General features: G+C 45.2%; 8 protein-coding genes and 1 long non-coding RNA gene across 15 annotated transcripts; 3 read left to right on the top strand and 6 right to left on the bottom strand.

Annotated features, from left to right (window-relative positions):
- Positions 1-16,787: 16,787 nt before the first annotated feature.
- HTR1D (5-hydroxytryptamine receptor 1D) lies at positions 16,788-17,924 on the top strand. Its single transcript, XM_009481003.1, has one exon. It carries the CDS (start codon positions 16,788-16,790, stop codon positions 17,922-17,924), a length of 1,137 nt encoding a protein of 378 aa, XP_009479278.1.
- Positions 17,925-66,057: 48,133 nt separating this feature from the next.
- Positions 66,058-75,795, top strand: LUZP1 (leucine zipper protein 1). Its single transcript, XM_009489897.2, has 3 exons — positions 66,058-69,216; positions 73,961-74,125; positions 75,745-75,795. Exons 1-3 carry the CDS (start codon positions 66,058-66,060, stop codon positions 75,781-75,783), a joined length of 3,363 nt encoding a protein of 1,120 aa, XP_009488172.2. The 3' UTR covers positions 75,784-75,795.
- Positions 75,796-89,770: 13,975 nt separating this feature from the next.
- Positions 89,771-136,952, bottom strand: KDM1A (lysine demethylase 1A). Its single transcript, XM_075721913.1, has 20 exons — positions 136,668-136,952; positions 133,667-133,832; positions 128,596-128,655; positions 124,772-124,905; positions 121,382-121,460; positions 120,287-120,379; positions 119,427-119,533; positions 118,249-118,330; positions 115,890-115,984; positions 106,591-106,733; positions 105,953-106,043; positions 105,083-105,217; positions 103,762-103,835; positions 102,963-103,074; positions 102,444-102,576; positions 101,488-101,675; positions 100,935-101,049; positions 96,292-96,419; positions 92,668-92,814; positions 89,771-91,516 (listed from the first exon to the last, which is right to left on the bottom strand). The coding sequence occupies exons 1-20, from the start codon at positions 136,950-136,952 to the stop codon at positions 91,331-91,333; spliced, it is 2,553 nt and encodes an 850-aa protein (XP_075578028.1). The 3' UTR covers positions 89,771-91,330.
- Positions 136,953-140,161: 3,209 nt separating this feature from the next.
- On the bottom strand, positions 140,162-167,197 carry ZMPSTE24 (zinc metallopeptidase STE24). Its single transcript, XM_075721912.1, has 10 exons — positions 167,081-167,197; positions 165,203-165,349; positions 158,644-158,730; positions 157,842-157,958; positions 152,652-152,804; positions 148,502-148,643; positions 145,931-146,091; positions 143,704-143,808; positions 140,907-141,050; positions 140,162-140,590 (listed from the first exon to the last, which is right to left on the bottom strand). Exons 1-10 carry the CDS (start codon positions 167,195-167,197, stop codon positions 140,366-140,368), a joined length of 1,398 nt encoding a protein of 465 aa, XP_075578027.1. The 3' UTR covers positions 140,162-140,365.
- An 11,524-nt stretch (positions 167,198-178,721) lies between these two features.
- On the bottom strand, positions 178,722-231,793 carry RLF (RLF zinc finger). 4 transcript variants are annotated; one of them, XM_075722083.1, is made up of 8 exons: positions 231,581-231,793; positions 225,607-225,761; positions 218,681-218,762; positions 207,136-207,268; positions 198,297-198,499; positions 190,928-191,064; positions 186,376-186,517; positions 178,722-183,878 (listed from the first exon to the last, which is right to left on the bottom strand). In XM_075722083.1, exons 1-8 carry the CDS (start codon positions 231,791-231,793, stop codon positions 179,136-179,138), a joined length of 5,808 nt encoding a protein of 1,935 aa, XP_075578198.1. In that variant the 3' UTR covers positions 178,722-179,135. The 4 variants fall into 4 exon arrangements, with proteins under 4 accessions (XP_075578198.1, XP_075578201.1, XP_075578200.1 ...); XM_075722086.1 differs by lacking the exon at positions 231,581-231,793 and adding an exon at positions 222,591-222,817 and having other exon boundaries at positions 225,607-225,624; XM_075722085.1 differs by lacking the exons at positions 225,607-225,761; positions 231,581-231,793 and adding exons at positions 222,591-222,817; positions 223,932-223,950.
- Positions 231,794-232,111: 318 nt separating this feature from the next.
- Positions 232,112-235,908, top strand: LOC142595001 (uncharacterized). Of its 4 annotated transcripts, none has more exons than XR_012831669.1 (4): positions 232,112-232,279; positions 232,379-232,463; positions 233,106-233,272; positions 234,538-235,908. It is a non-coding gene; the product is annotated as an uncharacterized LOC142595001 (long non-coding RNA). The 4 variants fall into 4 exon arrangements; XR_012831670.1 differs by having other exon boundaries at positions 232,379-232,731; XR_012831668.1 differs by lacking the exon at positions 232,379-232,463.
- A 4,411-nt stretch (positions 235,909-240,319) lies between these two features.
- LOC142595040 (SUN domain-containing protein 2-like) lies at positions 240,320-262,032 on the bottom strand. Its single transcript, XM_075722121.1, has 13 exons — positions 261,836-262,032; positions 261,140-261,198; positions 260,522-260,653; positions 260,354-260,456; positions 258,080-258,251; positions 257,407-257,491; positions 256,904-257,019; positions 255,849-256,016; positions 255,250-255,342; positions 254,428-254,556; positions 253,131-253,148; positions 242,250-242,321; positions 240,320-240,337 (listed from the first exon to the last, which is right to left on the bottom strand). Exons 1-13 carry the CDS (start codon positions 262,030-262,032, stop codon positions 240,320-240,322), a joined length of 1,362 nt encoding a protein of 453 aa, XP_075578236.1.
- Positions 262,033-264,909: 2,877 nt separating this feature from the next.
- Positions 264,910-273,813, bottom strand: LOC142595039 (SUN domain-containing protein 3-like). Its single transcript, XM_075722120.1, has 11 exons — positions 273,617-273,813; positions 272,921-272,979; positions 272,303-272,434; positions 272,135-272,237; positions 269,860-270,031; positions 269,186-269,270; positions 268,683-268,798; positions 267,628-267,795; positions 267,028-267,120; positions 266,209-266,333; positions 264,910-264,925 (listed from the first exon to the last, which is right to left on the bottom strand). Exons 1-11 carry the CDS (start codon positions 273,811-273,813, stop codon positions 264,910-264,912), a joined length of 1,266 nt encoding a protein of 421 aa, XP_075578235.1.
- Positions 273,814-276,701: 2,888 nt separating this feature from the next.
- Positions 276,702-285,601, bottom strand: LOC142595038 (SUN domain-containing protein 3-like). The gene is made up of 10 exons (XM_075722118.1): positions 285,405-285,601; positions 284,709-284,767; positions 283,922-284,024; positions 281,648-281,819; positions 280,975-281,059; positions 280,472-280,587; positions 279,417-279,584; positions 278,818-278,910; positions 278,000-278,124; positions 276,702-276,717 (listed from the first exon to the last, which is right to left on the bottom strand). Exons 1-10 carry the CDS (start codon positions 285,599-285,601, stop codon positions 276,702-276,704), a joined length of 1,134 nt encoding a protein of 377 aa, XP_075578233.1.
- Positions 285,602-287,512: the final 1,911 nt, after the last annotated feature.

Genomic DNA, 287,512 nt, shown 5'->3' with positions numbered 1-287,512 from the left:
GCTGCAAAGGGGCTGTGACTTTAGCATTGCTCTTTCAAGACCTTGGCTCTATTTGAATTGCTTTTATATAAATGTTTTGTCTAGCATGAACAAAGTTACTGCTTCTCCAAAAAAACAGCTTTTATTTACCAGCAGTGACTAAAGAACAGCTAAACCCCACCAGCTGCATCTCTCAGAAGAGCTGGAATGAACACGCTGGGTCTCAGCTCTGGACACCGGGAGCCTGCGCGGGGAGAGGGGCGCAGGCCCCAGGTCCGAGGGAAGCCCACAGGAGCGTCCCCCGCAGCCGGCTGGCCAAGGCCGCCCAGCGAGCCCTCAGCCCACATCCACGCTTGGGCACAGGTGGTGCCGCTGGTGCCCCCCAGGGCACCGCCGTTACCGTGCTGGGTTATTTATCTTCCATCACCCCGAGCAGCGCAGGGGCCCACCGCAGCGCAGCCCGCCCGAGCAACGCTTCGCGGCACCAGCGGCGAGGCGCGGGCTGGCGCAGTGGGGCCCCCTGCGAGAAGCACCCGGCAGCAGCGGCGCAGGCCCCCTCCCCATCGCCCCGCCGGGGCTCCCCTCGCAGCCGGCGTGGGCGCGTCCCGGGGGGCTGGGGCCGGTGCCGGCGCGGGGGCCCCTCGCTGCCCCGACCCCGCCCGGCGGGCAGAGCCCCGGCCCGGCCCCCGGGGCTGAGGGAGCCGCCGCCGCCGCCGCCGCCGCCGCGCCCGGGGAGCGGCCGGGCCCCGCGGCACGGAGCGGAGCGGAGCGGGACGCGCGGCGCTGGCGCTGGCGCAGGAGAGCCCCGCCGCCGCCGGTATTTAGGGCGGGCGCTGCCAGAGCCGGCGAGAGCGGGCGGGCGCGGGACGGCAGGGACGGCAGGTGAGTGCCGGCGGCGGGGGGGCGCCGGGGCGGCGGCGGGGCGATGCCGGGGGGGCGGCCGGGGCGATGCCGGGAGGACGCCGGGGGGACGCCGGGGCGATACCGGGGGCGATGCCGGGGGGACGCCGGGCGCTGCCTCCGCGCCGACGGGGCGGTCTCCTGCAGCCGGGCGGGGGGCGCCCGCGGGGCCCCGGCTGGAGTTGGCTCCCGCGGAGGGGGCCCGGCGGCCGCTCCCGCTGCCGGTGCCGGGGCCCCGCCGGAGGGGCAGGGGCGCTCGGCGGCTCCGGGGCCAAGCCGGCCGCCGCCCCGGGACTCGCCGCAGGAGGCCGCGGCCGGGGCGGGCGCGGGGGGCGGAGATGGAGGCCGGGGCCCGCGGCGGCAGCGTCCCGGCTCGGTGGGCGGCGGTGGATGGGGCGAGCAGGGCTCCCTCGTCGGCATCGCCCTCCCGAGCCCCGGCTGAGCGCAGGGAGCCGGGACTCGAGCGCTGCCGGGATGGGCGCTTGTCGTGCGAGCTGGTCTTCAAGGGAGGCTTTGCTCTCACCGGCAATGTAGAGCTTCAAAAGGATATTGCAGGTGTCTTCCCCCAGGTGTAGGGTGATACTGGATAGATGAAGGGACCACTTTGAAACTCCAAATTTATGTGGATTGCTCTGGGGAAAGCTTTGGGTGACCACAGCTCTGAGATTCGTCTTGTTACGGTTGCCCATCGTTATCCCACACTGTCCTGGTTTGTATACCACGAGTGACCCAGCTGTCTGGCTTCTTCCTCACTCCTGCTTCAGGTATGATGGTGACCAAATGTCACCTCCAGTTAGGTGCTAGCACAAAGCTAGGAGTCTACACTGTAATGTTGTACTCCTGGAGTCCTCACCCTTCCATGCTTATGTACTTGCCTGGATGTAAGCCAGGATTTCCAGGGCAAAGCCCACCGTTTTCTCACTTGTAGCCAATGGACTGCCACCATGTCACGTGTTGCAGCAAATGATGAATGTGAACCGCTTTGGGGATGAGCTTTGGTACTACCCCAAAGAGCAGGAGCCAGCCAAGGCTCTGCCAGCATTGCCCTGCGATCATGAGATCGTCCTGATTTTTCCAGGGTACTGTGGGCAGCAATGCATGAGACTTGTACAAGGACTTCAAGAAGAATAGCATTACTCCAAAAAGACAAAGACAGTCCCTTTCCCAGTTGTAAGCCTGACGTAAACCCCCAAGGAAGAAACTTCCTTTGCAAAACTAAGTGGACAGCTGACTTCAGAGCGGTGTGAATTTGCCAGCGATTGTAACTTCCTCATTGCAGGAACTGTTGTCAATGGAGTGTTAAACAGACTATTCCAGGAAGCAATGGCTTGAGGTTTCTCAAGACATATTTGCTCTTGTTTTTCATGTTGGCCCCAAAGTTAAGGTGGCATCATAACAAAGGATTTAGGCTGTACATCATGCATGCTTCTCAAATATTAAAATGAACAAATATCAAACAAATTGTCAATCTGTTGTTTTTCATGTTGCCTGTAACATTTTCTGGTTTTTCCATTTACCCCCAGATCCTGATGGTCTCAGAGTAGCATCCTCACCAGCCATCACTCATCCATTTTTCCTGAAATCAGAGATTGTTCTGTCTCCTTTGCAGCTGATGGTCACTCCCTATATCACACTGCTGATGGGCGGGGACGAGACAGAAATTGAGCACGTGTAATGCAGGCATGTGCGAGCAAATGGCAGAGAATAAGGAAATTAAAAAAATCAAACCTTCTCTGTGGTGTGGTTTAGAGGGTATGGTGGTGTAGGGTTGATGATTGGACTGATGATTTTAGAGGTCTTTCCAATCTTAATGATTCCTAGTTTTTACCTTCATTATAAATAACCCAGCCACCAAGCCAGGAAACATGAAATTGCTACTCTACCCTTAATTGGTTTAGTGGTGGACTTAGTGTTAGGTTAATGGTTGGACTGGATGATCTTAAAGGTCTTTTCCAACCTAAACGATTCTATTGATTCTATGCTTCTATAATGCTGGTTCGCAGCTTTCTTAGAAATCTGGGAAATGTATTTCTTAAATTGAGACATGTCAAAATGCAGGAAGATGTGAGGGACTTGGCTGCTTTCAGTGTCAGAGAGTAAGCATGATGGCAGTGCATTGTCCTCACCTGAATGCAGAACAAAAAACAATGGCAAAGATAACACTCTTCTGGCATATACACAGCAAGGCAATGCAGTCATTTTGGAGCCATTTGCCTAGCTAGAGCTGTCTTACATACAGCTCTGAGGGGAACCATCCTGATATAAAAAGTTAGCATTAAAAATTGACTGGTCTTTCCTCTGCCTTTTGAGTAAAGAATCCTTTCTGGCCCCTTGGCGATGCACTCAGAGATGCATGTAAAGAGACACCCCTTAGAGTGCAGACAAGTTGTGATCCACCCTCCATGATACCCAGAGTTGCAGTGTAGGACTCATCTGAGATGTTCCTTCTGTCTGTCCTGCCAGCTCCCAACCTGCCCATTACCAACCCTATAGGAGCACAGAGACATTGTGCAGAGGAGAATTTAGAAATTTTACCATCTCTGAGGTCATGGAAATTGGGGTGGCTAGGGGAGTTTATTCTAAACCAGGGGAAAAATAAGCAGCATCATTGCCATAAATACTGTAGTTAGAGCAATAACTGTTCAGCTTCTTATTTGCCTAGGTTTCTATACCTGGAGAGATCTTAACAGGTCACATATGGAAATGCCACTTCATAGTGCCTTACAAATGTTCAGAAATAAAAGGAACAAGCATTGTATGTCAGGGGACCTTATGTCTGTATCCTAGAAAGTGAATAAGAAGGCAGAGGAGTATAACAAAGTTCAGAGTGCAATGAGAGAGGAGGGTAGAGAAGTAATAGGGAGCAACACTCAGAAAGCCAGGGGCATGTGAAAAATGCTGCTGGGGTTGGTGCAGTCGTCTATCAAGAGAACAGTTTGGTACAGTGCTCCTACCTGGCACAATCACGGGGAGTTCCTTCCTCCTGTTCATGCTCTGAAATGGTGGAGGCTGGGGGCTCTGGTGCCCCAGTGACACCCAGTGACAGTTTTATAAGCAACTGTGTCATTCCTCGCTAGTCTGTGCTTGAAGGCAATAAAAACCATTGTAATTCCTCTGTACCACAATGCTGAGTCCTGAGCCAGTTCTAGAAAGCTGCCTGGCTGAAAAGGACCCGGGGGTGTTGGTCGACAGCCGGCTGAACATGAGCCAGCAGTGTGCCCAGGTGGCCAAGAAGGCCAACAGCATCCTGGCTTGTATCAGGAATAGTGTGGCCAGCAGGAGCAGGGAGGTGATTGTCCCCCTGTACTCGGCGCTGGTGAGGCCGCACCTGGAATGCTGTGTCCAGTTTTGGGCTCCTCAATACAAGAAAGACATTGAGGTGCTGGAGCGTGTCCAGAGAAGGGCAAGGAAGCTGGTGAAGGGTCTGGAGCACAGGACTGATGGGGAGCAGCTGAGGGAACTGGGGGTGTTTAGTCTGGAGAAGAGGAGGCTGAGGGGAGACCTTACTGCTCTCTACAACTCCCTGAAAGGAGGGTGTAGTGAGGTGGGTGTTGGTCTCTTCTCCCAAGTAGTTAGCGATAGGACAAGAGGAAATGGGCTCAAGCTGTGCCAGGGGAGGTTTACGTTGGATATTAGGAAAAATTTCTTCACGGAAAGGGTAGTCAAGCATTGGAACAGGCTGCCCAGAGAGGTGGTGGAGTCACCATCCCTGAAAGTGTTCAAAAAACGGGTAGATGTGGCACTTTGGGACGTGGTTTAGTCTAGTCTACTCTTGATTGGTTTAGTGTGGACTTGGTAGTGTAGGTTAATGGTTGGACTGGATGATCTTAAAGGTCTTTTCCAACCTAAACAATTCTATGATTCTAGATTTGAACTGTGATGTTCTGCAAAGCTTGCACTGTCTGGCGTTTTTGTTAATTTTGAATTGACTAAGTTTACACTGTATTGCAGTTGAAAAAAATTCTTATGTTTTGCACTGTTTACACAGGGTAGATTTGTCTAATCCATTTTGCTTCCCCAGTTATTGGAAATTAAACTCCAGAAAGATTGTTTGACTTGTCCCTAAAGACTTTCTGTGACGGAGGTGTCACAGTGTCCGCAAGCAATACTTTAAGAGTTTCACTACCCTGACCATCTGCAAGGTTTTTCTAATGGCTCAATCTTCCTTGCTGCAGTTAAATCCCTCCCCTTTCAGTGGTATTAGTCACAGCCATGGGGAACGGACTATTCCTTCCTGTTTGGCAGCAGGCTTTCATGCATATAAAGGCTGTTGAACATCTTCAGCTGTGTCCTTTCTAGCCCAGACATCCCGATTCATTCAGTTTATTCCTATACATTTGCTTTTCTGATGATTCTCACTGCTTTCCTCTGACGTCTTTCTATGTGGTCTGTGTCTTCTTAGGAACAGTGCCCAAAGCCGAACACAGGGCTCCCATTTGGCCTTGTCCAAGGTGAACAGAACAAGATCTATTTGAGGTCTTATTCCTAGTTACACACTGCCAAGATCTTTGCCATTTTTCCGGGGTACAATATCACTGACACTGCTGACAGTGCATGTTGGTCCTACACTATGCAGAACTTTTACCTAGCTGGTTACTCTCTATCACACAATAGGGCAGCTGCTCTTTTCTGCCTGAACTAAATACCTTGTACTTGTTCTTAAACTCAAGTTTCACCTTCTTAATCCTGTTCCCTACTATGCTGGAACCCCTCCAGTGTCACTGCACTGGATGAAGCATGCCATCCACTTCATCACCCAAACCATTACTGAAAGTACCAACTACTGGGCCTCCTTGCTCCCATCATGGTAGAATTGTGCTGTGTTTCATTCTGCATGTGTGTAGGTTAAATCTCTGTGGGCTCTCTGACACATCTAGCTGCCAGCTCAAGGTCATTCACGCAGAAGTTGTTCCCAGTTTCTTCCTAATTGCCTCCAGCACAGAGAGTAATGGGAAGCAGGGTGGATGAGTGCTTCTTCCAAGAAGTGTAAGACCATGTTTCTGCAAATGTGCATTTTGAATTTATTTACTGTGTGAGGAAGTGCTGCATGACAGGTCAGTGTGCTGCCTTCTGAAGCTACCTCATTCTCTGTGTTGGCAGTAAGGGGGTATGCTCTGATTAAATGTCTATAGTTAGGCAGATCAATTCTACCATCATAGCTTGTATTTTTAAGGCTTGACTGTTTATTTAAGTGCAAGTATTAGCACATCAACCAATGCTTTCCAAATCCCTCTACAGGCAAAGCTGTGGGATACTTTCTGGAAAAAAATGTAATTCTTCTTGACTTCTGGACTGGAGAAAAGGTCAGGCAAGGAAAAATGTCTGAAGTGTAAAAGTGAAACTTGGTGCATATGGATGGCCCTGAGAAATCCTAGTGGATGACTGCGCTCAGAGATGAAGTCTTATGGGAATGGCTGAGCACAGTGAAACCCAGTTAAATAAAGCATCAACAGGTGATCCGCAGAGCACAGTGCAGTGCTGAACTGAGCAAGAATAGTTTGGATGAGACCTGCAAGAACTTTTCCAGCATTTATCATTATAGATTCCAGCTGATTTTAAAAGTGTCAAGGTTTGAGCACTGAGGACTTCCTTGAATGCACTGGGCTTTTCCAGAGCACTTGGTATGAGCCTAATTCCCATTGCTCCATTGAATGAATGCTAACATTTTGTTGACCTAAAAATAAAGGAATTAGAACATCATTAAACACTTGGAGAAGTCCCCAAGTCTGAAAACAGTCTAGAGGTACTCTGTAGGAAGCTGTAACAGTGATTCCCCATCCTTTTCTGAATAGGCTCCAGTACTTTGGGGCAGGTACTTGGGAGACCCCTGACTGATCTCCCATCCCTGCTCTGGCTCTCCTGCTGTCCACCACTGCTTCCAGACTCCAGGCAAGGCTATAGGTTCAAGTTGGGCTTTTTAGGTCCTGGAGTCACTCCAGGCTTCCTTTGCGGGTACTGGAAATAAATGGGCACCACCTAAAACAGGCTTCTAGGACAGGAGGGAAAAGTAATCTCCATACAGGGAGCCTGAGATGATTACCCACTCTTTAGATGTCAGATGGGCCAGGTCAGGCCTTCTGCATCAGTTAGACCACCCAGGTCAGAGTCAATGTCACTGTGCTTGTCCCAGATCCCACCTTGCAGGAGATTGGACACAGTCTGCATTACAAACTCACACCTTGCTGTATTTCATTGGCCCTTATAATTCCACTTAGTTTATGACATAGAATAATAATGGGAGAGGAAGCGTGAGAAAGAAAAAGTTTATTGGAGATTTTGCATTGTGCATGTTTGTCATTAGAGACTTTACAGCTGAGGAATTGTAGGTAATGACAGAACTAAGTGCTCTAGCCCCTGCTCCCGCCAGAGAAATTATTGGTAGCATACTGTAGAGTATGTTTTTGCAGTGTAGTATTTGCCAGCATCACTGCCCACTAAACCCCAACCTTTCTCTTTGATAAGTAGTATTTAGTTACAAGGTGTAACAGCAGTTGAACTTGGTAGTTAGCAATGGGTTGGATAGCTAATACATGTTGGCTCTGTATAAAGGCAAGAGAGAAAAAATTCAATACTTTCTTGGAAGCGGAGCAAAAACTGAAGGTGGGGAGAGGGGAAGGTGTTAAACATTGTCAATATTTGCTTGCCAATTATCATATTTGCTTATTTAAAATGGGAACTGTTTTGTATACAATTCATCATATAGAATACTGTTCTCTATATTAAAGAAACAGAAGAGGCACACCTGATTTACTTTGAAATAGTCACAATAATCCTAACATTAGAGATTTAGTTGTGCTGCATGAACCATGCTGGAGTGAACGTATGCTTCATGTACATGTCTCTAGAAACATGAACTCTTTTGTACCAGCTCCCCTTACAGTCAAACAGAGAGAGATGCTAAAGGGCTCAGCTGCCTGTCAGGGCTGACCAGCTCTGACTGAATTTTAGATAGCTAAGTGGACTGTGATGAATCTCACCTTAACTTTGTTATTTTGTGATGCATCACTGAAGTAGGGGGCAAGGAGAGGAATGCTGAAAACAGTGCTCATATTACTGATTTTATAACCAGTGGAAAATAGTATATCCATAGCAAACAGAACTGATACATCAGTATAGACCTAATGTAACAAAGCAAAGAAAATACTTTTTTCTAACAAAAAGCTTAGAAAATATACAGGTCATTGTATTATGACTAACACAATACAGTGTTATCGATCAATGGTTAATCTATACTTAGGGTATTTGAGGTTTGTAATTTCCCCATATTGGCTGGACAACTCATTAAGTACAACAGCACACTGAATTGGGCAATACTGATGAAGACATCTCAGAGCAAAGAAAGGTCAGGAGGATGCAAGCTACCTATGACTGGACTATCAGAGCTCTGTTTCTTGAAATATGTTCCGGTATTAAAAAGTTGTTTGGTGTTGATGCGAAGTACACTTGAGATCTCAAAAGCATCTTGAATAATCAGAGTAACCAGTCTAGCCAGTAACACAGTGGCCTTGCTACTCCCTAAAAGCATGAGACATTCACATGAAAACTCATGCTCTTATTGATTCAGCTCCAAGTCTGAAGAACTTTTAATCATTTATTCTACTCACACAGGTACCTGCAAAAATCAGGAATCAGGATCCTGTGTAAATTGTTGGGGTGGAATCAGTAAGGGAAAACTACTCCCCAGATGCACGGAGGTGTGAGTAGGACTGGGTATGTGTCTGGATGTGCATGCCTACACCGGCTGGTATCTACAGGTGTGTGCACTACCTGCCTGGCATGTAGGCAGGAGGAATTCACCCTTCACTCTGCACTGTGAGAGGCTCCCAATGAGCAGTGGCCAAATGAGAGCTTGCACTGGGTGCAGGAGCCTGTGCTGCCAGCCCAGAGCACACAGCCCTGGTTAGAGGTTGTGGAAGAGGGAAAGGAGGCTGAGACTGTGAGCAGTACCTGTTTCCTCCCGCCAGCGAAAATGGTCCTGCGCTCTGCAAAGCTGCTCAGTCCTGCCTGGCTGGAGCATGAGACAGTGGAGGAGCTGGAGCCAGAGATGTGGGAAACGTCACTCTGCCATGCACATCAGTGGGTGAGAATAGATGAGCGGAGAAAGACCTTGCCATAAGTGCTGCACGGCTTTCCTGTGGCCTTGAGGGTTGCCGCTTCCTGCAGGTGCTCTTGGCTTCTCCCCAAAACTGTGACGTTCTTCCAGCTCACAGTCCTTGCTTGAGTGGAAAAAAAATGAGCAATTGTAGTTGTGCTCATCCCTCTCTCCCAGGGACATTTGTCTCAGGGCAACAGGGACACTTTTGTAGATGCCCCTTGTTTTGCTTTGAGTTTAGCTTGCATACCCAATGTTGAAATCATCTCCTCATCATATGAGGACACTTACTTCTATTCTAGATTACTCTGCTTTCTTCTTAAGGTGCCAACTGTAAGTTCAGATGGCACATTAGCTTGTGCATAATGGACAACAAGTAAGCGAGCTCCCATTACAGTTCTTAAACTAATTCCCCCAATAACTTTTGTTCCTTATTTGTGATGGCAATGTGGCAGTCTTTTCAGTACATAGTCCACCCTAATCCTACTCTATTGTGCAAGGTACATATATATTTTATTTCCTGTTAGGTTTATTTATCTTATTTATAGCCTTTGCAAAATGTTATGTATTTCAGGCAGCCTAACCCAAAGCTAGGAAACTGGTTAGGACTATGGTTAGTTTTGCAGCGTATCCAGTCCTTTATACTGATGCATGCAAACCTACTCACATTACATTTTACAGATTTTACCAATTTTTTACTTTTACACAGACTCGACCTTTCTGTGGATCTCATTTTTCAGTGCAATACACTATGGCATTGCCTTGTTTTTCTCCCAGAAGCTGCATCCCGATTTGATTATGATCTATGGACTGGCAGATTCCTATAGCTTCTTCTAAATGTACTTCATGATGTTTGAACAGGGTTCTCGTCTCAAAGTTGGACTCCGCAGATACACTTACGCTGCAGCCTTGAGTCAATTGTCCAAAATATGCAAGAACTTATTAAAAAATTTCTCCCTGAGTTCTCCTATGAAACGTATCTTTCCAAGGTGTGATTCCTGTTAGGAGTGCCATCTGGTGTTTGTCAGCTTTGTTACTGGCCAAGGTTTCAGCGTGATAGAATGTCCCTGTTTTATTTAGGCAAGATAGTGGATTCTACATTTAAATGAAAAATTAGAATCAGTTACAAAAAGATGGGAGAGCAAATGGATTTTCAGTAATTTGCTGAAATTTAGCTTTGTTTTCAGCCATCCCTTTGCAATTCCCCTGGTTGTTACCCAGCTACAAGGGGAGAGAGAGAATGAATCCTCTAATTCTTATAACTTCAATGTGAACTTAAAGGAAATGTTCAACTTATTAAAAGACATTTCGTCTTGTTCTCTTTTTTTTTCCCCGTCCTATTCAGTGAAAGAGCAAATTCTGTATTTTCCTTTCAACATGCTTATTTTCGTATACACTGTTTACCTCACTCCAGTGCAGATCTGCAGGGGTGCACCAGAAGCATCCTCTTTGCAGCTAAGCATCGTCAGAAGCTGCGGTCAGCCGCGCCACAGAACTGCTCTTTGCTAGACCCTCCCTGTTCTCCAGCCGCGGCAGCTGAGCCCCAGAAGGGCCCCAGCCGTGGCACGGCTCCGTTTGCACCCCGGACTGGGCAGCCCCGGCCGTCCCGGGCACCCCCGGACTGGGCACCCCCGTCCCGGGCACCCCCGGCCGAACTGGGCACCCCCGTCCCGGGCACCCCCGTCCCAGGCACCCCCGGCCGAACTGGGCACCCCCGTCCCGGGCACCCCCGGCCGGCCCGGGCGGGCGCGCTCCGCGCGGGGCCGCAGCGCCGCGTGCGCGGGGTCCACGCGGTGGCGCCCTCCCCCAGCGCGAGCGCTGCCGCGCAGCCTCCGCCCGCTCCCCCCGCCGCGCCCCCGCCCCCCCCCGCCGCGCCCCCCCCCCCACCCCCCCGCCGTGTAAGTTTAATTGCCGCTGGAGCGCAGAGCGGGTTTTCGAAAGAGGCCCCTGGTTTTAGGGACGGACCCCGAAGCGTGAGGCGGTCCCAGTGGTTACCAGCAGCAGCTAACGCGCGTTGTCTCCCACGGTGAGCATGTGCCTCACCTCACCTTCCAGCCCTGGGCTGAGCTGCTCTTTGGCTGCTGAGTTAAATAGCACTGCACTGTCTAAAATTATCTCTCCATTTAAATACTCCTCCCTGTCATGAAGTTATGTTTCCTTCTTTTTGATGAATGGAAAAGAATCTCTGCAATCTCCCCAGGATATCAAGACGTTATTACACATCTGGACTTTCCCAGGAAGCACTGAATGTGTGGACACAAGAACTGACCAAAAGGTCCCCCGCTATGCAACCTTCAGTACTGCTGGGGTGTGTAAATGAGGGACATGGTCAGCCCAGATCATGCCTAGGCTGAAGGAGAGAGGCAATTGCAGAGGGCAGTGCTGGTCTCTGGTGCTCCTGCGGTTAGGAGGTGCCGTTCTCTCCCCGCTGGCTACAGAAGAGGCTCTGGTGTCTGTGCTGCTTGCTGTGGCTGCATCATCACTGCCAAATATTTTCAGGGTCACTCTGCACCTCGGTTTCTCATCATCCTCACTGCGTGGGTCTAAGTCTGCCCCACCCTCCCTCGACTGCCAAACCTGCACGCCACTCTGGGGACGGATAAACCAAGGGCAGGTCTGGCCTCCTTTGTGCTGTGCTGTCCTGACTGCTCTCGTAGGAAGCCTTGTCTGCGAGCATCCAGCAGAACACTGCAGTGTGCCCCAAGCCTGTGCGTTGTACGTCACACGTGCTGTGCTACGAAAACCTCACTCTGGTAGGCTCTGACATCACCTTCAATTTATTTCAGGCACTTTGAACTGAAAAAATATCACAGCCCATGGCCAAGGGCACCAGGTGAAGCCCAACAAGAGGTGGGCCAAGGACATTGGGAGGGATGGGAGGATGCCTCACCTGGGAGGATTTCCATCTTGAGAAGTGTGGGTGGAAAACCTACCATGTCCTGCCTGGTGGGAGGGCTGGAGGGATGACATGGGCTGATGCCTTCAGCACTGTAAACACAACTGCAGGCACCACAGCTAATGGCCTGCAATTACCCAGACTGTAAGCTGCACATACTGAGGACAGTAATACTGTCTAGAGGTGGTAACATCATCAGGTTCTACTCACTGTTCCTCATGCTCCAGAGATCGTGTAAACCCTGCCTAGGCAACACAACCCACTGGGACATTGCTCTCAGCTGAACATGCTGGATGGCCTCTTCCTCCTCCTGGTATCCCAGTGTTTCAGGATGTGTATGCCTATGCGTTTGTGTTCTGTTTTCCTTAACATGCAACTATGTGTATGACCTTGTACTTGACTTCATTTAATGACTGCTTGAGATTTAATGTTATTTTTCTTCAGTGTGTGTAGTTTAAGCGAACAAATTTTTTTTCTTTTTTTTTTTTTCCAACAGGAAAATAATTTACTTCTATTCAGGATTTTTTCTTAAGTAAAAGGTAACTTAATTGAAAAATCATAGGGAAGACATTCATTTTATCTAGATGGTAACTAAATTTCATTACCTCCTAATATACTAACTCTAATTGGAGTACTATTACTAATTTTTTTTTATTATATCAATGGTAGTGATCACCAACTCACACAAATCAACAGAGTCCCTAAAACAGGCATCACAGGGAAGTACATTCAAACAAACTTTTAAAAGTAGATTCAGAGTCCCTGATTCCTAAACACGTATGTAAGCATGTAACTTTGTGTTCTCAGTAGTCCATTGAATTTAATGGTTATTTATAGTATATGAAGTCATATCATTAAGCAGATGCAAAGTTACTGCAATAGAGGTGCTATAGATTTTAAGAAACTATTATGACCATCCTGTCTGACTTTGTGCACATCCCCAAGCAGAGCACTGCCTGCCAGTTTCATTCACGGAGCTCAAGAGCTTCCAACCAGCTGAAGTGGATCACAGTTCTGTTTAGATACTACGCTGTGGGTTTTTTTTTAATTTTGCATATTTACAGTTCCATACATTTTACTGCATAGAGGCACCTTACTGCTTGTAAGGGAAGGATTATTTTGACTAATTATTCTGCATATGTCTATAGCCCCTGCTGACAATTTAGTACATGGGGAATATATTTTAATGTCAGCACAGTGAAGAGCCAGGACAAAGCTCTAAGTAGGGAACAAAAATTCTGTCAGGCCCACGTGCTCTCATAATGTTTTAATCTGAAACCAATGAATAATATTGACTAGCTGCCTTGCACCATTATTGATACATCTCTGATAGATGCCACCCTGCCAATCAGAATGGATAAGAGCTGCTCAACGTGCTAGATGTATTTCTTGGTGAAACTCACAATCAAAAGACTTTTTCTGTATGCACAAGTGCATGATTTTATTAAACATAAGAATATATGCTACTTAAGGTTTTGAGGGCCCCAGCAAAAATCCTACAAGATGTGTCTGTCATGGGGTTTAAAAACATGACCTGGAGTTACTTTTGAAAATGACTTTCAGTCATGATAGCTTTATTTGTGGGGCAGGAAACAGCCAATGCACTCTTTCTGAGTACATCATAAATACCTGACTTGGAGCATTTTTGTAAAAAATTGGTTCTTTTCCTTTGGTGATCGCATCACAGGAAAACATAATTTTTTATAAAAATTTATTCAGTTACTCAGTATCTGCTGAGGCATTGTTTGGTTTCAGTAAGACTTTCTCCCAGTGTCAGGCTGTCTTGTTTACTGGTATGATGAAGATTAATAATTCATTTGAACTCTAGACTAGTTCATTTGACTGAAAAGACCATGTTTCACATCAGATTTTTTTTTTCCACAGTGATTGACAGCTGTTGGAAGCAATAGGACTACTAATAAGCTTGTTCCTATACAGGTGGGTGGGTGATGTGCACTTCACTTTATTTCATATTGCTGGGATTGTTCTAACACTGAACAACGGCTGATACTTGCAATATATGGAAAGGCTCGATACCACTTTTCTTGGTAACTGAAATCAAGATTGGACTTGGCTTTAGTTTTTAAGTAATACAGTCATTGTCTTTAATATCGCTAATCAGTGTGTCTGGTGTTTTTGGTTTAGATTTTCTCCTGCGTGGGATGTGTGATCAGCCCAGTGTTCAGGTAAAGAGATTTCTTAGACTCTGAAAGTGACAGCTCTGAAGTGAACTATTACTGAGGCAGAGTTAAAGGGATACTAAAGGTATGGGGAAAAAAACCACAGAGAAGATAAAGGAAATTTCTCACAGAGAAACTAGATTAACTGTAGCATCCCTGTTCACTAAAGAGAATTTGGAAGATGTTTACAAGTGGAACCTTTATTTCTGGCCAAAGTGAACAACAACAAATCTTCACTACCAGACAGTGCTCAGCTAAAGGGTTCGATGCAACTCAAGATCCAAAGCGCAATGGTATGAGCAGGGGTGTTCAGCCTCTACTTAAAACTCCCTTTGCACCTACCAACTGCTAGACAGCTGCTGTGATACCAAAGAGATCTGGGCAACTGCTTATCCATAAGCCTGATGTCTGTACCTAGCCAGTTTGCAGAAATTGTAATAAACAATAGTAAATATGGTGTTTTGGGGAGCAGTCAAAGTGGCTTTGGTAAAGGTAAGTTATGCCTCACAAATCTGTTGAAGTAATTAAGAAAAGCTGATGAGGGCTAAAATGAATTGAATGAAGTCCAACTGATACAATTACTTGGACTCTCAGGAGACTTTAAGTGATCTGGAAAGTACATGAATAGTGGGGTGAGGACACCTGCTGATGAAACACAGCTCTTCAGGGTAATAAAGACAAGGACTGACTGTGCAGTGCTGCAAAGAACCTTAGTTAAAAAGTGGGAGAAGGAATACAATACAGATAGATGCAAAAAGTGAGCAAACAGGGAAAAATGCTGATGTTACCACTCATGGCTTTGGAATTATATTAATTGGGACTGTTCTGTGGAAATGTCAGATCAGTGCTATGTAATGATTAAAAAACCAAAGTAAATCTCAGGAATTATTAGGGAAGAAATTGAGTAGAGAACAGAAAATACCATTATGCTGCAGTATAAATCTGTGGTGTATCCACATCTTCAACACTGTTTGTGGTTCTGGTCCTTCTGTCTCAAAGAGAATGTATCAGAGTTGGGAAAGCATCAGAAAAAGTCAACAGGGTTGAGTATGGGCCATTGTCGGAGACAGGTGACTGGATTTGATGGACTTTGGTCACTATGGCCGTTCTTGTGTTCAAAAATTCTTCTAAGTTGAATCTTTGCTCAGTGTCACAAAATGGTCATTAGGAAGAGAGGTTAGCATTCCTGGGGTAAAAAAATCAAGCAAGTAATAGTCTAGTGTGAAATGTGAAGCTTTTCTAGGTTGCCTTATTGGAAAAATACACCTCAAAAGAAAAAGCATCTCTAAACATAAGTTTGACTCACAGAAGGTGGATGTTTATAAAAAACAAATCAAACATGCAAAACCAAAAGTGTTGTTTCTTATGTTAGGATTCAGGAGCGCAAGAGAGGCTGTTTGACACCAAAGTGTTAGTGTTTCATGTAGAATATACGATGCTTTTACTCCACAGATTCCTAACTGAGTGACTCTCAGTTCTGTGTCAGGTGGCATACCAGTTATGACTGATAGAAATGTTTCTCCTCAGTGGTTGGGAGGAGGCTGGCCTAGTGATTATCTTCTTGGAGAACTAGTTCGGCATTTCTCTTTTTAGCCCTCACAGCATGCTTCAAAGCCATTCATGACCCATATTCAGGATCTTTTTCAAGAAAGCTTGGGCTGGCATAATGTAAGTGACATTCTGGTACTTGTGGGTGGATCTGAGTCTCAAGTAAATCTGTCTTAGGACGTTTTCTCCAGGTTTGTAAAGGTTTCAGGTTAAACTAAATGAATCTAAAGAAAAGGTTGGAAAGCCTATAGATTGTATACTGTGACACCTGAACTTCCACAACTCGTGTATCACCATTCCAGACTAAAACATTCGCTTTCTTTTTCCAGATCCCCTTAACCAGTCTATTCTTCCTCTTTTGAGGGAATCACCACTCCACAAGTCATTACAATCATTCACCATGTGCATGACCAGGAACTTCTCAGTACTTGGAACATGCTGTGAGCTTCAGCACCAATGCATTGAATTCTGGTACCCAACACCTGACTTCAGCATTTGAAGACTCTATGTTGAAGAGAAAACCTGAATGGTCTGGAGGAATAAATGAAAACAGAGCTCGGCACTTTTCAAAAAGAGGTCTTGATTTACAAGGCTGGCAGAAATTATGTTCACAGAAGGAATCCAGACAGTATTGTTTTATATCTTGGGTACTCCACTAATAAAGTGTTCCTTCTAAATATCAAAAACATGGCATTCAGCTATTAGAGAGGAAGGGAAAATACTCTTGAGGATAGCTTTGTCCCAAGCACAGGGGCATCAATTACATGCCCAGATGTTTCTTTGGCCTCTCACTCTTCAGTATTGATTTATGCAGCTTTGCAGAAGATTAGTTCAGAAAGAAGGCGTGAATAAAAGGTAATAAAGAATGATTTAGTCATCTGCAAGATGAAAATGAGAAACACCTAAATTTCCACCACTTACAGTACCGCTTGTATTGTCATACACCAGAATCATGTCTGGATGATTATGTTAACATTTTGCTTTAACAATTATGTCATTGATGTGATGTGATGGAAAATCTAGCTTAGGAGAGTACCTCATCTACTGTGTAAGCTGAAGTTTTCAACAAGTTAATATTTCTTCAGTGTTGGACTCCAGTATGAAAAGTTCTGTTTCAGCAAAAAAGTAAACATCTTTCTTCATCATCCAGAAAGATTACACTGGAAAGTGAAAAGTGAAATCAGAGCAGAGGATGACTCAGTATAACCATTCAGCAGAGCTCTCTCTCCAGAGCTCAGCAAATAAGTCATTAAATTTCACTGAAACATCACTGGCTTTGGATGAAAGGACACTACTAGGCCTGAAGATTTCACTGTCGGTCCTTCTGTCTGTTATAACTTTGGCAACGATCCTTGCAAACATTTTTGTTGTTATTACAATTTTTCTGACTAGAAAGCTCCACACACCTGCAAATTACCTCATTGGCTCCTTGGCAGTGACTGATCTTTTAGTGTCTGTCCTAGTAATGCCCATCAGTATTGCTTACACTGTCACCCACACGTGGGCCTTTGGCCAAGTGCTGTGTGATATCTGGTTATCATCAGACATCACGTGTTGCACAGCCTCAATCCTACACCTCTGTGTTATTGCACTGGACAGATACTGGGCTATCACAGATGCTCTGGAATATGCCAAACGCCGCACTGCTGGCCGAGCAGCGCTCATGATTGCCGTGGTCTGGTTGATATCTATTAGTATTTCTGTGCCACCATTTTTCTGGAGGCAAGTGAAAGCTCATGAAGAAATTGCAAAGTGTACTGTGAACACAGATCAAATTTCCTACACAATTTATTCCACTTGTGGAGCTTTCTACATCCCGACTGTGCTCCTCCTGATATTGTACGGTAGAATTTATGTAGCAGCTCGATCCAGGATTCTGAAGCCACCCTCATTATATGGGAAACGTTTTACTACTGCACACCTGATTACCGGCTCTGCTGGGTCTTCCCTCTGCTCCATTAATGCTAGCCTTCATGAAGGGCATTCCCATTCAGGTGGATCCCCAATATTTATCAATCATGTTAAAATAAAACTTGCTGATAGTGTCCTGGAAAGGAAAAGAATTTCTGCTGCAAGAGAAAGGAAAGCCACCAAAACTTTAGGCATTATTCTGGGAGCTTTCATTTTCTGCTGGTTGCCTTTTTTTGTCATGTCCCTAGTCCTACCAATCTGCCAAGATGCTTGTTGGTTTCATCCCATCCTACTGGACTTTTTTACATGGTTAGGTTACTTAAACTCACTGATCAATCCAGTAATTTATACAGCTTTTAATGAGGAATTTAAACAGGCTTTCCAAAAACTAATACGTTTCAAAAAGTGTTCATCTTGAGCCTCTCCTGTTGTTACTGACCCTTGTGCAATCTTGCAGCCTACCTGGAAGCTTTCTGTGCTTTTATTCCTAAGGTACGGAGTGGTAATTGCCATCTCTGCTGCTACCCTGTGCTGTGCATGTAACTGGGAACTTCTTGCCAATTTGGTACTTTCTTTCTGGAACTCTATAGCCATAACAGAACTTGTCTCTGCAGTGATCGTTTGTGTATATAAGATCAACTCATGAAGTAAGCTTTGTAACAAGTGAAGGAGAGTGAACTGGAGAGCTGAGCTGAGCTGAGTATGATGAGATGACACGTATTATCCAATTCTGCCATGCCTTTGTAACGTGATGGGAGGAAAATGTGTGCATATTTGCAGGATGTCGGTATTTCTGCTGTATATTATTGACAATTTATGTAGGCTGAGGAAGTTTCTGGAGAACATGATCTGATTTCTACATTTTCTATGGCATGTATCCTATCCATTTGAAATTGATAAAACCTGTAACTTTTTCAGAAGCTGTGTGACACAGCCTGACTATAAGGAGCAGGGCATAGAAGGCATAGCGCGTATGTAAGTTCTGTGGATATTTCACAAATACTGCACTTGAAGCTACGCTTTTGGTGAACTGTAGAAAGAAGACAATTTATTTGAAATAATTTTTACACACTTTATCATTAATAGAATAGCCAGTGCAGAAATACTACAAAATAAATAGCATGAAAATTATTGAAAAATACCTCAATCTTATATTTCTGTTATTTAATTTTTTGCATGCACAAACTGAAACAGGAAAATATGGTTAGTGTCAGTGTGGAATGTCTGGGACCTCAAAAAAGAGCCAGAAGGTTCACTCCTTGGTGACAAGAAATGGGGAGTTAAAGAGGAGAGAATGAAGTGACATATCAAGGAAAACCTTCTGAGTAATTAAGGTTGTTGGGGTGGATGTGACATCACTGTCTCTGGAAGTCTTTAAGAACTGGTCAAACAAACATCTGTCAGAGATCACAATGTCAGGACCCTCCGCTGGGTCTGTGGAGAGTGGAGCAGGTCCTCTCTAACCTGCACTTCTCTGTCTCTGGGATTATTTCCCCCATTTGGCAGCTGGGAAGCTGGCACATGGATGTCTTGACTGAACTCTTGGACAGGACAGCACACCAAGTGGTGCAGCTCAAACTTCAACTTTTTAGAGTCTCTGGGCATTTTACAGCAGAAGCGTCATGTCCATACTGCATATGAGCAGCATGCATTGCTTTGAAGAAGTTATCCCATCATCCTTCTGACCACCCTTCCATCTCTCAGCCTGTCCAAATTCATCTCCACTATCCACTACTGTGGCCATCGCAACACACTCCACTACAGCCCAGGTCCAACACAGCTCTTCAGCCTCTCCTTTGCATTTGCTGCACAGTCTTGCAGCTTTTTCCTGTTGCTGGTGCCTCTGCTGAGGACTGGACCATAAAGTAATGCCCAAGGACCACCCACATGCTGCAGAATCAGGCAGAACAGTTGTGTAGGTCACAGAATTGTGGTCCTCTCTCACAGTACACACCAAGGGCAATTAAGGCTGCCCTGTTTGGGGGACAGCTCCTCTCTCCTCCCAAGAGTAAGCTGATCTAGCTCAGTCCAGCTCAAGAGATTTTGATGGTGGCACTACCTAGCCATGTCCACGCAAGTCTGCTTCCAGAGTGTGTCCAGACTGCCACTGGCAGTGGTGGTTCTCACACCTGTGCTCACTTCTGAACTGTGCTTGTGCATTGTCTGGGGACATGCAAGCTGACACGGGCCACAGCTGTTATTGGGGAAGGCGTGAACCATTAACTAGTGTAGACAACTGAGTTCTCACACCTGAGGCGAGGCCCTGGCACTATTTAATTTGCTGTTATAGACATAACCTGTCTGAAGAGGTAGTGTACAACTTGGAGCTCCAGGCTCCCTTCTGGGCTGCCATCCCTATGCCCAGGCCACTCCCAGCTTCTACTATTGTGGGACCGATGGTATGGCACCACCAGTCCAGTGTTGGTCTGGTGGTAGCTGAGGTATGGAGGTATCACAAAAGGTTGGTATAACCACCTCTGCTAGCATAATGGGATATACAGTCTTTTATTGGGCCTGCAGCAGGGGACCTATGTGACTACATGAATTCGAAGAGATACAACTCCAAGATCCTGCAGGGTCTTGTCAAAGAACCATTTGTGGAGACTGGGGGAAGATCTCCTAGCTTAACATAGGACGTTGCATATTCCAGAACATTGGCATCTTCTAAAGGAGACAGACAAACAGCCAATTCATCCCCAGAGGACAGAGTTTGTGTTATTTTAGAATAATCTTTTTCATCACGGGTCTGGGTGATACAGGTCTCCCTGGACAATAGTGTCCCACATCAGGGTTTCAGTCAGCTCTTGAGCTCGTGTTTAAAGAGCCGATGTTTAAAGACAGGCTTTATCCCCTCGTTCCAGGAATCCTTTCCTGTCCCCCAGAATTTAACCTGGGAGACAGTCACAGCCTGAAGGAAGAGTGTGTACTTCAGAAGTCATGGGATCTCTGCAGACTTTTTTTCACAGTACAGGCAAAGGTTTGGGTATCTCTGACTTTTCCGCTCCTTTTCCCCAGATGCTGTTCATCCTGCCTGCACCCTGTGCTTTCTGGACCCCTTTGTCTACTGTGCACATCTGGCACAGCTCTGTGACCTGAGGGGTCCCAGGGTACAGGGAGAGTGTCACACAGCTTTAACTGCACAAACATGCCTGTTTACAGCTTGGAAACAAAAAAAGACCCAACTAGGGCAAGTGGATAAAGGACAAAGCAAGTCAAGGTCACAGTCAGAACCCAGAATGAAGGTCTGGGTTCCTCAGGGACTTGAATAAGAGAATTGAAGATGGTTTCTCTGCCTCCCCTCCAGCAGCCTGGCCAGCATAGTGCTGGTGCCTCCTGCTTTGTACCAGCCTCTCCTGAGAGCCATAGGCTGGCCTTCCCTCCATATGGCTTCACGCTGCCTAAGGCAGAGCTTGCCTTCAGCCAGGTCCCTTATGAACTACTGATTCTCTTCCTACCTCATGTTTCAGGACGTCATGCTAGCAGTGAGCCCTTGGGTCACAGTGTTCCTGCAAAAACTTGGCAGCAAGGCTGTCACTTAGTTGTCCAAATGATGCTGAATTTTGGCCTGCATTTCACTTAGGGAGCTTCTCCACAGTGTCCCTCAGGTGGCCTCATGCCTGGTTCTAACATTGAAATCAGAGCCTTGGTGCTGCTGATGCTAACATCTCCTTAGAAATACTGAAAGAGGCAATGATAGCAAGTGTGTCAGTCCTTGCTCAGATCTGGGGACATGCAACACATAGAATCAGAGTAATTCAGGTTGGAAGGGAGCCCTGGAGCTCACTAGTCCAAAATCCTGCTCAGAGCAGGGCCAGCTGTGATATCAGACCAGGTTACTCAAGGTTTACTTCAGCCTGCCAAGGATGAGGATGCACAACCCCTCTGGGTATCCTGTTCCAGTGTTTGACTGTCCTCATGGTGAAAAAGGTTTTCCTTATATCCAGTTTGAACCTCTCTTTTTTCAACTTACATCTATTGTCTTGGTCTCCCACCAATCACTTCCTCATAGGTCCTGGGGGAGCTGCTGTCAGGTTCCCTCACAGCATTCTCTTCTCCAGACTGAGCAAGCCTGGTTTGTTCAGCTTCTCCCTCTGCATTGCTGGGGCAAGTTCTCCAGTGTCCTGACCATTCTGGTGCCCATCCATTAACCTCACCCTGGTTTAGGTATGTCTTTCTTGTACTAAGAGGCCCAAAATCGGACACAGTATTCTAGATGTGGTCTAACAGTGGCTGAGTAGAGCAGGATGATCATTTCCCTTGATTTATTAGCTATGCTTCTGCTACTATAGCCTTCTCTGCTGCCAAGGCACACTGCTGGCTCCTGTTCAGCTTGCTGTCTACCAAGACCGCCCAGGTCCTTTCCAGCAGAGCTGCTACCCAGCCAGTCGGTCCTCAGCCTGTATCATGCAAAGGGTTCTTTCTTCCCATGTGCAGGATTTTGCATTTGTCCTTGTTGAATTGCATACGGTTCCTGTTAGCCCCTTCCTCCAGTCTGTCTAAGTCACTCTGAATAGTGGCTCTGCCCCTCAGTGTATGCACTGAACCCTGCAGCTCAGTGTCATCTGCAGACTTGAGTACACTCTGTCACCTCCTCCAGGCCATTGATAAAGATGTTAAACAGGACAGGTCCTTGGATAGCCCCCTCCAGTACTCTGCTTGTTGTCAGGCTGTCCACTCACCCAGACCACATCATCCCAAATTGGATACAAGGATATTGTGGGAGTTAGCGTTGAAAGCCTTGCTAAGGTCAAGTCCTCTCTGCTCATGCACGAATCCCATAAATGTATCATACAAGGCAATCAGACTGGTCAGGCATGATTTACCCTTTGCAAATCCATGCTGACTGTTCACCTTCTTCACTGTGCTCAGTTCCAGCCTCCCAAAGCAGTACAACTGAAGGCCGCAACTTTGTCATTCTTTTTCAGACTGTGCTGCAGGATTGGTTAGAGAAAATCTCTGGGCAGGATGGCACAGAAGCGGGAGCCTGAAAGAGGTCAGTCTGAGTGACCTCTGCAGCACAGACCACAGGGAAAAGCGTCTCAGAGAACAAGACGAGGGGAGCACACTGTTTATGTCTGCTATGTGAGGAGTTCTAATAAATAATGTTTCCCTGCTGTATCTTTATAGCTGTTTCTAAGTGGTCAATGGATTGAGATTCCTTCACTATTGCAAACAGTCCTGAAGCAGATGGCTCCAATGGATTAAAGACCAGGGGGCAAATGGAGGCAGGGTGTGTGGAAACCCAAGTCTTAGGGAAGTCCTTAAAGAAAAAGGCCTCCTCTTCATCTCATTCCTTTGGATTGGCAGATACTATCTCTGCTTCCATGCCGATGTTCTGAGCCTGCTCTTTGTGAAGGACCTGGTGTCCTCTGTTTCTTCCCTCTATTTAGATGGGCATCTAGAACCTTTCTACCCACCGTCCTTCCCGTAACTCCTGGATCATGAGCTGCTTGTCCTTCCCCAGCCCCATGATAGTTCCTAGCTAGAAAATTTTGCCCTCTTTGTACATGTACAAATGAAGCTGGGAAGAGGGAAAGGAGAGCAAGACAGTCCACTAGTTAGAACACACCTGGAAAGCAGAAGACACAGGGTGAAGTCTGTTCTCTAAAAGTAGTAGATGGTTTATGCACAATAGCACGTGAAACTGTGAACTTTGTCCTTCGGTATCTGTGGAGTGACATTGTTTAAAAACAGGCTTCCCAGCAGAGTATTTTGGTCATTGACTTAGGGGGTTAGCATTTCCAGGAAAAAGCTGGGTTGGCATCAGTACCCAGAGCCAAGGAAAGTTCCCAGCTGAGAATCCTGGGACAGTAAGTACCTGTGCACAGGGATCTGGAGCCCAAATGTCTCCATAGAATTTCTTCTGATGGTTCACCTGCTGAATGTGAGTCGTAAAACCACAGAATCATAAAACCACAGACCAAAGGTCCTGGAAGGGCCTTTGAGAGGCTGGCTAGTCCATTCCCATTGCTCTATCTGGATCAACTTTGCTTTTGTCCTTTTACTGTCTTGCCTACTCTTGAAGACTTCCCGTGATGAACAGAATGGCAAAATACAGCATAGGAAGATGATCCACTACTATTCTTTGGGCTTTTATAGGACACTGTTTAATTCAAGAGCAAACAAACTAGGCCCTTTCTTTGATTAGATTAGAGGCTCATTAAAAAGGGCACATGGTCTAATATTCTTAATGCTGGTAAATATCTGATACAGCGCTTCAGGAACTCATATTGGAAAAAACAGTGATATGGAACTGGCACAAGAAAACACTAGCTAAGGATAATAAATGAAAGATAAATAACACCCCATAGCCTCTGAGTTGAAAGTAGGTGGCTATCATGTCACAGAGATCAATGTCCATATTTACCATGCCATTAATGCTCTGTGGATCACAGTCAAGAGTACACAAGTACACAAGGGCTGCATGATTCCTAAGTGCCTCTCCAGTGAAGCTCTTGCAGTATTGAGCACACAGGTAAGTTAAACCACATTTTTTTATTTGTATAGAAGTACATATTGTGGTTGTTCAATGATAATGTGGAATTTATTGAAAACAGAAGAAATAGCTAAATAAAAGTCAAAGCACGTGTGTTTACTGCAGTACCCTGCAATTAAATTTCACTGCAGGTTATTTCTATAACTGGGGAAGAGGACGAGTGTCAGCCATGAGGCGTCACCATGACTGAAGGCTGGCAAGACCACAAAAGTGGAAGCTGATCTGTCCTCCCAGGACAAGCCTGAATCTTGCAACGTGAAGGGAAGATGGTCATGGAATGTCTGTGGGTTGAAGCGATACTGCCATGCTTACCAATCCAAAGATTGTTCCTTGTGAGTGGGGCATGGAGGAACAAATGTTGTATGTGTAAGACTACCCCCTCTGCAGTAAACCTTGAGAGCCCTTGAAAGAATGTCAGGAGGGATGGCTGTAGTTATGCTTCCCATGCAATTTCCATTATGGCAATCTGGCTACAGGTGCTTAGTAGCTCTTGTCACTCAGAGGTGAGGAATTCCCAACAGCTTCAGCAAAATTCATTTAACTTTTCTGAACTCTGTTTCAACACAGCCAAGATGCTTCTGTTGAAAATGCCAATGACCAGACACATATTCCATACACTTGTTGTCAATAATAGATTTTGCATTTAGATTTCATCACCAGTGAAACAGGATGAGGAAATGTAGGTTAGTAAGTAGTGAAGAGCCCTCTCAGCCAGATTTCCTCTAAGCCGCCTTGTTCACGTACACACCACCTCCAGCTTCTGGTGGCAAGTCACATTTTCACAGCAGGTGCGTTGCCAGCATCTGCTACTGAGAGGGAGGCCCTTTTCCTTAGCCTACCAAGGTCCATCTGAGTAGCAGCCCTGCCCTACAGCACAGCAATAGTTCTCCCTAATTTGGTATTGTTTGCAAACTTGATGAGAGTGCAAGACAGCTCACTGTCCAGGCCACTAATAAAGACATTAAACACTACTGACCTATCAGTGTGCTCCCCTGAAGGATGTCCCTAGTAACTAGTTGCCAGTTGGACTTCATATTGTTGATATGACTCCTTCAGCCCAGCCCTCCAGCCAGTTTTTCATTCACTTCGTACTCCACTTACCCAGTCCAAATCTCCCCAACTTGCCTACAAGTAGACTGTGGAAGACCATGTCAAAGGCCTTGATAAAGTCAATGCTACAATCAATCAATACAACATCCAGTGCTCTCCTGTTGTCCACACAGGCTGTTGTCTCATTGTAGAAGGTAATCAGGTTGGTCAGGCACAGCTGGCCCTTGGTAAATCCCTGCTGGCTGCTCCCAGTCACTTTCTTGTCCTTTGTGTGCTTGGAAATAGCTTCCAGGAGGATGTGCTGTCCAGTCTTCCCAGGGACTGAGTTGAGGCTGACCAGCCGATAGTCGCCTGGATGCTCCTTCTTGCCATTCCTGACAACAGGTACAATGTTTGTCTTTTTTCAGTCATCAGGAACTTTTCCCAATCACCAGGACCTTTCAAAGATGATAGAAAGCAATCTTGAAATTACATTGGCAAGCACCCTTGGCACCCTCAAATGCATCCCTTTTGGTCCCATATGTAGGCCTAATTCAGCTGACATTCTGCTCTAGGAAGGGGTGAAACATCCCCTAAACTCAACTGACTTTAATGACAGTATTTCCACTGTCTAAGGTGACTGAAATGAGGCTTGTATGGAAGAATCTGTAGTGGAGATGTCTAATGTATTCAGACAAACCCTGCTCTCAGTGTGTGCAAATCCTGTTTATTATTCCCAGCAACTGCCACTCCCCATCCTGGTGTTCTCCAGATATGTCAGGTTCTGGCTCCTTATGCAGCTGGTGAAGACAGAATTGAAGATCCTCGGTCTGAGGAGGACATGACGTTCTCACTGTAATGCCATAGCATATGCTTTTTGACCAAGAGGAAGATGGCAGCAGTATGAACTGAATAAGACATCGACCTGCTTCTGATGTTGCTGCTTGCTTCTCAGTGCCTTCGTTACTGTACCTTGATATGGCTGCAGGCTCTTAGGGGAGGTAATGGTGGTATCTTGCTGATCCTAGGCACAAGAAACAGTGACACACACAAGCAAAAAAAACGCAACCCAACAAAACTTACGTTGGTTGTCACATAAAGTGCTGATAATGATGTAAGACTAGCAAGCTATGCAGCACTGCTGCCCACACAAGCATGCATCTGTTTCTTTTTTCCTGCTTACTGTGTTTAATAATATTCCTAAACTCTGTGTGGCACCTAGCACAGCCAAGGCTCCAGCTCTGTCAGGACCTTTTAGAAACTAATTCAGTGAATATCAGGATATTATAATGACTCTGATGTTATAAGCACTTGAAGCCTGAATACCTGGAATCAGGTACTAACAGAAGAATCTCCACTTCCATTTTAAAAAAAATCTTGTCTTACTTTGCAGAGAGAAGCAAGAAATTTTGATTTGATGGATACCACTGTTTTAGAAAAGAGTGGGCTGATTCAACTCACTAAACGGGCAGAAAAGTATTCACTCTGCGTTAATTTTCTGCCAGTTTAATGAACTGAACAAATGCCAGAACTGGTGCAACAGAAGCAGCAACACAAGTAGTTTTAGAAGGAGGGAAGCAGAACTGCATGTATCATCAGCAGCAAGCTGTTAGACACCTCATTTAAATTCACCATAGAAACAGAGCAAGTACAGAATAGCAAGAATATCTGAAGAGTCAGTTCAGGGACTTTTTGAACTGGAAGATGACTCAGATAGACATTTTTAACAGCTACTGAGAAATCTGTTCTCTGTGAGCTTGTCTAATCCCTTTTGAACCTCATGCCTCTGGTGTTCGTGGCATCCTGCGGCCATCCACTTCTCACGTTATCAAGTTGTGCATAAACTGCATGAGCTACTTTTGTTTGTTTAAACCTGCTACACCCATATGGGTCCTCTATTGTCAGACATGCTGACAGCTTCTGTTCCTTCCCCATATTATTCATGATTTTATGGGTGTTTGTCATCTCCCTTCCCCCCATCATCTCTGGTCACATCTGCCCATATTACTTACACCCTGCACCCTTGGAACTAAACAACCTTTCTATCAAGTACCATAAGAAGAGGAGGCTGCCACTCCACAGTGATAGTTTTCCAGGTAAAAAAAGAGATCCCTGTTTCCCTCCCAGCTTTAACCCACCCTGCTATTCATATCTGCTCACAAGCACAGCAGTCTTCTCCAGCCCACCCTAAGCAAGTGCACACCACCAGCAGTGTAACCTCTGGCATACCTCCTCCTCCACTCTCCTGTGCCTCTGCCTCCTCTTCCCGCTCCAGCCCCTGTGTAATTTTCCCACCCCTCCTGGCCGCCTTTACTCTTCAGGGTAAGCTGTGCTCCCCTAATTTGCTCTCGTATTCCCTGCAAATTGTATACCTTTTGTTCAGCACCTCCTCAGTCCAGCCAAGAGCTGGGTCTGCCTTCTCACCTTGTTACATCCCCCATTCCACTTGCCCTTTCTGTCCTTTTGTCTGGTGCTTCCATTGACCACACTAAGTCCCCATGAATAAAGAAACAAAAAAATTGCTCCTTCCCCTCAGAGCAGCCAGAGCTTCCTTATTTCTGCTCTTTTCCCCTAGGTCATGTATCACATTTCCTTTCCCAGGACAGAACTTTCTAATTCTCTAACCCCATAACACTAAGCTTGTTTCTCCAGGATATCTGCCTAGGCAGCTGCAGCCCTGTTGCCACATCCACTCTATCACCAGCTGCAGCCATGCCACTTCCGCACTACCCACAGCCGGCACAGCGTCTCCCACTTGGATCCAGAGATCTGACATTTGTCATTTCCTGGTTTTCCACTCACTGTCTCTTCCTCTCACTGGAGTCCCCACTTGGAAGTTGGTTCAGATGCCGCCTTGGTGAAGGGCTTCTTTCTCCCCCTTTATTTCCCCTCAGCTCAGTTTGTTCCCCCACACCCCCCTTGTCTGCCTCCCATCACTTGTGCTGGGTGGTAAGGACTTTACCCTCTGCCTTGTGCTTTCCTTCCAGCACCAGTTCATTGTCCAAATGCTGCTGGCCTCTTGTGGCACAGGAGGCTGAGGAGCGTCTTTCACAGTCCATAGTGAGTGTTCCACTCTTGAGTGCATTACTGCGTGATGAGGACTCGCCAAGGGATGGTCGCAATGGCTGTCTCTTGGCTTGGAATGATGGGTGTTGGGTTTCCAAAACCCGAAGCAGGCTGCCAGCACCACTGGTAGAAACCTGTCTTCCCCAGATATCCTTTCAATGGCTGCTAAGTAGCCCACCTGGGTGCCAGGAAAGATCCTACACAGACTGCTGCAGCCAGCGGACACTGCTAATGACAACGACCAGGTGGGATCCACACAGATGGTATGAAGGATACACCAAGGAAAGGGCCTGCCTTGGGGAGACACATTCCCTCTTCTGTCCCTTCTCATCTCATCCTCTCCTGAATGTTGTCCCATGGAGCCCCTGAGTCCATCTCAGTGCTCAAACTTCCATCTTCATAATGATAGGGGCTAAACTATGAACAAGGATGGTGAATGCACACCATGAGACCCGTGACTCCCTTCTGCCCTGGGACAAGGCTTCCTCCACAACATATCAGAGGACATAAGCTGTGAGGAGGTCACTGTCCTTTGTCCTCCTGGAGGCCATGGTACAGGAGGTCTCAAAATCCTTGGTCAGTGCTGGAACAGCGTTCACCCCTGGGCTCCAAGGAGGACTCCTCTTCAAGTGCGTGACTTAGCTGCCATTTCCAAAGTCTGACCTCTGCTAAGCAGGGGAACTTTCAATAGTGCAACCAGGGCCCAAGAGCTATCGCTCTGGGCCTTTAGGAAGTCCCTGAATGGTGAAGCCTTTTGGTAAGCATCCAGCACATATCAGCTGAGCCTGCCAATGGTAAGGGTGCCAACCAAGCCCTGCTGCTGATCCAGCTCACTACATACAGCCTTCTGCACCTGGTACACATGATGGTGGTGCTGAGGCTGGTGGCAGAGACAGGCCCTTTGCCTAGCCCCTCTCCTAGCCTGGATCCCCCAGGCGCCCCACCGCCAGCAAAGAGTAAACCCATGGCACACTGTCAGGCAGCAGCAGGCACGCAGCTTTCACAATGCCTTCCTTGCCCTTGTGGAGCCATTCAGACAGCTGAATGGTTTTCCTGGTCACAAGGGTGCACCACGAAATGTCAAAACCCAGCATCACTAAACACCTCAGGATCTCAGGTGATTCTTTGTACTAACAAGACACGTTGCATAACTATCATGTTCTCAGCATTGCATTCCTGCAGGACACCAATGTCAGTGCAGCTCCTGAGCCTATGAGGGGGAGGCTAGAGGGTGAGAGAAGCCACTTCCACCAAAATCTCTGTGAGGAAGTGGAGAACATGTTCTCCTCATACCTAGGGACAAAGGTGTGCTGCTATTTGCACACCTACAGCTCAATGCTAGGCCTAGACTACACATACACACTTCAGCAGGTGTCCGCCTTCTACAGTTGTTTGGATCCACACGGAACCTGCACAGGGGTTTTATCATGGTGAGCTGACAGGACTGCGCTGGGGGAGAAATGCTCAGCCACTGCACACTCAGGATCTCTCATAGGTGACTGCTCTCTGGGGCATGTTGGCCTAATCAGACTTGAACACCCATGTTTGGATGGAGAGAAACACATTGATTTTCTACCAACTGGAGTACATTTATATCTTAAGTTCAAATGTCTTGCAAGATGTTTAAAGCTCTGTAGTGCAAGGGTGGCTTGTCTCATGGGCCCCACCTGGTACCCACACTGACTGCTGTAACTTCAGGCCAGACAGATGCCATCTCTTGGCACTTAAAGCCATTGAAAATCGTGGGCTTTGCACAGTGCTCTTTCTATCCAGAAAGAAAATGCTGGATTTTTTCTGACCAGGGCTCACGAAGGCTGTGTTTGCAGTCACCATCAGGTCTACACTTTCAGACATGGCCATAAACATCTATCTACTGCAGACAGCCTGTATGGAGCATGCTGGTATATGCCTTTCTTTAACTACTACTTTCTTTAACTACTACTTTTTTTAGTACTTTAAGTACTACTACGACTTTCTTTAGCCTTTGACACAGTCTCCCACAACATCCTTCTCTCTAAATTGGGGGGAGATGGATTTGATAGGTGGACTGTTCAGTGGATAAGGAATTGGTTGGATGGTTGCATCCAGAGAGTAGTGGTCAACAGCTCAATGTCCAAATGGAGATCAGTGATGAGTGGTGTCCCTCAGGGGTCTGTACTGGGACCAGTGCTGTTTAGTATCTTCATTAGTGACATAGAGAGTAGGATTGAGAGCACCCTCAGCAAGTTTGCAGATGACACCAAGCTCAGTGGTGTGGCTGACACGCCAGAAGGACGAGATGTCATCCAAAGGGACCTGGACAAGCTGGAGAGGTGGGCCTGTGTGAACATCATGAGGTTCAACAAGGCCAGGTGCAAGGTCCTGCACCTGGGATGGGGCAGCCTCTGATACCAATACAGGCTGGGGGATGAAGGGATTGAGAGCAGCCCTGCGGAGAAGGACTTGGGGGTACTGGTGGATGAAAAGCTGGACATGAGCCGCCAATGTGTGCTGGCAGCTCAGAAAGCCAACCATATCCTGGGCTGCATCAAAAGAAGCATGGCCAGCAGGTCGAGGGAGGCGATTCTGCCCCTCTGCTCTGCTCTGCTCTGTTGAGACCTCACCTGGAGCCCTGCGTCCAGCTCTGGAGCACTCAGCAGAAGGAGGACATGGACCTGTTGGAGCGGGTCCAGAGGAGGCCACAAAAATGATCCAAGGGCTGGAGCACCTCTCCTATGAGGACAGGCTGAGGGAGTTGGGGTTGTTCAGCCTGGAGAAGAGAAGGCTGCGGGGAGACCCTATTGTGGCCTTTCAGTACTTAAAGGGGGCCTGTAGGAAAGGTGGGGACAATCTTTTTAGCAAGGCCTGCTGTGGCAGGACAAGGAATAATGGTTTTAAACTAAAGGGGGATAGATTTAGAGTGGATGTAAGGAAGACATTTTTTACCATGAGGGTGGTGAAGCACTGGAACAGGTTGCCCAGAGAGGCAGTGGAGGCCCCATCCCTGGAAACATTCCAGGTCAGGTTGGACGGGGCTCTGAGCACCCTGATCTGGTTGAAGATGTCCCTGCTCACTGCAGGGGGTTGGGCTAGATGACCTCTAAAGGTCCCTTCCAACCCAAAGCATTCTGTGATTCTATGATACATGCCAGAGCCTGGCAGCCATTTTGCATCCACCTGAAAGACCTGTCCAAAGAATGCATCCTCTCAGATCTCCTCAGAATGCTGAAGTACTCTTCAGATCCAGTTTTGCTACAGCCATAAAATGGGATGGAGAGATTTTCTTGAAGAATCCCCATTATAAAATCCTACCTTCATACACAAGCGTTGGTTGTCCCTGGAAGACTGATGCTGGACCTGGCCAGTGTCATCAACATCGGATACTTCCTGAACTACAGTCAGGAGAGACTGAGAACTTGACATGGAGTTGGATCTTCTCTATTTGCCTGCACCCATCCATATGCCGGAGAGCGTTTGGGCTTTTGATACACTTTCAGCTGTTTTCACTGTGGAAACCAGTGAGGACAGGGGCAAATAGATTACGCCTGAGGAAGGGTGTAAAAATATGCCAAACATGTAACACCACTTTCCCAACATCTCTCAAGTTCTTCTTTAGTCAGAGGAGGCATCGTTGTGATCCCCTGGCAACCCCTAACAGAATTTTCTTCCCCTCATTTGTTTCATGCTTTTTTGAAACACTTATGAACCTTTGGTGCCAATATGCTGCAGCAATGAGTTTCACCATAAACTCTCTACAAGAAAGTACCCAAGCACAGCCCCATTCCTCTGCGAACACAGCAAATCCAAGAAGCACATGGAAGGCAACCTAGGCTCTCATGTACACAACTCCCGGCAAGCTTGGTTTTCCATTTCACCTCCCAGTTGTACCCAGCTATGCCATTGCTAGAAGGATTTCAAGAGCTGGCACTATATTAGCAAACCTCCAGTTTGGAAATTGAAAGTAGCATCTGTAAAGCAGAGAACCAAAAAAGTGCTGAATGTGGTTGCACTGCAGAGCGCATGTAACATTTGCTGGTGCACAGGTGGAGCTTCAGGAAAGTAAATACCGTTAGAATGACTGTACACAAGACCTCCTCAGTTTGCCTGCAAGTAAGGTCTTGTTCATTCTGTATCTTTGTGTGAGCTTGGATTTTAGCTGTAAACCTAGAAAATTCACTTTAAAGTGTTGGTACTTCATTCAGAACAAGTATATTTCAGACTGTGCTATGGAAACAGGACCAAAGAGTAATTTTATCTCAGTATGACAGCACGGACAATATTCTATCAGAGCGTTACAAGCAAATCACCTAGCGTTCGACGCATATTCCTTTGGCATTGTCTGAAATAAAACAGCATTGGAAATACAATTTTAGCTAACGTACCTACTGGCAAAAGGGGATGATGCATTCAAAGACTGCCACATCCATCTGCATGGCTGGGACGCTGGAAGCAGTCACCAGCATCTGACTGGATCCTCTGTTGACTCAGCTGGGCAATTGCAGCCCTGTGCTGTACGAAAGCATTGAGCCATCATTCCTCGGTGTCTGTCACTGTACCACCCTCCAGCTCAGCATCACATGAGTCCTGGGGCTTTGCTTACAGCCGAGTAACACTTTGAGCAGCTTCTCCCAGTTAGTGCTGGAAGGTCTCTTGTCTCTGATCCCATCTAAACATCTCTGAGCTGCACATACCAGAGGTGGAAGCAACCACAGCTGGGTTCCCAGTTGATTCAACGCCAAGTCCCAAACTTTCAAGAGATGACACAGAAGGGGAGATGCAACAAAGGCCTCGGAGGACAAACCTCTCTGCACCATCTGGCATACGGCTCTCAGCCCTGTTCTTGGAGAGATGGGTCTCTTGTACATGCCTCCTGTATCGGGCAGGGAGGGAGCGCCTGCGAAGGCGCCGGCAGCGCCCACCCCGCACTGGCCGCTCCGGAGCCCTGAGGCGGTGGCAGAACCCGAGCAGGCGGCAGCCCCGGGAGGAACCGCGGCAAGGACTCGGTCTGGAGGGCTCTCGTGCACAAGCCTAGGGTGAAACTAGGCAGCAGAGGGCCTCGCCTGCGCTCCGTCCCGCAGCCCTCCCACGACACCCACCGCCGACGAGCAGCTCGCCCCGTCCCCGGCCTCCCCGCTTCCCTGCCGGGGCCCTCGGCGCTAACACCAGGCGACCGACCCCCGCCCGCCGAGCGCGGCCCGGCCCCTTCCCCCCCAAAATGGCCGACGCTCCCTCACCGCCCTCTCCCAGAGCCGGGGGAGGGCGCCGCGGAGCTGCACCGCGTCCGGGCCGGGCCGGCAGCCCCCGCCCCGCTGCCGTTGACGTCAAGCACCGCCCGGTACCGCGTCCCTCCCCTCATTGTCAGCGCCCGCACCCGCCGTCCGAGCCCGGAGCCCCCCGCGGGCTGCGGCTGCACAAGCCCGGGCTGTCCCGCCGGCCAGAGCGCGCCGCGGGCGGGAGGGAGGCCCGGCCGCTCCCGCTGCTCAGGTAGGCGGAGGTGGGCGACGAGGGTGCGGGCGGGGGGTGCCGCAGCCCCGCCAGACCGGCGGGGCGGGGAGGAATTTGAGGCATCCGCTTTGTCTCCGCGGACGGCACACCGCCTTCTCTGCCCGGGCGGGCGCCGCAGGGCCGGCTCGCCCGCGGTGTGGCGGCGGCGGCGACCCCGCCGCCGCCACACCGCGGGCGAGCCGGCCCTGCGGCGCCCGCCGGGGCCTCGGCTCCTGCTCGGAAATGGAGCCGCCGTCGGGCTCCTTCCGACGTGACCGGAACAGCCGCTTTCCTGACCGGAGAGCGGCCCCGCCAGCGCCGGGTCCCCGCCCGGGAAGGGCACGGTCCCTCAGGGGCTGCTGCGAGCTGCCTTCAGGGAAGGTCTTAAAACCGTCGGTGTTCATCCTTGGGTTTTGGTGTAGCTGAGATTTTGGAGGTTTTCATGCGCTCAAAGCACGGGATTTCTGTGAATAACCATTTTTTTTTAGTTGCTGCAGCCACATACTCCCTTTCCTGTTGCTTATTTGTTCTGAATTCCCCCTTCTTTCCCCAGCCCACCTGCATTTATCGTATAAAGTTCTCCCTTTTATATGTGAGCTTTTCCGATGCTCTGCCTTTGTTAATCACTTTAGCCTTCTTTGCTCCCCCATCGTGACGGAATTCACTGATGGAGTGTCACGAAAACATTCTTTTTCACTTAATAAAATTCCTTAAAAGTACCGCATTCGGCTTTGCCAGGTGTCCCACGTGCTGGTACGTGAAGCAAGTGGAAGAGCAGACCTTTGGTGGTTGTCCTTGGTGACCGTACTTTCATTGCAAATCTGCATTTTTTTTTTTTTCCTTCTAATGCTACATTTGAAGCTTCTAAACCAATTAAACACAAGTTAAAGTGACCATCCCAACTAATCAGCACGTTCGAGTTAGGCGTAGTGGGATTAGATTTTAATTGGTGCATAAACTCTGTTAAAATGGTCCACAAAAATCACAGGAAAGAGTGCTAGTCGTTGCAGCGTGCGTTGGGGTTGTTTCTTATCAAGTCTCTAGCTGAGAGCTGCCTGGGCGGGCGAGCGCCTCTCCGAGCAGTACCACACAGCGATGACAGTGAAAGGGGGAAGTATTTTTACAACCCTGGAGTAGTCTCAGGCATTCAGAGTTTAGGGAAAAAATGCAGTTACTTACCACATGCCTAAAGCCTCTTGGCAGAGATACGCATCTCCTGGCCTGCTGGATAGCGAGGAGGGATAGTGTTCCTCGGTGTTTCTGCTCTCTGTGCGAGTACAAAACCAACAGCTATGTGCTCTGGTCAGTTAATGCAGCCTATCGCCAGCCGGCGCTTTTCGACAGGGGCAGTGTGCTCCGTGGCCGTTTCGCATCCACAGCACTCACAGAAGCATAATTCCTCCATTGTGTTGGCTCCACGGCAGTGTACGGTAGAAAACGGTCAGCGCTGCTTGCCAGGCTTGATCCCCCCACCCTGGGGCTCCAAGAGGCCCTCGGGAGCAATGGTTGTGTTGGGGACTGGGGTGCAGGACCCCTCCCAGGCTTGGGGCCCCCTTGCTGGGATTGTGCCCTAGCAGCTGGGGCTGGTCAGGGCAGCCAGCCCTCTGTACCAGGCCAGGCACTGTGGGGAGGAGGAGGATGTGGAGAGCTGGTTGCTGTGTTTCTTTTGGACATGTGGCTGGTGGGAGAATGGAGCAATTCAAGATTAGGCAGGTCCCCATTAACTAACCCCTATGCTTCTATTCTGGCCTGAGCAGCTCTTCAGCCTCAGCTTCCCCATAATCCTGTAAATGGTAAAGTTTCTTCACTCCAGTACAGGGCAATCTGACCGATTTCTACTTTCTAGGAAGTCAAAATAAGTCATGGCACTGTGGGCTCTTTGCTAGCCCTCTGGCTTTCTCTGTGCTCTGAAAATTTGGCCTAACTGAGAGTAAGTTACTGAATTTATTTATCTAATGTGAATTAGGAAGTGTAGACAAAAATAGCTCTTGTTAAAAAAGAGCACTCTCAAATATTGCTGTTACCAGAAATGGTAATGTTTAAAAGCCCGGTATGCCTTATAATCTAGACTGAGTTATTTTGTTTGTTAAAATGGGTTGGTGATTACATTTTTGAGCACGACCTTACCATAGTATTGTACAGAGGCACTCTAGGCTGTGCTCGTCCTCTGCGAAACCTTTCCTTCCCACCGAGGGCTGTGGTCAGTCAGGACCAGACAATATGTGCCTCCTTCCTCATGGAAGCTTTTCAGAAAGTGTGGCTGGCGTGACTGAGCCAAATGACAAAATAGGACAATTTTGGTACAATTGTTACACTAAAGTGAAGCAAATAATCTTTTTAGGAGGCCATTTGATTGGAGGATTCACATGATGGTGATGATTAGTAGCACTAATATGTTTTGCACCAACTAGTGCAATGCAGGTCATAGGAACCCTTAAAACGTGTTGGAAGGGAGAGCACTAGTTGTGGTGGTTCTGGCTTTGTTAGTTATGTCTTCGCAAGTCTAAGGCCTGCTGTACAGTCTTTTTGCCTTGGGTAATGTTTGGATCTGCACATGTGAAGTAGAAAATACGAGTGTTTTCAAACATTTTGTGACAGCTGATGGGCAAGTGTTGCTTGCCAGCACTTCCTGTGTCCCTACTGCTGGTGGCCTGCATTATCCTTCCACACTGTGATTCTCTCTGCTTTAGGCAGGCTGCATTTTTGAAGGGCTTTGAGTCCTTTAATTTGATCCGTAGTCACCGAAAGTGGGATTCACCTCCGTGTCCAAGCTCAGCCATTTGCCAGGGTAACAGGGGAAGGCAGCCTTCCCCAGTCGTGGTGCCTGTGGCCACCCACTGCAGACACTGTGGACAATCACATCTTTCTGGGTTTGAGGGTTTAGAGCTGGTGACAGAATCAGTTTCATGGAAAACCCGCAAACCGTTTGCCTTTAATTGTCCAGATTTAGGAGCCTTCATAACCATCCTGACTCCGAGAAGGCACTGTGGGCATGCCATTCCTGCAGAGTCAGTGGGGTTTGGATTGATTCAGCAGCCTGAAAATCAGAGCAGTTTTTGAGATGATCAAATATGAAGTGTGGGACTGGCTATCAGTCACCAAAATGTGGCAGTTTAGGCCTTAGTCTTTTTGTGTCTCTGGTTTTGTCTTCTCGGCAGATAAGGGCTTGTAAGGCACAGTTCAGCCCTGCGTTCTTTAACCCTCACCAGGGTGGAGTAAGATATGCAGGTGCAACAAGCAGCCTTACCTAAGCACACTGGCAGTATGCACAGGAGCATAAACACTATGCAAAGGCAGTTTCTATTTCCTTCTCTGTGAAACAGAGCTGAGACTGTTTCAGTGCTTTCTTGCAGTGGTTGTGCAGCAAATTTAATGTTTGCATTCCTGAACGTTTGAGATTCTCATAGAAACGCAATCCAGAAAGGTGGATGTACTGTTACAGTAAAGGGTTGAAAGGAGAGAGGTGTTTAGAAAATACGAGTTTTAATGTTATATTTAGCAATCAGCCTGCTATGTAGCCTTTTGCCATGAGAGCTGGGTAAGCTCTGCTGAACCTGTTAAGATCCACACCAATAGCCACAGGAACGAAATGGATCATTTATTGGCTTAGGAACAAAGTTGCCAAAATACATAGCTATAAAGTGTAAGGAAACACCGGTGGATAAGTTTGTTTCTGTGTGACAATGGGCAAATGAGAGCTGCTGCTCACTGTTGCAACTCTGCCAGCAAAATGCACTGGTCTCACCTGTGTAAGTACTTTGTACACGGTTTTGGGAAGTGCTACGTCACTGCAAGTGGGCACTGTGGCTGGAGGAGGTTTGCCTTTCCCCTCATCCTGGATGCTTTCTCCTCTGGGTGCTCTTTCCAGCCCTACCCCAGCTGATGCAAACTCCATGCAGCCATGTGGAGGGAGCCGATCTGGGTGAAAATTAACCATCAGCCTCCCCCCTCCCCCCTTCACCCCTGCCTAATTCCCAGCCTGGCTGTAGGGTTGCTTTTGTCTGGCCAGGAGAGGGGAGTGCAGGGCTAGAAGGGGGCAGGCACAGTGCAGGGCCACCTAAAAATGACTGTAAAACTTCAGTTGGAGGATCTGGTCCAAAATCTCTGAGGTCACTTGTGCAGTGGTTGCATCCCCTGAACATATTAAATATTGCTGCCTGTGTTTGCATCTCTGCCACCACCTTGCTTTCGTGGTGACTTTGGATGTGATGCCTTTGCAAAGTTCCTGCTCGCACAAAGCGCTGCCCAGGTTTGGGCGGCAGGAGAACAGATGCCACATTTAGAGGACTTCAGTGGAGAAGTTCTTGTTTTTATTAAGTCCCAACAATTTTGGCCCTGTTTGTCTGAGCTTCACTGGATTGGGCAAACCTCAAATATCTTCTTCTCAAAGTAAGTTCTGAGCCATATCATCTAGGGTCTGACCAGCTGCATTGCACCTGAGCCAGCACAATGCACTGGTCTTGCCTGTGTAACTACTTTGTGTGACCTGGAAACTTCTGTATTGCTGCTCCTTGGCCCACCACAGTGTATCACCAGCCGTCCTGAGCCTCCTCAATCCCTGTGCTGCCCTGGCCCTTGGGGAACCAGTTGTCCACAACCTAGCCATGCCCAGTGCCAGCCCTTGTCCTGCCTTGGTGGCAGGCGTGAGTGGGCTGGCCTGCCTCTGTGGGCAGATCCCACTTCTCACAGGTGGGCTTCTTGGTGCTCCAGGATGAAGCGGGGGGGGCACTTGCACTGCCAAGTGCGGGTGCTTTCGCACCAGCCCCTTGCCGTCTGCCCGGGTTTGGGAAGAACATGTGGTGGTTTTGACGCTTCCAGTCACAAAGGGGAAAGTGTAGGCTTTAATGATTTTAATCAGTACTGCGTGGACTAGCCCCTGCATGTAAACATTTGTAGTTCTGAATTTACTTAGCTAATTGGTTTTTAAGTCATAGATTAAGTCATAGTTTGACCTGCCGTACAGGCTAGGCCATAGTATCAAACCTCACTTAGTATCAAATTAACTCATTAACTTAGCCATTTTTGAGGTTTGTGATTTCAAATTGCAAACTTGATGGTCGGGGGGGGGGGGGGGCGTTGGTGAATATAAATAAGATTTTTTTGCTATGAAAACCCATGTTCCTTGGTTGGATTTGTGATCATTTGGCTCAGAAGTAGCAGGACAGATTTCATTCGGACACCCTGCAAACAACGTTGTGGCCAAGATGAGACACACATCCTTGAGTGTGCACTGCATGCCTCTGAGAAAGCAGAGCAGCAGGCAGAGATGAGAACTGAGGCTTTCTTAGTCCTGGTAGGAATCGGCTTTGGTGGTTAATATTACAAAACCTCTGAAGCTTGGGGCTCATGTGTCAGGCTGCACGGTAGGAGAGAAAAGCATCTGCTTCTGTAGGCAGGTGATGTGAGAGGGCTGCCTGACCTGTGTCACGGCATAGCAGTCCTGCTGGGCAGCTGAGGAATGTGCTTTCTGGTGGCACACTGCCTTTGCTGCAGGACAGCACGTCTCCCACTCTGGGACCCAGTGGGCAACATGTAGCAGGTCATCCCATCAACTGCTTGCATCCACTCCAAGGGTGCAGGAGTGGGCAACAGCCAGCAAGCACGCTGCGTTGGAAGTGCAAGTACCATGGAGGAAAAAGGCAGAGTGGGGGGTGAAAGAAAGAGTGAGCACGTTGTTGTGTGACATGGTCAGACTCGTGTCTGTACTTCTCAAATATGTGTTGCGGTGTTCTAATTGACCTCTAAAGTGTTAGCTTCATCTTAAGCTGAAAATGTGCTTTTCTACGTGGCTGATTATGATGAACATAAGTTCAAGAAACTCTTTAATTAGCTCAAGCATGTTTCTCTTTATCGTGAATGTTTACTTTTCATGTTTTCCTCTGTTGTTGCATGCAATCCAGACGCTGAAGAAATGTAAAACAGCTCAAGGCTGTGCAGTGTGGGTTCCTGGCAGCGTAGCTATCTGCTTCCTGGTGTCGTCAGCTCTGCCACACCGTGCTGCATGCAGCACAGCATCGTACAGCTGGGAATGACAGATTTTGCTGCAGTGCTGCACCCTCGTTACATGTTGCAGTAGAATCTGTCAGACTTTGTTTCCGTGTTCATTCTCAAAATTGCTTTTATATAAATTGCTTTTATATGCATTATCTGGGTTTTAAGCTGTCTTGTAGCTTTCCTGTTGGGTTGGTTTGAAAATCTCAGGATACGTTTCCGAAGCTGAAAGGGAGCTGCAGAGGCTCCAAGCTTGTGCTGATCATCTGATTCCACTGCAGCACTTTCAGCTGCTTGTGCCTTTGAGGTGCCTGTGCCTCACGTGGGAGTGCAGTGGGTTACCTTAAAGGGAAAATCTGATGAAACTGCTTCAAGAACTTGTTGTTACTTGTGATATCTTAGTGGAATTTACCAGAATAGAAAGGAGATTCCTGACCTAGGATCTGGAACAGAGCTGAAAAAACATTAATTCTTCAGGTAGTGTGAATCATTTGGAAATATGTCTGGTTTTACTAGAGAACAGTAATTTCTGTGTGATAATAAATAACTGTTAGTACTGCATTGTGGTGAGAATTTGAACTTGGAGCAGTCCAGAAATCATAACGAAGTGTCTCACTCCATTGTTTGTATGCCATTCTGTATAGCTACTGTTTGGGATTGTTTTTAGTGTTGTTGAGTGTGATTAATGTCTTAGCATAAAGGTATCCTGTGTAACGTGGGTGTTGATGTTTCTGTGTGAGATTTGGCTGTAGTATATTATAAACTGCCTGCATATGCTCTTAAATTCTCTGGATGTTGCCTTCAGGTAGCTTTTTGCATTGGGCAGAGCGTAGCAACAAGAAGCACAGTTTGGAATCGGGCATTTCTTTTTGTCTGAAACAAATTGTCACAGAGGTACTGTGGAGAGTGTCATCAGTGTTTTGGGAAAGCTATGAAACTGTGTGTTTGAAGGTGAACGTGGGAGCAATGCTATAACCTGCTGTGGAGGCGGGGGGACTGTTTTCCTGTGGTGACTGGAAGATGGGGGGGTTCTTCGGGTGCTAGTCCCTGCAGAGTGTAGGTAGCAAATGAGCTCCTGATAGCTGTGTTAAATAGCTACAGATGCAAGGCTGGCTTTAGGCACAGGCAGAGTAAAACAGCAACTGCTGAGGGCAGAAAAACAGTTGTGCTCTGTTGACTGCCTTGACCTGCCATGTGGTACCTTGATTGCCATGAAAGACTCCTTGAGCCTGGGTCACCTTCCCTGCATCTCCCCTGAGCAGCAGTAGTGGCAAGCCCTGTCCTCTAGCTTTCTTTCCCTGTCTTAAAACAGAAACATGCTCCCAAGCCCTTACCCACAGATCATCTCCATTCACTTTTTCCTCTGCTGCCTACATTTTACGCTGATTTGCAGATCAGGGCTCTCTCCCCCCGAACACTTCTTTTCTTCCTTTCTTCTTTTGTTAGAGATCTCTGCCCTGTGTGCCTCCAGTGACTGCTGTGACTGGCGGAGCGTGTGGCTGGGAGTGCTCAGCACAGTCCTTGCCTCAGAGGCCAGCTGCGCTGCGTGTGAGCTGGTGGGACACACAGAGCACCTCTCCCCTGCAAAAGCAGGTCTGACGGCAACAAGCTGGACAGGGTCAGCAAAGCATCGGGGGCATGGCGGTGACTGCATGTGGGGCTGCATGGAGCAGGGAGAAGGTTGTTCTCTTCTGCTCCATGCTGGTGAGGTAGTGTCTGAAGTTGGATGGATCTTTCACTAGATCAGGTTGCTCAAAGCCCCGTCCAACGTGACCTTGAACACTTCCAATGATGGGGCATCCACAGCTGCTCTGGGCAACCTGTTGTAGTGTCTCACCACCCTCATCATAAAAAATGTCTTACTTATGTCCGATCTAAACATACCCTCTTTGCCCCTTGCCCTGTCAGGCTGTGGTAAAAAGTCTCTCTTCTGTCTTTCTTATAAACCAACCCCCTTTATATATTGAAAGGCCACAAGAAGGTCTCCCCGGAGCCTTCTCTTCTCCAGGCTGAACAACCCCAACTCTCTCAGCCTTTCTTCACAGGAGAGGTATTCCAGCCCTTGGATCATTTTTGTGGCCTCATGTGGACCCGCTCTAGTCTTTCTGGGGACCCCAGAGCTGGATGGTCTCACCAGAGCGGAGCAGACAGGCAGAATTACCTCCCTCGACCTGCTAGCCACGCTTCTTTTGATGCAGCCCAGGATATGGTTGGCTTTCTGGGCTGCAAGTGCACATTGTCAGCTCATGTCCAATTTTTCATCCACCAGTACCCCCAAGTCTTTTTCTGCAGGGCTGCTCTCAAGCCATTCATCCCCGAGTCTGGACTGATACTGGGGATGGCCCTGACCAAGGTGCAGGAAGTTGCAACATGGTAAATTCTGACTGGACATAAAGGCAAATAATTTTCACCATGAGATTGGTTATGGGATTGACATGGGAATAGGGCCCCAAGGGTTGTGGCATCTCCAGTTTTGGAGATTTTCACAACTTGATGCAGTCCTGAGCAACCTGCTCCAGCTTTTGATGCTAACCCTGCTTGGAATGGGAGCTGGACTAGGTTCTGTGACACTTGGGGTTAACTTCATCCCCTTACTGGCAACCAAGATGAGACAGAAAATGTGGATTTCCCATTCCTTCCCTCCTTTGTAGAAAGGAACAGCCTGGTGGGGGAAAAGGGGTGGGGTGGTCCTGTCTTGGTATAGCCAAGACAGTCCTTCCTTCCTGTGAAACATCCTCCCTTCCTTCAGTCCAGGGAGTACAAGGGGAAAAAGGACACATAAATAACAATGTGAAGGAGCAAGGTTAGTCTGCCATGCCCTGGAAAAGTGCTGGAGGGAGACCCTCTGCTGCTGTTTGTGGCTTATGCGCAATTTTTCACTCTGCACTTCTTAAACATGCTGTAAGAAAACATATGCCCTCTTGGCTCTGATCTTCATTTAGGATGGGATTCAAATAAATTAATGCTTGGCATTAAGCCTGCAGATTTCCTCATTAGCATCTTGTGTAACACTTGCAGGAATGTGTGTGCTTTGAGAGCAATAGAATTTGTCTGTCTTCTGTCCAAAGTACCTGTTGTCCATTGTCCATTAGTGGACTTAAAAGCAAGTGCGGGCTACCCAGTTGAACTACCTCTTTCTTGATAATATTGGGTATTTCAAGACTGTTGGTTTTCTAGCAGCATGAAACTGAGAATTTGGAACAAAGTTTTCCCATGATAGTCATGAGTTGATTGGCATCTTTAACAAAAGGCTGGTAGGAGCTGGATGAACTTTGAAGTTGGTGATGTATTCAGCCCTGCCTGTGGGAGAAGTACTGTTCAGCACCTTCCTGCTGGAAATCCTGTCCCACACTTCTAACCCCAAACAGCTGCTTAGCTGTGTACTGAAGGAGGCAGCTGGGTGCTCAGGATGATCTTCTGCCTGTGAAGGTATGGCTATTCTTCTGCTCTATCAGTGGCCACTGTAGTCAAAAGAGTCACTTTCACAAGCAAATGGGGAATAACTCCGGCCAGTTTCTGGGAGGGGGGAGCAGAGGCCAGGTATTCCTCTGCTGTCTCTTTCTGCAGTGGCTGCTGAATCCCCCAGCCAGTCACCAGACCTTGGACCTCTAACTTGTGGAGAGCATCAAGTCTTCCCTCACAGCTTGTAGCCCAGAGCAGGGTCTGTAGCGCAGTGCATGTGGCTGGTCTCTGCCTGCCACGCTCACCTTTTTGGGCCATTTGCCCAGCTTTTGGCCCAATGCTGTACATCCCGTGTGTGAAATCCTTTTAAGACGCTCAGACGGCAGGTGAAACTATTCTGTCCATAGATTCATCAAGGGTTTTGAGTTGGCTGTTTTCAATGGCATGACTGCACAGTGTTATAACACCATGCTGGCAGCTTGTCTTAGAGCCTCCCCATTGTCCACGGAGCATTAATTTTTGGTTTAATGTGTGTAAGTCCCCACAGCTACAAGTGTGCTTTCACAAAGGCGGCGTATTCCCTGAAAGATCCAGGCTGTGATCTGTTTGTAAAACTTCTATTTACTTTTTTGTTACCTCAGGGTATTTTCACAAAAGACTCCTGTTGGAGTGTTCCAATCCACGCATTGAATAAATCACATTTAAGAGAGTGACATAAGTTCCTGAATACCTCCTTTCATTTGACTTCGCACTTGCCAGTGAACAAAAAAGATATATTCTGAACTGCAGGGTGGGAGCTCGCAGGAAAAAAAATGCCTGTCCTTATAAAGGAGTCCAAGATCACAATTAATATTTGTGGTACAGCCAGGGGACAGAGTCCCTGAGAGTATGTGCTGGGAATCCATAAAGGATTTGGAGATTACTCGCAGTGTGTTAGTTAGCCAGCCAGCCTTCATTTACCTGCGCAAGTCATTGTGAAACGCTGTACCTGAGGTGCCCCTAGTTCAAATGACTTCAGGGAGAAATCACACAGGCTTTGGCTGCGCTGCGGCCTGTCTGTGAGTCAGAGTGTGCGGTGGGTGGGGTATCCGCCACTCCTGCGCCACTAACGGCAGGGCTTTCTGCTGGCGCATCGTGCCTCGTCTTGCCTGCCTGCTGTCCTGCCAGCTCCTGGCCCACGAGGGGCTCACTCAGCTCAGCCGGCTGCTCCTTGCAGAGCACCCTGAGCACCTCTGGAAGAGACCCCGAGCTGGCGGTGCAGCCTCAGTTTAGTAATAGCACTCAAGGTCTTGCTTTAGAGCAGAGTGTAGATTTTGTGGATTGCAAAAGCAGCAGATACGAGACAGTCTCCCCATGTGCCGAAAGGTTCGCTTGGAGCTCACAACGATGCTGCTGCTGCAGGGGAGTCCTGCAGGCAGGCTGCATGGTATAACCCAAGCCAGCCAGCCTTCATGCCAGAGGCACTTCAAATGGCTGACCGCTTCCTCCTGGGCTCTTTGTGCCAGCGGCATAAACCCCTGCTCTTCCCCAGCCAGCTGAGCTGAGGGATGCTGCTAGTCTCTTCCCCCTAACAAGTGCTTGTCCAAAAGCTGCGGAGTTGCACAGTATTTCTGGTGCTGCTGGGCTCTAGCACACATGTGAGCTGCTGCAGTCCTGCCACTGCCAGCATGCATGGACGCAGTGCACTGCAGGCTCCTGTAAAGACACAGCCCTGCCACTAGAAGTTTACAGTTCAAGTCTAAACCCCTGGTTTGCTCTCAAAGCAACAGCAGTGGCATCTGTAACCTGATTCATCTTCCCTGGCTTCCTTGGGGGCCCTTCCACAAGTCTGAATTGCTACTAATTGCAGCCTTCGTTCAGCCCCGTGCATTTTGGCTGCAAGTGCAGGGCAGGGCAGGCTGCTGAGTATGCCTGCAGAAGCACTGCTGCCCCTACATCCCAGTGTAGTGTCCTAAAATGGTGCCAGCAATTTCATCTTTTGCATCTGCACTAAGGAGGGTAAGTGTTGAATTTGCATCGGGGAAGCTGTGTCAGATGTCAGCTAGGCCACGGCAAGCTTCTTGCAGATGAGCCAAGGGAAACAGCAGCATACCTGAAGAAAGGGTTCACCACAGCAAGAGCAACTTTCTGGAGACTTGGGGTAACACTTTTACTGATTCTGGGGATTTTGATGATCCTTGTTTTTCTCTAGCAGCAGGGCTGTTCTGTTCAGTGGGTGGATAGCAATGCTAATGGTTTATAAAGTGGACCTACAAGAGAGTAGTTAAAACTTGGCTTACACTTGAATATTATCAGAGTAATTAGTCCTGCATGTCTGCTGAGGGTTATTGAGTTAAAGGGCTATTAGTAAAGATTAATGAAAAATTACAATTTAGACATTTATTTAAATCTGAATGATCATTTTTAATTCAGGTCACATTTTACTTCCTTGTGCTGCTGTGCCATCAGTCTGAGGGTCTGTGTGGTGCCTGCCAGGCCTGCTCAGAACAAGTTCCTGTGTGCACGGAGTGGAAGGTAGTGCGGGGCAAGGTGAGCAGAGAGGACAGGATGCCTTTCCCAAAATGTAGCTAGAAGTTGGCCATTTGTCTGGGCTTTTCCCAAAAGGTTTTCCCTACTAGTATTAAGGAGTGCTAGAGGACAATCCTGAGCCATGGACCACTGTCATCAATGCTGCTTTATGTTTGTATGGTTCTTGGCATGGCTTGGCCTGGACCTTCCCAGACAGGTCCCAGGGATGGCTCAGGAGTTAGCACAGGCAAGGACTGTCCTGTTTGGAGAAAAAGCAGGTTTAATAGGGCAGAGGTGGTCATTCCCCACTAGCTGGCCTTGGGGCAGAGGACAGACGTAAGCAAGGCTCATGTATTGGTATAGGTGTACCCTTAAGTGCTCTCCTGGGTCAGCAGGATGGCAGTGTAGTCTCCAAGGTGCCATTCGTCCACCCAGCCTCAGGCAGCAAAGTGGAATCAGGTGAACAATTATCTGATAGTGCTGCCCACTTGCTTCTTTTTTTATCTGTGGAGGGTGCCTGGACTCTTTTATATTGAATGCACAGCTTTAGAAGGCTAAATTTTGGGGGCATGGGTACTGTCCAAGGAGATGGACCATTCAAGCAGAGAGCTAAGCCAGGTTCTTTCCTCAAACTGTACAAAGGTAGGGCTGGGTAGGACCTTGAGGTCAGACAGTTGGATTTCCCAGTGTAGGAGAGCTGGGAGGGATGCCAAAGGGCTGCCCTGCTCACCTTCAGTTTTCAGCGGCTGCTTGGGTACCCGTGATGGTGTGGCACTGCAGCCACGCTGGTCACTCAGTGCTGAGGTTGTGCTCCCTGCTGCGGGTGGCTGAGCCCTGCATACAGGTGGGCTGTGAGAGGGACATGGGAGTGAGCCAGCGAGGAGCAGATGCAGTTGAATCTTCAGTGCAGCATGGAGCTGCCTGCTATCTCTGGCTGATTCCTGGATAACATGGTGATGCCTCGGTGATCCCTTTGTGTGGCCACGTACTCCAGAGTGGGGCCCTGTAGCCGAGCCCTGAAGACAGTATCGTGTCTCAGGCCCCAAAGTCCTCAGAAGACCAGAAAAATTATTGCACTTGCTGTGTGTACAGCTCTTCTGTGAATATGTCCACAGCATGACTTACCTTTTTCACAAAAGATGGCCTTGTAGGAATCTTACTCTTACCTCTGTATGTGCTTTCTGCTGTGAGTCCACCCATTCTCTGTTTAGGTGGTTCACTTGCCTGTGGTGCAGGACTTGGCCTGGGGTGAGTTTTGGTTTGGGTTCTGAACTGTTTTTCCTGTGTGTCAGGGTTATTCTCTGTTCTGGGCTCAACTTTGCTCTCAGCTTGGTGGCATCTCTACATTGTCTCAGTCTCCTTTCCACTCCATTACCCATGCTGCTAATGAGACTGCTCAACAGACCCAATAGAGTGCTTGTGCTAGGAAAACATATCAGAGGAAAGATCACTGTCATGTTTCGTATATTCTTCCCCCAACAACCATTGCTGGCAATGTTCAGAGACAGATTTTGGGCTACACAGACCTTTGTCTGACCTCCCATAGGAGTTCTTACCATCTCTTATTATTGAAAAGGCTTCTCATTTTCACACTGAATCAGGGGACAGTTTCAGAGAGTCCTGGGCTTTCTGGCTTATTGTGGATTCATCTAGGCATGTGTTTCCCTACACTGCTTATGGGAATCCATGTGTGAGACAGTGTCAAAAGCCTTAATAAAGTCAAGATACCTTACATCTACTGCTGCTTCAGCTATTCAGTATGACTCTTACCCAGTTTAACAAGGATTAAAGTAGTTACCAGCACAGCTATGAATTTGAACGTCCCAGTTCTTTCTCCATTTTCACAAACTTATGTTCTTCATACTTCTGATTCTGCCTTCAGCTTTGTTTTAGAGATGAGAACCTCCCTAACCTGAGTTTGGTCTCCTTTATCAGAGTTTAGGCTTATTAGCAGGATTATGTGTTGCTCTTGATGATGAGCAGAGTCTTGATGATTGAGACTGGCATAAAACTACCTACTTAAAAAAAAAAAAAAGATGCAAATTAGCTTGTTAAATAATCTGTTGACAGCTCTGTCTTGGGTTGTGACATGAGACCAGAACATTCCCTCTGTGAAATTACGTGTTGCCGCCTCCTTGCACGGCCTCCACCTCTGGGCAAGCGTGGAGTCAAAGCCCTTCTGAAACAGTACATGCTGAACAACATGGAAGCAGGCACGAAGCTACCCATGTCCAGCCTCAGACTGCACATTCATAGAATAATAGAATCGTAGAATGGTTTAGGTTGGAAGGGACCTTAAAGATGATCTAGTTCCAACCCCCCTTGCCATGGGCAGGGACACCTTCCACTAGACCAGGTTGCTCAAAGCCCCATCCAACCTGGCCTTCCACAACTTCTCTGGGCAACCTGTTCCAGTGTCTCACCACCCTCATCGTAAACAATTTCTTCCTTATATCTAATCTAAATCTACCCTCTTTCAGTTTAAAGCCATTACCCCTTGTCCTATCACTACATGCCCTTGTAAAAACTCCCTCCCCAGCTCCCTTGTAGGCCCCCTTCAGGTACTGGAAGGCTGCTATAAGGTCTCCCCGCAGCCTTCTCTCCTCCAGGCTGAACAACCCCAACTCTCTCAGCCTGTCCTCATAGGAGAGGTGCTCCAGCCCTCTGATTATCTTCGTGGCCCTCCTCTGGACCCGCTCGAGCAGGTCCATGTTTTTCTTGTGCTGAGTGCCCCAGAGCTGGATGCAGTACTCCAGGTGTGGTCTCACGAGAGCAGAGTAGAGGAGGAGAATCACCTTCCTCGACCTGCTGGCCATGCTTCTTTTGATGCAGCCCAGGATACGGTTGGCTTTCTGGCCTGCAAGCGCACATTGCTGGGTCATTTTGAGCTTCTCATCAACCAACACCCCCGAGTCCTTCTCCTCAGGGCTGCTCTCAATCCGTTCTCTGCCCAGCCTGTATCTGTGCTTGGGATTCCCCTGTCCCATGTGCAGGACCTTGCACTTGGCCTTGTTGAGCTTGTTGATGGGCCCACCTCTCAATCCTGTCAAGGTCCCTCTGGATGGCATCCCTTCCTTGCAGTGTGTTGACCGCACCACACAGCTTGGTGTCACTGGCAAACTTGCTTGAGGCTGCACTCAATCCCACTGTCCATGTCACCGACAAAGATGTTAAACAGCTCCAGTCCCAGTACTGATCCCTGAGGAATGCCACTCGTCACTGGTCTCCACTTGGCCATCGAGCAGTTGACTGCAACTCTCTGACTGCGACCATCCAGCCAATTCTTTATCCACCAAGTGGTCTGTCTGTCAAATCCATGTCTCTCCAATTTAGAGATGAGGATGTTGTGCAGGACAGTGTCAAATGCTTTGCACAAGTACAACTAGATTACATCAGCCTCTCTTCCCTTATCTACCAATGCTGTAACCCTGTCATAGAAGGCCACCAAATTTGTGAGGCATGATTTGCCCTTAGTGAAGCCATGTTGGCTGTCACCAATCACCTCCTTATTTTCCATGTGCATAGTTTCCAGGAGGATCTGCTCCATGATCTTGCCAGGCACAGAGGTGAGACTGACTGGCCTGTGGTTCCCTGGGTCTTCCTTTTTTCCCTTTTTAAAAATGGGGGTTCTGTTTCCCCTTTTCCAGTCAGTCGTAACTTCACCAGACTGCCATGACTTCTCAAATGTGATGGATAGTGGCTTAGCAACTTCATCTGTCAGTTCCCTCAGGACCCACGGATGCATCTCATCTTGTGCACCTTCAGGTTCCTTAGGTGGTCTCAAACCTGATCTTCTCCTACGGTGGGTCGTTCTTCATTCTCCTAGTCCCTGCCTTTGCCTTCTGTGACTTGGGCAGTGTGGCTTGAGCACTTGCCAGTGAAGACTGAGGCAAAAGAGTCATTGAGTACCTCAGCCTTCTCTCAGGTCTCCCATTTCCTTCTGGAGAGAGCCCACATTTTCCCTGGTCTTCCTTTTATCACCAGTGTACCTATAGAAGCTTTTCTTGTTGCCCTTGACGTCCCTGGCCAGATTTAATTCTGTCAGGGCTTTAGCTTTCCTAATCTCATCCTTGGCTGCTCAGACAATTTCTCTGTATTCCTCCCAGGCTACCTTGCTTGCTTGCACCCTCTGTAGGCTTCCTTTCTGTGTTTGAGTTTGTCCAGGAGTTCCTTGTTCATCCATGCAGGCCTCCTGGCGTTTTTGCCTGGCTTACTCTTTGTTGGGATGCATCGCTCCTGAGCTTGAAGGAGGCGATCCTTGAATATTAACTAGCTTTCTTGGGCCCCTCTTCCCTCCAGGGCTTTATCCCATGGTACTCGACCAAGCAGATCCTTGAAGAGGCCAAAGTTGTCTAGCTGTGCGCAGTCCTCTTGGGATAAAACACCAAGGATAGGAGCAGGTCACCTGTGTCACCTTGTGTGTCAGCTTCAGGATCCAGCAGACCTGGATACTGGATTTGCTTTGGCTTCACCTTGTAGCTCTGCCCGCTTCCAGGAGTGTGCTGAAGGCTGACGTGTGGATGAGATGAACCCATTCTTTACCCTTACTGTTAAGCTGTGCTGTTGTGCAATGTGGGATCCAAGGTTTTTACATCTGGTTGAATTCGTAAAGCAAAGCATAGCTGCTGCTTTGCCTGGCCTGCCAGAGAGGCAGATACCTGCCAGTGAAGAGCCACTATCCATGGTTTCCATCTCTACCATAATCCTTGTTTCACCCAGCTCCTGATGCAAATCTAGCAGGACAGATCTTTTCCTTCTTTTGCGATTATAAGCTGGGCTTGACTTTCCTGCCCAAGGCCATTATGTTTGTCCCAGATCAGACCACAAGTGTATCTAGCCCAGTGTTTTTACAGTGGCCAAGAACAGGGCCCTAGGGAAGAGAGTAAAAACAGGGAAAACCTGCGGTAAGTAGTTTCTGCGTGCTCTCCCAGCCTCCCACCCCTTGTGGCACAGGCACTTACAGGGCTGGATGTAGCTTCTGTGGATTTACTAACCCTCAAAAGACATCTATGGTGTTACTTGTTTGCCCCAAACCCATGGAAGCTTTTAGTGTCCATGGTGTCCTGTGGCAGAGTCCAACAGCTTATCTGCATGTCATGAGGAGCAGCATCTCTCCTTGTTTGTTGTGACTGCAGAGGCCATGAACATTTGATCATATCCCTCTTCTCCAAACTATTCGTAATTTTATAGATGTCATATTCCTCCTGAGACATTTCATTTTCCAGGTTAAATAGTTCTCATTTGTCAGTGATTTCCTCTGCAGAAATCATACTTTTGTCCATCTTTGTTGCATATCTTTTCTAGCTGGCAGCAGAGGCTGAGATGGGACCAGAATTGCAAACAGCTTTGGAGATGCTGGTACATCACAGGTTGATACAGTGGCAAATGTATGTTTTCTTTTTTTTGTGCTGTACTTATTTCCTAGTAACTCATAGTATTAGACTTGATTTTTGACCACTGGAGAACAATGAGCCCTGTTTTTCTGAATGGTTGCAGTAAGCTGAAAGCTTGTTATTTCACATATAAAGTTAGAATGTTTTTTTCCATGTCTGTAACTTAATGCTGATCTACACTGAATGTCATCTGTTGTTTCCCTGATGAGACCTGGAAGGTCCTTCCGTAGATCTTCAGAGTTAGCCTTTGCCTCTATGACCCTGAGCTCAGAGTGTCTTCAGCTGCATTTAGTAACATGGTGGAGGAATACGTTGATGTAGGGTGGCAGTGAGAGCAGGCCCTGCATTGCTGGTGTCACGTGGGGGCACTAGTTTCTCCAGGACGGTGCGAGTTCAAAGTTGAAGTACAGATCCAGGAAGCTTTCTGGAGGTAACCCCGATTCTGCTAAAGTGCTTATGTAGGTGGGAGGTAATACGAGCGCCGTCACCGTTTGCCTTAAGAAACGCTCCTGGCAGCTGTGGATCATTGGAAGTCTCACTGATGGAGAAATAGTGCCTTCCTCTGCATCTTCCTTCCTTGCTCCTGTGCTGCTCACTTTCACCCTTGTTCATACCTTGTATTCTTTTGTGCTGGGACAAATTGGATTTTTTCTGTCCACTATTTCTTACCTTAATGATGTTAGTTTTAGCCCAGATAGGTGCTGCATGAATGCTTGGGATAGGAGCGTGTGAGTGTGCGTAGCAGCGGGGAATATGCAGCTGGGAGTGAGAAGGCATCAGATCCAACTCAGCCAGCAGGCACTGTTCCAGCAGCTACAGTGTTAGGACAGTTTGGGACATCCCTGAGCAAGTGGCAACAGACCCAGTACTTGTTTAAATGACTGAAACAGAGCAAAGTGTAGGAATCCAAATTGCAGCACAAGCAAGGAAGCTTATGTTTTCATGAGAGCATGCATCTCAGGAAAGACAACTTGTAAACCTTGTGACAAATGGGTAGCAGAAGAAAGAGGACCTGGGGGAATCCTTGAATAAATACTATCAAAGGGTAGTCTGTCCTTAGGCAGACTAGCTCAAAAAGCCTGGAAAGTGCCAGCTTCCATCTAGAGTGTTACCATATGGTCTGAGGGCCAGAGAGCCATTTCTGTGGCAACAGATTTGTCAAATGCTGCTTTATTTTGGTGGGATGTCCAAAACAATGTTGAAAGTAGGCTATGGGACTAGCTGTGCAGCAGTGCATCAATAGACCTGCTGCTGCAGGTCTGCTGCAGAAGTTAGGCTGCTGCAGAAGCCCAGTAGCAGTGGTTTGGGGTTCAGTATGATGCCCTACAGCCTTTTCTGGGTGAATCAAACATGCCACTGTGGCTTTCGTAGTTGCTCCCTGGCAGCAGCAGGCAGCCTGGGACCCTGCACTTCAGGATGATTAGCAGAGCCGCTGCTTTCTTCTGAAACACACTTCAAACTATGAGCGCAACAGCCCTTCTGGTCCTAGAGAAAAAGAAATTGGAGCATGCATTAGAAAGCTGGGAGCATGCACTGTCACACTGAACACGGGGGATAGCTGGGACTGCGTGGGTGCAGATGAGAGGTGCATCCCATTGTTCTCTAATTGCACTGCTGAACAGCACACTGGGAGATGTTAGGTGGTTGTTTTCTGCTTAGTCTCCCCACATGGCTTTGCCCTGCAGCCACATTGCTGCCTTGGTCTCCAGACACTGGTGCAGGCGTGAAGTGTAGCTTCTTTTGGGCCTGTATGCTTCCTTTTTCCAAAACTCTGCTCTGTCCCAGCTTTTGAGATCTGCTGGGAGTTTGCTGAATTGCATTTCTGTGCCAAGGCTGGGCAGGCACCCACACACAGGCTGGTTGCCTGCCTGTCCTTTCATTTCTGTCTAAGGCAGAAAACAGATGGTTCAGTAGCTGCATTAGTTCAGGGCAGTCAGTAGCTATGGCAACTCCCCAAGCTGTTCTTGTGGCGGGTGTAAGGGAGCTAAAAAGCTTTCATTTTAGCACTTACAAAATTCATTGACTGAGTTCTTCCAGGAGGAAAGTTGCAAGAATAACCAGTTTTCTGTGCTACTGGGTCCATGAGCTCATTTTTTTGGGAGGGCTTTTGGAGCAATCCTCATTTTCTGCAGGGTTTGTAGGGATCTGTGTGGAAACATCTGAATGGCTGAGCCAGGCTTTTGGCCAGGAAAGCTCACACCAATGAAAGGAGCTGGCTCAGATGTCCTTCCACCACTGTTAGAAGAGTGGAGTATACCCTGTATCAGATGGGGTGCAGAGAAACCTATAATTTTCATGCCAACAGGGATATATCAGTGCCCATGCGGCTCTTGGGTATAATCCTAGAAAGAATGTGAAGGTTAAAGCCGCCTATGCCTAATGAGCAAAATGATTCAGAGATGGTTCTGAGTACTTGAAGCTGATCTTATTAGGTGTATCATACCAGGGATGCCTTTCCCAGCTCTGTAGATGGACAATAAATTGTGTGGGTTTATGCTTTTGGGTACTTAGCCCATTTGTAGCGTGGCACTTGTCAGATGTGCAGTGTTAGTCCTGTCTCACCTGGATAGGTGTTTGGGACAGGACAAGACAAGACCCCAAGAAGATGATAAGAGCTCTACTGGATGAGAGCAAAGGTTTACCTGCCCTGTATCCCATCTCCAGCAATGGCTAGAAATGGACTCCCAGGAAGGAGGATAGGGACAGGGGGAGCATGCAGCGAAGCAGGACAGAGGATTCTCCCAACCTCCAACTTTTGGCTCAGAGACTTGCTGAGCTAGGATTGGGCCCCTGTATGTAGGACCTTGAGGGATTTTTCTTCAATTTGTCTAATTGCTGCTTTATCAATACATGAGGACTTCCAGCTTCCACAGCATCCTGCAGCAAGCATCCCCAGTGTAACACCACGTCCAAGCAGAAGCAGAGTGCTGAACAGAGTGAGCCCAACCAGAGACGAGCATAAGGCAACAGGGTGGGAAGAGGGAGTGAAAACACCTGCAGGAACTGGAGCTGATATTACTGTCCCAGCCTTCAGCACGAGCATGACAGAAGATGGTGGAGGGAATAGAGCTGTGCTTGAAGGGTGAGATTTGTGGTGGCCAGAAGAGGATAGAAGAGCAAGTGTAGGAGGCAAGCCTGTTAAAGTGACAATGTGGAGGATAGGTCTGAGAAGAGCTTTTAACCCTATGCTACATATCTGGGGAAAATGGAAGTTTGAAAAGTGGAGAGAGGTAGACTGAAGTGATGGGGGAGTGAAGAAAAGGAACAGAGGAGAAGGCAGTGTAGGTCAGACCAAGGTGCCTGTCTCCTCAGCATCCTAGCTGCACCAGAGGCCAAAAGCAGATGTTGGGGAGGAGCATGAGAATAGCTAATATACAGTATGATTCCTCCCTGCTCACTTCCAGGGACTTCCTGAGTGATAGGACTTGGTGTTCTTTGCATTCAATAATCTTTGAAATTTTTTTCCATGAATTTTTCTAATAATTTTCTGGATCTGTATGAACTTTTGGCATCTATAATACCCTGCAAGTGGTGATTTCCATAGTTTCACTGCTTGCTCTGAACCTCCCTGCAGTTTTTCCAGCTGATGCCCATCAGTTTGTGTTTTATGGATGGCAGCAAGCATCAACTTCCTCTACTCCTCTCCTCATTTTTATGGCTCTGTATTAGTACCTCCTCCCCCCATTAGCTGTCTCTGTTTCAGGCTGGAGGGGCTGATCCTGAGTGGTCTCTGTACATGCAGCCTTTCCGAGATGGACAAGCCAGAAGCCTCCTCTAATACACTGTTTGGTTTTTGTACTGCTGTTAACATTGAACCAATGTCTTCACAGATACTGCAGTATCCCTGAGTAGTCCAAGGCCCCTTTCCTCAAAAGGGGCAATGCTGGAGAAGTACAGATAAAAACCAATGACAACTGGGTACAAAGTAGACAACAGTAACAGACAAAATGCTGGCCTCGTGGCAGGACAGTTGGGAAACTTCGGTTACTCTGAGGCTCTCCTAAAGTTTGGATCGTGTGGCTTTCAGCCAGCCTGTGGGTGGTTCAGCTCCAGGCAGCACCTTGATGCTATCACGTGTTATGGTGGTGAAGAGAAGTGATGGTGACAGCCATGGTCCCTGAAGCCCTTGCAATGCTCTGCCTCATGGAGGTGGGAGGGAGGGAGGGATAGAGGGGTGAAGGAGGTGGAAGACCTCCATGTCCAGTAAATATTACAAAGTCATCACTGAGCTGGGACTGCTTTTCCTATGCCATGTGCAGGATGCTGCCAAGTTTGTGACTTGCTGGAGAGATGCCCCCATAGTTTTTGTGAAATCAAATGTGACTAAAATCTGCTTCTGAGGACAGTACAAGTAGTAGCATGGGACACTGAGTCAGAGAAGAAAAACATCTTCCTCAGCTTCGATTCGGGTGCAGGATGGGGCATTTTTCTCGAAACAGCTTGAAGAAGGCAGGAAGGTAATTCTTGAGGTCTATGATGTGGTGAGGTCCCCACCTGTTGTACCAACTCTTCTGCTTGCCTGCAATACATAAAAGCGTGTTGCTGAATTCAAATATAAGGCAAATGTAGAGCTTGTCAAAATGGGTAACTTGTCTGCTGCATGTACAAGGCATGCTGAGGGGCTTTGAAGGTATCAATCCATTTCTGATCAAGAGCTGCAGAGTACAGGTAACATCCTCCTTGCCATGGGGTTCCAGCTGCACGGCTCTGGCACCTGTGCAAGTTAACACCATCGTGTATTGCTGGAAGGAAGATGCTGTACCTAGTCACCGAATGCTCAGACCTGGGCTCAGTGAGCCTTTACTTGTGAGTCTTTCCAGTGTGAGGCAAGCAGTAATTTCAAACGGGAGCCAGAGGAGAGCAGTAGCAGCTTTGTAGAGAAAAGCAAAATCTCTGCTGTCCACAGTAAAGCAGCAGTGACATGTCTGCTCAAAGCATCTGCTGTGAGCAGCTGAGGGTGGCTTTATGCTCTGTTTCTTTCACATTGGCCCTGCCAGCTCCATGTAGAGAAATTTCTTTTATACTGCTGGGAGCAGAGCAGCACTGAGGAGTTCGGTGGGTGATTGGAGTGTTGGCGTAAGGTTGGTGTGACTCATTGACGTGCCAGATCCTCTCCGGCATCTGCAGAGCCTGCTGCAGTCTCCCACAATTGCTGTAGATGCTGTTTGGTGTCTTTGTTTTAGTCTCCTTGAACATTGTGGTCGCTGTGGTTATTTTTGGCTGCTGTCTCATTATTTCACATGTCTCTAGTCTAGCATTGTATTAGTCAATATTCAAACCACTTCCAGATTGTTTAGGTTGTTCTGATTTCCTCTCTCACTAGATGCAGACGTTTCTGAGACGGTTCATCCCCCAAAACACAGACATCCCTAAAAGTCACTTGGCATTTTGCCTTTGTGTTCAGTGGGGCCAGGGTGCCCTTTTCCCCACCCTGTGTAAGCAGACACGTTGTCTGTCTCTCTTCAGCTGCCCCAGGCGGTTGTTAGGTGCCTGCAGGTCGCATGCGGGGTTGACACATAGTGGACTCTGGCTCTTATTTAGTTTGAATATCTTGTTTTATACCCTTTTTTTGGAGGGGGCGGGGGAGCATTTTTCTCCTGTTCCCATGACGATGTATCACTGTGTGGGGTCAAGAACCAGGTGCTGGAAGGAGCTCATAAAAGGCAAAATCAAATTAAGAAAAACTTTCCTTCCTTCCTTCTTTCTGACTGGAGGCTCTGGCCACAGTATCCTCATCTGCTGCAATTTGTGACACCCATGTCCTTTTTCTACATAAATGGAGAGAAATTTTGCTTTACAAATGAAGAATGACATGCTGGACTCCTCCCAGCCCATTCCACCCTGGGGCAGGGAAGAAAAATCTTGCTGATGCTCTCACCATGTTGAGCTGTGATACAAGCATGAATCGTCAGCAGCATTACCGCATTTGAGCGTGACATGTTCACACTCCCTTACATACGTATGCAACACCAGAAACCCTTTAATTAAAACTGTAGATGTATATGCACACGGGGCAGAATCCAACAAACACACCTAACCTATACTTCAGGTGGAAGGGTATGCATTAGAACCAGAGCGTAGTCTAATCAACTGCCCCCTGACCTGCTTGGCCATCTGGGACTGCTAAGAGGAACCTCCTTGCTACCCCAGGTTTTGCTGATGTACATCTCCAGAGCTGTCCTTATGCCTGAAGTGACTGTCAGCCTCCTAATGCAATTTGAATACACAGTCTGGAGACCTGCGTTGCCTAAGGCTCCCTTTCCCCAGGTGTGTGCAAACACTCCCAGCATTATGCTCAGTGTAAAAATACAGTTCCCACGGGTATTCTGGGTAATAATTTAGAAGAGAACATAACAGGATGGATCTAAGCTCACCCCAGCATTTGGGGACGTGGAAGGGGTAGTACCAGGTGTACACCCCATCCACAAGAGCTTGGACAATAGCCCCACTCTGCTCCTTCCCTGAAACTAGACCACCTGTCATCTGAGGAATGCAAAACTGTTAGCCTGTGTGGATTTGACAGTGTGGAGGACCCCAAGGGCTCCAACTACAATGGGGCAAATTGCTATTCTCTGATTATAGCTGTGTTTGAATCTATTGATTTTCTATTGCCTGTGATGAGTGCTGCTCTCCAGGGTCTACTGGAAACCCCTACAGCTTCAAGAGCAAAAGAAGAAATGAATGAAAAGTGACTGTAGGCCAAGGCATTAATAATTCTCATTCATCTTTAGGATTGGGTAAGGCTGAAACTTAACATATATGATGTGATGTTACCCTTTTGATGATGGGTACTGTAGAAGACAAGCAGTGCCAACACAGGGGGCTGAGGCTCCCCCAACCACAGTGAGCAATGTTGCATTATCAGTATAAAAGCTCAAGCAAAAAGATAAAAAACAAAGATTAAGTGCAAAATGTGCTCGTGAGAGATAGCAGAGTCGTCTAGCACTCGACAGACACGCATGGCAGCTGGCAGCGTTTTTATCTTGGCATAGCAGAGAGCACAGTAGGAGTGGGTGTCAACAGTTATTCCCACATGGGCGTGTTGGGGACATCCTGAAACCCAGAGCAGTGGGTGCTTGTGGGACTCTTACCAACAACCAAATCAGAGCAAGGAACATGACACAGGGTAGGATGCTTCTGTGCATCTGGAGAGGAACACTATCACAGTCCCAAGGAATTCTGGCAGAGCTTATCTGTGTAGGTCTCAAGTAGTAGTCATTTAATTGCTGTTCCTGAAATAAAAGACGGTTATCTCCCAGTTTATAAAGTGTTTCAGCTAGCACAAATGTTTCTAGCTAGAGGTTTTTTGCCTCCATGCACAGCTATGAACTGACTGTGTGTGTTTTGTGCAGACAAGATAATATAGTCCCAGTGGAAGGTTATATCCAGTGATGCTGCTAAAGAAATATTTTCATAAAACTGTAGATAATGATGAGCAAAACTGAGTGTGCAGAAAAAATTAAATTTAAGAACGTGAAGGGTAATTGACTGTAATGAAAGTACTTCAGTAAATGTCCCGAATACTGAATTCTCACAGATGTTTAACAGGATGCTGTGGTCAAAACCACACAGAGTCCGAAGACCTGGGAAACTACAGGCCTGTCAGCCTGACCTCGGTGCCGGGAAAGATTATGGAGCGGTTCATATTGAGTGAACTCAACAGGCAAATGCAGGTCAACCAGCATGGGTTCATGAAAGGCAGGTCCTGCTTGACCAACCTGATCTCCTTTTATGACCTGGTGACCCGCCTGGTAGATGATGGAAAGGCTGTGGATGTCATTTACGTGGACTTTAGCAAAGCTTTTGACACCGTCTCCCATAATATTCTCCTTGGGAAGCTGGCAGCTCATGGCTTGGATGGGCGTAGTCTTCGCTGGGTAAAAAACTGGTTGGGTGGCCGAGCCCAGAGAGTAGTTGTAAATGGAGCTAAGTCCAGTTGGCAGCCGGTCACGAGCGGTGTTCCCCAGGGCTCTGTTTTGGGGCCAGCCTTGCTTAATATCTTTATCAATGATCTGGATGAGGGGATTGAGTGTAGCCTCAGTAAGTTTGCAGATGACACCAAACTGGGTGGGAGTGTCGATCTGCTGGAGGGTAGGATGGCCCTGCAGAGGGACCTGGACAGGCTGGATCGATGGGCCGAGGCCAACTGTATGAGGTTTAACAAGGCCAAGTGCCAGGTCCTGCACTTCGGTCACAACAACCCCATGCAACGCTGCAGGCTTGGGGAAGAGTGGCTGGAAAGCTTCCTGGCTGAAAAGGACCTGGGGTTGTTGGTTGGCAGGCGGCTGAACATGAGCCAGCAGTGTGCCCAGGTGGCCAAGAAGGCCAACAGCATCCTGGCTTGTATCAGGAATAGTGTGGCCAGCAGGAGCAGGGAGGTGATTGTCCCCCTGTACTCAGCGCTGGTGAGGCCGCACCTGGAATACTGTGTCCAGTCTTGGGCCCCTCACTACAAGAAAGACATTGAGGTGCTGGAGCGTGTCCAGAGAAGGGCAATGAAGCTGGTGAAGGGTCTGGAGCACAGGGCTGGTGGGGAGCAGCTGAGGGAACTGGGGGTGTTTAGTCTGGAGAAGAGGAGGCTGAGGGGAGACCTTACTGCTCTCTACAACTCCCTGAAAGGAGGGTGTAGTGAGGTGGGTGTTGGTCTCTTCTCCCAAGTAGTTAGTGATAGGACAAGAGGAAATGGGCTCAAGCTGCACCAGGGGAGGTTTAGGTTGGAAATTAGGAAAAATTTCTTCACGGAAAGGGTAGTCAAGCATTGGAACAGGCTGCCCAGAGAGGTGGTGGAGTCACCATCCCTGGCAGTGTTCAAAAAATGGGTAGATGTGGCACTTTGGGACGTGGTTTAGTTTAGTCTGCTCTCGATTGGTTTAGTGTGGACTTGGTAGTGTAGGTTAATGGTTGGACTGGATGATCTTAAAGGTCTTTTCCAACCTAAACGATTCTATGATTCTATGACCCCTGAAAGACAATCTGTCATAAACTAGGGGAAGATGCAATTGGTATTGATAAATATAAATAAAGTTAGGAGATACATGCACTTGTTGAGGAAGACCAGAAAACCCAATGACAAATCCATGAGGAAAGGTAGAATCAGAATGAGTCATTTAAATAGCGAATCCTGGTAAATTCACTGCAGTGTTTGTTAGTAAGTTACTACTTTGAATGCGTTAAATTGTGTGCCACGTTTCTCTTGTGAAATTGGGGTTTGGCTTAATGTGCTATCATAAAGAACCTTTTAGTTCAAACAAAATCTTTTCTCCCTGTAGGTATTTACCAGCTATGCATTTTGCCTTGATACTTGCTTTGAATAACAGATAGTTTGAGATTCCCCAGGCTTCCTAAGTGTCTCATTGTATGGGCATTTTTTCAAGAACTCAAATCCAAACAGATGCTATTGTGGGTCTTGGCTTAATGCAGGATTGCCCTTGTTCAGGTGAAATCATTGATTTCTTAGAGTTTTTAAGGGTAAAAAAGCACTCATGACTACTTTTCTGAGCTTTGCCAAAACTTTCCTCAGCTTTTCCCAAACTTTCAGCTTCTGCTTTTGATGCATGGCCCCTGCAGAGAGAGGGTCATCATTCCCAGGGGAGATGACTGCCATCCAGGTATCTGTGCCTGAGCCCATGTCTAGGTTCCCTTCATCATCAGTGGGCAGAGCACAATCCCTCAAAGGGTGATTCCTCTCCTCCTGTGAAAGTCTTGTCCCCCTGGGAAGGTCAGATGAAGACACTTGAGTGTCTTTTTGAATCTAGAAGACCTAAGAGCAATTTGTAGGTGTTTCTCTTGCTCTGTGCCACTACTTAATCAAGGTGAGATGCGTCAGACTTGGGTGTGTAAATACACAGTCCAATACTGCATACAAAATAATGTCATTTCTACTATCATACTTCTACTCAGTATTTCCTGCTGATACAGCCAAGAGGGTCTGCCTCTGAGCTGCAGCAGTACATCAGCTGCTTCTGTAGATAAGATTTCTGCTGTGACCATTTAAGCCTTTTCAGTGTTTGCAGGATACATCCCTTCTGAGTCTTTGATCTCACTTTATCAGTGACTCAGATGGCTCTGTTTAACTGAACTGTCCTTATTATATATGAATAGATTGAGAGCAGCCCTGAGGAGAAGGACTTGGGGGTGTTGGTTGATGAGAAGCTCAAAATGACCCAGCAATGTGCGCTTGCAGGCCAGAAAGCCAACCGTATCCTGGGCTGCATCAAAAGAAGCATGGCCAGCAGGTCGAGGAAGGTGATTCTCCTCCTCTACTCTGCTCTCGTGAGACCACACCTGGAGTACTGCATCCAGCTCTGGGGCACTCAGCACAAGAAAAACATGGACCTGCTCGAGCGGGTCCAGAGGAGGGCCACGAAGATAATCAGAGGGCTGGAGCACCTCTCCTATGAGGACAGGCTGAGAGAGTTGGGGTTGTTCAGCCTGGAGGAGAGAAGGCTGCGGGGAGACCTTATAGCAGCCTTCCAGTACCTGAAGGGGGCCTACAAGGGAGCTGGGGAGGGAGTTTTTACAAGGGCATGTAGTGATAGGACAAGGGGTAATGGCTTTAAACTGAAAGAGGGTAGATTTAGATTAGATATAAGGAAGAAATTGTTTACGATGAGGGTGGTGAGACACTGGAACAGGTTGCCCAGAGAAGTTGTGGAAGGCCAGGTTGGATGGGGCTTTGAGCAACCTGGTCTAGTGGAAGGAGTCCCTGCCCATGGCAAGGGGGGTTGGAATTAGATCATCTTTAAGGGATCTTTAAGATCTAACTCAAACCTTTCTATGATACTTGCCACTGACACAGGTATTTTTCTATTTGTGAAAATTATCATCCTCTTTTCTTCTTGTTTTTTTATAAAAAATGTAAACTAGAGCTAGGATGAGAAGTGCTCACTTTCTGAAAAGAGAGAGAGAGAATCTGAACTCGATACATCTGTGTCAGGTGGTTTAGTATCTTTACAAGCTGAGCAAGTTATTGCCTTATCAGATTTATTTAACAAGTCCTGTTTAAACATCCCCCAACAATATTACTTAGCATTAATAATAGTCCCAGTGTTTGAATCCTGCACCATTCCCTCTGATACTATTATATCAGTGACAGGCTGGAGAAGAATGATCATGAACAGCCAGAGTAATTCAGGTTGGAAGTACCCCTGGAGGTCTCTGGTCCAAGCCCTTACTCAAAGCATGACCAGCTTAAAGCAGCCACTACATCTAAGAGAATATTTTATATTGGCTGATTCCCCTCAATCTTATAAATATGCACTTTATAATACTAATTTGTTCAGGTTCTGTTTCCAAGCACTGGGATTAGTTCTGGCTATGCCAAGAACTTAAAGGGCCTTCTGCTAGAAGACTTCTCGTGGATACTTTCTCTACACATACTTGTTTGTAGAAGGTGTTGCTTTGTGTCTCCTTCTTCTCCTTATTAAGCTAAGTAGATTGAGCCTCTTTCATCTCTTGCAGTAAATCATGTCAGCTGGGGAGGTATTGGGGAGTTCCAGGGCTGCCTCTGGTAGAGCTCTGAATATCTCCACAGATGGAGGTCCCACAGCCTCTCTGGGACCCTGTGCCAGTGTTTGACCACTCTCATGGGGGGCGTGGGGGGAAAAGTCCTAATATCTACTTGGAATTTTTCTTGCAGCTTGCATCTTTTGCTTCTTTTACTGGGTGCCTCAGAGGAGAGCCTGACTCTGTCTTCTCTATGCTCTCCCATTTGGTAGCTGCAAGCAGCAGCAGGTCTTTGCCTTCTCTTCTTCAGGCTGAGTAAACCCAGTTCCTTCAGTGTCTCCTTGTATGTCCACTGCTCCAGGCCATGGCCATCTTTGGTGGCCTATGCTCGACTCAGCTGAGCACATCTGTGACTTTTGTTGTACTGGGCAGTCCCAAACTAGGCACTGCACTCTAGATGTGGCCTCACAAGAGCCAAACAGAGAGGAAGTATCGCCTCCCTCGACCTGCTTGGCTGCACACTTGCTGACACAGCCCAGTCTGTGGTTGGCCTCCTTAGCCAGAAGGACACACTGCTGACCTCTGTTCAACTTTTCATCCTGCAGGACTCCCTGGATCCTTTTCTGTGAAGCTGCTTTCTAGCCATCATCCCTAGCCTGTCCTGGTGCCACAGGAGAAGGACTCAGGCTTCTTTTTGCTGAGGCTGCTGTCCACCCCTTTCTCCAGCCTGTCAAGGTCCCTCTGAATAGCAGCCCTGCCCTCCAGCATACAAGCCATTCTTCCCCCCACCTCCCAGTCTAATATCATCCACAAACTTGGTGAGAGCGTGCTCCATCCCATGTCATCTCTGTCGTTAATAAAGACATTAAACATCATCAGCCCCTGAGGGATACCACTAGTTATTCATTCATGCAGTTAATGGCAAAGTTCAATATTCTGCTTCATTTGAAGATTTGAGTGTTTCCTCCTAAATCAGGTTTTCCTCTGGGCCTCTGAGCAGCCTCTGACATCCACAGAGGAGACTAGTGACAGTCCCAACACCCCTCTCCTGCTCTTTATGACGCATGAGCTGTGACAGTGTAGCCAGAGGGTCTAAATCCTGACTCATGGCCCACACTGAGCTCTTCACCCAGCATTATCCTGTGCAGACACAAAGGTATGTTATTAGCCATGGTCCAGACTCTGTAGGAACTAGCTTTAGGAGCGTAGTTTGGTGGAGCAACAAGATGGGTGGTTCACCAGCAGTACTGGATTGCTTCCCAGGGATCTGTGCCCATAACCCCCTTCCTTCCTGGTGGAGACTGCATTGGACCATCCCAGGTCACCTCCCAGGGTCATTGTTTCTTCTGTCTGCAGAAGCCTGTTGCCTTCAGGGCAAGGTCACCTCTCTGCCCCCAGTTGCTCACTGAGCTTGAGCCTCCACTGGCCTCAATGGTGGGGCTTCCCCAGGGCATTGAGTATGTGTGTGTGTGGGGGGGGTCCTACTCCATCCAGGTGGCAGCTGATGCTGCAGGAATATTTGGGATTTAGAAGAAGAGGGAGGAAAGGGAAGAGTAGCCCCTCTGCCTCACCCCTCTGCCCATCTGCCTGTTAAGGTAGCTCTCCATTTCCACCCCTTCCCATGAAGCGGGCATTGGAACTGGTCCCACTGGCAGAGCTTCCTGAACCACCATGGTCTCTCTGTGGTGAGAAGCCTGTTGCATGGGAACCAGAGCCACCCACTGTCTGGTGCGATGCTCATGGGCGACACACAGCCCTCTCCCCTGAGCTCTGCAGAAACAAACTGCAGGAGCTGTGGCCTGAAAACTAGTGCTGCATACCAGCCCTGCTGCATCTGCCTTCCTCATGCTCCGCCAGCTGTGTCGTGGGGACAAGGCGGCTTTCACTTCCCAACTGGTGGCCAATGCCAGGTTAACCATTAACTCCCTGCTCCAAGGCCCGCTGGGGACAGGGCTTTGTTTTCAGGGCACTGTGAAGCTTCTTGCTTTGGCCTTTCCTGTGACGCTCTGGTGACATTTCTCGATAGGATCCTGCTGGGGTCTGAACAGCCTTTCCTGTCTGCAGACAGCTCTCCAGCAGGGCCATGGCCTGCGTGGCCTCTACAGTCTGCGGGCAGCGCAAGGGAGGGTGGCCCAGGAGCAGCGTGTAATCATGGTGGTGAGAGAGGGGACAGGCGTGTGGCCAAGGCCAGGCGCACCACTGTGCATGGCGCTGAGGTTCCTCTCTGGGTGCTCTTTGTGGTGCTCCTTTCAGCTGCCTGAAGTGCATGAGACCAAGCAATAGGTTGGTGACCCCCCCCCCCAGAGTGAGGGAGGTCCCTCAGGAGAGGGGTTGCAGAGTGCCCGGTGTGCGCGGTGGGTGCCTGTTGGCAGCCTGGGCCCCCCTGCCTGGCAGGAAATGAATCACCTTCAGTCAAAGGCTTCATGTCGGGGCGCTGCAGTCTCCCCCACATCCTGCTCTTTGCTTCTTGGCGTTGTGAAATCGGAAACTCCTGAGTGTTTCCTCTGCAGGGAGCTCCACAAAAATGCTGGAGGCCAAGTCCTGCTTCAAGGCAGACAGCCTGAGCAAGGGCGCAGGTCAAAGAGCTGCAGTCATCCCCCCCTCCTCCGCTCAAGTTTGCAGTAGCCCTTGCAGACGTTGGGGACGTGCCTCAGGCCCAGGACAGGGCAATGCTCGTGCTGAGCACCAAAGAGGGACTTCAGATCCTCCCAGCACCCATTCTGGCCCACTCAGGTCCCCCTCTCTGCTACTCACTGCCAAGCACAGAGGGGCTGTTTAAAAAAAACCCTGCCACCTCTGAGCTGAGCTGGAAAGAGGTGTACATTTAGTGCGTCAGAGTGTGCCCCTGTGTTATAATCACTGCTCATTGTCAGTGGCAGCAAGGAGGAGAGGCGTAAGCATTCACAACTGCTTATCTCCTGGGTGGGCGAGTGGGTGGCAGCCGAGGGCAATGGCAGCTTTTGAAACAGGAGGGAGAAACTTGAAACTCCACTGACACAGTGTCCTCTGGATGTGACTACAACCCAAGTGAAGATTTCTGCCGAGCAGCCTGGGCTGCAGAAGAAATACTGGCAGCAACACGCAGTGCTGACTGGCAGCAGCACTCACACCCTCTGTCTGCGAGCTGGGTGTGTGGGGGCTCACCCCCTCCTTAGTGGCCACCAAATGGCTGGGAGTTGCATTTTCTAGTTTCCAGGTCTTGTTTGTGGTTCCTGAATCTCCATCTACAGGAGACTGGTGCGGTGCTGAAAAGAGAGGTGTCTGCTGCATGGGCATGTCCATGTACAGGGACCCAAGTCCTGCATGTGCATGAAAGTCCGCAGCGTGAACATGGGCAGCTTGTACTGACTGCTGAGCACTGGGGTGAGGGTCTGCTGGTTGTGTACACACTGCCTGTGCAGACCTGCAGAGGAGGGCACTTCCTTCCCTCAGCTACTGGGAACAGGCTATTTCTGGAAACCCTGTATAATCAAAGTAAATGGACTGTGGCTCTTCTCCGCAGTTTCATTTCTCCTAATTTAGCACTCAGAAATGTGTTTAATTAAAAAGTTACTTATATAAACATTTATAGTCTGATGTATACAGTGAGAATATTTATATTCTGAGCTCTTATATTGATTTTAAGCATTTTTTCTTTCAGGGTGAGATTGCCTCTGTTCAAAGAAACAGTAACGTGCCAGGAATACACAAGGTGTTAAAGACCATAGCATTCACGGAGACTAAGCAAAGCTTTCACCTAAAAGAAATAAAAAATAAACATGGCAGAATTTACAGGTTACAAGGAAACCTCAAATCGGCACCTACGATTCAAATTGCAGAGTCTTAGTCGACGTCTTGATGAACTGGAGGAAGCAACCAAAAATCTGCAGAAAGCAGAGGATGAGCTGCTTGACCTCCAGGACAAAGTTATCCAGGCAGAAGGCAGCAACTCCAGCATGCTGGCTGACGTTGAAGCCCTGCGGAAAAGAGTGCTGAAGATTGCAGGCAAGGATGAAGAAATTACGAAGGCTGAAGAGCTTTGCCGGTTAATGAAAGAAAAACTTGAAGAGGAAGAGAGCCTCACCCGAGAGCTGAAGTCAGAAATCGAACACCTTCAGAGGAGAATGGCAGAGCTGGAGAAGCTGGAGGAGGCCTTCAGCAGGAGCAAGAACGACTGTACACAGCTGTGTCTTAGCCTCAATGAAGAAAAGAACTTGACCAAAAAGATATCTACAGAATTAGAAATACTTAGAGTGAAAGTGAAAGAACTGGAAGCATCTGAGGACAGGCTGGATAAAACTGAGCAGAGCTTAACGGGCGAGTTAGAAAAACTGAAATCCTTAGCACTGAGCTTTATCACTGAAAGAAAACATTTTAATGAAAGAGAAAAGCAGAATGAAAAAATAATCCAGGAGCTAACACAGAAACTAGAACAAAACAATAAACTGAATAGGGCAGATCAAACTAGAAATGCATCGAACTTGCTAGAAAGGTCATCAAATAATCTCCTGGACAGAAATGATTTGAGAATTGAAGATGACTTGACTTCTGCATTGCCCTCTAAGGAGACCAGGAGGAAGGGAAGTGTGGATTACCTGAAACATGTAGAAAATGAAGCCAGGAATAAGTCAGAAAACCAAAAGAATAAAAATCAGGAAGACAACAAAGTGAAAGATCTCACCCAAGAAATTGAGAAACTTAAAACTCAGATCAAACGTTTTGAATCTTTAGAAGAAGAACTTAAAAAAATGAAAGCCAAAAACAATGACCTGCAAGACAGTTACTTGAGTGAACAGAATAAAAACAAACTCTTAGCAGTTCAGCTAGAAGAAGTAAAAATGCAAATGAAGAAACAGAAGGATCTGGAGAATGGAGAGGTCGAAAATGAAGATACAACCTTTTCTAGCAGGGGAAAACATGACAGACTTAAATACAGAGGTGTCACAGCTGATTTGACCTCTACCAAGCACAAGCCAAGGGAGCTCTCACCACAGCAGCGCCGGGAAAGAGCAAGGAACAGGGATTTCTCTGTCAGTAACGACAGCTACAGCCACAGTGGTAAGCAGGTGCCCAGTCCAAGCTTAATGAACAGAAAAGCAGGAAAAGCATCTGGTGCATCTGCCCTTTCAGACACTGCTGTGACAGATATAAAAAGATTGGAAGAGAAATCTTTAGTTTCTACTTTTTCTTCTAGTCAGAAGGAAGGCTGCATCACGCAGAATGAGGGGAAGAGATCAAAAGAGCAGCCGTCTGTCCTCAGCCGATATCCTCCTGCTGCACAGGAGCAGAAAGCTTGGAAAGCACCTTCCAAAACTGTTGGTGACACAGGCCTGAGATCCAAGGCTGAAAAGCCATCTCAGGTGCTCCGTGGCAACTGCCAAACCAGTGCTGACGTGCGGGATGACAAGCCAAGCAAAGGAGAATCAGTGGCTTCTTTGGCCGAGAAGCTGAAAACAAGTCAAGCAGAAGTCAGTGACTGCTCAGGGGACATGCTGCTCGCCAGGGGTAATCAGACCTCTTCCAATGGCACAGCTTCGGCATACAGGTACCACCTCTCCTCCCAGGTGTCGGCGTTGGACTCCACTGGCTCTAGAGCAGAAATAGTGAATTCTTCTGCTGCATCACACAGGCAACCCTCAGAGGGGAGGGCTAAAGGAGGAATAATCTCCCAGGAAAAAGAATTCCCAGACACATCACTTGAAAGTGTGAAGCCTTCAACACTAACAAAGCATTCCCATCGCTCCAGGAGTCAGGAAGACATTCTGCAGATCCTCACAGATCTTGATAAAGAAGACAAGGAGCAGTCTTCAACTTCAGCAATGGATCATGTAAATGCTGGCTTAAAAATAGACTCCAAAACCATCCAGAGTAACCAGGAAAAACTTAATTCAGATGAAGAATTGGGAAGAAGCAAAAAAACCACCACTCAATCAGATTTTGAGACAAGAAAGAAAGTCAGTTCCAAGCAGTTCTCCAATTCCAGGGGATTTTTTAGAGCATCACTTTTTGAAAATGACAAAAACACTGTAAATGATGAAGACTCCACCAAGTGTATAAAACCATCAGATGCCAGCGCTGGAGGATTTAAATCCAGAAGGTCGTTCAGCCCGAGAGAAGCTCTGAGGTCAAAAGCTGTCATTAAACCTGCAATTGTTGAAAAGGATATGAAGGCAGTCATGGGAGGGACTGTTTCTGAGGCAGAGTCAGAAAAACAGAAGTCTGTTTTTAAAATGGTAACAAATAAAATGACAAGCAGCATCACAATCTTTCCTTCTGAGCCAACAGCTCCAAGGACCAGTGCAGATATAGCAGCAAAGGAAAGGCATGTTACCACCAGCAACATCAGAGTTGCTCCAAATGAACTTTCACCAATAACAAACAGTCTTTCCACACCCTTTGAGATATCGATTAATAAAAGTGCTCTGAAATTATCCGAGATGGACAGAATTGGAGAGGCAGCGCCAAGAAGTAAAGCAGAAACAGTGGTCTCCAGAAGCAGCATTATGATAAAGACTTCTGAACTCACGGAGAGGAACAGTGAGCCACCTTCAGAGACAATCAGCTGGAAGAGCCATGGCTCTTCAGATGCAGCTTCATCCGAAACAAAACATGTGACTGTGAGAAGTTCCTGGAGAACAAGACAAGGCTTACATTCCCTGGAGGACTCTCAAACCAAAGTGGAGAAAAGTGCAGCTTCCAGTACTACAAACATGTGTAGGTCCTCAGTGGAACTCTCAGAAACGGAAGGGAACAATGCAAGAACAAACTCCCTGGAGCAGACCTCAGCAAGGACCAGTTCCACAACTAATTCCTGGAGTGCCCCTGAACTGGGGTCCCGAAGGACCAAAAGTAACTTAAGTGCGTCTGAACTGCTAACACGCAGGAGCTATGCAAGTGATTCTACAGCAGCTTCTGCTTTGCACCGGACTATGCTACTTGTAAGTATCCTATGTTAAACACTCTTGTCTTTCATTTGATGAGGTTTTCCATCAGCCTGGTAGTTGCAGGGTGCCCGATTTGAAATTCTTACAGCTTATTTCCTGAAGGGCTGCCCTCTCCCGGCTCCTGCTATCTTCAGTGGAGCATCTCATATGTGAAGTACCCGATTTAGACTTCTTGAAATTAGATCCATCTGCTTGGGTCTTGTAATGCCATATGAATAACTATATAGTAGCATTTGGTCTTGCCAAGATCAGAGAAGACATAGTCACAGCTTATGTAGGACATACATGGTATACTCTTCAGAGTGGCTTTGCATGGCACTGTCAACTTGGAGTAGTAATGAAAAAATGATGGAAGTGTGGGTTGTGCCTCAGGCAGAGCTGTAGCTCTAATGGCAGCTGTAGAGATATAGCCGCTTTTGGTAAGAGCTGCAGGGTTTCCCCATGTGAAACCAGACTCTGGTCTGGAAATGCTTCCTGGGCATCTCCTGAACAGATGAGTGGTGGCTGGTTACACAGGGCTGCTCCCTCCTTGGTCTGTGTCAGTATGCCACCTGAAAAGAAGCAAGAGCCACGGGGATGGCTGTGCTCTTCTCCTGTTCCTTTGTCTGGTACCGGTGAGGGGAGTCCCTCAAAGCAGGGCTGACACACGCAGACAGCAGGCCACCGGAGATACAGGCTCCAGCATATTTCAAGCGAGGTCACTGGCACCAAGTGCACCTCCAGTCCATTAAACCACATGCTGGTTCCCGCTGCAGCTGCTGCCTCTGCTCTTTACTTAGAGCTGCCATTGCCAGTCTCTAGGAGGAGCCCAGAGTAATCTGACAGGGCTGGTGGCAGAGGGGACAGATTGATAACCAAATGACTCTGCCATTGACAAAAATGAAGTGGTGAAGATGTGAAAGGAGTTTTACATTTGCAAAACTTCTCTTCCACTTCTCTGGCAATGAGAAGCACAGAAGAATTTGCACTGTTGCTTTGCTTTGCAGAGAGTATATTGCTTGGTGTTAGGAAGCACAGGCTGGCCTTCCAGCTACTTTTTGACACTGAGAATACATCGCCTCCCTGACCCAGGGTGACTCGTGGGTCACAGGCAGCCTGTACTTCTCTCTCATGAATCCAGACAAAACTGACATTACTGAGGTTGTCCTTTTGCATAACAGCAGCTTATGTGCTTGGGAAATGGGCGATCCATCCCTGGGCCTCCCTTTATCCCAGGAGTTTGAATTCACAGCACCCACAACCTCAAGTCTCACAGCTGAAGAGGTCTCCACTTGCAGCTGGGCTCACATGTGGTCAGTCATGGAGCCCTAAAGAATGGGCACTCACATACTTCTTTCCCATGTTCCCCCTAGCAGCCCACCCAGGGCTGAGTGTAGCTCTGCAGTACGTTCTGTGGGTGGTCTCAAGTTCACTGTCAGATCAAATTTGCTAGCTATGTGGCATGCCTACAACAGCAGCTGAAGTGTACCTGACAGAGCAACCTGACCTCTGCATGGTCACCCTGATGAATTAGCTGGCTTCCAGCCTTGCCCATGTCTGCAGTGACGAGCAGTCAGGAAAGTGACTGAAGGGTTAGTTCACACAGGGCTGTTGAGCACTGGGTTAAGTATCTCTCTGCATCATACTTTGAAATAAAATCACCCTGACACCACATAGTCACAAATCTGAATTCTTAGTTATAAATTAAGTATATTTTTAGCTTGTAAATGAGGAGCATGAAGTTACCCTGAAAGACTGTAGATACACCAGATGTACCAAATTTTACGTATTTGGGCAGCTGAAATTATTGCATATGCCCTTGGAAAAAACCCAAAGTGTCTGCCTTTGAAGGGTATCTTCAGGCTTATAGTATGCCTCATATCACAAGCAGTCTGTTTCTGCTGTGATTTGTGTTTCAGTTAAAAGATGTAGCTATTTCTCTGGCAGAAGGCTTGGTGCTGATCTATGCTAACTTTGCACATTCAGTTTTCCTGTGAAGGCATCACTGTCACCTCTTCCCAGCTCCACCGTCCAAATTCTGAGATTGCCTTAAGAATCCTATTTGGGAAACATGGGGTCTGTGCTGGTTTTGCCAAAAATACATCTTCGTCTCCTCCATGAAGTACTCATGATGTCTTACCATTTGCTGCAGCACAGCAAGAGGCTAAAGCAAGCTGGAGGCTCAGCCCCTGCCTCAGCCTATTCCTCAGGACAGACCCAAACTAGCACCTGGAAATAATTCTTGCAAGGAGCTGCCAAGGCACAAGGTGTAATTTCAGCCTTCCATTTTTGTACCGCTGATGTAGGCAAATGTCCTTAATGAAGCTACAAGAGGTATCGGCAGCTCTTAGCAATACTTGTGTTACAGACGTAGCAGCTCTTTGGAGCACTACTTTGGGAGACCCAGAAAACAGTAGGTGCTGATGGAGGGATGCTGCAGCCTGAGGACCAGCTCCCTCTAGTGCTTGCAGCCAACCTTTCTCAGGCTCCTATGAAAGACCTGAGGAGGGGCAAGACAGAGCTCAAGCAGTCATTCTGTTGGGCTTCGTGTTTCGGATAATGAAGTCAGTATTTCTCTGGTGTAATATTTGACTGCTGAAAATTTGCAATGCCCAAATTAGTCCAAAGGCACTGGCAGGCAGCAAGCAGTTGAGCAGGCAGCAATGCGAGATGAATGCACTTAATTAATTTTTCTTGTGGCTGTGACATTAATACATCTGGATCTGGGCTGTGTGCTGCATAAATTAGGTAAAAACCTAAAGGTAGGCTTTTCTTCAAGTGAAGCTATGTGTACCTTCTTATGGTGCGTGAGTCTCATGGAAAAGTCTCCCTGACAGTATCCAAGGATGTGCTGCCTCTCGCCCCTTCTCTCCTCTGTTTTAGGGACTAATAGAAAGTGCATCTGTCACCATTTCACCCTTGCTGACTCCACATAAGCATCTACGTAAGCAGCCAGCCACACCACATCAGTGTTTTCTTCTTTCCTTGGACTTCAGTAACTTTGTCCAAGGGTTCCATTCTGTTTTGTGTGAATCTTGAGGGTCACAGTCTGTTCAGAGCAGCTTCCCAGGTGCTTGTCAGCAACCAGCTGATTGTTCTTCGGGGTGTCATGGAGCATGCTGAGCTCTGCACTGGCCCAGCTCTGGTTGCAGTACCAGGAGTTGCTGTTCTGCATCGCTGAGACATGGTGGGTGGCCAGCCTGATGGCCTTGGCACAGCTCTTTACCTACAAAACTCTTTGAGACCAGTGTATCTGGGTTGGTAGTTATGAATTCATGCTGCCTGACAGCAGAGATGGACTGACACTGTCAGATGCCCAAGGGGATGGAGCTCCACCTCACCCAGTGGCCTCATCTCTAAAGACAAAACTGTGTCAGAAGTACAGAGTTGCCTAGCCCTTGCTAAGCTGTGCAGGTCCATCAAGATGACTGCCATTCATTAAATTAAAATTATCACCTCACTTTAATGAACAGCGTGGCCCACCATGGTTATCTCTGGTTCATGGTTGGTTGGAGGTCCCTGTGGGACCTGTCCTGGTGTTGTGCCTATTCACTGAGGTGCTGCTGCTCATGTCTCACTTCTGTTGTGGGGCTTGGATCACAAGGGTGAGGTCAGGTCCAGTGTTTGCTGGGTGTCATCCACAGTGGGGCCAACTGAGGGCAGATGTTTGCCCATCCAGACCCACCAGATGTCACCTTCTTTCTGAGAGCCCCTCAAAGCCGGTTGTCCATCTCAGAGATAATTTTCTGCCAGGCATGGGGGCTGCTGCCTCTCCCTTCCCTGCTATCCCTTTTGCCACAGGGCAGGGACCAAATCTGTTCCACCAATGCCTGTAGCCCCTTCACAGGGCCGTGCAAACATGATGCCATCCCCAAAGCGAGCAGAGCTGATAAAGCCTTCAGTAGTGCAGCTGTTACGCTTTGCCCAGTAGCTGATTATGTTATTGCAATTGCAAGTTCACCATTGTAATGATTTGTTTCTGATGTTAACGTGATGGTGCCTTACAGTGTGCTAGAATTTGTGGATAAGGAGGTTTTCCAGCCAGTGACAGCAACAGCAAAAGCACTGCCATCTTCCCGGGGAGCTGGAGGGTGACAGGGATTCCTCACCCCCTGCGACTCACAGCAGGGTGCAGCCTCAGTAGAAGACATGGGTGCCCCAACTAGACCTAAGGCAGACAGTAGGCATCTGAATCCTAGGGTATGATCCCATCAATGTCTCTGCAGACATTAAAGAAAACAGTTGAGTTTAAAAGCACCATTTAGATGCCTATAGCAGGAAAACAGTGTAGGACACTGCCACATCATATCCTCATTGCCAAGCAAATGGGAGATTCAGGTTGCTGGCCACCCCCCACCCATGATAGTTAAAACTCAGAGTTAATACTTTTAAGAAACTGCATCAGTCACTAAACTGTGGGATTTTCTGCTGATAGTCCCTCATGGATACAAGCACTCTGGACCCAGCAAGCCACGCAGGCTGAGCACAGATTTCTGTACAGGTCACTCAGCTGAACAGAAGACTCTACACCCATAACTTGGGTTAAAATTACTGGATGGTTTAAAAAAACAAAAGTCTTTATGGAATAATAGCACATAAGTGAGGACATGCCAGAGCTGGCCTGGTGCCCTGAGTACCTCCTTGCCAAAGGGACTCAAGCCAGCACCTTGCACTACGAACCCAGGACCAGGAACCCAGTGCTATTCCAGACCCCTTCATAGTCCCCAAGTCCCAACCCTCTTTGTTTTCCTTCGCACAGGATGAAAGCAAAGATTTTGTGCCCAGTTCCAGAAGAAAACAATATGGCTCTTCTGAGTACCTCTCACAGGTCGACATACCAGGGAAAAGGCCAGCCACCAAGATGGAGCTGCAGGACCCCGAATCCAACCCCAGTGCACCACTGGGTCTCCAGGTGGAGGAGCAGGTATGTGAATTCAAGGACCATCCAGAAAAGAGGGTTACAAGGCAAGAAGCCAATATCTGAACTGACCTCCCAGTAGAGAATTTGTCCAAAATTAATGTAAACCATTTAGGAGAAATCCAGTCATAAATTAGCACTGCCTAGAGGTGGAGTGTCTACTGTATTGCCTAGGTAAATTATTCTACTCATTTCCTATACTGGTAAAAAAGTACTACCTTATTTTTCTGGTCTAAACTTGTTTCAGCTAGCTTTATAGCTAAAAACATTCTCCAGGGAATAAGAGGCACTGCATCTAGTTATCCTCTGGCACATATTGGACAATGAGGAATGGAAAAAAACCCATGTGGAGAGACAAAATCAGAGCCCCTGACTTACCTGCTTCAGGTGGCTGCTATACTACTAGGGTGCTTGTCTGCTGCTACATACCTGCTGCTGTGCCTCCTAAAACACATCTTTCTGGACATACAAAGAAGTGGAAAATGGCCCACACTATTGTGACTATGACTTATTGCCTGAAATATGAAAAAAAAAAGTGTATTCCCACCTCTTTACAGGGGGCTACCTTCAGAGGACATAGGAATCTGGGCAGACTTTAATCTCCTAGGTGCACAGCCGTGCTTACGTATGTACAAAAGACTTTCTTTTTCTCCTGGCATTCCCTGTGCAGCTGCCCAGAGCAAAGTGCATCCTCCTATTTATGGCTCACCCACAGCAGGAAATATCTTAAGACCTCAAATCTGTTGCCAGTGTATCTTACTGGACGTGCACAGGACTTGCTGAGTCTTGATATGAGAGCAGCAGGACTGCAGTGAGGCGGCTGAGACCCCTACATAGTCATACCTCTTGGTGAAGTTGTACAAAATTAAGAGCACAGAGGGACATGGTCCCAGCTGAGCTTTGCAGACTGGCTTTTAGAGACAGGTAAAGTTTGCAGTAGAGCGTAGTGAACTGACTCTGTCCCTATTGGTTGCTGAGGAAAGGGACACCACAGTGATGCTCTGTGTGGTCACTGAGAGGCGTTACCCACAGTGATGTTCATCTGGCCAGATGGAGATTCCTGTACCTGAGGCTGTGCTGTGCTTCCTTTGTCTGCACAGACTGGGTCAACAGCAAATAAAAATTTGGGTAAAGTCAGGTCCCTGTAACGTACACACCATCATTTGGATCTTCTGTGTTGCCCAGACCTCCACTGATTGTACCAGGAGCCTGAACACCTTGCACATAGAGATGTGCTCTGACATTAGATCAGCTCCATCTCCTCTGTGTTGTGTAGGTGGTGTGCATCTCACGTGCAAGATCCACATGCCAGGTGTGGAATTGGGTGCAGGGTACGCTACAGCATTTTTTAAAAAAAAAAAAAAAAAAAATCTGCCCTGCCTGTGTGGGGCAGGGCTGGGTCATTCTGCTTTGGGCTTACTCCGCTGTAGACACTGACAGAGCCTGTATCTTCCAAACTGATCCTGCTACGGCCCTCCCCTGCCCTTCCATCGGGCTAGGAGCCTGATGGGCTTTGGGATGGCTGCCTAAGGGCAATCACAATACTCTTCCCCAGAGTAAAAATGCTGCCAGAGGCAACTGCGAGTCCTGGCCAGTCTGTGATGCTGCAGGGTTGTCTCTTACAGGGTGCTTCTCGTGCCTGCCGGACAACATCTCGGAGATGAGTTGTATTCCCTTCCACTCAATGAACATGCTGCACAGTGGAGCAAGAGGCAGGATAGTACCAAGCTCATGGGTGTCACACCTGTTTGTAACCTCTCCAGAGGCTTCAGCTAGCCTGAAACCAGTTTTCTAATGCGATCTGCAAGGTACAGGAGCTTTACCAGTGAATTCTTTTTCTTCATTGCTGAAGAGGCAGCTGCAGAGACTTTGCTCAGGGGACTCCCACTTCTCATCTCTGTACCTGCAATCTTAATCTCCTCCATAGGATGATAGGTCTGTGTCCATATGGAAACCTTGACTGCGTAGCCACTCTGAATGATGGTACTCCCTTGGACAAGAGTTAATCCCTTGCATTTAGACAAGATCCTGGAAGTATCCCTGTGACTACGGTCCACCAGCCCATGACAGCTGTCCTACACAGCTCCACAACTGAAAGCTTTCAGTTCCTAGTGAGAGTTTGCATTCTCCTAGCACACCCTTGTTGGCTTGGATTGTGGTCACCTCAGTACCTGTGTTCCCAGCACCCTCTGTCTCTAGGCAGGAGGAAACCATTCCCCACTGGTTGCTTTACACGTTAAGAGGGAAGGAGAGCAGAAAACGTTTAGAAGCAGTTTCTTCCCTATTGCTGTCAGTCTCTGCAGCAAGCTTTGCATGACCTACTGAGATCTTGCACCAAGAAGTCATACGCTGAGCCAAACCAACAGCAGTTCACACAGCAGTGAAACTTCCTCCTGACTTGGACTGAAGCTTTATGTCCATCGTGGTCTGCAGGCAACAACTGCTCGTTCTCAGCAGTTGAGCTCTAAGGGAAAAAGAAACAAGTGCTTTTCCTCACAGACAAGCAGACTGTCCTTGTTACTTCCAAAACCAGGGTGGATACAGCAGGATTGCATCATAAGCTGAGCTCCAGTATGGCTATCTAGGCAGCCTTGGTCTGTGTCCTTCTTCAGGTCCACCCCATCCGCCATGTCTGGGACCAGGAATGGTCAGAGACTGCTTCAAATACAGAGGTACGTTACCCTGTCAGTGCCCACAGGCCACCGAGTGCAGATGGCATCACTTGGGGGAGACATCACCCCTGCAGCTCCAAGAGGTGCTCAGGTGTTGGAGCAGCATCTGCCTTGAGCAAGGTGATTGCATCTGGCCAACACAGCCAGAGCTCCGCCATTCCCTTCTTTACATCCCACCACCGAGCTGCAGGGCTGGCCCACGGTTTTCCTGCCCTGTACACAACCACCACTGACCTCCCCCAGTCCTTTCTTCTGCCTGTTGGAAACAGGTGCCCCTCTCTGCAGAGGGACAAGGACAATGCTGCAGAAGGGAGAAGGTCCCTTATCTGTTTTGGAGGTGCTGTGGGAACAGCTGCGACCCAGCAGCTCCCATGGCTGAGCTGCACACCACACTCATTCCCACATCTCACCTTCCAGACGAGCCGCTACTGCAGCGGTGCGTGTGTGGCTATCTGTATGTGCACATCTAATATGCCATATCTCCTCCCTGTCCCTTGGAATTATATGCCTCAATTCTGAGAGGCAAATGAATCAAAAAAGCAGAGCTGGTTAGAAAATATCTATGAAAACATTTATATAAAAGGAAAGTGTTTCAATGACATTTTTTTTTTTAATAAAGACTGTTTGGAGGAAGGGAAAAATTATTTTTTAAAAAAAGTGTTTCCTTTTGCAATATTTAGATGGTTTCCCAAATTTATATTTTTATCCCTTCATTTTATTCTTCTATATTTCATCACATGTATAAGTGTCAAGTTGCATAATGAGACAAAAAGATAATGCTTTTAAATTAGTACTAAGTGGCAGCTCTAATAATCTTAAAATTAAATTATATTAAAATAAATTATATCAACTGTTATTTCTTACCATTTCATGACATGGCAGTGCTAGTAGAGAATGGCATAAATATATCATCGCGTAAAACAGGAAAAAAAATTTAAATTCAAAATCCAAACTAAAAGTGAAAGAAACTGAAATTCTGAAGTTAAATTCAGATTTCTGAAATGCCTCTCCCTGCCCAATGTTTATCAGGAAGTATTGAAAATTAGTGCGTATTTTGCAATCTGAAACCACAATGATTTTTTTTTTCCTGAGAAATTGCAATATCCAACCTGAGCACCCTGCTTTGCTCAGAGGTTAACTGTATGGCAGGATCACCACCACAACCAGACAAAAAAAGACATTATTGAGATCATTGCTTGAATGGCATCAGCTTCCCTTGCCTCATTGTGCAATCTTGCAGGCTTTGCACGGCTGCTAAACAGAATTGCAGCCTGACACGAAGTGCCACATCTCAGCAGTGCTCTCATGGGGCTGGCTTACTTGCTAGGCTCTGCCAGCCTCAGGATGCTACATTCTGACTCTTTGCCCCTTATTTGCGTGTTAAAGAAAATATTTCCCTTCCAAATGAAGTATGCCGCCTCAGGTCCTCTTCCATCTGTTGCATGGGAGATGCTGCTGCAAAAACCCCTCTAAGCCAGTGCAGCTGCTCTGCAGCGAGTGATCTAAATGCCTCCTGCAGTACCTGCTTGCTGAACCTGGGAGTTCGCATCTTGGAGGCATGTACCTGCCTCATCAGACATCACAGTAATTATTTACCTCCATTTGCATGCCCAAACCTGCTGCTCAGCAGCTCTCCAGCCGTATAATATATACCCAGTTCTAGTCACTGTGGAAGACCCGCTGCTGATGACCTGCTCAGCTTTACAGTTCAGTCTCACGGAGAAGCAGCATATTTAGGAGGGCCTCCCTCCTCCCCATGTCGCTGCTGCCCAGGACTTGCTGCTTCATTTAACAAACAGTTGGACAGCACAAACGCACTGAAGAGGACGAGGATCACTGAGCCACAACTGTATGGCTTTCCTCCCAGCGATGCGTCCCGTCCTGCTGCAGGACAGTGGTCCACATCCCACAGGACACTTGGGTGCCTGTATGCACCCACCAGCCCTCTCCTCCTCACATTCTTGGCATGGATCCAGCTTAGCATGGTGCTTCCAAAGCTCCTTCTAAGGGAACTGGTTTCAGTCCCGGCCAGGAAGGCTCTGCATCCCTATAACACTACATACTGGGTTAACACAAGCTTCCCTGTACCTACCCACAAAACTCTGGCTTACCCATCAGCTTTTCAACCCCACAGCTCACCCCAATAACACAACCCTGTGCCTGAAGTGTAAGGGAAAAACCACCAGCAGCAATAGCTGTTGGTTTTCCCCTTCTGTCAGCTAGGACCAGGCTTTTCCTTAGCCATGGGCAACTGGAGGGCTTCACCCTGCTGCTCAGCCAGCTCACAGCACGCATCAGGAGCCCCAGCTCCTGGCCCAGCAATGCAGTTGTTCTGGCACTGTCTGCTTTCCTCAGGTGCTTCTCACAGGTGACGTCTCTCCTTTCTCCAGCTGCCTCAGTCATTTGTTCAATATTTTACAGCACATACCTTGAACTCTTGCTCTAGACTCAGTCTCACTGCTTCTAAATAATGAACACAGATGTCACTCTAACTGTACACTGGGTTGTTTTTACCACAACCGAGATTAAATCTGAGAAAGAAAACCCTCCTTAAAATTGAAAGGGGCCATGCCCTCTAATCATGAGTGCAATAGGAGCTGATTGTATTATTAAACTTATAGCAATGACTTCAGGAAACACAATGTGTTTTACTCAAATTGCACACTTTTTTTTTGAACAGCTGTAAAATAGAGTATATGTGTAAATATTGCCATCACTGAAGAAGTATTTGTAATTTTAGCATATAAATATAACCGGCTTTTCAATGGGCTTGATGATGCCATGAGGTTGCACATCAAGCACTCGGGTAATTCCAAAGTTGTAAATCTATTTGCTGTACAGAGGAAGTGTGTCAGTGCTCGCTTCTCCCAAGGAAACAGAGTTGCTGGTCCCTTTTGGAGACCCAGCAGCTTTCCCAAAAATGGCTGGCACCAGCCTGAGGGGCCAGCAGCTTGCTGCTTCACGGAGCAGCTTCCTATGTGTCCAGGAACACCACTGCAGCATGCAGAGCAACACCTCTCCAGCTGCTCGGGTAGCATGGAGGGGTGACAGTTTTGCAGTGCAGCCACCAGTGCCATGCATTGTCAGACTGCAGCTCACTGGACACAGACGAAGGGAGACCTGCAGTCCTGTGGATGGTACCTCCAGGAAAGGAAAAGGGCAGGAAGCACAGGGCAGGGTGGCGCACCTTGGTGCTTCAAGAGACACTTGACATAAGCAATTTCCCAGCTACAGATTGAAGCAATAGTCACGTTGGTGTCATCTCTAATATAGACCTCATCTCTGCCACCCTTGCACATCATTGGAGTGGTCAAAGCACTGCTCCAAGGCCAGCCTCCAGTGGACTGCTCTGTATGTGATGAAACATGAAGCCATTGTTTGCAGATGCCTCTAATGGTCAGTAACCTAAGGACCCAAAGGCTCATCTTCCTAGGCTGCCAGCATGCTGTGCAGGTTCCTGCCTTGGGGAAGCAGCACTCCAGGCTGCATGGAATGTATTTTTAAGAGAATAAATCTATTTTTTTGTATTTGCAGACATATATTTGGGCTGGGGCAGCTTAGTTAGAAGACAATGCAAGAAATCTTTTCATAATCACAGACTTATCCAAGTTAAGCAAATTTTCCAGGACTACAGTATTGCCTATTTCCCTAAAACAAATTTTGTGTCCAATAGAGCTATCAGCACTGTTTCACCCTCTCAGAACTCTCCCTGTCTCAGCATGCTCAACAGAGGGAAGCCAGCTCTTTCCTCCCTAGGCTGCCCATGCAGTGGATACAGATGGTGCTCACGTCCTTCCAGTTACACAGTGCTCTTAGTCTGCATGCCAAATGTAAACACACACTTTATCTGCATGTCTCTCCTGACTCAAAACACTGTCAGCTCTACAGTATATAACCAATAAAAACTCTTTTTACATGTTTGTGATGTGGTATTTATAGCTCTGACTGAATCCCTGCAGTTTGCATTACTCAGAGGTACTGATGCCCCTTGGTGAAGTGCCGAGGCAGCTCCAGTCTGCAGCACTGTGTGTTAGTGCTGACTTGGACCACCTTGTTCTTAGTTTTTTGCCTGTATCCAGGCAGATCTTGTACATCCATTCCTAGGCTGCATTTAAGGCATGGACAGTGCATACACACAGCAAATCAAGTTGAACACAGACACTCTCCACTTAGACTGGATGACCTGGACTTGGCACTGCTGAGAGCAGGTTGGAGGAAGGGTGTTCTTACAGAGGGAAACAAGGCACCGCTTCATTAGATTTTGTTCACTCAGCCAGTATAGATTGGACTGGAACCGAGATCCATTGGTCATCTCCTGGAAGAAGCTGGAGGATACAGAGGTCAGTACAAATGGCAAAGTCTCCTTCATGCTTCCTAAGATTTTGCAGTATGCAGGTACAATGAGCACCTATCGTACACAGGACCAGCCCCTGCGACTATAACCACATCATTTGGACAGAGGTACGTTGATTTGTAAGGGGCCCTGGGCACCACACTTCATGTTAGACAAAGCTCTTTTCCTTGTATCTGGTTTTTCTGTTTGACAGCAAAACTAAGTGCAATTTCCAGAAGCTCTATTAAATGGGTTATTGGTATTGACTGACATTTCAGGAGCCATCCATAGCTGTCACCTCGGCTGCTACTCCCTGGGTAGAGCTCATTAACTAGAGGTGAAGTCCTACAAACATTCCCTCTTAAATACTTGTCTAAAAAAACCCGACTTTTGGCTTGGCTGAGACCCCTTTGTATCCCAGTTCACGTAGGCAGCTATCGAACATCATTAAGGATGTGGTTCTTCACCCATTAACCAGTATTGTAGCTACAACACAAATGCTGCTGTGTCTGGCTTGCTAAGGACAGCAGAGATCTGTAAACATGCAAGTGAAGAGCTATTGTCCATAGTTTCCACATCTGCTCGAAGTCTCTCCCCTGCCAACACCTTAAGCAGGTACCACAGGGTGGTTCTTTTCCTTGTTTGTGATTCAAGGCCAGGCTCACCACTCCTGTGTGAGGACATTATAGTATGTGTACTGGACTACTGGCCCACCTACCATAGCATTGCTGCTTAGCCATGAAACTTCACTTTTTCTGAAGCCTTTTTTTACTCTCTTTTTTTTGATCAGTCACATCTACTTGCTTTGGTGGGTTTAAGCAGTCCTCATGTTGCTTACAAACAAGTGTACTCTCTTATTACTCCAGCTGCGAACCTTTTCTGCTTTAGTTGTACCTGTGAGAAGGTTGCTGCTGTAAATCATCTTTATTGGTGAGATTTTGAGCCAGATCGCATATGCTGCCCATGCCCAGATCAAGCACTGCTTCTTGTCCTCTGGGTTCCTGATCAGCCACTCACAGAGGTCTAAGTAGTGTCTTACATTTTAACTCTGGCATCACATCCAAAACAGTATTTACCCAAGCTACAGTGGTAGCTGACAGCTCCCCTTAACTGTGTGTCCTGACCTTGCAAACTGATCTGCTTACCACCATTACCACCACTCCAATCAGAGAAACAGTCCTTGTAGCCAGGTAGAGAACACCCACCGGCCTCTGGAGCCAGTCCCGCTGATCTTTGGATGCCTTTAGTGTGCAGCATCACTTTTCACTGGCACAGGGCATGCTGCCAGCCTGTTACCCAGCTACTCATGATCCTACCAACAGCCTGCCTTCCATCAGCTCCCTGGTGTGCTTATCCTTGTTAGTATCTTTATTAACGTACTTTTTAATCCAGGGCATCTGAAACCCAGACTTACTTCCTTGCTTTTGGCATTTGCACAGTTGGACATACACAATTGTTTTCAAGTTCTCTGCGTTCAACTTGGAACTGGAATTCTGTGTAGCTGTCATCAGGTTATGGAAACAAGGTTTAAGGATACATAGACCCTTCAGTCCCCAAAGACATCTCCTCTGTTACACACCGTCCAAGCACACGGATGGCACGAAGACAGGCACAGCAGCCACAGCTCTTTCCCTTCAAAAACACCACCAGATGAAGTGGTTGTATTTTGTATCACATGGTGGCCTAGACACCACAGGAAAGGGAAGGGTTCATTCTCCTCAGCTTGCTGAGGATTCAAGCCAACATCTGTCAGGCCTCAAATGACCAGGGTAAATTGAGGTGGGAGCAGTACGGAGGGCACCCTCCTGCTGAAGCAGTCATGGCACAAGCAAGAACGCAGCTGGGTCAGGAGGAAATAGATGAACAAGCAGGAGGCTGAGACTGAGGCTTTGTCATTGCAGAACTCAGTTGGGAGGAGAATCGCATAACTTGGTCCAAGGCCACCCTGGACCCACCTGTACCAGCTCAGTTCTAAGCCTCTCCTAGGACTGAAAGGCCAAGATGCATCCTGTAGCTCTTATTCATAGACCACAACCCCATTGCCTCCCTACACCACAAACAGGAAAGCAAACATTTCCCTCTAGCCCCCTAAGGGGATGGCCTCAGCCAAACTGCCTCCCTGGGGCAGCCAAACACCCTCCTTCACCCTTGGCGCTACTCCCTTACACGGGCGCTCAGGACTCCCCTTATCTTCTTTAAAAAGGCCATTGGGAGCACAAGCTGTTTCCTTCTGCACAGGAAGCCCCAGCACAGGCTGTCAGTGAACATACTTGACATTAACTCTTACTGACCCAGACTGGGGCCCAGCACTGCTCTCACTTCCCTGGTGCACTGTTGGTAATGCCTCTGCATACCTGGGGCTAATCACCCCAGTTATGGTGCCCTGGAGAATAAACCAACATCCTCCTAGCAATGACAGGCCTGGATTAGCCTAAATAAAGTTGAAGCCATTAACTTCAAGCTGCTGTCCAGGATACTCTTACAGTCCATCCAACAAAGCTAGGATTGTACAGGGTAAACAATGAAATAAAAACAACTAGGCTGAACATGACAACTGGAGGGAGGTGAAGGCTAGGACAAAATCATCCCTTACTGTTTTCTTCATGAAATATCTGCACTAGCTTAGTGTTCTCAGCTGGAGTTTTTCCAGGTGCCTTCAGGCCCAAGTTCTTACCAGCTGCAGCCCTTCCCATCCCAGGCCAGATTCCAGGACTGCCCTTCAGGAGCAGCTTGGCTATCCTATCTCCTCAAATGGACCATCTACCTCCAGAACTGTGATGAGTTGCCAGTAAGTGGGAATCTTGTTTTCTTCAAAAGCTGCAGCATCTCAGCTGCTTCTGAAAACAGATGCAGTGCCCAAACTGTTCACACTTCAACTACGAGGGAATGCTGGGTGGATCATACCCACCAGAACACCCTGAAGCCTAGGTAGACAATGTCCTAAATCCTTATTCACTCAAAAAGCACGTTCCCTCCTGAGCTGACCTGAACCAAACTGCACACTGGAGCATAGCAGGAGCACATTGCATAGAGTACTGAGGAGACGGTAAGATTTCTGGCCCCTCTGGGCTAAGGGGCACGTGTGAAACATGAGGTAGGGCGTAAGGCTTAATAAAGGCAAATGGGATACATGGAGTACTCCAGTCACACTCAATCCTAAATTACATCCTCAATCATTCACAGCTACAGAAAAAGTTGGCTTCTGTTGCTGAATATTCAGTGGTCTGATATATACATTGGTAGTTGCAGTTACATTTTTTTCACACTTACCTGAGACCATCAAGCTTAAATATCCTCAGTGAATCAGGAAAAAGCATTCCAATCGAGCAGTTTGTCAAACTTTACATGTTATTCAGAAGCGAGGATATCATTCTGTGCACAAGGAAAAGAGTATGTTGTCCAAACATCAGTTCTAACTCTGCCCAAGAGCTTGACATTGGAGACACTTCTGTCCTGTAACAGTGGATCACGGCTGAGACTTGAACCTCCATGTGTTAAGCCAGGAGCACACAAGGCTTAACAAAAAACCTGAAAAAAAGGCATGTGGGACTATGAAGAAGTACATATGTCATACAGCACCTAGGCAAGTGATTTCCATATTCAGGTTGTTGAGGTCCACACAGCTGTTCTAACCTTGGGTAACTTCAAACACAATTCCACACAGGTGCAGCTACCCAGGGGCGGATTGAAAGCAAAGCAAACAGCAATTTCACCATTTGCAAAATCTAGCACTAATTACCAGATGTTCAAGCAGAGGAGCAGCATTTGGTGCAGGTATGAAGAGACAATGCTGCAGAAGCTGTGTGGAAGGATGGACACACTGAGCACCACTATTGGGGATTACAGTGCACTGACATGAGGTGTTTACAGCCAGATAACTGCAATCTAAAACAAGTAGTTATCCAAATACAGTCTGGGCAGAGACGCACATACCTAGGACCTCTCCACAAACAAGCTAAATGCATTCAGGAGCTTCTGAAAGGCATGAACCTATAGATGGAAAAGATACTTTATCATCCGGGCTGGGGTGGCAGGCCAAGATCTCTCTGTGTTTCAAGCATGAAGTCTAAAAAACAGGTAATCTACCCTTGTTCAAGTGAAATAACCTTAAAGTTATTGGGGTGCAGTGATACGGTGTCTAGAAAAGAGAACAACAGAAGAACAGTTAGCAGAAGTCCCTTCACAGATAGTGTAATTAACACTACCATTGATGGGGACCGACAAACAATTTAATAAAACAGAGATCCAAACTTTTGGCCCCATGAGACAGCAGATCCCAAAGCACAGGATATAGCCGAAGCAGTTTTTGTGAGAGTGGAAAGCTGCGAGCTGGGTCTGGAACATGGAAGTGGTAAAGGGAAACCATCTCCAGAAGGTCCTTGAGCTGATGGTATGTAACTGCATTAACAATACCTCAGGTCTGCAAGTGTGGCACATTTGGCCACATACTAGTAAGAAAGATTTGGATCTAGGTCCCACATTACCAGTACTCAAAGCTCTAATTAACAGACACAAAGGTCCTGAAACTGTTTGGACACAGGGATGTAACGAGCTTCTCTATAGAGAAGTGTGGCTGGAGGGAGCCTAGACAACTAGTGCAGAGGAAATGTATAAGGTTAGGTGAGATAAACCCTGCCCTTAGTAGGTATTTCAAACATTATCGTAATTCTTTCTGCAGAATCTTCCATGAAATGTCTTTGCACATCTTTTATTTGGCAGTGGTCTGAAGTTTGACTTACCTGTGCAGCTGAGTCCACCTCTAATACTTTGATATAGTGTGAACAAGTGATTTCTTCAGCTCAATAGCACTTCTGGATGGTTGCGAACAAGTCACCCTGCTGCTATTTTTTTTGCTTATTTTATGAAGCACGTACTAAACCACACACGTGTTTTGCATGAGAAACTACAAAAATTATTCTGAGTATATCAGTGCAAGAACAGGCCCATTAGTAGTATCACTGAAGCAAGGCCGGTCTAGATGTCAGCCTTCCTCACCAATTGATTGGGCGAGACACAGAAAGGTTGAACATGCAGCTACAGTGAAAATATGTGTCTGCTTTGAAGCACAAGTCACACTTCATATGACTGAAAGGCTCCCAGTACCACATCACCATGGTCTTTGGTTGGCTGGAAATAGCGAAGAACCATGTATGATAATTTGGTCAGCTACTCTGCTCCATATCTACATGCATATGTAAGAACGTGATGAAGCTGCACATGTGCAGGACTGTGAAGCCTGGGCTGCGTTCCCAATGTGAATATTTGCATTGGATACTTTATTGCATTTCTCAGCCTCTGTGATTGATATTTTCCAGGGAATTTCTAAACACCATGTTGGCTTGATGCCTATCAGCACCTGGAAGTAATCGACAAACTCCACAAGCCCGGTAGGAGCTTCGTTAATACAAGCCAACAGACATTGTAGAGAAGCAACAGCTTTTAGCATACAAATCAGCAAACCTGGAAAAAGCTAATTTTAGCACAATTTGTTCTTTGTTAAGACACATTCCATGACTGATATGCACAGGTAATTAAAGGGATGCTTTCACTCTCCACTGACCTTCTAAAGGTGACTTCTTCGGGGTTTTTTGGGTCTTTATCCAGTTGATGCTGGTAACACCCAGAGCATAAGGTCTGGAAGCATGCCAACAGTTCTGTAATATCTGTGTACTTTGGGGAAGAATGTCAGTGTAAGCATTTCCTGTAAGCTTCAATATTCCTCCCAAATGAACAAAAAATTGCACCTTTAGAAATTAGATACATTGGAAATTGCAAAAAATCATTGCTAAAAGCAGAAAACTTGAAAACAAACCAGCCCATGGCATCTAATTCCTTTTTGGTAAACATTTTTGGGAAAAGTAACACATGGAATTATCACCACCTTTAAAAAGAATCAGAAGTATACAAATAAATTCAAGTTTAGTCACCTCACTTCATGGAGCCACTTTCATGGCTTAAAGACTACGAGACAAACTCTGAGCACCAACCAATTGAACTTTTTTAGAAATATAGCAAGAGACCTAGTCAGATGAAAAGATTCATAATAAAAAAAAGAAACTGAAGCACCCCAGTGAAGTTGTTCCTCTAGGTTTACGATCCAGTCAATTACTAAGACAACAAAACAGGGAGAACCTATGCAATTAATTTCCACTACAGGCAACACCAGAGCAAATATTCTCCATTCCATACAAAGACTGAACACAAAGACCCTGAGATAGCACCTGACAAAAACACAGGCATATGGAGAACTGAGAAATACAAATCTTCCTGCAGATTCACCCCATCCAAAATCACAGTCTGACTAGTGAATGCATGCATTCACTCAGCATTCAGAACCCCATGGCAGATTATTGTGGTCCTTCATCTTCAGTACCAAAAGGGAGGTCCAACTGGGGAAGAACATCTTTCTTTCCAAGATGGGCACCAGTTTTGTTGTCAGAAATACAACTCACCTACCCATGGAGTAGAGTGAGAAGTGGCAAGTCCCTGAGAAGAGGTGGAAAGGTACGCTACAGAGGGTGCAGCCAGACTCGATCACAAGGTTTTGTGGCTGTGCCCAGCAGCCTCAAATCTCTGATAAAGGGCATCCACGATCTGCTGAAACAGATCAAGCAATCCCTCAGGGAAGTTAGGGCAAGCAAACAGCAGCAAGGGGAAGAATGGCTACACCATGAGGAAGGATGCTGATATGAAAAGGGCCTGGTGACCCATTTAGTTACAATGCCCTCTACTCCTCAGTAGGCCACAGTAGTAGAAAGACTGCACAGACAGCACTTAAATAGGACCAGCCATTATGGGTCAGACCAAAGGTCCATCTAACAGAACCTGGCACAGGGAGCAGAGAACAGTGTGCTCCTAAACACACACACTGATAAGCTGAACTCAGAGACACCATTTGAGGCACAGAATGCGGCACCCCTGGGATGACAGAAGTAGTGGGATAAGAGCTGCTAACTGCTGGGAGACTACCTGCTTGAGGAATATCGCACACTGGTAGTGCTGGAGAGTGTGAGACCATCCTGCTCCCAGACGAACAATGGAAGTTTCACCATGTGGCCTGGCAGAGCTGAACTCCAGCACTAAGCTGACTCATCACTATATGCTCAGGCCACCTTTTCCAGGTCTGCAAGCTCCAGCTAGCCTTGGGGTGACAATGCTTTCCCCGTCAAGCTCCCCCTTCCACCCCCAGATACAACCAGAACAAAGGGAGCAGTCTTCAACCTTCACCCAACCACTGCTCCCCTCTGCTTAGGGTGCAACCAATGGCACCGAACACAAGCAACTGGACCATGCAGGGCAGGAGCTGCAGCACAGCAGCTCTGAGGTGTCCAGCAACTTGCTGCACAGCCTTATCTGTGTCTTTGCTGAGCCTCAAACACCCCGAAGACCTGTTCACTCTCTAATACCTACTACGGCTTGTTAGCAGGGACTGGCTGAGGAATAGGTCAAGTCCCCAGAGATAATGGAAAGAGCAGGGTGCAGCAGGCCACAGATCATGGTCTTCAACTTCTAGTGAAGACTCTGAAAGCAACCAACAGGCTACATCAAGTCACAGAGCCTCCTTGTCTCCTCCTGGCATTCCCATTCCTTTGCTCATGCCCATCACCACCATCAGCTAACACCCAGCAACACCTTCAGAAAGGGTGGGAACTGTCAGGTCTTCATCTCCACCTTCTTATTTCAGTGGTCACCATAGTTTTCAGATGTCTTTTCAAAAAGAGAAAACAGGACAGTCTGGTCATCAGGTGAAAGATTAGCTCCACTCAGTCAAACCAATGGCAACGTGCAAAAACGAAGTTTGTTTACATTTTAATGTCTTTGACAAATTACTGCATGTTGTTTGACAGCATTAGCCTGCTGAATAATCTGCTAGGTCTCAGTCAGAACAAACATAAAGCAGAACAAAGCAGTTGAAAATAACATTAATAGGGTGATGGAGAAGTGGCGTGATATTTGTCTGGAAAAGACACCATTTGGCTATGTTAAGTTGTTAAACTTTCCAGTGGGCCAGAAGTGCTTTTCTGAGTTTTTGACACCCTGCTAGAACAAGTGGGATGACAGTCCTCATCATGAGAGATAGCACCATCACTAATCCAAATAGCAAACCACCCCACAAATATGGAGACCCACAGAGCCTGGAAGCCTGGTTACAGAACACAGCACCCCAATTCTCGAATCATTTTCCCATCTTCAGTCAGACTAGCCAAGAGACTACATCAGCTGTTGGTGGATTTTAAAGGCCTGTCACACCTCTCATCCTGGAACAGGATTTCTCCAGGTAGTGGTGCTGATAGACTTTTACCTGAACATAAGGCAGGGAATCTTGAGTCTCAAATTACTCTCTATTTACTCGCAGTCATGCCCTGGACACCCCTCCTCCATGCCCTGCTGGACTTCCAATTCCTGCCCCACTTAATTGGCAGTTTTCTGACTAACCATCACAAAGTCTGTCTTGTCCCCTCGAAGGGAAAGCGAGGATCAGTAGTGTTGCTGAGGAGTACCCCTTTCAATAAAGTGCTCAAGTAGCAACAATGTTTGTAAAGTTAGAGATACGGGGAAGGTAGCACTAATTTAGACAGAGGTTTGGGAAAGAGGGTCCCCCATGGTGTCAAATCCAGCCACTTCAAATGGGCTCAGTCCTTGACACCTCAGGTCTGTGCCTCCTCACAGACTATTACCCCACCACATCAGAGTCCTCCCTTTTCTCACAGCTTGTCAGAAGGATCCTATGGAGATACCCCCTCACAGACTTCAACATCTAATGAGAAAGCAACCAGAAGATAATAGACATAGTCAGAAGGAAGAATGATATCCAGCTACTAAGGAGACACAAAACCAGCAGAAGCAACAATGCTATTAAACGGAGAGTCTGTGGCCAAAGACAATACAGCTGTAAACAAGTCAGGGCTGCAGTTGTGTTTGTGTGTGTATTTTCTTCAGGAAGAAGTGTGGGCAATGTAATTGTAGAGGGATGAGCATGGAACAAGAGGAAGTACCGCTCCTCTAGCAGAACAGAAGGTGGAAGGACAGAAGGAAATTGGCACAGACTGCACGTGTGCAGAGAGAGTGTGTGTACAGGTGGCAGAGAGAGTGAGAACAGAAAAACTGAAAAGCAGAAAAAACAGTGTGAACAGAGACCCTGGTTAGATGAGACAGAAATAAACTGTAGAAAGAGGAGGATGAGAGAAGTTGGGAGAAATAAGAAAAGTCTAATGCTAAATGGTGAAAGGAGAAGAGGGAAAAAGGACCTAAGTAAGACTGCTCTGTGCAATGAAAGGAAGGGCTCTATGCACTGAATTAATAAGGAAAATATTTGGAAAAGCAGCCAAGTCAAAGTGATTTTCAGAAGCCTAGCAATGGCAGCTCCAACATCATCTCATCAACCTAGCAGAAATGAAATCAACAGGTAAACAGAGTGCCTACCTGCAGCATGCAGGTCAAAAGATTAGGTCCTTCAGCTAACTTACTGTCTAGGCAACTCTGTTTCTATATAAACAAATATGAATAGTATTTCTAGGTTTTAACTTACAAATACCCAGTTCTGATGATTTCTTTTGTTTAAAGTATTTAATAAAACACTATGCTTAGCACATTCTTAGTAATACCAGCTTGCTTTCTAAAACAGGACGCATACAGTGTAGCAGCCAATGGACCATTTTGGAGGGGTGTGATTTGGTGTTACTGGTAGGGAAACAGTTGCACCAAATTCTCAAATGCCAGATGAGAGTAGAATTGGTCAAAAAATATTATTCTTCAAAACAAAACAATAAAAACCCAACAAAGAAGTTTACATAAATTCTACACTAAGCTACTATTTGTAGCAACCAGCTTCTAGAGGGCCTTGTGCAATTACCAAATTGTAAATACACGTATAGGTAGAAAAAAAAAACAACCTAAAAAACCTCCAGCTATAAGCTTGACTTTCAAAAAGTATCTGCAGAGTCAAAAGAGTCCCTGACTAGCTTGGTAGTAAAGGATTCTGTGTACACTGAAACTTCAAACAGCTATAAGAGATTTTGTAAAAGGATGCCAAGCTAAAGGGTAGGTAAGTTTTTGTAAGGCCATTCTAACAGACGTATTATACAGTAACTCATGGATGAGTCCTTTCAGCAGATACTGTTACAGATGACGTGAATATCTTCATCCCAAAGAGTCAACAGCAGCAGCTCTGTGGCCTTGTCACTCCTCTTCTGATACCTTCTTTTCTTACATGCCGGTAGCTTGTTGTGGGGGGACCCCAGGTGTAGGCTGGCGAGGCAAAGTATACATGGCCCCAAGAAATTGGTCTGCAATGCGACCGGCTTCTCTCAGTCCACTCAGTAAAGCACCATGAACAGTTGCAGGGTAGTTGCGAATTGTATGTTCTCCTGCAAAAAACAGGCGAGGAATAGGCTAGGGGGGAACAGAGAATAAGACTGTTAAGACTTGTTCACATTCTTTCAGATCCTGCAGCCAACAGACACTTTAAGAAGAATGTTAAAAGTCCTCTAATCACACCATAGTCTCCATTAACATGAAGGTGGTGCATACGAAATAATTTAGTTTAAAAAATATTTTAACCTGTCCTACAAATTACCAAGAAAAATCTTTATATGCACCTTTCATTTTGCAGGAGGGTTTCATGTTTGTGACAACTGTAATGTGAGGAAATATTTTGCAATTATTTGCCAGTATCTTTGCTTTGATACAAAGATAATAAAGCTCTACTTGAAAAACAATACTTTCAGAACCAGGTAAGCAGGGGAGATGAACGTCCCCAGCTGTATACCAAAACAGCATTCGCATGTTGTATCTACAACTCTACAGCCAAACCGTTAAACATGTTTAAGAAGAATGATGGTCTCTGATCCTGGTACATGAACTCTAGCACAGTAAGCAAACAAAAACTTCAGCAATTCACTTAAATTAGCAGTTTCTCTTTAAACTGAGACCTAAACCAACTATTGACAGTGTAATGAAAAGTAGGAGAAAAACAGACTTACATATATTATACTCTGCAGAGAATCATTTTATCCATAGCTGTGTTTATTAATGAATTGTATCACTAGAAAAAGAACCTAAATAAAGTCAAAGCCATACATCCTTCCCTGCTAGTGCTTTCAGAATGGCTGTTGCTTTCAAAACTTCATCCTCTCAAAGTGAACTGGAGATGACTTACGCCTTCATTGAGTTCGCTCCCTATCTGAGAGAGACCTTTTGATTTCCATGCCTCTCATTCTGGCCTTCACCCTCTTTCACATCACTATAACTCACTTAAATATGGTGATGGACAACATAAATATGGAGTATGAAACACAATAAATGTATAATATTATAATACTCTGTTCAGACTTTCTGAATAAAACCGCTCTTTTTCTAGTAAAAAAATGACACCAAACCTGGGAAGGCAGAATTCATGGATGGAAACTCAAATATTTTACAGGTTCTAATCATTCATCAGAATATGCAAGTTAGCTAAACTTGTGGTTAGATTTGTATGCAAATTACTTAGGAAAATCATCCTATTTTGAGGTTTTTCTAAAAAGAATTGAGACATCTCTCACCTGAGGAGCACCTGGAATGGCTGGCCCTGGAGTAATTGGCTGAGCCATCAAATCATAGTCGTTTCCAGAAGATCCAGCTGCTACATAGGAGTACGATCCCCGGGCCCATGGGTCAGCACGCCAGCGGGACACCACAGTTTCTTTAGGCTGAGACAAGACAGAGACCTCAGTTGTTGACAACGTGCAAGTTCTACAGTTAGTGCAAAATACAAAAGATGCAAATTGCAAGAATAAAAGACACAAAGTCCTTAACCTAACACTAATGGTGGAACTCCACATTTATATTCTACGATAACACGTACTAAGGTAAATAACTTGCCTTTGGTGGCAATACCTTAATTCTTTCCAATATTACCAGAACGTACTGCGCACGGCTTCTGCACTGGAACTCACACTTTGTGGTCAGCTGAACAGGCACACTGTGTACTGTTTGCTCTGTTTCTTCTCCTATTATCAACATAATGACAATACACGCTTCCTACTCCTTTACTTTCTTTCAGCCTCAGGTCATATGAGTATCTCTTCTGATTTGGCTATGATATAGGCCTATACAAGGTCTGTAACGCATCTAGGAAAATGACTGCATGAATGGCACCTGCACAAACACCTATATTTCTCCAATCCAACTGGTTTGCTAAGGTAACGGTCATGATGAAACATATTCCACTGAAAGATGCATCACCAGGACTCAAACCAGTATCACTTTAAGGCGTAACAGCAGTCAAGAGAAAATGGGACATCTTCATAACCCTGCAGACATAACATTGAAAAGTGATGGATGTGAATCTTAATATAGCCCGGACTCTATCTAAATGTGCTACTGAGTTTTAACAGGAATCATACCCTGTAAAAATGCAAACATCAAGAGAGGAACCTCATCTCCTCGGGCACAAAGATATTTCATGGAATTGTTTCTACTTGAACGGACCTTCCCACTAAGGCAGAGAAAGAGGCTCTATTTAGTGAGAGCATTATCTAGAAACCAGTCCAGCAGGCCCTGATGTGGTACAGTGCAAGGGAAGTCTCCTGGACCCCAACACCAACAGATCTAAGATGATCTCTCTGAGGCTGGCCTCAACTAGACTATATGTGATGCCTTCTGCCAAGTCTGTGGAAAGGCCATAGAGGACTGGGGCCATGTTCCAAGGTGTAAGACACCACTGGGGGCTGGAGACCACATTTCCCAATATGGTCTGATGACTTAATTGAGAAAATTCCTCACCACAATTTTCAGTACTTTTTCATCCAAAAGGCAATAAACTGAGTGATGAGCCAGCCCTCATATATTGAAGGCTTCTTGAGAAAAAGGTAACCTCGCATGTCCCTCCTTGTTGGATGGAAACCACTGTGATGGCACTGTATGTTATCACATGTATGTCTGACAAAGAAAACTTCGAGGCATTTCATAAATTTCTTAATTCTCTCTAGCAATCACATGAAGCATTGCAGTCTAACAGGGAATAAAGCCAGATAGAAATTCACTGAGGTAGTTTTGAAGGTATGGCTAACGCAGACACAACTGTAGAGCAGAATACGAAAGTACCCAGTACTGAGACTGCACAAGTCCAAACAGCAGCTGTGGTGTCCACGTGCCCACACACCCACATATGAATGTAAGTCAACTTTTATTTTCATCCTGAGAACCAAATGCTGTAATTAGGATTCCCTGTGAACAAGGAGAAGGATGATTAGAGGATAAAAAATGTACTACAACAGAAGTGGGACAAAACTGGAATTCTACTCTACAGAGCACATGATGCTTGCAGAGGTTAGCTGCACAGCAAGGTTGAAAAAGTTTCCATGTGTTGAAGAACAGCAGGGGGAAAAAGTGGTTATACCTATCTTCAGGAAATGAAAACAAAACCAGAGAGAGAAATAAGACAGCAACAAGTAGCAGCACAGGAATGAACGGATGGCTCACATTCCAATGAAGTGTTGCTTTTGTTTAACTTTTCTACTTCCCTGTTTTGGACAGATACAAGGAACTGCATTCTGTAATTCTGTGAACTGCACTTGCACAGCAAGCTCCACTTCATATATAGTTGTTCATCCAACACAACAGATGAGAGTACAGTTTATCCAGACTGATGAACGGCTGTCCAGAAGACAGCCTCCAGCAAATCTCTCCACTGTCAAGTGGTCATAGTAGATAAGCACCTGAACTGTGAATATTTTAAAATCACTTATAAGTCTCGCTTATCACAACCGAGAACTGCTTTCTCCTTTGAATGACTTACCAGATATGGAGTCACTCCATAACAGGCGATTATCAGTTAATGCACTGAAATATTTTAAAAGTTCAAGTTCTCTAATGTTTATCTACAGTAGAATCCATATTTCTCAAGATTCTGCAATTTGCTGGTGTGTGGTTTTTTCTCTTGAAAACCCTACTAGAGAGCAGCTGTAGTAAACCACCTTGGTCTTGGTTCACTCTAGAGTGTTCTACACGCTGCATGATTTCTACAGCACCTGTAGACAGAAGCGTCTCAAAGCTCCTCTCAGAGAGAGAAATTATCCTCCAAGAGTTCAGAGAAGGTGCTGTGGATTTATCAGAAAGGCAAGCCTGGGGTTTCCTTCTCTTGTGCTCTCCAGTCTGAGATGTAAAATTCAACTGATTGAGCATTTCCAAAATATGAGATCCACTCATTAACTAAAAATCCAGGCCTACAGTCAGCTGTGAGGATTTGTCCATCTTCTAGAAATCAGTAAAATACTGGGGATGATATAGCCGTGTTCAAAGAGAGCTCTACAACTATTCTACAATAAAGACAACCAAGTGACTCTATTCCTCACGCAAAATACCAAGCAAGTAAACAGTCCAATTTACACCTGGCTAAATGCTCAGAGAAGACTGGGATATTAAATTTACCATATATTTTTTCTATTACTTTACTATACAGAAATCCCAGTGGAGCAGAGCTATTTATTTACACCCAATGCCATTTTGTAAGAACGGCTTCCATACTGTGTGTTAGCAAAGCAGACCAAATATTCAACTCACACACACTGTAGGTTGAACAGCTGTAAGACTTTTCAAATTGATGCCCTAAGCTTTTTTTTTTTTTTTTTGAGTAATATTTAATTATTTTCTAAACTCCCCCTTCACTAACCATTCCTTTTACACTTACTGTGCCTAAATAACTGTTGGCTAGCTGCACAGGGAACTGATGCAGATGACAAATTGCCTTTACTCTCTTCCCCCCACTTCAGTTACTTTCCAGCCAAACCAGTTTCTTTGTGGAGTTCACTGGTCAAGAGCTGTACTGTACTTTAGAGAACGTGCACAACATGGCAGGGAGTATCTAAGCAGTACTGTCACTAGCCATGGACAGCTCTGCTGTAACCCCAGAAATGTAAAAGGTAGAAAGTTAACTGAAGTATTTGACACTCTGGAAAAGCCAGAGTCTTACTCTGTCTAAGACAATCTTCTCAAACTGCTCCCCCCACCCCAACCAAAACAACCCCAAAACCCCAAACCCACAAACAACCCCTCCTCCAAAAAAACCCTGAACAACCAAAAGGTGGTACATATACCAAACAGCTCAATACTGCAGCCAAGCTAGTGAGAATTGTGGTACATTCTGAAACACAGAGAAGTTACCCAAAGACACTGTCTGTACTAACCTGTGGCACAGCACTGCTACCAAATATGCCTTTGAGGATGGCAAGGCACCGTCCAACAATGACATCATCACTGATATTTTCCATGATCCCTGCTGCTTCTCCTGCTACCAAGGCCAACAAAATTGGTGCTGGGGCCGGGGGTAGGGGAAGGAAAGAGAAAAACCAATTGAATTATTGAAATTGAACATTTTAATCAGACAAGTTGGACTTGAATAGGCATAGACCTGCAGCTAAGTCATGAGGTTAAAAAGTAAACAAACAAAAGTTGTCCTAAATCTTCCACCATCACATTGAATTACCAAAAGGAAAATTAATTAATATTTGCTATGGTACTATTTCGAATTATCAAGAAAACTGATGTATAAATAAGTACACACATTAGGAAGTACAGCATGCAGAAGAGAGGAAAAGGGTTTTCTTTAGCGAAGACATCACTTGTTTGACATCGGAGTTTCCATTGGGATTTAACAGTCATCTGTGCTACATTTAAGGGAACTCAATGCCTTCCAAACAATCTAATTTAGATACTATTAACATCAGCATAGCAGTTAAGTTACCTATGTAAGTACTTCACTCATACAAAGTACCTAGGTTTCTTCATTACCAATGCATATTCACATTAAATAATCTCAAAGGAGTGGAAACTATGAGCAGCAGAACAGTAACCAGAAAAGCAGCAATTTTGAGAATTCAGAAGTCAAATGGACAGATATCAAATAACTCAGCTGCCCATGTGATGCTGTGGTGAAGAGTGCTAATGTTGATTATAGGATATACAAACAAATAGATGAGGTCATTTTATCTCTGACCAGCTATGGTAAGACTAAGCATACATTTTTTGTAGTCACAAATTCAAGGAAAATCTTAGGTAAGTATTGAAGAGCTACCAAAATAACCCAATGGCAGGAAACATGCATTTACAAGAATTGACTCAGACCCAAGCACGGTTACTTAATGAAAACTCTCTCAGTTGATCTTTCTCCTCCTGGAGATATTTATGAACTCCTAAATTTAGCAAAGGAAATACTACAGCTAGAAACAGATGTCAAGCATGTTGAAATAGGAAATAAAGTCCTTGTTAAAAACTTGGCTGTAGCTTTTGTACCAGTTTCCAAAATGATTAGTGAATTCCTTATATCCTGGTATATATGGAGATCTCCTGGTACACACTCCCATCAAGTTACTGCTCTTTAAAGAAAACTGAAGTTCAGTTGTGATATACAGGCTTGAAGACCCAATAATATAATCTGGTTAAAAACAAAAGTCTTTGAAAGAGTTAGACTAGCAAGGCTGTTATTACTACAAAGATAATTACACTACTTATGATACAATTAAGACACTTCAATATGCAGGACCTCTAGGACTAGAAGCAGTTTGTTAGAGAAAAAAGATACAGGATTGCTCCCCTATTAAACTCTATTTTATGAAAGATTCAGGCTAGTCTTTCAAACAATTGAAGGGAAGAACAAGGAACTGGTTTCTTATCACCCATAGGCATTAGGAATTTTTTTTTTGTGTGATTTCAGCAGCAAAGTTTTTCCTAGTTTGCCATCCTTGACACAATGAGATCCCTGAACTTTTCAGCAATTATTCAGTCAACATATTTTTTCTTCATGGAACAACTACATATTCAAAATGCAGCTTCCAGTGAATCTGTTCATGAAAACTTGTATTCAGACAACCCCAAAATATTTTTATGGAACTCCTGCCTTTCCAGGCATGAGACCCTGTTTTGTAGGCCAAATCTAGACCTGAAAATGTTGCTATTCAGTCACCTGGATTAATTCAGAACTGTAACAGAAAGCCACAAGGCTGTAGCAGAACAGTGACTATTTTGCTAAGCAAATACCAAAGTGCTGCTCAGAAAAGCTTCTTGCATGATGAGCATGTGTCACTGCTCCACAAAATACTCTCTCCTTGAGACAGTGATGTTAACTGAGCCTTCACACCAAACAGCAAGCAGAGAACATGGTTTAGCCAGAGAACACTGAGTAATCACAAAACTATGACAGAGAAAGGGCCTCATTCTTTTCATCACATGTCTCTAAGAGCCAGGCAAGAAAACAGGGACTGAAGTGTCACTGGACTTCCAGAAAACACTGAGTGTTTCTGCAAGGAGTTCCTCTGCCCTGTGCTGATGGAGTGTTTCCATCTTAAAGTGTGTCTACATGGCTACAACAATGATCCAACAGCATGGCAGAGCAAGAGGCACCAACAGCACAGGCCAGCTACTCCGGGACATGCATAGCATTCCTGAGGCTACGGATTTTCTCAGCAGTCATTATCTGAACTAGAACTTACAACCACTGGGAGGATTCCTGTCTGAGCTACAACAGGTCACCCAACAGCAGTACAAACACATGCAGTCTTCTCATCTGAGTTTCACTCCATTCACCCACCTATCTTTAAATACTTCTCAGTTGGTCTCTGCCAACACAAGACCTTTAAAGAACTTCCACAGAGCTAATACAGTATGTGCTGTAATTAGTAGATTTTTGTTTCTGGATTAATAATTGTTCTCCAATCTGTTCAGTTTAAATAGTCTCTGCCCAAAATGCTATGGCAACAGAAATCCAGAATATGAAATAAATAAATAACAGCCTCACAAATTCAGTCAGGTCTACTTTAATATTTCAGTGTAATCATGTTAACTGCCACCTAACTATCCAGGAGAGATCATAATTGATTTTTTTTTTTTTTATTTCAGCCATCTGACTTGTGCTTTAGCACAGGATTTTATTGCATTTTGATTTTATTTCTATGTGCTCTGCCTATTTTCATTAGAAGGAAGGTTTTGCATCTAGCAGCAAAACCTTTGTATGCAAGATGGTCTTTCCATCTAAACCAAAATCCAACACTATTGTTAAGTATGTAATAGAGCCATGTTAAAGCCACAAAAGCAGATACATGAACAGCCTTGTTATCCAAGGCTCATTACTTGTATTTCTCCAGTCAAGTCTTAGCAAACATTTGAACAATTAATACCCTAGAATGGCACCTTCCCTGCACAGCAATTTTCTCCAGTTGAAGGAAAAAGTTGGCCTGCACATGATAGAGTGGAAGAAAACCCACTGGTACTTTAAACAGTCATCTGCAAGAAAAATAACTCATTTAATAGTGCTCACTGTATATACACCTTTGCTTTTAGTATGATAAATGGCAATGAACAAAACAGTACGTTTACTGAAAATATCTTCTGACAACCTGTTGTAGCAGACACCAGCTGCAGATAAAAAAAACCCTACTAATGGCAAAGTCCAGCTGTAGAAATAGGCAGAGCAATATCTTTTGCCTACTTACGCATTTTCTAGAGAGGAGTCCTAACATTATATGTCAGTCTGAGACCCATGGTCTACAGTCATAGCCACTTTGCTGTTCAAAACAGCAAACAAGGTTGCCCATTCAACAAACTGGAGACACCACAGCTTGCCTTTCCTCCAGGGCACACTGCATCTTAACCATATGGATGGGCCTGCAGCTCATCATGCTGGAATGGTAATGCTCAGTACAAGGAACAGAGCTATCACAAAGCCTCTAGTCTGTTCCACTGAAATCTGAGTGTTTAATACTTTGTAATGGCTGTGCTGCACTCCCCTGATAAATTGAAGCAGGATAACCTACAAGCACTGAGTTCTGCAACTCAGCCACATAAGAGAATACACAAGTCAATAGCACCCCTTACATCTGGAAAAAAAAATTAATTTATCTTGGCTACTTCCTAGACATGTGAGTTTGAAATCCTGGGCAGCAAAATCACCTGTACCAGAAAGGACTTGAGGTTGCAGATGAAAGGGGCTCTTCTACAGTTATCAAATCATCCCAGATTAGACAGACAGCCCCATGGAAGAGGTCTGGCTTCGAACTGTCAGTTCAATTTGAAAAACATCCAGGAAGCTAAAGTTTTCAAAACTAAGACTAAACTGGATGCCAGTTCCATTTCATGAGAAGCTTAGTTGAAAGAAGGGAAGAGCTCAAACAATCTTCCAAGCTGTCAGAGATAAACTCAATTTCAAAGAGACTTATGAACTAAGAAATGCCTTTTAATTCAGAAATGCTGCAGAGACAAATCACCCTTTTCTTGGAGAACTCAATACATCCTCCTGACAAAGCAGATACTTAACTAAGACAATACTGCTCTTCAGCAAACACAACACATTATTTGCTGTATTTCTGAAATACTATATAAACATGCTACATTAAGTTTTGGGGTTTTCTTTCTTAATACAGCACAATAAAAATTAAAAAAAAGTTAAGTTTTTCATAATACCAGTGCCAACTAAATAGATGCTTAATAGAAGCAACCAAGATAACACTGAGTAAGTCACAGGACAACTTCACAAAGGTGCAAGGCGATAAAGTAGCCAATAAAAATGCAAGTGTTACAGTAGATAGGTAGCAATGCATTTAGCAGACAGCCTCGAATTCAGCATCTGTAAACCCATACTCATCCATGTTCTGCCCTAATTTACTACAGAATTGTTTGCAAGTCAGTGGTGCTCTCTGCTTCCATTTGTCTTCCTACAAATACTATCTTCTTATCATACCCATATGCAAACACTAGCAGCATCTTAAAAAGTCCTCTTTTCTAGATCTGAAACTACACAAATAAGAGACTGGCAAAAGTAGACATGCACCACAAATACCTTTGTACAGGTTCCAAAACAGGAAAAGTTCTCCTCTGCTTGCAGTAGTGCTACCAACATGACCGAACAAATTGACACTTGGGTCCCAGAAGACACGATCAAAACACAACACAACCTAGAAACAAAGAGTCAAGAGTCAGGCAGAGGGCCTGAGAAATAATAAAGTCAATTACACTCATTTATGTTTATCACTGGGAAGATCAAGAAAGGGAAATCTGGTGAATACATACTGCATGTATGTATTATATAAAGGTGTATACCTATACTGCCTTCTGTAGGTTAGCACGCTCTCATAGTTTACAAATTTGCTGGTTAACAAGCTACAGCAAGCATATTGAGTCAACCTAGTTCTGAAATTTAACTTTTTTAAAATTGTGTGGGAAATACAGAAGAGGTCCTCACAGCTCTTCAGAAAATTTTCACCATCAAAATCTAGCAAAACAGCAGTGGAAAAACATTTTTCCTCTCATCCACCATACATATTCCATACACACTTCAGATTCTACTTATCGCAACCCCTGGTCTGCTGCAGTTCCCTCAATGACCAAGTCACCTTGTTAAGGTTGCCAAAACCCATACGCTGCACTGCAGAAGTTTTCCACTCAGGAAGAGGCGGCACAAACTGTACTGCTGGAGGCTGCTGTTTCAACACTCCCAAAGGAAGAGTACACAGCACAGCATCACATTTGTAAATGAAAGTCTGGCTAGTAGATCGGGTATTTACAGCTATCACTTCACAGCCTGGAAGGAGGAGAGAAAAACAATCATTTAATAGGCCAGGAGGCAAGAGCATCGGATTAAAAATTGAAGAAACTACCATAAAAACATATCCACAGCAGAAAACATTTTCTTTATGGAGACAGCTTTACACTAACAATTCCTTAACTCGTATGCAAGTGAATGCTACTGGCCATATAGCTCAATTCCAGAAAGCGTAATTTACACAGCATCTGAAAATGGCCATACTGGGATAAGCCTAAAGGTTCATCGACGCCAGGAAATTATATTTAAATATATGCATAAATAAATGGCAAGTAGAGAGTGAGCCTCTCATTGAGTTACTCTCCCAGTTGACAGTTTCTCAAGCCCAATATTCTGAAGAACCACAAAATGATATTCCTTCATTTGTTTGAGTCCCTGTTACATTCCTTTATACTTCTAATACCAGATCCTGTGGCACCAAGTCTTAAGCAGTCCAAGACCTCTTACTCCAAATGCTTCAATCAATGAAGTAGAAAAATGGGAGAATGAATGTGAACTTGTGAATCAGTAAATACAACTGAAAAGGATGGCATCAAACCAGCCACAGAAATAAGCGAAAAACATAAAAGATTTATTAATCTCTTAACAGCTTCCTACAGAATGAGTCACAGTAAGAAATGTGGCTGTTTATCTAACCCAAAATGTATAATGGGAGGGTTTTTATGAGATCAGTCTTTACATCTGAAATCTTATTTCTGTGATCACACTCTCTCAGAGCAGTTTTCCGGAGGATGTGGTGTCATTTACCTGATGCTGTATAGCGAACCTGTCGAACTGCTGTGTTTAATTTAATATCCAACCCTTCTGCCAAGGCTACAGGCACACAGGAATATCCATTCCTCACAGTCAAGTGACTGCCTGTGAATTCAAAGTCATCATCCTAAAATGAAAATGTATAAAACATGCATTTATAATGAAGTCACATAATTCAACAGAAAATAATCAGCAACTCTACACAATGGCAAATTTTTTTTTCAAAAACTTTTTTTCAAAGAGTCAAATAAATTTGAAACCCTTTCTGTTTATTAGTCAAGTAGTAAGTATAGGAACTTTCTGGAGACAGTATTATTAGAGATTGTTTTGGCACTAACAAAAAGCTGTCTGGAATTTCATCAGAAAATAATCATGTAAGAGCTCAGTATCTGCATAAAAGCAGAGACCACTTAAGTGTTTAGAAACTGTTAACACAGAGAAGCCTCCATGAGAATGAAATAAATATAGCTTAACTTTTTAGTGTATAGCTGAATGAATACATTAATTAGCTACCTGGTCCCAGTGCTTTAGTGAAAGCGTAGATAGGGGTGTAGCATTAGCAAATTCCAGGTTTGCAAAATGCCAGTCAAGTATTTGCCTGTCTCTTGATGACAGATAAACATCACTAGGAAAAAAAAAAGTAATAAAAGACATTTAGTTTGCTGGAGTAGGATGTTGGAAATGCACTACTACTGAAAATTTATTCACAACCTTTTTTGTTTGAGTCCCTCCTTAGTGAAGAAATAAAAAAAAAATTAAAAAGAACACAAAGCAGATTCTGTTTCAAACATTCAGACCTCCTTCATAAAAGCTGAATATCAAAAAATGGCAAATTTTCAAAGTAGAGTTCATGTAAAATACTCTAAGTGAAGCTAGAAACTTAACTTTAGAAATAAAAAAGTTAGATAAATAATGGCTTAGTAGCACATATAAAGAAGATGACTAAAAACCTAGTGTAATCACACAGAGCACAAAGTAATAGTATTCTACCAAAATAAGCAAGATTGATATTCTATCATTATTGACAGGTTTTTCTAATCTCAAAGGCTTCCTGAGATCAGGTACTGGTTATGGAAGGATTTCTACTGTAATGCACCCTAGCTAAGAACAACCCTTTTTGTCCAAGTCACCTCTAAAAACGAAGAAGATGAGTTTTAAAACCGAAGGAGCTCAACCTTCATGTCTGTACCTTCCTAACCCCTTGAGTTACCATAATTAAAAGAAAGCTCACCACAGCATTTTTGAAACTCCGTCAAAACTAGTAAAAAAACCTGCTTTCCTGAGTATTTATTTTTATAGTTTGTATCTTTACCTTGGTGGATTGGCTTCAAGTTCTTGTAACTTCTCTTCCAGCTTTCCTTGTGTTTCTGCCAATTCATCATACTCCTAATAAGATTAAAAGGTAACATTAAACTCAGTTTACATGTAAAAGGACCTAAAGACATCATGTAGCATCAGACTAAACCTAATCTCAAGACAAATCAGTGGAAGATTCATAGTTTTAGTGGAATCTAAATCAAGTTCTTTAATTTTTTTAAACATTTACTCCAGCATATTTTGCCCTTCTGCTGTTTGAACATACAGAAGTCTATGCCACACTGCAGAAAAGATTAGTATGCTAGTATTTCAGGAATTTAAATACTCAGATCTAAAGAACATGAAGGTCCATTACAGTCGTGGTATTTTAAGGGTCCCTATGGTACTGAGAGCTTTTTCATATTGCACAAAATTAAAAAATTATAATTAATATCGAACATAGGGCTTTCCAAAGCAGAAGCAGTCATGCAAAAGACAATGACATGATCTAATTCAAGCTTCTTTCAGAGGTGTGTTTTTCTTATTTTCAAAAAATTAGCAGAACTAGGTATAAAGGCAACAATCATTTTCCTTCAAGGCAGAATAATTTGGAGTGTCCAATAATACTGACAAGAGCACAAAGCTGTTCATTGGTGACAAAATAGAAGATCTACTACTTATGTATACACAAACATATTGAGCTTCCAAATAAAGATAGGTACCTTCTGTTGAAGAATTAGCTGAAAAATGACCCTTGGTTCTATCTGACCTGGGTTAGCAAGCTGTCTTTTCTTTTGTCTTTAGAAAGAACAGGTTTTTCGACTTCCTTTCTAAGGCGTATTTCTACATTAAGATGCACACAGAAGGTGAGGCTAATTCTGCTTGTCAAGATAGAGCTCTGTAAATTATCATCTTTGGATAGAAAGAAGTCTTTTACTCAGGAAAACGCCTTTTTTGTCTTAGAGAAAGAGCATCTCTCTTCAAATACAGATTTTATTTCCAGACTATTGTGAGACCCAGCAGTACTAAAGACCAAGTCTGACCTAAAATTTAGCCTTCAAAACATTAAATACTGTCTGACATAAGCCAGCACACTGTTACCTAAAACTGAGCCTTCAACATGTTAATACTCTCCATCATGAGCCATGAAAGACAGGTACCTAAAGGTAATGCAGCCCTGTTATCAGTATTGCAACCCAGAGTTTACCATTAGTCACATTCTCTTGAGAGTGTTGGATCAGAGTGAGAGATATGGAAACATTTACATTGGCTCATTTTATATGGTTGCTGAAGTCCTCAGAAACCACTGATTTATATACATATATGTCATCCTTTACCTTGCAAAGTGCAGTTAGATCTCTATGTTTGCTTTTCACAAGGAACTCTGCTGTAATATCCCGAGGTGGCTTCACTTCTGATGCTTCCTTATACTGTTGATGAAGTTCTTTAATCTTCTCTTTTAAATTCACCATCTTTTTCAGGTGGAGTAGGAAAAGGGAGAAAGAAAAGGAAAAAAAAAGATGAGGGAAGGTAGTGTTCATGCAAGTTACTGTGTGAAATGGGTATGCATCTCAAATTATGCCATTACACCAGAGATTTCCTGGTTTTCATAGATGTTACTTACATGCAATTTGACCTCCAAGAAACCACAATAAACACCACCAACCCCAAAACAACATGGCTTAAAACCAACACCACTGATTTCTTACAAAATATGTTACAAATAACTCAGGATATGAGAGCTGTCCTCAGACATTTTTAATTTGAGAAACTTATATGGAGAAGTAAAGATGTCATCTACCACAACCCAAACCATTGTAAGTAGGCCTAAACCACTGTTTCTACACTACAAATCAGATTTGTGGTAAAGAAAGTAAACATTTTTAAAAATACCCCCCCAAAGCCTCAGTCATTATCAACATCTCTAAAGGAAGCTGACACAACACTGTTTATCATGTCTGTCCTCTCCCTTTCTTTTCCCATATTTATGTTTTGCAGTCTTCTGCCTAATCACTTATAGGATCCTTCTCAAAGATGGAGACTCCTTTGTCATAACAGTGCTTCTAGGCAGGTCTTAAATGAACAGATACATGTAAGAACAGCATTAATGGCAACTCTCTGATGTTTTTCCACGGAAGTTTTTGTACATTTTGCCAGTTTCTAAGGAACAAAATGCTATCTTCTTGTTCTAAATGTCATCATCTGACCTTGTTAAGAAGATCTTTCAATTCCTCCTGTGTTTTCACAATTTTTTTCCAGTGTTCAATCTGCTCATCCTTCACATGCTTCTCCTGCAATCTGGAAAAGGTGAGAAGTGAGAGTCAATTCAGCATAAAATCCTAGCATTATTGAGAAAACTCATTATCACTATCTAATTAGTGTAATGCAATAAAAGCACACGTCATGGGACATTTTAGTAAATCCTCGTATGACAATTAGAAAATTAATACAAGTTTCTGTAAATAAGGGATACTTGACTAGCTAAGATGTGAGTCTGAAGTTATCTACTATTATTAAAAGGCATATTACAAATACCATTAGCTTTCAAGTAGCATAAGTAGGCTGTATGTACACCAATTCAGACTAAGTCAATTATCTGCTGTCAGTTACTGTAGTAGTGATTTTCAGGAGGCTTTCAAGAAAAGATATTTGCTCCTTTAACCATCTTTGACATATTTTGCTTCAATAAACAAGGAACGCATACACAAATGAGAACTCGGCAGAGACCAAACAGCTGTATTCAGTGGGTAATGCTTACCCTAGGAGCATCACAATTGTTTCAGGTATCTGTTGCAAAGTCCTCCACAAAAGAGGAAAGTCTACCACAAAGAGAGAAGTCACTTACTGTATGACAACCTCCAGAGCCTGACCTAGGGAGACAGGCTTATTATTGAGAACATTAAAATCCAGCTGATGACTGAGATAGGAGGTGGCTTCCAGCAGACGATTAAATTCTTGCTCCACCATTTCATCTTTCTCTTTTGGAACCTAGGAGTCAAAAGAACAAACTTTCTTCTTAATAACCCATTCATAAATAAAAAAGAAAAAAATACAGGTCACCAAAGCTCAAAGCCTCAGAGACAAGACACTCAAGTAGTACAGAGAAAATTTTAAAAGAAACAACAATGACACAGATTACCTTCTCTAGTGCAGTCTAAATTCACAACACCTTGTAACAAACTCAAAATGCTACCATTCCCCAAATCAGAGGAATGAGAAAGGCAGGGTGCAGGTAAATTTCTAGAGCAGTGCTCAAAACAACAACAAAATGTACCACATGCCCTAAACTAGAATAACACTTCAAGAGTACAATAAAAAAAGTAGTTGAGAATAGCCCTTGTAAAAAGAAATTTAGTACCCTTACCTCTCTCAAATGGTCAGACACCAAGGTCTGTACAACACAAAGTCACTTTGCCAGGGTGTCTGGCTGGCCAAAGAGCTACAAGAAGAGCTGGCAAATCACAATGACAACCGACTGCTCTTGCATGAGGAAAGCAAACCAATTTATGGGCACACGAAGATTTCCTTACCGGAAAGTGTGTTCATCAAAGCTCCAGAAGCCTGCCAACGGGACAACAGACCAGTCTGATGGTAGGATGGCTCTACGCAATCACGAGGCTTTAGAAGGCTTGGCATAGCTCAGTGAAGTAGACAGAGAGTCACTTATCTTTTGGAGTGGTCAGCATGACCAGAATAGAATAGAGTAACTATTTCAGTTGGAAGAGACCTACAACTATCATCTAGTCCAACTGCCTGATGATTTCAGGGCTGGCCAAGTTAAAGCATCTTATTAAAGGCATTGTCCAAATGCCTCTTAAACACTGACAGGCTTGGGGCATCAACCACCTCTCTAGGAAGCCTGTTCCAGTGTTTGACCACACTCCCAGTAAAGAAACACTTCCTAATGTCTAGTCTAAACCTCCCCGGCACTGCTTTGAACCATTCCCATGCATCTGATCACTGGATACCAGGGAGAAGAGATAAGCACCTCCCTCTCCGCTTCTCCTCCTTAGGAATGGTGGTATTTGACTGTACTGAAGATACTCATTTAAATAGCATGTGCTTCTGCCAGTGTGGAAATATCAGTTAGATGATGATGGTTGCATGCGCTGAAAGAGCAAGCGTGACATGGTATTAATATCTGTTAAACCTAGTCTAGGTTAAACAAAGGGTAGAGAGAAAACACTGCTGAGTATAAAAGAAAGATCAGCATGAGGAGGAGAGGAAAGAAGCCTGCCTGGCTGAATAGGGAGCTTTTGCGGGGACTCAGGGAAAAAAGGAGAGTCTACCACCTTTGGAAGAAGGGGAGGGCAACTCAGGAGGAGTACAGGGATCTTGTTAGGTCCTGCAGGGAGGAAATTAGAAAGGCAAAAGCCCAGCTAGAACTCAATCTGGCCAATGGTGTAAAAGATAATAAAAAATGCTTTTACAAGTACATTAGCTATAAAAGGAGAGCCAAGGAGGATCTCCATCCTTTGCTGGATGTGGGGGGGAACATTGTCACCGAGGACAAGGAAAAGGCTGAGGTGCTTAACAGCCAGACCAGTCATCCCCAGGGTACTCAGCCCCCTGAGCTAGAAGATAGGGATGGGGACCAGAATGGAGCCCTCATAGTCCAGGAGGAAGCAGTTATCAACCTGCTATGCCACCTGGATGCTCCCAAGTCTATGGGGCCAGATGGGATCCACCCGAGAGTATTGACGGAGCTGGCAGAGGAGCTCACCAAGCCACTTTCCATCATCTATCAGCAGTCCTGGTTAACAGGGGAGGTCCCTGATGACTGGAGGCTTGCCAATGTGACGCCCACCTACAAGAAGGGCCGGAAGGAGGACCCGGGGAACTACAGGCCTGTCAGCATGACCTCGGTGCCAGGAAAGATTATGGAGAGGTTCATATGGAGTGAACTCAACAGGCAAGTGCAGGTCAACCAGGGGATCAGGCCCAGCCAGCATGGCTTCATGAAAGGCAGGTCCTGCTTGACCAACCTGATCTCCTTTTATGACCTGGTGACCCGCCTGGTAGATGATGGAAAGGCTGTGGATGTCATTTACGTGGACTTTAGCAAAGCTTTTGACACCGTCTCCCATAATATTCTCCTTGGGAAGCTGGCAGCTCATGGCTTGGATGGGCGTAGTCTTTGCTGGGTAAAAAACTGGTTGGGTGGCCGAGCCCAGAGAGTAGTTGTAAATGGAGCTAAGTCCAGTTGGCAGCCGGTCACGAGCGGTGTTCCCCAGGGCTCTGTTTTGGGGCCAGCCTTGCTTAATATCTTTATCGATGATCTGGATGAGGGGATTGAGTGCAGCCTCAGTAAGTTTGCAGATGACACCAAACTGGGTGGGAGTGTTGATATGCTGGAGGTTAGGATGGCCCTGCAGAGGGACCTGGACAGGCTGGATCGATGGGCCGAGGCCAACTGTATGAGGTTTAACAAGGCCAAGTGTCGGGTCCTGCACTTCGGTCACAATAACCCCATGCAGCACTACAGGCTTGGGGAAGAGTGGCTGGAAAGCTGCCTGGCGGAAAGGGACCTGGGGGTGTTGGCAGACATCCGGCTGAACATGAGCCAGCAGTGTGCCCAGGTGGCCAAGAAGGCCAACAGCATCCTGGCTTGTGTCAGGAATAGTGTGGCCAGCAGGAGCAGGGAGGTGATTGTCCCCCTGTACTCGGCGCTGGTGAGGCCGCACCTGGAATACTGTGTCCAGTCTTGGGCCCCTCACTACAAGAAAGACATTGAGGTGCTGGAGCATGTCCAGAGAAGGGCAACAAGGCTGGTGAAGGGTCTGGAGCACAGGCCTTATGAGGAGCGGCTGAGGGAACTGGGGTTGTTTAGTCTGGAGAAGAGGAGACTGAGGGGAGACCTTACCACTCACTGCAACTACCTGAAAGGAGGTTGTAGTGAGGTGGGTGTTGGTCTCTTCTCCCATGTAGTTAGCGATAGGACGAGAGGAAATGGGCTCAAGCTGCACCAGGGGAGGTTTAGATTGGATATTAGGAAAAATTTCTTTACGGAAAGGGTGGTCAAGAATTGGAACAAGCTGCCCAGAGAGGTGGTGGAGTCCCCATCCCTGGAAGTGTTCAAAAAACGGGTAGATGTGGCACTTTGAGACATGGTTTAGTCTAGTCTACTCTTGATTGGTTTAGTGTGGATTTGGTTGTGTAGGTTAATGGTTGGACTGGATGATCTTAAAGGTCGTTTCCAACCTAAACGATTCTATGATTCTATGTATACACTTCAGAAAGACTGGGAAAGCTCTTGCATGATTGCTAACCCGAACAAAAAGAGCTCGAGAGGTGCTGTTAACAGCGCTAAGCCTATCCCTATGACTATCAGATGGCTCTTTTCCAATTGTTATTCACCCCTACCTCAAAGTACACCCTGTGTTGATGGGGAAGTTATATCAGCATCTTATAGCTCTAATTAGGATTCCTCTTCCACTTTGCAGCGGGACACTCTAAGCATTCATTCTTGTGTCAATGGTTATCTTCTAGCTCTGCAGATGTTTCTCGTCTGGCATTTTCCCAGACTGAAACACTGAGGTTCACAATTAATAGTCATACTTCATCTCTGAGTACATATCATAAGCATAACAAGCCAACTTTTCCAACTGCCTATACTAAAGTCCTCATTCTTCCACTATTCTTGCAGTAAAATGTCTGAGAACTGCATACTGTTCTGCAGGTAGTGTCTCCCTGGAGACTTACTGCATCATGAAATTAATTTCCCTATTTCTGATGGATCTACCTTTTTGAGAGAATCTTAAGAATGAAGATACCTCCTCCACCCCTCACCTACTCTGCAACCAGTGCTAGGTTCTCCTTTTTTCTTGATTATTACTGAAATTCTCCTATCACTCAAGGTTATTATGTCTCAAAAATGACTTATCTCACTTTTGACACTACTATATTCGATACTATACCCACTATTTAGTTCTCAAGATAATCTGCTTTTAAAACATAAAAGTTTTGAGACACTGTCAGCTCAAAGACTGAATTATATTGCAACAGCACTATAGAAGACACAGACTGTATGATGACTAGAACACATATCTAAAGATTATTATTTTTTAACTATATATGAGGTTATTTCAAACTTTCCCTATACTTATCTCTCGTCTTGTCCAATCTACAATATCAAGATGCAGATGCAGGCTTACATTTCTGCTCATTCATGTAAGAATTGAAAATCTATCCCAAAGACTTGTATCACCTTCCATGATTGATAGTGCACCCCTTCAGAATTACATGCTGAAACTTCCTCTTTAGCCAGATCTGTACTTAAGATTCCTCTATGCCATCCTCTCTAGTAGTTGCTGCCAGTCACATTTGATAACAATTATTTAACTCCGTAGCTATGTAACAATGTAATTTGCACCTATTATATTCAAAAAGATTTGGGTTTTATACTAAGTAGAACATGGATTTCAGTTATGAGACTACTTTCCTATATGTACCAGAAAGCTTCAACAAGGCTACTGAGCATAGCAAAGGTGTAAGGAAACTTCAAATGGCAGTTCCCAAATGAAAGCTTTGTCACATTCCAGCGATACACCCACTGCTGACTTAACCTTTGCATTCTTGTACCACAACTGAACACTAGGATCTGCTTTAACAGTGTGGGTACGTGTTACTGTGCCCTTTGTAATTTTTTTAATCATGAAAAAGGAAGAGCTGGAAATGAAAAAGCATGATCTAAATGACTTGGTTTCTAGGTACTTGCTTACAGTCAGTCCATGGACAAGTGATTCTACCTCTGAAGAGAAGACCCTGGGGATGAAAAGGATACTGCTGCAGCTTCTGGCTTAAGTAAAAGCCCTGTCTCTGTGGGCCAGAACTTGGTGCACATCCTCAGTAGAAGTCGAAGTGGGAAACAGAGGACTTGCTACTAACAAGCACTGCCTTAAGACTGAACAGAGGCTCTCCAGAGCCACAGGGCAGACTCTAGTGAATGATTAGATTTCTAAGATCTTTTCTGGATGAAGAGGTATAGGATAGCTCTCCTGAAGGCTGAAAAATTAAAATTAGAGCCACAGTCTCAAGAAACTGATGGTAATCACTTTCATCATTTAAGGTTCATCTTCAAAGTTCCAGCTTAAGCATCTATTATTACACCACAGGTCATCTGTTATGAATGAAGAAGCATTGCCCATGCACACAGAGATGGCATTAGGAAAACCAGAAGTCAGCCAGAGTTGAAATCAAGATGCTGGACACAAGAGGGCAACAAGAACGTCTCTCTACATACACAGCAGTAGCAAAAAAGTAAGGATAAAGCAGACTGCAGACCTGTTGCTAAACCTAGTGGTAATGGATATGGAAAAGGCTAAAGCACTAGATTCCTCTTTGCCTCAGACTTTATGGGTAAGGTCTCCTCTCAGGCCTCCCCAATCTCTTCTCTTCTCAGTGTAACCTCAATTAGATTGAGATTGTTGGGGCAATAGGCTGACAAAAACCTCATGAAATTCAAAGGCAAAGCCTTGAAACTGTGATGGAATACCCCCATGCATCAGGACAGGCTGAGAACTAACAGTTGGGTATCAGCTCTGAAGAAAAGAATGTGAAGATCCTGGTGGACAACAAATTGAAGATGGCATTACAAAATGCACGCCTCCCAGCAATGTGAAGTTAGGATGAAGAAAGGGAAGAGAAATGACATTTTAATATTCACATAGTCTACCTTTTCACAGGTGACATCAATGCCTCATTCAAAAGCTTAGGCAGCTGTGCAGGCAATAAAACTTCCCAAAGATTATTCAGAACTCCTAAATCAGTGAATTTTTTGGAGGAAACCAACTCACCACAAAGAAAGTATCTGAAACTTGCAATCATTAAGAGCCCATCCTATATGCAGAGAATTTGATTCCATCTTCACTTCTTCAGAGAGAAGTCTTTCTTAATTAGGTAACACCATGGCAAAGACTAAAATAACAACCAACTTTAGAGGAGTGCTAATTGAAGGTATAAAACTGCTCAATCTTGGGTCATCATACAGTTGTGAGCAGCAAGAGAGATTTATGCCTTCAGTGCAAAGCTTAACGATGAGGATGTACACTCAGCGTATAACTCTTACGTACTTTGCCCTTCAGTAAAATGCAGATAGTGGAGAAAAAGACATAGACTGGCAGGAAACGTTAACTGTTGAAAAGATACTTGTGCAGATGTGGAAAGCTGTCAAGACAGTAGACAAGATATGGAGGACATCCAACTATTACTTGTCCCTAGACTTCTAGATGCATTCTCTGCTTTAGATGTCTGAATTATTATCTGATGTATATTGTTTTTCAAGGAGCTCTTCAATACTTCCTAGGATGGCTAGGGAATTAGCTAATGTAAAAGCTACAACTTGCACCATGAAGTCTGCCAAAATGCCAGAGGGAGAGGTGGAACATTAGTGTTCTATTATTTGAGACAAGAAAGGCTGTGCTCTTGGCTATTACTGGTGGACACAAATTGAGAAGGTTTTGAGGAGGAGTAGGGCAGTGAACGGACTGGGGCTCAGGGATAAGCTGAAAGAAAAAATGTAAGAGGACACTATCAAGTCAGTAGACTCTCTACTGGCACAGTGAGAAAAATTTTTGCTCCCGAAAAAGGAAGTTACTGGCCCAATACTCATTAGTAACCCAATGTGAATGCACCTTTGGAAGAAGCATATCCTGTAGACAGTGATTTCAGCTCAAACTAAACTTATTTTTCACTGTTTCTAAAATACCTTGAGAGCGTCCTTTCAACAATGGCAGCAGAAAGAAATGTAACATAAGTAGCCTGACAGCTATTGCAGGATAAGCTTTATACAGTGGGTTGAAAAATCAAAATACTAAGATGTGAAAACATTGCAGAAATAGATAACCAGCATTTAATTTTTAGCAGTGCTAATAATCAAAGGAAAAAGTGTGACAACATTAAAAAAAGGAAAAGAAAGGATTAATAAAGTAACTGCCTTGGTGGAAGTAGCATCATGGAGTATACTAAGGAAAAACAAGAGAAAGACAAAATGAGCAGTACATGTCAAAACACACAGCTTTCAAGGTACAACCGCACCACATCTTAGCAAGCAAATTCAAATTTTCTTTCTAGAGCTTCCATCCTCATTTAATTACTCTTTATCATAGGAAGTAACAACCTTCAACAGTTTAGATGGTCATGAGCTACAGGCAACACAGAGATATGATCACAGATAGATGCACAGATACTGAATGTCACATAATTAAAATTATTATTGGCATTTGTGGTATCTGGGTGGTAGAAGATTGGTCGTCATTCCTCACACCACAATTTCTCTTCCTTATTATGTCTCATAACTATCCAATTTGAAACCATTTTTAGCCAAATGTTCCAGAAGCTATACATGACAGACATGGTAGGAAACAAGTAGCACACAAAGGCAATCTTATTTATTCATTTATTTTTAAACCAAGGAGAGCACTCTGGTTCATTACATCATCGCCAAGACAACATTCAACACAAGGAAGTGATAAAATTTGGTGTAGAAAAATAAATCCAGTTACACATGTCAAGCTTTGTTTGCAACAGGTAAGCTGACATTTTTGATACATGCCTTTTTGAAATACGACTAGTGTTATAACCTTCCTGTCATTACACTAATAAATGCACAGACCTAAACAGCAGAAACTCCTTGCTGCAGCAACCAAACACAAGGAAGTGATGTTACCTGTCCCACAAGGTTAGCCAAAGGAGCAGTAAGAACCTTTTATGTGCTGAGGGATTCCTCCCTACCCCAGTGCTTGGCAGCATGCAGCCACACTGCCAGTTTCCATCCTGACTGGGTCTCCTAGGATAAATACCATTTGAATGTGGTACAGGAAACACTACAGAGTAATTGGAAGGAATATTCCTTTTCAGACAAACAATCTGCTCACACTGGCTTCTTCTCCAAGTGCCTACCTGATGAGCAAAGGTAAATTCTTGGACCACAGGACGCTGGAGCTGCATATGCCTGAGGGGTTTAGCTGCCTGTAAGTGATCTAGCACACTGTGAACAGAAAGGAGTGGGCTACAGAAAGGAAAGCTGCGTGGTCAAGCTGCAGGCATCACAGTACTTACTGAGACAATAAAAGCATGGTCTAAAGTTCAAAGTAGCTGAACTGTGTGTCTTACTGGGTGGTGTTAACAGAGGGAGCCTCTTCAAATTGCACAGGGATACATCTGCCCCGCTGTGAGATACTGAAGCATTACTTGGGCAGACACTGAAAACAGCTGGGAGAGGGGGAACACAGCAGTGCAGAGGCAAGCATGTTACATGCAGGACTGGCTTCACTACACAAGAGCAGACTGACTGCTAGAACCATCTACAATGCCTTGGTAGCTTTCCCTGAGTTTATTGTAACACCCTATTCACCCATGTGCAATAAGAAAAGCTGCAGGTGCCAGGTTACAACAGGTTTGTGCCAAAGATCACTTTTTCAGGCCTCTAGCAAGAAGCCCAGTATCCTCATCTGTCTTCTTTCAGAAGTTACTCTTAGTACCATGTTTTAAGATTCAGGAGGTAGAACACTTCCAGTCAATACATGTGTGAGAGTCAACATTAAACTAGGAAAGGTCTTTTCCAACCTAAACAATTCTATGATGTATCATTTCTATCTCTAACAGCACTCCTTGACACTACAGTGGAAAGAAATAAAACTAATTAAGTTTGTGAATCACAACTCTAGAATATTATTGTTGAACTGTTGCATGCATTCAACCAGCTGGCAGTGGTTAGTCAATTCTTTGAAAAGCAACAGATAAGTAGAACAGCTGGAATGAGCTTATCTCAGGGAGAAGGACTAGCAGCAGCAGCAACAACAAAAGCCAGAGTGCCAGCACAGCAGACAATTGTTTCAGAGAGGAGTGAGACAGACAACTGTCTAAGAAAAACCAGTAATCAATTTGGAAGAATAAATAGGAACTTAGCTTCCACAAAACCTTTGAAATTCAAAGTTAAAAACTCATGCAGAAAGATCAGGTTTTAAGAGAATAGGTGCAGAAATGCTAGAATATTACTACACTGCCTGAAAACGGACACACACTTTCATTACTCTTCTCCCTCTTCCTGGAAGCTATCTCCTAGCTAGACCAACAGCCTGGTAGCAAATACACTTGAGGTACTATTTCTTTTTAAAAGGTTCATGAAAACAGTATCAGACTTACAGCTTGTCCATTTGCTTCATACAGTGGGCATTTTTGTTTGATCTTAGCCAATTCCATATTCACTTGTTTACTGACCACAGCCATGGGATTTCCTCCTGGAAAACATTTTGTATAGTTAACAGAGTACTCCTGCAAAGTTTGTCTGCAATTAAATATAAATTCCACAGTTAAAGCTATTTCAGAGACTAAACACACCAACTCCATTGCAAAACGCATTCCAGTGAAGTAGTATAACACTGCCAAAGGTCTACTCTCCACAGCAATTCTTGCAACAAGGTCATGGGGGGAAAAAAAAAAAAACCACCCAAACCACCAAAAACCTGCTCACCAACACTTAAAGGACAGTTATGTAAAAAGGGCTGATTATAAAAGCAGAGTCCTAGGGCGGCAGCAACCTTAGTACAATTGAGAGTTGATAGCTATAAATGTCTTCAAAACATTTGCGAACAGAGTGTTTGAAAAGCCAAGGAAAGCTCCCACAGCTGCACAGTAACTTCAGGAGCTTTTGAAAGCGTGGTGACATGGAGATGGAACCCAAAGAATTCAGTCCCTAACGAATACAATCTATGAAGATGAACCATGTACACCAACTGTACCTGGAAGATGTGTAGCTAAACAGATTAGGAAACAATCTAGGAGATTCCACGTAGAAACATGACAAAGGCCGAAAGCACTGTGTTTAAACATACAGAATCACTGACCATCAAAGCCTCTCAAGTACAGCAGAGGAAATGAAAAGCACAGACACAAATGGGAAATGGTATAGAGGAGAGGCAACATGGATTTCCTCCACAAAATTACCTTTGGGAAAAGTTTCTCAGATCTAGCTTCTTAATGTTCTCTGATTCTGCAATCCAATCAAACCCAGAGCCTTAGTTCAAAATAGACGGGGAAGTTCAGCCACCCTAATACCTTCCTGTCTTTAGAGAGGTGACTAAACAAGCAGAAGAGTTTTGAAGTAGGTTCATAAGTTCATGTTTTAAGTTCAACAACCTCCTAAAAATTTTAGTTCTTCCATGGTCTACTAACAAAACCAGAAAAGATGCCGTAACTTCAGTCTTTCACCTTCCTGAACCACAAGCTCAACCCCTGCAGTAGTCTTCCCCTCCTCACATCTCTTCCAGATTCAGAAAAATGAAGGATGCGCTTCAAGCCATCTCCTTCACTACAGGATTCTTTCTTTCTTCATAGCATATGCGGTCTAATGCAAGGCAAAGGGTAGATTATTTTGGAAAGGAAACACCCATGATGAATTAAATATAAAAATAGTACAGTCTTTCACTAGGCAACCTTAAATCTGTTTTACCAGGACTGCAACTTCAATACTCTTTGTCTGGAAACAGTTTCTGTATGCAATTTAATAAAGACTAACCATAACATAGACACCAAGTTTTGGCAGTCAGTAAAAGTCAGTTAGGTTTTATCACAGGTTTTATAATATTTTATCATTTCACTGCATTACTGAAGGGTATTCCACACTAAACACCTGTCCATCTTCTTAGCAGAGTAACCAGTATCAATAACTGATGCCATCCCATAAACCAGCATTAAACAGGAAGAAATATGGCTTGTTTGCCATTATTTTTAAAGCTATTTTTGAAATCACTTGAAGAAAGGACTTTTGGGGTTTAAATCCTGACTTTAAGAAAGGTTTTCTCTTTAGAATGGCTCTGCTCTTCATTCCACCTCCTCCCTTCCCCCCCCCACATAAATGAAAAAACATAGTCCATCTCTTTGGCATCTCTCCTGTCTTTTAACTTTGCTATTTATTTGCTCTTATTTACTGTGCACTTAGCTACTCAACTAATCCCCTCACTACATTCCTACTTCTCCATCTTCAATTTCAGCTTATACTTTGGAAGATCCAAGGGAACAACTAAGAGAGTTACCAAGAAATTCAGACCACGGCCCTGAGCTCAAGAGGCCACTGGCAGCTGGGTAAAGCAGCTATAGAAAGACTTGCTAGCAAGTGCAGTGAACCCAGTACAGATACCACCTTAAAGGAATCGGGCAAAAGAACAGACACACAAAAGGGCAGTGTGCTACGGGAAGAGCAAAGAATTCTACTAAGCACAAGCAAGAATGGATCTACAACAGTTTGATGACATGACAGTTTGATGACTTCAGAGCTATGGCACCAACAAAAATCCCAGCTTTTAGTGTGGGCTGCCATTTGTCCTGAAGATTCACTGATGAAAAACGCTAACCGCCAAAGAGGCTGAACTAGAACATCTACCTTTTAATAGTTGAAAATACCCAATTACTTTGGCCATGAAAGGAAATAGCACAAGGTTTCAGATCTGTAACATCTTGTCCCACAATCTTCCCCCCCTGATGCTTTTTATTTTGAAAAACTCACCAAGTCCTGTTACCACCATTGCTCCTAGGTCAGCAACGTAGTTCCCTTTGCGAAAGGTAGCAACTCTTCCTCCTACTCGGTCCTTTTAAAAGCACAAGATATTAAACCTCTGGTAACATTCAGCAATACATGTCACTTCAATATAATCACTGAAACTTCTACAGAATGTGGTATAAGTATTCTCTTATCTAAAGGTTCAATAAATAGAATGTACACTTTTCCAAGAACCTCTGCAAACACACACTTGATCTCATTAACTTGCCCAAGTTAAGGAATAAAATTATTAAGTTGCATTTAAAAAAAAGGAAAAGAAAAAAGATGTCTAACCTGATTTGGACAGATTTAACTATATCTACAGTAAGATCTACTATGATTCTAAAACCAATCCTTCATTGTCCACGGACAGATTAAGTTGCATGCTAGATTTCCTCCTCCCACTTCCTACTACAAAATCTAATAGCTATATAGGAAATGATTCAGCTGTGCTTGAGAAAACTGAATTTTAGGGTTAGAAAAAACCATCAGCCAATTATTCCTATCTATTCCCCACAGAAGAGCGAGCTATCAGTCAAGAAGATAACCATGTATCAACAGCCCATTTTAGAAGCAGGAAAAAAGTTTCTGATTCTTGACACATACTACTGACTTAAGGATAACACTTATTTTCCTACTACTTTAAACTTAGTAACGAACTATTCTCAGTCCAGCTAGCAGGATGATAGCAGAGAGAAATATAAACAAGGAAAGAATTAATGTAGACTTAAAAGGTGCATGAAAAATAACCTGCCTGACATTGTCTGGAAATTCCAAACAATGATTCTATTTAATGGGCAAGTTCTTGAAACACAGACTTGCATTCTGCTGTCCAGGGAAAAATCAGTTCCTAATCATGAAAGCAAGAAGATTCCAGCCTGTTACTGGTGTAAGCATATGACACTAGCACCTGACTATACAGTCCACCCCTGAGAAAGCATTAGCCAACTTCCAGTGAGAACAGATACGCTTGTTTCCTAGTAAGACAGGTTTAGTACTCAGCAATACATCCCAGCTGCCTGTAACTACACACAAGCTTACCCATCTTGGGCATGCTGCTGGAATACTTAGCCTTATGCTAAGTACTGAATGTGGTTAGTGGGTTAAGTTTCCGTATAGAAGTAAAACAGCAGAGAAATTCATACCCTGGCTTCCAGAACTGTGACATCCATTCCAAAACTCTGCAACTGGCGAGCTGCTGCCAACCCTGAGACTCCAGAACCGATAATGATCACCTTTCCAGTCTTCTTGGCTAAAGAAAGGGAACAATAAGCTACATGCTTTACATGTGCATTACTACATTGTAAGCAGTCACGTTAAAGTTGCATTTAAGAGATACCAAGAACAAAAAGCAGCTTCTCATCGGTAGTTCTGACAGAACAAATCTTTAACAAAACAAATAGCCATGAAAAGAAAATTGAAGTAATTATGTACATCATATGGTAACAGTAAAACACTTTAGAATTTTTCTTAATGACACAGGTACAAGAAAAATACACCAGTAGTACATCTGTGACAAGGAAGAAAACAGGAAGAAAAATACTCCTGAAGGACAAGTGTTTGAAGAAACTGATTCTTATTAATTACTGTGGGACAAAGTACCAGTTTTATTTCTTTCTGCCCCAAAAGGATAAAACCTAGGAAGGACAGACAAGTTCAGCACTTGTAAAATTCAAGCATCATATAAGCACATAACAGACGTAAGTACAGTATTGTGTTCCTGTCTTTTGTTATTCAAACGAGGAACAAGGAGAACTCATTAAACAGTGACAGCCACCAAACTATCTACAGTTTTGCAAACATTTTCCCTCTCAAAGTGATTTACTTAAATACATGGCTTCTCCATGCCAAAATAAAAAACATGAACTTCTATAGCCAGATGGCTTTCCAGCCTCTTTATTTTCTCAGCACCACAATGCTAAAAAAAGCACTCAAAAAACTGTCCTAACAAATCACAGAACAATAAAACAAAACTCCAATTAGTAACAATTTTCAAGTTTCTTACTTGGAAGGGGCTTCACTCTTTTGTAGATACCAAAGTTGATCAGACCATGCCGCTCCAGATAGCTGTGTACTCTGTGAACAAGCACCGTATCACCTAAAAAGTTGTAATGTTTTAAAATTATTAAGTATGTTCAGCAGCACACATGTACTGAAAACATATTCACAAGCAAATATGTCACAGCAGCAACCCAGCAAAGTCACACTGAACACAACCTGTTCTGCACCCCCAGCTGCCCTACTGAAGAATCCATGTTCTTGAAGAAGGGTGAGGTTAAAGTTTTCTGGAAACCACAAGCTGTTTTCCATGCTATACTGCAGTTTTGAATACTGCCTGACAAGCTGTACAGGACAATAAATGCTTCTATTTATCTACTGCGGAAGAATACCTCTTCTGAAATTGACTGCAGAAATCTGGAGATCTTTACACAGAACTATAATGCGATTTGCCAGTATTAAGCCAACCCATTACTGGAGCACCGAGTTTTTATTTTTATTTTTATAAACATAATAATTCACTATTTTGCAATATTTGACATTGTATCTGTGTTCATGTCAACATTATTTTCTTCTTTAATTACTTTTTCTTTATGGCTCCCCTCCACCCTTTTCCAGTTTATTGGGACCTTTTTTGAGACAGTTGGAATGGCCTACATTTGCAAGCAGTAACTCCTTGCTCTTTTACTGCCTTCTTTCATCACGGCCAGTCTGTTCAAGTCTTACACAACTTTTTTATGCCTCCCAGAAACCTTATGATTAAGAAAATATCACAGCTGCAAACCATCATGAAGTTGTAGCAAACCTTAAAAGCTGCATGTGAATTCACTCGAAGGAAACTTCTGTAACAACCCATCATTTTATCAGCTTTTTTGAATTCTGCTAGTCATATTTCTTTACCAGACAAACGAACTCTAACAAACCTGAAACATGAGCCTACTGCAATATCCCATTCTGTACACTAACGCTCATGGAACTCCACTAACAAAAGGACCCATCTGAAGTCCTCTCTTGATTCTGAGCAGCCTTTTCCCAACCAAAACTGAAAAAGGATAGCAGTGATATGTACAGTATGGTTTTGGCAGTAAAAGACTTGACTTACTATTATAAGGTGCTTCTAATTGTTGGATAGTTGCCTCAAATGTCAACTGAATCTTTGGGTTATCCAACCAGAGCTGCAGCTGTATTTAAACAAACAATAAGACACATTATATTAAGCAACAGAAAAGAGGCATTTTCCATGTGCATGTTTGTTACCAAATACTGTTAGGAGATGAAACTCTAGAGTTACACCTTGGCAGTGCTATCCAAGCCGCACTGAACTTCACCTTCCAGTGTTCTTTAAGGTGCAATACAGGCATTTTAACTTCCTACACCATTTCAAGTAAGTGGAAATGTATCAAGTTAGCAATCTCCTAATCACACATACAAGAAAACACACACTGAATGAACAAAAGCTACAAAATGGTAGTGCCAGAATGCTTATATGTACAGCCTTCCTTTCACCTGCATGGCAAGTGTAATATTTCAATTGGGCATGCAACATCAGCCAGCATCTGACTTTTCAGCATCAAATGTCACATTATTTTTGTAAAAGCTACAGAAGTACTGTCATCTTATGAAATTTATTTATCTCAGACCTTTAATCATCTAAGCCATCTTCACTGATGTAAGACACTACCATGGACTACACTGGCCACATATACACAAGAAAGAGCATTTAGAGGACAGTTGCAGTTCAGAAACCAAGCAGGAAGAGCTGCCTGTGAAATATTAATCATGTCACTTCATGCTAGGAAAAAAGCACAGAATAATAGAATCACAACTGTTTTCCCAACAGAACTCCTACTTCATGGCATGGACAGCAATAGTTAATAAATAACATTTTACAGTTCAGTGCCTAGATCTAGGTCATACATAGCATCTCCACACCATTTTACATTCCAGAATTAGTCATTTATTTTGGTATTTCTCTACAATTGCACTACTGAACTTCACAGCTCCTCACAGATACCGAATTAAAGTGGAAATCATACAAGTATAATGAATAGGAAAGATTAAGAAAGAACTTCCATATAATTTGGGAGGCTATTTTGAGGCAAATTTCATCTTTAGCATAGTACTTTCTTCTTCTCGTTTTCCAAGTGATTTTTAACAACGTTCTTTCTGATAATTTCTGAGAGTGGGACTAACCATTTTGTAGTACTACGTACCATAATGCTAGGATTCCATTCTAGCTGGAAGAGTGCAAAGCCCATAAACTATATTTTTATATATAAAATTCTACATATGTATATATACAACTACCATTATTCACATTAGTTTACTTTTATTTATAATTAACTTCATCTGCTATATTATCACCCAGTTACTCGTAAGAGCCTTCATCTTTTGTAGTTTTTGTAGTCCTCATTTAGTACCTAAAGTAACTTAGTATGTGCAGCACATGACCATTTCTTTACAAATTCTGATTTTTAGACCCTCTATGAATACACAGAACAGTGCAGGCATTAAAAGATTTTAAAGGCTTCAAACCACAACTGCCCTGCGCTGCCACAGCAGATCATTTATCCTATATTCTGCTTTGTAAATTTTCATGATCTGCTTTAACCAACAGTAATTTAGCATGAGCTTTTACTGGTTTGCAGTTTTGGGTTTTTTTTCCCATTGGTTGGTTGGGTTTTTTTTGTTTTGGGGTGGGGGGGATTCATGTAGAAGATCACATGAAGTGGATCTCCTTTGTTCACTTTCTCATGAGTCCTTCAAAGAACTCAGATGGACTGTAAAGGTTGACTTCCCTTTATAAAAGCTACTGTGAGCCTTCCAAAACCCGATTTTACTTACCAAGTCATTCATTCAGTTTTTGATTCCATTTGTTACCAGGCAAATTGGAAACATCAGACTTACTAGTCTAACTCCTCTAACTTCTGGGAACTCTGGGTGTTCATGCCCTCTTCAATATTTTCAAATCCCTTGATACTGGGCCAGCTATAAGTAAGAGGATGCACACTGCAGTTCACAGCTCTCCCAGAGCTCTGCTGAGCATTGGGTTTATATTACCCTTTGCTTCATCTGCTCTTCTATAACCTCTGCTATTCTGACCAGAGGAGATCCTCTCACATTTCCCTCCTCGGAAAGGGATTCCTGCGTAGGAACTTCTCTAATTTCCTCCATAGCAAATAAGGACCAAAGACCAACAATGCAGCTTTTCTAGTGCAGCCCTGCAAATACCCCTTCCAAACATTCCTTTAAATTCCAGTCATTTATTAGTTTCAGTGGAAGACTTCTGCTTCTAATGTGTTTGTAAAAGGATTACTCACTATACTTTTTGAGCAAACTGTTTTTCAAACCTTTTGGCTTGCCTTGGTCTGTTTTTATGCATCTCATGACCTCCCAAAAGTTACAACTTCGGTTAATTAGAGGGAGCTTTCACAGGAAATGCAAGATTCATGCATGAAGATGTCCACCATGCATAAATTTCAAATACCTTAAGTTATTAAGCATTGGGTGCTACCATGGTGATCCCCCTTGATCATCTTAAGTCTGAAAAAAACTGAAAGGTGCATAAGGTGTTTTCTCTCTTAACTAGGGTAACAAAGCAATTTTCAAAATATTTCTTGCTTTTGTACTCTTAATCTTTCTAACATGACTTAAGTTTTCTAAAAAAATCGCTTTTCTAAGTACAGGAAAAAGCCCTGAACCCTGTTTGTGTGCTGAGGAACCTAAAACACTGTCACAATTTAAAAGCATCATCTGCAAAACACAATACCACTGTTCAAGTTTTATTAAGGTTTAAACTTCAGGCATGCTTGCCTGAACTCAAGTGAATGAGCTCCCCAATGAATTATTTGAATATTGCCCCTTCTTTCTATACTTCAAGTTGCATGGAAGGTTCTGAATTGGGCAGAAATGCTACAAACATTCAGAAGCAGATTTTCATTTCTTCAGCGTTACAACTTCTTTTTTGAAATCAAAGCTGGCAAAGTAACTATTCTGTTCTGAGAATAAGCCATGTGACTGGCTTGATGTCTCAGTATTACAGCAACTGAATGCTCAGCACACTAAAAAAATAAAAGCTGAAAGGCATTTCTTATTCTAAGCAACAAGGTATTTGATTGAATATTATTTAAGTATTCTACAGAGACTTCTTTAAGCTGAGATCAAGTAATAGAACATTTGCACCAGCTTTCTGTTTATTTTTTAAAAGCTGTATTAGCTGAATCATGTAGTTTTGATGGTTGTTATGACCGTGTTTCGGATATTGTAAGTATACTACAGAATCTTTATGCTGCCTCACAGCATTGCCTCAATCAAGAACTGGATAACACCTTCCTTAGCAACTTAGAGCATGACAGGATACCAGAAATGAAACCTCACCATCTCAAAACAAAACAAAAAAATCTACCGTTAGACATGGTAACTGCCAAAAAGTCTTTGCAAGGTACACAAATGTCTTACCCTTTGTTCATCAATACTTTTACAATAAACTTACGGTGCGGTTCCTGATGTACAGAAACACCTTCTGAGTCTGCTGTGGCCCACTGATTATATCAGGGAAGCAGGCAGCTTCTTGAGATGTCATACGGTCATGTGGAAGTCTACTCTGGAAAGCTGCACCCTCCACACCTACAATAAAAAGACAAGTTGTCTACAGGCACTGCAAAAGCAACTGCTACTTTTTACACTACCCTTCCTACCCAGTGCATCTAGCCTTGAGATGATAGGGTGGCCAATTTCATGTCATGCTTTCATTTAGTCTTTTTATTTATTTCTGCAAGACATGCAGGTTCCCAAGTCAACAGTTCTTTGAATTACAGGGATCATCTAGGGTTAATGAAAAAGCTATACTATGGGGGGTTGTGTGTGAAACCCCCAAACAAACAAACCCCTGAAAAATAAGGGGGGCGGGGCACATATCAATGTAATATTATATATATATTATACATATAAAATATAATATAAATTAAACATAAGTGCTTTAGATGCTGTCCTTAATTTGTGTGGCTTCCAGATTCTATCAGGATATGAAAAACATTCTGGAAACCATTCAAAGCCAAAAGATCTATAAGATACAAGCACAGTGCCTACAGTCCCCTCTCACCTGCTTTTCAAGGTTTCATTTGCACTGGACTCCTCAAGCTAGAGGAAACCATCTTAACCTCTCCTTTTGCATATTTTATATATTCACAACAGGTAGCGCAAGGAAATACAATCCTAATTACACTTTTCCTGTGTCCCCTCCCCAAGTGCTGCCTACAACCAACAACTACAGATTTCTGACTTTTCCTTTTAAATGCTCCACATGTAAAAGACCAATGTTGAACATATAGAGGAGGCATTTTCTCTATGGAAAGACTTAATTCATAAAGGCACCTGTACTTCAACACTGTAATTCAAACACTGGCAATGAAGTAATAATACAGTTATGTACCCTACATTCCTCAATCTCGTTTGAACGTTATACTCTACGTAGAGCAACGAACTAAGACACAGCTGCATAAAGTGCTACAGCACAAGTAGAGTGCAGAAAGCGAATCTTGCAGGCACAGCAAGCAAAATGAAATACTGAGATGCGAAATACAGCAAGAACAATATAAATCTCGTATGTCCTAGGAAGTGACTTAAGATCAGGACAGACAGAAGAGAGGACATTCTATCTGGAAATATTTAAGTCAATACATCCCAAGGGGAAAAAAATCCACAAGTAACGCAGTAAGATTAAGATCATTTGCTGAAACTGGAACTGTTCAAAAGATTATAATGAATATCAAAGGAAATATAAGCTTGCAGTGTGTTACACTAACCAAGACAACTGTCTGAAAGTTTTAAGTTCATGTGCAGAGGTACACATGTCACTGTATTGGGGATAGGAATTCTCTTCTTTCAGTTCTGGTGCAAGCACACACACTTTTAACTTCTAAGCATTTTTACATCCCAAAGGTGAAGAAAAAAATTTAAGCAAGGAAATGGTTGTGAAGCTAACAAAATGCATTCACAAGCAAAGATTAGAAGATCTAACTGTGTGAAGACTCAAGGTAAAGAAAACTGTTTATAATCATTTACAGGAATTTTTCAACAAGAGGAAATTAGTAACAGAGGCTACAGAGCACTGCAAGAAAGTAAAATAAAATTAACAATAGGAAAGTTGACATACCCACCACGCTTCTTGATACTAATATTCAGCTATGAAATAGAAATCTGTAGCTCTGCTAGAACTTCAGCTTCTCCAGTCATAAACAACCCCCAGCCCTTTTATTGTCCTTCAGTGTAACACTAGACCAGCTGTGCTAACACCTACATACGAATGCATATGCTAAACTATGAACTCCGTAAAACTCTGCATGTAAATGAAACCCAAGTTACCAATTCTCTGATACTTCATTAATGTTAACAAATCTTAATTAAGGTTCTAGATCATCATGTGTTAGCAAAAAGCTCGGCAGCACAATTTTCAGAGAATGGCCAGTTAAACAAAGATTTGAAATGCTGAACCTGACTCCCTCTTACAGCCTTATGCTAAAATAAGTGTGCCTTCTCCAGATATTTGCTAAAAAGAACTGATTGTCACACAGTGATCAAGTACCAGGAAACTCTCAGACATGTGGATTTAAGGCAACTCACCAGTTTCTTGAAAAGCTTTGCAATTTCTTTCTTCAAATTGAGAAGCCAGAGAAAACTGTACTCCTAACAGCCTTGGAAAGAACTCCAAGGTGGGGGGTTTTTTGTTGTGGTTTTTTTTTTTTTTTTTTTTAAGGCCATGTGTCTTTTATGGCAATACCCGAACTTTAAAATTAAAATGCCAGATGAGCACTAGTATTTAGAAAAAAAACCAACAAACCCAAACCAAAAAACCAAACAACCACAACAGGGTTTGACACCAGAATTTAGAAAAAGCCTAGCTATTATTAGCAAAGATACTGTTTTATTTGGCCCAACCACCCGAAGATCTTGTAAGAACTAAATGTCCTTGAATTTACTTTTGCAACTACACAGCTTAAAGTTAAATTAATTTCAGGCCGGTTAACACCCCATCCCTTACTGCTTGTGTTTCATGAAAGCAACACATTATAAAGGGAGTACCAGTTCAGAACTACACATGCTTTCCTTGGGGCAGGCAACTCTTTAATGACTGTAGGAATGGCTCTGCCTAGACTAGATTTGCATCTCCTCTTCACACACATTCGCACACACACTTGCCACTTCCTGACATTCAGCATCAGCAACTAATACGCTGAAGTTTTGATTATCTTCTTCCCCGCAGAAGAAATCTTGAGGGATGCTGCTCATTTAAAGACTCACTGAAACATCTGCAGAGGAAAAACACTCTGAAGGAACATTACTTGGCTGCTGAATCAGACAATTGCTAAAGCATACCCTCAGTCCATACATAAAATGCAAAATATGCAGAATTTCCAAACGGCCAATGCCTGCCTAAAAATGAAATAGGCAATGCATTCTTAAGCCCACAATCTATAATAGTCAGAAATTCTGTGCAAGTGGTAAGATCCAAAAGTAACTAGGCTCCCTTACTTAGAAGGGCAAGGATGCACTCTCAGATGAATATCTTGAGGTTATATTTGCTTCAAAAAGAGCAACTTGGAAGTAAGAATAGGTTCTGGAGCCTTCAACTCCTTTGCTTAAAACCCTAATGCTCAATCCTCAAATGAGAGTGAAAGTGGCAGAGTTAGAGGAAGATTTTCAGTAGCACTCCAAGTACTTAAAGAGTAAAGACACCATTTCTGTGAATTAAGCAATAAGTGCATACTGCTAGCATCAGTTCTTAGGTCAAATGGCGAATGCAATTCACAATCCAGTCCACTGAGAAGCAGACTATGAATCTCCCCAACAGATAAATCTCCTGGGCTAACCACTGGCACACAGCTCAAACACAAACCCTTTCAAAAGAAAAAACAAAAACAAAGGAGCAAAAAGGTATTCCACACTATATTTCTTCAGCACATTAGAAAAAAGGTCTACTGTGCTGAAGGCCAGGGCTTTCTGTGTCACTCTAGGTGGTAGAAACTGGCTAGGTACAAAGTATCTTTTTGCACGTTTGGACTCCTCTAAACATGGAGAGGAGTGGAGGGATGAGAGATCGGCCTGAGGCATTTCAACATAGGTCAGCGTCCTTATCTGCAGTTGGTACAAACCTCAACTGAAATTTGAAAATACCCCTCACTTTTTTAACAGGTGGGTAAACAACTCCTGTGTCTCTTGCTAAGTTCTGGACAACCACACCCATGCGCACTTGCAAGCATCAATCCCTAACTTGGCGGCTCTTGCTACTAAGTGGCAAGCATCAAACGCCACCCTCACCTGATGCTTGGCCGTCTCCATACCCTCCAGAATTGTCGTCTTGAAGTCCTCCTGCTTGCCCTGTGGAAGGAAAGAGGAGAACTCAGGGACCTTACTCCATAAGTTAAACCATACTGGACATAAAGGCCCGGCAGTTGGCGTTTTAGGTATTAAATTTCACCAACTAACTAAACCCATTTTCTGAGAATCCCATCTTCTGGAACCTAGGTTCAGGGCACCAAACTCTGTGGTCTTCTAAAGTGTTATCCGTGTTGCTGGAACGCTTTACATCAGACTTTACGGGAAATAAAGTACACAATATGTAGCATTCCTGGTGGCTAAATACTTATGATCAACTTCATTAATGGCTAGGATTTGAGTAACAAGATTACATTTCTTACTGCCAAGATCTGGTGGATGGATACCATCAGATTCCATGGATCTCAAACTGTAAGAATTTCATAATCTTGCCCTTGGTACTCCCGAGTCTCCCCATGTGCAAGGGGATAGTCTGAACCATTCTGAAAAGCCTTTTACTTTCAAGAGAGCCTATTCTTTTTTTTTTTTTTTTCTTTTGCCATAAACCCTTCCTTGAAGCTTGATGACAGAACTTTTCTTTGAAAGGCTCAGACCACTTATTTTGGCTTCAGCGCCCTTGATACACCAACAACGTTCCAACACACTAAGACCACCTTTGAAGCCAAGTACGTGTCAATACCATTGATCAGTAATGTGATCAATACCCCGCACTGAAAGACATCAGTCTTTCAACATATCCAGGGACGGAAATATGAGGAAAGGCAAAGCACTCATCTGAAGGATCTGAAGAAGTCTCAGAATTACCTTAGCCTGCATATAAGTCCTAAATAGCAGCCTTGACAGAACTACAACACAAACAGGAACAGAGCATTTCTAGAGCAGTGATGAGTACAGCTGCGACATCTACAAGAATACAGCCAATGCAGGTCACCTCACACACTAGCTCAAGTTTAGCTCCTAAGCGATACTCTTCCACAGTCACATGTCTGCCTAAAGTTTTGTCACCTCCGGAGAGCAGGAAGCCATGGAACACTACAGAGACAGCCGAGCACTGTTCGGCTAGCTGCTCCTGTACCAAGGCTCCTTCAAGCCAAGTGCTTCAACAGTCAGCAAATTGGGTGTTTAGTTCTAAAGTCCAAACAAATCCTCACTGAAAAAAACTGCTGAGATCAAGATCACAAATGGAACAGTCACTTCCTAGAGCACAACTGCTCAAGGTGTCATCTTCAAACAGGCAAGAGTAAGGTCTAACCTGAGGCTGAACACACAGTTGTTAAGATTACTCTTCAGAGTCTGGGACTGGGTGGACAATTTTGCCAGAATATAATTTGAAGCTCTTAGGGGATACACTTTGAGGCTCTTAGGGGATACACTAACTTAAAAGAATTTAATCTGAATGAAAATTTAACTCCTAAAGCAAGACACAAAGTGAACCAAATGTTTTCATACTTCTGATAACCTGGATTATCATCTGCAATGCTGTAACACTACACATCTACAGATAACATAAAATAGGAACTGAAACGAGAGACATTTTCACTCAGCTACAGTAGAGGAGCAATAATCAGTACTTTTATATAATCAGTCTACCAGCAGAAACTCACAAGAGAGACCATGACAAGTAATTGTATTTTGACAGGCCTCAGAAGTCCCAAAGTCAGGATTCTATGAACTAATGTATCTGCAATAGCAAGAGAAAATTCCTCACTTCACCTATACCGTAAGTAGTTTATTTTGCTGGGAACATTACAAGACCTGCTACCATTCTGGGAGAGATTAACACAACTCAAACGCTAATATTTACACTCCAGCATAGGCCATTAATTTGCAGGAAAAGCTACACTTGTGCCTTCTGTCAGTTAAGAAATTGAAAAGATGCTGGCATCAGCCTGTGGCATTCATTATCCCTGAATTAGCACTAACAATGAGTAGAGGGGACAAAATTGCTCTCGGTTTACTTACAAAAATAAATCAATATATTCCTCTTCTGTTAATAACATTTTCAATGTTAGGTTAAAAAAAAGCATCACTATTACTGCTTGCTCGGACACAATTCTAAACACTACCTAGTCTGAGTACAAAAGTGTAGAAACAAGGCCTGCTAGTGCAGATTGCCTCTTCTTCCCCGTAAGAAAGTCATGTTCCAGCTGCAAAGGAACAAAGCAGCAAGCAAACTGCTGATCCATGTTAACATCAAATTATTGCAGCTGAACACAACACGGGCAGGAGCAGAATCTGCCAAAAGGCTCAGGGCAACAGAATAATGGGCCATGAGCTGAACAGCAATCAGGAAAAAGGTCTACAAAGCAGTCCATACAATCATCTACTGTCTTAAAATAAAGAATAGCAGCACATGATTACCACCGAGTACTGAATTTAATTAGGAAAACAGACAAGTCAGATGAAAGACAGAGACAGAGCACCACTAAGTTTGACTATTCACTGGACATTAATCTGGATCATATTCAGTCTCACACTTCCTTGGAAAACAGCAGCTAGAAACACAAAATTACCACAAAGAAAGAATACCGACAAAACTAAAAAGACAGGAACTGATAAAGAAAACCTTCAGGAAGCTATAAAAATGAAAATCCAATTTGGTGAGGGCAAACCAAAAAGATCCTTAGAGCAGAAAAATGAAAGAAGCAAGCTCCTTAATTTCAAAAGGGATACTGGCAAACAAGAACACAAAGGTCATTCAGCACTGAAAGTGAGTTTGGAAGCTTTTTGCTATCAGACAATATTTCTCAAGTGATATCAAGCAGACATACATAAGGAAATTCTCTTACTCATGAAATACTGTTATGCCTTTTAAGACTTCTCTGCAATAACGTGCAGTAAATCTTGCAAATCCAGACTATAACAATCTGCATAGCCAAAACAACTGGAATTCCGCACAGCTGAACACATTAACGGGACCCACCCCAAATAAGACCAGCATTTTGCTGTCACCTAAAGTGTGATACTTAATAACCTTCTACTGTAAACTGTCTGTGAGGATAGACTAATGAAATGCCAGCTACTGTCACTATTACATTTTTAAGTTTGCGCAATTAGGCTTTTCAACACAAAAAGTCATAACCTATAACATGACACCTTTACACCTCTACTGCATTACCTATGTTCTGCAGGCTTTAAACATACCAAGGAAATTATTAAGGTCTGCAGTGAGAATAAGTTAACAGTAATACACAAGCTAACATTTTGTATTTTGTTAAATTTTCAACATGCAATCCTGCTCTAGTATTACAGTCCTATTTAATATTTCTTATTGAACACTTGTATTTTTGCTTCAAAGAAGTGACAGAGAGAGAAAACCTCAATTATAAACATTGCTTCTATATACAGCAGACTCCATGCCTCTTCCTGCTAACAGCTGTTTGAATTAGAAGTTTCAACGCACTTTAACAGCCAGCATAAGATGACCTGATGCTCTTGACACCTGCATTAATAAAAACAAAGATAGAGAGATCCACCAATATATATAGTTTCAGAAGCCTTTAAAAATATAGCAAGACTAGCTATGGAGTGACAACTGAAAATGTGTCGTCTTCCTACATCCCTGCTTCATGCATATCACAGGATTTCTAGGAATGGAGAAAGGATATGATGACCTGAAACCTACTTATTTCTAGGCAGCTAGACATAGCATGTTTTAAAACTGGTTGTATTTAGATGACTAAATATAGTGCTTGCAGAATAACTGCTTAACAGACTGTGGGGTGTATAGAATAGCATGATTCTATCACTGCCTATCTTCCACATTTCTTCCTTCATAGGATAAAACACTGTACTTCACTGATTATGCCTCAAACTGATTTCAATAATAATTCTTAGAGGCACAAAATGGCACCTGAGAAATATCAAAAGTGTATTAATATTAGGTCTCAAGGATTAAACCCAAAGTCTAAGCTAAATTAAGTAGCAAACTTAAGATACTTGCTCAATTACACCTATCAAAATTCCATTTTTGATGGATCAGCTACAACTAGGGACAGGGAAGATTTTTACCATTGCAAATATTTCAGTCAAGTGTATGAGCTACAGTATTCCTGTAGTATTCCAGGAGCCAACAGCCACAACTGAGGAGAGAATACAGGGGCAAATCCTAAGAGATAAAACACAATTGTGGCTTTTAATATGTTTTCTGAAACTGAAGGTAAGTATCCGCAAACTGACATCAGTCCTACTGTCTACATTCTCAAATGTGCCAGCCAAAAAGAAGCCATTTAAGAGTAGTACAACTGAAGACTAACAGTTATTCACATCAGTGATGAACCAGCAAAAGTTCAACTACTAGATTTCAGCTATTGCCTAAAACCAACTAGCGTACACATCATATAATGAAACCTCTCCAACAGCTAAACTTTGCAAAAGCATCATTCTGTAGTGATACACCAACACCAGGCCTAACTACGGTGGTAGCTGTAAACACAACAGAGGTAAAGAACGGTTAGGGTACTGCTAATACCATAAATTTCAAAAGCTGCTTCCTGAACAAGACTGACCAAAAAACTTTCCAATGTGAAGTGAAGCTTTACAACTCTGTCAAAGGTAATGAGGAAAGCACTGAAGTTTAAGCAAACAGTATCCAACCAGAAGTTAAGATTAGAGTCACAGTTTAAAGCCACAGAAATCACTGTAGATTAGATCCGTTCTCCTGCATAGCAATCCCACCAGTAAATCCAACCTCTTTTCTCTCAGAGGAATAAGTGAATGTTGGTACATGAGCAGGTGTGGCAGCTAAGTGCCAAAGAGGCTATTCTGGTCAATAAGCTTCCAGAGACAAGTCAATAAGGATCATGAGAATCTAGTATGAGAGGTTTGGCTTAGTTTGGAATTAGATCATGCATATTCCCATCTTCATCAGGCTGCTCTTCTGCACTTTTCCCCTCCTTCCACATATGGGGCCAGCAAAGAAAACACTGTAGAACAATCACTCAAAACCAGATCAAAACTGGACACGGGATTCATGATGCTGCACCTGACCCTGCTTAATTTCTGGCAATAGAACACGTAACTAGTGTCAGAGGAGAAGGTCCTCTTTACTCACCAGATGGCTCCTCTGGCTCACTTTCATTCTCTTCTTCTGCAGGAGCTGGTGGAGGTGGGGGTGGCAGTTTTTTCTCTTTCTCAGCTTTAGCATTTCTCTCTTCTTCAGAGTAATACTCATCTTCTGACAGGTTTGCAAGACTCTCATCCATCTCTCTATACTCCACCTGTAAAAACCGGAACAGAGGATAAACACACTGAAGAGGTCTGTAAGTCTCGCTACCAAAATGAACATTTCAAGCAACAAAATTGCTTACAGCTCAAAGAAAAGGCCTGAGTTACCTTGTCCAGAGTCTTATTACAGCTACCATGTTATAAAAACTTCAACAGCTTAACAAGTTCCATGTGTTCTTACCTCCACTAAAAAAAAAAAGTCTTCAGTACCCAACCGTCCAACAGTAGGAACCTTCTACTCATATTGAGCCCAGTTTATGTGTATTTGTTGTATCATCATTTAACCTCTCAAGTTTTCTTCCCTTCCTTCAACTCCCTGTCAAACTCAGCGATAACAAATTGCCTGTGTCCAATCCATATGTTCCAACTTGAATTTATCTGTCAAACATGGGTGACCAGAACTGTACACGAGGTCTCATCTTGCCCTAGTACAGAGGATCACATCTGCCTCCTCTCCAGGACAGTCACACTAGTGGCTCAACACAATACCAAAACAAAAGAAAACAAAAATCTTTATTGCTGTATAAGTTTTGTTTTGTTCTGTTCTATAGTAAAAATAAATAATCCCAGCTAAAAAGATTCACTCCAGCTTAAAGGAATGTGGAAACCCCAAGAAATAACCTAGAAGGGATGCATCTCATACTGTTTAATAAACCAAGCTTTTCCCAAAGTAAGAAAGCTTTCTTTATTGCTATTGAGTTTCCTCACCTATTGGAAAGGAAAAAAGCACTTCTCACAATATGCAGCCATGGGAAAAATAAAAAGAAAGCAGCTAATGTACCTCCAACATCCTACAGGTCAGCTTCTACCATGAGATGACAAAAGCAACTCTGCATTTCTCATCAAAAGAATGACAAATCTTTCACAGTCAAAGTTCAGTCACTAAGAAAGGGCATTAACGGGCACAATTCAAAGTAGCATTGGGAAGCCCATATATAGGAAAGCCTAAGTTCAGTAAAACACTAACACACTCTATGACCTGCTATCTTTCAAATATTTGCATTCCCTCCTGTCCAGCACATTCAGTTTTTCACACTGTTGAGCAAATGTTGCATCACCAGGATCTTTTGTGAACTCCCACTCTGAAGCAAGTTACAATGATCCCACAGCATCGTGTATCACAGGTATTTGAAATCAACACAAACTAGTTCTGCCCTAAGGCCCTCTGAAGTCTCCCATCCTCGTTGAGCTCACACAACTTTCAGAGAACAATCAAGTCCAATAAAAACCTAAGCTTTTCTCTAGGTTTATTTTTAACCTGGATACCCTCTCCAACTGAGTTCACACCATAAACATTCGCAGCAAGGCAACCTTGTGCTAGCCTGCGGTGATCATGGGGATATACCGTATTAAAAGAGATTAATGCCCTTAGCAAATGGGTATTGTCAGTGCAGAGAAACATCACCAAAATACAACCCACAGATATTCCTACTAATTCCTACTTGTTAACAGACCACTATAAAGCAATTAAAACCCATGTATGCTGCCTCTGAAGATCACATAATGACAGAATGGTTTGGGTTGCAGGGGACCTTTAAAGATCATCTGGTCCAACCCCCTTGCCATGGGCAGATGCATATTTCACTACATCAGATTGCTCAAAGCCCTGTCCAACCTGACCTTGAACACTTCCAATGATGGGGCACCCGCAACTGCTCTGTGCAACCTGTTCCAGTGCCTCACCACCCTCATCATCAAAAATTTCTTCCTTATGCCTAATATAAACCTACCCTCTTCCAGTCTAAAAGACGCACCAGACTGACCTACCCAACACTTCCTATACACAAAGGACCAGTCCTGCCATCACATCAGAGCTCTGAAGAGCAAGACATTCAATGCCACAGCTACAGTACAACAGAGTTCCTAAATGTAATTTCAGCTTCCATATCAAACACGCCCAGCTTTGGGCACAGCCAAGATCTTCAAAGTCTTCTGCAACAGGTTTCTAAGAAAAAGCTTCACCAAAAAAAGGTAATGTTCTCAGATGTTCAGAATAACATATAAGAATTACATTCCACAGGCCCCAATTACTGGAAGCTGTTTGTAGCCTTTAGATTTCATCACTAAATCTCATTGAGCATTGGCTCAACTCTCCAACACCAACTGAGGGAAGCTGAAGAACACTGGACTGAACATGGCCATCACCATTATAAACTTGCAAAACCAGCATCATTCCATGCACGTAAGCCTCAAAAGAAGCTGCATCCATATACCCCTAGTAACAACGCAAATGAGCTCATGAAAACGTAAGATCATAAGAACTCAGATGCAATACTTGGGTGTTCTGGGGGCTTTTTTACTGCCCCCAGGTAAACCTCCCGGTATCTGACCATGAAGCCCCACAAAGTTCTGAGGACTGTTGCAGTCTGCTCTCCTTTGTGAAAGTCCACGAGCTCTACCCAGACCTTAGGAAGGTGAGCTGTGACAGTACATTATCCGCATTAATCGCATTAATCCGCATTAGCTTCCTGCACTTCGGCATGTTTATGCTGGGGAAGGCCTTGCCTCCCCGGGGCAGCACTCGCACCCCACACACCAGCGCCGGCCGGTAAAGCCCGATCCGGCCGAGGATTCCGCTCAGCTCAGCGACCCCCGGGCAGGGAGCGGCCCCGGGGACACCCGGCCCGCCGCGCGCCCCACCGGCCCCTTCCTAGAGAGCCGTCCCGGCCGGCGAGAGCTACCCCAAGCAGGGGCCGGGCCCGGCAGCCCACCGGTCGGAGCACGTCCCGCCCCCGGCCTCGGCGCCCGCCAGCCCCCGCTCCGGCCGCAGCTCCAGGCCAGCGGGGTCCGGCGGGGCCGGGCCCGCAGCCCGAGGCCCCCGCACCTACTTTGGCCCTCTTGCGGCGGCTGGTCCTGCGACCCTCGGGGGTCTCGGCGATGCCAGTGGTTTCGGCGCCGGGCGCAGGGGCGGCACCAGCGGCCGGAGGCTCAGACAGACCGCCCGGGGGCGAGGCCCGCGGCGGCTCCTTCTTGCGTGGAGTGCGCTCCGCAGCTCCGCCGCTCTCGCCAGAGGAGCCCAGGGCCCCCGCGGCGGCGGACGGAGGCACCGGCGCCTCAGGCCCGCTCTCGCCGCCCGCCGCCGCCTCCGCGGCCTTCTTCCCCCCCGACAGCATCGCCCCGGCCGCGCCGCGCCGCCCCGCACAAAGGAGGCCGCGAGCGGGCTGCCAGCACCGCCTCCTGACGTCACCTCCGGGCCGCGGCGCGCGCGCACTGGGGCGCTCGTGCCGGCCGCATCCGCGCGTGCGCAGGCGCGCCCGGGCCTCGCGGCGGAGCCGCCGCTGCCGGGGCCGCGCCCCGCGGACGTGCACGTGACCGGGCAGCCGCGCGCCGCAGCGAGAGGGACCCCGGCGCGCGGGAGCAGGAGCTCGCCCGCCCAGAGCGGCTCGGGCGGCGGAGGAGCGGGAGCGGAAGGCGGGCTGCGGGGCGCCTCAGGCCCGCAGCCACTGGATCGCGGCAGCGCTGCCAGAGACGGGGGCCGCGCGAGCCGCGCCTGTCTCCCTGCCGACGGTGCCCGCGTGCGGTAGCCCTCGCTGGTTTCCTCGGGCTCACAAATTACTTTCACCTCAGGCTCGTTCCAGGGGAGCCCCCGGTTACTCCCCTGGCTTCGCAGAGCTCCTTATCAGGTCTGTCCCCCGCAAGCCTCCCCAGGGCCTCCGCTAGATCACTTCAGCAAGCTGGAACAACGCGTGTCAGTTCACTTTGATGCCATCAGACCAATTTACCTACGCGGGTGTCTCTTCCACAGTTTCCCTGCCTACACATCTAATCCAGATACACAGTGGCAGGACCTGCTGCTGACCAAGAAAAGTGAGAAGCCCTGTGGCCATAGCAGTCCTGCATCGACTCAGTATGTCCATAGCATAACTCATGGAGTCCCTTGAAATACGCAAGGACTGCTGAAAGGGAGACGTTTGTGCCTATTTCAATAAAGCATTCCAGTTTTAGTCCTCCTGTCTCATTCCAAGGTCTGGGCTGGACTTTTCCTTGCCTTGTCCTCTCTCAAGCTTTTACTTAACACTACCAGAAAAAGCTGGTGAGGCAGGGAACGAGAAGCTGGAGCTATCAGCCTTTGGGCAGGATGCTGCTGCTCAGTGCGCACCAGCCTCACAGATGCCTGCGTGGAGTGTACTGCCAGAGACATTCTGCTCTAGGTTCCCTTGCCTTGAATAGTTGAACGTTATTATCTAAAGGTAACAGAAAACAAAAGCCCACTCTTGTTAATTTTCTTGCCTCTCCCCTCAAAACTGGTCATTAACGATAAGGGCTGTATGGCTGATCCTGGTAGACACACCGTGTCATCAAGCTGGTTTGTACTGGCTGATCATGTGGCTGTGTAGCCACTGTAGAAGGATTTAGACACCTAGGAAGGCAGCAACTGCACAGAAAGATTTCAGTGTGATTTCAACCATTCTCAGGAGCACAGGAAGCAACTAGAGGCTGCAGAAGGTCTGCAACGTGCAGCTGATGCATTCCAAATGTCTGCACAGTAGTATGTATTCAGGTGAAAGGTCAACAGCGCGCACAGACAAACAATGCCGGTGCTGAGAAGCGACTAAAGCAGACTAGAAACAACTCTGAACCCTTGTTCAGAGGGGTTAGATGACAAAATCCAGCTGGGAGAACTGCAGAGATCAACTCCAAACAGTGACAGGGAAAAAAAGGAAGCAACAGGCAATTACCATAACAACATTATCTCCCACTGTAAGCCTAAGTATTTCAGGTATGTCATGCTTCCATAGGAACTGGCATTTCCTTCATTATCCACTTCACTGTTTACTTCACTTCACTTGTGTAGCCAAATTTCTGAAATAGCCACAACATTCATTTTATACTGTAAGTTTACCTAATGGGCGAGACAAATGGTTTAACATGTTTTCCATAGGTTTACACCAACCAACATCTCAAACTCAAAACTTGACACATTTATTTACTCTTCCGAATTGACAGATTCAAGTTAATCCTTTTGTTTTTAAGGGCCATTTATTAAATGTAGTTAACGTGACAAATATAGGCTCCCCATATTTGTAAAACTGGTCTCCTCAGTCCATATCTATAGTTCAGCTTCATATTCTCTAGGGTATAAACACAATCAGAATAAGGCATACAAAGGGCTTCCAGCAACATCTTGTATCTTGTTGCACGAGACATCATCATGCCCATTATCTTATAAGGTGTTGTTCCCTATGATCAGAAACGCAAATTTAAGCTAACAGTAAAGTCTCTGAGAATATTCTGACATCTGAAACAATGAGAATTTGCTTCAACAACTTCTCTCTTTGTACAGAGCTGAGCAGAACTTTTTATTTTACCGCAGATATAAAATCTGTTTTTTATATGAAGTATGTGCATTCAGTCTGATCCAAAACATTTGTATGGCACATACAAACTTACATTTAACTTCTATCTTTGTTTCAACAGAAGTAAATTTAATTCTACCTTTCATCAGAAAAATCTCAGATAATCAATGTAGAAGCCATTTCTGCAATTATTCACTTTGTCCTTCACTAACCTATACAAACAAACTGTGTCTTGGGCTATTTATATCATAACAGCGACAAGGAATATTTTCTAAGTATTCCAACACTGCTATTTCAGCTGGATTCATATTAATGGAAAACCCTCCATGGAGTGGAGAACAAAGCCCCCCTCAGAATGAAAGTTCGTCTCTGACACACTGTCTGAGCAACTGGACACTTCCATATACACAAAAAAATTAGGCTAAAGACAACAGAAATGGAGGAACTGAGGTGTGGAAAAGCTGTTAACCAGGCAAAAGGGAGAAGAACATAGAATTAGCAACTTTCTCTAACATGTGGGTCCTGTTCTGATTCTCTGTAACATCCTTCCACACCCCCAGCAGCACAGTGGAGAAGAGGATGAGCCTAATCCCACTATAATGCTACTAAATACCGATGGAACGAAACCATGGTACATTTCCTCAGCTGTAATTCCATCCTTCTTCCCACAATTCAGAGAAAGGAGGTTTTATTAAGTAGCGTTTTCAGTTACGACAGACAGGAATCCAGGAGAAAGGCCTGTACTTGCATTCAGCTTTTTAAAAACACAAAACACTCGCGAGTACAAGTATTATTATACAAGAAATGAAGGCACTCAGTCTTCACTGTGAAGAGGGTTGAGACTGGGAAGAACGCTGAGAATGGGAAAAGGATCAAAAGCAATGTTCAAGGCATACACAAACTGAAGAAACAGGTGCTTTGAAGTCTATACTTTTGTTTTCCTCCCTTTACAAGTCTATACTATGATATGGAGATAAAAGCCAGTGTGTGTGTGTGTGGGGGGGGGAAGGTCTTCACCCAGTACTTTTTCTAAATTAAGTTCCACAGTTTTGTTTTTGTTAAAAAAAAAGTAATTTATAATTTAATACCTGTTCAGGAGTCTCAGATCTGTGGTGCTGTTAACATTGCACTTAATTGGCATTTATCCATTTTTAAAAAGAAATTAAAAAGCAGCTCTGAACTTTGCTTCTGAGATGGAAGCACTGTCTCTGAACCAACAATGATTCCTGTCACTCTTGCTTTGCATCTTTCAAGGCCTGAAGTCTTTCTAAAAGGGGTGGATGGGAGTAATGCCACATTGAAAAGATCCAGTCAGAAACAGGGAATCCTAAATTATCTTTGTTTAGCTTGATCAAAGCAGAATATAGGTCTTTAGCCTTCCCAAGTTCCTTGGCAAATGCATCTGCTTGAAACTCAAATCGTCGGCTTAATACAGTCAAACAAAATGAGAGAACCTGTGGAGAGAAATATATTAAAAATTTATTTTAAAATTCAGCTATCTGCAAGTTCCTTACAGTATCAGTAAAAACTACTGTATCTTCCTTCCCACATCCCACACATCACTGTGACTGTAGAATGACCTCACTAAGGTTTATCCAGGCCACACCTGAAACTGGAAGTCTTACCCAACATGGAGCACTAAGCCTACTTATTAAAATGAGATACCAGGTAGAGCCCCTAGAAACGTCAAACTTCCCCCCCCCCAGTCAAAAGAAAATCATTATTTAAATAGAATGATACTTCCTCATTTATGTCTTGAAAACAATTTACCTCATTGTAAGGTGAAAAAATGAACTGGAAAATAATCATCAAGCCTATCAGGGTAGGCTGGGTGTCATAGAAACCAAATGCAGCAAAGAGTTCTTTTCGACCAATTAACACAGCAAACAAGAAGAAGCAGAGGAAGGAGTTCATCTAGAGAAAGGAAACAATATTCTTGATTAAGATGATTTTTTCCATCTAAGTCTAAAACATGACCTATTCATATTACAGATTTGCATAGAAACACCACTGAAAAAAAAACCCCGAATAGATTACTTTACACAAAGAACAACAACAGCTGGCCTTTACCTGCTTTCTGTACATGCATGCAGTAAAGAAACACTATCTTCTGTCAGTGAGCTAAAAAAAAAGTTGTAAGTAGTGAAGGAAGATGAAAAGGCAAGAAGACAAGATAAGTGAGGAGGGAGTACATGGTAGAATCCATCTCCTTGGAATTAAGCATAGGTTCCAAAAAGCTTAAAACCAAACAAAATGTGCCTGTGCTGCGTCATATATCTATTCCTGGAATCAACCTACGCTTCCATCTAAGCCACGCCATCACTGTGTACAAGCACTTGTGCTTGCCTGGCTTTTCAGAGGCAAGAGGGAGGACCATGCCTTACCAAGTTTTCTAGAGAAGGTGATAAGTACCTTTTCAATCCATTCAAGTGGCTGCTTGGTGTTTTTAGAGTAATGTGGAAGGTGCCAGAATATTGTTTGTTCTTGAAACACCCGGGACAGAAAAAAGAGGGATGGCTGTGACAGAAAGCAATCAATAGAAAAAGTAGAAGACATTGCAGAAGAATTTGTGAAAATTTCTGGAAGTGAAGATAAAGTCTACCTATTACAGCAAAATAATAATATCTAGAAAGTGGATCCAAAGACAAGTTACATGAGTTAGCAGAGTGGCAAAAGCATCATAATAGTTGCTAGTTAGGAGGTATCAACACTGATGTCAGAAGTTGGAAGGTACCTGCCTTAAAGCAGAAAGCGAGAAGGACGTAACTGAAGTGTTCAGTTGCACAGATAAGAAAAAGCCAGTGTGGAAACAGAAAGACAGATATTTTCTTACACAGGAGCTTGACAGTGACGTTTACAGCCTGAAAAGGTTGTGAATAGCCTTAGAAAAAGAACCAGAACAGCATTCCTGGAATAGTGCACACATCTCAAGAAAGACATGATGGAGTTACAGAAGGTGCATAGGAGGGCAGCTAAGAGAAACAAACAAACAAACAAAAAGGCTAGGAACCTGGAGAAAAGAAGGGTGAGTGGTACTGTTACCTCAAACATATATTTTTCTTGGATGAAATGGAAATAGTGAAGGAGTCATTAGTAGTTAAGAAAGGATCACAATTAGGAGTGGAAACTAACACATGAGAATTTTAGAGTAATCAAAGTAGTAAATGTGTAGGCCAAATAAGAGGGTACTAGCAATGCATGCCTCACAAGTACCTCCTCAAAAGAATACAAATCTGTAGAACTTCAAGGACTGACAATGGGAATATCCTGATACAAAGAAGGTTGTAAAGATAAGGGAAGGGCACAAATGTGAGGTCAGCAGTGATAAAAGGGAACATCTTGCCCAAGAAGATGCTGAGAAATTGGGTGATTGCCGAAGCATGGTAACTGGGGGAAAGATCATTCCGGCAGGGGGAGATTTCAACCACCGACTCAATTGAGGGATGAAAGGACTACCCTCCCGACTCCTTTTGAGCATGTGCAGTGAATTAAAATCACACTGTAGCTTTAAAATTAAGTGGAAAAGACCAATGGAAGAAGAGGATGTTCAGTCAGTTCAATGATTATGTATTAGATAGGCGTGGTGTGTTACCTGTCATGTATAAATGTCAAAATGAACTTCAAGAGGCGTGCTTGATTTGTGGAAATATTCCACCTTGCACCTGAGGCTGAATAAAGTAATGCCTGCTTCTTAATACAGAAAGTGTTAAGGAGTTTTATTCCCGAGTTCGGTGACAGTACCTGGAACAAGACAGATCTACACCAAAGCATTATAGTAGACTGTTGATAGTAATTTAACAGAAAGTACATAGCTGTGCCTTGCAAATAAAAGAATTTGAAGTAGGAGGTTTGGGGGAGGAATTCCCTTGTATTGTGCAATGCCCAGAGGCACATGCATGAGTAAACAGACCGTCGGGCTCCTTTTCTTCAAAGGTGAGGTTGGGCAATCTCTAGAGATTGCTTCAATATTCACCGCCATTTGGGTATGCACCAAGAATGGCACAATAAAGTTATTTAACAATAATCAACGCACAAGGTATGAGAATACAATATAAATACGTAAGAATGCCTTCCTGTGTTGGATTTCATAATCCTCAATCACATCCCTTCTCAGCCCTCCAAGGAACAAAACTGATAGAAACTCTCAGACACATAGCTTTCTCAGAGATAATGACAAACACCTAAAAAAATGCAGGCTGGGAGACAAGATACAGCCAATCCTATCCCTAGCACAGGGATGGAAACAGACCTTCAGAGAAGGCCCTGAGATGCAAACAGGGAAGAAGTGTTCCAGAGCAAGAAAAATGTGTCCCAACTTCAGAAGGCTGCTGAGATGAATTAAAATGGCAGCAGACATGCTTTCTACCAACCAGATGGAGCAAGGAGGGGACTGAAAGGCTAGTGCATGTTCACTGTAGATACAGCAAAGAAAAAAACCAAACCAACTTTCTGTCGCAGAGCATAAGTATATTGTGTGAATGTATACTTACAAATCTGGAAGCAGGCATTTCGAAACAGCAATAATTACAGAATGCTCGAGGAAAACCACCAGTTTATCATAACTTACCTGGCTGATGATAATATTTTTGACAGTGTGACCTAGTTTCCAGTGACCTAATTCATGACCAAGTACAGCCAAAACTTCTTCATTTTTACATCCTTGTTTCTTACTCTGAGGGAACAACAAAGCAGACATAGTATCAGTTATGACTGAACACAACTGAATAAATTTATTACTTACTAGTTTGGGTTTTTTCCTAGGTGTCCTGGTTTTGGCTGGGATACAGTTAATTTTCTTCCTAGTAGCAGGCATAGTGCTGTGTTTTGGATTTAGTAGGAGAAGAACGTTGATAACACGCTGGAGAAGAACGTTGATAACACGCGATGTTTTTAGTTGTTGCTAAGTACTGCTTATGCTAGTCAAGGACTTTTCAGCTTCCCATGCTCTGCCAGGGCCACAAGAAACTGGGAGGGGGCACAGCCAGAATAGTTGATCCAAACTGACCAAAGGGCTATTCCATACCATGTGACGTCATGCTCAGTATAGAAACTGGGGGGGGGGGGGGGGGTTGGCCGGGGAGCAGCGATCGCTGCTCGGGAGCTGTCTGGGTATCGGTCGGCGAGTGGTGAGCAATTGCATTGTGCATCACTTGCTTTGTATATTGTTATTATTATTATCGTTACTATTTTACTTTATTTCAATTATTAAACTGTTCTTATGTCAGCCCAGGAGTGTTTCTCACTCTTACTCCTCCAATTCTCTCCCCCATCCCATCAGGGTAGTGTGGGAGTGAGCGAGCGGCTGCGTGGTGCTGAGCTGTTGGCTGGGGCTAAACCATGACACTAGGTCACTGAAGTGTCCCTAGATCAGGCCGCTCCCTTCTACCAGCAGATACACACATCTAATTTCTCACTGAGCCTTTTTCAAGAAGATACTTACAAAAAAAAAAAAAAAAACAAAAAAAACCAAACCAAACACCCAAACCAAACTTTTACGTTCAACAAGATTTCTACTATGACATAGTGTTCTCTTATTTCTATGTATGCAGATATGCTTATGCAAACCTGGAAGAACGCTGGAAGATCTGCCTTCTAAACTCTCTCCTACCATCCCTTGATCTCATCCTGTTTCTTTACTCAAGAAAAGGCATTACAATGGAAGCAGACATTCAGAGACACACACTTTCAACAGAGAATTGAGAGCAAAGTCCTCTCCCTACTTCCTTCAACAGTCAACATGTAGCCTCCCTCCCAAGGCACTACTATTACTTTAAAAACAAATTACAACCTCTCCGTCCTCTGCAACAAATGCTATGACATGCCTTAAACCTATGGTTAGGAAAGACAGGCATCTGTACCTTCAAAGGTACATAGCAAGTCAGAAGCAAGCATGTGGGCTTGTGTACCGAGAACACAGCTGAAGAACCTGCTGAAATGGAATAAATTATTCTCATTATGACTAGAGAAGGCTCTCTGAATTTTTCAGTGTAGGTGAGCTCAAAATCCCCTCCTCTCATCACCCACTTCTGCAGCATGCCATACCAAACCACGGATATAGAGAATTCCAGCAACAACACAGTTACAAGAAACAGAAGTGGAACTGAACAACAATCTAGACATTGGCCTAACCCTAGGCTGCATGAGGGCTTCTCAGGCCTTCTCAGAATTACTCCTTCAGGCTCTTCAGAAAGTATTCCATCAGTTTTAACCATCCCTACACTCTCCTGAAGACACAAAAGCTGTTACAGCAGACTTTTGATGTGCAGCTGCACATCAATGGAAAGGACAATGAAAAGCCATCATCCTGTTTTTGACCAGGGTGGGGGAGGATGCACATGTGGAATCTGTATGTGTGTGCACACATGCACGCCTCTTGCACCAAAATTCTTGTGTAGTAAAAGGCACACAAATGACACACCGATAGTCAAAGTCAAAAGCATTTCCTTCAAAGGGAAGCTTCAGTGTGGCAGTCCCAAAAGAAGGAATATGAGCTAAAACCCTGAATGGGTCCCTTATTCAAACAATTACAAGGTAGGCCGATTTTTTACATGCAGAGAACCAATGTTTTGCTAAAGCCCCTGTGGATTTCTACAGTCTCTTTGGTACCATCTGCACCACTCACACTGCCCCAGAAATACCAATTAGCAGCTAAGGGATACTTTGGTGTTGAAATCATTAGGTTTTGGGTTTTAGCATCTCATTCAGGACCTTTAAAATACATTCAGAAAATACAAGGGAATATCTCACCCAGAAGTTAATGTAAATAACATGATGAAAAACAAAGATGAACTCACTTTGGTTTTAGACTTTGTCTCTTCATTCTCACCGTCTTCTCCTTCTGCTGGCTCTTTGTTCAATGCAGAATAATCTTCCAGAAGGGTGTCAAAGAGTACTATCCGCTTATTCTTGAAGAATCCATAGAAATAAGCATTGCTATGAGAAGAACGCTTAGAACCTGATGGGGAAAATTTACATTAAAGACTGAATAATCCCATGCACTGAAGACTATGCAATATCACACAGAACAGATTCTTCCAAAGGAATTCTCAAAGTCCCCATATGAATTGTAGACAAACTCAAGCAAATGAGTTTGCAGGCTGAAGCATATTTTAAAATTATCTAAATAATGATGATCTCATTTACTGACAACAATAGAGAAATAATTTTTTTCATCTGTAACATGTAATCACTAAAATCACTAAAAACATAAGAGCAGTCATGTGAAGATCTAATACCCAGAAGAAAAGCAGTTTCTATTGCAATTTCAGGTTCAGAGTGGAAAGAGCATTCTACATAGAACATGTGCTGCCCTCCTGGCAAAGGACCTGTGATGAATAAGTTTAGAATTCTTTCAATGTGCCAGCAAAGATGATTCAAAACACATAAGGATGAAGATCTCAGAAACAGATAAGGGGAAGATGAAGAGATTAACTACAGATATCAGGCAGTCCCACAAAATTATTTTGTTTGAAATAGGCAATTTTTTACAGCTACTTTTATCTACATCAGGGGAATCATGGACTGTTTCTACTACCAATATACTTGGGGCCAATAATCTTATCTCTTTCCATGAAACACGGACTGTTTCAGTTGATTAAAAAGCTGTCTAGATCAAAGTAGATGTTAAACTTTGCCTGTTTTTGCCTGTGGACAGGAACTGTTGCAACATCAGGACTGAAAGAGGCCTCTATGAGAGAAGAGGTGGATTGCTCTGGGTTTTACAGCAGAAGATAAGATACTTCAAGTTGAAGGCATTTGCCTTCAACTCTCACTATAAATGTATGAGCTGCATCAACTCCTTAGGGCACAAAATATCCATTGTTCCATTGTAAGCCAACCCATGGTATGGTCATGGTAACCTTCAGCACCAAACCAAGACAGATCAACAGATGAAGAAGCTGGTCAAAGTATGAAGCCTCAGCATCCAGTCCCTTCTCAGTGAAGAAATCTGAACAGCCACAGGGTAGCAATGTTCCCTTTCATCTGTGTATCACAAAAAACTTCATCCTCCTCCACTAAGTAGAGAAGGAAGCTTTTTAATCTGGGTGTTACAGAACGAACCCTGAAATTAAAGGACTTGGTGGCACATGTTACTAAGAAGTCAGTTCTGGAGCGGGAAGAGCCAAGACAGAATGCAGAAAAACACTGGCAAAAAGATGTTCACACATCCAGTCCCCCATGTCAGAAGGGAATGGTGCTGGCTCAACACTCTTAAGGATGCCAGGAAAGAAAATGGGGGTCTGGCAGCCTCCCTCCACTGCAGATCACTGCCACTACATGCAGACATGCTGAAGAAGCCAGTGCTGTAGCACACTATGTAAGTGCCAGAGTACCAACAGTTGGCTCATAGGACTTTCACCATGGTTAAAAGCTAGGATACAGCCAGCAATGCATATGGGAAAAACTTGCCTATTTGGCAAGCCTCTGTACTGACCCTCAAGCTTGCAAAGCTTCAACTTCGCTAGGAAAGAGAGGAGTTTCTTGCGCCCCAATATATCTATAGTAGTAGTTCCTGGCTGCACTGAGGCAGAGCACTGGCTGGATTTGACCAGCCCAAAGTTTTGAAAGCAACAGCTTCCAGGCTAGATAAAGCCTCCATCACCCTCTCTTACAGCAAAATTCTACCATTTCAGCTCTTTATGCCATCTCATATTGCTTTCACCAAGGCAATAAGAACACCTCTAATCTTCACAGGTGGGACACAAAACCAAAACAAAATTTGGGAAAGTCCCTGAAATCAAGTCCGGAAGGGAGCAAAATGAGTAACATTGGAAATGTCAAACAGTTCCATGAACACGGAAACAGAGAGGAAGTGGCATGGCAGCTAGCATGCTCCATGTTATATTCCATGACCTAAGAAAAGAGGACAAGAAATTCATTACTAGAAAGTGAAAAAAATTACAGTCTCAAGTAGAAGGTATGAATCCATCCAGCCATACCATAAGAAACCATCCATGTGAGCACTCTAAGAAGGAACAGGTGTTTTTAACTTTCATAACTTTTTCAACTGTTTCACCAAGGACTTTGAGACAATGCTAAACTGAGAGTAGAAAAGGTAAAAAAACCTTTTCCCTCTGGTTTGAAGTTCTAAAATTGGAATCTTGATTGCTGCTTCCAATTCTGACTGTGCTGTGTATTTCCATTCCACAGAGCCAAGACAATGCTTCCAACGAGATGCTGAGCTAAGGTTGTACATTCAGCTTTACCTTCTGACCCCAAGGCAAAAAAAGGAAAATGATACAGACATTAACAAGTATTACAATAGTTGAGCAATATAAGCACCTGCCCTACTACAGCATCCACAATCAAAGCTAAAAAATTGAGAAATTCAGAATTACAAAGTCTTTTTATTAAAAAAAACTCACCTTCAACAACATACACCTTAGTCAATGGGAAGTCAATGCTCTTTGCCATTGTTTCAATTTGTTGCTTGAGCTCTCCCTCAGGAAGTGGAATGAATTTATCAAACAAAGGTGCAATATAGTCTGCATAGATTGTAACAAGCACCTGCAAACACATACAGATTTTAAAAACAAGGCACACAAATGTATGTTTAGTACTGAAGGTGGAGCATGAATAAGTACAAAAAGAATGCACAATTTCAGAAAAAACACTTGATAAAGCAGAGTCTTGTATGAAGTGTGACCTATAGCAAGGCTCTCTATGGGTCATCCCATCTAGGAAGACAACTACTTAGTCTGTTCACAGTCAGCAATTCAACAGCAAGATGGGGGTGGGGGCAGGTTAATCTACAATCTACAGTCCTCAGCACAATTAATGTAAACAGTGCTTTTGCTCTGATGGTTCATCAAACCACAGAACGCAAAGCCTCTGTGACAGCTGGGAGCAGTGGTCTATCAGTGACAGGCTGTCACCTTCACCCACTTCACCGTTACTGGAAAGCTCTGAAGTGTCTCGTAACGAGCAGTGGAGCCGACTGAACCAGGAGATAGTCCCGCTTCTTCAAATTCCTGCTAACTTGCAAAGCCACAGTCTAAAACAGGCAAGAAATTTCATGTCCCCTATTTTCTTCCCCTTCTCCCAGTTGTACGCAGGGCTAAGGAACTGCCTGATGCCTCTGGTCCCCAACGATTAACAGCCATGTCCCAAAAATCACTACAATGCACCTGCATCTCTTCAAACTGGCAGCAGATGCAGCCCAGATGAGAAAGCCAGGACTGGAATCACACTGTGATGGGAAGGAAAGCTGAACTCCCTTCCCTTACATGCTGGACCTTCACGAAGTTATTTTTATTTATTTATTTTAAAGAAAAGGACTGGAGAAAAGTTTAAATTCTGGTTAGTGAAAAAAGAACAGGACATGAGAGGCAAATGGACATCAACATTAACTTTGAAGTTATCTTGACAGGTTTTTTTCCACTGAAAACAAGGACCCTGACTTTTGAAAGTATCTGCACTGTTGAAAAAGTCCAATGAAATCTAAAACTAGAGAAACTGACTGTTCCAAAGTCACAGCAAGTGAAGGCATCAATATGAAACACCACTAGAAAATAAAAGTTATTTTCACTACTGTAACTGTTAAGACAAGGTTTTAAACCTCTGCAGATATTTTGCAGCAAGTGTAGGAGGTATTTTATAGAGCAGACATGAGCTCTCTTTCATTCCAGACAAGTGTCTCAGACCATGTAGTATGTGTGGACTAATTTTAAGTTTTTATCTCTGATCTTTGTGTAATCCCTTGATATCAGTAGGCATAACAGACTAGTAGAAGGATACAACTCTAACTATGATTACAGAGTTATGGCATGTGATTACAACTGGAATTTTTCCCTAAACCAAACTCTGAAGGGTAAATCTAACACCTCTTAAAGTTATTTTGCATGTCAAAGACTGTTCAAACCCACACATTAAGGTCACAAACCACGATCAACACCCTGTAAAGCTGCAGTGACATTGCAAGACACCTGAAAAGCACCAATTGTCCGGGCATGCACTTAATCCTCAGGAAAAAAAAAAGACGGGGGTGGGGGTGGGGGGTGCGTGAAAGAGTGAGCCACTCAGTCTTGTTACATAATCTTTCAGCACAGAATTCTGTAGCTCTGACAGGACACATTTTATTTTCTAACTTTTGTTGTGCAAAAGATAGGCCAACCCCTGTTTTATCAGTTTCCAAAGTATCTGTAAAATCTCAGGGAAAAAAAAAAAATCTACATGGACAGCTCAATTGGAAGGGGCAGGCAAAGCAAAAGTAAAATACTAGTTTGTGATAGGAAGGTGACAGAGAAAGAAATGTGCTATCAGCTGAGTTTGTTTTGGTTTTCACCTTGAAATTTAGCGTTAGGTACTACTCACCTACATCTCTTCTTTCTACTAAACTTGCTTGATAAAGACTATAAAATGGACATTCAGAAAGTTTCTCATGTAAGATCACACAACATTTTTTACAATATGTATTTGAAAGAAAAGATGGCAGGAATAAAAGCAGTCAATGACTGGTATAAAGGAAGCTAAGGAAAAAAAAATTCACTTTTGGGGTACAAATTTAAGAAAATCCTTTATCTTCTTTCAATCATGAAACTACCAGTTCTTTTAGAATTTCAGCTTAATCCTTATATGAAAAAGCAAGTCTTTAAAGCCTTTAAGACTAAAGACGTAAAATATGCATTGGATATCACATGAGGAACTACTATCTCCCCAGTTTTGCAAACAATAAGGCTACACTAGAATAATTTGTAAGGTGTGGACTGTTTCACTCAGGTTGACAGAGCAGTAGTTCAAATGCTGAATTATGATTTAAGAGTATACTGCTGATCAAAGCTTGAATGAAAAAGAACAATTCTTTAAGAAGTACTCATCGGAGTCTGCACAAATTTTTCTGTAACAGTCATTTCAATACACGTGAACTGATGTTTTTGAGACCTAACACTGTCACTTTTCAGAATACATTCAGAGACAAAAACAGGGAAGATGTCAGAGCTTAAGGACACCTGGACTACAGAAAGCAGGAGCTAGCACAACAAAACAACAGGAAACACTGTATAATTAAGCCAACAAACAAAAAAAAAGCTTGAAAGAACTCAAAGCAGTAATTGTAAACTAGACTTACCACCTAAGTGGGGCACTTCTATACTACTGTCATCGAGTTCCTCAGAAACACATCGCTGGTAACTGCACTGTGTCAGAATTAGGGGCCATACAGAAATGCACTAATCCATATGGGTTTTACTTCAGTTATATGTTAGGCATCAATGAAGCAAAAATACAAGTAAGCAACAAATACAATTCAAATAATGAGATCTGTATCCCATAAAAATAGGATTATGAAAAGACCTTGCAGTCATGATTTAAACCGAGCCACAATTCTTTCCATGTTGCCATGTCTGAGAAAGTCAGTGCAGCTAGTGGATATATAAGTGTGAAATCAGACTTTCCTGTGTTAATTGCAATGGCTTCCCATGTAGCATTATGACCACATTTTTGTACAAATGTGGCCAGACAATGCCTGTGCTTTAGAAAGGAAGTTGACAAATTGAAAGTCCAAGGAGGCTATAAAAGTGATCTGAATCTAGAAGCAGTGGGGAGAAGGGGGGGGGGGGGGGGGGGGGGGAAGACAACACTTAAGTCGTGAAAGAGAAGCTTAAGAAAGAAAACAATCACGATTTCCTACGCAGGTATTCCTGAGTATTTTCTTGATGCTGCACTCCAGTTCGACCAGAAAGTCTGAACTTGACATGAGAATTAGGGATTGATTGTCCCAAATTTATTGTTAGGCTAACATGGCAGGTTTTATTACATTACTGTAATGTAATAATTATTTTACTTCTTAAGGTGCTCTTTTAATCTAAAAATGAATACATATATACAGCAGTACTTCTGTAATTTCTTCCTTGGGAGAGCAATGGTTAGTATATTGAGCAAAAAGACAGTAGAGCACTATGTTGAAATAAAACAAAACACAACCCAGACCTCAGAGCTTACAGTAACAATAGAAAACATCAAATGCTGATAATGTATACAAAAAGATCCTTTTAATATAAGCCCTAAAAACGTCAGTTACTAATTCAGTGTATAAAAGCAGAACCAGAAATGGAAAATCGCTACTCGTCTCAATACAAAGCAATGCAATTGAGAATTGGTGTTTGAAAACCTGTAAGAAAAGCCCAGTGGAAACATTACTGACCAAAGCACTTTCTGCCTTGTGCTAGCAGTTGTCCTTGTGCCCTTTCTCTGTTTAAAAGAAAGGAAAACCTATCACCACATAGTGCTGTATTTCCAGTATTTATTGTAAAGCTTTTTGAATGTTTATTTTTCAATTGATGAAGACACTCTAGTATTAAATAGATAACATATCACATTAATGTGAACAATTAATATGAGCTATTATTCCTGAACAAGTACGCTGAGAGCAAAGACACATTGTTAAAGTTTGTAGACACTAAAATTCCCAGGAGATTTAGATTTTTCTCCATTTCCTTTCCGTTATGTTTTTAAACCTCAGCACACTGAGCCATGCAAGTAAGCTAGCATTTGGAAGAAATCCAAACATATACTCACCAAGGAAACAACTAATGTGAAGAGCCAGGCATAGATGAAGAAGTAGTCTCCCCCTATTTTAATAATGTAAAGCAGAAGGGATGTCACTGGCAATAGAATACACTGAGTCACGATAAACTTCTTGATAGCATCCTTAAAAAAAAATCCCAGTGTCTGTAAAGAAAGGATATCGGTGATATTTTTGATGTAAATATTGATGTGCCACAGTGGTTAGTAAAGCTGATCCTTTCAGTGGATGCACAGAAACAAAACAAGACAAATCACAAAACAGCAATACCAACATGGTAAGGAAATCAGAGTCAGTTAAGAAAAGGCAGAAGAATCTTTTCACCTCCTCTCCTGGTAGCTGTGGCTCTCTACACCCACACAGACTCCAAGCCCATGCAGATGCACACTTCCTTAGTAAGATCTGACCCAAACCCTTATTTTGTGTTGCACATATATCCTTCATTAAAGGAGGAAAGAAAAATTTAAGCTTATCTGTCCCTTAATTCCTTTACCAATCTATATCCTAGACATGGGATTTTTAGAAAACAGAAAACTCAAAGAAACATAGCTACTGTAAAATATTTTGTCTTTGAACAGTTGCCTCCATTCATCTTAACTTTCAGTTACCACTAAGCTGATTGTCTTAACTGGAAATATACAGAAGTCCAATTAAAGATTTTTAGATATATATTGGTCATTTTACTCGAAGCTTCCACCAACATGCAGTTACTACTCATGTAGCCATCTCAGGTTTTAAAATTAGCATAACTTTAATAGAAGCAATAGAACTTTCAAAGACCTCTACCTGAATGAATCTGATCTAGTGACTCTGCAACATGATTAGACACCCAACTAGCTCTTTCAGGAATTGTTACTTTAGTACTTACAGCTATCTGCAAGGCACAGAAGTGAGGGGGTTATTATGTAAAGATCCTTCCCAACAAGGTTGTATTAAAAAGCCCATACTATGTTAAAGATATGGAACTCGTCTGGAAAGAACAAAAACACTGGTGAAACAGATTTAAATAAAAACTAAGGATTTGGGGCAAGAATTTGGATAGACGCCTCAGACTTCCATAACTATCAGAAACACAAATCAGACAAACCCACAATTTTAGACTATTCTTTATGTAGACATATTCACTCTGGTCACATAATGAGCACTCTGGTGATAGATTCTTGCTAAGCAACCATTAGTATGTATCAGCATTAACACAACTATACAGAAATGTGCCCACACAAACGGAGCACTCCAGAAGATACTGTTCCTTGCTTGCCTTTAATATTCCCATATAGTGTGGGCTACCTTTTCCAGCAAACCAGTTCTGTAATTAGAAAAGCAAGACTTGTGGCTCTCATTCACACTAAGCAGTGCTCCTTTGCTGAAAATGGTATGGAGAAGCATGAAAGAAACACTGTGGGTCATCCTGGACAAAGGAAAAACTGTTTCCATTTGATCAAGACTCTTAAACTGGTACAAGCCAGGAGAGAAAAAATACACAACAGTGTGTTCCTCCTTTATTACTTCCTCAGTTCAGCCAAAAAAAGGTGTGTTATATAGCTTTTTCATTTTTTAGCTGAGTAAACAGCTGAAGAAACAGTCTCAATATAACCCGGAAGTCGTCTTAACAGAAGTGTGCTGCCAGTACTGTTTCCACTGAGCTTTCTGAAACACCTTAACTACAATCCATTTAGCTCAAGTTTTCATTTTAGTTCTTTCTTTACTTCCAGCTCCACAATCTAGGAGGAGCAGAGCTATAAAATTGCATGATGTCTTTCATCTTTGTCCTGCCTCTTTCCTGCTTTCTAAGGCAGATGTGACTTCAACAGAAATCCTCATTTTCAGCAAGCCATTCCCATAGAAGAAAGAGTCTATCTGAAGATCCTTTGAGAATCATTGCTAGAAATTCCAAAGTCTGGGCTGGTACCAGGTATGAATTTGGCTCATTCACTAAAGGACCTAGCCCATCAGTCTGAAATGAAAAATGGAGATTTGACTGTGTCTGTAAGACATTTGGTACCTCAAATTGGATTGGAGCTGGACTCAGCCTTCAGTTCTTGGCATGAGGACCACTGAGGTGAAAAAAACCTTGTAAAAGACATCATGCAGGTAGCTCAGTCAAGCACTTAACAACACCCACAGTTATCAGTGCCAAGTCTTCCTTTTCCCACTTGATTAGGCACAGTGCTTGCATTGACAACAGTGAAGCACCCAGAGATCAGAGCTCCGAGGAGAAAATGTTTGGAGGATATACCCAGAATCTTCCTCACCCTCCCTAAAGCATACAAGAAACCACATGGATTCTGCAAGCTCTCAAGACAGTTTTAAAGAAGCCCGAGTTGCAAAGTTAAGTATTATGACCCTCTGCTGCTTCTGCACAGAGGTAGGGCCTGGTCAAGGCCTGACCAAGTCAAGCTCTCCACCCATCAGCTAGTCTGCCAGTTTGCTCTAATTCTAGTGCTTTACAAGTCCCAATACTGACAGGGTTTGGACTTTTGTGTCCTGGACATAAAGGGCTTGCAGGTCTGGCACTAATGTAGGAAAGACAATCAAGGTGCAGGCCTGATGTGACTACTCGGGATTGACGTGAGAGAGAACAGTGAAAGATGGCTTTTGATGTGTATTTAAGGATTCTGAATGTCAAAAGGATGTCTAGGCTAGACCAGGTCATAAGCACATTGCAAGAATTAGGACTTTGCCAGCCCTTACAATTTTTGAGCACTACAGAACAGAAGTGATAGCCAGAGAACAAACAAAATACATCCAACAGGTATCTCCCCAAAGAAAAGATTGCTTGACTCATGGTCTGGAAACATGGGAGCATTCCTTCCTCCCTTGACAGAAGCAGCATGTTTGTCTGCCAGTATGCTCACTGTAAAGTCTGCAGAAGGGAAGGGGATGTCCAGGACTATGGCTCAGAATCACCTAGGATACGAATGGCTGTGTGTGCCACCATTCTGACAACGAATATTTACTTGCTGGTGAGAGAAAAAAGTGATTGTTAGAAGTTACAGCTGGTTTTAGAAGCACAAGGGTTTTTTTTATAAGACTAGAGAGCTAAATGGAGTATAAAAAGAGTTCCGAGTTGGTCACAAGCTCAAGGCTTATGACTAACTAGAACAATCTTCAGATCTGGTTCCCAAAGACTGGAGCAGGAGCTGCCATTGGCACAGTATCCAAACATTGGGGGCAGGAACTGAACAAGCCTTGCAGTTTCCGGGAATACATACAGATGTCAAGGCAAAACCGTGCAGTGAGAATTTTAATAATTGGGCTTCCCTGGAAAGAAAATACTATGCCACTAAATAATCGACATGAACCGAAATAATACAGGATGTGTCAGGATCTACACACTTCTGTTTTAAAGATCATAGAATCGTTTAGGTTGGAAAAGACCTTTAAGATCATCCAGTGCAACCATTAACCTAACATTACCAAGTCCACCACTAAACCAATTAAGGATAGAGTAGCAACCCCACACCTCCTGGCTTGGTGGCTGGATCATTTATAATGCAAGTAAAAACTAGGAATCATTAAGACTGGAAAGGACCTCTAAGATCATCAGTCCAATCATCAACCCAACACCACCGTGCCCACTAAACCATGTCCCAAAGTGCCACATCTACCTGTTTTTTGAACGTTTCCAGGGATGGTGACTCCACCACCTCTCTGGGCAGCCTGTTCCAATGCTTGACTACCCTTTCCATGAAGAAATTTTTCCTAATATCCAATCTAAATCTCCCCTGGTGCAGCTTGAGCCCATTTCCTCTTGTCCTATTGTTATCTACTTGGGAGAAGAGACCAACACCCACCTCACTAAAACCTCCTTTCAGGTAGTTGTAGAGAGCAATAAGGTCTCCCCTCAGCCTCCTCTTCTCCAGACTAAACAACCCCAGTTCCCTCAGCTGCTCCCCATCAGCCCTGTGCTCCAGACCCTTCACCAGCTTCCTTGCCCTTCTCTGGACACGCTCCAGCACCTCAATGTCTTTCTTGTAGTGAGGGGCCCAAGACTGGACACAGTGTTCCAGGTGCGGCCTCCCCAGTGCTGAGTACAGGGGGACAATCACCTCCCTGCTCCTGCTGGCCACACTATTCCTGATACAAGCCAGGATGCTGTTGGCCACCTGGGCACACTGCTGGCTCATGTTCAGCCGCCTGTCGACCAGCACCCCCAGGTCCTTTTCAGCCAGGCAGCTTCCCAGCCACTCTTCCCCAAGCCTGTAGTGCTGCATGGGGTGATTGAGAGCGGGGGTGCAAACTGGATCATTGCACCTAGAGCTTTTTTCCTCACTTATTTTCTTGTTTTATAAAAACGAATAAGAAACATCAATTTATCAATTCACCAGGCATATAATGAATTTAGAAACAAACTGATTCCACTTCTTCAGGTCTAGTTCAGTCTTCCTGCCTCCACAGAAATTGGAAGATGAAACTGGCAAATACCAGAGCATCTCTGCCCTTATTAAAATGAGCCAAACAGCTTTATCCCACATCCAAATTTCATTCTACTGTAGGAAAAAAACTTCCTAGTAGACTTGGAACAGAAATTACTGTAGACAACACTAGCTGGGTCCAAAAGCAGAAAAAAAGTCTTATGCTGTAGCATGGAATGGCTAATGATGTCTCCCAGATTGAGGTTCCTCTCCCAAAGGAAAGTCTGATCCCACGAGAAACTGATAGTGAAACAGATTAAACTAAGTTGGTGAGAGAAATGAAGAAAGCCAGGGTTGATACCAAGTACTTAACAGAAGTACAAATGAAGAGCTTAATTCTCTAATTTAGTAAAGGCTGATACAAGAAATCAATAAGCAAAACAAAATGAGGGGGAAAGTAATTTTTTGGTTTTGTTTCATCTGTCCAGTGTCCATGAATCAGAACTGCCCCTGTCAAGCAGTGATTCAGACTTTTCAGGAAGAGCATATGAAGGGCAAAGAACAGTCCACCCAAAAATGAACGTTCTTTGTTCCACCGCTAGATACTCACTTTCTTTGCTCAAAGGCATGGGCTTATACAGAGACATTCTGGTGTGGAATGGGTACTTCTGCAACAGTCACAAACTGTCACTGCTCTTATTTTTATGCCGTGCGAGTAGAAATGTTCCTAGAACTAATGATCTTTGGCACAGATACAGGCATACCAGTCCATCTAACCAACCAAACCTACTGAAGATGTTAGGTCAGTATAAGTCCTATCTAGAATACCTGCTGATTGAAGCCATGTTTCTCTTCTATGACGAATGTGTTATATAAACTCCATGGGAGACCGGTCACTGCACCGAAGAGTGTTGCAAGCAGCAGAAATACCAATGAGTGAACAATCTAAAAAAAAAAAAAAAAAACACAACCAACAAAAACCCCCTGATATTTACTGACCTATACTAACATTAATATTCTGGGTATTAAAAATGGATTTTATGTCAGTGGTTTAACTGAAACTAATTAGAAGATGAAGCTAGAGAAATTCACAGAAATAACACATTTGTAATAATTAGATTACTGATCACTGGAATAGCTTACTATGTTAAAAAAAGAAAAAAATATACTGATGAAACAGATTTAAATAAAACCTAAAGATTTGGGATAAGAATTTGGATAGATGCCTCATCCACAGCACAAAGACAACATAAGCAGTAGCCTCAAATTTCTTACCTTTTTACTGTGCAGGAAGATCACATCTACGATTAGTAAAAAGACAACACCCAAACAAAAAGTCCCCAAAACCCAATCCACCACCTCGTTTGACTCAACTAGCTTTGAGACGTGTGTGTTTTTAACATACAAGGCTATTTTAATTAGTAAGCTAATTTAAGAGTCACATACTGTTATCAGTTCTCAGACTCACCCAATCATTGTGTTCACCAGAAAATATGTTATTTTTACTATATCATACCTGTAGCTAAATCCCACTTTAAGTAAATGCAAGCTTAAAAACAAAAATTATTATAACAGCATAGTTCAAACAGTATAAACCAAACTTTTTCACTAAAATTTAAAGACTGCTTACCTCATATTCTGGTCCAAACCCAGCACGATCAGAGATCTGGCCAGACAGATTCCAGAGAAAAGGAATTCCTCCACATAGGAGAATCATCTTGAAAACAAAAACACATACCACAGAGGCGATATGAAACAGACTGTCATCTTATTCTACTAAAATTCCAGCATGATAAGGACATTTTAAGGGTGAATGAGAAAAGTTTTATAACTAGGCTTTTTGTCCCCTTCTGATCTTAGCAGTACACCAAGAAAGCCTGAAGTATTTGGCAATGGTTCATTTTTACTTTACAGAAGTAGAGATCAGGTCAAGCTTTTTTTTTTTTTTTTCCTGGGAAATACTAGCATATTTCCAAGCCTACTTACTGTAGACTTTGCTGCTATATTGGCTCAGACATAAGGTATAGTTTTCAGAAGACATTAAAACTCATTTGCCCTATGGTTGTATAACATACTATCTCTAGGAGGGGCATGCAAGATTCAGCAACTTGACTGCATTGGGACAGTCTTGCCTGCATTCCCTACCGAAAGGCATTTAGAATAAGGCTGTAATTTCACTTTCAGTATTAGTGCTGCTTCAACCATTTTAAGAAAACTTCCTGCTCTCCTCCTTGTGCTTGCCTCGCAATGCCTCCTGCCATACAGGTCGCAAAGGAACAGGGAGCGGACTACTCGGGACACACCATCATCAGAGAAATGCTTGAGACAGAGCTATTGAAGCAAGTGCTAACTGTAGTTCAAGGCAGGGGCTGGTAGTGTTTGTTAAACAGTTTGACTTCCAAATGTTTCATGCTTACTTTCTTAGCAAGTGATGTATCACTATATATATATAATAATCAGTTTTCAATTAGGCAGCCTTCCAGTATGGACAGGACCAAGTTTTTATTTACTTACTTATTTTTAAAAGGCTTACTCTTATAAGCTAACTATTAGGGTGCATTTTGAGTCTCAGCAGGAGATGGCAAGGACCAAAGCAAGCTTGTTTCTGCTTTGCAGGCTACCTGTAAGTTTCAGAACTGGAAAACCCAGAAGTACTAATCCCTGAACAAAACCAGCTGTTAGCATGAAGTTGAGACTACTTCTTAGTTAAAAAGAAACGCACATAATTAATGTCTGAAATCAATCAAAGCATACTAGTAATTCTAACACAGCATCTCCCCTCCAATTAACTTCCTAGGTTAATGAATTGTACTTCTACCTACTAAAAGCAAAATGTTGCAAAACTGTCATCCAATTTCATCAGCTTTGGCCACAACAGCTTCTTTCAAGTTCAGGCAGTTCCCAAAGCCAATAAAGGATGCAGTTTACACTTTAAGCAAGTGGCAAACCCAGACAGTAGAGGCTACCTCACTTTAGCTCTGCTGGAATCTGATAATCCCAAAACAGATTCTGAGAAACAGAAAGACACAGAAAGGAGCAATAACTTATCATCACATACATGTAGAGAAGCTGCACATACCCTACACATCAGGGGTATAAGCTTGATTGTAGAGTAGAATCACAGAGTCATTTAGATTGGAGAAGACCTTTAAGATCAAGTACCACCGTTAACTACATCCACCACTAAACCATGTCCCTACACGCCACGTCTACGTGTCTTTTAAATACCTCCAGGGATGGGGACTCAACCACTTCCCTGGGCAGCCTGTTCCAGTGCTTGACAACCCTTTTGTTGAAGAAATTTTTCCTAATATCCAGTCTAAACCTCCCCTGGTGCAACTTGAGGCCATTTCCTCTTGTCCCATCACTTGTTACTTGGGAAGAGAGACCTACCTTGCTACAACCTCCTTTCAGGTAGTTGTTGCGAGCAATAAGGTCTCCCCTCAGCCTCCTTTTCTCCAGACCCTTCACCAGCTTCATTGTTCGTGTCTGGACACACTCCAGCACCTCAATGTCTTTCTTGTAGTGAGAGGCCCAAAACTGAACACAGCATTCCAAGTGTGGTCTCACCAGTGCAAAGAGTACAAAGGGATGATCACTTCCCTAGTCCTGCTGGCCACACTATTCCTGATACAAGCCAGGATGGTGTTGGCCTTCTTGGGCACACTGCCGGCTCATGTTCAGCCAGCTGTCGACCAACACCCCCACATCCTTTCTCACCAGACAGCTTTCCAGCCACTCTTCCTCAAGCCTGTAGGGGTTAGGCACTTAGCTTTGTTGAATCTCATACAGTTAGCCTCGGGAATGAGGACTGTATGAAGAAGCTGTCTGAAAGCTAACAAGCAATAATGGCCTTAGTTACAACCATACCATTGCTGCAGCCTCCAGACCAGAGGTATTTTCCCTATTAGGAAATACACTGCAGCCATGACAGTGTAAGGGTATGCAGGAAAAGGTTTGTACATTATGTCTTTTTTTCATTAAGTTGATCACAGTAAATGGAACAAGCAGGCAGGTTTTTTTGGAAACACAAGCTCTTCTTCAAGTCTGAAGCGAAGCCAGTAGACTTCAGTACAACTGAGAACAAGTTCCCAAAATCTAACAGATGCGTGTCAAGTCTAGATGTGTTAGCAGCAGCAGACAGAAGATTAGAGTGAGCTGGATACTCATTGCCTCTGCTAAGTCCATGGTACACAGCTGGAAGTTCTCAATGTTCCTACCATTCGGACTACTCCAAAGGTAGTGACTAATTTATCACTCAAAGTGCTCCAGCTGCTAACTAATTCAGCTCTGAACTTTATTCCAAGCTTGTATTATCTTTTCAGTGTATAGTTGACATTATTGACCAGAAGCAGCTTCATATGCCTCCAAGACTGTCTATTTTTTTTAGACCAGTTAGTGCAGTTGGGAAAGTGCTATTATCTAGAATTTTTTTCTGATCTTTAGAACATAGCAAAAAAGGTACCATAAGGATGTTTTCCAACTCTCAATTCTCCAAGAAAACCTCTTGTCCTGGGATGACAGTGGATTGGGGGCGGGGGTGGGGGGGAGCAGAATTTCCATTCAAGTGTAATTTTTCCTTTGCAGGAATAAAATAATCAGAGAAATCTGAGGGTGTGCTTTCCTAGGGAGAAGGGAAGATAAGAAGCGTGTTAACAAGGAACACGATTTTAAAGGACAGGAATTCTAAGCACAAGGGCAGTAGAGAGGACTAGCTGTGGAGGTCTTCTGAAGCTGACAGCTCGCTATGATATACTTCCCTTACATTGTTCCAAATGGGACCTGAGTGTACAACCACAAACACAAATTTTGCGACTTTAACATAAAATTCATTAAGGAAACTCTACAAAAGGCAGCCTTTCAAAAGTCCATGGCAATGCTGCAAAGAAGGAAGTGCCCAGCCAATGCCCAGTGCCAAGAGAAGTAATGTAAAATGATCTACAGAACTCGATGAAGAAAGCCTGCTGCAGGGGTGACTGGGTATCAGGGATACTATATGGCTGTAGATTATTTAGCTCTAGCTAAGCAAAACTTATATTAATGAAGCCATAATGAAGAAATGAGATGTAGAAGCCACTGGACTTGCAAGCATTACCTTGCTTCCACAAAGTTCTGCAACCTCTGTAGCAAATCTGCAAATGCAGGCAAAGCTTGGACATCTAATAGCTTCCAGGCCCATTAGCAACACTCTTGGAACAGCTCACTCCCGATCCCAAACTCAAGAAGTTCTGGGATACAGAATCCCCAAGACCACAAGCCATCAAGCCCAAGGAGGAACGCTAACTCCTTGTTTAGAAGATGAAAATGACTGATGATGCTAGTAGAATATGGGCATACTCAGCTGCCTGCTCCGAGACCTGCTTACTCAGGCCAGTGCTCAATTAATTAGCTGGGAGCTAACTCACATATGCCATGTTTATTTCCTTGGCTTTTGTTCATCAGTGTCACAACACCACAAAAAGCAGAGCACTGCAATCAATTTGATAACAGCAGCAGCAGTCTGAGAAACAATGGTTTTCCAGCTGTTTATCACCATCACAGGTGAAACAGCAGAACAACATATAAGCTAAGATGCTTGACGTAGTAACTGGTTTTGACTGCTGCTTAGGAAGCACCAGCATAGTCTGGGTTTTGTGCCTCAGTTGTGAAAGACGGCTGGATGCACTAATGTCTTTGACAGATCCATCAGCTGCCAAAATCACTGTAGACCTGTTATTATAGTAACAGGGATAGAACAGAAAGAAAAGGTCATGAGGGAAAAGCACAGCCTTTGCTTTCTTACACAGGCACAATCACAGAATCACAGAATTCTTTGGGTTGGAAGGGACCTTTAAAGATCATCTGGTCCAATCCCCCTCCCATGGGCAGAGGTTTCTTTCACTACATCAGGTTGCTCAAAGGCCCGTCCAACCTGACCTTGAACACTTCCAATGATGGGGTATCCAGAACTTCTCTGGGCAACCCTATCCCATGTCTCACCAACCTCATCATAAAAAAAATTTCTTCCTTATGTCCAATCTAAACCTACCCTCCTGCAGTTTGAAACCACTGCCCCTCGTCCTGTCACTACAGGCATTGGTAAAAGTCTCTCTCCATCTTTTTTATAAGACCCCTTTATATATTGGAAGGCCACAAGAAGGTCTCCCCAGAGCCTCTTCTCCTCCAGGCTGAACAACCTCAACTCTCTCAGTCTTTCTTCATAGGAAAGGAGTTGCAGTCCTCTGACCATTTTTGTGGTCCTCCTCTGTACCCACTCCAACAGGTCCATGTCTTTCTTGCACTGGAGACACCAGAGCTGGACACAGGGCTCCAGGTGGGGTCTCATGAAAGCAGAGTACAGTGGCAGAATCACCTCCCTCTACCTGCTGGCCACGCTTCTTGTGATGCAGCACAGGACATGGTTGGTGGCTTTCTGGGCTGCGAGCACACATTGCTGGCTTGTATCCAATTTTTTGTCCACCAGTACCCACCCCCAAGTCCTTCTCTGCAGTGCTGCTCTCAATCCATTCATCACCCAGTCTGTACTGATACTGGGGATGGCCCTGACCAAGGTGCAGGATCTTGCAGTTGGCCTTGTTGAACTTCATGAGGTTTGCATGGGCCCGGTCCTCAAGCCTGTCGAGGTCGCCCTGGATGGCATCCCTTCCCTCTTGCATCTTAACTGCACTGCTGAGCTTGGCGTCATCTGCAAACTTGCTGAGGGTGCACTCAGTCCCATTGTCTATGTTGTTGAGGAAGGTATTAAATAGTATTCATCCAAGTATGGATCTTTGAGGGACACCACTGATTTCCACTTGGACATTGAGCCATTAACTGTAACTCTTTGGATGCAGCCATCCAGCCAGTTCTTTACCCATCTAACAGTCCATCTGTCAAACCCGTATCTCTCCAAGCTAATGGTCAGGATGTTGGGGGGGCCATAACAATAGTAGGCCTGGGTGAAAATAAGCACAGACTGTTGATACAGCTCTTTGTTTAGCAGGGCACTAAATTCAGTGGCAATCACATACATTTTCCTTAAAAACAACAAGGGAAGCTGTTTCGGTTAAAGCTCTTGAAATCAAGATAAAGCTTCAGAACCTTTTCACTTGTTGCATTTGCTAGTTAGTACCATCTCACCCTGTCTACTAATCCACTGTTGGAGGATAGCTCCATTTTTCAAATTAAATACTGCTTCTAAAGTCAGTCAAAAACATAGAAGCTTTTCAAATTCCCACAAAAATTGTCTTGAGTTCTACTCGGCATACCAAAATGCCCAACAAGATGAATATGACAGCTATACTAACACATGTATAACAACATTTTTACAAGTTCATACAAGATGAAACAATGTACAGGTTAGGCTGCGCAAAAGAGATCAGGAAATGCAAAAGTTTAGAGGGGTCGCAGTTCTTAAGTACTGGTTTCGCATCGCAGTTATACAGTTACACGACTTACACTATTTTACAATACTATTTTCATTGTCTTTTATAATTGACCTTTTTGCTTCATTAAGTTCATCATGTAGTAGGTCATACCCTAATTATACTTTGCAATGCCAGGCATTTCAGGATTCCTTTTTGGTCCAGTTGTGCTACTGATGAGCAGTGCATTTCAGCAGTAAGTCAGAAAAGGTTTCTCTTAAGACTGTTTGTATGTTACACATGTAAATACTTTGTTCTAACTCAATAGCTCTGTTTTTTCATATATGCAAACATTACTTGCCCAGTGTAATTGTTCTTACACTTAAGAAGTATACATTGGTACTCTTCCTGTTCTCACAGGCTTTTCTTTCTACCTTCTACTTAAATTTTATCTAAAAATGAAAGTAGTTGCACCCCTCCAAACACAGAAAAAGGTCTGTATTTGTAACAATGTATGTTTTGTCACTTAAATATTTGGCAGTGGAAACCATAATATGTCAGCTGTGCCACTAAAACATAATAATATGATATACATTGTAATTGTGTAGTATGACTCAGCACTGCATAGAGAAATTCCTCGCTGTCTGAATAATTCCTTCTTTTTATATGGCAAATACAGCCACAAACAAGAAACACAGAATCCTAGGCCTTCCAAATTTCAGTGGTTAATGTAAGACGCCAGAATGCCAACAGTGCAGCTGCACAGAATCACTAGGAATCAAAGTATTTCACAGTTTAAGTACATGAAAAGTATCATATGAATGCTAGAGCAGCTCAGGTACTTACAGTGCCCTCAACCTCTGAATACAGGCCTGACCAGAAGCTGAAAGTACTTTTGTCCAGCTGATACAGACGAGATTTTTCAAATGTTTCTGAATCCATGATCTGTCCTAATTCCCGTGGTACATGTGTTGTTGTTCTATACACCCGTCTCTGAAAAATTGAAAAAGAAGCTTCAAGTCTATATCGAATATTTTTAAGGCGATAAATAAGATTTAGAAGTAAGACATAACATGATCCCAGGGGGCGCCACAGAAAGTTTAAAAAAAAAACCAAAAAACCCACTAAATACTACAATATTCCTAAATTCCTGTTTTCTATCAAGTTCCAAATATAAAACTGAAGCATAATTATGTTATAACCAGAAACTGAGTTGCCTACTTATTAATTTATTTCCAGTATAGTTACTATATAAAGATCACATAAACTCATTTTTCCACAGGATATGACTTACTGCACCACAGGAACGACTAAGCAGACTTTGAAACTAAACACCAGATTCTCCCATGCAAACCAAGCAACTTCATGAGAAAACATATCTAGGATGTGGCTGCTTAAATGAGGTGCTATTTCATTTTCGGAAGAGAACTCACCACTTTAAAGACTAAAAGTCCTTCTTCCATCCACTGCCTTATCTTGTTTCAGTATATTTATCTCTTCTCAAAGGAAAAGCTCCTACCCCTTGTCACTTCAAAATACGTTCTTCCTCTGACTGGGCTGGAGTCTCACAGACGGCTTAGCTGATCTAATGGCTCACAGGAGTATGCAGCATTGCTTCCTGCCTTCCTGGCAGTGTTATCCCCCAGCTGTGCTGGGCCTGGCTGGGATGGAGTTAATTTTTTCAGAGCAGTCTGCATGGCAGTATGCTTTACATTTGTGGTCAAAGCAGTGTTGATAACACACCAGCGCTCCGGCTACTGCTAAACAGTGTCAAGGCTTTCTCTCTCTCTTTCCCCAGCGAGCAGGCTGGGGGTGGAGAAGAGGCTGGAAGGCAACACAGCCAGGACAGCTGACCTGAGCTGACCAAAGGGATATTCCAGGCTGTACAATGTTCTACTCGGACATAAATCTGAAGTAGAGGAAGAAAAAAGGCGGGGGTGAGAGGGTTTGCTTTCCAAGGTGGCTATTACTTGGAGACTGGCCAGGCATCGGCCTGCTTGTGGGAGGTGGTGAGCGACTGCCTTTGCAGCACTTGTGGGGTCTTTTCCCCCTCTCTCCTTCACTTATTAAACTGTCTTTACTTCGACTCATGAGTTTTCTCATTTTTGCTCTTCCTGCTCTCTCATCTGTCCTGGGGGAGGAGGATCGAGCTGCTGGGTGGGTGCTGGGCTGCTGGTCCACCCCACCGCACCCACACTTTTCAGATCCTTCTATGAACTCCCCTAACTCACTGATGTGACGGTGAATGTCCCCACCACCCCGCTAAAACAAGCGGAGTACAGTGCCTTGGTTCATCTGAGGGAGTGCGGCCGGTCCACAGAGTATCAGCCGTGCTCCAGAGCAGGGGCAAGCGCGAGCAGACGCAGGCAGCGAGTAGGGCAGGACCCCGCTGGGCAGAGCTGCCAAGAGCTTTGCCGCCCGGCTCGGAGCCCCACACGGGCTGCACGGGCGGACGCGGCAAGCCCTCTCCCCTCTCAGGCCGCCCTCCCGGCCTGCCGCCGGCAAACCGCTTCCCCGACAGCTCGCGCAAGAGCAGGGCTGGCACCGCGCCCCAGCCCCGCTGCCTCGGCCGGGACAAGGCCGAGCCGTCCCCGGGCAGGCGACAGACCCAGCCCGGCCCCCGCGCCGCTCAGTCCCGGCCCCGCCGCCCCCCACGTGAGGCCGGGCCGGGCCCAGCACCGCCGCCGGCCCGACGGCGCCTGTCCCCGCCCGAGCCCCACCGACCTGCCGGTGCGCCAGGAAGGCCTCCCAGAGGTAGACGGCCCAGGAGAAGAGCAGCACGGAGCAGAAGATGCGCTTCTCGGCCGGCAGCTCTGCCCACAGGTCGCCGGGCAGCGCCATGGCCCCGCGCCCCTCCCGCGCTTCCTTCCGCCGCCCGCGCTGCGGCGCCGCCTGGCGCCTGGAGGAGCCGCGGGCGGGGCGGGGCCGGGCCGGCCCTGACGGGGGACGGGCGGGGGGCGGCCGCGCTGGCTGCGGGGGACGGGCGGGGGGGGCGGCAGCGGGGCCGTGGAGCGGCCGGGCCGCAGCGGGACGATGGCGGGGCGCCGTGTCAGCCGGCCCCTGCTGGCGTGGGGCTCCTCTGCCGCCCGGGCAGAGCGGGCGCACGGAGCCCCGCCGCGGAGAGGGCAGGAGAGGAGAGGAGAGGGCAGGGCAGGGCGGCCTCTCCGAGGGGCGCGGGGCGGGCTCCTCTCCCCGAGGAGCGGCTAGGGCGACCACCCCGGTTGACGTCCCCGTCGGAAGCCCGCAGGACTGGGCCAAGTCTGCTTCTGGGAAGGCGTCGTGTGAGGGGAGGCCTGGCAGGGAGAGGCCCCGCGGTGGCCCCAGCGGACCCGCTGCACCTGCGGGCACGTTGACCCGGTGGGGGAGAGCCGCTGGGAGCCGCCGGTGGTGTTGGGAGACGTTGGCGACAGGCAAGGAGGGCACCCACCGGGGCACCCACCGGCGTGTTCGTGCCAGATGCCTTACACTGCACAGAAGCCTCTCATGATGCTCAGGTGCAAAAATATAGGGACTGATGTTACGGAAATTCCCTATTACATCAATCAGTCTTTATAGTGTGAAAGTGTATTAACTGCGTTAATAGATATATTGATTGACTGCAATGTGATGAGGGAGTGGAATTTTACTGGAGACCTGTTCATGCTTAACATGAGTATTGTTCATCAATATTGTTCATGAGTATTGGAGTATTGTTCATGCTTAAGTAAAACAAACTAAAGGACAGCCTGGCCCTGGAAATAAGGACTTTGCTTCTTGGAGGCTTAGAGCTGTCCATGAAGGATACCCTTGGACAACCCCTGAAGCCCTCCCTGCATTGTCTGGCATAGTATCCCAGTACCATCTGGAGATAAGTAATGCTAGCAAAACTGACTCCAGGGACGTCTGGATCACTAGACAAGCAGCAAGAATGCTGCAGAAATACAGTTGCTTTGCAAAATTTTACTATGCTTAGTAATTGGTACTGTGGGTGTTAGTGATTAGTCAAATTGTGTTGTACCTGAACATTTGAAGGGTATAAGAACCCTGTGTAAAACCACATTCGGGGTGCCCCAATTTGGCTGGGTCACCTCATGAGCATGGATAATAAATACTTACCCTTGTAATTCTATACTTTGCATCCCGATCTCTCCTCAGCTGGCACAGGCCAGGTGCAAATTTTCATTAACACTGAGCTGTGGTGCAGAGCAAGCCACAGTTTCCCTGCTCTCCAGAGTGAGACTTGGCCCACTCAGAAACCCAACTGTAGCTGTGATCACAAAAAATTTAAATAATTCTTCTGGAGGCCTCCAGTTTGACTCAGCAAAAGGGGATCAAAATAGGTACCCAGAGACAGCAGTACAAGCAGGAACAAGTTTGTCTCCACTTGACTCCCACCATGAGGACACAGCTTGACCAAGGTGGAGGAGGACACTGGGAAGATTTTTTTGTGGGCTTCCACATGCACCAGGTCTCCTGAATCACAGAGAGAACATTGACAGTGTACACCAACAGGCCCAGCTCATGGTGCACCGACCTCATCATCTCCCTCCAGAAGAGGCAGAGGAGTGGCTTGATAGCAATGGAGTAGAATTGGTTGGGCAAGGGCAAACTTAATACAATTCCCAAGTGAAGCTAATCAGCTAGGTCAATACACTTCTGAACTTGCCAAGGCACTTTCCAGCAGCATGTAGTGTCCATAGGAACCTCACATAGCAGAGGTCAAAGCCAAATTCCTGCAGTTTCCTAATGGGGTAGCTGTTGTCCCTCCCTATCAAATGTCTTTGCTACAAGGCAAAGAACAGACTGGCACCATGTACTAAGCAGTGCAAGCTGTCCCAAGATGCTCCAACCTGAGACCACCTACATCTGGTCAGGAGAGATCACATTGCCTAGCACAGAGCTAGGTCACTGAGATAGCCTTCACAGTGATCTTGTAGTCTGTGCTCAGGAGCAATATTTGGTACCAGTTCTGCAGGATGCAGAGGTGTCCCTGCTTGGGCAGGAAGACTATGACAGCCCCCACCCCTGCGTAACAGAGGCAGCACATTGTTGGCTGCAAACTTGACCCAGAAAGTGGTGAGTTTTGGACCAAGGAAGCTCTAGCTCTGTGGTAAAACCTGGTGTCAGCCCGTTGATGTCTGGAGAGTTGTTAGTACACGTAGATGGGAGGGATCGTGAACTCATAAATAGTGAGAGTGAGTTCTATCTATGGGGATCTCTGTTGCCAGCAGGTTGAGGGACGTGATCCTTCCTTTCTACTCAGCACTGGTGGGACCACATATGGAATGGCCCTCTTGTGCTGGGCTCCCCAGTATAAGAGAGACATGGAGCTGCTGGAGTGAGTCCAGTGAAGGGCCATGAAGATGATGTAGGGACTGGAGCATCATTCATACGAGGAAACGCTGAGAGAGCTGAGACTGTTCAGCCTGGAGAAAAGAAGGATCGGGGGACCTTATCAATGTGTGTAAATATTTAATGTGAGAGAATGAAGACAAGGGAGACAGACTCTTCTCAGCAGTGCCCACTGGCAGGACAAGAGGCAATGGGCACAAATTAAAACCCATGAAATTCCATCTGAACACAAAAAACCACTTTTTTAGGTCAAACACTGGGACAGGTTGTCCAGAGAGGTTGTGGAGATATTCCATCTTTGGAGATATTCAAAAGCCATCTGGACATGGTCCTGGACAACCTGATCTTGCTGATCCTGCTTGAGCAGCAGGTAAGGGCAAGGGAGATGATCTCAAGAGGTCTCTTCCAACCTAAACGATTCTGTGACCATGGGGAGCCTATTCTCACAGGTCTGGCAAGTGAACTCCAGAGAGAAAGGGTGCCTTACTCCCTTCTGCATCAGCTCCAAATCCATCAACGTAACATTAACCAGACCATCAAGGAAAGCATAGTTGGAATTGCACTTCTTCTGGGCATGGCATCAGCCACAGGGATTAATTAGGATAATTAATCAGGTTTTCTCACAGTCCCAAAGATCGAGCAGCTGACCTGGTATAACCTTTGCAACCCAAAGGAAATAGGCTGGGGAAGAGGAGGGTCATTATACCCCTAGAGACAGCTGAGTTTAGTGATCTGCGGGAGCATGACACAGCACCCTCGCTTCTGAAGGAAGAGGTGCTCAAGGCTCCAGAGAAAACTCATCCTACTATCTGTACTGTTTAGCAACACTTCTCCTGTGGTGGTCCTGAGGGCTCCTGGGCAGTACTGACACTTGTGCCAGCAGTGCCACGCAGTGACTTCTGTGTATCACAGATGAGAAGTGTACAGTAGCTGTACATAGAATCGTCTAGGTTGGAAAAGACCTTTAAGATCATCCAGTCCAACCATTAACCTACACTACCAAGCCCACCTAAATCAATCAAGGGTAGACTAGACTAAACCATATCCCGAAGTGCCACATCTACCTGTTTTTTGAACACTGCCAGGGATGGTGACTCCACCACCTCTCTGGGCAGCCTGTTCCAATGCTTGACCACCCTTTCCGTAAAGAAATTTTTCCTAATTTCCAGCCTAAACCTCCCCTGGCGCAGCTTGAGCCCATTTCCTCTCGTCCTATCGCTAACTACATGGGAGAAGAGACCAACACCCACCTCACTACTACCTACATTTTCATCTTTGCCTAGCTTTGCTCCTCCTATAACTATAAATCTGGAATCCCTTATTCCACTCTGTTTTCTGGGTATTACTCTGACACAAGCACATCTTGTGCTGAAATTGATACAAAGCCTTATCCATTTCATTGCGGTCTCCAATTTCAGATCCTATAGAATCAAAGTATCTTTTTCACACTGCGTTGTTTACCCCGCACAGGTCTGAAATCCTCCCCTATCTCCAACTCCACCTCTCCCAAATACTTTTCAGCTGGCTCTATCTGATAACATTAAGAAATTTTCCACCAGTCTTTGCTATTTGATAGCTTCTGCTGGTTCCTGCTGCTGCTACTCAGCAATCCTTGTCTGCATCCATTTACATCTGCCATTCTTCCCAGTATTGCACAACATGAACTTACATGCTAGAGCCGAATTACCTTTCCCAAACAGTGTTGCTGCTTCTCTGTTCATTCTCCCTCCTGCCCTCCCTGCTCCCCAGTAAAACTAAGAATTTCAGCAGAAGACCGGGTTGGATAAGCAGAGAGTTTTAGTCACCTAAAATGCAAAAGAGTAAACTCCTGACAGTCACACAGCTCCTCTCTGTTGCTTTATCATACAGCTTGAAGGGTGTTCCTTTATTATTGGGTGAATGCAATTTTCGCTCCTGAGGCCAGTCATCTCTGTTCCATCCTTTCACAAGCTCACAGAGGTCTCTTTCCTCACTGCTGCTTCAGAAAAGATCTTCCAGAACTGCTCTAGTTATTTGCAACTTTTTTTCCTGATTTCCAGTATAGTGTTCCTGTTGATTTGCTCTGTGCAATGCTCTCTGTAAGCTCACACAGCTTCTCTGTTAGATGAGGGGAAGACAGGAGACGCACTCCTCCTCAGCATGTATTTGCTGACCAATCCAAGGGCCATTATTTTTTCTTCATCCACTAGACTTTTCATTCCCCAGGTACTGCAGTCTGTACACAAGATGTTTAAATTATTTGTCCTCAGTACAAGTTACCCAGACTGCATACAGTAATGCACACAAAGCCTCTCTAGAACTTGACCAAATCTTTTCACAGCCACACTAAGAGAAGGGAAGTGTAGAAATTAATACTGACTAAACTAGTATTTGACTGGTTTTCTCCCCTGGTATATATTGCAAGCAGTTCCTTGACTGTCTCCTAACAGCTGCTTTTTTTTTTTTTCTCCTTGCAGTGCAGTATCATTGACTCTAATTCTACTAGAGCAGTATCTGTTAAGTCCTCTTTAAAATAAAACAGGCTGGCACAACACATGTTCCATGAAGTCATTTGTTTGGCTGCTTGCTCTGGGACTCCTCACTGCAGACAGACAGATATTGCTGCAGGGGAATTCCCAGAATATGGGTTCTTTCCTTTTTAAAAACAGGGAAGAATTCAAGGTAATTGGCCCCCCTCCTGGTCAAGCCACCAGAGATCTGCCACAGAGACAAGCAGCTGCTACAGACCATCTCTCGAGATGAGCTGCGATAGCAATAACTTGGTACACAACAGTAATTTACTTATGTGAAGGACCATGATCGCTTACAGCGGAAGAAACTGGGGGTAGAGAGGACAGTTGCAGAGCACAGCCAGGCATGTTCACATTATGAAGGCTGTGATTCCAGGGTCTGAGCTGTTACTTTTTGGCAATGCCGTTCTCGCTAAGCAAAGGGACTTGCACTTCTGGGTAAGGAGATGAAGCCTGAGTTTACTCTTGTAAAGGAAGACAAGATGGATTATGGCACGGGAAGAAAATAGAAGTACAGAGACCAGAGCACAGGGAAGCCTGCTTAGAGGACTGGGATAGGGAGTTTAGGAAATTGGGGTAATGAGAGACACCACGATACTTCAAGTGAACAGCAAGCCTGAGCAAGGATGCAAGGGCATCCAAATGGGATACAAATCGCTCGCATTAACTGCAGTCCCAACAGCATTAACGACTTGTATCTTTGAGTTGCAGCCCTATTTCCTTGCACTGTAGTGGTAGAAAGGTACTTAACTGTATGTTACTGTTGCTGGGCTTGTTTTCTAACATTTCAAGGAGTTAAGTAAATTCACAGAAATGCTGGAGCTGGCACAAAGGAAACAGCAGAAGATCACAGCTGGGAACAGAGGAAAACCAAAGTCTCCTTTTGGTAGCAATGAGACATTTACTGCCTCACTCTCCTCTGTGAGCATGTGATGCTGACTTTTATCAGCACTGCCAACAAAAGCAGAGCACCAACTCTCTCCCCTCTCACTTTCTGTGCTCACACATTCACATGGTTTTGTAGTAAGGACCAAAGAACTCATCAGTGCTAAAATAGTTTAAGACTTTCTTGTCACAGTTTTTGCCTAACCCAGTTCATTCTGAAGGTAAGCAGGTCCCCTCCTTTCTGAACCAGAATAAACCAAAGTGTTTTGGGAAATATGAAGTTAGAGCGCCCTACAAGGGATGAAATATTTATTTTGAGTCAAAATGCTCTCTTCATATTTGGTATCTGTAATGTTAAGTGAAGACAGCATAGGTGCTGCTGAAATCCACACAGCTTGCCACAGCAGTACTGGGGACACACATACCATGCACAGCACAACAAATGATAGAGATGCAGTAAGAGGGGTGTTAAGGAATGCTCCTTTTTAGACAATTCTTGAGATAGCAATAGTATCAGTCATTCATCTTATTTCTACCAGTCTAAAGTGTAACAGAACTTGTCTGTGGATTTTTAATCACTGACTTTTAATAAAATAATGCCAGCTTAATTTTCTCATTTTTTACCAGTTACCATTTGTAACTATTTAGCACAAAGACTTGTCAAATAAATTAAAAACCAGCCTTATCTTTTCTGTAAGCTGGTATTTCCCCTCAGAAGAAATATGATCCCTGCCAGCTGCCACAGAAGACAAGGCAGTGCTTCTCTCTGTGAGCTCCATTTCTGGTGGTCATGTTTCTCCTTTCCTAGAGGAAGCTCTCGCAATTCATCAAAGCTGGCCAAGCCAGATCCCTCCCCGGCACTACACTGCATCCTGACTAATCCCCTACCTACTTCCTTCCCTATAATCATAACTCTTAAGACATTTTCAAGGAAGAGCAACAGCTCTATCCTATCCTACTCTCACTGCCTCCAAACTCATGTGGGCACAGGGAGAAAAAAAAAGGGGGAATACTTCTGTGGGCAGTCAGGAGAGCTGAAGGGCTCGAGGGCACCAGCTGTAAACTTTAGGGGAGATGGAGGAGAACAGGTTCAGCACCTGACAGGGCCAGACAAAGGCAAGGTGGTTTCATTTTAAGCCTCCCCTGCTCTCTACCATAACCATGCTCAGATTCTTCACAAGACACGCTAGGACTTAACTAGAAATTGAATTTCCCTCAAATAATTCACTGCAGTCAAGATGCAGAATTTATGAAATAGTGTCACAAGGCTTTATCAGCATCATAAAATTCAAAGATCTTGAACAAAGACAGCCAGAAAACAACACACAAGTAAAACACTGAACTAACCCGTTGGCTCTGCTGGGAGCACTGCCAGAAGTACGAAGTCAGCCTAGAAGGTCTCTCTTCATAATGGTATTTGCAGTTTTTTTACTACCCATGGGAACATGGCAGGGCAGCCCACAGCCTTGGGGAATTTAGGCATGCACAACCAATAAACATGTTGTTTTCCTACAAAATCCACACACCTGAAGACAATAATTTAAAAAATGGAAGCAACATACCATGATTATAAACTTGCACCTATGTTTTCTCAGGTATTGGCTGTTTACAGCAAGAATCCTCTTTTAGGAAGTCAATGCGATGCTGTTCCTTTACTGCGGAACAAAATGTTTCTCCTGTATGTTTGAAAGCAAGAAGCTGGAAATACTACATTTTCACTGTAAGACAAGTTCTGGTAGCACTTGGAAGGAAAAATGATGGCCTACTTGATGACATGAAAACAGAAATAGACAGTAAAAACTCATAACTTCAGACCTTTGCCCTTTTGTGGCCTCCCTCCCTGATACCCACCAGTGCTAGGCAATTCGAAAGATCAGATAAACAAGCCCAAGAAGAAATCAGTGTCAGGATGTGGATTAAAACTGTGTAGTTTTGATGGTGTAACAGCTTTTACCTCAGTGAGACAGTAGCACATTTTGTAGATGATAAAGTGGCATTCAGAACACACTCTCAGTATCTGAAATGGGCAAGACATTATTTCTGTAATTAGGAAGCAGCTGATAGACTGGTGCGACATTGGTATCTTTCAACAGAAATATGAATATAACCTGAGACCACAGGATTAAAAATCCCAGTAGTGCATGGGATGCCACATCACCACAGGAAAACGCCTCTACGATGCTCATGTACAACCACTGAGGAAAACCCACTCACCACTTTGTAAATTTAATTCTTTGACTGAAGAATATCACAGGACCCGTCTCCATACCTGACAGACAGTAACAACGTCTGTGTCTTATCCTGCATTACATTCAAGCCTATGGAAATAGCAGTAATTTAAGTTAGCAGCAGCCTACTCAACAGGATCTATAAAATACTTCAGATGGAGTTTGTAAAAGCTTGCCCTGTGTATAGCGGTGGTAATTTACATGCATGCAGTAACTCTTATTTTGTAAGAGCAGAATACCTTCGAGGAATTAAAATGTTTCACACAACTGATCTGTGGGATTACAGAACTACAACTGCCACACAGTTCATGCTTAATATGCAAATTTGTTTATACAACAAGTGGCAGGATTAGTTTTTTTTAATAGGAAAGCTGAACACTGAAGAACTTTAATACACAGCTTAAACACAGTAGGATTGTATAAAGGTAAATTTGTATGATTTTTGTAGAGTTCTTTGGTCACAAGTTTGCAGCAGAGCTTATACGAACAGTATACAAGAAATGCACACTCATTCATAGTTTTAAAATGATCCATAATTTGGGAGCTTGACAGAAGGAAGTAGGAAGCTATGCTCCAAACAGAGAGGCAAGGCTGCACCACTGCGTATTTTATTTTGTTTGTTAGTCACACTACAAGGACACACAGTACCCCCAAACAACCTGCATTTTGAATTGCTACTTTTTGACAGTGAATTGTAAGTGAACCTGTTCCTACGTTCATGTCAGAACAGGTAGACAGGCGCACTGCGAGTATATTGGAGAAGACAGACATTCGAAATAAGCCTTCATTCATATGGCAATTTATCCATCAGTCTTACACAAATTCTTGTAAAGTTTTTCTTTTATGCAGAAAAGCTTCACCCATGCCAGGCAGAAACTCTTTTGTTCCTTATTTCTGGACAACTTCTGTGGTCCCAGAATCTTTTCAATTATATATATGAAAAAAATTAATTCACAAACTCCATGAGGTTGTTCACTAGGAATCTGTGATCATAGCTTCCTATTGAGCAGAAAGTTATCAGTCCTGACTCCAAGAGGCAACAACAGAAAAAAGAAAGAAAACAACTTGAAGAAAATGTCAGTGCAATCAAACTTCAGTATTAGTCAAATGTAAAGAAAAGGAAACTGCGATCAGAGAGTTAAAGTGAAACCTTACTCAGCTTCAGGTTACACTATGTGCAAAATATCGTATGGGCAATAGCAGGGTGGGGCTCAGATCTGCAACTGGAGCTGTACCATTTGTGGCATTTCTAAAACCAGTAATGGCTCTATTCTCCAAGAACCTCAAGCATTCCTTAAAGGAAGGTCTAGTGAATGATGTATAAATGAAGTCTAAAAGAATAAATGCAAACTTCTCTGAAAAGTTTTCTTGTGTATATAAAGATTACACTGAATTGTTACCTCAGTTAAACAAATTTCCACCTGTCAGCTAAGCAACTGTCAACTAAGCCAATGAAAATGGAAAGCAAAAAGTCTGTGTTTAAATGCTTTCAGATTTGCAAAGACATTGTAACTATTCCAAAATTATTATTAAAAAAAACCCTGTAAGATTACATTATTTGCAACATACTACCTTAAATATCCCATTTACCAAAAACTGCTCTACATCATAAAGCAGCACCTTGGAAGCAAATCCCGTTTTTAAATTTTCTTATGGATTCTGCCTTGTATAAACATGTAGAAGTGTTACCTTTCAAATTTCTTATGAAAACCAAGTTGTCCCCAGGTCACTCAAATCAACTTTAGATCCTTGCACAGAGTAGATTTCCATCAGTGTGTGCTCACGGATGGAAGTGGCAGTCAGCATGATGCAATTGTCTCAGGAACATACTATCTTGTTACCTTCAAAGAAGACCCAGCTAGCCTAAGAAGTCATCACAAAATTGTCTCCTACCTTTTAAGTCTGCACATACTTGCCTTGGTAGAATCTATTTCTCTTTGCTATTCCCCATGTAGAAAGTTATTTACTGGTCTCTTAGGACTCAGCTAAGGTATGTATTTTAAATGCTTGAATTCTTTAATACTGTCATATTTGAAGCTCTGTTTATCTAGTGGAAATACAGCTGCTTGACCTGAAACTGAAGACTCAAAACCTCAGTGAATTTACTATTCACACTGACCAGTTTTCTTTCTCTAGGCATTGAAGGGGACAGATTGCTTTGTGGGATACTCAAAAAAACCCCAGTAATGTACCAGTATCTCTCCAGGCACATTACCTGAAGCAGTCATCACATGTTTATTAAGTCTGCAGTTAATCTCTCTTCCTGTTTTGAGATCCCAAAGATTCAAGTATGTTCGAACATTATGCAAACTTGACATTAAAAGGTAGACTTCTTTTTTTTGAGACACAAAAATCACTTTGGAACACACTTTAGCTACTTCAGGTGTCTGACCTTGTTGCAGCATTTAACCCTTTTGACCCTAACTTACTTCCATTTTTAAGAGCTAGTGAGAAGATTCATGCACCATATTCCTTTCATTACAAGAAGCTTATAGTTTAGAGAAAGGAAATGACAGGAAGAGATATGCAATAAACTACACTTCTGCTTGGTGTACAACTTTTAATCTTTTATTTTAAGGATGCCCACATAACTTTTTTAAGTGTAGTATGAAGATGCCATTTCTGCCTAGTTTTGATCATAACACAGTTTCTCCAGATAGTTTTTAGACAGCCTCCTTCATTCCTGCACCCAGCCAATACTCATGGTCTGTTTTAAGCAACATTTCCCAAAGTTTTCTCCATTTCCGTTCCACTGCTACTTTTCAGATCACAGTATAAAACCCAAAACACCCCAACAAAACCCAAGCCCTCAATCAATAAGAAGCTGTGATTGCTGCTTGCTCATTAGCATCCTCACAGAGATTTGGAGATACCACTCACAGGAGAAAGATTCTGGGCCTCATGATGTATCCAGAAGTATGGCAAGAAATGAGACACAGAAGAGCAAGAACAGATCTTAAAATTAAATTACTCTTCTGGTGAATTTTCCAGCTACGTTTTATTCATTATTGAAAAAGCTAACCAGGGAACCCAAAATGTGCACTGACACCTTCACATGACACAACTCTCTTGGAAGTTCAGCAACACTCTTCAAAAACACTTAGGTTGTACCATACGCTCTCAGAAGCATCTTCTTCCTTTAAAGGGCAAGTTAGCTAGGACTTCCTCATCTCTAAGTGGCAAGTACTTTCTGCTTGTACTAATTATAATTCTTTCAAGTCTGAAAAAAGCACAGAGAATATTATAAAATAGAATGTAATACTTTACTTTTCTGTATCTACACTGTTTCATCAGTCTGATAAATTATCTACAAATGCATAAAACTTAAGCAGCATTATCCAATGCACTCAGAATGGTCCCAAATTCAATTACAAGCAAACCACGTTAAAGATTTACTGTACAGTAATCAAATGGGTGAAAAACTGTAATTTATTGAAACTCATAACTCAAAAAATATAAGATGCTGTAGTGTACAATATGTTACACAAAGCACCCAAGGGTGCACATTCAAGTCAAGTAATAACTCCATCGCCCCCCAAACCCTGGTACCCTAGTACTTGTTCCATATACAATCATGCATATTTACTCTTCAAGAGGAAGCCCCCAGTATTCTGATGTGTTAAATAGCACCAAAATCAGCTTAGTCCATTGAAAAAAAATGGGGAGTTAAATTAACTTGGCCAATACTTTTGACAGATATTATACATTCATGGAATTAAACAGTCTAAACTAACCTAAACAGTGTGTTCTGTAACAATTACTGTTCTAATTTGAAGTTCTCCCCATACAGCAGTAGTGGAGGCAATCTGCTCTAAGCAAAACTACTTACGTACTTCCTACACAAAGCTCATCTGCCTTTTTTGTTGGAAATAAGTCTATGAGGGGTGTGGAAAACTTGGATCTTTCAAGAACAACTACTGGTCTTAAGTAATGAAGCTGTTTCAAGGCAAGGTCTCCGCAGTCCGTTAGTGCCTTGTCCAAGATCGCCCTCAAATTTTCTAAAGAAGGGGCAGATGACGATTCTGACAACAAGGGCTGGATTTCTGTTAGCTGCCCATGATTATTTTGGGTTATGATTACATTTTTGTCATTTACAAAGTTGTTTACTGGTGTATCCCCTTGACCATCTCCCTCTTTTTGCAAGGTTTTATCTACTGGCAGCTGCTCAGGAGACTCCCATTCTACTACCTCATCAAAATCATCATCATCATCATCTTTTCCCTCACTTTCCTGAATAAATTTTAAAAAAGAAGACTCAAATCCCATTGGTTTATATGTCTTTAAATCAAATGGTTTGGACACTGGAGGCTTCTGAAATTTGTCTTTTGTAGCACAAAGTACATTTCTTTTTGCATTTTGATTAACTGCACTATGCTGACATCTTTCTGGGTCTTTCTCTCTTGGCAACTCTAATTGTAAGCTGGAGAAATAAGAGCTATTCTCTCTTTCACTGTTTTCAGAAAAATCTTCAGTTTTACACATAACTGTCTCCCTGATGTTATGCTCTTCAAAGCAGGTGTTCTTTGAACTGTGGTTGTATTTTAAAGTGCCTGAATACATAAAGGCACTCGCATCAAAACTCACACTACTTGATGGACATCTTTTTTGGTCTTCATTGCTTACATCTTGAGGATCACAGTCAGTATTTGGAACAAGAGGTTTTTCAGTTTCCTGCACATACTCAGGATTAGCTGATTTATCCTCTTTAATTTTTACACCTTTTTTATCCAAGTCTAAAGCTGTTTCGGAGCAGGACTGTTTTTCAATCATTATGCCACATTTAACACAAACAACAAGTTTCTGAATCCGTTGCTCTATATACATATTGGTCATCTGATGTGTGCGCTTATAGTGCCTCACTATACTGCTTTCCAATTTGACAACAGACAAACATCCCTGAACCATGCAAGGGTACTGGGTCTGGTTAGACTTCTCTTCGCACATTTGTAAGGCTTCCTCTTTTGTTTTGAAATTCATCAAATGCTTTTCTCTGCTTCTGCTAATTCTTTTAGTTTTCTCTTTTAACTGCTTCCCATTCTGCTTGCTTATGTCCAAACCATCTTTCAAATAACTTTGTTCATTTTTATCTTTATCTTGATTATCTTCCTCCTCTTTCTGATTTCCAAAGAGACTGTCATAATATTCACTATGTCGGAAATATACATGTTGAGAGTAGTGACTGTAATTTGTGAAAATTCGATCACAGCCATTAAGGTCACAATGTATTTCAAAATCTTTGTTTAATTTTTCTTCATTGGCATGTTCTTCTATTAGGTGTTGTTTAAGCTTATTGAAGGTATAAAATACAGCAGGGCAGTGGGCTTGGTTACAAGCAAATCTTGCAGATTCAGCTTCAGAAAGCAGTTTTTGATCCTCTAAGTGTTCATTGTGGAAGTCACTACAATGCTTAGCAAGAGCTTTAGAACACAAAAAACGCTTACCACACTCTTTGTATTTGCATGCAAATATTTTTTTACATTTGACAAGTTCCCTTTTTGTTCTTGCTTTGTCTTTTTCTAAGCAGAGCTGTTCCTTATTATACTGGTGAACGGTTCTATAATGGCGTATCAAACCTTTCTGGTTGGTAAATGCCGAGTTGCAACTTTTATGTATACAATGAAATGGTTTGTGGTACTTATGCAATATATAACATAAGTTTCCTTTTGCAACTGTTCTTTTACTTCCTCTTCCCTGTCTTGCTTCCAGTTCTTCCCTATGACTGTCCAGAGAAGCTATGTTAGATGTTTTTCTTGTTACGTTATTGTCTGTCTCTTCGCTGGACTCCAAATCTGTCTCAGAACTACAGTCTTCCTTTTTAGGATGACACAGCTGTTCAGAGTGGTCTGAATGTTCAATGAATTCAACATTGGTTGCACAGACAGGTGTTGGAACAGTGCTATTTTTATGCATGTCATCTGTACATAAACCTACATGATCAAATTTTTCATTAGAACATACCTTGTGAGCTACCCTCTCACAGCCAATTTGATGTTTGTTTCTATAGTGAATTCTAAGGTGTGTTTTTCTTGTAAATGATCTTTGGCAAATATGACACTTAAATGGTGAGTACCGATGCTGGAACATATTTAACTGAAGAACCATTTCCTTTGAATAGTTATGCTTTTTAACATAATGCATTAAGAGGGCTTCTCTGGTCACAAACTCACACGTACATCCTTGACATTCACAGAAAAATGGTTTAGCTGCCAGTTGAGTAAGGTACTGGCTGGGTAAATTATCTTGTTGCTCCTGAAGCTGAAATTTTGAGGTAGTTTCATCTGCTGACTCAGGGCACTTGGCATCCCTAGATGAATAGGACTGTAAAGAGCCCAAAAAAGGCTTGTGTCTTGAAGAATTCTGAATGTTAGAATTTTTTAAGCTTAAATGTTTCAAGCCTAACATTAGTTCCAACATGTTATCTTCAATATTTGATTCTTTAGAACTGTCATAAAAAGATGTTTCTGGGGAAGAAGGACAAGTTTCTTCCTTCAGGCCATTGCTTCCTTTACCATCTATAGTACAATACAAGCTTTCTGGAGAGTCAGCATTTGTATCCAAATTATGACCTAACTCTGTACTAATGTCTGTAGGGGATTTAGTGTCCTGAGCATCACTCAACAGACTGAGAAAGTCTTTAGTTTTCATCTCCATATTTTTTTTACCTTTAAAGTTATATGGATGGGCCCTGCGAAGGTGTTTTTGCATACTTCTGGAATTTTTGTGTGTGGAACAGCAGCCTTCAAAACCACAGGAAAGTTTTTTTTCATCAAAGCAAACTGCCACATTGGAACACTGTTGTTTCACATCTGCTGGATGGAAGACTCCTTCCTGGGACATGAGAAAACCTGGAACTGACTGATTGTGAGCCATTGTTTCAACCAGTAGAGGAGACACTTGGCCTTGGTTTACTGCAGCATCTGCACTGTGGTCACCACAATGAAGACTGCAATTACTTTCACTGTCTAGATCTTCACTGTCAGAGAGAGCTTCCTCCTTAATCTGTGGAACTTCCTGAGGGCCGGAGGGATCCAAGTTACCATTCAGACTGGAATTTTCAGATTGTTCAAGCAGCTGAGACTCTGGAAGGTAACTGCATTTGTCTTTTGAAACAGACTCTTCAAGTTTTAGTGTTTGCTTCACTTCCCCATTTGACACTTCAATATTATGTACTGCAAGGTGATTCTGAAATTCAGTTTTTGAATAATAAAACTTTTTGCAACCAAAGAAGTTGCAGGTGTATGATGCATCTCTGAAGTGCTGTGCCTCGTGATGGTAAAGTTGCCCTAAGTCACTGAAAACAATATTACAGCCATTTAGCTCACATTTATAACGAAGATCATCATGTGTTTGTTTGTGATTGAGAAGCTCATTAACTGACCCAAATCTAGCATAACAATCCATTGACACACACATATATGGTTGAGGTCCACAGTGCACGCGTTCATGCTCCCGCAAATGGAAGGATGTCATGAAGTGTCGGCGACAGAAAGCACACTTCTCTCTCCTGTTTTTCATATCCAAGTAGTGTTTTGCATTCTCATCATTGTTTTGATGTTCAGCTTTCAGATGCACACTTAAGTATTTAAACTGTTTAAATACTCTAGAACAATCTGTTCCGGGACATGGATAGATGTCTCTGTCTTGCAGCTGGCAATTTTCCAGTTGGCTAAATGTGACGTATTCATGTGTGTCATTTTCCAAGTTTTCAGGCAGCTGTGGCTGATGTGACTTGTCCTGAAACACTAGGGGCGGGCTGCTGGAAGCTGTCGTCTTTTGTGGTGATCTCTCTTTTTTCAGTATTATTTTCTTTTTAGGTCTGTGTGTTCTACTAGGTGGCATTTTAACATGTTCCATTACATGTGGTACAAAAAATTCCTTTCTCTTGAACTTTTTTGTACACACTGGGCATGTATAAACACCATCTTCCATATGCATCTTAGAATGATGCAGTATTCTAGCCTCTATACACTCCCTTTTGCAGAGCACACAAAAAAATTTGTATTGAAGCCACCTCTGGTATCTTTCTGAAGAACCAATCGGTTTTTTTACTCTTGCCTTTTCTTTAGGGTGGTTCATTGTGTCTTTTCCATCATAATATTTATGTTCTTTTGTCTCATCATAGTCACTAAAGAAAGTTTCTAACATGTCAGTTTCATTGATTGACATATTACAACTTGCATCATCCTCAGAATCAGAAGCTACTTTCCCTAACAGTTTAAGGCAATGTCGCTTTAAAGTCTTCCAGTCCCAAAATTCAGGATCAAATGGCCAATATGCTTTTAAAGCTAACAGCAGCTCACAACGGAGTGAATTTGGAACCAGTGCATTTTCTTCATCAAATTTTTGATCTGGTTGCATATAGAGCTCTTCCAACACATTAAATCCACTCAAAGTTGGCTCAAGTAAAAATTCTGTGAGCTGACAAGCTCTTCTAACTTCAAGGTCTTCTGGTAAAAGGCATGCAATTGTTTTACATACTGATGTCTTCATTTCATCACTTCCGTTTGATCTGATCTGAAGGGCTCTCACACATAACAAAACAGACACAGCAAGTCCTGCTTCTTCTGCCTGTTTAAAAAAAAAACCAAACAACAAAAAAACACACAAACAGCCACAACACAAATGTTACTTTTCTTTGATAAGTACATTCTCTCTAGAACTGTTCTATGAAAAAAACATGCAATGAGAGCATCTAATAGACTACAGCCCGTTCAGAATTTATTCAAGCTCCTGAGTGTTAAGTGCCCAAGTCACTGAGCATACTCTAAGTTGTATGAGGAGCCTCTTCTACTTTTCAAGTGAGGGCAGCCACTTCACATTTACTGCACTCTGTGGAGGAGTCACCTGAACTAGTTTAGGCATTAGATGTTGCAAAACATCTTTCTAACTCCTCTCTCTTGAGTGACTCAGTCATAGCTAAGTCAGATGTCTAGAAGAGAATGGTGTAAATCTTCCATATACATTCCTCCCACAGTATCCACACAGGATATTAATTCAGAACATGCAGTACTGTTTAGTAAGGAAATTAATGTACATTCACACCCCGAAGTAAAATAACCTTCAACAGTATAAGCAGTACAGCAGCAGCAATGATTCCTGATGAAGATAACTGGCATTTCACTTCCAAACATTTTCTGAGGAGTCTATGCAACTTTGAGGTGCTGCTCAATAGTATCAGAAAGATACCTACAAATATTATACACATGCTGATTTTAAAAAATATCTTTCAAATTCTACATGGACAAAATTGAAAGTTACCTTGTTCCAAAAGCATACTTTTCAGCATAAAGAATCTGAATGCATAATAATGACTATTTAGTCATTATTAGTAAAGATAAGTAACAGTCAAGATATGAGTAGTGTAGAGAGATGACATGTGGCTAACACAACCACATCCACCCCAGCTCAGATGGTAAAGATCCAAAAGAACTAAGAACACGTTAAATGAATTAGCAAGCTCTTATACACACTGTGCACCACCTACTGGAAGTCACGCAATACTTCTTTAATTCAGTAACAGTGTTAATTTGCTAGACAGCAATAAAAAAAAGGTATTTCCCCAGGAGAAGAAATTTTAATATGGTTTAGCAGGAAACACAGAAAGAACTGGTATATAGTTAGCAATGTATTATGCTTATATATAAAGTGCACATTCACACATGTTTTAAAAGTAGAAATAGGCCAACTTTAGACAAACTAGAAGCAAACATTTCTCTGTGCAATCACTACCGGAACTCATCTTTGCCAAATTAGAGTTCTGGACTCTCCTCTATGATTTGTCAAAAGGACAATCATGTAACCTTTCTGATCTCTACTTTAACTCCAAAACAGGGCTCTAATACTTGTTCTTCTCTTACCAAATCACATTTGATAACTCATTTGGTTCACAGGATTAACTCTAGTCAGTGAAAGAGACACCCAGACAAACAAACTTGAAGCTGGAGAGAAATTTAATTGAAAAAAAAAAAAAAGGAACCTTGTCTGTTTCATCCATAATATATTTGATGCCTTAACTCTGAATTAACTCATGTCCATATAAGAATGCAAAAAGATGAGCAAATTTGGGAGGGTACTGTTAATTAAAACATTCATAAAACTGAAGTTCACGTGGCAAATTCTATTCTACATGTGCAAAACTATGCTGTTTTTCAGGAAGAAATATCTGAAATCTTTTGGAAATGGTGACATTCCTAAGGGAGAATCCCATATCTAATTTAAGGTCTATGATCCATGTAATACTGTTACTAACACAGCTAAAATCATGTTATTATCACCTAGCTTATTTTTCCTCCATTAAAGTGTCCCTGACTCATTTTCATTCATAATTGCCCTCCACAAATCTACTCTCATATGGTGACCAAACACAGGAAATTTCAGTCTAACCAATTCCAAGAGTCAGAGTAGCCAAAGGAAGACAGAAACATCCTATTGAACAACTACCCAGATTAACCATAGCTATATCCTTTCTGCTCTGCTTATGAAGAGCGTGCTACATTTGCCTCCTAGGTAGATGGATCAATTAAAGTCTTTCCATTACTACTCAGAGATCACAAGTTTATCAAAATTGCTGTTAAGCATCTCTTGAACCTTTCTGCAACTTTCTAAAGATAGGCATCAGAATAGAAGGTAGAAGTCCAGATGTGATTGTATCACACATTTTGAGGAAAAGGTATTTTCTCAAAATACAAAAATATGAGACATTTCAGCCAAGTCTCCATCTCTTAGAGATGCTGCAGAAAATTGTTGCTGTGCCTTGCCTATAAAAAGGCATCAGATCAAAACACAGCTACGCTTTGTTTGCAAAATACTGTCATACTGTATTTTCAGAGTAACAAACAAACCATTCCACACTGAGTGACCTTCAATCAATGTGTCAAGCTGACACAAAACTACAATGGCAAGCATTTTTCAGGTATTTTATTAAGTTATTAGGCACTTAATCAGAAAGTATGACTAATGAAATAAGCTGTATTTCATATCATTTCAGTAGGATTATTAAGAAAACAATAAATTCACGTAAACAGTTCTGGCTGTGTCCAAAGACTCTGGATTGCAGCTTACTTACTTCAGATTGTATGACTCTTATCAAGAAAAATAAATGCTGTAGTGTTTTGGCAATGATGCCAAACTGACGACATCTCTCCAAAAAGGAATCTAAAGAAGGATCTATTCTTCTCTGCAGTTTGCTCCAGAAAAGTGTCAGTTCCCTGCAAAGAGTTGAAGCAGAATGTAAGAACATTGCAGATATATATATCATCTGTCCAGAGTCTATGCACTTTAGTTCAAAGTTGATGCCACAACAATTCAAGTGTTATTAAAAAACAGCACATACTTCAATCAGGTCTCTATCTCAGAGAGACACTGAAGAGATCTGTTAGTGTGCCTTACTCTTAAACAAGCATCAGATCAAAACACAGTATATCTCCTGTTATTTAATGGGCAAAGACACTGGCAATGGGATTCATCTTGCTTAATGTAGGCATCTATAGCTGCATAGACTTCTTTTCCAGACAAGGAAGAAACCCCAACACTTGCAGAGCCTTAACTTTTCACATAGAAATTTAAAATAGGTCAGATGAATCATGATGTAAAGCAGCCACTTCTCTCCTGCTAGGCAAGTAGCTTAGAGGTTGACACCTGCATTCAAATGATGTAACTGCCACTCAGTGCTTTAAAAGATACCTCTAACAGAACACACTTTACAAAAAGTGTTACATAAAGCCCTCAGCTTACATATCCCTTGTCTACCGTCTTTGAGCAGTCATCTGCTTTACTGCTTGTACCATCTGAGCACAGGGCTGTTCTGTTAAGCAATTTATTATAACCAAGGCAACGCAGCCACTGAATGACGCAATCTGTCACTTTGTGTTGCTTTGCCATCACAATGAGCGCCACAGAAATGGAAAAGCAGCAGTGATAGGATCTGTATCTTTTAATCACTTGAAAAAAGTTTTTCTGCTATTCCTTTAGTAGAGCAAACCTCACCTTTGCTGACTTAACCACTCTGTACATCAAATTATACATAAAGGTTTCTAGATGCAAGGTCAGTGATAGCCTCTAGAACCAAAAATCAAGACTACAGACCTAGGCAAACTTTACACTGAATATTGGCAAGGTTTTTCCGTTGAATTATTGCAATCCTACTCCTGAACCCTAAGCCAAGTGAAAGGGAATGAGACCTTGTTATGGATCTGACCTCAGATACATTTGTTGCACAAAAATGGACAATATTTACTGGCAACAGTTTTTGGGGGGTTTTGTTTGTTTGCATTTTTTTGTTTGTTTGCATTTTTTTGTTTGTTTTATTTAAAGGCCTAGAAACACAATTAACAGCCTTGCATAGTCAGGAAGAGACAGCTGAGAAGCTACATAGGCCTACAAGAAACTAATATATAAGCAGTAGAATTCAAGGTGTTTTAATTTTAAATCCTAAAACAGAACTAGAGAGGAAAAGAAGGCAGACACCCAGAATATCAGCAACTTTTTCTACTGCCCTGTAGCCCCAAGAAGCTGACAAAATGTAAAATTTAATTGAGCATCAGGATGACTAACATGGAAGAACTGTATGAAAGGAAGCTTACACAAGGAAGGCACAGAATATATATATATGAAAAAAGTATTACAAAAAATTTTAACTTAGCATCACCACAACAGAAACAAAACAAATTTGAAAAATAGTTTATCAAGACATCAGTCATTTTGTATATCTATTCAGTACATTTACACAGTTGGGACTTGGAAGAATAGTGAGAGGCGGGCTTCACTCTGGATAATCCCTTATTCCTAAGAGTTCTAGCAGAGCAAAAAGTTTTCAGTGTTTGCCCTGTTCTCTTTCTCATCCCACCCCTTCTTTCTGCAAAGCTAAAGTACATTGTTGGAACGGGTCCTCAAGGATGATGATGTAGAAGTGTTCCTCAGATAATCTTCACACATATGGAAAGGCAAGAAAGGACAACTCAGCATCTGGGCAATTTTCCATTTCAAAATTGATGTGAGGCAGTGCAGAGAATAGAGAGAACTCCAGACAGACAGCTATCTAGGAATACTTAGAAGGAAAAAATCTTACTAGCATATCAGACCAGAGAGAAGGCTTTTGAAGTTGTGCTTAGCTACAGTTCATACTTAATGCCACAGTGTTAATGCTAAAGATTACATTATTTTATGGATTGATGAATTGCCTGACTCCTTGGAGACTAAGGCAATCAGCTAGCTCAGAACTACTGCCCAGAGCAGCACTACTTCTTAGATAAAGTTCCAAACACAGCAGATACCTCTACTATTACCGTTACACATTATTTTATGATTATCAGCAATAATCATTGCAAAATCTTCCAATTTTGGTGAGGAATAACATACACAAACCTAAGTTTGCTTTCATCTTCAGCTGTGAAATGAAGCTTCACAGCAACAGCACTAATTTACATAGATATGTGGTTTACTAATCTTTTCTTGGGGGTACAGACTTGAGGCTACAGGATGAGCTGAGCTAAGCTAATGAAATAGCTTAACCTCTCCAAATATGCAAGAATAATGAGAGGTGTGTGCTGGGTTGGAGAGTTAGCACTGTGCCATCAGGCAGATGCTAGAGCACTGAAAGACAGGAGGGAAGGGAGGTAGATTTTTCCTTTCTAGACTGAGAGTGATGTTACACCTGAACAGATTTAACAGCTTACAACTTCCAGAAGCACCAGTGTTGCACTTCTTTGCTGGTACTTGTCTGACCACACAGTAAACTAATCAAGCATTAATCTGTAAAAAGCTATACACAGTTTTGGCTAGGTTAAATGAACATGCTCGCTACACATCAGATGGGCCCCGAGCCAGAACAACAGACAAGGAAGACTTGTGCAGCTAGCACCACAATATGACAAGAATTCTCTTCTGCTTTTTGGCAGCGGCAAATTATTAGGACTGGCTCAAGTATGAGTATGGCACCAAAGCTCCATCTTCATCCACTATGTAAAACAATCATGCACTCTAATAAGTCTCAAAAGCATCCTCATTTTCAACTGCTGTTAACAGCGGTCAACAGGTCCTTTCCTTTGTCTAAACCAGAATACTTTCAATCTGGATCACTTATGCTGGTTTACTCTGACACTGCATAAAGCAAGACATGGAGCAAAATAATGGCCAACAGGTGGCTGGCAGCATGCAGGATTGCATTAGACAACACTGCTAGCTTATGGTGTCTGTTACAGGCCAGCCAGGGGCTAGCAGAAAATGTTTCATCAGTGTACCACTACTCTAAAAATCAAAAAGGATGTGATCCACAAAATTCTGCAGGAAACAATTTCATTTAAGGATCCTACAGGTAACTGGAACATTTCCAAGTACATATGCTAGGGCTTGTCTATTGAACCAAATCCACAACAGCACAAAGGGAAGCTGACCTGCAAATTGCACTGTACCAGTTCTTACTCCCTGCTCTCCTCTCAAAGATCTTTAGTAAATGTTTTAGTCACCACTCAGCTCTGGTCTATCAGATTACATAATGCACCAGAAGTACATATGAAAACTGATTAAATCTTAAATCATTTATTGATTTGAAATACCATTATGCAGGCTTATGATTAAATACACACAACAAAAAGGTTACACTTTATTATCAACAATCAAAATCCAAAAGGTGTTAATGACATTGCTAGAAAAATTGTAAGTAGAGTCCAAGTCATCAGTACATCAAACATCAGAGAGTAAAATAACATTTCAACTACAATCCTGTCTTTTTGAACCAGACAGGACCTTCTTTGAAGTAAATTAAGCAACTGCTGCCCCTTAAAACCTATTAGATTTTGAATTTATACACCTATACAATTCCAGTGTTAGACAGAAGACTTAATTTTCCTTTCTTGTCCCTGGGGGAAAGCAGCTGGAACTTGAGGAGTTTGTCCAGACAGCAGCAGAGGGGGCAACCGTGGCATACATGGACATAGCAGCACAATTTGAACCAGCACCTTTCATTTGAACAACCACTAACAGTGCAGACATAGTGACATGACTTCAGCACAAGTGACACAAACCTGTTAACGCCTCTCTGTAAGTAGGAACATAGCTGTGTTGCTAGACTGCTAACATTTGTCTCCTCAAGCCTTCACTGCTTGTCACCTAGGCTAGCCATTTTTAAAGCTGATGTGGAAGTACCTACTCACGTTACAGCTGCACTATGTTCTGGGTAGACTTGGCCTTAGGCAGGCCCCATCACGGGCCACCCTGGCATGGAGATGAGAAGTCTACAGCTCTAATTGATCTCTCCTGACTCATTACTCGGGAGCATATGTACATTAGACAGAGCTACAGGACCTGAAAGTATCATTTATCTAACTAGTTTCAGTTCTGACTTTGTATTGCAACCAAAAATCTACCCACAGTTATTGTCACAAAAAAGATACTATTCTGTAACAATAAATGCTACATCACTGAAGCCTGTTCTATTACTGTAGCAAAATGAGTCCTTATTTATTTTGTCACTAGTTATCTAGAAAGTACTTCAGTCTGATGTACTTCTCAAGTTAAAGATACATCCACTTTCTCTACATATTTTTGTACTATATAAGCTCAATTCTCTTGCATTGAAGCCATTAAGGAAGTTAGAAGCAGCAGTAATACTTATTACTTACCAAGAGCAATACACATTTGCTGTTTGAAGCTGATGAGTAAGGTATGTTGTACAAAGAATAAAAGCAGTGTTTTCTTGTCCCTCCGATTCCAGATTACAAATGATGTCCAGTACTTCTTTGCAATCCACCTTTGCAATCTTAAAAAAAAAAGAAAATTAAAAGAAAAGGCACTTTATTCTCAGCATGTTTATAAAAGAAATGCACGTTTATTGTATCAAAGGAAATGGTCTCACAAATACATGACCAAAACACTATGTCTCCTTTTAATACCCAGAGTTCATACCATACCTTTCAGCTACAGAATGGCACAAGAAGTTCACATATGTTAATTCTGTTCCCTTCTCAATATTAGTGTTCTTTGGGACCATCTTCCACTTTGGACAGCTTAGCAAAATATTTACATACAGGCAACAGTATCTAAAACTTCCCATTCCTTCTCTACACTTGCAGGCATCTGTTTTCCTTTTGAAAATTAACACCCAGGTCCAAAAAGGTCAAGAGATGTGAAAAAGCCAGTCTCCTGTCCTCTTTGTCCAGAAGTGCTGATTCTGAACAATCAGACTCCAAAGCATGATGTTAAAAATAGAAGTGATTAGAGGAGAGACAAATACCATGGAAGTTCTAGAAAGCCTACTTAAAGGTAGTACCTATCCGTGTATCAAAACGGGGCATTAGCTTGGTTATAAGCCAAGTATTTTACACCATAAATGGCAATTATGAAGTGCTTTTACTATTATAACACTATTTTTAATACATTTTGTTCACCAGATCTGTTCCACTTTACAGAATAGGCTGTATTCAAGCAACAGCTACTTTAATCAGCTGTTGCTAATATAAACAATTCAAACCTCTTGTTAATCATGAAAAATAATGATACAGAAAGAACAAAGGGAAGTTAAAATATAGAGTAGAATATAGGAAGTTATCCTCAATGCATTCTAAGACAGGTAATAGACACCCCTACCCAAGCGGATGCAATACTGGACCTGATGGTCACCAATGCAAGCGAGCTCATCAGTGACATCAAGATTGGAGGCAGCCTGTGCTGCAGTGATCACGCATTGGTGGAGTTCACACTCCTGAGGGATATGGGAAAGGCAAGGAGTATAGTCAGGACCCTAAATTATAGGAGAGCAAAATTCCAGCTCTTCAAGGAGTTAGTCAGAAAGACCCCCCGGGAGACAGTCCTCAGGCAGAGGTGGCAGATCTTTAAGGACACCTTCCATAGGGGCAAGAGCTCTCAATCCCCAAGTGTAAGAAATCAGGCAAGGAAGGGAATAGACCAGCATGGCTGAGTTGAGACCTGCTGGTCAAACTAAAGAGGGAACTGCACAGCCAGTGGAAGCAGGGACAGGGATCCTGGGAAGAGTACAGGGAAGCTGCCTGGTTGTGTGGGGATAGAGTCAGGAAGGCCCAAGGCACAGCTGGAGCTGAATTTGGCAAGGGATGTAAAGAATAACAAAAAGGGCTTCTACAGGTATGTCAACCAGAAAAAGAAGGTTAAAGAAAGCATACCCCCCCTGATAACAAGAATGCTGACCTAGTATCAAGACACAAGGAGAAGGCTGAGGTACTCAACTTTTTTGCCTCAGTCTTCACTGGCAACCTCTCTCCTCACCCCTTCTGAATCGATGGACCGCAAGATGGGGACCAGGGGGGTAAAGCCCCTCCCACTGTAAGGGAAGATCAGGTTCAAGACTACCTGAGGAACCTGAATGTACATAAGTCTATGGGACCTGATGAGATGCATCCCAGAGTCCTGAGGGAATTGGCTGATGTAGTTGCCAAGCCACTCTCCATAATGTTTGAAAAGTCCTGGCAGTCAGGTGAAGTCCCTGGTGACTGGAAGAAAGGAAACATTGTGCCCATTTTTAAGAAGGGAAGAAAGGAGGACCCTGGGAACTACCGACCTGTCAGCCTCACCTCTGTGCCTGGGAAGATCATGGAACAGATCCTCCTTCTAGGATGGATGCTTGCTATGCTCAAGCACATAGAACACAGAGGTGATTCAAGACAGCCAGCATGGATTCACCAAGGGCAAGTCCTAGCTGACCAACCTAGTGGCTTTCTATGAAGGAGTGACTGCATCGGTCAACAAGGGAAAAGCAACAGATGTCATCTATCTGGACTTCTGTAAAGCCTTTCACACTGTCTCCCACAACATCCTTTTCTCTAAACTGGAGAGATATGGATTTGATGGGTGGACTGTTTGGTGGGTAAGGAATTGGTTAGATGGTCACATCCAGAGAGTAGTGGTCAACGGCTTGATGTCTGAATGAAGACCGATGACAAGTGGTGTCCCTTCGGGGGTCCGTACTGGGACCAGTGCTGTTTAGTATCTTCATTAATAACATAGACAGTGGGACTGAGAGCACCCTCAGCAAGTTTGCAGATGACACCAAGCTCAGTGGTGTGGCTGACACGCCAGAAGGACGAGATGTCATCCAAAGGGACCTGGACAAGCTGGAGAGGTGGGCCTGTGTGAACATCATGACGTTCAACAAGGCCAAGTGCAAGGTCCTGCACCTGGGATGGGGCAGCCTTGGATATCAATCCAGGCTGGGGGACGAAGGGATTGAGAGCAGCCCTGCGGAGAAGGACTTGGGGGTACTGGTGGATGAAAAGCTGGACATGAGCCAGCAATGTGTGCCTGCAGCCCAGAAAGCCAGCCATATCCTGGGCTGCATCAAAAGCAGCGTGGCCAGCAGGTCGAGGGAGGTGATTCTGCCCCTCTACTCTGCTCTCGTGAGACCTCACCTGGAGCCCTCAGCACAAGAAGCACACGGAGCAGGTCCAGAGGAGGCCACAAAAATGATCCAAGGGCTGGAGCACCTCTCCTACGACAGGCCAGGAGAGTTGGGGTTGTTCAGCCTGGAGAAGAGAAGGCTCCAGGGAGTCCTTATTGTGGCCTTTCACTTAAAGGGGGGGCTGTAGAAAAGATGGGGACAATCTTTTTAGCAAGGCCTGTTGTGACAGGACAAGGACTAATGGTTTTAAACTAAAGGGGGATATATTTAGACTGGATATAAGGAAGAAAGTTTTTACAGTGAGGGTGGTGAAGCACTGGAACAGGTTGCCCAGAGAGGCAGTGGAGGCCCCATCCCTGGAAACATCCCAGGCCAGGTTGGACGGGGCTCTGAGCACCCTGATCTGGTTAAAGCTGTCCCTGCTCACTGCAGAGGTTGGGTTGGATGATCTCTAAAGGTCCCTTCCAACCCAAAGCATTCTGTGATTCTATACCAAACTAATTTTCACAGACATCTCATTCAGCAGGAAGAGCAGGAGCAGGTATATTACCCCAGTTTTCCATACAGGCTTGACACTGGAGTTCATTGAGCAATGTCACCATTTTCCAGGGTCCACTGACTTTCAATGTTCAACTTGAGATCCATGACTGACCTTTTGCAGCAGACATTTTTAGAGCAGTTCACAAGCTGCAAGTTCTTGCAGATGTGTCAGTTTTCCATTTGAAAAAAAGAGTAAAGCCGATTATTTTGGGGTAGGGGTCATTGTCACTGACTCACCTCTGGCAAGAGAGAACCCTCAAGAACCGATTTAAGTGACAATGCTTTGCTAACTAAGGGGACAGACATCATTGCTCCTGCATGTCAGATATAATAAGCACTTGCAATATCTGCAAATCAAGTGCCACCTCCATCAGGCTGGGGAAGATGGAAAAACAAGCCCATACCAACAGCCACATGAAAAAATTTTGAAGGTGTTCATCACTGCACAGGAGATAATATGGCTGTTCTAGCTTACAGATAAAAAAAAAAGGGGGATACTGCTGTATACCCTCTCCGTCCAACATCCTTTGCCAACGGTACCTTTCTCATGTTCTCATCTACCTCCGGTACTTACAGGCACACAGGCTTTCAGCTTGTGTGGGAAGTCTAGTTGAACACGTCTGATAGCTGGGCAGCTCCAGTCTTCTCTCAGTATTCTACCACCTCTCTCCACTCAGTTATTCCCATTCTTTACAGATTACAATTTCCATCAGCACATTTTATAAAGCAAATTAGGAACACAAAGCTACGTGACTCAAACTTTTGTCTTTGATAATTTCCACAATTATACAGTACCATCTCCTCCATACTGCAGCAAACATTCTTAAATAACACAATCTGCTGCCTGCAGTGGTTTGATACAAGCCTGATCTTCCAGGTCTTGGTTTTTAGAAAAATTAAAATTGTCAGTGCATATAAATATGGGGTATGTTTCCTCCACAAATCTGAAGACAGCGTGGCAGTATGATCGACTCAGCCAGGCAACACGTGACAGGGACCATGCTCAGTTTCTCAGTTCCATTAAAGGAACAATCACTAAACAACAGTACCACTGTTTTAAAACTTAACAACAAACTCAAAACCTACTTACTAGGGTTTCTTAGGCTACAGAATGATAAACCCCACATTTTAATAGCCATCAGTTACTCCTCACTCAGACTCACACTGTAACAAGACCTAGAACTTCTGCTGTGTGCTGGACCAGCGGGAACAGCACAAACATGAGCTCCAGCAACAGGCATGTCTGTGGTGCTTGGGGCAGCCTGCAGTCACACAGCACATTGCATTTACTCTCCTCAAACAGAAATTTGATTTTTTTGGCCAAACTTACTCATATTCAGGACATTAACCACTGAGTAAGCAGCAAGGCAATTTGTTTTCAAGTCCTGTTTATTTCAAACTTTGTCAATGATCCATCTTGTTTCAGACCTTAAGAGGGGGTTTTTTTGGTTGTTTGTTTGTTTGTTTTTAAATAATATTTAAGGAAAAAAGTCCAAATGCACAGCTTGAAATCATCCAACAATACCCAGTCAGTCACTTCAGTGACAAACCAGACACTCACTAAATGAAAGTGTCTTTACTAATCCTGCAATGCTGACCAGTGATTCTGTTATTCTGTTAGAAACCCAACAAGACCAACAGCTGAATGAAAGTTCAGAGGCTACAGAATGAACAGTACTAAGACATTTTAAATTAGAATTGTTGAAAAATGCTGTCATCCTCTGCATGTTCAGTTAACAAGAAGGATACCAGTTTACTCCTCAGAGTTATTCCATGGAACATAAAACCATGTAAGATTTATCTTGTCTTTGTCTTCCATGTCATTTTAGTTTGAAGAAAAAGTTTTAACATTGCAAAGATATTTCACTTACGTCATCATAAAAATTTCCTACCACTAACCTAAGCCTTCTACCAGTTTTTTAGTAGGACATCATGTTAACACTCCTTAAAAAAAAGGGGCACCCAACCTGCTTATCTAGAGAGACTTACCTTCCTTTCAGGAGCTAGAGATGTACCATGAAGCAAGTAAAAGCAATTTAGTTTCAGCTCAGAGACTGTAAACTCCCCTAACTGAACTGGGACAACATACTCTTGAGTCTGTAAATCAGGCAGCATATTACCTTATTTACATTAAATAATACTCCTACAGCTGCAAGAATTTGGGAGCTGCTGCCTCAAAATTTAATAAAAGGACGTATTTCATATCAAAAGGATTACATTAAGCACAGACAGTTTGCAGTGCAAGGAAGACTTAGATTAAGTTCTTGTAATCTTCCAGTCAAATTGGAAATTACAGAGGGAAGTAACACTTGGTTTAACTTGACAATGGAAACACCACAGTAACAAAAAATATTTTTGCAAGCAAACTCATGACAAGCAACTATTCTTCCCCAGTATTTTAACAAGCTTCATTGTCTTTCCCTCTTGCTCTTTTAAGCATACAACCCAATAACAATCCCTTATGCTGTCGGCAGTGTCTGGAGAGGACCTCCGAAATATGACTGTTCTTAAGCTTCCCAGCTGAATTTTTTTATGAATGGGATAATGGGCATTTGCTTAAATTCAGACTTCAAGTGCTTTACTCTCAGATTTTTGAATGCTCTTTCCCAAAGAAAGTCCAGACTGGAAAACCCCTACTTTGATAAGAGATGGCTATATGGAGCTCATATGCAACCTAACAAATAATCACACTGACATTTTACAGAGATGACCAGTTACAATTAAAACAATCAGTCTGGCTTTAATTTTAATTGGTTGTTTCATTTGAAAACCCTGGTTTATTGCTACATGTGGCTGGCACTTGCCTTGCAGAGAAAGCCATCTTAGATTATGGAACATTTGGGGCTTCGCACTTTTTGCGATAGTAAAGAGTGTTATTAACTACTTGTTAACTACTGTGTAGGAGAACCTCTTTAATTAGTGTTTTAATTGGTTCAATAGAATTGGCAAAATCAAGCCAAACATTGGAATCAGTAAGCCAGACACCAATTCTTAGTTCTGTTACTTTCTATGTTTCTCACAGAGTAGTACGAGATTCTTGTGAACAAATAAATACATAGTCATACTTTTACATGTGTGCCTTCAGATCAATTCAAGGTACCAGAAATGCAAGGGACAACTTTGTATAGAGAGTATATGTACACACAGAGTTATAACCATATATACATACATATACATGTACGTATATATGTATGTTATTGCCTATAGGTATAGAAGTAGTTCACCAGCCTTAACTTTTAGGAGCTCAGCAATTTAACTTCCAAGCCTGACCTAGCCATTCCAATCACTTCCAGTTCTTGCAAAGTGATGACCACACATTGTCTAATCTTCCAAGACAAATCCTTTCTCTCCAATCCTCTCCAAGCTATCTTCACTCATATTCACCCTTTTTGTAACATTTACTTTCTTAGCTAAGCCCTGTTCCTCCACCTATCCCATCCTACTCCGAACTTCAAATTTCACTTAACCCTTGTTTCTTTTATTACAGTTAATTCCCTCTTCCCCCCACTGGGGTTTTGGTCATTGCCACCTCTCATTCTCCAACAGCTGCCATTCTTTGACCTCTTCATCTTTCAACTTTTTTCCATCTCTTTTCCCCACTTGTCATTAGACCTGATAACTTTCTACCTGAGGAAGGTGACAGGTAACATGAACATATAACACACAATTCTCGCCTTCTGAAAACAAAGGTGGAAAAAAAAGTTGTTTAGAAGTATCAGATTTCAGCAATTCTGCAAAGAGTGCCAACTGCACAATACCTGTGACCAAACATGCAAAGAAAAAAGACTTTTCTGAGTGTCTAGGTAGAACAGATATAGCTACACTTCACAACTCTTAAATGAAACTAAAAACTGAACAGAATTTAATGTGATTTCTATGTCATTCATCATTAGTAGCCAATCCAATCAAAGAACATGTTGCAAGTTACCCTTTTCCCCCCCAACGCCTCCAGTACACAGATAGTTTTGTTTTGGAACTCTGCTGTAACAGTTTCACTCTTCAGCTTCAGTTCTTAGTACTGCAGAAATGAATTCTAAAATGCTTGATAAATACACATTAAAAAGGGACAATGGATTACTAACCTCCTTAATGGAGTCTTCATTAGGCAGCATCGAACACACACATGTGATGTAGGCTTGGCGAAAAGATGAAACATTTGCAATTTCTGGAGAATCTGCACACAATTTTGACAAGAAAGTAGCTTGTGGGATGCAGTTTGACTTCATCAAATGTTTTATTCGCATCTGCAGAAAGGAAGGCCCTTCTCGTGTAATCAATTTATTAGCTAGGAAAAGAAAAAAAGCCTTTGAGAATACACCAATTTACAGCTGACACTCAACTGAAATTGTCTCACTGCATTCACACTTTATTTTATTACAAACTTGTATAAGTATGGCCAGCTTTCTCAGAAAACTCTAGGTATGATAAAATTAACAGCAATAGATGGAATATTTTCTCCCAAACAAATTCAGACCAACTATGTAGGGAGCAAATGCTGAGCTACAGAAAAGACCACCCCCCCCCCCCCCCCCCCCCAACCAAAAGACAGCATCCATTAACACAATAAAGAAGTATGCCAACAGCAGTGGCTAAAGGACACTGGTAAGACCATGTAGTATATTGAACAAGATACCAGTAGTTTAGCTGATTCAAAGTCTTCTACTTCTAACTGTAGCTTCATATTCTAAAGAATCAAAAATATTTCAAAGCAAGCATTACATACTTTTCAACCAGAGATTTTTCCACCCAAGTTGTTAAATTCCTACATAATGCCAAAATATACAAAATCAAGTTGAGGGTGATAATGTTATCTTTGTGGTACTTTGGAAGAATTGTGTTTAAGACATGCTAGGCTTATGCTGTAGATCAACCAAATACAACTAATCATTATGAGATTTGATGAACCAATTCAATAGTAAAAATGTAACTTCAGATTATTTTTGTAAGTAGTTAGCAAAATTTACTCAATCTGATTAAAAACCTCACAGATTTAGTTTGATTCTCTTCCCAGGTATTTTTCTGATTCTCTTCCCAGGTATTTATCATAGAATCAGAGAATAGCTCAAGTTCAAAGAGACCCATAACTATCACAGAGTCCAAGTCCCTGCTCCTCGCAGGACTACCTAAAACTCAACCATATGACTAAGAGCATTGTCCAGGTGCTTCCTGAACTCTGACAGGCTCGGTGCCATGACCACTTCCCTGGAGAGCCTGTTCCAGGGACCAACCACCCTCTCACCTTTTCCTAATGTCCAATTCTGAACATGCCCTGTCACAGCTTCATTCCATTTCCTCCTGTCCTATCACTGGTCATCCCAAAGAGATCAGCACCTCCCCCTCCGCTGCCCCCTTGAGGAAGGTGTAGACCACATCCCTCAGCCTTCTCCCCAAGCCAAACCAAGTGACCTCAGCTGCTCCTCATTAAGTCTTGCCCTCAAGGCCTTTCACCATCTTGGTCGCCCTCCTCTGGACACACTCTAACAGTTTGATGTCCTTCTTATACTGAGGTACCCAAAACCGCACACAGTACTCTAGGTGGGGCCACACCAGGGCAGTGTAGATTGTAGACAACCACCTCTCTTGACCAGCTAGCTATGCTGTGCCTGATGCACCCCAGGACATGGTTGGCCCCTCTGGCTGCCAGGGCATGCTTGTTGACTCCTATTCAACTTGCCATCAACCTAAACCCCCAGAGCTCTTTCCGCAGCGCTGCTCTCCAGCCTCTCATCCCCCAATTTGTACATACAACCAGGATCACCCCATTCCAGGTGGAGAATCCAGCACTTGCCCTTGTTAAATTTCATATGGTTGGTGATTGCCCAGCTTTCTAGTCTATCCAGATCTCTCTAAGGCCTCTCTATCCTCGAGGGAGTCCACAGCTCCTCCTAATGTAGTATCATTAGCAAACTTACTTAATGTACATTCAACTCCTGCACCTAGATCGTTTATAAAAAACATTAAAGAGCACGGGCCCTAAAACTGAGCCTGGGGGAACCCCACTGGTGACTGGCTGCCAGCCTGGTGTAACTCATTTACTGTAACTCCTTCAGCCTGATGCATCAGCTAATTGCTCACCCAATGTATTATGGACTTGTCTAGCTGTATGCTGGACATTTTATCCAGAGGGATACTGTGAGAGACAGCATCAAAAGCTTTGCTAAAGTACATGCACTTTGCCTTAGCTGACGAAATAGTATGCTTCAAGACAGGTGTGGTGCTATTTCCAGTTTAACATAAACATCTACAGAAAGTCTTGATACTAGTCTCCAGATTTGTACATATTTCAAAAGACCCTTGAGAATTAAGAGGAGTCAATACACTCTTATACTGCATACATACATATCACGTATCAACCAAGGAACAGTCTGATGATTTGTAGAAGATATTATGAAAATGCCTGAGACATTCTGATAAAACACGTATTGGAACCAGTGTTCTGCAGCAGCTGTAGTCAAACAGCTATCTGTAAAGCCTGCAAAAGACCCCGGATTAGTCCAAAAAGAAAGTCTGCTTTAGAATAACAAATTATTGGAAGAGCCATTGCATAAAAATATTTTCACTATGTTAGTATCTTATTATTACTATGTGAGATGGGTAGCTAAGAAACCAATAGTATACAAATTTCTGAAAGAAGATTGTACGTAGTAGAAAATAAGAAATTTCTCATGCTTTCTGCACTTAAATTATTGTCCAACAGAAAAATAACATGTTCTAACAGACAGTACACTGGTCGGCAGAAGGCTTACAATGTGCACCTAAACAGAAAACTAATTTCAGGGGCCAAGTACGTACTACATGCTTGTCATGAGACTTACTAGTATTCTGCAGAAGTTTGCTTAGTGGCCCATTAGAGGTCATTTTAAGATTCAAGTCTATGGTACCGGTTTCCATTTTTCACAGGAAAAACCTCTGAGCAGTAAGCTCTTGACATAGCTAGCACTGACACTTCACATTAAAGTAACTTCAATGGAGAAGGTAAAACAAGCTGGCTGACCAAGAGACAGCTTGCAGTAAGGTCTCCAGTTGCTAGGAAACAAGCTCCCTCTCTTTCTTAAAAATTACATCTGCATATGACACTGTGCTTGAAAATTTATCAAGGAAAACTAACAGTACTTCAATATCCATCCTATTTGATGTAAGAGACTGCTACCACAACAAGGTGGCCAAGACATCACTGTTAATGAAGAACTCTAAGAAAGCTTGCTTACTCAACATCTGAACAAAGTCATCTATCCACGTGAAGCATACTATTCATGGGCATGTCAGTAATGGTTTTTAGTGTCCACAAGCATTCAAAACACTTTTGTAGTCCCTGTTTCTGCAGTTCTTAGCTCACAAAATAATTAAAAATTTTTTTCAGGTCCATGAGAAGAATAGAAGAAATACTAGGAAAAAATAAGATATTCCATTTACGTGCCCTAAGAATGATTTAGATTCCTCTTGCTTCTTATTACATAGCTAGACACACACTTAGCAGTTACTCAGATGAAGTTTTTACTGACACGTCAGAGCCAGCTAGGCAAGACATGGGAAGTGTTTTAAAGAGTACCTGCAGTCAGCCAGACAAATTCAATGTTTTCAGGTTAACAGTCACACTTTTAAGTACAGATGAAACTTGCTAATGAAATAAAGGAGGTGGACTCACTGCTGGTATGCACAAGAGGGTCTCAACTTACTGCAATCTTTGGGAGTGGCCATGTGCACACACACCCCACGCCCCCGCCAAGGTCTGTGCCCCTGGGCAGATTCCTCCACACCTAAGGGAGTGTGTACTGAACTCTGCAAAGGAGGCAAATGACAAACTGAGTACCTGTGCCATGTAGGTGTAACTGATGAAGGTAGGAATAAAAGTCAGAAATAACTCACTAGTCAGACATCTGTCTTAGCACCTGTTTTCCTCTGAAGCATCTATTCTTTTCCAGCAGCCTGCCTGCAACAACCTCCCTTTCCCTGAAGAAGGAACAAAAACTCATTTTGCTGCCTATTCCTCAGAACAGTTTTCCCCTCAGAGAACCTAATTTTGTACTCAATCCTAAATCTGTTATGTTTTCAAACATGTCAATTAACATATTTTCTTGTTCCTTCTCTTCCTAGACCTCCTGCTGTTGTCTGTTCTGACCCAGTGTTCTACCAAGCATCTCAGGACTAAACCAGCTTGCTATAAAAATCAATGCAACCTTGCAACCTTTCCCTCCTCCAAACCCTGTAGAGTAGTAAAGGGTCAGTGCAGTTTCAAACTCTACATGTATCTCTTATCCCAGGACAAAAAAGTAGGCTAAAAGATTCCCCTCTCACCCAAAACATTTGCAGTATAAAGTGAATTTAAGTTATACCACAATATTGTGAACACAGCCTTTATAAAGCATGGATGGCACTAAGGCATCAAAAGACTCTGCGGTCACTATAAGAAATGTTCAAGAGAAACAGCATCTTGGGTGAGCATTTCCTCTAAAAGTACCTCCGGAACAAGACAACAATGTGCTAAAGCGCAGTAAAGTATGTTAAGTATGCATGAACGACACTGAGATCCCTATATTTTACAATAGCAGTGTGGTGGAGACTTTTCCCAGCTTTCTTACAAATCAACTCATGTCAACAGAGACATACCGCGGTGCTGATATTCATCTGCTGCATGCAGCAACGAGCTCACCCTAACCTCTTTGTTCTTCCTGAATGATACTATTTGTCAAGCAAAAAAAAAACCCCAAAACCCACCTTGAAATAAGAGTATTAAAGCTAGCTTCCTTAGGCATAGAAGAATGCTGGAGGTCAAGACTGCTAAACAACATCTATTAATGTTCACTTTGGGGTGCTCATATCATTCAGTCATCTAAAAGGCATAAGCACCAATGACTTTTTGCAGCCCTTTCCTCAAGTAAATATTCATGCCCAAAACAACCACCTTGAGCCAGCTGACAGTACAAACCAGCAACGACCACCCTAGACACATGGCAGTTTATTAACAGCCACAGAAGCAGACAGAACCTAAGCTGCTATGATACTTTTGCTGCAACAAACTTGGTAAGCCATATTTACAGTTGATGTCAGTTCCTTTTCAGGGCCTTCCTTTTCTTTAAAAAAAAAAAGAAAAAATTAAGAACTCTAATCAAGAGAGGCAAGAACATGTCACATTTTCAGGATCTTCGATTCAGGTCAGCATCTGATGATCATTAACATGAACTACCAGTTCACAAAACAAAGCTCCAGCTGGGCACATTGAGCTACGCTCACATCTGGCTTACTTACCAGTGGCCCACAACAGCGAAAACCAGGAATGCTTTTCAGACACACACCACAAAGTCAAAAAGCATGAAATACAAGCTATTCAAAGAAACTAAGTTTTAGATGACTGAAATAGCATCCATTTACAACAACACTTCAGAACATACTCTCTGAAACTGTTGTTGTACTGAAGGATAAAATGGCAGTTTGACTAAAACAACTGAAAACTCATTGTGCTAAAGCTCTTTCTGCAGCCCTTACTCAACATGCGTAACAGCAGAACTGTCATCCCTCCTGTGACCTGCAGAAGGTGCATTTTGATTCCTGCTATTTCTATCAAATGGATCCTGGTAGGAGACAACATCACACCAATCAGAGTGACACAAGCAAAAGAAGGAAGACAAACCTGGTAACTAAGCAGTGACCTACGATCTCCTATTACAGCTACAAGCATTTACTTGATATGATTCTGAAAGTAAAGAAGGATTGAGTTAATCCAGTAGACATTTAGAGATAGTTGCAGCACAAGGCCAAAAGAGTAATTCCAGCTACCCAAACAGACCTTCTGCAATCCAAACAATGTTACAGCAGCATCTGACTTCCTGGCACAGAGAAAAGAAGGGATTGAACAAAGAAATGGAAGTAAAACACAACCAGCAAGATTTTACTCATCATAACACATGGCATGACATAGCTTCATGGATCAGTTGGTATTTCAGCAATACCTTCTGTAGTCACTGAATTACACTTGTCTGATGATGTCAAGAAGATAAACCAGTTACATTAGGAGCAAAATTTAGGAGTCAAAAGGTTTTCCACGCCATTATTTGTTGGCATAGAGAGCAGGATTTCTTTAAGTTTTCATTTTGCCTCGCACCAGAGTGTAGGGTATGCAAGTCTGGCACATTCTTCTTGCCTTCTGAGAAAAAAAAGTAAACTTTACATATGCCTACAATCTACTTCTCTCTTCCTGTAACATTTTAGAGTTTTATGACTCACAGCGACTCATGATATATGCATTATTTTGATTTCTTTGAAGTGTTATTGAATAGCTGGCAACAATTACAAGAGACTGAATCCTATGCCCTACGATGTCTTTCCCAGTCTTATGTTCTCTCCTACAATACCCTGCAAATCTGCAATACCTGTTCAACATGCTCTTAGTCTCCCAAGAGGTTAAGAACAAACCCAACCAAATAAAAACCCCTCCATCCTCTGTAATGTAAGGGCACAGAATTATTTAACTACTGAAGCATTACTTTATAGTATTTGTAGCTATTAAATATCACCATTCCTCCCTTGCTATTTTCCCATTTCCATTACCAATAATGCTACTACTTTGATCTACCACTTTGACAGTATTTGCTGCAAACCAGAATGGCAGGAACAGGAAGGCACTCTCACATGGTGCTCTCGCTGTCTTTCTACATGTTGACAGACACCACATGAACTCTACTACTACTTACTGTTTCCTGCATTGTCAGTTGAAAGCACTCAACCAGCACCTAAAACATCTTGCTTGGGTGCTAAGATGACACATTCAGATTGCTTGGAAAGCTTGTAGAAAGATCTTTTAGATATGTCTAAGCAGCTATGTTGCATGTCAAAGGGCCACAAGGATGACACTTTTTTCAGTTTATCTGCTGTTCAATACCCTGAAAGCAAGCAAAAAACCAAACCAAACCGAGGTTTCCAAGATTGCCACAAAAGCAAGACACTTGGTAAGAAGCGACATTTTTGGCTTCTTAGAACTGCCCTTTATTTAAATGTCTAACTCTTTACCTTACAATTTACTTGAGAAACCTGCCTTTGACAGACTGGTCTAACAAGGTCACATTCAAACTGCTTAAATATGCCTGTGGACTACTGCAGACTATATGAGAATGCACATACGCAGTTAGAAAATTTCCAGAAGAGCTCCAGTGAACGTCCTGTTGCCTCTGCTTGTATCACATGAAAGAAACGCCAGAGAGGACAACTCTTCCAGGTATGTATTCCGATCTAGCTAAACAGACAAATATGTACTAAATAAAGAACACTAAGAAATCAGTAGTTTCAGGGTTGCCAAATGACCTCAGAAATGGGAACCTACACTCAGCCCCATTCAACACGGTCAGAGATGTGTCAGACAGTCAGTTTGCCAGCAGAAACTTCAGCCCAAATTAAAAGCCAAAGGACCGAACAAACTAGGTTATCCTATTACTGCTGAAGTCAAGAGGTAGTCTGAACCATGTCAAGGTCCTCCTGCACAGGAATGAAGAAGTGTAGCAGCATTTAGTAATATAGCCATTGATAAAAGCAGTCATGTGTGTAAGAAGCAAATGAATCTATAATGGAGTCCACACAGATACATGGAAGGAAATCACTCCTACTCAAATTCACACTAGTCCTCCAGAACAGCTCTTGGCTTGCCACAGGTAAAGGGAGTTTGCAAAGCTAGCTAACCATTAGCCCTCACTGGTATACCACTCTCCGAGTAAGGGATTCTTCAATAGCTGAAGATTTTCAGTAATATGGACCAATTTTGAAATGCAAGTCATTTTGAATAGAAATACACTAAGAGCAATCACACAACTTGACGAACAACACTATAAATGAAAGACTCCAAGACAGGACATTAGTATGGAATGCAATTCTTTTCAAGACATGTTGGAGATGGGATTAAATGCTGTTTGGAGTTCAAATATTTCTGCCATACTATTGAATACCTGGAGTGAAGGCTAGCAAAGACTGCAGTCCACCCTTGGCTGCTTTTTTTAACACTTTCTAGCACAGGGAAACAACATATCCTCTCGGTAACCTTAACGTGTTTCTCATTTCTTTATTAAAAAGTACTAACTTAACACAACTCAAAGAGAGGCTACCCAAAGCCAGAAAGAAGGATTCTACTATGGAAGAAAGCTAGACTTAAAATCCCTTTTTGTGCTCCTTTGATTCTTAAGAAAATATTTTAAGCTCTTCTTCCCCTCTATATTATTTTTAACTTTAGATTACCACTGAGGTAAACTGCAGTCTCGTGTACTGTTAATGGAACAGTTAAAAGAAATACCTGTAAGTACTTAATACTACCACTAATAGATATGAAAAAAGTTCAGTGAGTAAGAGAGTTTAAGAGAAGACATTCAAAAATTACATAAGTGACGCTACCTCTCAACATTTCCTCACCTCAACATTTTCTGATTCAAGATCTTATTTCCGATTCAAGATCTTATTTCCATAGTCTAAACACAATGAGCTTCCCAGCCCAGAGCTTAATAAAAGTAAGCCTCCACACTCATGCTGCCCCTCCACATGCATCTTTCATGCTTCTGAAAGGTGTGGACATACACAATTCCTCCCTGTGAAGCATTCAGGAAAACATTTAAAAGCACAGAGTTATGAAGAACAAACCACCTCAGGGAGAAAAATTCCCATGTTTTTATGATGGAAAAAGAAATAATTCTTTTTAAAAATGGAGTTTCAAAATATTCAAACTGATGGATAGTATAGACCAAGCAGAGATGCATTAGCAAGGACACATTATTCAGAGTGCCATTGAGACTGTTTCATCATAAATACCATTTAGCAACATAAGAATACTACTGCACAACGCAATTTAAAATACAACTCTCTTCTAACTTCAAATCACTGGTTCCCCAATTGAAACTGCACCAAGTAATTTCTTAATAACCACATATAATCTCTAAATCACATTCTTACCTTCCTCAGTTTCTACTGGTTGCTGGGATAGAATTTTAAGAAGAACTGGATTTTTCCATACTCCTTCCCTTGTGATATCCACCAATATTTGGAGGTTGTTATTCCCAAATTCCAGTAAAGCATCATGTGAATCCTACAAAACGTAAAAGAAGTCATTAAAAGCCTTTGCTAGAAATTAAATCTATGTAATTTTACATTATCTGTCCTAATACTTGACTGTATTCTAATGATTTCACACCATTCTAAGTCATTACTGTTTTGACATGTTTGCATCAGGATTTTAACAGTACAATGTCCTTTCACTTCGCTAATCCTACAGCAAAACTTCCCAATTTCAAAGTACTCAAAGTTAACTGAAACTCCATAACTCAAAAAGCCTATTCTGCAGTTGTAACTCTTCTGCAATTTTTATGTTTCTCCATGTACATATAAATAAAATTACAGAAATTACTGTATAAAAGACAAAGGATGATTTTGTATCAAAGCATTCAGTGCCATTTAAGAAACTGGAATGAAGTTTTCAAAATGAGTAACAAAACACCTAGAGTGTAAAATTTTAATGTTAACACTAGTGAGATGAGCCACTCAATTCACTTCTCTGAGAATTACTAAAGCTGTCACTCACTAGTCTGAGGAAAGTGAAACGGGAAGGAAACATCCTTAAGCTACATAAGAGGAGTACTGGGCAGAGGCTCAGGAAGGACTCTCATCTACTGAAAGGGTGAGGTTGGGGTCATATGAAGATGCAGGTTTCCTGGTGGTTAGAGGTGCAAGAAGTCTCAGGGAACTTCAGAGAAAGCAGAGCACAACACACACAGCAGAGACTACAGTACAACACTCACAATCCAGACCAAACCAGATCATGAATAATTTCCTTTATTAAGATGAAAACCTCCTCCTTCTGGATACAGATACACCATTTCCTTAGAAACTAATCCATGTCCAGTCCATTTACTGTAAGATCCAGGGATTTCTGATCCTGACAGTTTTGGTGCTGTGAAGGCTGACCCAGAGACCCTCCACACTGAACAGGGCTCCAACTGAAGTTCATCCATCAAACCTGTACACATAGCACAATACTCAGAGTGATCAAGGCCCTACTACTTTTAATCCTGGAAAACTGAGGAGTGAAGGAGGGAAGAAAAAAAGAGATGTTACACATGGAAAGAAGTCTAGAGTCTAACACAGAAGAAAAAGGAACTGGAAACAGATTCCAGCATTTAATGTCCCTAGCAGGAAAACCAATCTAGGGTGACTTGCCCTGAAAGAAGTAAAACATCACCAAGCAGAATTTCTTAATGCTGACAAATTGAAGCCAACTAACTGTAGGCAATTTGTGGCTACATGTTCAGTAAAAATGCTTCTCACATCAGTCGTAACACATCTCAAGTTTAAGAATTAGTTCGATACGTGACAATGTCCCCTAGTTCTAGTGAGCTGTGTCTTTAAGTTGGCAGTACTTTTAACACTATGATTAACCTCAGGTTTGCTTTTGATAGCCTCTGTTGTATCCTCTCTGTATACCAGAATCAATTCCATGTTCTGAATTATCAGAATTAAATGGGGCTAATGCTACGACCACTAGCAATCCCAGAGTAACCAAAGAGCCTCGTATCATGGGCTATCAAAAGACAGCAGTAAACTGCATTCCACATTGCAACACACAAGACTTGTTTTTCAAGTTCCTGAGTTACCTTCTATAACCAAGTGAATCTGCTATGAAAATATCCAAGACTTTCCCATTAGCCATTCACAGTAAAAGGCATCTTTGCATTTAATGATTAGATGTCCTTTAATAAATTATTGATGTTAAATATCAGATGCTAATTTCAGACCAACTTTGATTTTTTGATGCCACCATCTATTTCCTTTCTAACACTGCAGCAAACTGCACTCCATAAATCTCTGCACAGGAGCATGGATTTAACTCTTGGGCAAAGCATCTAACCTCTAAGGAGTGAAGCTTTATTCCCAGCAAAAGATTCATGAGGGGAGAATTACATTCTTGCAGTAAACGTTTCATTTACATTGATCCATAGCTGTCATAAGTAATAGTCTCAGAAGTTTCTTAGAGGACTCCTCTCAAATAACTATGAAACTACACTATCAGACATGCTACTTAGTAAATCCCAAATTAAAGTGAAGTATAGCTAACACAGGGTTCTCCCCCCAACTCCCCAATTACATGTATCTGCTCCAAGTATACCATAGCATACTTGTGTACTATATAGAATAAACTCAAGTACTACTTCACCACTAAAGTCTGTGTCCAGTGGCAAGTTTATATGGATCCATTCATCCCCTAGATACTCTGTCAGTCTCTAGAACATGAAACCAAGCGTATGAGTCTATGCATCCAGATGGCTTTGGGGCATTCTTTCACTAAACTGAGAACACAGTCAAGTTTAGAAGAAAATCATTCCCAGCAAGTACGAAGTGAAGATTGCAGCAATCAAAAGGGGACCACAGAAAAATGCATATGCTCCTACAAAGCTCACTATAGCAACCACCTTCCTGCTTGCTCATCTAGCATGCAATGAATCGTGAAATTTTAGAGGATGAGCAAGAACACTGGGTGGTGTTCTGCAACGCAGCTGTTAAGTATCTGTAGGAGATCTTGTTGTCACAAGCAGCACAGGGAAGTAAAGGAAAAGTAAAGCATATTTTGGACATTTCCATGTAAGCTGGTAAGATAGCACAAAGTGTACTCCTGATTCCAGAAACTGGTATTACTGTACTCCACAGCTAGGCTAATCTTCTTCCTACACTAGGAAGTAACATGATATCCTGACTAACCTTTAAATAAACAGGATTCCCAGCTATAACCAGTCTTTAATGTAATAGGCGAGATGGGAAAGGAGGAAGGAAACAAAGCAAGTTATCAGTTGTCATTGTTAAAATCCTATCTAAGCATTCACCACCTTCAGCTGCTAATCAGACTTCATGTCTCACAAGGTTTGGTGCTTGACAGGGACTTGGATCTGGGATATTGCAGAGAAGCTGCCAAGGCTTGTCCTCAGGCTATCACCACTTGCTGCTCACACACCTGGACACCAACCACAATGCACACCCAGAATAAATACAAGACTCTGTAGGCCAAGCTGAAGGACACGAGCATCCATCTGGTTTTCTTCACCTTGCTAAGGAAAATCTAAGACTGAAAGCAAAAGGAAGGCCAAGGAAAGTGTGAGAACAGCTCAACAGGACAGGGCATCAAGTAACAGAGGACACTGAAGAGGCTAAGGTACTGAATAACTTTGCCTCAAGTTTTACTATTAAGGTCTGCACTCTGGCCTTCCTGGTCCCTATGACTAGTGGCATAGTTGGGGGTGGGGAAGGGGCATGAAGCAGCACAACAGAGAAGACAATCGTGTTAGCATCCATAGTACCAAACAGAAGCCGAGGGTCTTGATGGAAATCATGGATGTCATTGCAAGACCAACTCTAGCTCTGAAAGGTCGCAGCCACTGGGGGAAGGTTCCTGGTGACTGGAAGAAACCACCATGCCCATTTTCAAGACCAAGGGGAAGAGACCCTGGGTCCAGTCAGCATAACCTGTCCCCAGAAAGACTATGGGGCAAACTGTCCTGGAAACCACATCCAGGCACCTGAAGAACAAAATCATGACCGGGAACAGCCAGGATTTGCCAAGCTCAAGTCACATTTTATCAACCTGACTACCTTCTGTGACAACAGGCTACAGATGATGTTAGTCAGACTCAGCAAGGCTTCTGACAGTCTCCCATAGTATCTTTAAAATAAAATTGTTAAAATATGGAAAAGTGGACAATAAAGCAGATGGAAAAATCAGGTCAACTGCCAGGCTCAGAGGCTTGTGACCAACTGTACAAAAACTAACTGGCAACTCTCTCCTAGTAGCACTACACAGGGGTCAACGCTGAGGTGATACTTTTAACATCTTTATCAATTGTCTGAACAGTCCACAGCTCATACAGAACTTGGAGAGCAGGTAACACTGGAAGGCAGGGCTGCCGTTCAGAAAGACATACACGACACAACATCGCTGACACGGACTCACTGAAGTTCAACACAGGCAAATGCAAAGTACTGCACCTGGCACAACACCAGGTATCAGTACAGGCTGGTGACCAGCTGGCTAGGTTCCAGTTTGGCACAACAGGCCTCTAGGGTCTGTAATTTAAGCATAGGTCAGCAGTGAGCCCTTACTGCAAACAAGGCAAACTATGCTGAACAGTTTCAAACAGAGCATAACCAGGAGGTTGCTGAAGTGCTTATTCCCCTCTGTTTGCTACTTTTAAAACTCCACTGGAGTACAACACTCAGTTTGTAGCTGCCCTGTAGAACTCATTTGTCACAGTGAAGCAAGTCCAGCAAAGGCCACCGGAGGGTATATACAACCTTAGGAAGAGAGGGTGAAGAGAGAAATTTTAGAGCTGTCTCTATCTTCACTATACTCCCCACTAGGTAGTTGGAACTGGACTCTTCTTTCTGTCTAGTGAGCAAGTCAATAGGCAAGTCACATAAAGGGAAATTCTGTGAAGTGTGTGTGTGGGAAGTGTATCAATGTTTAAACACCCTCACTTTGAAAGGACTACCCAAAGTTTGTGCAATCTCTATTCTTAGAGACACGTAAAACTTGTTGGGGCAGAACCCTAAGCAAGATTCAAGATAGCCTCTGAGTGAAGAGGTGGATCAGATAACTTGAGCTACCTTCCAGCTCCACAGCTACCTCATGACTCTTCCACAATAGACACCTTCAGAGCACTGCATATTCAATGCATTTACTAGACATACTGAAAGCACACACAGTAGGAGTCAGTGCTTCTGCCTTACATTAATTCTTCTCTGACTACAAGAACAAAATGAAACTAACATCATAAGTGGAAAAAGCACGTATTAGGAGTTCTTTCCAAACAGAACTATATATATATAAACCAGACTTCCATCTTCTAAGGAGCACCAAAGATGAAAGCCTCATAGCTGAATGCAACAATTGAGCAGTTTTGATAACTTCAACCATCTTACCTTCCTTAGCAGTACCCAAGAACTTCTGCAATTATTGCCCCAATGTTGATTTTATTTTCAGATAACTGCTGTAAATATGTTCCAACTCCTACTATACTTGCTAACTGAAATAAATTATTAAAGACTAAGATACTTCTAAAAATGGTTATAAAGAAAGTAAAACTAGCATGTGAGCTATCGGTGAGACCACCTCAAATCAGTTGTTGGTATCAGTAGAAGAATTGGTGCTAATCTGCAGATGCAAAGATAGCCAAGTATGATGCTTACAATGACTGATTTCTGGCCTTGAGCCTGAAATGTTACTCACAAGGTCAAAGAAAAAAAGAATTGGAGTGTCACAGCTGCACCCTGAAGATGCAAGTGACTTTATATGTTCTTAACCAGAGCTCACACTTCTCTTAACTAACAGCATTGAGAGAGTAATACCTGAACTACAACACAAAAAGCTTTCAAGCTGTATTTAAGCATTTGAAAACATCACTTAAACAATCCTTACACTCACACAGCTGTTCCTCCTCAAGTCTTTCCTTCCTGTGCAAGCTGGATCAGGAAACCAAATTCACAAGAGCAAGCCTCAGGGGAGGAGTGGGGGGGGGTTGTTTTTAAAAAATTAAAGCATGACCAATTCTCCACTTTACACATAGCTAAATGGCATGCCAGTAGAATCAGGTAGGTGAATGACAGACTTAAAGCTTAAGCCAGTGCTGCTGCCAAAGGATGCTGAAGTTATAGCCACAGGACAGCTCTAAAAATGTCAGTGGAAAACAAACTGATCTAAATTTATAGCTATGAACTACGCAACCACAGTCCAGAGTTTCCGTAAATGGCAGCTATAATCACTTAGGAAGTCTATGTATATCATTTTATCCTCAGACTTGGGTGATTAAGAAAACAATTACAGGTGTACAGGTAGAAGGGATACTTTATCTCACCCACAAAATAAATACAAGACCATTTTGACAACCTCCACTTTTGACCTCTCTCAACTGTATGGCACCATGCATTAAGTCTTTTCAATACAACAGGCTGCCAGAGCATCCATTTTGCATTCCCCCCCCATATTCTAACATTACTGCTTTAACCTGTATCAATCAGTCTCAAGTGTAGATCAGGTCAAAGACTAAGTCCAAAAAGCATCCACATTTAACAGCCTGTGTTTTCAAATTTCACCTGGAAAACTGAACTCAATGAGCTTTACTGAGCTACAGCGCTCTGTGAAGGCATTCACAGCACATGTGTTATGCCTTGGAAAGAGGTGGAACTGACCAGCAAAGCCCATCCAATCAGTTTGTATCAAATAAAGGCAAGAAATGCCAGGTTTCTGGCAGTTATGACTTGTAAGAGGAGAAAGGACACAGCTTTTATACAGCACGTTTTCTTGAAGAAAAACAACAGTCGAATCAGAAGAGTTCTTGTTATCAGAAGACACTTGCTAATCAGCCTGAATTTCCTTTGAGGGTATTGCTTATATGTTCAGATTCTTCAAAAAGAGCTTCAAAGCAGCATTAATAATCAATAAAAATTTAACAGTTTTACTGCAAGTCTTGAGAATTTACACCATTTCCTGGCATCATTTGAATTATATATATATATAACTCAGACATTCCCAGCAATTACTGTTGAGAAATAGTTTAACAAACATGAGACAAAGAATCGCCCCTTAAATTACAAGTGCTTTACTGTACTTAAGTGTACTGCAGTACTGCAAGAGGCATAGCTTTAGGAAGCCACGGAGAGTTCTCAGCACATATTATATATAGCAGTGTCACCCAAATATCTGTTCCAGCAACTCCAAGATAATTATCAGTGAAGAAGACTGAACTACAAACAGGTTTTTCAGCTCTGCACAGTTCTGAAAGGCAAAGAACAGGAAACACCTGGTTGTATGAACTCACCCTTTCTTTTGAAAGGACAGAGTTATACCCATCCTGGCCCCAGCAAGCACTCACCAACCAAGTGCCAAAGACCATACAAGCAGATTATTTGTAATGGTACACTAGCTGAGATTTGTTGCCTCTTAGTGATATTTATCCAAAATCCCTCTGCTACCAAGTTGCATGTTCTGAGGAACTAGAAGCCACTGCCTGAGGAAGACAGAACAGACCACTTACCTGCTGCCACCGCTGGAACGACATAGCTGACCAAAAAAAAAATTATCATTCAACTTGGACAAAGGTGAGGTACTACTACTGAGAAGACTGCTATCCCTCAGATTATGACATCCTGCAATCCAGACATCCAATGTAAACCATGTTTTCCCAACAGCAACTCTTCCCTAATCTGAGGGCTTCAGGATGCAGTACAGAGGTAGCAGAGCCCAGTTCAGTTATGAGGATCATTCATATTTCAGCACCTTTGTATTAAGGACTGAAAGAAGAACCTTAGAAGGTGAGAAAGAAGGGGCTTCTTATACAAATCAGCTGATCTGATGAGTCAGCACTGTGTTTGAGATTCAGGGTATCAATACTGAAATACCAAATATGAAATTCACCAATGTATGTAACATAAGTAACTACCTACTGACAATACACTCCACTACTATTCTAGATGCTTCGCTGAACCTTTCATTATTGAACCTACTGAAGAATATAAGGCTAATATTAATGGAAGTATTTACAAAAATCTACTATGAATACTTCAACAGTCTTTGAAGAAATCTAATGAAAATTTAAGTATATAGATCTCCTTAAGTTAGGACAACACCATAAACAGGTCCTGAGGAAAGGGACACAAAACATTTCATTCTAGATGAAGCCAGGAAAGGATAATATAGTAAGAGCTTATGGACAAAGTTAAAGAGAAAATACAATCCTTGGAACAGTTTACTGAAGGTACCAGGATTTTTCAGTCCTGGCAATTTAAGCGATCAGCAACTATTACAGTGTCACAAAAGTTTTCGTTTTATGCTCATCCTCAATACACAACTTTTCTAAAGAAAGCATTCATGCTCTTTGTAAGGCTTGAAGAGAATCCTGTTCCACAATCTCCATTCAATTCCCATGACAATACGTCTCTACTCCCACTAAAGGCATCTTTGAATCCACTGTTCTATCTTCCTCAACTGGCCAGATTACATCCATCCCCACAGTACCTCTCCACTGAGTTCCTGCCTCAGATTGAGTTTACCTGTATCAAGGGCCCTGTTGTAATTCTGCCCTAATCCTTTCACTTATATTTTACAGCATTTCCCCACCTGCACCCACACCATTTTGCCTGCTGCCACCGTATGAAGTCCATGCTGAGACTCCTGCCATACAACCTCACATCTTGTTTTCCTTTTGCACAGGCTGCCTCTGGTCTTGCTTAGAGATAAGGAAAACTGGACTCATGAGGGACTGCAGAGCATAACTGCTATTATTTATGTTGAAAGAACAAACAGGTTCAGACACCAAATAAAGCTTTTGATAACACTTTGTATGTAAGCTGGACATCAGTGACACCCCATTTTCAGCTTTAGAACAGTCCCCACACCTTGCTGCCTTGAAATGCATGCCCTTACCTTTTTCACTCCTGGGATGAAAATTTATTTGAAGTTTTACTGACTCTCACTACCTGTGCAGATTATTACAGAGCAACACTTACTGCAGGCAGATCTGAAAGAAGTATCTCTGTCCCACATTTGCTGCAACCACCAGTTACATTTGGAGTTATATTCCTCATCAGCCACACTTGCCCCTTTTGTTAGGAAATGAATAAGCACATTCACATCTGTCAATCTGGGGCATGTGCTAATATATAATTCCATGGTGCTTTCGTACTGCAGTTGCCTGGAGATTGGCAAATTAACATGGTCACAGGCTTTAAACCTACGAGCCCTCACATGAGGGCCTACGAGTGATTCCTGTCTAAAGGTCTATATTGTCCTCTGTATGAAAGCATGCTCCTTCTCCGTTACTCTCTTCTTCTCTGATGAAGAGTGGGCTCCTCTGTATTCCAGGGTAGGGTACAAATGTTCTCATTCTCATATTTCTGCAAGAGTGCTACTTCAAAATCTCATTAGAAGCACCTGTTTGTAGAAGTCCACAAACCTCTTCAGCAAGGTTTCAGAGTACTACTATGTTTAATAAAAGATTTGGGCAAAGCTTTTTATCTGAACTATGGGGAGCATTAGATGAGTGCTAAACTTGAAAGCCACAGTTTCAAAAAAGTTAGTACAAAAGCCAAGTATGTTACTACACCTGGCAGCAGCACATCTTGAATTTTCCCTTAATTCTAAAAGTTGACATGAGAGCTGGGCTTGCATCACCCTTCTACCACTGGCATTTAAGTTTCTTTCCAACACATTCAGACTGAATAAAGTCATCTCATCAGACTAAAAACTTGCTCTCTATTGACAGAAGCATTAAAGCTTGATCACTTGCTTCAGAAACCTAGAAACACGCATGCTTGTTACATCATAGAAATGATTCTCCTTGGTAACAAGAATTCTGCTTGCAGATCCCTCCAGTTCAAAGCTAGTAATTCTTACAGCTGCTTTATACCTCTGCTATAATGAGAAAAAGCCTGTATATGCCCTCCCATAGTCTGCATATGAGAGAACATCTTGTTTCATGTCTAGGCCATCTGAGTTACAACTTATTATATGCCTTTTACTGTATGATAAGCTCATAAAGCTTAGGGGAGACCTTATCACCATGTTCCAGTACTTAAAGGGTGGCTACAAAGAAGATGGAAACTCCCTTTTTATGAGGAGTCACATGGAAAAGACAAGCTGTAATGGGTGTAAGTTACTCCTGGGGACACTCCGATTAGACACAAGAGGAAAATTTTTCACAATGAGTACAATCAGCCATTGGAATAATCTCCCCAGGGAAGTGGTGGATTCCCCAACATTGGACACTTTTAAGATTCAGCTGGACAGGGTGCTGGGCCATCTTGTCTAGACATGCTTTTGCCAAGAAAGTTTGGACCACATGATCTTTGAGGTCCCTTCCAACCTGGTATTCTGTGATTCACTCCTCTTTATCTAATGACAACTGGATTAGTGAATTTAGGAGCTACCTTGGAAACAGTAGGTTTCAACTTCTTCTATCAGCCCTAATACAAAAGATGAACCTGCAGCTGACCACCCTTATTTGTGGCATCCCCACAAATGAATGGGTTGGGAGCACAGACCTAGCCTCTGCAACACCATGGCTAATAGCCACAGACTATGTGTAATAGATGGCACAGCTAGGTATTGTCAAAATAAACTGATACACCTTCAAACTTGGTTCTGGAGTGCTGCAATGTCCACTATGATCTGCCATAGTCACTAAGGGCGTCACAGGACTTACGCACCAGCACTCAAAATAAAGGACAAATCTTTGACACCACTAAGACCATAGGATTTAAACTGCAGCTACCACACTTTCTGCTACCAAGTACATGCCACATCCAACTGTTCTTAGGGTTGCTGTGATAGTAAGTACTCCGTGGTATTTCAGGAAAAGAAGGTCTGTCCACACCTGAAGTCACTAGTCACAGACCACCTCTGTCCCTTCCACTGCTAGCAGGACTAGAGTTCTACTAGTCTGTTTCTCTCAGTTTACAGTGCCAGGTTTATTCATCTTCAGTCTACTGAAGAGTTTCTGCACCTGCAATTTCCCCAATTGCAGGTGAAACAAAAGTAGAAACTCCTTCAGAACCTCTACACCTGCATCTTCAGAGCTACTGCAGCAGCAGCCACCAAGCCTCAAGGACTGAGGAAATCCCCAGTCACAGGGGTATAAGGTCTTGCAATAAGGTCTGCACAAGGACAGCTGCAAGGTCTAAGTTCACTTCTTTCCAGCTACTTCCTGACAAAGTCTTCACTTCAATAACTTATAACTGATACTAGCTTCCAACTTCATCAGTCACAGTCAAAGCCAGAACAGGCAATAGCAGCAACAGATCAGTCCCTGGACCTGGAAGGGTCTATTAGTATGAGCACAGCAAGACTACCACTACTATCTTTCAGCTCCATGAGGAACGCAAGTCCTTGCAGACAGCTAGGTACCACCTGCAGACTAAAACCTTGAAAACATCTCTTCCTCCTACATAGTCTACAGTAGCCATCTTCATTTGAGTGTAGGAATAGTAGTATTAACGAGCTTGTTTCAGCACTATGTCAGAAGAAACACTTCTAGGAACCACCTGGACTAAAGACCTGTCCTACTATTTTCATCCCTCTCAAATCAGGTGTAGACACTAACTTGCCACTCAGATTGCCACAAAAGCTTTTTTAGTCATCTTCAAAATAATACTTCAGAGCTGTTACATCACTCATTCTAACTCAGTCTTTCGGTCACACAAACCATTAGACAGATCAAGATTTGCTATGGTTCTCTTGCTGCAGTTGCCATCGATTGTGTAGTTATAAATCTGCTGTTGGGCTTAAGGCTGCCAATACTGTTGTTGCAGTTAGTCTTTTGCTGCTCAGAAATTCTTGCTGTCTAGATAACAGCAATGCAGGACAGGTGGAATTCAGGGGAAAGGTAGAAGAAGAGAAGCACAACAGCAGCCTTTCTTTTAAAAAAAAAAAAGAGTAAACTGGAAGAAAGAAATTCAGAACACTTACCTGTATGGACTGATGGAATCCTAACCACACCTCATGCGGCAATTCACTTTCAGGAATTGAAAGCAGTAGCTCAAAACAACTCCTGGAAAAGTAAGAGGCAAGTAAGCAAGCTACCTGAACACGTTCTGCTGTTACGTTAAATAACATTTGTGGCACATATAACTTAGCATTCAGATAAGAAGTGACAGTAACATTGAAACATGTTTGACTGCACAAATCAGTTAAAGGCCAGAAACAGCCCCAGAATCAGGCATGAGTCATCACATGGAAAAAATGCTCTTTTTTACTATGCACAATCTTGCTAGGGTAAGATTGCAGCTACTCTTACAATCCAAGACAGTCTGTTCAACATGGATCAGGAACATTGCATTACAGAATTTCTGCTCTTTCCTCTCACAAAGGAATCCTAATATCCATCCTGAATAAAACTCATTTGACCCCAGTCAATTTGACTCTTTGCCTAGAGTGAAAACGAAAGCCAGCTTTTCCTGACTTAAAGTTTCAGTGCTGACATATCTAAGAAAATAAAACTAAAGAACAGCTTGACAGAAGACACATGCATCAGCACAGAAATGAACCCAGAGAACAGATCCCAAACAGTATCCTAAAAGCAACAGACTAACAAGCTGTGTCAAGAGATGCATCAGCACAGAAATGGACCCGCAGAACACATTTCTAGAAACACCTTATGAGTCTTTGATAGCTTGGGAGGGGAAGCATTCAAATACCTATGGTGCGAACTGCAACAAGCTCAAGAGCTTACCAAACAAAAACAACGCACCCATATTGATATGCATATCAAAGATACTCCGATTAAAGTCAGAGTTAAACAGATCAGATTGTAAAATTCCCAGTTAATTCAGGGAGTTGCTGTATTTGTGTAGCTCAGTTACCTACACAACACAGGTGGAGAACATCCCCTTACTTCCTCATTAAGCCAAGCTCCTGCTTAAAAATAGGACACTGGTCACCCAGTCTTGATTTTATACCCAGGAAAATTCGTTACATCCCATTTTCAACTGTGCCAATGATTAATGTTAGTATGAGTCAGCCCCACCACAGTGGCATGTGAACTTCTGCTGTGTATCAGGTTTTCCAAATGAAAATTCAGGAAAGTGGGAAGGGTTCAGAAAGTTTTAACATCTCTGAAATATCCAGCAAATTTGAGACCTATGTATTCCATACATAAAGTCAGGTTCCAGAAACACAAGGGGGGAAGCAAGACCTACTTGGTATTCCCTCATGTAGACCATCAGGTCAACGCTATCCCTTTACAGAAACAAAAAGGAAACAACTGTATGTATTCAGCACATCCATCTCATTTCAGGGAGAAGTCTTGGACAACAAGAATCACTGTTTTCTAGGAGACAAAGCAATGGCAGGACTACTGCCTATATTGTTCTCAAATAGGGGATACCTAACCTTGTGTGTGACACATGGATTATCTAAACCACAACTGCTGCACAGAACAATTTGACCTAATCAAACTAAATGTGGTAACTATGACACTCTGTCTAGAGATTCACAAGATTTACACACAGCAAAAACGTTCACATAAATCATGACAATATAAGGAAAGAAAACTGGTCTAAGACTCCACATATAATAAATGCACTGAATAACTGCTACATTGTTAGATAGTTCCAACTCATGCTATTTTTTCTTCAAAACCTCCACTCCCAAATATTAAATAGAAGAACGACAGGACAGCACATTCAGTCTTAAGCATAGATAGAACACATTCAGTCTTACCATAGACAGAAGAGCTGAGCTTGGGGAACAGGAAGAGATCACCATAAAGCAAACATGAGTTTCAAAACTGCTTAGTACCCAAAAAGCATGACTTCCCTTTCCCCCTTCCTCCTGACTTTTGATAAACACATTGACCAGTTACCTGCAAAATGCTATGCCTAATCAGTTTTTAGCCAGATCCAGAAGTCATATAGATAAACAAGATCAAATGGACAAATACTGAATTAACATCTGCCCATCCTTTTCACACTTCAGAAGTTTGCCTTCACTGCCCAATCTGTTCCTTTAAATAGAGATTTAGACCTGCAAAAGCTCTAAACACTTCTATTAGGCAGAAAATACAATAGCCTTCATCACTATAATTAAGCAATTATTCACATCATCATGCACTAGAATCTCAATCATTACTATGCCCATGAAAAAGTGGGCAACGGGATCACCAGATATTCCAACTGTCATAGGTCTCAATATTATAAAATAATCAGGACTTACTTTTCCCTTCTACTCAAGCTTGGCAATACAAGTTAATTCACCAGTGCAGATGTCTAGACCCAGGTGGTTGCTACCACACTATCAAAAACAACTTTACAAAGTCTCACAGCAGAGGAACTCTATTTTAACATAAGAAAAAAAAAAAAAAAAACCCCAAACCATACACCGCTAGGTGTGTGTCCAATTTTCATGCATGTCATACAGAGACTCTCTTCATCAAAAAAAAATTTGCAAACTTGATGGTCAATATGCTTTTGAAAGTCTTTTGACGTATACCTCATTTTCAGACATAAAGTCAACCAATCCTATCTACTTCCACTCTTAATTCCTGGAAATACTTTTTCTAGAATATTACTTTTTCATATATATTTTATACAACCAATACCATATAACCAATTTTAAACAAAATGGCAAAGCAGGGTTCTACAAAACATTTTTCTGTACTTAACCCTTAAGGTGTTACTTGTACAGCAAAAAATATCTGGAATTAGATTTTTCAAAGCATTGTGTATACAGAGTGAGATGACAGTCTATGAAGACAAGAGAGCTGAATTTATGCCTCAAGAGTTATTGCCTGTTGTAATAACACAGGACTGAGCTGAAGCAAGAACTGAAAGTTCTTTTTGTTGTGAGTCCTTAAGTCTTCCTCTGGATTCCAACACCAAGCACTCTTAGTTTGGAAATCACTCCATGAGAAATCTGGAGCTCTGGGTGTATAGCCACCACGTAAAACAACCTACAGCACAACTACAAAAATAATATCCAGGATATTCCAATTACAGTTTCCTTAGCAGAAATAGTAATTAGAGTTCTAAGTCAATTGCCTAAGTTTTTATTACAAGAATTTACTCGAACACACAGCTGCATGAAGACTAGCCAGCCTTCCCTACCAGCAAGGGAGAAGAATGGCTGTTTAGCTTAATTTTTCCCTATTATACAATACTTCAAAACCCACCTTTGTCCCTGAAAGCCTATTTCCTTCTTTACTGTAATGCAACTAAACAGAATTTAGGTATCATGGCTAAGACCACAAATCAAAATACCAGGATCACTTCATGAAGTCAAGCCTTTCTAACCCACTCTACCAGTAGCACCACAATACCTACCTACACTAAACTCATTTCCAAATTTTATTCACAATTTTTGCTAATGAACTGTAACAAATGCTTGAATGCTTCCATTACTAAAAAAATAATTTACCTCAAACACTCAACTTCAAAATATCTTTTAGGAGAAGGTCTCCTAGATTCTAATTTCTTTATTTTGGAAGGAATAACTCTAGGCAAAAATTAACATGTTATTTGCATACAATTACTCTGTAATCACCTTATATACCTCATTCACCATTATTTTAAGACAGAAATTTTAAAAAGTAAATTTTAAAAGCTTTCAGAATTGTGCTCATCTTTAAATTGTATTAGAAAACTTTTCTTAACCTAAGCTTCTTAGAGTTAAAAAGATGGCTAATTATACCTTGGATGATCAGCAGGAATAGTTCACCTGTTGCCAGGAATTATCCTGCATTTGTTAAGAGCTGAGTTAGCTCTTAATGATAGACAGCAGAATAGTAAATGCAAGTTAGTGGATCAAATTACAACAGTTTATTAGGTTGAGAAATGCTTTGTTAGCTAGAGAAATCAGCAAACCGTCACACATGCCTACTCACAGCAGTGTAATGGAAAGCAAGCACACTCTTCCTGGAAGCAACATGTGTTAGACTCAGTAGGTACAACCAGTACGTGAGATACAGCTCAAGAAGTTTGAGGTAGACTGGTCTCATCAGTTGAATCCAGATTTGCTACTTAGACCAGATGACATTCAGACCTCCCTTCTCTTTTTACAGTTGAAAAAGCATATAAACACCTTCTCGAAGATGTAGAAATGGTAAACTCCCTTTCAGACCAGTGCCATCACAGCAAACAGGAAAAAGTAGAAAGCAGTCAAATATTAGCTACTGGCAAACACAATGTGAACTAGGAACAATTCTTTCTATATTTTTAACTTTAATCTATTAGTCTTAGGACCATATAAACCATTTTCAGATGGAAGTAAAATTTTAATACTTATGGTAACATGAATGGCACCTTCCCCCTCACACAGTATCCTCAGAAAAAAAGCACTCACAGAAGCTCATGTGAATGAAGAGCTTCAAAATCTTCCTAAGATTCACGAGGATAGCCAACGAACCAAATCTCGGTGAAAGACACCTTTGATATGGCTAATTCTTTATTAATTCTTGTATAAAGGCAATTCCTTTGGTACAGTGATATTGTGGGGTAAGGGGAAGCCGTTGTGCTTTGTGGCTGTGGAAACAAGCAGTCTGAGTTCTATTAGACAAAAGCAGGTATGTCCCTTCACAGCCACAGCCGAGAAGAACATTCCCATTCCCCCACAATCATTTGCCGTATCTGTAAACTACAAGACATATCTGTACATATCTGTAACTCCAAGCTTTCCTTTTATTTCCTAAGGTTAGACAGTGGACCAACAAGGTCTCACACTGCATCAGCATCATGTTTCTTATGGGAGGGCACAGCCCCTAAGTCATGTCAGATTTACTGTGAACACACAGTTGACCTGGTCAGATGGCAGGGAAAGCCACAGTATACTGAGGTTTGCTGTTACTGGTTCACCCTGCTGAGAAGGATGTCAGGAGGAAGTTCTTTCCCCCTTCTCCAGGAGGAACATTGGAAGGGAAGGAGGATTTCAATAGTAACTAGAGCACTTTTGCTTTAAAACAGGAAGCTTGCTCATTTCATTTCTCATTAGGGTTCAAGTCTGAAAATACACAGCATGTAGGACAGCTGCGGGTAACCGAATTGTCTCCCCAAAAATCACAGTTACATGGGAACAGCACACTTTCACATCCCTAACCAGGTAATAGTCTTCCTCCCTCACAGAACTTATTTTTTATCTTTAATTCCCTGCTCTAACTTCTCTCTCCCTCCCTTGGAAACTCTTACACAAAAGAAAAACATGGGAGAGTTCAGTTAGGTATGCCATTTACCTCACCCTATCTGCGACCTCACTCGTTGTCTTTCTCATTCTTTAGATTCCTCTCAAATGTAATCATAACAAGAACAAGGGTGACTCCAGCAAGTCAGCCTCTCTACTGTCCTCCACAAAGTTTTCTGAATATACAAGCAACAGCAAACTCCTCACACTGAAAGATGGAAAAAACCGTATTAGCAGAAGCAGAATATTCTGATTTTTCTCAACAAGGGAAAAGCAATTTTGATAAGCAATTTTGGCACAGAATTGGGATTCCCACCCCAAAGTACAAAACAGTGGCAAAATATATAGAAAGTACTCCAGGTATGGATGACCTGCATACAAAGACAAACTAAGTCACATGAGTAGGAAACAGCAGAATACACAAGCTAATTAATGATAATACCATGAAGATGAGACTACTCTATCCATAAAGGGACAGTCTGCAAAAACAATTAATACATACATTTTTGGCAAAATATCTTATGTACCAGGTAAATGATTTAGCAGTTTAAGTCTTCAGTTTTCATATTAAGAAGTTGACAGACTTTTCCCAATTTCACACTTTTTCCCTTCTTGACAGAAGGTTAAAAAAAAAAAAGAAAAAAATCACTCCTAGTTCACATATTTCTCATAACTTAAAAAAAAAATTCAAGGCATCATATGGAGATATCTGGTTCTGAGCTGTTGATTTATATTGCAAATTAGTACATTACAAAAAATAGCATCTGACCAAGGAGTTCACTGGAAAATCCTTCTCAAAAAGAACACTTGACTTCAGACCACAAAGCAAGCAAGCTACTGATAACAAAGAAAAAATAGCCCATTGAAAAACTGTCACAGAATTACTTCTATTCTGTGATGATCTTTATATTCGAGCTTCTAGATCTTTACCCTCCCCCCTCGAATGAAACCTTACCAGCAAGAAATGGCCAGGGCATCAAGTTATCCTTCTAGGGCTAAGGGTAGTAACTGATTACACTCCAATGTATGTGAAAGCCCTCAGGCTACACTCTTCAATTACAAATACCTGCTTTGCACTTAAAATAGACTTAGAGGAACTACAAATTATTCCAACTGACCTGATGGACTGTAAAGTAGTTCTCTCTTTTGTTTGAAGAATTGCTGTGCTTTAAGTCATGTCTACAGACACTTGTCAAAGAGCTCAGGTTGAACTGCTCTGTTTTGCTACCCTATAGCAACAGCCCACATGCACAATTTATATTGCCATAAGTACAAAACACCTTATCCTTTTGAGAAAGGGTCGTGTTCAGAAGTACCTTGCATTACAGGTGAGAGAACACACTAAAGCAGCAGTTGCAGAGCAGGTGATACAGGTTTATTAATCCATGCATGAATGTCTATTAAAGCTTCTGTTTAATGAGGACCACACCAAGCTTTTTCTACAGAAAATAATTTTCAGAACACTTAAGAAAGAACAGAATCTTCCTAATACCTGTATGACTATCCAAATGCAGAAGAACAAAGCCTGACCACTTGTTCACATTAATTAACAAAATGATCAAGTACATTTTTGTGGTATGATTAAAAAAGTACTAAAGACATTTACTAGATAATAAATTGTAAGTACAGTTGTCAAATTGAGCATTACACTATTTCAACAACTTGCCCTTTCATTTATAAAGTACACGGGTTTTTTTTAAATATTAATGTACCAACTTAAAACTTACAGCACTAGCCTGCCAAGTACCAAAAGAACATCTTCACATTCTGTAGTCAAGTAAGGTCGTGCATTAGCAAAGCTTTGGATGGAGATTCGATATACTTCCAAAAAAGGTAAAATATGTTCCGATGCACCCCGACTGCCAGCATACTGAAGTAGCGTCTGAAAGAAAATGAGTTATCATTAGAAGTTCTCATAACACACTTTTGTCTAAAAAAACCAAACCAAATATCAATATGCAATATCAAGCATATACAGTGGAAGAATTCTGGAAGTGAGTTTTTACTCTGAAGGAGATTTAAAAATGGTAGTTTTTCTCCTCAACAGAAGTTCTCCCTTTTATTCAAAAATATTTTCACTTATTTTATTATTTTGATAAAGTTATCAGAATTTCTACTGGGGACCAAGCTAGATGCAATCGGCAGACATGTGAAGCGTTAAGTTAAAAATTCAGGGAGAAGTTCTGCACTTAGCTTCTTTTGTACAACTGCCATGGAGACAGAACCACATATGTAACACTGGAATCTTTATTACTAGTGAGAATGCAGAAAAATAGTCAAGAAGTTCAAGATTCAGAACATTATTCCAGCTGTAGTATTTTAAAGATACATGCATTACCCATACAGCAAACATGAAGCCACTAGAAGGGGATACAAAAGCCAGACCAGACCATTATGTAGTCATTTTTCAAATGCAAAATTACCCTAGATTTTACTACTTGACCATAGCAATCCTACATTATCCAGGCATAGTAATCAAGAAGCAATGTAAAATCTAGCCAGTTTTAAGAGAAATCAAAATAAGTTTAAAAAATCAGCACAGGGATGACAGTAGTATCTCCCAACCTTTTTAAAATTTTGCTACACCACCATGTTATTTTCTTACAGGTTATAAAGTAATATTGAGAGGAAGCAGGGCACTGAGCTAAGAACAGCTTTACTGACAGCTTGTTTCACAAGTAACATCCCTTCTCTATATGCACACCCTCCTCCAACTCCAGACCAGTTATGCTTGTGTTCTTATCAGTTACAATCCCCCTCTCATGTTGCACCCTGCATAGGCCAAACAAGGTACCAATCTTGATTAAGGCCAGCTGCAAAAAAAACCCCAAAACCAATGAAAAAAAACCCTGTGCTTTGTGGAACCCTTAGAGCCAAGACTGTATGGAAAAAAGTTCAGAGTGCCCCACTCTATAATGCAAAACAAGCCAAATTGTCCCAAGAGGATGATCAGGTCATACCAGGCTTCAAATTACTTCAAGCTGGGACTCTGACACAACTGATTTAACACTTTAAACAAACACATGATGTCCTGGTTTCGGCTGGGATACAGTTAATTTTCTTCCTAGTAGCAGGCATAGTGCTGTGTTTTGGATTTAGTAGGAGAAGAACGTTGATAACACGCTGATGTTTTTAGTTGTTGCTAAGTACTGCTTATGCCCGTCAAGGACTTTTCAGCTTCCCATGCTCTGCCAGGGCCACAAGAAACTGGGAGGGGGCACAGCCAGAATAGTTGATCCAAACTGACCAAAGGGCTATTCCATACCATGTGATGTCATGCTCAGTATAGAAACTGGCGGGGGGGGGGGTGGGGGGGTGGCCGGGGAGCAGCGATTGCTGCTCAGGAACTGTCTGGGTATCGGTCGGCAGGTGGCGAGCAATTGCATTGTGCATCACTTGCTTTGCATATTGTTATTGTTATTATTATATTGTTATTATTATCATTACTATTTTACTTTATTTCAATTATTAAACTGTTCTTATCTCAATCCAGGAGTGTTTCTCACTCTTACTCCTCTGATTCTCTCCCCCATCCCATCGGGGTAGGGGCAGTGAGCGAGCAGCTGCGTGGTGCTTAGTGGCTGGCTGGGGCTAAACCACGACACATGATCATATCAGATTATGTCAGTGATGTAACAATACAATAATATTAGTCCTAAGGTAAAAAAAAAATGCAGACATCCATAGGCTGACACAACCATGTGTGATACTTAAGAAAAAAGAATCTATAAAAAAACACCATCTAAGAATCAATAAAACCAAGACCATTTTGTAGATTATTCTCCTAGAACTCAGTATCAGTAATATAACTCCTACATGAATGAAAATTACAAACTCTCCAAAAAAACAGTAATGATGTAAGGAGGGTGGGGGAAGGGAAGATTGGAAGTTTACAGAAATCATCCTTAAACACAGCACAAAGATCACTAGCAGAAGCAATGAATGACTAGTAACTAACCAGTCTAAGTGCTTCTCTAACAGACTAATGAAGGATTTGATAACTCAAATTATATATGACATTAGAAGTATTAAATTACATTCAAAGGCTGTCAAGCTGTAATCCCTAGAGACACTCAGTTGATGACTATCATAAAGTCATCTGTTTAGTAAACCCAGCAGTAACACCATCATAGTGACTACAGAAATAGAAGATCAAACATACAAATCTCTGCACTTTTCTAAAAATACATCCATTAAACCCAATCTATTTCAAAAGCCAAATTTAGTACTGAATTGTTTTGACAGACATTTAGATTATAAACTATCTGGCCTGTGTAAATCATAAAACATAGTAGAATATTTCCTAAGATTAAATAAACTTACTAGAAAACACTGCACCCTTGCTTAAGTGCAATCCTAGCATTGAGATCAAAGTCTTACAGCTAATAATATCAATTAATTGAGTAGCCATTTATCAGAAACTTCTCCTCAAACACATGAGCAATGATGGTTTCAGTGTCTAAGAAAGATTCAAGGCAAGGGACTTATTAATAGCTTGAACTTCAAAGATAGGTAGTTTTGAACATTATTATGCTATTAGTATTAGCATACTGACAAATAAGCAAAATGCAGTAACTGTACTACAGAGGCTCTAAAAAGCTCTTCTGCTATTTCACAAGCAGTAAGTAGAAGCTTTAGTACTCCATTACAGACTTTTCCTGGCAGTCTATCTACAAAATAAAATTAGACACTTAACTTGTCAGAAATATAAAATCTACATGCTTAACGAACAGTCAAGTAACAATTTTATAAGCAGTTACTACCTTACAGTTTAATTACCTGAAGAGAGTATTCAAACATTTTAAGTCTGGTTAACACACATCCACTTACACTTTATCCTATCCTCCTTCCTTTGGCTACAGTAACACCTCTAACTGGCAAGCGGGGTGAGAAGAGCAGAGGCCACACACATCCACCTACCACATAATCTACAGACCAGCCTAGGCCCTCAACACTACATAGATTCTCATGTCCTGCAATGCTGGAATACCTGCTTAGCTGCATTTCTTCTTAAGCATCAATTTTTTGCTCAGAACCAATTCAAACATGTCCAAGTTGCCTGACCTGTTATAACAGCTATAAGTCTCTGTTTAAGAAAACAACTTCCACCTCCTCTGAAACACACCTGATTGCAATTGACAGTTCTCAACTGCATCACCTTTAATAATTTCAGAAAGCCAACAGGTGCTGGGTGTTGGCAGGTGGGATGCTTTGATGTCCTACAACCTCTGATAACTATTCTTCATATTTATGATAGCACAACCTCAAACACAGACACACACTGTTCATTCTAGCTGGTTGTTTGAGTGCATATTGAGCTCCCCAGCAGACATGTCTTTCCTAAGGTAAATATGCAAAGCACTCATGCTTGTACAATATAAAGTCACAGAGTCAACCCACTATTTAGACTTCATGAGTGTGTTTGTTGTGTTATCTTGGACAGCAATCTTACTCCCCTGCTCAAAAATAGGGATCTTCAAGGAAATCGTGCCATCCAGCACCACACCCAGGAAGAGCTACTGGAAAGCTGCACATGGCAGCACAAGTTATATGTAGTAAAACATAGCATCCAGACAGCTCAAGGCATAGGAAAGCTACTGATTTGGTTCAGTTTGTTGTGTCCCAGCAACCTTAGTAACTTCCACAGCAAAACAGAGCACTTTTCAGGACCACACCACAGATGTACACACAGGATGGCAAATCCATCGCTGCCCTAAAACATTTCAGCTACCCTCATCACAGCTACTTCCTAAGACCATATTTAAGTTCAGTTAAATTCAGCTTCTCTCTACGCATGTTCTGCTGTAGCTTAATAAGCTTATGACAAGATACCAACGGTTCTCCAAGTTGTTAATACAAAATTAAGTTGAGGTCCTTAAATTTCACTTAGGGGCAGGCCTTAAGTTATTTTCAAGTTTTAGCACTCAAACTCTGTGCAACATTCACAAACATCCCCAGTCAGAAGGGGAAACCAAGATGTAAAATTACATCCTAACTAACCACAGCGGTTTGACTGCACAATGACATCACAAATTCATACTCCATTGAAGTTGCTGCATGGCAGACTAGTGATTTCATGTTTTCCAATATATCTCTCAGTGTATGATCATGACAATCAGAAATGTCCTGAACTGATGGCAACCAAAGAACAACCTTTTTCATTTTTACCTGTACTACATATCACAGTGTTCTAAAATTAGACTACCATTCAGTAACAGCACAAAGACCTAAAGAGGTCTACATTTTTGTGGGACAGGGTTTGTTTGGGGTTCTGTCAGTTTGTTTTTTAGGTAACAGAACTGTCTTTCATCAAACTCCATTGATCAAGTATCTCTAAAGCTTTATCTGTACCAAACTAATCCAGGCGACTGGACCCCTACCTATATTGATAATCTTGACAACCTCTACTGTTAGCTGAGTATTTGTTTCAGTGTTCTGATGCAATGAATGCTACTGGAAATAATTTCAGCAAAACCTGAAACACGGAGAAAGTCACACCCAATTATACCAGGCTCCATGTAAATGCAAGGTCATAGATCTTAATGGTATGCTTAACTTGGGACATACAAAGCAGTATGCAGCAGCAGCATCCTGCAGCCTGAGAAGCAAGAGTTTTGAAACCTAACGTATAAACTCCTTCTGCTGTTTCGATAACTGATGAGCTAAGCATCCTCCCAGAACAGTACGGCAAAGTACACAACCTGTGGATGTAAAATGGAAGACTGTGAAGGATAATATCACTTATCTATAATGCACCAGTAGGATTTTCTTCCTCGTTTGGCATCCGATTTTGCCATTCACTATTCAAATACAGTGGCTGTTATCAGCTGAGATGTGGTTAAACTAGCTTGCAAAACAGATTTTTTAATTTTTATTTTAGAAATCAATGTCTCTTTGGATTCAACAGGGACTGCTCTCCAACCCAGCAACCTAACAACAATTATTCAACCTTAGAGCTCACAGTAAATGATGCTGTGTGGGAAGCAAAACCGATTAACCATTGAAACAGTTTATTTAGGAATAAGTTATTGCCATCACTGCGCCTTTAATCAAGTTCAGCTCTTCTTCTGGAAGTTAGTGACTCGATTCCGAAACTGCTGATCCTTAGCCCGAGTTGCATTAAGCAAGTATTCAGATAAGATCACTGGACCACAGAAGCTCATTCAGTGACTTAAGTGAACTGCAGGCCTTCACAAACCAGCAAGCATTGCTTATTCCACGGCAGATCTCCATCAAGGCAGAACACATGGCTTTGATCCCGCGGCAGGTAAGGAACAGAAAAGCAGAGGTCTAGGAACAGAGCCAAGACCGCACTGAGCAGATGCGGTGTGGCCCGCCTGCCCCAGAGAACCTCCCAAGGGCTACCAGCCGTCCAGGCCCGCAGCGCTGCCAGAGCCCGAAGGCGAGCGGCTCCCTCGGCGCAGCGGGCCCGGCCCCGGGCTGGCAGCAAGGCGCCCGTGGGGGCAGCCCCCGGGCAGGGCGCGCACGTCCCCACTCGACAGCGGCGCACGCCGCAGCGAGCCCTGCGCCGCACCACGGCAGCTCCGGAGGAGCGAGCGGAGCGCCCGGAGCGGGAGCCCCCCGCCGCCAGCAGCGCTAGGCTCGCACCGCGGCGGGGGAGGCCCGCCGGGCCCGCCCTGGCCCCGGCCCCGGCCCCCGGCCTGCAGCCCGCGCCGCGGCCCACCCCCGCCCGGCCGCTACCTGGCAGAAGCCCCGGCAGTAGGCCCGGGACGAAGCCTCCGACACCTCCTGCTCGCGCAGCTCCGTCTGCAGCTGCCAGAGGCGGGCTCGGAGCGCCGCCACCAGCCGCTGCATCTCGGGCCGCGGAGCCGCCTCGGCCTCAGCGTCCGCCATCTGCGCCCGGCCCCACTGCGCGTAGGCAAGGATCACGTGACTCGCGGCCGCTGACCTCATCGTCCCGGGACGGCGACACGTGACGCACACGTGACGAGGCGCGCCCGTCGCTGTCCACGCGACCCGCCATCTGAGGCACCTCCCGCCGAGCGGCGTCACATGACGCGCCGCGAGCCAGCCGCGAGCGCGCGTGCTCCGGGTCTCCTGCGGGGGGCGGGGCCGTCCAGCTGCCGCCGCGCGCTCCGCCCGCCTCAGCGCGCACGCGCCAAGGAGCGGCCCCGCCCCGGCCTCGCGCTGCGCCCCGCTGCGGCGGCTCGGGGCGGGGAGGGGTGGGCGGCCCCGGCTGTCGCTTGGGCCCGGCTCTCCGCGGGGCGTCTCCCCGGGCGCTCCTCCTTCCCTCGCTACGGCGCGGAGACGCAGCACCGCCCCGGTGGGTATTGGCACCGGCGTTCCTCCGGCGCTGTGGGAGAAGGTCACCGAGAGGGGCTGGAAGTTCCAGCTGCCGGTCCCAGAACTAGCACCAATAGGCACCCGTGTGTTACAAAGGTAATTGTAGAGCAAGGTTACTTGAAAGATAATGATGGACACCGGGGAGAGTCGACTTTTTTACGTAGATTGCATGTATTTTAATCTCTTGTTTAAAAGCACGTTGTTGAAAGCAGAACATTGGTGAACTGAGGAAAGCCCTGGGGGGTTCGATGCCCAGCCAAACACGGGAACCGGGAGAACGGCAACAGCTTTTACCAAGAACGTGCAACTTCCAGTATGTCCTGTGCAGTAAGATGGCATGCCCATTGGTCAGGGAGCTCCGCAGTGCGTTGTCACGGAGCCCTCTGGTTGACAAGTTTACCTGCCTGGGTAAAAAAACTGGAGGGCAAGCCCAGCGGTAGAGGTTGTGAAACCTTGCAGGAAGTGATCAGTGCCACTAAGGCTTGCTTTTACCACATCTGACTGCGAAGGAAATCCCTGAAGTCCACCCAGAAATAGAGGCTGAAATGGTACACAGTTGCCTGGAGGCCAGAAATCTGCTGACAGGTGTTTTGGCTTCCACCATTTGTCTTGCTAAGGAATGAGGGGAGGTGAAGTCCTAGTTCTTTCTGCAGGGGAAAAAAAAAAAGCACCACAGCCAAAAACAAACAAGCAAAACATTTTCCTTTGGTTTTAGTCCGGATAGCTCAAAGGCATGGTATTTCTTGTTTTGATTTGAGAATTCAGATCAGGGAGGCCCCTGGTTTGTTTATGAGTGTTCCCTCCAGTGAGATGGGAATATCTCTTTTTTCCTTTTCATACCCTACCTAATTGGGCATGAACAGTGGGAAGGAAACATGTCTCTGTCCACCTGGTAAGAATTACCTGCTTTTTTCTGCCTCAGTCTCTGCAAGGCAAATGAGAAACTGAGAGGAGTCGAGAAGTCAGGAAGACCTGGTGTGAATTGATATAAAACCATTTGGGAAGCTTTCCCTAGTTGCAAGCAAGTTATATGATTTCAGCTTACAGCTTTGTGGTACGAAGCAAGTGGAATGCCTAATATTTGGAGAGGTGGGTAAAAACCAAGAGATGGGTTAGGAATAGCAAAACCACCCTCCTGCAGGTTTAAAGCCAAAGGGGGCCTTAAGAGGTGTCCTGGGAAGGAGAGATGTAAAACAAGAGCCTGGAGCTCCTGGGCCATAGATCTGCCCATAAGCTTTTGCACATCCCCCATTATTCTCCTACAAGTTAAATGGTTCTGTAGTTTTCCTGTTGGCAGAGGGTGTCTCCTAGATACCAGTCTGGATTGCATGGTAGGGTGAACAACAGTCTTTTAAGTATGAGAAATCTGCTGCTGGGGGGGACTATTGTTCCCCCTTCAGAATGGACCCTTCCCCCTTTTCCAAACCTGGGCAAGTCCCCTCCTTGCACTAGACAGCATATGGGGACATGGATATGAGGAAAAACTTTTTAACCATGAGGATGGCCAAGCGGTGGAGTAGGGTGCCAAAAAAACTTGTGCAGTCTCTGCTCTTAGAGGTGTCCAAGACAAGACTGGGTAGCAGCCTCATCTGACCTCATAGCTGACCCTGGTTTGAGTAGGAAGTTGGACTAGAAACCTCCTGGGGTCCCTTCCAACTGGAATTGTTCTGTCATTCTACTGACATTTTTTTAGTTTGGTACAGAGTCCTGGGCCTGGAGCACAGGAAGGTGAGCGCATGGCCAGAGAGGTTGTCCTCCTCCCATCTGAGCTTGCTCATGTCCTGCTGTCCTTCCTTTCAGCTGGAAGGGGCAAGGCACATCTACCAGGCCTGCATTGTCAAGGCCAACACCTCTTCTGGCAGTGGGGGGAGGCCAGAATGGACTCCTCATGGCAGATCCACAAAGTCAACAAAGAGCAACCAGGTCATCAAATCAGTTGGTAGAGATGGCTGGATTGTGATGGCCCCTGGGGAACTTTAGTCCTTGGTTTCTCTCTCACACCATGCTCAGGAGAGAACCACAGCAGCCTGCAAGGCATGCTTGACCTAGCACATCTGATTCTCTATGTTAACTGTAGGCCACCATAGCCTGCTGCCAGGCCCACCGCATGTGGGCAGCTGCCCTGTCCATCACACCTGGGCTCTGGGGAGGAGTGGCCAACTGTTGATCCTGTAGGACATCCATTACACAGAGCAGCTGCAGCGAAGAGCCAGTGTGAGAGCCAGTACATATGACTTTGAGCCTTACCTGTCTCCCAGCAGCTATTAGGAAAGGAGGGAGGAGGATAGAATCTTGTAGAAAGACCTCTTTTCCATCTCTCCTCTGGTGTTTCTAACCTTCTCCCCTCTCCCCAGGTCTTGATTCTGCTGTCCTGTTGAAGTGAGGCTGGGGCACAGGGAGGCCTCTGCATTTCATCCTCCAGCAGCAGCACAGAGCACTGAAGACATGCAGAGGGAAAAAGTGGGGATCTGAGTACACCTGGAGGCGAATACAAGACATTGCACGGGGGGCGGTGGAGGATGACAGTGCAGTGTTTATATATATATATCTGTATATACAACAGAGACAAGTGGATTTCATATGTGTTTGTACACCTTCATATGTATATGTTAGTTCTACATGTTTAAATGCATATCTGTATGGATAGATAATGTATATGTTTGTACTTGTTTATGTGTATGAGAGCCATTGCAGTAGTTGGAAGATAAACCTTTCCCTTTACCCTGGAGAAACATTAAAGGCCCTTAGGGGCAGGACGTTGTCCTTAGCCCATGTTCTTTCCCACAATGGGTACCTGGGATTTAACAACTCCTTGCCACTGGTTGCCAGCTGGGCGAACCTTTTTGTTTACGTGCACTTTTTATAATATAGTTACATATATATATATACACACACATAAAAAGGTATAAAAGGTTACATTGGGTGGGTGTTTTTTTTTTTTTAATGAGAGGTAAGGAAATTAATTGTAAATTTTAAACATTCACTGAAAGAAAATTACATAAAAATACAATGTGGCTTCATTGGCCACCTCTTCTACAAGTCAGCCACAGAAACTTTAACAGGTCTGGGATGAGTGTTCACTGAAGAGGGAGAGGGGCAAAAAGCCAGTCCTCTAAGTCAAATCAAGGGACCCACTCAACCCTTGCTCATCCAAAGGAGAGACCCATCTGCGAGTCTAACCAAGAGGCCCAACCAACTTCCCTCCCTACTCCTGCTCTGCTAAAAGCAGTCTAGTCGTATGTGTTTTACTGGCATGAGGTGGTGGCAAGAAAAACTCATATGGATTTACAGACTTTTTAGAATTATGCTCTGTATTGGGTTTGGCTGAGATGGAGTTAATCTTCCCCATAGCAGCCCTCATAATGCTGTGCTTTGTATTGGTAGCTAGAAAGGTGTTGATAACACATCAGTGTTTTGGCTACTGCTGAGCAGTGCTTGCACAGTATCAAGGCTGTCTCTCCAGCATTTCCCCTCCTCATGAGTAGGCTGGGGGTGGGCAAGATCTTGGGAGGGGACATAGCCAGGACAGATGATGCAAACTGCCCAAAGGGATATTCCATACCATATGATGTAAGCTCAGCAATAAAAGCTGAGAGAAAGGTGGGGGCATTTGTTATTTACATTTGTCTTCTGGAGCAACTGCTACATGTGCCAAAGCCCCACTTCCTGGCAAGTGGCTGGACATTGCCTGCTGATGGGAAGTAGAGAATAAAATCTTTGGGTTTTTTTTGCTTCCGCGTGCAGCCTTTGTTTTTGCTTTTATATTAAACTGCCTTTATCTTGACCTACAAGTGGTTTTTCCATCTCATTTTCTTCCCACCTGTCCTGCTGAGGAGGGGAGTCATAGAGTGGGTGGCTTGGTGGCACCTGGTGTCCAGCCAAGGTCAACCCAACACAAGTTCACTTTAACTTCAGACTGTTATGCCAGAACTGGAATTTCAGTTCTCTGCTTCTGTCATCAGTCATGGATATTTAGCTTCAAAAAGATTTTAGAGAAGAAACGTGTGGTCAAGTGGGGAGAAAACCAGAGAAAAACAGATATGCACACATTCACTTATGCACAGAGTACAACTGTTAAGAAAGTCTTTCAAAATCATGAATGTGCATTGCCAAAGGAGTACAGCTGAGGAGTCAGGAATCTGTATGCAATGCAGGGAGCTACCATCAGGGTTGGACATTCTGGTAGGTATCCAGTAACAACAACGGCCCTCTGCTGGAAAGTTGCCTAACTTGTATTTCACAGGCACGAAAAGCTGAAGTATAAAATACTGTGTCATGGTTTAGCCCCAGCCAGCAACTCAGCACCACACAGCTGCTCGCTCACTCCCCCTGCCTGGGTGGGATGGGGGAGAGAATCGGAGGAGTAAGAGTGAGAAACACTCCTGGGTTGAGATAAGAACAGTTTAATAATTGAAATAAAGTAAAATAGTAATGATAATAATAACAATATAATAATGATGATAATAATAATAACAATATACAAAGTAAGTGATGCACAATGCAATTGCTCGCCACCTGCCAACCGATACCCAGACAGCTCCCGAGCAGCGATCGCTGCTCCCCAGCCAACCTCCCCCTCCCAGTTTCTATACTGAGCATGACGTCACATGGTATGGAATAGCCCTTTGGTCAGTTTGCATCAACTATTCTGGCTGTGCCCCCTCCCAGTTTCTTGTGGCCCTGGCAGAGCATGGGAAGCTGAAAAGTCCTTGACGGGCATAAGCAGTACTTAGCAACAACTGAAAACATCAGTGTGTTATCAACGTTCTTCTCCTACTAAATCCAAACCACAGCACTATGCCTGCTACTAGGAAGAAAATTAACTCTATCCCAGCCAAAACCAGGACATACTGTTTGTTTGAATGTTTCCATTTTAGATCGCTTTCTGCCTCTTTTGCCATTTCTTTCTTTCATCCGTTCCTTTCTTCTGTGTATGTGCAGGAACAGAAGCCCAGAAGTTTCTTTGCTGCTCCTGTCAACAATGGTGGTACATTCCCTGGAGAGCCACAGAAATGCAACAGCATGTAGTATGAGTGTCAGCTATTTTTTTCCCCCTGACGGGTGACAGGTTCTCATTCTCTCTCTGCCCTTCTGTTTGAGTCCTTTTGTTAGCAATGTTTTGCCCTCAAGGCACAACTGAAAGGCCCTTCTACTTTGACAAAGAGCTGAATGATCAGTGGTCTAAAAAGAAATTGCACTTTTTCTCTCCCATAAAAGCCTACAAATAACATTTCTAGTACAAACAATGCCCAAAGAAAGCATGCTAATGTGTTTCATGAGACCATAGGTGTGAAGGTTGTACTCAATACTTGTGGCTCTCCTCTGTACCCACTCCAACAGGTCCATGTCTTTCTTGCACTGGAGACACCAGAGCTGGACACAGGGCTCCAGGTGGGGTCTCATGAGAGCAGAGTAGAGGGGCAGAATCATGTCCCTCCACCTGCTGGCCACCCTTCTTGTGATGCAGCACAGGATATGGTTGGTGGCTTTCTGGGCTGCGAGCACACATTGCTGGCTTGTATCCAATTTGTCATCAACCAGTACCCCCAAGTCCTTCTCTGCAGGGCTGCTCTCAAGCCATTCATCACCCAGTCTGTACTGATATAGGGGATTGTCCCAACCAAGGTGCAGGATCTTGCAGTTGGCCTTGTTGAACTTCATGAGGTTTGCATGGGCCCAGTCCTCAAGCCTGTTGAGGTCGCCCTGAATGGCATCCCTTCCCTCTTGGGTCTCAATTGCACCACTGAGCTTGGTGTCATATGCAAAATTCTTGGGGGTGCACTCAATCCCACTATCTGTGTCACTGATGAAGATATTAAATAATATTGGTCCCAGTACAGATCCTTGAGAGACACCACTCGTTACTACTTGGACATTGAGCCATTGACTGTAACTCTTTGGATGTGGCCATTCACAGTTCCTTATCCATCTAAAAGGTCATCCATCAAACCCATATCTCTCCAATTTAGTGGCAAGAATGTTGTGTGGGACCATATCAAAGGCCTTACAGAAGTCCTGATACAAAAACTCGCAGATACTATTCTTCAAAGTCCAAACCTCTCCTCAAGAGGAAACGGAGTCTTCAGAAAGTTCACGAAATAAAACTCAATAGCAACAAAGTTACTATTAAGCAGGCATTCTTTATTACAGCGCTGGGCAGCACTGGGGATCGTTCCACCATGAGTGCTCCAACGATTTGGCAAACTTCCAGAGATTTTATACTATCAAGTTATCCATATTCATATGATTTCTGGGAATTCATCTACATAAACATGAGATTTCTTGGAACTCATTAACATATGCAAATGTCTAATCCGCAGGCGTAGTCATCCTCTTTGGTGGTCTTCAGGGGTCCTCTGGTGGTCTCCAATAGTCTTCTTCACTTGTCCGCTAGTTGAACTTTTGGGCTTCCTTTGTCCATTTATGGTCATTCGAATTAGCTCATCAGTCCTTTGGCCTTGGAAAGCTACGAGACCAGCTCCTTGAGTGCTTATCTCAGCACGGGGGTCCTGAGTCTATGTTATCAGTGTTTTATGCAGGAAGCCTAACAAGCTTGCTCAGGGTCTGTTTTAATCGTGCCAGACAAGGAGTCACATTCTTCGAAATATCTGTCTCAGCAGATAACTAAAACTATCTGAGTCAGGTATTGTCAGAGGTTTAGCCCTTTCAGTCCAGGTAGATAACATCTATAGTTCTTGTCCACTGATGCAGTCACTCCATCATAGAAGGCCACTAGATTGGTGAAGCCATGTTGGCTGTCTCCAGTCACCTCCCTGTCTTCCATATGTTTCGACATGTCTTCCAGGAGGATCTGTTCCATGATCTTAGTGGACGTAGAGGGGAGGCTGCCCGGTCAGTAGTTCCCAGGGTCCTCCTTTCTACTGTTTTTAAAAATGGGTATGATGTTTCCATTTTTCCAGTCACTGGGGACTTCACGTCACTGCCACAGCTTTTCAAATATGGTGGAGAGTGGCCTGGCAACTACATCAGCCGGTTCCCTCAGGGACTCTGGGATGCATCTCATCAGGTCCCATGGACTTATGTTCACATTCCTCAGGTGGTCTTGAACCTGATCTTCACTTACAGTGTTGTTCCGTCAGTCCCTGCCTTAAGGTTCAGGGGCTTGAAAGATGTGGGAAGAGAGATTACCATTGAAAACTGAGGCCAAAACTTTGAGTACCTCAGCCTTCTCCATGCCAGTTATCACTAGTTCCCCCGTCTTATTTATCTGGGCTGGGGGTGTGTTAAATTTTCTTTAATCTTCCTTTTCTGACCAATGTACCTGTAGAAGCTCTTATTATTATTTTTCACATCCCTCACCAAATACAGCTCCAACTGTGCCTTAGCTTTCCTGATCCCCTCCCTACACATCTGGGCAGCGTCCCTATACACATATGCACATGTCCCTGGCTCCACTGCCTACGCATTTCCTTCTTACACTTCCGTTTGACCACGATGCCCTTATTCAGCCATGCTGATCTGCCTTCCTTTCCTGATTTCTTATACATGGGAATCAAGAGCTCTTGCGCATTAAGAAAAATGTCCTCAAAGAGCTGCCAGCTGTGTTCAGCTCCTTTATCCCTGAGGGCAGTTTCCTAGGAGTCCCATCCCCACTTAAACAACTGAAATTTTGCGGTCCTAAAATTCAGGGTCCCAACTCTACTCTTCACCTGGCCCATATGTCTCAAGATTGTGAATTCCACTAGGGCATGATCACTGCAGCCCAGGCTGACACAGATCTTGACATTTCTAATTAGTTCATCCATGTTGGTAAACAACAGGTCTACTAATGCTTCTCCTCTGGCTGGGCTGCTTATCACCTGGATTAAATTATCCTCAATGCACTCCAAGAACCTCCTGGACTGCTTACAGCTTCCCGTGCTGCTTTTCCAGCAGATGTCATGGTGATTGAAGTCCCCCAGTGGAATCCAAGCCTGCAAGTGTGATGCTTCCTGTAGTTGAAGTAAGAATGCTTTGTCAGCAGGCTCCCGTTGATGGGGTGGCCTGGAGTAAACACCAGCCATGGGGTTTCCTTTGTTGGCATGGAATGTACCTGTCCAGCTCTCAGACATCCTTCACAAACAGGGTATGCCAGCTGGAGTCAGTCTTCTGGTGTTTTCCAGCCCTGGAGAGCTGCTAGCACATAGTGGTGACCTGAAAGTACAGAAGGACATGAGTCCTTATGAGTATGGGATGAGTTTGTTGTCCATATTGTGCTCACAAGCTGTGTGTCTGCTTCTGCTGTGGGAGAATTAGGTGGTGTGTTATCAACACCTTTCTAGCTACAAATACAAAGCACAGGACTATGAGGGCTGCTATGGGGAAAGTTAGCTCCATCCCAGCCAGACCCAATACAATCCCCACCCCTTATTCCATACCTTTTGCTTCATGCTCAGGTCCCACATAATTTAGTACATTTGTGTATCTTCTAAACATCCCATTGTATCTAATTCTCATTACTGAAAACCTGTCTTACCAACACTTACAACTTATATTACATACTGAAACCATCTTTATACCCAACATACAGATTTATACATTCTCATTAACTATCTCCTGTCCCTTAACAGATAGATAATATTCTCCCATTCCATGGGCTTCTTCCACTCCTCCAAATGTTTGTAAGAACAGGCTATGACTTGGGCCCCCTCTATCAAGATGGGTGCTCAGACAGGAGACGAGGCTATGACTTGGGCCCCATCTGTCAAGATGGGTGCTCAGGACAGGAGACGCAGCATGTTTGATTGTTGGGTGCCAACATCGGCTTGGTTTGGGCCACCATGGCACTCACCCGATTCCTTGCAAAGCTCACTCTTCATTGGTTCAGGTCATTCCTGCTATATTGCTTCCTACAACATACATCTCACATCACAGATTATTTTCCCCCCAAAGTTAAATCTCCTTGAGGCACACACCAGGTCTCCCCATCCTTCCACATTACCCACCGAGTACACCCAGGTCTTTGAGCAAAGAGAATCTTGAGAATGGGTTTGCCTTTTCCCAAGGGAGAAGAGCAATCTGCACCACCTTCCCCAGCCACTTCCCTGTGTGCACTATGGGGACTTTATCTCCTCCCACAATATGTAGGTGTTTTGTCTGGGTGCTTAGCAGATCCTCTGGTGTTAACCAGCCAATAGGCTTCTGCTGAATTTATATCCCAGTGCTTCCATGCCTCATTTTTCTCAACATAGTTTTTAATAGTCCATTATATCTCTCAATCTTTCCAGAGGTTTGTGGGTGATAGGGGATGTGATACACCCAGTCAATGCCATGTTTCTTTGCCCAGGAGTTTGTGAGGTTATTTTGGAAACGAGTCCCACTGTCTGATTCAATTCTTTCTGGGGTACCATGTCGCCACAAAATTTGCCTTTCAAGGCCTAAGTTGGTGTTTTGGGCAGTGGCATGGTTTACAGGGTATGTTTCTAGCCAACTGGTAGTTGCTTCCACCATGGTGAGTATATAGTGCTTGCATTGGTGTGTTCATGGCAGTGGTCCAATACAGTCAATTTGCCAGGCCTCGCCATATCAACAACCCATCCACTACCCTTTATTCCAGGGAGAGTTTACTTGTGTGGCTTGCTTGATTGTGGCACATGTTTCACATCCATCAGTGACCCGTGTGATGGCCTCCATGGTCAGGTCCATCCCTTGATCAGGAGCCCATCCATGCCCTGATATTTCATGGGCCCATCAAGCTACAAATAGCTCACCCTTATGCTCCCAGTCCAGATGCACCTGAGCTACTTCAATTTTGACAGCCTTGTCTAGCTGTTCATTGTTTCAATGTTCTTCAGTGGTGCGGCTTTTGGGCATGTGAGCATCTACATGGTATACCTTTAGAGCAATGGTTCCTACCTGGGCAGGGATGTCTTGCCACAATGCAGCAGCCCAGATATATTTGCCTCTGTCCTGCCAATTGGTTTTCTTCCACTGCTGTAGCCATCCCATAGGGCATTAGCCACCACCTATGAGTCAGTATAGAGGTAGAGTACCAGCCACTTTTCTTGTTCATCAATCTCTAGGGCTAGTTGCATGGCTTTCAATTCTGCAGACTGACTTAACTCACCTTCTCCTTCAGTGGCTTCAGCGGCTTGTTGTGTGGGACTCCACACAGCAGCTCTCCACTTCTGATGGTTTTCTACAACACAACAGGATCCATCAGTAAACAGAGCATAGGTCATGCAGGGAGGAAATTAGAAAAGCAAAAGCCCAGCAAGAAGTCAATCTGGCCAATGTTGTAAAAGATAATAAAAAATGCTTTTATAAGTACATCAGCAATAAAAGGAGAGCCAAGGAGGATCTCCATCCTTTGCTGGATGTGGGGGGGAACATTGTCACCGAGGATAAGGAAAAGGCTGAGGTACTTAACGCCGCCTTTGCCTCTGTGCTTAACAGCCAGACCAGTCATCCCCAGGGTACTCAGGCCCCTGAGCTAGAAGATAGGGACAGGGACCAGAATGGAGCCCTCATAGTCCAGGAGGAAGCAGTTATCGACCTGCTATGCCACCTGGACGCTCACAAGTCTATGGGGCCAGATGGGATCCACCCGAGAGTATTGACGGAGCTGGCAGAGGAGCTCACCAAGCCACTTTCCATCATCTATCAGCAGTCCTGGTTAACAGGGGAGGTCCCTGATGACTGGAGGCTTGCCAATGTGACGCCCACCTACAAGAAGGGCCGGAAGGAGGACCCGGGGAACTACAGGCCTGTCAGCATGACCTCGGTGCCAGGAAAGATTATGGAGAGGTTCATATGGAGTGAACTCAACAGGCAAGTGCAGGTCAACCAGGGGATCAGGCCCAGCCAGCATGGCTTCATGAAAGGCAGGTCCTGCTTGACCAACCTGATCTCCTTTTATGACCTGGTGACCCGCCTGGTAGATGATGGAAAGGCTGTGGATGTCATTTACGTGGACTTTAGCAAAGCTTTTGACACCGTCTCCCATAATATTCTCCTTGGGAAGCTGGCAGCTCATGGCTTGGATGGGCGTAGTCTTTGCTGGGTAAAAAACTGGTTGGGTGGCCGAGCCCAGAGAGTAGTTGTAAATGGAGCTAAGTCCAGTTGGCAGCCGGTCACGAGCGGTGTTCCCCAGGGCTCTGTTTTGGGGCCAGCCTTGCTTAATATCTTTATCGATGATCTGGATGAGGGGATTGAGTGCAGCCTCAGTAAGTTTGCAGATGACACCAAACTGGGTGGGAGTGTCGATCTGCTGGAGGTTAGGATGGCCCTGCAGAGGGACCTGGACAGGCTGGATCGATGGGCCGAGGCCAACTGTATGAGGTTTAACAAGGCCAAGTGTCGGGTCCTGCACTTCGGTCACAATAACCCCATGCAGCACTACAGGCTTGGGGAAGAGTGGCTGGAAAGCTGCCTGGCGGAAAGGGACCTGGGGGTGTTGGCAGACATCCGGCTGAACATGAGCCAGCAGTGTGCCCAGGTGGCCAAGAAGGCCAACAGCATCCTGGCTTGTATCAGGAATAGTGTGGCCAGCAGGAGCAGGGAGGTGATTGTCCCCCTGTACTCAGCGCTGGTGAGGCCGCACCTGGAATACTGTGTCCAGTCTTGGGCCCCTCACTACAAGAAAGACATTGAGGTGCTGGAGCATGTCCAGAGAAGGGCAACAAGGCTGGTGAAGGGTCTGGAGCACAGGGCTGATGGGGAGCAGCTGAGGGAACTGGGGTTGTTTAGTCTGGAGAAGAGGAGGCTGAGGGGAGACCTTATTGCTCTCTACAACTACCTGAAAGGAGGTTGTAGTGAGGTGGGTGTTGGTCTCTTCTCCCATGTAGTTAGTGATAGGACGAGAGGAAATGGGCTCAAGCTGCACTAGGGGAGGTTTAGGTTGGATATTAGGAAAAATTTCTTTATGTAAAGGGTGGTCAGGCATTGGAACAGGCTGCCCAGAGAGGCGGTGGAGTCACCATCCCTGGCAGTGCTCAAAAAACGGGTAGATGTGGCACTTTGGGACATGTTTTAGTCTAGTCTACCCTTGATTGATTTAGTGTGGACTTGGTAGTGTAGGTTAATGTTTGGACTGGATGATTTTAAAGGTCTTTTCCAACCTAAACGATTCTATGATTCTTTGATTCTATAATGCCTTTCATCTTTTGATATCTCACTGTATGGTGGTGCCTCCTTGGCACAAGCCACCTCCTCAGGCAATGTTCCAAAATCTCTGCCTTCTGGCCAGTCCATGATCTATTCCAGGATTCCTGGGCAGCTGGGTTTCCCCAGTCGAGCCTGTTGCATGATCAATGCTACCCACTTACTCCATGTAGCACTTGTTGCATGATGTGTAGAGGGGATGTTTCCTTTGAGCATGCAGTGTTGCATGGGCAATTGCAATGCCAAGAGGAGATATGCTTCTGTAACAACAACTTCTGAAGTGGCTCAAATCCCCTCATATGCTACTAGTATCTCTCTGTCAGTCAGCGTGCAGTGGGCTTCTGATCCTCAATACCCCCAAATCCCTAGTGGTCAACCTCTGATTTCTCCTGATGTTTTCTGCCAGAGGCTTCATGTCAGACCATGCTCCCTGGCTGCAGTGTAGAGTACATTTTGCACAGCTGGTCCTGTCTGGACAGGCCCAAGAGCTGCCACATGAGCTATCTCCTGTTTGATCTGCTCAAAGGCTTGGTGTTGCCCAAGGCCCCACTCAAAATAGTTCTTCTTTTGGATTACTCAATGGAGAGGGCTCACAGGCTGACTATAACCTGGAATATGCATTCTCCAGAATCCCACAAGGCCTAAGAAAGCTTGTGTTTCTTTCTTGTTAGCTGGTGGAGACATAGTTGTTACCTTGTTGATCACATTCATAGGGACATGACGATGTCCATCCAGCTATTTTATTCTCAAGAGCTGAATCTCCTGTGCAGGTCCCTTGATCTTGCTTCTTTTTATGGTGAAAACAGCTTTCAGAAGAATCCAAATTACTCTTTTTCCCTTCTCAAACACTTTGTGTGCTTTGTTATCCCATACGATGATGTCATCAATGTATTGTAGATGTTCAGGGACATCGCCCTGTTCCAGTGCAGTTTGGATTAGTCCATGATAAACGGTGGGGCTGTGCTTCCACCCCTGGGGCAGTTGATTCCAGGTGTATTGGACACCCCTCCACATGAAAGCAAACTGTGGTCTGCATTCTGCTGCCAAAGGAATTGAAATAAATGCATTGGCAATGTCAGGTGTAGCACACTACTTGGCTGCCTTTGACTCCAGTTTATATTGGAGCTCTAGCAAGTTTCTTACAGCAGCACTCAGTGGTGGTGTCACTTTGTTCAGGCCACAATAGTCTACTGTTAACCTCCACCCTCCATCAGAGTTTTGCACTGGCTATATGGGACTATTAAAGGGTGAGTGAGTCTTGCTGACCACTGCTTGGCTGTCCAGTTGATGAATCAGCTCATGGATGGGAGCCAGGGAGTCTTGGTTCGTACAATATTGCTGCCGGAGCACCATTCTGATAGCAATCAACACGTCCTGTTCTTCAACTCGCAGCAATCCCACAACAAAGCGATATTTCGAGAGGCCAGGCAGGGTAAATAGCTGTTTGATCTTCTCTGTGTTCACAGTGGCTACATCAAAAACCCATCAGTACCCCTTTGGGTCCTTGATGTACCCTCTCCTGAGGTAGCCTATGCCAAGGATACAAGGGGCTTCTGGGCTGGTCACAATGGGGTGCTTCTGCCACTATATCTCCTGTTAAGCTCACCTCAGCCTCCAATACAGACAATTGTCACTTCAGAGATCCAGATGGGTTCTGTGCCCCTATACCCTGATGGCACCAGCGTACACTGGGCACCAGCGTCTACCAAAACCTTATACTTCTGTGAGTCTGCTGTGCCAGGCCATCAAATCCATGCAGTCCAGTATACCTGGTCATCCCTTTCCTCCTCCTGGCTGAAGGCAGGGACCCTCTATTTCTGTTCCTGGTTGGAGTATTCAATGTCTGACCCTTTCAGTGCCAGACCAGAAGTCCCCTCATCAGGATCAAGGGAGGTGATCTCAGTCCTTCTATACATGGGGGATCACTGAATGTCTTCTTGTGTCTCTACAGCAACTAAGCCAACAGCCTTCTTGGGTGGCCCCTTCTTAAGAGCTGTCTTCCCTGTCAGTTCATGTACACAGGCTTCCAGCTTCAAGGTGGGTTCACCATCTCACTTCCTCATGTCCTCCCCCTAGTCATGCAAGAAGAACCAGAGCGTGCCACCCTCTGACTAGGGTAGGAGGGGACTGACTCCTTGGGGTGATCCTGACAACCTCCCAACCTCTTGCCCACACCCAGCCCACTGGCCTTTGGAGGGTGGGTTTGGAGAGGCAGCCTTGATGCTGTGCGAGCACTGCTCAGCAGTAACCGAAACATCAGTGTGTTATTAACACCTTTCTAGCTACAAATACAAAGCATAGCACTATGAGGGCTGCTATGGGGAAAGTTAACTCCATCCCAGCCAGACCCAATACTCTTAGAGCAGGGCCCTCTCCTTAAGAAACAAGAATAGGAACAGTAAATGTAAAAGGAACGAGGAAAAGAATGATCCCAAGCCCCCCAAATGGTTGTTTGCAGTTAGTCAGCAAACAGATCTGTGCACTGGAAGCACAGTCAGCAGAAAAATGAACTCAACATGTGAGTCTCATAAAAAGCTGTGACACACTTCCCACCCAACAAGAAAATGCCATTGTGCCCACCACTTTTGACAGGTGATAATGACCTGTCAGAGTTAATATGGACTTTTTGTGCAGGGGAAACATCTCCTTCACACAAGTACAAGAATGTGGTGCCACCCTACACCACTTCTCCAAGAATCTTACTTCACAGGAAGTTCTGCTCCATTGGCCCTCTCACTTCCTTCTTCCTTGAGGGTACGCTGTACATGAACTTGAGATAGGGAAAGGAAGTCATATCAATGAGTCACTTCAGAGGATTCCCTGAAAGGAAGAAAAGATAAACTGCCCATTAGGTAGTTGAAGACAGCAGTACAATACTCCCCCAAGGCCCTCTCTTCTGAAGATGAAATAAACCCAATCTCCCAGCATCACCCTGAACATCACATGTTCCTGTGCCCTAATGAAATAATAAGAGACATAAGAGAAGAGAGAGCTCATCAGAGCTTGGGGACACCATGCAGATCTGCTCTAGTCTGCTGTGAAACTGTCTGAGGCAGCAATCTGGTTTCCCTCCCAGCCATGTTTCTGAAAGACCCTTGGAGCTTTCCCTCACAATGCATCTGGTGCAACACAATACCTACAGTGCAGCATTATTCCCTGTGGTATTACTCTTTGCCTGACTTTTCTAGTCTGTAGTCTTCAAATGGGGGGCTGGCTGAGGGACATTGATGGCCTAACAGAGTCACTTTTATGGTTAATGATTTCACACAACAGGAACACATTCTCCTGTAAAAGTCAATTCTTCACCATCTGAGGAGGGAGACAAGGATGCTTAGCATAGAATTACCAAAGGAATTTATTATCTTATTTTAGCTATGTGCATAGTGGTGCCCCAGCCTAATGCATGGGGGACCCCAAGACACAGGAAAGCGGGCCTTACATATCTCACAATACAGTTGTGTAGACCAATCAAATCACTCATGCTAAGGGGTGGGCTGATCAGTTACTGTTGCTTGCGTAATCAGTATGTACTTGTCCCATGCAGGCCTAGTACGTGCTTGTCCCATGCAGGTGATGTGGGTGTATGGTCAGTGGTGTGTTCATCTTCATTGGTCTAAACCTGTTGTGGTTTAGCCCCAACCAGCAGCTCAGCACCACGCAGCCTCTCGCTCACTCCCCTTGCCCCAATGGGATGGGGGAGAGAATTGGAGGAGTAAGAGTGAGAAACACTCCTGGATTGAGATAAGAACAGTTTAATAATTGAAATAAAGTAAAATAGTAATGATAATAGTAACAATATAATAACAACAACAACAACAACAACAACAACAACAACAACAACAACAATAATAATAATAATAATAATAATAATAATAATAATAATAATAATATACAAAGCAAGTGATGCACAATGCAATTGCTCACCACTCGCCGACCGATACCCAGACAGCTCCCGAGCAGCGATCGCTGCTCCCCGGCCACCCCCCCCCCCCGCCAGTTTCTATACTGAGCATGACATCACATGGTATGGAATAGCCCTTTGGTCAGTTTGCATCAACTATTCTGGCTGTGCCCCCTCCCAGTTTCTTGTGGCCCTGGCAGAGCATGGGAAGCTGAAAAGTCCTTGACAGGCATAAGCAGTACTTAGCAACAACTAAAAACATCAGCGTGTTATCAACGTTCTTCTCCTACTAAATCCAAACCACAGCACTATGCCTGCTACTAGGAAGAAAATTAACTGTATCCCAGCCAAAACCAGGACAAAACCGATGTCCCATGCAGGTGGGGGGGTTGTGCTGGATTCTGGTCACTTACGGTTCTGGCCGTAGTTATCTGCCTGGTTTCACTGAAGGGTAAATCTTCTGTTGTTTTGTTGTCAGTATGGGGTGTTCTCAGCCAGTAAGAGCTGGCTTAGGTTGGGTCTTTGGGTCACATCCACCCCATGGTAAAAGCTGATAGTCTCAGTTAGTGCTCATTCTGCTAAGCATACCAAAAAGCCCAACAAGATGAATATAACAGCTATACTAACACATGTATAACAACATTTTTACAAGTTCATACAAGATGAAACAATGTACAGGTTAGGCTGCGCAAAAGAGATCAGGAAATACAAAAGTTTAGAGGGGTCACAATTCTTAAGTACTGGTTTCGCATCGCAGTTATACAGTTACACACTATTTTACAATACTATTTTCATTGTCTTTTATAATTGACCTTTTTGTTTCATTAAGTTCATCGTGTAGTAGGTCATACTCTAATTATACTTTGCAATGCCAGGCATTTCAGGATTCCTTTTTGGTCCAGTTGTGCTACTGATGAGCAGTGCATTTCAGCAGTAAGTCAGAAAAGGTTTCTCTTAAGACTGTTTGTATATCACACATGTCAATCCTGGGTGAAATCTAGCTGCCCCTGTTGCACAGAGCAGGGAAAGATTGCAGCATAGGATTGAGAGGTCCTTTTAGGAGGCCATTTTTTGTTGTTTCATCCCTGCTGCTTCCTTCTCCATGTCTGTCCAGATCCCTGTCCCACAGTAAGGTATGGGTCAGCTATGTAAGATTGTTTGGATACTAATAAATCATGAACAGATTGTACCAAAAAGTATCTATTTTTACACACAGCATCCTGCAAATCTTTTACTAAAATTCTTAGAAAAAATAGTGGGGGGCCCAGCAAAGACCTGAGGGAGGCTTCTCCATGTGAGCTGTATCTTTCCCCAGGTAAATGCAAAAAGGTGTTAGGGCCATGCTCTGACAAGTCATCAGTCCATTTGCCCAAGTAACAAATAGTTTTTCTTCCTGCCTTTCTCTTTGTTCTCAGGCTGTCAGAATGGAGACAGCCTGAAGGCCATTCTACCATCTTGATCAAGATGTATATATGAAAAACCATGCCCTTTGAAAGTTCAGAGGCCTGTATTTTATCTGTTTGGGTCTTAGGCACAGTCATTAGGGCTCAGACCTGTCTACAAAGATATTTCTGGTAAGCAGGCAGATTAAAACCTTTGCTTTGCCTTGCAGCATTTGTGCACATTTGGGTCTAATTGTCCTCTTCCCATTTCTCCTTCTGTTCCCACACCCCTTCCTCCTCATCCCCATCCTATCATATTCATTCCTCTTCTTCTTGTCACCAGAGTTCCTCCCAACGCTACTGCCAACATATTCACTTCCTCTCTCTGTCTTCTTTCCTTTTCTTTCTTTTCTGTCTTCGACTTGCCATCATATATAAGCTGCCAGACACAGTATCATTTGTGGATTTACCCCTGCCACCCTGGCGCATACTTTACAAAGTATTTATGAACGTCTGGGGCTGCCTGTTAAGCGAATACACCCACTGCCAATTTGTCATTAAAATCATCCTCAGTCATTTGTCCATATTGCAATAATGCTCGCCACAAGCAATTCCAAAACTCGCTTCGGTGTTCATCTGATCTTTGCCTCACTTTCTGAACTCTTTCCCAGTTACCACCATTTTTTCCTGCAGTCTTTATTGCCAGGACCAGTTTATGTTGCAAGCTGTTTCACAGGCAGCTTGGTCATTTGCATTATTATAATTCAAGTTCAGATATGGTCCTGGCCAATGCTGTCTGCTTCCATCATGATTTGCTAATTATCTGTCTTTTTCCAATATCTGATCTCTGTCTCCCAACTGAAATATTTGCTGCAACAACACTTGAACATCCCCCCAACAGGGGTGATGTCCCTCTCATATTGTAGAGAATAGTTGGGCAGCCTTTTCTAGATCCTCTCAAACCCATGGCATCTGTTGTGCCCATTGAGTCAAATCTCTGGGAACCCATGGACGATAAATATAGTTATGTAATATTGGTTGCTGTCCTGCTGCCACAGACATTCCAGCAGCTGGATTAGCCATCACCATCTGAATCATAGGAGCTTGCAAAGCAGGAGCATGATTTTCAAGAGGAAGCGGCAGGTGCAGCGTAGGGTCTGAGGAGTAGCAGGCACAGGGTGAAGCAGAGCAGGGGACAAGTTTAGACTGGAGACTCCCAGCATTTGTTGCGCTAGCATCTGTCTGTCTTAGCTTAGCCAAATCTGTTTCCCTCTGGTTGTATAAAAGCCCAATTATCCCAGACAAACCAGTAGTCCATTTGCTGAGGCTTCTGACCCTCCAAGCCTTGATTCAGGAAGCTCAGCTTACTCATATCAAACAAATCTTCAAGGGGGCATGCCCTCTTGAGTCCCAGCTGGCCACTCGTCCTGACAGAGAGCTATAGCTCAAGCTCTGCCAAGTCCTGAAGTATGGTAAATTTTCTTCCAGTTTCCCAGAATTTCCGCCAGCAGTGAACCCTGTTTTACCTTACCTATTGAGCCCCCTATGACTTTTGCTGCTCCCAGTTTTAGTGCCTTCCCGGTGAATGCAGATCTCACAAGGACGATTGGGTGAACTCACCCAGTCCTATCTGTGTTGTATGCAGAAGCCATACTCACCAGGTCAGGAACTCAAAGAGTCCCCTCTGGGTCACCAAATTGTTACAAAGTGGATTTACTTGTATTTTTCTTCTCTTCTAGTTCATTTGTGGATACTAGAAAGAAGGCAGCAGACGTTCATGCTAGCTAAAACCACTTTTTATTGCTGGCCAAAAAGGTGCCTCTCAGCTGGGAGCCTGAGAAGGACCCCATGTGACAATTCTTGATTCCTTATATGCAATATTAAAGGTACTTTTTTTTTTTTTTTTTTTCCCAATCTACAAAACCTGTTGGCTTTGGCCATGATATTGCTTGTTACCATTCACTTTTGGATATTTGTACATGTGAACCTCCTTGTGCAAGTGTGCTGAACACATATTTATCAGTTGAGTTTGCACTATTTGGTTGCACAGGCAGTCAAAGCGGATCTCCCTCCAGTTAAGTGAATGCTGCAAAATGCATATCCTTGCAGACTGAGTTCCCTCTAGTGATAATCTGCTGGTCAGCTTTTCCACCAGGGCTAGTTCAAAGCCTACACAGCAGGATGCAACTGCTGCCCGACAAGTTTTCTTTACATCCCACAGGAGCTCGATGGTGATAACACCATTTCTAGCTTGGTTTGGGAGACAGGAAGGACCAAAGCTTTTCTATCACAGCTTGGCTTGGTCTGAGAAGAAAGGGTGAAAAACCTAGTGGTGGTCACAGGCGCAGCTGTCCTGGGCTGTGAGCTGTGCAAATGCTGGCAGAAAGCTCTGGGAACACTTTGCACATACGCCAAAGCATTCCTGCTGCTACCCCAAGGGTTGCCAGCAAGAGCTCTGACAGCCTGAGGCTGGCATTTCATGTCAGCAGGCCAGGGGAAGGTCACCAATCTCTGATGACAATGAAAAAATCAACAGCACCATCTCTGTTGACAATCTTTCATAAATGAGGATTTGGAGAAATGGAAGCTGTTTCTCTCTCCTGGTGGAAGCATGCACCAGGGCTATATTGTCAAAGAAGCAAGTGGGTGCTTGCACTATCCATTTTTAAGTAATTTTAAGTTCTGTGCTAATATAACATGCCTGGGTAAGCCTGGCTGATATTAGGGACCACCCCAGAATTCACTCTAGGTTGTCAGCACATCAACATTCAGGGGTGGAGCAACACCCATGTCCATTGCCTTTGGGCATTCACAGAATCTAAGCTTGCTGGTGAAGCTGGAGAGACAGACAAGGCTGCCTGGAGGAGTGAGAAAGGAGAGCACTTTCCCCAAGCTCCTCTCGGGAACAGAGGGGAAAGCTCTGGATGACAAAGGGTGTCAGGACGCGCTCCAGGAAGAGAAGCCCAGCGCAAGAAGATCCGCGCCACCTAATTGCAAAGAAGTAATTCCAGCTCAATGACACGGGTACCCAAAACCAAAACAGCTTCCGTGGGAGTTTTAACCGCTGCAGAGCTGCAGGCCGACCACCTGACCGTCAGTGTCACAGGGCCCCAATTCCCAGCAGTTACAAAGGCCCTTTTGAAGGACTCTCATGCGTGCCACCTTCTCTGAAGAGGACCTGCTGCCTCCCTGTTGCCAGCGTTAGCAGCAGAGCCCTATGGCTCTCCAGCCCACGCTTTCCCTCCTTGTACGCAGGGGTGACTGGCCGTCAGCTGCTACTTTAACGGCTCTCTTTGCCATGCTCCTTTTCTGTCTCACTTCCTACTGTACCCGTCAGGGTGGGCTTCTTGTCATTCTAGCGTGAGCCCAGCTTCTCAGTAGGAGGACTGCACTGCTGTCCTCATGCTTACCTACTGGAGAATGTGGAGAAGAAATGATAACTAGCCAATAGTAACTCTACCCATAGCCCACAGCTCTGAAGGCATAGACCAGCCTGTACTTATACTTATATCCTGTTATCTACCTACTCTATGGTCTGTCCAGAGAGGCAAATGATGATTACCTTTAATAGAGAACGGAACTGGGGGGAAGCAGGGGGAAAGAAAAGGTGCACAAAAAGAAAAGTGTAGGCATGCAATCAAAACCAAAAGGAGCCGAGTTATCCCAAGGACCGGCTCAGCCCACCTCGCTTTGGCTGGCAGCAAGCTGTGCAGCTGGGAGGAAAAAAAGCTGATGTCCGAGTTCAGGTGCGAAAGAGCAGAAAAAGCCTGAGAGGGCTCCTTTTCACTGTCCTCCTGCCCGTGTGCGTGCCGGGACCTCCTCATTTCCCTGAAGTCCTGCCAGCCTAACGGGGACGTGGCATGTGTCCAGTCCATGTGCCACGAGGAGAAAGAGGATTGACCGTGAAGGGGGTAGCAAATAACTGCATCTGCGGTAGCAAAGGGGCAGCAGCCGTGCCTCAGCTTCGGAGCTGCCCAAAGCCGCCCCGAGCCCCAGGAGCCCCCGGCGCCTGGGTGTTTGCTTGGCCCTGAAGCCCTGCGGGGCCTGCCAGCACTGCGGAGCCCCAGGGACGGAAGCGAAGGACAGCGGTCAGCCCCTGTGCGGAGAGCGATGGCGGCTTTGCCCTTCCTTCAGGCCACAGGAGGGTGCCCTGGGCCATGCCAGGACAGGGCGTCTCTCCTCCTCACCGCCCCGGGGAAGGTGAGGCCTGAGGAAGGCCCTGGGTGCTGGGCTCAGCGCGGGCCGTGTGACCGGGGGCAGAGCCCCGTCTTCCTGCCGGGTGCCGGCCTGGCCGACGCAAGCGGCTCCCGTCACGCAGCTCCTCCTGCCCCGGGCTGCGGCTGGCAGCACAGACAGACCCGCATTTTGGGAAAGACTTGCTGTTCCAGAACCAATCCAGGGCAGCTCCCCTTCCTTCCTCTTCCCTCCCCTTCCCCGCCTTTCCCCCCGCTCCCTCCCTGAGCAGGCCCAGACCCCATGTGTGGACTGAGGGACGGCAGAGCTGTGCACAGCCCTTGTGCTGCTGCGAGAGCAGCTCCAGGTGCAACGGCCCTTCTTGCAGGCTGTCTCTGCGCAGGCCCAGTGCCCCAGCTGGCCGAGGAGCGAGCTGCGGTGCTCACAGTTGATCCTTAGCCGCCTCCCGCGTAAGACAACTGTACCTTGCTTTAATCTTTCGTGTCTAGGACTGTGTAGGCAGCAAGTGTGTGGATGTCAGGCTTTCTGCCACGTACTCCGGAAGCCTCCGGTAAGCTCGGGGGTCGAGAGAGGGACAGGGAGCTCTCTTAGCAGTTAGCATCACAGGCAAAGCAGGGTCGAACTCGACTTGGTGAAAATTAATGGAGTTTATTGCCAGGCGAAACTGACGCCCATCCCCCGTCTTTGAGAGGATCACCGTGCACCCTGAATCGATAGAGGCAGGTGTAGGCCGGGTGGCCCCAGTTGCTCAGCACTTGCAGCCTTACGTAATTCGCAAAACCAGAGAGCTCCTTCTGAAATGAGAAGAAGAAATGAGTTGCCTTTTCCTCTCTAGCATTTGACTACTGACAGAGTAGTGCCGCAGCGAGGGACTCGTTCAACAGCTTACTTCTGGCTGCCCTGCGAGGCCTTTTTGACCTCTCGTGGTCAGGAGGTTCTTCTCCTGCTCTACCTCATTTGGCCATGAGAATAGTCAAGGAAGAAGCAGCTACCAGAAGCAGCTTCGGCAAATAGGTTGGCAAGGTCTTCTTGCCTGCTTTGAGGCGTGTGCTTCCGCAGTCAGAAGACCCAGTGGTGCTAGTGCCTTCTCTAGAAAGCCACCGGAACAGAATGGCCTCCCTGTCACCACGCGCTACCAGCAACAACAGAATCCCCAGCAAGCCCAGTATTTCTCGTCTTTAACTAGCAGGCCAGTAGCAGCGCATACGACGGGATGCGGCCACTTGGATGCGCTTGGCGTCCAGGCAGCCAAGCCGCTTTCAGCTTCAACCGCGGCGCTTGTAAGCGCTGAAGCTTAAACCCAAAACGCAAGAGAAGAACAACATCAGTGCGGGCGTACGCCGTCAGGAAGTTAAAGCAGAAGAAAGGCCGGCGTGGCACGTGCTCAAGGAGAGGGCTGCCTGTAGCCCTTTGGCAGGGAAGCTTCTGCCCAGCCAACCGCATTTCTCCTCCTCTCCTCCAATTCTCCTCCCTCTTTGCTCCCGTACCTTCAGCTGGAAGGTCTGCCTGGGATTCAGCACCGCCTGGAAAGTGAACTGTCCCAGGAACGTTCCCTGCTCCTCATGTTCTTCCTTCAGGCCCTAGAGAAAGAGAGGGGTGGAGAAAACAAGAGCGCCTGGTACACCGTGGGAAGACTTACCTTCAGTCAGTGAAGTACTGCTTTATTTCAGCTACGTAGTCCAAGGACGAGGAGCACAAGGAGAAGACAAGAAGCTGCAGCGGGGGAGCACGCCACGCTTGCCTACTCTACGAGTCTCAGCTGAGAGTCAGAGAAGGAGCAGACGTTCCCAGTGAGTGCGGGGTAACCTGAGGATCACGAATGCCCACTGGGATTGGAAGCCAAGAAGGTCTAGGACCGTGCACCGTGGCCAGCTCCTTTTCCCTGTGGCTCCTGGGGTTGCACCTTGCCCCAGGAGCTTCCTTTTGAGCGGTACATTGGATAAGAGAGGAATACAACTCCAAGGAGCTTGTTTCTTCTGCGAGGCAGGGGAAAGCGCAGGCCGCTGGACTCTCTGACCTGTATTCCCTCCCGGCTTAGAAAAATGCTATGCAACCCCCTGCCCCCGACTCTAGAGAAATCACTTACGTAGACAGCAAAGTCCTTTGGGGCCCTGGAGATACTGTCTCCATGGAACGCTGTCCCTGAAACGTGGTCCATGGTGACTGCCCTGGGAATGATTGGCTCAGACAGCTTGACGAAGACGTGTCCCTGACTTCCTGGGAAGGGCCAGCAGTTTCCCGGATGATTTTCAGGCTGAAAGGAGAAGAAGAAACCATGTTCACGTGGAGAAGGGTGCCCTGGCTCTCATTCCTGCCGCGCGCATCAGAAGATTAAGAACCGATGTGGCCAAGCAGTTCTGCTCGGAACCACAGCCAATGCCTTCGGTCGGACCCTGTGGGTACGGAACAGAGAAGCAGTCACGAGAATTCACGCGTCACGAGACCCCTTCAGCGCAGAAGCACTGGATTGCTTCTTGCAGGGACTGCAGGGAGCTGGCTGCGCTACTTGTAGAAGCTCTCCGGCCTCTCCCGGTCCGGAGCAACTCGCCAAGAACAAGCAAGGGACGGTGCGGCTGAAAGGCACCCGCCCAGGGCAGGTGGCAACTAAGGGCCCCACCTGGACGAGCCTTTCCCGTAAGGGAACGCAATCGCTCCCTCTCATCCAGTCCCACCTCCTTCCACGGGCAGCAGCCAACTCTTGCACTTGTGCAGGCAGCTCCGGAGCAGTGCCTGCATGGCTTGCAAGCACAACGTGGGGCCGGCCCTCCAGCAGTGCAGGCTCTCAGAGCCCGCTTGTGCTCCCTAAGAGCCCTGGCGAGCTCACACCCCAGACCTCTGCAGGCACCTTTCCCATTCTCCTTCTGTGCCGCGCCTGACAGTTTTCACGGTGCCTGGGAAGACAAAGACTGCAGGGCCAAGGTAGCCTGTTAAAAGCTCGCGCAGATGACCTGGGGCACTCCGGGAGAGGAAATAGCAGGGAGACACAGGAGGCGAGTAGGTCCATGCAAGAAGGCAGGAAAAGAAAGCTTTGAGGAGCAAAGACAAGGGTAAAGGCAGCTCTCAGCAGCGTGTTTGGTTCCCGCTGCCTCCCCACTCCCCGCCGCCCCCGCCCTTTGCTCTTCCGTTTCTCGGTGCTCCTACCTCAAGAATAAGCTCAGGAGACCTCATGTGATCCAGCACCGGCAGGGAATAGAAAAAGACTTTTCCTTTGGTAGTCCTGAAGGACGGCGAAGTCCTTGAATGAACGACAGCAGCCCCTGGAAATTAAAAGACGAGCACGATCAGCGAGCAATGTCATAAGGAATATTGATTGCCCTGTTGACTTGCAAAAAGGCTTCTAAGTAGTCATCCGTCTCCTACAGTGGGATGCCCCTCTTTCCTACTGGCACGATGCCTCCGAGCAGGGACTCATGAAACTGTCGTAAGGGGCCGTGGAGAAAGACAGGAACGTGAGCTAGGCTTTCTGCTCCTCAGATGTGGTCTGGCCCGTTCCCAACTCTGTCAGTGGGTACATTTTTAGGGCACGAGGTGGCCCTTGACTTGTCGCCCCTCCTCTCCTACCACTGGGCGCGTTCAAATGCCTGTCTTGTCAAGCTGGACCGGAAGCGCTTTGGAACTGGTTGCTTTGTACAATGTCACGGCACCTGATGATTTGAGGGCATAGTCAGGCATGGGGACTTGGTTTTCTTCCAGCTTCTTCAAGACTTGATTGATTATCTCTTGAACAGCCTGGGAAGGAAGACAAAGGAGAGCACCTGTTAGAAGGAAAAGGAACGGGGCCAGCAGCTCCCCTGCAAGGCCAGCCAAGGTGAGCTGGGGCAAGGTTAAACTCACACGGAAGGAACGCCGGCACTGCCCGGCAACCTGCCAGGTTTGCTCTACTCTGATTGACCGGTGTCAGAATGGAGGGGCTGCTCACTCCGATGCTCTGAAAGCTGAAGTTGCGGGAAGGGGCTTTTCCTGTGGAGGTGCCCCATGCCAGGCAGCACGGACGGACAAGCCTTCTGGGCCTGAGGTGGGACTGGGGGAACTATGGACTGCTGGGACCATTCTTTCTTTCTTTCCGGTCCTCCCTTGAGGAGGGCCCGAGATCTGGACGGAGAGGAAGGTACGACTAAGACAACTGTCATTCCTGTCACGGCGCTCTCTTCCCCCATAAGGACGTGTGGAGCAGCAGGAAAAGGGAGCGTGGCAATGCACAGCACTTGTTGCAGCAGCGCCAGCCTTTTGGCTGGCTATGACGGGGAACTGTAGTAGGATACATGGCGGAGGGAGGAACGAAACCTCTGAGTAGAGCCTTCTGCAGTGTGCCCTTACCCATCCGGTAAAGCCTGGGAGCTTAGCCTGCTTCAAGGCTTCGTGGAGAGCTCGCTCGGCGACATCCTTTACGCTCCACCGCAGGTGATAAAGCTCTTCCTGGAGCTTACGTAGCTGCTCTTGCAGGCTCAGGGTATTGCTAAGCGCTTCTCCGAACTCGTCCCCTGCTGGCCTACAAGAAGTGAGCAACGGAGAGACTGTAAGTGTTGTGGCTGGCCTCTCGGACGCCGTGGGGACATGAGCGACGCAAGAAGCCTGGCTCTGGATGACTGGCCGGCTAACCACGCCTTAAGCGGTTGGGAGAGTTAGTTCCGACATTCTCAGAGCTTCAGGCTGAGAAGCTGCTTCCCTGGCTGCCTGGGTACATTTTGGGGAACTGCTGAACGTCTCAAACGCCCAAAGCCATCTTTTTCCCTATTACAAGGCGGCAACGCGTCATCAAAGCCATGCAAGAGCAGAGCTGAAGGGGTGCAGGTGGCAGTTCCTATAGAAAACACCAACAGAAAGAGGAGGTGCGCAGTTTTTTCCTTTCAGAAGAGGTCTCGAGGCAGGCTGCTGCGAGTTAAGAGGTAGCCAACAGGGGCATAGCATGCCGATCCCACGTCTGTTTGCCCAGTCTAGTCTCCCAATTCCTGCTACGCATGCGGCTCAGGCGTAAACAGGGGAGGCCCGCAAGACGCACAAAGAGCAAGGGAAAGCGGTTGCCGTTGCCAAATGCCGCTTCTCAACAGCAGCTCTCTCCCCAGTGTTGCTCTTTGTTCCCCTCCCTGAACCCGGGTCCTACCGAAGCACCCTGCCCCGCTTCCTTCCTTCTCCTTCCCTGCCTTAGGGATAGCCTAGTGAGACACGATCTAAGGGAGGCTGGGGAGAGCTCTCCTGGATCAGCCCTAGAGCCCTCCGCCCCGGTTGTCTTTGCTGTGCTTGGCTGCCAGTATCTCAGCTCTCTGTGTTTTCCTCCACCTCTCTCCTGCTGCTCCCTCTTCTCCTTTCTTAGCATAACACGTCCCTTGCCTCGGCTAGCCTCTTCCGCTTGCTCGAGAAACACGCTTCTGTCCTCCCTCTCCGCTTGACGGTGGCAGCTGCAAGGCTGCCCTCAGTCCTTGAACCGTGCCCCCCTGCAAAGCTCTTCATGGGCAACTGCTGCTACGCTGACCTCAGCCTGAGAGAAGACGCTCTTTTTTCCCTTGGCCTCTCCTCTCCTTTGAGGGGGCAATGCTGCTTGCAGGGGCTTTCTATTGCAGCCTAGCAATGGAAAGCCGCAGAGGTGTCTCCTAGCAGCTACTCCCAAGCATCGAGGGAGAGAAACGGGTGCAGGGTGGAGAAGGCTACCGTAGTTCCCCTTCTCAGGTGTTAGAAAGGTGGAGCTGCAAACAGCCCAGCTCAAGCAAAAGGGTGGCCCCAGTCCTCTGACGGAAGCGGGGAGCTGTAGCTGACCCTTTGGCAGAAGGGAAGAAAGGGCAATGGGAGAATCTCAGGCAGCTGTGCCAGGTGAAGTTTGTGTGAGACAGGGCATAAACAATGTCCTGTTGGGGCCGAGGGGCAGCGCTCCTCTAAAGAGCCCTCTAGTCAAGGGGAAATGTTTTTTTACCTCCGAGTCTTCCAGTCCCCTCCAGGGAGGTGCAAGCGCTCCTGGAACGACAATGAAGGCAACAGTCATTCCAAATAGAAACAGGCCTTCTGCAGAAAGAAAGGCAGCGCACAACGACAGTCTCTGTACAGCCACGGGAAACAGAGAGTTACAGACGGCATGGCTATTCGTGCTCGGGTGCTCCCGTAGCGTACACTCTGAAAACACCACCGTGGACCGGCGGGCAAGACAGAAGACCATTGACATTGGGCATTGTCTTCTTCCAGACAGCTTCCCCTCTTTGACTGGGGCACGGCTTCCAGCTAAACACCATCTTTCCTACAAAGCCTTCTACCATTTGTCAGGCATTCATTCATTCCATAGGTCGAGAGGTGCATGCAACCTCTCTTACCTACTCCTTCGGTTTCCCAGTCTTCCTAGGCAGCTGGACTACTGTCGGGCAGGTTCCTGCTACACTTCCAAGGGTGGCTTGATTACAGGTCCTTTCTTGATACCACCCTGGGAAGTGCCATTGCTACGGAGCTGCTTGCTGAACTACGCGCCCACAAGCGAATTTCTGAAGTGCTTGGCACGTTGAAGGCTGGGGCAGCAGGACTCTACTAGCCGTGATCAAAACCAAGGGACTCAAGTCTTGGCATGCAAGCCAGTGCTTTGCTGAAACCTACGCAGGCCCAAATCTGCCTCACCATTGTTCCTTATCAGCTGCGTGCAATGCCACGAGCTGCAGAGACACTGGGGTTCGGTCCACTTGGCCTTCACCTGAATGACCTGCCAGGGTGGCTACTGTACCTAGCCCGAGCCACAGGCTTTTTTAATCAGTGGCACTTTATGCCCTGGACTTACGCTGCCAGTACCAGTCTTGATCTGAAGAAACCTAGGGGTCACCTGCTGTTGGAGCGGCTGAATAGAGGAGGAGACGTAGGCCCAGCATACTGCTGCGGTCCTCCAGAGGCTTTTTTCGCCAAGCTGTCCCACGCGGTAAACACCTGCCAGTCATACACAAAAGCTCTCGTTACGCTTAGAACTTGGTCTAAGGCGGGGTTATGCCTCGCGCTGCCCGCTCCCCTTTCCGTGTCCCTCCCAGGTGCCATAGCTGTCTCTCCTCTTGTCGTCTTTGCAAGAGGTCGTGATGGCGTAGGGGCTGTGCAACAGACGGCCCTTCCCTCCCCTGGAGTATGCTCCTTGTCCTGCAGAAGCTTCTCAACGTCCTGGGGCAGGCGAGGTTAGCCACTGCCTCTCCCTCAGCTTAAGAGAAGAACTGGCTTAGCCCTCCCGGGGAAGGCAAGTCACCCCTTCGTCGCCCGCACACCCGTTCCTCTGAAGCAGGCGCGACTGACACAGCTCTGTCGGGGACTTTTCAGCTCTTTAGCTGGGCTCCTCTGGTCACAGCAGGGGAAACGGCCCAGGGCAGAATGGAGGCCTGGGCACCTCCTAAAGCGCCATCCTCAGGCCTGAGCTCTACAGAGACTCACCGAAAGAGAGCAGACTGACAAGCAGCGCCACGGTCACCATCTTCAGAGCCTTCGTCTTCCTACGGAGCAGTAAGGAGGAAAAGGATGGTGAAGCTGGCGCTACCCGTGCGGTTCAGCAGCAGACTCGAGAGCATCAGTAGGGACTGCAGGTCTTGAACCTGGCATTCCTGGCGGGAGGATTGGCTTGGTCCCGCACAAGCTCGAGTCAGGTTCAGCCTGTACCCCTACAGTTCAACAGCCTGCAAGGCAGGGGGGTCGTGTGTCTCCCCTCTAGCAGCATTTCTTTAGCAGCTGGCTTATCACTGGCCCTTTTCTTCGCATAAATGCAGACAAATGCAGACCGGGTAAAAAGGAGAGGGAGAAAAGGAGAGGCAGGGAGGGAGGGAGGGTTGAACGTCAAGGCATGCTGGTAATCCATGGGGAACCAAGGAAACGCCAGAGAAAGACCCTGGTGGCTAGGCCCTGCTCCCCTGAAGCCTGATCGGCCAAGAGACAGCACACACCACTCTGCAAGACGGAAACTCCTCCCGCCTGTTCTAGGAGGCTCTCGAAAGGCTTACAGCGTACCCATCAGGAATAAACAGTCCCCTTTTGTTCTACTAGAAAACTTCTTGCACCCCTCAGAGGATCTTGTGCTCCTTTTCCTAAGGCAGACCGCTGGTGAGAAGCTGACCAGGTTTCCGAAGGAAACCTCACCTGTCAGGAGAGCACAAGTCAAATCCACTGCCAACAGAAGAAGCGTGGGTATCCTCCTGGTTCTGGTCGAAAGGCAAGCCAACCTTGCAGAGCGCAATACAGGACTGTGCTAAGCTCCTGCAATTTCTAGGGCAGGACGTATCTGGGCAACCGCTTGGGACTGCCTCCGTGTGATCCAAAATGGACTCGTCCCTCATTGCGCACAGACAAAAGGCTTTCTCGGCCTAGTCCTGGCAGAGACTGAAGAGACTGCCGCTGCCTTCCACCACCCTCCAGGCGGAGCTCTCCGGCTGCCCTCGTGTTCTTCCCCTGTCCACCCACCACCCACCCCAGCAGATGAGGTGGAAAATACACTTGGGGAAAGGAGAAGGATTTTTCAAACATACCCGCTCAGAACGTGTTCCTTCCGCGGCTGTCTCTCTGTACCCGCTGAGGTGCAGGCACCAGGCATCCTCCTTGCTCGGGAGCAAGCCAAAAACTCTGCGATCTCCGTTCCCTCAAGACCGAGAGTGACAAAGGCGCAGGGACAACCCCGATCGTGTGCCCTGCTGTGTCTACATCAGCGCTGACGATGCTTTGTGATGTCACAACAGAAAAGCAGGGCCACATTTCGAGGCAAAGTCCAGCCTGACAGGGAGCAGGTTTTGCACTCCTCTCCGCAAGGGCAGACATGCTACAAAACCAGAATGTCTCCTACCAAGGGGTCAGCTCTTTGCATTCCCACTGAGGAGTGATACATTTGGGAGCTACCAAAACCCTTTCCTAGGGCGCTGCTGCTTTTGATGCTCTGCTCAAGGAAGGCCGCCTGCGGTGACTGAGGCCAGGCACCAAGTACCTTGAGTGTTTGTCACGTGGGGGCTCAGGTCCATGCTGGTGGCTCTTTTCTTGCAGCCCGAGAAAGCCAAGGGGGCCACAGGGGCACAAGGGGCGGGTGCCTTGCACGTTCATTTCCAGTGGTTGCCACTAGTGCTCTGCACTGCAGGGGACAGTAGACGAGTTTAGAGGAGAGGAAGGGAGCATACTCGACTCTGAGCATGGTTGCTGCTACACGTGCTCTTCAGAGGCTGGAGTCCTCCCCTCTTCCCTAGTAACAGGTAGCTGCCGTTTTGTTTTTCTCCCCAAACAAACGACTAACAGAGTTGGCAAAAGCATGCTACCTTTATCCCCAAAAGGAAGCCTGTCCAATCGCAGATGAAAGGCCAGAGCTACACTGTACAAAGAAATGGCTCTGCCAGCGTGGGTGCTCTGTTGGGTGAGAGCCAGGCTTACGAGACGACAGGCGCACGTCCCCCCGCACGCCACGGCGCCATGGGGGACTGCTGCTGCACTACACGTCCAGGGGGCATGTCCTGGTTTTGGCTGGGATACAGTTAATTTTCTTCCTAGTAGCAGGCATAGTGCTGTGTTTTGGATTTAGTAGGAGAAGAACGTTGATAACACGCTGATGTTTTTAGTTGTTGCTAAGTACTGCTTATGCCCGTCAAGGACTTTTCAGCTTCCCATGCTCTGCCAGGGCCACAAGAAACTGGGAGGGGGCACAGCCAGAATAGTTGATCCAAACTGACCAAAGGGCTATTCCATACCATGTGACGTCATGCTCAGTATAGAAACTGGGGGGGGGGGGGGGGGGGGGGGGGGGGTTGGCCGGGGAGCAGCGATCGCTGCTCGGGAGCTGTCTGGGTATCGGTCGGCGAGTGGTGAGCAATTGCATTGTGCATCACTTGCTTTGTATATTGTTATTATTATTATCATCATTATTATATTGTTATTATTATCATTACTATTTTACTTTATTTCAATTATTAAACTGTTCTTATCTCAACCCAGGAGTGTTTCTCACTCTTACCCCGCCAATCCTCTCCCCCATCCCATCGGGGTAGGGGGAGTGAGTGAGCGGCTGCGTGGTGCTTAGTGGCTGGCTGGGGCTAAACCACAACAGGGCAGCTCCTCTCTGGTCCTCTCTCCTCCTCTCCCCTCCTGTCATGTCCCCTCCCCTTCCCACCCCGCGCTGCGCATTCCCTTCTTCCCTTCCCCTTCCCCTTCCCCTTCCCCTTCCCCAGCAAGCCCAGAGCCCAATGCACCCTTTCTGCCCCCGGAAAGCCAGACAAGCTTTCGCATCTCACGCACCCTTGTATAATCTTAAGGCTATTGAGATGCATAAGGCCATCTGAAAAAAAGAGCTGCATCTCATTATTGTCCCATAAACCCACGTGAAAAGATGACTCGTGCTCGCTGACACGCAACACCTTCATGCAGGATCTAGTACTAACACACGGTTACTGATCATCTTACTTGCTACGTTTAAAGCAGTTTTCGCCATCCAGCTGCTCGGGTTTCACAAAGTCCTCCGAGCTGCGGTGACAGACGAGGCTGCCTGGAGGAGTGAGAAAGGAGAGCACTTTCCCCAAGCTCCTCTCGGGAACAGAGGGGAAAGCTCTGGATGACAAAGGGTGTCAGGACGCGCTCCAGGAAGAGAAGCCCAGCGCAAGAAGATCCGCGCCACCTAATTGCAAAGAAGTAATTCCAGCTCAATGACACGGGTACCCAAAACCAAAACAGCTTCCGTGGGAGTTTTAACCGCTGCAGAGCTGCAGGCCGACCACCTGACCGTCAGTGTCACAGGGCCCCAATTCCCAGCAGTTACAAAGGCCCTTTTGAAGGACTCTCATGCGTGCCACCTTCTCTGAAGAGGACCTGCTGCCTCCCTGTTGCCAGCGTTAGCAGCAGAGCCCTATGGCTCTCCAGCCCACGCTTTCCCTCCTTGTACGCAGGGGTGACTGGCCGTCAGCTGCTACTTTAACGGCTCTCTTTGCCATGCTCCTTTTCTGTCTCACTTCCTACTGTACCCGTCAGGGTGGGCTTCTTGTCATTCTAGCGTGAGCCCAGCTTCTCAGTAGGAGGACTGCACTGCTGTCCTCATGCTTACCTACTGGAGAATGTGGAGAAGAAATGATAACTAGCCAATAGTAACTCTACCCATAGCCCACAGCTCTGAAGGCATAGACCAGCCTGTACTTATATCCTGTTATCTACCTACTCTATGGTCTGTCCAGAGAGGCAAATGATGATTACCTTTAATAGAGAACGGAACTGGGGGGAAGCAGGGGGAAAGAAAAGGTGCACAAAAAGAAAAGTGTAGGCATGCAATCAAAACCAAAAGGAGCCGAGTTATCCCAAGGACCGGCTCAGCCCACCTCGCTTTGGCTGGCAGCAAGCTGTGCAGCTGGGAGGAAAAAAAGCTGATGTCCGAGTTCAGGTGCGAAAGAGCAGAAAAAGCCTGAGAGGGCTCCTTTTCACTGTCCTCCTGCCCGTGTGCGTGCCGGGACCTCCTCATTTCCCTGAAGTCCTGCCAGCCTAACGGGGACGTGGCATGTGTCCAGTCCATGTGCCACGAGGAGAAAGAGGATTGACCGTGAAGGGGGTAGCAAATAACTGCATCTGCGGTAGCAAAGGGGCAGCAGCCGTGCCTCAGCTTCGGAGCTGCCCAAAGCCGCCCCGAGCCCCAGGAGCCCCCGGCGCCTGGGTGTTTGCTTGGCCCTGAAGCCCTGCGGGGCCTGCCAGCACTGCGGAGCCCCAGGGACGGAAGCGAAGGACAGCGGTCAGCCCCTGTGCGGAGAGCGATGGCGGCTTTGCCCTTCCTTCAGGCCACAGGAGGGTGCCCTGGGCCATGCCAGGACAGGGCGTCTCTCCTCCTCACCGCCCCGGGGAAGGTGAGGCCTGAGGAAGGCCCTGGGTGCTGGGCTCAGCGCGGGCCGTGTGACCGGGGGCAGAGCCCCGTCTTCCTGCCGGGTGCCGGCCTGGCCGACGCAAGCGGCTCCCGTCACGCAGCTCCTCCTGCCCCGGGCTGCGGCTGGCAGCACAGACAGACCCGCATTTTGGGAAAGACTTGCTGTTCCAGAACCAATCCAGGGCAGCTCCCCTTCCTTCCTCTTCCCTCCCCTTCCCCGCCTTTCCCCCCGCTCCCTCCCTGAGCAGGCCCAGACCCCATGTGTGGACTGAGGGACGGCAGAGCTGTGCACAGCCCTTGTGCTGCTGCGAGAGCAGCTCCAGGTGCAACGGCCCTTCTTGCAGGCTGTCTCTGCGCAGGCCCAGTGCCCCAGCTGGCCGAGGAGCGAGCTGCGGTGCTCACAGTTGATCCTTAGCCGCCTCCCGCGTAAGACAACTGTACCTTGCTTTAATCTTTCGTGTCTAGGACTGTGTAGGCAGCAAGTGTGTGGATGTCAGGCTTTCTGCCACGTACTCCGGAAGCCTCCGGTAAGCTCGGGGGTCGAGAGAGGGACAGGGAGCTCTCTTAGCAGTTAGCATCACAGGCAAAGCAGGGTCGAACTCGACTTGGTGAAAATTAATGGAGTTTATTGCCAGGCGAAACTGACGCCCGTCCCCCGTCTTTGAGAGGATCACCGTGCACCCTGAATCGATAGAGGCAGGTGTAGGCCGGGTGGCCCCAGTTGCTCAGCACTTGCAGCCTTACGTAATTCGCAAAACCAGAGAGCTCCTTCTGAAATGAGAAGAAGAAATGAGTTGCCTTTTCCTCTCTAGCATTTGACTACTGACAGAGTAGTGCCGCAGCGAGGGACTCGTTCAACAGCTTACTTCTGGCTGCCCTGCGAGGCCTTTTTGACCTCTCGTGGTCAGGAGGTTCTTCTCCTGCTCTACCTCATTTGGCCATGAGAATAGTCAAGGAAGAAGCAGCTACCAGAAGCAGCTTCGGCAAATAGGTTGGCAAGGTCTTCTTGCCTGCTTTGAGGCGTGTGCTTCCGCAGTCAGAAGACCCAGTGGTGCTAGTGCCTTCTCTAGAAAGCCACCGGAACAGAATGGCCTCCCTGTCACCACGCGCTACCAGCAACAACAGAATCCCCAGCAAGCCCAGTATTTCTCGTCTTTAACTAGCAGGCCAGTAGCAGCGCATACGACGGGATGCGGCCACTTGGATGCGCTTGGCGTCCAGGCAGCCAAGCCGCTTTCAGCTTCAACCGCGGCGCTTGTAAGCGCTGAAGCTTAAACCCAAAACGCAAGAGAAGAACAACATCAGTGGCGGGCGTACGCCGTCAGGAAGTTAAAGCAGAAGAAAGGCCGGCGTGGCACGTGCTCAAGGAGAGGGCTGCCTGTAGCCCTTTGGCAGGGAAGCTTCTGCCCAGCCAACCGCATTTCTCCTCCTCTCCTCCAATTCTCCTCCCTCTTTGCTCCCGTACCTTCAGCTGGAAGGTCTGCCTGGGATTCAGCACCGCCTGGAAAGTGAACTGTCCCAGGAACGTTCCCTGCTCCTCATGTTCTTCCTTCAGGCCCTAGAGAAAGAGAGGGGTGGAGAAAACAAGAGCGCCTGGTACACCGTGGGAAGACTTACCTTCAGTCAGTGAAGTACTGCTTTATTTCAGCTACGTAGTCCAAGGACGAGGAGCACAAGGAGAAGACAAGAAGCTGCAGCGGGGGGAGCACGCCACGCTTGCCTACTCTACGAGTCTCAGCTGAGAGTCAGAGAAGGAGCAGACGTTCCCAGTGAGTGCGGGGTAACCTGAGGATCACGAATGCCCACTGGGATTGGAAGCCAAGAAGGTCTAGGACCGTGCACCGTGGCCAGCTCCTTTTCCCTGTGGCTCCTGGGGTTGCACCTTGCCCCAGGAGCTTCCTTTTGAGCGGGTACATTGGATAAGAGAGGAATACAACTCCAAGGAGCTTGTTTCTTCTGCGAGGCAGGGGAAAGCGCAGGCCGCTGGACTCTCTGACCTGTATTCCCTCCGGCTTAGAAAAATGCTATGCAACCCCCTGCCCCCGACTCTAGAGAAATCACTTACGTAGACAGCAAAGTCCTTTGGGGCCCTGGAGATACTGTCTCCATGGAACGCTGTCCCTGAAACGTGGTCCATGGTGACTGCCCTGGGAATGATTGGCTCAGACAGCTTGACGAAGACGTGTCCCTGACTTCCTGGGAAGGGCCAGCAGTTTCCCGGATGATTTTCAGGCTGAAAGGAGAAGAAGAAACCATGTTCACGTGGAGAAGGGTGCCCTGGCTCTCATTCCTGCCGCGCGCATCAGAACATTAAGAACCGATGTGGCCAAGCAGTTCTGCTCGGAACCACAGCCAATGCCTTCGGTCGGACCCTGTGGGTACGGAACAGAGAAGCAGTCACGAGAATTCACGCGTCACGAGACCCCTTCAGCGCAGAAGCACTGGATTGCTTCTTGCAGGGACTGCAGGGAGCTGGCTGCGCTACTTGTAGAAGCTCTCCGGCCTCTCCCGGTCCGGAGCAACTCGCCAAGAACAAGCAAGGGACGGTGCGGCTGAAAGGCACCCGCCCAGGGCAGGTGGCAACTAAGGGCCCCACCTGGACGAGCCTTTCCCGTAAGGGAACGCAATCGCTCCCTCTCATCCAGTCCCACCTCCTTCCACGGGCAGCAGCCAACTCTTGCACTTGTGCAGGCAGCTCCGGAGCAGTGCCTGCATGGCTTGCAAGCACAACGTGGGGCCGGCCCTCCAGCAGTGCAGGCTCTCAGAGCCCGCTTGTGCTCCCTAAGAGCCCTGGCGAGCTCACACCCCAGACCTCTGCAGGCACCTTTCCCATTCTCCTTCTGTGCCGCGCCTGACAGTTTTCACGGTGCCTGGGAAGACAAAGACTGCAGGGCCAAGGTAGCCTGTTAAAAGCTCGCGCAGATGACCTGGGGCACTCCGGGAGAGGAAATAGCAGGGAGACACAGGAGGCGAGTAGGTCCATGCAAGAAGGCAGGAAAAGAAAGCTTTGAGGAGCAAAGACAAGGGTAAAGGCAGCTCTCAGCAGCGTGTTTGGTTCCCGCTGCCTCCCCACTCCCCGCCGCCCCCGCCCTTTGCTCTTCCGTTTCTCGGTGCTCCTACCTCAAGAATAAGCTCAGGAGACCTCATGTGATCCAGCACCGGCAGGGAATAGAAAAAGACTTTTCCTTTGGTAGTCCTGAAGGACGGCGAAGTCCTTGAATGAACGACAGCAGCCCCTGGAAATTAAAAGACGAGCACGATCAGCGAGCAATGTCATAAGGAATATTGATTGCCCTGTTGACTTGCAAAAAGGCTTCTAAGTAGTCATCCGTCTCCTACAGTGGGATGCCCCTCTTTCCTACTGGCACGATGCCTCCGAGCAGGGACTCATGAAACTGTCGTAAGGGGCCGTGGAGAAAGACAGGAACGTGAGCTAGGCTTTCTGCTCCTCAGATGTGGTCTGGCCCGTTCCCAACTCTGTCAGTGGGTACATTTTTAGGGCACGAGGTGGCCCTTGACTTGTCGCCCCTCCTCTCCTACCACTGGGCGCGTTCAAATGCCTGTCTTGTCAAGCTGGACCGGAAGCGCTTTGGAACTGGTTGCTTTGTACAATGTCACGGCACCTGATGATTTGAGGGCATAGTCAGGCATGGGGACTTGGTTTTCTTCCAGCTTCTTCAAGACTTGATTGATTATCTCTTGAACAGCCTGGGAAGGAAGACAAAGGAGAGCACCTGTTAGAAGGAAAAGGAACGGGGCCAGCAGCTCCCCTGCAAGGCCAGCCAAGGTGAGCTGGGGCAAGGTTAAACTCACACGGAAGGAACGCCGGCACTGCCCGGCAACCTGCCAGGTTTGCTCTACTCTGATTGACCGGTGTCAGAATGGAGGGGCTGCTCACTCCGATGCTCTGAAAGCTGAAGTTGCGGGAAGGGGCTTTTCCTGTGGAGGTGCCCCATGCCAGGCAGCACGGACGGACAAGCCTTCTGGGCCTGAGGTGGGACTGGGGGAACTATGGACTGCTGGGACCATTCTTTCTTTCTTTCCGGTCCTCCCTTGAGGAGGGCCCGAGATCTGGACGGAGAGGAAGGTACGACTAAGACAACTGTCATTCCTGTCACGGCGCTCTCTTCCCCCATAAGGACGTGTGGAGCAGCAGGAAAAGGGAGGCGTGGCAATGCACAGCACTTGTTGCAGCAGCGCCAGCCTTTTGGCTGGCTATGACGGGGAACTGTAGTAGGATACATGGCGGAGGGAGGAACGAAACCTCTGAGTAGAGCCTTCTGCAGTGTGCCCTTACCCATCCGGTAAAGCCTGGGAGCTTAGCCTGCTTCAAGGCTTCGTGGAGAGCTCGCTCGGCGACATCCTTTACGCTCCACCGCAGGTGATAAAGCTCTTCCTGGAGCTTACGTAGCTGCTCTTGCAGGCTCAGGGTATTGCTAAGCGCTTCTCCGAACTCGTCCCCTGCTGGCCTACAAGAAGTGAGCAACGGAGAGACTGTAAGTGTTGTGGCTGGCCTCTCGGACGCCGTGGGGACATGAGCGACGCAAGAAGCCTGGCTCTGGATGACTGGCCGGCTAACCACGCCTTAAGCGGTTGGGAGAGTTAGTTCCGACGTTCTCAGAGCTTCAGGCTGAGAAGCTGCTTCCCTGGCTGCCTGGGTACATTTTGGGGAACTGCTGAACGTCTCAAACGCCCAAAGCCATCTTTTTCCCTATTACAAGGCGGCAACGCGTCATCAAAGCCATGCAAGAGCAGAGCTGAAGGGGTGCAGGTGGCAGTTCCTATAGAAAACACCAACAGAAAGAGGAGGTGCGCAGTTTTTTCCTTTCAGAAGAGGTCTCGAGGCAGGCTGCTGCGAGTTAAGAGGTAGCCAACAGGGGCATAGCATGCCGATCCCACGTCTGTTTGCCCAGTCTAGTCTCCCAATTCCTGCTACGCATGCGGCTCAGGCGTAAACAGGGGAGGCCCGCAAGACGCACAAAGAGCAAGGGAAAGCGGTTGCCGTTGCCAAATGCCGCTTCTCAACAGCAGCTCTCTCCCCAGTGTTGCTCTTTGTTCCCCTCCCTGAACCCGGGTCCTACCGAAGCACCCTGCCCCGCTTCCTTCCTTCTCCTTCCCTGCCTTAGGGATAGCCTAGTGAGACACGATCTAAGGGAGGCTGGGGAGAGCTCTCCTGGATCAGCCCTAGAGCCCTCCGCCCCGGTTGTCTTTGCTGTGCTTGGCTGCCAGTATCTCAGCTCTCTGTGTTTTCCTCCACCTCTCTCCTGCTGCTCCCTCTTCTCCTTTCTTAGCATAACACGTCCCTTGCCTCGGCTAGCCTCTTCCGCTTGCTCGAGAAACACGCTTCTGTCCTCCCTCTCCGCTTGACGGTGGCAGCTGCAAGGCTGCCCTCAGTCCTTGAACCGTGCCCCCCTGCAAAGCTCTTCATGGGCAACTGCTGCTACGCTGACCTCAGCCTGAGAGAAGACGCTCTTTTTTCCCTTGGCCTCTCCTCTCCTTTGAGGGGGCAATGCTGCTTGCAGGGGCTTTCTATTGCAGCCTAGCAATGGAAAGCCGCAGAGGTGTCTCCTAGCAGCTACTCCCAAGCATCGAGGGAGAGAAACGGGTGCAGGGTGGAGAAGGCTACCGTAGTTCCCCTTCTCAGGTGTTAGAAAGGTGGAGCTGCAAACAGCCCAGCTCAAGCAAAAGGGTGGCCCCAGTCCTCTGACGGAAGCGGGGAGCTGTAGCTGACCCTTTGGCAGAAGGGAAGAAAGGGCAATGGGGAGAATCTCAGGCAGCTGTGCCAGGTGAAGTTTGTGTGAGACAGGGCATAAACAATGTCCTGTTGGGGCCGAGGGGCAGCGCTCCTCTAAAGAGCCCTCTAGTCAAGGGGAAATGTTTTTTTACCTCCGAGTCTTCCAGTCCCCTCCAGGGAGGTGCAAGCGCTCCTGGAACGACAATGAAGGCAACAGTCATTCCAAATAGAAACAGGCCTTCTGCAGAAAGAAAGGCAGCGCACAACGACAGTCTCTGTACAGCCACGGGAAACAGAGAGTTACAGACGGCATGGCTATTCGTGCTCGGGTGCTCCCGTAGCGTACACTCTGAAAACACCACCGTGGACCGGCGGGCAAGACAGAAGACCATTGACATTGGGCATTGTCTTCTTCCAGACAGCTTCCCCTCTTTGACTGGGGCACAGCTTCCAGCTAAACACCATCTTTCCTACAAAGCCTTCTACCATTTGTCAGGCATTCATTCATTCCATAGGTCGAGAGGTGCATGCAACCTCTCTTACCTACTCCTTCGGTTTCCCAGTCTTCCTAGGCAGCTGGACTACTGTCGGGCAGGTTCCTGCTACACTTCCAAGGGTGGCTTGATTACAGGTCCTTTCTTGATACCACCCTGGGAAGTGCCATTGCTACGGAGCTGCTTGCTGAACTACGCGCCCACAAGCGAATTTCTGAAGTGCTTGGCACGTTGAAGGCTGGGGCAGCAGGACTCTACTAGCCGTGATCAAAACCAAGGGACTCAAGTCTTGGCATGCAAGCCAGTGCTTTGCTGAAACCTACGCAGGCCCAAATCTGCCTCACCATTGTTCCTTATCAGCTGCGTGCAATGCCACGAGCTGCAGAGACACTGGGGTTCGGTCCACTTGGCCTTCACCTGAATGACCTGCCAGGGTGGCTACTGTACCTAGCCCGAGCCACAGGCTTTTTTAATCAGTGGCACTTTATGCCCTGGACTTACGCTGCCAGTACCAGTCTTGATCTGAAGAAACCTAGGGGTCACCTGCTGTTGGAGCGGCTGAATAGAGGAGGAGACGTAGGCCCAGCATACTGCTGCGGTCCTCCAGAGGCTTTTTTCGCCAAGCTGTCCCACGCGGTAAACACCTGCCAGTCATACACAAAAGCTCTCGTTACGCTTAGAACTTGGTCTAAGGCGGGGTTATGCCTCGCGCTGCCCGCTCCCCTTTCCGTGTCCCCTCCCAGGTGCCATAGCTGTCTCTCCTCTTGTCGTCTTTGCAAGAGGTCGTGATGGCGTAGGGGCTGTGCAACAGACGGCCCTTCCCTCCCCTGGAGTATGCTCCTTGTCCTGCAGAAGCTTCTCAACGTCCTGGGGCAGGCGAGGTTAGCCACTGCCTCTCCCTCAGCTTAAGAGAAGAACTGGCTTAGCCCTCCCGGGGAAGGCAAGTCACCCCTTCGTCGCCCGCACACCCGTTCCTCTGAAGCAGGCGCGACTGACACAGCTCTGTCGGGGACTTTCAGCTCTTTAGCTGGGCTCCTCTGGTCACAGCAGGGGAAACGGCCCAGGGCAGAATGGAGGCCTGGGCACCTCCTAAAGCGCCATCCTCAGGCCTGAGCTCTACAGAGACTCACCGAAAGAGAGCAGACTGACAAGCAGCGCCACGGTCACCATCTTCAGAGCCTTCGTCTTCCTACGGAGCAGTAAGGAGGAAAAGGATGGTGAAGCTGGCGCTACCCGTGCGGTTCAGCAGCAGACTCGAGAGCATCAGTAGGGACTGCAGGTCTTGAACCTGGCATTCCTGGCGGGAGGATTGGCTTGGTCCCGCACAAGCTCGAGTCAGGTTCAGCCTGTACCCCTACAGTTCAACAGCCTGCAAGGCAGGGGGGTCGTGTGTCTCCCCTCTAGCAGCATTTCTTTAGCAGCTGGCTTATCACTGGCCCTTTTCTTCGCATAAATGCAGACAAATGCAGACCGGGTAAAAAGGAGAGGGAGAAAAGGAGAGGCAGGGAGGGAGGGAGGGTTGAACGTCAAGGCATGCTGGTAATCCATGGGGAACCAAGGAAACGCCAGAGAAAGACCCTGGTGGCTAGGCCCTGCTCCCCTGAAGCCTGATCGGCCAAGAGACAGCACACACCACTCTGCAAGACGGAAACTCCTCCCGCCTGTTCTAGGAGGCTCTCGAAAGGCTTACAGCGTACCCATCAGGAATAAACAGTCCCCTTTTGTTCTACTAGAAAACTTCTTGCACCCCTCAGAGGATCTTGTGCTCCTTTTCCTAAGGCAGACCGCTGGTGAGAAGCTGACCAGGTTTCCGAAGGAAACCTCACCTGTCAGGAGAGCGCAAGTCAAATCCACTGCCAACAGAAGAAGCGTGGGTATCCTCCTGGTTCTGGTCGAAAGGCAAGCCAACCTTGCAGAGCGCAATACAGGACTGTGCTAAGCTCCTGCAATTTCTAGGGCAGGACGTATCTGGGCAACCGCTTGGGACTGCCTCCGTGTGATCCAAAATGGACTCGTCCCTCATTGCGCACAGACAAAAGGCTTTCTCGGCCTAGTCCTGGCAGAGACTGAAGAGACTGCCGCTGCCTTCCACCACCCTCCAGGCGGAGCTCTCCGGCTGCCCTCGTGTTCTTCCCCTGTCCACCCACCACCCACCCCAGCAGATGAGGTGGAAAATACACTTGGGGAAAGGAGAAGGATTTTTCAAACATACCCGCTCAGAACGTGTTCCTTCCGCGGCTGTCTCTCTGTACCCGCTGAGGTGCAGGCACCAGGCATCCTCCTTGCTCGGGAACAAGCCAAAAACTCTGCGATCTCCGTTCCCTCAAGACCGAGAGTGACAAAGGCGCAGGGACAACCCCGATCGTGTGCCCTGCTGTGTCTACATCAGCGCTGACGATGCTTTGTGATGTCACAACAGAAAAGCAGGGCCACATTTCGAGGCAAAGTCCAGCCTGACAGGGAGCAGGTTTTGCACTCCTCTCCGCAAGGGCAGACATGCTACAAAACCAGAATGTCTCCTACCAAGGGGTCAGCTCTTTGCATTCCCACTGAGGAGTGATACATTTGGGAGCTACCAAAACCCTTTCCTAGGGCGCTGCTGCTTTTGATGCTCTGCTCAAGGAAGGCCGCCTGCGGTGACTGAGGCCAGGCACCAAGTACCTTGAGTGTTTGTCACGTGGGGGCTCAGGTCCATGCTGGTGGCTCTTTTCTTGCAGCCCGAGAAAGCCAAGGGGGCCACAGGGGCACAAGGGGCGGGTGCCTTGCACGTTCATTTCCAGTGGTTGCCACTAGTGCTCTGCACTGCAGGGGACAGTAGACGAGTTTAGAGGAGAGGAAGGGAGCATACTCGACTCTGAGCATGGTTGCTGCTACACGTGCTCTTCAGAGGCTGGAGTCCTCCCCTCTTCCCTAGTAACAGGTAGCTGCCGTTTTGTTTTTCTCCCCAAACAAACGACTAACAGAGTTGGCAAAAGCATGCTACCTTTATCCCCAAAAGGAAGCCTGTCCAATCGCAGATGAAAGGCCAGAGCTACACTGTACAAAGAAATGGCTCTGCCAGCGTGGGTGCTCTGTTGGGTGAGAGCCAGGCTTACGAGACGACAGGCGCACGTCCCCCCGCACGCCACGGCGCCATGGGGGACTGCTGCTGCACTACACGTCCAGGGGGCATGTCCTGGTTTTGGCTGGGATACAGTTAATTTTCTTCCTAGTAGCAGGCATAGTGCTGTGTTTTGGATTTAGTAGGAGAAGAACGTTGATAACACGCTGATGTTTTTAGTTGTTGCTAAGTACTGCTTATGCCCGTCAAGGACTTTTCAGCTTCCCATGCTCTGCCAGGGCCACAAGAAACTGGGAGGGGGCACAGCCAGAATAGTTGATCCAAACTGACCAAAGGGCTATTCCATACCATGTGACGTCATGCTCAGTATAGAAACTGGGGGGGGGGGGGGGGGGGGGGGGGTTGGCCGGGGGAGCAGCGATCGCTGCTCGGGAGCTGTCTGGGTATCGGTCGGCGAGTGGTGAGCAATTGCATTGTGCATCACTTGCTTTGTATATTGTTATTATTATTATCATCATTATTATATTGTTATTATTATCATTACTATTTTACTTTATTTCAATTATTAAACTGTTCTTATCTCAACCCAGGAGTGTTTCTCACTCTTACTCCGCCAATCCTCTCCCCCATCCCATCGGGGTAGGGGGAGTGAGTGAGCGGCTGCGTGGTGCTTAGTGGCTGGCTGGGGCTAAACCACAACAGGGCAGCTCCTCTCTGGTCCTCTCTCCTCCTCTCCCCTCCTGTCATGTCCCCTCCCCTTCCCACCCCGCGCTGCGCATTCCCTTCTTCCCTTCCCCTTCCCCTTCCCCTTCCCCTTCCCCTTTCCCCTTCCCCAGCAAGCCCAGAGCCCAATGCACCCTTTCTGCCCCCGGAAAGCCAGACAAGCTTTCGCATCTCACGCACCCTTGTATAATCTTAAGGCTATTGAGATGCATAAGGCCATCTGAAAAAAAGAGCTGCATCTCATTATTGTCCCATAAACCCACGTGAAAAGATGACTCGTGCTCGCTGACACGCAACACCTTCATGCAGGATCTAGTACTAACACACGGTTACTGATCATCTTACTTGCTACGTTTAAAGCAGTTTTCGCCATCCAGCTGCTCGGGTTTCACAAAGTCCTCCGAGCTGCGGTGACAGACGAGGCTGCCTGGAGGAGTGAGAAAGGAGAGCACTTTCCCCAAGCTCCTCTCGGGAACAGAGGGGAAAGCTCTGGATGACAAAGGGTGTCAGGACGCGCTCCAGGAAGAGAAGCCCAGCGCAAGAAGATCCGCGCCACCTAATTGCAAAGAAGTAATTCCAGCTCAATGACACGGGTACCCAAAACCAAAACAGCTTCCGTGGGAGTTTTAACCGCTGCAGAGCTGCAGGCCGACCACCTGACCGTCAGTGTCACAGGGCCCCAATTCCCAGCAGTTACAAAGGCCCTTTTGAAGGACTCTCATGCGTGCCACCTTCTCTGAAGAGGACCTGCTGCCTCCCTGTTGCCAGCGTTAGCAGCAGAGCCCTATGGCTCTCCAGCCCACGCTTTCCCTCCTTGTACGCAGGGGTGACTGGCCGTCAGCTGCTACTTTAACGGCTCTCTTTGCCATGCTCCTTTTCTGTCTCACTTCCTACTGTACCCGTCAGGGTGGGCTTCTTGTCATTCTAGCGTGAGCCCAGCTTCTCAGTAGGAGGACTGCACTGCTGTCCTCATGCTTACCTACTGGAGAATGTGGAGAAGAAATGATAACTAGCCAATAGTAACTCTACCCATAGCCCACAGCTCTGAAGGCATAGACCAGCCTGTACTTATATCCTGTTATCTACCTACTCTATGGTCTGTCCAGAGAGGCAAATGATGATTACCTTTAATAGAGAACGGAACTGGGGGGAAGCAGGGGGAAAGAAAAGGTGCACAAAAAGAAAAGTGTAGGCATGCAATCAAAACCAAAAGGAGCCGAGTTATCCCAAGGACCGGCTCAGCCCACCTCGCTTTGGCTGGCAGCAAGCTGTGCAGCTGGGAGGAAAAAAAGCTGATGTCCGAGTTCAGGTGCGAAAGAGCAGAAAAAGCCTGAGAGGGCTCCTTTTCACTGTCCTCCTGCCCGTGTGCGTGCCGGGACCTCCTCATTTCCCTGAAGTCCTGCCAGCCTAACGGGGGACGTGGCATGTGTCCAGTCCATGTGCCACGAGGAGAAAGAGGATTGACCGTGAAGGGGGGTAGCAAATAACTGCATCTGCGGTAGCAAAGGGGCAGCAGCCGTGCCTCAGCTTCGGAGCTGCCCAAAGCCGCCCCGAGCCCCAGGAGCCCCCGGCGCCTGGGTGTTTGCTTGGCCCTGAAGCCCTGCGGGGCCTGCCAGCACTGCGGAGCCCCAGGGACGGAAGCGAAGGACAGCGGTCAGCCCCTGTGCGGAGAGCGATGGCGGCTTTGCCCTTCCTTCAGGCCACAGGAGGGTGCCCTGGGCCATGCCAGGACAGGGCGTCTCTCCTCCTCACCGCCCCGGGGAAGGTGAGGCCTGAGGAAGGCCCTGGGTGCTGGGCTCAGCGCGGGCCGTGTGACCGGGGGCAGAGCCCCGTCTTCCTGCCGGGTGCCGGCCTGGCCGACGCAAGCGGCTCCCGTCACGCAGCTCCTCCTGCCCCGGGCTGCGGCTGGCAGCACAGACAGACCCGCATTTTGGGAAAGACTTGCTGTTCCAGAACCAATCCAGGGCAGCTCCCCTTCCTTCCTCTTCCCTCCCCTTCCCCGCCTTTCCCCCCGCTCCCTCCCTGAGCAGGCCCAGACCCCATGTGTGGACTGAGGGACGGCAGAGCTGTGCACAGCCCTTGTGCTGCTGCGAGAGCAGCTCCAGGTGCAACGGCCCTTCTTGCAGGCTGTCTCTGCGCAGGCCCAGTGCCCCAGCTGGCCGAGGAGCGAGCTGCGGTGCTCACAGTTGATCCTTAGCCGCCTCCCGCGTAAGACAACTGTACCTTGCTTTAATCTTTCTCTAGGACTGTGTAGGCAGCAAGTGTGTGGATGTCAGGCTTTCTGCCACGTACTCCGGAAGCCTCCGGTAAGCTCGGGGGTCGAGAGAGGGACAGGGAGCTCTCTTAGCAGTTAGCATCACAGGCAAAGCAGGGTCGAACTCGACTTGGTGAAAATTAATGGAGTTTATTGCCAGGCGAAACTGACGCCCGTCCCCCGTCTTTGAGAGGATCACCGTGCACCCTGAATCGATAGAGGCAGGTGTAGGCCGGGTGGCCCCAGTTGCTCAGCACTTGCAGCCTTACGTAATTCGCAAAACCAGAGAGCTCCTTCTGAAATGAGAAGAAGAAATGAGTTGCCTTTTCCTCTCTAGCATTTGACTACTGACAGAGTAGTGCCGCAGCGAGGGACTCGTTCAACAGCTTACTTCTGGCTGCCCTGCGAGGCCTTTTTGACCTCTCGTGGTCAGGAGGTTCTTCTCCTGCTCTACCTCATTTGGCCATGAGAATAGTCAAGGAAGAAGCAGCTACCAGAAGCAGCTTCGGCAAATAGGTTGGCAAGGTCTTCTTGCCTGCTTTGAGGCGTGTGCTTCCGCAGTCAGAAGACCCAGTGGTGCTAGTGCCTTCTCTAGAAAGCCACCGGAACAGAATGGCCTCCCTGTCACCACGCGCTACCAGCAACAACAGAATCCCCAGCAAGCCCAGTATTTCTCGTCTTTAACTAGCAGGCCAGTAGCAGCGCATACGACGGGATGCGGCCACTTGGATGCGCTTGGCGTCCAGGCAGCCAAGCCGCTTTCAGCTTCAACCGCGGCGCTTGTAAGCGCTGAAGCTTAAACCCAAAACGCAAGAGAAGAACAACATCAGTGCGGGTGTACGCCGTCAGGAAGTTAAAGCAGAAGAAAGGCCGGCGTGGCACGTGCTCAAGGAGAGGGCTGCCTGTAGCCCTTTGGCAGGGAAGCTTCTGCCCAGCCAACCGCATTTCTCCTCCTCTCCTCCAATTCTCCTCCCTCTTTGCTCCCGTACCTTCAGCTGGAAGGTCTGCCTGGGATTCAGCACCGCCTGGAAAGTGAACTGTCCCAGGAACGTTCCCTGCTCCTCATGTTCTTCCTTCAGGCCCTAGAGAAAGAGAGGGGTGGAGAAAACAAGAGCGCCTGGTACACCGTGGGAAGACTTACCTTCAGTCAGTGAAGTACTGCTTTATTTCAGCTACGTAGTCCAAGGACGAGGAGCACAAGGAGAAGACAAGAAGCTGCAGCGGGGGAGCACGCCACGCTTGCCTACTCTACGAGTCTCAGCTGAGAGTCAGAGAAGGAGCAGACGTTCCCAGTGAGTGCGGGGTAACCTGAGGATCACGAATGCCCACTGGGATTGGAAGCCAAGAAGGTCTAGGACCGTGCACCGTGGCCAGCTCCTTTTCCCTGTGGCTCCTGGGGTTGCACCTTGCCCCAGGAGCTTCCTTTTGAGCGGTACATTGGATAAGAGAGGAATACAACTCCAAGGAGCTTGTTTCTTCTGCGAGGCAGGGGAAAGCGCAGGCCGCTGGACTCTCTGACCTGTATTCCCTCCCGGCTTAGAAAAATGCTATGCAACCCCCTGCCCCCGACTCTAGAGAAATCACTTACGTAGACAGCAAAGTCCTTTGGGGCCCTGGAGATACTGTCTCCATGGAACGCTGTCCCTGAAACGTGGTCCATGGTGACTGCCCTGGGAATGATTGGCTCAGACAGCTTGACGAAGACGTGTCCCTGACTTCCTGGGAAGGGCCAGCAGTTTCCCGGATGATTTTCAGGCTGAAAGGAGAAGAAGAAACCATGTTCACGTGGAGAAGGGTGCCCTGGCTCTCATTCCTGCCGCGCGCATCAGAACATTAAGAACCGATGTGGCCAAGCAGTTCTGCTCGGAACCACAGCCAATGCCTTCGGTCGGACCCTGTGGGTACGGAACAGAGAAGCAGTCACGAGAATTCACGCGTCACGAGACCCCTTCAGCGCAGAAGCACTGGATTGCTTCTTGCAGGGACTGCAGGGAGCTGGCTGCGCTACTTGTAGAAGCTCTCCGGCCTCTCCCGGTCCGGAGCAACTCGCCAAGAACAAGCAAGGGACGGTGCGGCTGAAAGGCACCCGCCCAGGGCAGGTGGCAACTAAGGGCCCCACCTGGACGAGCCTTTCCCGTAAGGGAACGCAATCGCTCCCTCTCATCCAGTCCCACCTCCTTCCACGGGCAGCAGCCAACTCTTGCACTTGTGCAGGCAGCTCCGGAGCAGTGCCTGCATGGCTTGCAAGCACAACGTGGGGCCGGCCCTCCAGCAGTGCAGGCTCTCAGAGCCCGCTTGTGCTCCCTAAGAGCCCTGGCGAGCTCACACCCCAGACCTCTGCAGGCACCTTTCCCATTCTCCTTCTGTGCCGCGCCTGACAGTTTTCACGGTGCCTGGGAAGACAAAGACTGCAGGGCCAAGGTAGCCTGTTAAAAGCTCGCGCAGATGACCTGGGGCACTCCGGGAGAGGAAATAGCAGGGAGACACAGGAGGCGAGTAGGTCCATGCAAGAAGGCAGGAAAAGAAAGCTTTGAGGAGCAAAGACAAGGGTAAAGGCAGCTCTCAGCAGCGTGTTTGGTTCCCGCTGCCTCCCCACTCCCCGCCGCCCCCGCCCTTTGCTCTTCCGTTTCTCGGTGCTCCTACCTCAAGAATAAGCTCAGGAGACCTCATGTGATCCAGCACCGGCAGGGAATAGAAAAAGACTTTTCCTTTGGTAGTCCTGAAGGACGGCGAAGTCCTTGAATGAACGACAGCAGCCCCTGGAAATTAAAAGACGAGCACGATCAGCGAGCAATGTCATAAGGAATATTGATTGCCCTGTTGACTTGCAAAAAGGCTTCTAAGTAGTCATCCGTCTCCTACAGTGGGATGCCCCTCTTTCCTACTGGCACGATGCCTCCGAGCAGGGACTCATGAAACTGTCGTAAGGGGCCGTGGAGAAAGACAGGAACGTGAGCTAGGCTTTCTGCTCCTCAGATGTGGTCTGGCCCGTTCCCAACTCTGTCAGTGGGTACATTTTTAGGGCACGAGGTGGCCCTTGACTTGTCGCCCCTCCTCTCCTACCACTGGGCGCGTTCAAATGCCTGTCTTGTCAAGCTGGACCGGAAGCGCTTTGGAACTGGTTGCTTTGTACAATGTCACGGCACCTGATGATTTGAGGGCATAGTCAGGCATGGGGACTTGGTTTTCTTCCAGCTTCTTCAAGACTTGATTGATTATCTCTTGAACAGCCTGGGAAGGAAGACAAAGGAGAGCACCTGTTAGAAGGAAAAGGAACGGGGCCAGCAGCTCCCCTGCAAGGCCAGCCAAGGTGAGCTGGGGCAAGGTTAAACTCACACGGAAGGAACGCCGGCACTGCCCGGCAACCTGCCAGGTTTGCTCTACTCTGATTGACCGGTGTCAGAATGGAGGGGCTGCTCACTCCGATGCTCTGAAAGCTGAAGTTGCGGGAAGGGGCTTTTCCTGTGGAGGTGCCCCATGCCAGGCAGCACGGACGGACAAGCCTTCTGGGCCTGAGGTGGGACTGGGGGAACTATGGACTGCTGGGACCATTCTTTCTTTCTTTCCGGTCCTCCCTTGAGGAGGGCCCGAGATCTGGACGGAGAGGAAGGTACGACTAAGACAACTGTCATTCCTGTCACGGCGCTCTCTTCCCCCATAAGGACGTGTGGAGCAGCAGGAAAAGGGAGCGTGGCAATGCACAGCACTTGTTGCAGCAGCGCCAGCCTTTTGGCTGGCTATGACGGGGAACTGTAGTAGGATACATGGCGGAGGGAGGAACGAAACCTCTGAGTAGAGCCTTCTGCAGTGTGCCCTTACCCATCCGGTAAAGCCTGGGAGCTTAGCCTGCTTCAAGGCTTCGTGGAGAGCTCGCTCGGCGACATCCTTTACGCTCCACCGCAGGTGATAAAGCTCTTCCTGGAGCTTACGTAGCTGCTCTTGCAGGCTCAGGGTATTGCTAAGCGCTTCTCCGAACTCGTCCCCTGCTGGCCTACAAGAAGTGAGCAACGGAGAGACTGTAAGTGTTGTGGCTGGCCTCTCGGACGCCGTGGGGACATGAGCGACGCAAGAAGCCTGGCTCTGGATGACTGGCCGGCTAACCACGCCTTAAGCGGTTGGGAGAGTTAGTTCCGACGTTCTCAGAGCTTCAGGCTGAGAAGCTGCTTCCCTGGCTGCCTGGGTACATTTTGGGGAACTGCTGAACGTCTCAAACGCCCAAAGCCATCTTTTTCCCTATTACAAGGCGGCAACGCGTCATCAAAGCCATGCAAGAGCAGAGCTGAAGGGGTGCAGGTGGCAGTTCCTATAGAAAACACCAACAGAAAGAGGAGGTGCGCGGTTTTTTCCTTTCAGAAGAGGTCTCGAGGCAGGCTGCTGCGAGTTAAGAGGTAGCCAACAGGGGCATAGCATGCCGATCCCACGTCTGTTTGCCCAGTCTAGTCTCCCAATTCCTGCTACGCATGCGGCTCAGGCGTAAACAGGGGAGGCCCGCAAGACGCACAAAGAGCAAGGGAAAGCGGTTGCCGTTGCCAAATGCCGCTTCTCAACAGCAGCTCTCTCCCCAGTGTTGCTCTTTGTTCCCCTCCCTGAACCCGGGTCCTACCGAAGCACCCTGCCCCGCTTCCTTCCTTCTCCTTCCCTGCCTTAGGGATAGCCTAGTGAGACACGATCTAAGGGAGGCTGGGGAGAGCTCTCCTGGATCAGCCCTAGAGCCCTCCGCCCCGGTTGTCTTTGCTGTGCTTGGCTGCCAGTATCTCAGCTCTCTGTGTTTTCCTCCACCTCTCTCCTGCTGCTCCCTCTTCTCCTTTCTTAGCATAACACGTCCCTTGCCTCGGCTAGCCTCTTCCGCTTGCTCGAGAAACACGCTTCTGTCCTCCCTCTCCGCTTGACGGTGGCAGCTGCAAGGCTGCCCTCAGTCCTTGAACCGTGCCCCCCTGCAAAGCTCTTCATGGGCAACTGCTGCTACGCTGACCTCAGCCTGAGAGAAGACGCTCTTTTTTCCCTTGGCCTCTCCTCTCCTTTGAGGGGGCAATGCTGCTTGCAGGGGCTTTCTATTGCAGCCTAGCAATGGAAAGCCGCAGAGGTGTCTCCTAGCAGCTACTCCCAAGCATCGAGGGAGAGAAACGGGTGCAGGGTGGAGAAGGCTACCGTAGTTCCCCTTCTCAGGTGTTAGAAAGGTGGAGCTGCAAACAGCCCAGCTCAAGCAAAAGGGTGGCCCCAGTCCTCTGACGGAAGCGGGGAGCTGTAGCTGACCCTTTGGCAGAAGGGAAGAAAGGGCAATGGGAGAATCTCAGGCAGCTGTGCCAGGTGAAGTTTGTGTGAGACAGGGCATAAACAATGTCCTGTTGGGGCCGAGGGGCAGCGCTCCTCTAAAGAGCCCTCTAGTCAAGGGGAAATGTTTTTTTACCTCCGAGTCTTCCAGTCCCCTCCAGGGAGGTGCAAGCGCTCCTGGAACGACAATGAAGGCAACAGTCATTCCAAATAGAAACAGGCCTTCTGCAGAAAGAAAGGCAGCGCACAACGACAGTCTCTGTACAGCCACGGGAAACAGAGAGTTACAGACGGCATGGCTATTCGTGCTCGGGTGCTCCCGTAGCGTACACTCTGAAAACACCACCGTGGACCGGCGGGCAAGACAGAAGACCATTGACATTGGGCATTGTCTTCTTCCAGACAGCTTCCCCTCTTTGACTGGGGCACGGCTTCCAGCTAAACACCATCTTTCCTACAAAGCCTTCTACCATTTGTCAGGCATTCATTCATTCCATAGGTCGAGAGGTGCATGCAACCTCTCTTACCTACTCCTTCGGTTTCCCAGTCTTCCTAGGCAGCTGGACTACTGTCGGGCAGGTTCCTGCTACACTTCCAAGGGTGGCTTGATTACAGGTCCTTTCTTGATACCACCCTGGGAAGTGCCATTGCTACGGAGCTGCTTGCTGAACTACGCGCCCACAAGCGAATTTCTGAAGTGCTTGGCACGTTGAAGGCTGGGGCAGCAGGACTCTACTAGCCGTGATCAAAACCAAGGGACTCAAGTCTTGGCATGCAAGCCAGTGCTTTGCTGAAACCTACGCAGGCCCAAATCTGCCTCACCATTGTTCCTTATCAGCTGCGTGCAATGCCACGAGCTGCAGAGACACTGGGGTTCGGTCCACTTGGCCTTCACCTGAATGACCTGCCAGGGTGGCTACTGTACCTAGCCCGAGCCACAGGCTTTTTTAATCAGTGGCACTTTATGCCCTGGACTTACGCTGCCAGTACCAGTCTTGATCTGAAGAAACCTAGGGGTCACCTGCTGTTGGAGCGGCTGAATAGAGGAGGAGACGTAGGCCCAGCATACTGCTGCGGTCCTCCAGAGGCTTTTTTCGCCAAGCTGTCCCACGCGGGTAAACACCTGCCAGTCATACACAAAAGCTCTCGTTACGCTTAGAACTTGGTCTAAGGCGGGGTTATGCCTCGCGCTGCCCGCTCCCCTTTCCGTGTCCCTCCCAGGTGCCATAGCTGTCTCTCCTCTTGTCGTCTTTGCAAGAGGTCGTGATGGCGTAGGGGGCTGTGCAACAGACGGCCCTTCCCTCCCCTGGAGTATGCTCCTTGTCCTGCAGAAGCTTCTCAACGTCCTGGGGCAGGCGAGGTTAGCCACTGCCTCTCCCTCAGCTTAAGAGAAGAACTGGCTTAGCCCTCCCGGGGAAGGCAAGTCACCCCTTCGTCGCCCGCACACCCGTTCCTCTGAAGCAGGCGCGACTGACACAGCTCTGTCGGGGACTTTCAGCTCTTTAGCTGGGCTCCTCTGGTCACAGCAGGGGAAACGGCCCAGGGCAGAATGGAGGCCTGGGCACCTCCTAAAGCGCCATCCTCAGGCCTGAGCTCTACAGAGACTCACCGAAAGAGAGCAGACTGACAAGCAGCGCCACGGTCACCATCTTCAGAGCCTTCGTCTTCCTACGGAGCAGTAAGGAGGAAAAGGATGGTGAAGCTGGCGCTACCCGTGCGGTTCAGCAGCAGACTCGAGAGCATCAGTAGGGACTGCAGGTCTTGAACCTGGCATTCCTGGCGGGAGGATTGGCTTGGTCCCGCACAAGCTCGAGTCAGGTTCAGCCTGTACCCCTACAGTTCAACAGCCTGCAAGGCAGGGGGGTCGTGTGTCTCCCCTCTAGCAGCATTTCTTTAGCAGCTGGCTTATCACTGGCCCTTTTCTTCGCATAAATGCAGACAAATGCAGACCGGGTAAAAAGGAGAGGGAGAAAAGGAGAGGCAGGGAGGGAGGGAGGGTTGAACGTCAAGGCATGCTGGTAATCCATGGGGAACCAAGGAAACGCCAGAGAAAGACCCTGGTGGCTAGGCCCTGCTCCCCTGAAGCCTGATCGGCCAAGAGACAGCACACACCACTCTGCAAGACGGAAACTCCTCCCGCCTGTTCTAGGAGGCTCTCGAAAGGCTTACAGCGTACCCATCAGGAATAAACAGTCCCCTTTTGTTCTACTAGAAAACTTCTTGCACCCCTCAGAGGATCTTGTGCTCCTTTTCCTAAGGCAGACCGCTGGTGAGAAGCTGACCAGGTTTCCGAAGGAAACCTCACCTGTCAGGAGAGCGCAAGTCAAATCCACTGCCAACAGAAGAAGCGTGGGTATCCTCCTGGTTCTGGTCGAAAGGCAAGCCAACCTTGCAGAGCGCAATACAGGACTGTGCTAAGCTCCTGCAATTTCTAGGGCAGGACGTATCTGGGCAACCGCTTGGGACTGCCTCCGTGTGATCCAAAATGGACTCGTCCCTCATTGCGCACAGACAAAAGGCTTTCTCGGCCTAGTCCCTGGCAGAGACTGAAGAGACTGCCGCTGCCTTCCACCACCCTCCAGGCGGAGCTCTCCGGCTGCCCTCGTGTTCTTCCCCTGTCCACCCACCACCCACCCCAGCAGATGAGGTGGAAAATACACTTGGGGAAAGGAGAAGGATTTTTCAAACATACCCGCTCAGAACGTGTTCCTTCCGCGGCTGTCTCTCTGTACCCGCTGAGGTGCAGGCACCAGGCATCCTCCTTGCTCGGGAACAAGCCAAAAACTCTGCGATCTCCGTTCCCTCAAGACCGAGAGTGACAAAGGCGCAGGGACAACCCCGATCGTGTGCCCTGCTGTGTCTACATCAGCGCTGACGATGCTTTGTGATGTCACAACAGAAAAGCAGGGCCACATTTCGAGGCAAAGTCCAGCCTGACAGGGAGCAGGTTTTGCACTCCTCTCCGCAAGGGCAGACATGCTACAAAACCAGAATGTCTCCTACCAAGGGGTCAGCTCTTTGCATTCCCACTGAGGAGTGATACATTTGGGAGCTACCAAAACCCTTTCCTAGGGCGCTGCTGCTTTTGATGCTCTGCTCAAGGAAGGCCGCCTGCGGTGACTGAGGCCAGGCACCAAGTACCTTGAGTGTTTGTCACGTGGGGGCTCAGGTCCATGCTGGTGGCTCTTTTCTTGCAGCCCGAGAAAGCCAAGGGGGCCACAGGGGCACAAGGGGCGGGTGCCTTGCACGTTCATTTCCAGTGGTTGCCACTAGTGCTCTGCACTGCAGGGGACAGTAGACGAGTTTAGAGGAGAGGAAGGGAGCATACTCGACTCTGAGCATGGTTGCTGCTACACGTGCTCTTCAGAGGCTGGAGTCCTCCCCTCTTCCCTAGTAACAGGTAGCTGCCGTTTTGTTTTTCTCCCCAAACAAACGACTAACAGAGTTGGCAAAAGCATGCTACCTTTATCCCCAAAAGGAAGCCTGTCCAATCGCAGATGAAAGGCCAGAGCTACACTGTACAAAGAAATGGCTCTGCCAGCGTGGGTGCTCTGTTGGGTGAGAGCCAGGCTTACGAGACGACAGGCGCACGTCCCCCCGCACGCCACGGCGCCATGGGGACTGCTGCTGCACTACACGTCCAGGGGGCATGTCCTGGTTTTGCTGGGATACAGTTAATTTTCTTCCTAGTAGCAGGCATAGTGCTGTGTTTTGGATTTAGTAGGAGAAGAACGTTGATAACACGCTGATGTTTTTAGTTGTTGCTAAGTACTGCTTATGCCCGTCAAGGACTTTTCAGCTTCCCATGCTCTGCCAGGGCCACAAGAAACTGGGAGGGGGCACAGCCAGAATAGTTGATCCAAACTGACCAAAGGGCTATTCCATACCATGTGACGTCATGCTCAGTATAGAAACTGGGGGGGGGGGGGGGGGGGGGGGGGGGGGGTTGGCCGGGGAGCAGCGATCGCTGCTCGGGAGCTGTCTGGGTATCGGTCGGCGAGTGGTGAGCAATTGCATTGTGCATCACTTGCTTTGTATATTGTTATTATTATTATCATCATTATTATATTGTTATTATTATCATTACTATTTTACTTTATTTCAATTATTAAACTGTTCTTATCTCAACCCAGGAGTGTTTCTCACTCTTACCCCGCCAATCCTCTCCCCCATCCCATCGGGGTAGGGGGAGTGAGTGAGCGGCTGCGTGGTGCTTAGTGGCTGGCTGGGGCTAAACCACAACAGGGCAGCTCCTCTCTGGTCCTCTCTCCTCCTCTCCCCTCCTGTCATGTCCCCTCCCCTTCCCACCCCGCGCTGCGCATTCCCTTCTTCCCTTCCCCTTCCCCTTCCCCTTCCCCCTTCCCCAGCAAGCCCAGAGCCCAATGCACCCTTTCTGCCCCCGGAAAGCCAGAC

This window comes from Pelecanus crispus, chromosome 16, assembly GCF_030463565.1.
Source record: "Pelecanus crispus isolate bPelCri1 chromosome 16, bPelCri1.pri, whole genome shotgun sequence".
NCBI lineage: Eukaryota > Metazoa > Chordata > Aves > Pelecaniformes > Pelecanidae > Pelecanus > Pelecanus crispus.
The sequence above is the reverse complement of the archived record's forward strand: the minus strand, read 5'-3'. Positions and strand labels throughout refer to the sequence as shown.

Excerpts from the sequence above, each read along its gene's own strand:
- LUZP1 (XM_009489897.2), top strand. The coding sequence starts at position 66,058 with ATGGCAGAATTTACAGGTTACAAGGAAACCTCAAATCGGCACCTACGA. Across the intron at positions 69,217-73,960 it reads TGCACCGGACTATGCTACTT|GATGAAAGCAAAGATTTTGT; the intron begins GTAAGTATCCTA and ends TCCTTCGCACAG. Across the intron at positions 74,126-75,744 it reads GTCTCCAGGTGGAGGAGCAG|GGTGCTTCTCGTGCCTGCCG; the intron begins GTATGTGAATTC and ends TGTCTCTTACAG.
- ZMPSTE24 (XM_075721912.1), bottom strand. The coding sequence starts at position 167,197 with ATGGCGCTGCCCGGCGACCTGTGGGCAGAGCTGCCGGCCGAGAAGCGC. Across the intron at positions 146,092-148,501 it reads TAAGGTGTATGTTGTTGAAG|GTTCTAAGCGTTCTTCTCAT; the intron begins GTGAGTTTTTTT and ends TTTCCCCATCAG. Across the intron at positions 141,051-143,703 it reads AAAATATTATCATCAGCCAG|ATGAACTCCTTCCTCTGCTT; the intron begins GTAAGTTATGAT and ends TCCTTTCTCTAG.
- HTR1D (XM_009481003.1), top strand. The coding sequence starts at position 16,788 with ATGACTCAGTATAACCATTCAGCAGAGCTCTCTCTCCAGAGCTCAGCA.
- RLF (XM_075722083.1), bottom strand. The coding sequence starts at position 231,793 with ATGAGGTCAGCGGCCGCGAGTCACGTGATCCTTGCCTACGCGCAGTGG. Across the intron at positions 207,269-218,680 it reads GATTCCATCAGTCCATACAG|GATTCACATGATGCTTTACT; the intron begins GTAAGTGTTCTG and ends TACGTTTTGTAG. Across the intron at positions 191,065-198,296 it reads ATGAAGACTCCATTAAGGAG|ATTGCAAAGGTGGATTGCAA; the intron begins GTTAGTAATCCA and ends TTTTTTTTTAAG.
- LOC142595039 (XM_075722120.1), bottom strand. The coding sequence starts at position 273,813 with ATGAGGGACGAGTCCATTTTGGATCACACGGAGGCAGTCCCAAGCGGT. Across the intron at positions 270,032-272,134 it reads GCAGCTGATAAGGAACAATG|GCCAGCAGGGGACGAGTTCG; the intron begins GTGAGGCAGATT and ends CACTTCTTGTAG. Across the intron at positions 269,271-269,859 it reads TCCCAGGCTTTACCGGATGG|GCTGTTCAAGAGATAATCAA; the intron begins GTAAGGGCACAC and ends CTTCCTTCCCAG.
- LOC142595038 (XM_075722118.1), bottom strand. The coding sequence starts at position 285,601 with ATGAGGGACGAGTCCATTTTGGATCACACGGAGGCAGTCCCAAGCGGT. Across the intron at positions 281,060-281,647 it reads TCCCAGGCTTTACCGGATGG|GCTGTTCAAGAGATAATCAA; the intron begins GTAAGGGCACAC and ends CTTCCTTCCCAG. Across the intron at positions 278,125-278,817 it reads GGCAGACCTTCCAGCTGAAG|AAGGAGCTCTCTGGTTTTGC; the intron begins GTACGGGAGCAA and ends TTCTCATTTCAG.
- LOC142595040 (XM_075722121.1), bottom strand. The coding sequence starts at position 262,032 with ATGAGGGACGAGTCCATTTTGGATCACACGGAGGCAGTCCCAAGCGGT. Across the intron at positions 261,199-261,835 it reads GACTTGTGCTCTCCTGACAG|GAAGACGAAGGCTCTGAAGA; the intron begins GTGAGGTTTCCT and ends ACTGCTCCGTAG. Across the intron at positions 257,492-258,079 it reads TCCCAGGCTTTACCGGATGG|GCTGTTCAAGAGATAATCAA; the intron begins GTAAGGGCACAC and ends CTTCCTTCCCAG.
- KDM1A (XM_075721913.1), bottom strand. The coding sequence starts at position 136,952 with ATGCTGTCGGGGGGGAAGAAGGCCGCGGAGGCGGCGGCGGGCGGCGAG. Across the intron at positions 124,906-128,595 it reads TGGAGACGGCCAAGCATCAG|GTGTGGAGGGTGCAGCTTTC; the intron begins GTGAGGGTGGCG and ends TTTTTATTGTAG. Across the intron at positions 92,815-96,291 it reads GTAGCAGTGCTGTGCCACAG|CCTAAAGAAACTGTGGTGTC; the intron begins GTTAGTACAGAC and ends GTCTTGTCTCAG.